The sequence below is a fragment of the Triturus cristatus genome, chromosome 4_1, assembly GCF_964204655.1.
Source record: "Triturus cristatus chromosome 4_1, aTriCri1.1, whole genome shotgun sequence".
In the NCBI taxonomy this organism is placed as follows: Eukaryota; Metazoa; Chordata; class Amphibia; order Caudata; family Salamandridae; genus Triturus; species Triturus cristatus.
The window spans coordinates 956,990,891-957,279,248 of NC_140585.1; the positions used below are offsets into that span (position 1 = coordinate 956,990,891).

Here is a 288,358-nt window from a genome sequence, read left to right on the forward strand (position 1 = left end):
CACCGGATATTGTGAGGAAATCAGCGGTCCCGCCCGAACCCTGGCTGACGCCGAGGCGTACAGAACCCTGGTCCATCTGATGAAGCCCTCCCCGAGGCCGAACCTCCTCAACACAGTGCAAAGGTAGTCCCATTCCAGGCTATCAAAAGCCTTCTCTAAATCCACTGAGAGGACAACCGGGCACGGGGCGTCCACAAGCAGTTCTCCTAGCAAGCGGAACAACCGGCGAATATTCATGGTCGTGTTACGCCTGGGGATAAAGCCAGCCTGGTCCTCATGTACCAAGGAGCTCATGTGGCCGAGCAGCCTCGAGGCCAGGATGCTGCTCAGTATTTTATAATCCACCGTCAGCATCGATAAGGGACGGTACGACCCCGGATCGGAGGAATCCCTTCCAGGCTTGAGGAGCGGGACCACCAATGCCTCACACATCGAGCCTGGGAGACGCCCGAGCCTCTTCGCCTCCCTGTATACTACCAACAATCTAGGGGCTAGGAGATCGGCATAGGCCGCATAGAACTCCACAGGAAGACCGTCCAGGCCCGGGGTCTTATTTCTCGCCATCTTTTTGATGGCGCTACGGATCTCTCCCAATTCTATGTCGGACCCCAAGGCTTTCGCCACGTCCCGCTCCATTGTTCGGATCTCTAAAGGCCGCAAATAGTTATCGAGCAGGTCAGGGTCTCGGACCGAGCGACTGCGGTATAAGCGCTCGTAATATTGCCGGTAGCAGCTCAGAATCGCAGGCTGGGTGTACACCTGGGTTCCGTCTGCCCTGCGCATGGACGTCGTCAGTGAGGACTGCCGCGTAGGATTGGCCAGCCATGCCAACAGCGCGCTCGACCTATCCCCCTCTGCGATGGACCGAACCGTATAGGCCTTATAGTCAAAACAGCGGAGCCGTTCGACCTCCGCCGCCACCGCCTCCTTCGCCTCCGCCGTGCGCGCCTGCAATTCGGGGCGCCCGGGGCGGCGTAACTCCAACTCGCGGAGTTTTCGATCCGCTGCCTCTAGGGCGGCGAGGATACTTCGCCTCACGCCGACCTGTTTAGAAATGCAGTACCCCCTCACCACCACCTTAAAAGCGTCCCACTCTAGCGCTCTCGAGCTCGCGGTGCCACGGTTGGACGCAAAGTACTCTGAAATCGTATCACCTAGGTCCGCCTTGAAGACACTGTCCTCAAGGATCTCGGGCCGTAATTTCCAGGTGGGCACCGCCGGCACCCCGGGAAACCAGCCAAGGTCCAACAGGAGGGGGTTATGGTCAGAAATGGTCCTGGTCAAATATTCAGACCGGACCGCTGCTGAAACCAGTTCGGGCGAGCCAAGAAATCCGTCCAGTCGAACGTGCAATTCATGGAGGCTCGAGAAGTAGGAGTAATCCCTGGTTGTGGGGTGTTGCGCCCTCCAAATATCCGTTAGACCCCAGTGAGTCTGCCAGTCCCGACGATCCCTAGCCAAGCGACGAACCGGAGAATCGGGGAGGGGTGGATGCGAGCGGTCAATATCTACATCCACTACTGAGTTGAAATCTCCACCGAGCAGGAGGGGTCCGGAGAGGCAATGGGCCAACGAGCCCGATAACCTGGAAAGGAAGGCAGTCTGGTCTACATTAGGAGCATACACACAGCAAACGTTTAGGTCTCTCCCTCCCAAAGTCCCCGAAATAGCCACATAACGCCCCTCTGGATCTATCACTGTGTCCGTGACCTGGAAGGGAACCCCAGCCCTAACCCAGATCAGCGCCCCTCTGGCATACACAGAGTACGAGGTGCAAAAGACCTGCCCCCTCCACCTACGCTGTAAGGCCGCCCCTTCCGCCTTGTTCAGATGAGTCTCCTGCAGCAGCGCCATTTGTATTCCCCTACGCACTAAGTAAGCGTGGACCTTGTGGCGCCTGGACATGGTGTGAAGCCCCCGTACGTTCCAAGTAACACATTTCAGATTAGCTACCTCAGCCATTGTCCCATATTGTTCTCGCAAAGTCTCCCCATCCGGGTCCCAACAATAACAGGACATCGATCCTCACAGCACTGATGGCGGCCATTTTCCCCAACCATAACTTAACAACCCAAATATGAATCAACTCCCCATCCACCCTCCCCAGAACAGGACCCAAATAGCACCATCTAGTTCCCATCCAAACCATATTCTCCAACTATACCCTACTAATCCTGCAGTCGCCACCGCAGGAAGGCCTTAAGGGCCAGGTGCAGGCCGGGCGGAGGCAGTGGGCCCTCGACGCTCAGGCCACCAGGACTGACCGAAGCCCGAAACAGTGTCACAAATAAACCCCCTCGGGGCAAATCCAGGGCACCCCACCCTCCCTACCCTGGTAGTCAGCATCTCTGATCGACATCCGCCACCCCCTCGCCGGGCCCCCACCCAAAGTGAAGAAGCTCACCCCGTTACCCCTGTCCATCCAGAAGGTCCTCCGCCGATTGCGGTGTGATCACCGGCGTATGGTCACTGTCAGGCACGGATTCCTCGGAGTCCGTTGGACCCTCCTCGTCCTCAGGGACCGCTTCCTCCGCAATGGCAGCGTCCCGTGAACCAGACAGCACTGATAACACCTCTAGTACTCCCTTCCGCTCCGTCGATGTCTCTACAGTTGAGGGACCCCCCGAGCGGCCACGGCGACCCCGAATCCTCCTGGATCTCCGTCTCTGCTCCGGCTTCGCCACCTGTCGAGGCGAAGAGCCGGATCCACCTTTCCCCGCTCTATATAGTTCGAGCCAGTGACAAACATCCTCTGGGGTATCGAAGAACTGAGTTTTGTCATCGACAATTATGCGGAGCCTCGCAGGATAGAAGAGCGAGTATTGGATACCCTCGCTCCGGAGCTCGCGCTTGACCGCCAGGAAGGAAAACCGTCTGCGTTGAGTTTCATAGGTGTAATCCGGGAAGATGTTCACCTGGCTGTTCGCCACTTTAAATGGCCCATTATGTCTGGCGACATTGAGGATGAAGTCTCTGTCCCTGAAGTGCAATAATCGCGCCACCACCGGTCGTGGGGCACGTCCCTGCTGCGGTGGCCTCGCCGGGACCCGATGGGCCCGCTCCAGGGTGTAGAAGGAGGATAGGCCCTCCGGGGCCACCGTGTCTCGGAGCCAGGCCTCCAGATATGCCACCATGTCGCCATCCTCAATCTTTTCTGGCAGGCCCACCACGCGGATGTTGTTCCTCCTGTTACGGCCTTCCGCGTCCTCCGCCCTCTGCTCCAGGACCGTAATCCGGGATAAGGCATCCTTCATATCCACGGCCAAGGTCCGCTGTGCCGGCTCCAAGGTTTTCACCGAGCCCTCCACTTCCTTGACCCGGTCCGAAAGTTTGCTGTGGTCCGCTCTAAGGAGACCCAGGCTCGTCGCTACCTGGGCAATGTCCTGCTGGAGGGCCGAGCGCGTGGTCGCTATTGCCTCTAGGACTCGGTCAAATTGCTGCTGCAGTGGTGCACCACCGGCATCCTCGGGGCCCCCGCGTTCCTCCTTGTCCTGGGTCTCCGAGTCCGAGACAGCTGGGGCAGTCCCCTTGGCTCCTCTAGGTTTCCCCATGTCGCCGGCCGCTCTCCGTGCAGGTCTCGGAGCGGGCGCCTCCGAGTTCAGGCCCCGGCTATGACTCCCTCGGGTGCTAGGCCTCAGGTCGAATGCCGGAGATCCCCGTCTCCAGGGCCCGTTGGATCGTCTCAACCTTGGCTCACGCCACCAACACGGCGTCCGGGGGCACCGAGGAGGAGGCGGAGACAGCCGTCGCCAGGTCGGGCAGGCCCGCACGGCCGACAGAGTCCCGGAGTGGATGTCACCAGCTCCACCGGACGATTCGCGACCCCAAAAGGTTGCGCCTCCCATGGAAGTGGGTCGGCCAGGAGAAAGTGGCCAAGTGCGGTGTAGGGAGTGGGGCCACCGACGGGGCCTCCTGCCGTCCCCGCGTGGGATCCGCTAGGGTGTGGGCCTCCGTTCATCCGAGTGCAATCCCCGTTAAAAGAGACCGCTCTGACCGATGTCCAGCTCCGACCCCCACCGGGAGCCGGCAGAGCAGGGGATGCACCGCCGCCAACGACGTTCCTCCAGTCTAATGGATCTGGCCAGGGGGACAAAGAAGTCCGGGCGCCATGTTGGGTCGCACTGCGTGGTACCCCGGACTGCGATTTTCGCCGGGTCACCGCTCGTGCCGATCACGCCAGGGGCCCCGGCAGGTTTCCGTCGGGCCGGTCCGCAAAATGCGTGGGCTGGGGTGCCCCGCAGCCGCCGAATTACAGGATAATCACGGGCTCAGTCCCGGAGCCGAGCTCTCAGGCGACCATCACCATCGGCGCCCAAGCCACGCCCTCCTCGTCAACTGTTCTCATAGGATATAATCCCTCTGACATGCTAGCATCTCGCCATCTTTTCATTCGATCATGATGAGTTTCACGATCATGCCTCCTCCCAAACATATACCTATAGTTGCCTCCAGACCTCTGCTTTTCTCGCTCATGTACTTCCTCTTCCCATTCCACTAAAGCCTCAAACTGTGTCGGCCTTGGTCTTGGGTCAAGACATAACATCTTTTCCCGTAAATTTCTCAACACGGCCAAATTAAATGAACCATGTTCTGGGAATGCTAGGACACCATCTTCCTTTGTATACCTAACCCAATTCTCCAACCATATACAGGTATGATACCCATATCTCGCAGCCATGAAGGATGCAGGCGTTTTCGTTGGAGGTAACAATTCACCTTCTCTTGTTTTAACATCTTTATCCTTGTCAAACCAGCGCTTTATTTTTCCGAACAAAGATTTTTTCTTTTTCTCTTCTTGGTAATACATCTTAGCGTTTACCAAAACTTTCTAATCCCTTCCGTATTACAACTATACAATACGATTTTTTCAACCAATAACAGCGCGACTCACACTAACGCACCAATCCTGGAGCGTCTACGTCACTAGAATACCTCTTCCAATCCTTGCGCGGCTCACACCAACGCACCAATCCCAGCGCAAACACTATTCTGATCCAATATCCAATCAGAGCGCGGTCTGTTTGACGTCAGCAGTCGCTGCAGTCGCTTCTGTCTCCTGTCTCCTGTCACTCGTCTACCCCTCCTTTACAAAATTTCTCAGTAGACTTCGTGTCAAATTCTACAAAATCTATTAGTTACAACATATAAACATCTCCATTGTCTGCTTCGCTAACCACAGAATAGTAAAGAAAATCTATTTCACAAGAATCCCGTCTTTCACTCACTTCTGTTTCAGTACGGAATTAATACTCTCGTTGATACAGTAGCACATCCCTCTACTCTGCCCTTCTTTCATGCATTCATTAACTGTTTCCTCTAGGACTGATCCAAAAGAGTTTTACAATCAACTAAATGCTTATACATTCACGCACATTCATACAAGAAAAATGTAGTACATACACACAGAATCCTGCTTTCCCGAGAACAGCGAACAATCTGTCCCGCTACAGAATTATAACACACATTAACCAAGCAGCTTACCTCTGCCCAGTCCTTCAAACAAGCTCAGAGAATACCTATTACTTCTCCCGCGATAAGCTTTAACGGTGAACCTTACGGATCCCTGGGACTTAAGACCAGAGTTTCACAGATAACCTTCGCTACCATACGCACTCCTTTTATACCAGAAATATATTCTAATAGTAACATACGACAATGTCACTGATTCCGAACCCAGACAATGTGACGCGCAACTCCAATTGTCACACGTTTTTCCTGCATACATACAGGACCAACAATCCCGTCTTTCCCGAGAGCAGTATATACTTCCCTCTGCCCTACTACGGAACTGCTACTAGCTCCCAAGTTCCAGAAGCACTACATATAACTCAACACGACGACTCCAACATATAGTATTAGTACATATACCAACATTAATCAATAATCAATAAGCCAATATACAAGCAATCTAATCAGATCAAGACAATCATCAATAACCATCAAATTCTGCTACCAGGAAATTGGTGCAGATCGGGGTGTACAAAATCTCCCTACTTCCACGGATAGAGTAATTTCACAGTTACACGCACATACACTCATCATACACTTGGGCCCATTTTACTAACATACGCTCAAATACTCTATCAGCACTGAACCTGTGGAAAGAAAAACTCCTAAACACCCTGCATCTACACTGAGGTCGATAAGACCTAATTGTAACTGTCCTGAGTCATGATCTAAACAATCTATACAACAATAATCAAAATAAAGTACTCAATAATTGACAAGAAATAACCACCAACACTGTATTTAAAATTAAGGTACTTTATCTAAAATTAGTCAAAGAAAATCAATCAGAGTAAATCATTTTTCTCATAATTACCTATTCTAGCTAAATGTCAGAATGGGTCAGGACAGGTCTCTCAGTAGAAGTCTCCCAAGTCGCTGTCCTCACAGCATAGATCCTCACCAACGCAGGTTTGGGAAGAAGTGGCCTTAGACCCTCTCTAGTCTAACAATATTTATAATAAATTTAACAAAAGAAGGCAACATAAAATGTTTTAGATATCCGCTGAACCGCTGAGCAGAGCGAGCAGGAAAGGATGTAGCATCGCTACATTTGGAAAATCTCCGCTCAGAAAAATCACAAAAATAAAAAGACGGAAGACGGAACTAAAAAATTCTAAATGTATCTCTTCATGTTCATATTTCCTCGGAACCAGCATTATGATCACAAAGTTCATTATGGCTCCTTTGTCCTCCAAGGTTACTCAGATGCACTTGGATGTTCGCCCAGAGCTGCTGTCCTCACGGAAAACTTTTAAACCAGGCGAAGACTGTGGTCAGATGACTCTCGACCATGTTCAGCAAGGCCTTCTCATCAAAATTCAGTTACTCGAGCCCAGGCTGCAAACGGCAGCCATTTTATACTAGGCCAAAACGGACCATCTTAATTAAAAGAGACAAAAACAACGTTACTACAGCATAGTGATTAAACAGTGTTAACCCCACTAATACCCTTATGTGTATGTAATTATCTAGCCTTTGCAACACAGAAAAGCATTAGTACACGACAATTCAAAAGCATTTTGTGCTTTAAAATAAACAGCACACAGCAACATTTATTTAATAAAACATGCACATTATTTAGTAAGCAATACGAACGCATTCCCACGTGTAGTTTTCTCTTGTTAATTCATGTTAGTCAGAACATTTACACAAAACAAATAATTAGTCATTATGAATTAATATTTTTTATTTTTGACAAAAAGACAAACCAGAGCTTAAAAACCCAGTAGATTTTCAACAGAAAACTCTGCTCCAGCACCGGCAGGGCAGGGTTAAAAAACTACAGCTCGTCACTTTGCCAAAAAAGGGTCATTTTTCACTGCAAAATTGAGGTGTGACCACGTTGCGTTTTGCGCCGTTTCCTGTCGCGTGCACTAGGCCGACCCGCACAAGTGAGGTACCATTATTCTCGTAGGACTTTGGGGAACGCGGGATGGGTGGAAATTTGTGGATCCACGCAGATTCCAGAACATTCCATCACAGAAATGTGGGAAAAATGTGTTTTTTGTGTCAATTTTTTACGTTTGTAAGGGATTCTGGGTAACAGACCATGGTGGGAGGCAGTCAAGTCACCCCATCCTGGATTCCCCTGGGTGTCTAGTTTTCAAAAATGTATAGGTTTGCTAGGTTTCCCTAGGTGCCGGCAGGGCTAGGGTTCAAAAACTACAGCTAGTCACTTTGCCAAAAAAGGGTCATTTTTCACTGCAAAATTGAGGTGTGACCACGATGCGTTTTGCACCATTTACTGTTGCGGGCACTAGGCCGACCCGCACAAGTGAGGTACCATTTTTCTCGTAGGACTTTGGGGAACGCGGGGTGGGTGGAAATTTGTGGATCCACGCAGATTCCAGAACTTTCCATCACAGAAATGTGGGAAAAATGTGTTTTTTGTGTCAATTTTTTACGTTTGCAAGGGATTCTGGGTAACAGACCATGGTGGGAGGCAGTCAAGTCACCCCATCCTGGATTCCCCTGGGTGTCTAGTTTTCAAAAATGTATAGGTTTGCTAGGTGCCGGCAGGGCTAGGGTTAAAAAACTACAGCTAGACTCTTCGCAAAAAAAGTGTAAATTTTCAGTGTGAAAATGTGGTGTGTTCACCTTAGGTTTTGAGCCACTTCCTGTCGTGGGCACTATGCCTACCCACACAAGTGAGGTACCATTTTTATCGGGAGACTTAGGGTAGTTCAGATTTGTAAAGCAACTGTTATTACCTATTGATTTTTGATGCATTTCTCCCTTCCAAATGAAAGACAGTGTAAAAAAAAAGTCATTTTGAAAAATGACCAATAATTGTCATGCAAGTATGAGTATTCCCAATTTCGAAAATGTGCAAATATGCTCTGTTTCTAAACTCTGTAATTTGTTCCCATTTCAGAAATACATAGGTGTCTTTCATACCGATTTTTCCATGTATACATTTTCCCACAATAATTGCTATATACCCGGAACAAAAAAAAAAAACATTACAAAATGCTGCTCAGTTTTTTACTCTGGGTTCGTTGGGCTCTTGGTGAACCTACAAGTCCTATATATCCCGACAACCAGGAAGGTCCACCGGATGTAACGGTACATTGCTTTCAAAGAGAGGTCATAATTAGAAGAAGTTACAGGTAAAAACGTTGACTCAAAAGGCTGCTTTTTTCAACAAATTTTTAATTTTTCCTATATTTAACTGTTAGTTTCTATAAAGAAACCTTGATGGATCTACACAAATGACCCCTTGCTGAATTCAGAATGTTGTCTACTTTTCAGAAATGTATAGCTTTCCAGGATCCATTATTGCTTTTCTACCCTTTTCTACCATTATCTGGAAGGAGGTTGAAAGCACAAAAAAATAGCAAAAATAGGGTATGTCCCAGAAAAATGTCAAAACTGTGTAAGAAATGTTGGATTTCTGACAAAAATCTGTCATTCCGTAAAAGCTGGAGAAATGGGGATTTCAGCCCCACAAACCCTTTTTTTTTATATCATTTCCAGAGAAAAACCCAGATGCTTTCATTTGCAGCCACTTTTCCCCATTTTTCACAAAAAAAACAAAAACTTTGCTGTATTTTGACTAATTTCTGGGAACCCTCTAGGAGAATCCACAAACCCTGGGTACCTTTAGAATCCCCATGATGTTGGAAGAAAAGGACGCAAATTTGGCGTGGATACCTAATGTGGTCAAAAAGTTACAGGGGCCTAAGCGCGCACTACCCCAAATAGCCCAAAAAAGGCTTAGCACAGGAGGGGAAAAGGCCTAGCAGCGAAGGGGTAATTTTATGTCAGGGCCGAAGGCTCAGATTATGCTTAACTCTTTCCATTTATTCCACTCAACAGCCTTAAAAACATAGTTGATCAAAGACTACAAATCCCATGCGTCTCTGTAAACAGAACAACCATAAAGTCAGTTCTATATAAGCAACATCAAGGAATAGCACTTCCTCTTTCTTCACTGCTCAGAAGCCAGATAAGTGCTTTCCTTAATATTGCTTAATGGGGCCTGAGGGCTGTACCATTTATGTGGGGCTATACGGTGTTACTAGTGTCTCTTTCTGAGGGATTGAGTACTGGTTACCACCTGCCGCCATTTATATACTTGGCATGGACAACCTTTTTTCTTTGTTTTCACAGTCCGGCAGTGACCGAGGCTTGGCTTGAGCCACGCATGCTACTTGTGTGATTTTTTATTTTAATCTCTCCCGAATCACGCCCGTAGCGGCAAGGGGTTCCCCCCCCCTCCCCCCAACGCCACATTGTGATGCTGAGAGTCCGAGTCTCCCAGCAACAGGATGTCTGCTCTGGAAGGAATCCCAGTGCGTCTTGAAGATACGGGACATGCAGTGCCCCCAATTACCCAGTGGGGGGGGCATGGAGCGCGAGTCTCTGATGGGGAGGCACACCCCTCCTTCACAACATTCCTTGCACTCCTCAGCGCAAAGCGGACAGCTTCCCCTTCCGATGACGAAGGGCCTGTCACTGAGCTGAGCATGCCGGAGGCAGTGAGTTAGGCACTCCCACATCATTTCCCCTAAACAGTATTTTTTCTGAATACACACATGCTCCAGTCAAGCTGCTCAACGGCAGTGCATCTCACATGCACAGGAAGTGTAGCTAGAGGCCCGATAGACAATAGTTTAATGAGCCTTGGCTAAGGCAAATTGTTTTTTCTGATTATTTACATAATACAGCATTGCTTCTTCAGCAAACTTGCTGATTTGTGCACTATTTTTCGGACCTCTGATTTGTACCTGATCAACCATGGCAGGTGCGTTTGATGCATTTTGGAAGTTGGTGGAGGAGGAGCACTCATTGCTTCTCATCCACGAACAATTAGTGGATTCCATAGATGCATCACTGGAAAAGACAGTCTCTTCGGCCCTAGAACCCCTGAGCCAACTCATAATCGAGTTGACTGTAAGGCGCAGTGTAGCACCCCCATCTGGGGAAGGCTAGAACATCCTACTGGCGCTACAGGGACTTCGAAGGGCAAAGGCAAAGCCAGGCGCAATCCCACCACTAAAGTGACCGCTTCAGCATCTGATGCCTTTTCGAGAATGTGCCAGGTCTTCCTAAAAAAAGGTGATTAGACAGAATGGCTCAGGCCAATTCCCAGTTTGGTGTTACCCCAGAGGACAATCCCTGCCCTCAACTAGGGGTGGATGACAATACCGGAGACGATGCAGAGGATACTGATGAGGATTGTGGCGACGAACCAGGCCCAGGCAGATCCTGGCGACGGAGGATGGTGCCAAAAAACCCAGGCGAGATGATACTAATGACCAAGACTCCTCGGGGATACTGGGCATGCTCAACCTGGAAGACATTTACTATCCCCGCTACGCAGACTGGGTTCTCGCACCAACTGTAGCACAATACGTGGCCAGCTGCATTAGGGAACCCATGAACCAAGAGGTCCGGGGACACTTGAAAGTGGAATGCCCCAGGCCCTCCCTGGCCAATAAGGTGGCGAGCACACTAGACAGTGACACACGAATGGCCACCTTTATAACAAAATTCATTAAGAACCCCAAAAAGGGTTTGCAGGATAAGGTTGTAGATGTCCTGGGTCCATTGACAAAAATATTGGATATGGCATTCCACAATTCTATTGATGGGGGCTCAAAGGGCCCAGTGTTTCCTTGGTAATGCGAACTGTGCATTATCAACGGAGCGTCGGCGCTCTCTTCTGATCAAAATAGAGCCCATGCTAGGCGAGCTAGCCACGACTAAGGCTGGCCCGGTGGCTAAATCGGGTCTCTTCAGAGAGCCTTTTATTAAGGATTTGTCACGCTTTGTGAATACTTTTTCCTCTGTAGATCAGGCCCAACAATCAATTAAGAATGTTTTTAATCAGCAAATTTTTGGAGGGGCCAGAAGAAGTAGGGAGCGCTCCTCTGGCCTCTCATTCAACTCCAATCCAATCCCCATAAGCAAACCAGACGCTCAATGCAGTGGCAGGACCACAAAACATATGGAGGGTTCTACCCCTCGAGAGGTCACAACAGAGGACGTGGCGGCAATGGCAATGGCCGGGGAGCCAAAAATGCACCAGGTGGAACCACCGTTATGAAATATCCCTTTTTCCCTACCAGAGGTGGGGCACAGATTGCAATGATTCAGCCAACAATGGACCACCATTACGGGGGACGCATGGATACTGAAACCATGAGGGAATTTCATATAGATGTCCACTGTACACCTATTCAATACATCTCTCCCAGACCTTTAGTCTTCTCTCAGGAAGGGGCTCAGGTGGTGAAAAGAGAAGTCATGGACCTCCTGGAGAAAAGGGCCATTATCCGGGCAGGTCCTCATCCTAGGGGATTCCTGAGCAGTATTTTCCTGGTCGAGTAAAAGGACAAAGGGTTCAGGCCGGTCATCAACCTGCGGGACTTCAATTGGGTGGTATACCGCCATTTCAATATGGAGGATATTCACCTTCTACGTAAAGTCTTGTTGCCCAACGAATGGTTGGTACAATTGGACCTGAAGGATGCCTACCTCACCATCTCGATCTTTACTGCTCACAGGTGGTTTCTGCAATACCAGTGGGACGGGCGGGTATAAGAGTTCACTTGCCTGTCGTTTGGGCTGTCCTCAGCGCCTTCGTGCTGAGGCCAGTGATGGAATAGCTACAAGCACGGGGGCACGACTCATCTACCTGGACGGCATCCTGCTGATGCATAAGGAGGCAGACAATTTAATTGTGCAACTTCAGATGACTGAGTCTTTGCTATAAGGCCTATGCTTTATAATAAATTAACAAAAGTCAGACGTTGTAGCGGCGCTACAGATGACCTGTCTGGGGTCTACACAGTACGCCAGTGCCTCAGACTACCCCCAAAAGAAGATGTGCTTGATCCGCTGGGAGTTGCACAAAACCTTAGCGAAGGACAGGGTTTGCCTTCACCATATGGCCCAGATTGTTGGTCTTCTTTCAGCATCAATTCAAGCAATCTTTCAGGGTCAGGAGCTGGAGGATTACAGAGGACATTGGGGAGGCCAGGGCCTTTTGTCGGGGGCTGCCTTCCTCATCAGACAAGCTTGGGCAGATTCCACAGTCAAGCGGTATAGCTCTGTGTGGAAACGCTGGTTACTCCGGTGTGTGCAACAGGATTTGGATCCCGTGGGGCGGATATAGTGCATATCGTCAACTTCTTGTCTGAACTGGTGGACAGCGGTATGACCTTTTGCACTATGAACGCGAGCAGGTAGGCAATCTCTGCAGGTCAAGTCCCTATACATAACATTACAGTGGTGGAACAACCGTTGGTTTGCAGACTCCAGAGAGGCCTTTGGTTGTTCTTTCCACTGCAACCTAGGTACACTTCCCTATGGGACGTCAATGTAGTTCTTCAGTTACTGCAAATCTGGCAGGATAATGCATACCTTTCCCGCAAAGAACTAAGGTTTCTGAGGTTTGTGTCTTGGATGTTTCAGCACGCATCTTCAGACCAGAGGGGGTGTCTTTCACTATTGCTAGATGCACCAAATCCAATACGAGGGTTGTTCACTATCCAGCTTTCCCAGGGCACCCAAAACTGTGCACGGTGCGCTGCCTGAGAGTGTACAGATCTATGACAGAAGAATATAGACCACCAGAGACAGCATTGCTGTTTATTCCACTTAAGAAGCCATTCAAGCCAGTCTCGGCGGCGATGATTGCCCATTTGGTGAGATGAATCCTGCCAGAAGCAGGCATGAATACATCTTCCTTCGGAGCACACTTCACAAGGGGAGCTATGGCCTCTAAATCATTCTCTCTGGGGAGCAGTCTGGAGGACATCCTCAGAGCCACTGATTGGTCCCCGGATTCCGCTTTTAAAACATTTTATTTCAAACCATGACTTCACTGGTGGTCTACCAGCTTTAAACTAGCATAATCTGAGCCTCCGGTCCGAACATAGAATGTAAAATTTCCTAGCTATCGTGAAGGAAAGTTTCAATTTTATTAAGGACGCGGAGGCAAGGATTATCCCTCCAGGCTGCGTTAGCAACAGTTACCCTCCCGAAACTACTGAGATAGTCTGTGTTGGATAAGTAGGGTGGGGCTTGAGGGACTAGGTTACTGTTCGGCTGTCAGGGACTGTCCAGAACTATGTGGGGAACACAGTCAGGGACTTGGGCAAGGACTGGGAACTGGGTAGAAAACATACACAGAAAGAGGAGTACAGCGCTGCCCAGGATCATACAGGAAGTCAGAAGAGAAAAAGGGATCCAAAGGGGAAGCCTGTACAAGTGAACAAGATGGGTAAGACTCAGAAAGGAAGGACACTCATGAGGCAATTTAGCATTCAGAATAACTACACCCAGGACTAATGTGCAAGACATATATATGAAACAACATTAACAATAAAGGGGAGTGTGTAAAGCACTCAGGAGCTTCACATGGTAAGACTGAAGCTCAGTAATTTTCTCACCCACAATTGCTGTTACAGATACTGACTGCAAATGCCCACTTGTAGGAGAAGCATGCAAAGGCAGGGTCTGTGGAGCTTATACCTAAGGTGATGTTATGAATGTAACTCAGACAATACTCACAGTGAACAAGAAACGCCACCTAGGTAGTCAGCTGTGCCCATGGATCCTGGCGATCAAACAGGAACACGCAAGGCAGTAACAGCAAGGGGGTAGAACTAAACACACGCACAATAGACAAGGAGCTAGCAAGGAGGAGTGGTTAACAGGAAAGGAAGGAAATCACAGGGCACACTTGGCAGAAAGTAGGTAACAAACATACAAGGCAACAGAAGCAAGACAGCAGAATAGAAAGAAAGCAAACTAGGAACTGGAACCAAGGAAATGGGCAGAAAGGCAGGGACTGGAAAAGAATATACAGAAGGGGAGGCTACAAGGGTATACTAGAATAGTGCAGGTTCAGGAATCAAGAAAACAAAGTAGCATAGAAGGCAGTTCTGAGGCGGGAACAAGAATTGAGCTAAGGCTCAGGATTCAAGGTAGCACTGCAGGCAGTGCTGGTTCAGAAACAGGGAATTGCTAAAGCTTCAGGAGTCAAGGTAGCACCGCAGGCAGTGCTAGTTCAGGAACAGGGAATTACTAAAGCTTTAGGAGTCAAGGTAGCACTGCAGGCAGCGCTAGTTCAAGGAAACAGGAAATAGCTACAGCTCAGGAAACAAGGAGTCACAAGAGCACTGCAAGCAGTGCAAACCAGGAACAAGAAATAGCTGAAGCCCAGGAACAGGATCAAAGAATAACTATAGCTCGGGAACTCAGGAAACAAGGTAGCACCGCAGGCAGTGCTAATTCAGGTACAAGGAATAGCTATAGCTCAGGAACTCGGGAAACAAGGTAGGACTCCAGACAGTGCTGGTTCAGGAATAGAGAAATTACTAAAACTCAAGTCAAGGTAGCACTGCAGGCAGTGCTAGTTCAGGAGAAGGGAAACTGCTGCAGGTCAGGAACAAGGAATGCTAAGGCTCAGGGGTCAAGGTAGCACTCCAGTGCTGTTTCAGGAATAGAGAAATTACTAAAACTCAAGAGTCAAGGCAGCACTGCAGGCAGTGCTAGTTAAGGAATAAGGAAAACAGCAGCAGCTCAGGAACAAGGAATAACTAAAGCTCAGGAAATACTGGAAGCAAGGGTATCAAAAGCTCAGGAAACAATGGGAACAAGGATCGGTCTCACCGGTATACAGCTACAATGACCCACCTTGGCCTGAAGGGAGCTGGGGCTCAAAAGAGCTCATAGTAATCGTATGCATCAGGTGTGAGCAGGCTAGAAGCAGCCAGCCACAGGTGAGCCGATTTCCTCCACCCATCCTTGGCCTGCAGGGGTGGAGACTAAGCAGAGAGCAGGGAATTCTAGGTAATCGAGTTTCCAGCATGAGTAGACTGGCTTCCACAAAAACCAGCATGGATTGGGAATGGATGTCAATTCCTAAATGATGTCCAAATGCCTGGAAGTCAGGATATGCATACAGGGGAATGTCTAGAGGCATATTAGAACACTGGAAAGCCCCACAATTCGGCCCTCTGGTGGTGGGCACGAGAGCACAGGGAGTGAATCGTGACATCGGCATTGTTCAAGTGATGTTGTTTATGTAACTTGTCTACGGTTTGTCTAATCAGATGAATATGTTGCATTGATAAAGTTTGGATGGTTAATAATATTGCCAGGAATAATTGCATATGTAAGGTACTGTCTTATACACAAACTTAAGGTATCTGTGTTTATTACCTCTACAGGCTCGGATCAGAAGCAAGACTATTGGGCAGCAAGCGGGATTCTGAACGTTCACTCGCAGAAAGAGGAAGTGCTATTACTTGATGTTGCTTATATGGCACTGATTCTATGGTTGTTCTGATTACTGTTTGCAAAGAATCATGGGATTTTTAGTCTTTGATCAAATATGTTGTTCTTAACTGAATAAGTTGAAAGAGTTAAGCAGAATCCTCGCCCCCTCATTCTTAATAGAATTGAAACGTTCCTTCACAATAACTAGGATATTTTCGGTCTACAGACAACTGCATTAATACGTTTGTGTGCTGGTTTCAGTGAGAACTGACAGGTTGTGTAGGAAATGGGTGCTGTGAATTGTGGGTTTAGCAAAGAATGTCAATCTCCCAATATTAGTCTCCTGTCTCATTTCCTCACTCACCCTCCTCTAATCATAGATGCACACCACATAAATATAGTCACAGTTGCAAACAATTGGAGATGCAACAAACATCATAAAACAGTTTTTAGGTTTCAGTAACTTATATTGAACAACTGCTCACCAAGCTACAACTTACAACAAAAAACAGCTTATTATTAATCACATAGGCGAAACCTATTGCATTTGACAATGCTTGTTAGTTTCTGTCTTTGTTTGGCCCTGCACCAATACATGTAAGATGTTATTTTATGCGTTACATCTCGTCTTTAATGTTTACGAAGTTTAATTACAGTGTGTGGTGCTCTAGATTGTGGCGGACTGTAGGTTTCCTTAAATGGCAATAAAACCTCTTTTACTTAAAAGCTGAATACCAGCTGATGGTCCCCTATCAAGCCATGATGACAACACATCAGACCAGATCTAAAAAGTCCAACAGACTCTTTAGGGGCCAGCAAACCTGTTACCAACTATATTATGTTTGTTAGACATATGCGACTCTAAATGAAGTATATTTTTTCTTTTCAGCCTATATTGATTTTTCCTTCAGGGCACTATCTCAAACAAAACCCTGAAATATGTTGGATTGCTTAAATTGCTTCCATGACTTTATGAATGCAGTGTTGCGCTTAAAAGAGTAGCTTAAGTTAGGAAAATCAAGATACATCAGTAACTGTAAACATTGTGATTACGCATGTGCAAAAAAAATGCTACATATCCATATATTTTATACAAATAAAAGTATTATACTGTCCCTGAGGATATAAGTTATATACAACATTGCAGGAATATTTTCTGTAAGAAAACCGAACCTATACAAAATAATATTGCACACAGTATACTTGGTATTAGGGAAAGTGCTAGATATGTTTTAAGATGCATCAAATACACTGATATCCCTGATATTTCTAAAAGGAGAAAAACATTTTGTAAAAATTTCATATGTACGAGTCATTCCTTTATACTACGTTTTCGTAAACTAGTTGCTTCCTTCCAGAGGTCAATGTCAGGAATAAACGTGTCTTCCAGCTCTTTGGAATCCATGTCAGACAACTGACCAATCGTAGATCGCTCATAGTCATCCTCCTCAACTCCCTCTTCTCTGTAGTGACCAGCACCTGCCAAGTCCTCTCCATCTTCGGTAGCACTGCAGCCTTTGTTGTCAACTATTTCATGCCTCTGGTGGTGTTGCCCAAATGACTGAATAAGATCTTCAAATTTACTGCCACTTGCGCTGTTATCAACTGGTGAGAGAACATACAAATGATTTGTTGCACGAATAACATGAATACTAAGGACAGCAGATTTTACTTAAGAGATAAATATGCATATTTTCACTACATAAATCCTGTAGCTCTAATCACCCAAGGAGAACATCATAATTAAAATAATACAGCTGCTTCCGAAGTAGATTTGATTGTGAAAGCCAGGTAGCACTCAAAATATTTATAAGTATCAATAGACCCCAATCACGCTGTTTGGGATTCTCTACTGTGATCTACCCAACAAGTTCTAGAGTAATACAAATAAAGGAGCAGCTGAATCTAAAAACCTTTTCACTGACCCATGTGAAATATGCCCCCTCGCCCTTACCAGCCTACAGCTATTTACCACTAAGAAGAAAATCGGCATGAATATACACATTTTCACAAAGAAACACCACTTACAATGGATGGCTTGTTTAATTTATTTACCTATCATCATAGTATTTAAGAATTTCTTTACTCGACCTAATAATAAATACGTTGATATTAAGCATGGTCTCAAAGTACATTATATTCATCCCAATGGCGAGTGCTACATTAGACTCCTATTGCTGATTATTTCTGAGAAGCAGGCACCCACTTTTAAAGCAACTCTGCCTTAGGATTGTGACATTTTCTGAGCTTTCGTTTGAACTCAGTGGCTATGTTGTAGACTATCTGAGTATCTTGCATGGAGCGTACAAACTCTACTGCTGAGTTGACATAAAAATGGCCACCAGGAGAGAACATTACTGGGTGCTGTAGAAGACGAACCCTGGAAGTGGTTGCACTTCGAATAGTGTGAAAAGTATTTTATGAATTGTTTTGGATGATCTATTCCCCACACTTCTCCCACACTGGATGTAACAGTTTCCAAATGACCACCCCCCCAGTCAATGTGCCAACTTGCCCCTCATCCTACCTACTTCTAAAATCCATTAATCTTCTACAAATGGTGATCATTTAAACTTTTTTACTTTAAATTAAACGAAGCAAATATAATCTCTTGAACCTCCTTAGAAAACGGCACATAAAATAGAGGTATTATTGCAGTTGGATTTTTTTTGCATACAAAAGTTTACAGAGGATTTTAGCACAGGTAAAAAGAAGTAGATTGGTAGATGTTCAATAACTCAAAGTGCCAGAGGTTGAGGAAATTATAATGACAGTGGTAATTGATTGTGGAGAAAATGTTGACAGTGGAATTTACACTAAATCCAATTGTTGTCCTACTTTTTCAGCCAATAACTTAATTCATGTCTTATAAAAAGAAATTGGCGAAGTATTTTGACAAAACGTGTCATTGGAAATAAGAATGATTTAAATAAATCCAAATCACTAACACTGAATAAATAAAACTGTTCCATCGAACTCAGCCAAATATAGTTGTAAATGTAGCGAATAGGGTACAGAGTTCATGGAAGGAAGGCAAGAAAGCAATTCAATGTCATGTACTATACACCTTCAAACTCAATTGGAATGAAAACATGTAAGAATAAATTGGAAAAGTATATTTTATGAAGGTCTAGCGGATTACTATTTTAAATGAGAAATTCAACTACCTAAATGTGAAACACCAATTATATATGTCTGCTCAAAGATACACAAGGATAGTTCCTCATTTTATCGTAGGGCTAGATTCCTTTTTAGCGAATGAATATTAGAATCAGTGGATTAGTTCATTATCCCATTAGTATACATGCTACTTTATTTCATTAAACAATATCAAAGACCTACTGAAAAGAATTTAAAAGCCCATGTGACTGGGGCTATATGTTGGTTACCGTGGTTGTTAAAGGTCTATGTACATTTAGAGAACATACCAAGGGTCTTGAAGCTTTGAAACAGTTTCTCTATATCAGATCACATTACGTGAAACATTCTAAGCTATTAATAGAACTAGCTTTGTCCTTTATACCCATTTTTTTCTATGAGAACACACTATCCCACCAGGAGGGAAAGCCATGAGTTCAAAGTTTTCTCTTTCTTATGCTAATTTCTCTATAGGATAGTATGAAAAGGAACAGGTCTGAAATGGCAGAAAAGAAAACTTCACTGAGAAGAATATTCTTTGGGTCCAATTCATAAATGATATTTTCATGATGTGGAAGGGATCAGTTGATAAACTTAAAAAAATATAACTGACTAACAATGAATGCAATGTTGAATTAATTTTGGAATATCATCATGATCATATTGTTTGAAAAACCAATTGGATCCTCCACAAACAATCTATGTGAAGTAGCAAATTGACAATATGTTTCAGGTCCATTTATTCAATCTACAATAATAAGGCTAGGGCCACAAAATGTCACAATTTACAATAATGCTCATTGTATGGGGAAGTACAGCTTTAATTTCCCCAGGTACTAGCCAACCATCATCGTTTGCATCAAAGTCTAGGCCTACTCGTCATTAACTTTGAAAAGGCGTTTGATACGGTGGATTGGGATTATCTACAGGATGTCTTGGTCCATGCGGGTTTTGGTCTGTACGGGTATTGGCCCGTGTGGGTCTTGGCCAGAGCTTCTGCAGCATGGTCCATGTTCTGGATTCTCATCCTACAGCCCGGGTTCGTGTCAATGGGAACTTTCTGACCCCTTTCCAACACAGCAGGGCACTAGAGAGGGGTGCCCCCTGTCCCCTATCCTTTTTAGGTCTCGCCTGAGCCAGCGCATGCTCTCCTCTGCGAGGCATTTAGTAAGTGGGGTTTCAAAGTGCTACCAGAGGCTTTTGCTGGCCTCAAGCTTGCGGTTACGCGCGCAGCCGCCATCTGCCTTTCTTTAATGGCTCATTAAGCCTTACAGCATGCTCCTCCACCCCCTTGCTCTCTGCTCTCACTACCCCCTCCCACACAGCCCTTCTCCTCTGTAGCAACCCCCTACCCTGCCTAGCTTTTCCTCACGATCAACGCATAAACACACAACCCGGCCCCCCCCTCCCGCACACACACTGCCTATCAGCCTCCTCTCAGCCAGGTCCCTCAGAATACACAAAAGGACGAGCTCTGTTGAAACCTTTAAACCCTTCTCTTTTTTTAACTATCATACGCGCAGGCTGCACGCTCCCTATGAACCTTCAAGGGACGGTGTATACAGATCCGCCTCTCCGTCTTGCTCCCTTCAACGCTCCCCCCCCCACCACAGAGCGCATCTCGCGGCCGCGCGTCTTGTTCCTCCTGACTTCCAGTTTACCTCTCCCAGTCCACAGATTGCATGCAGTGATTGCTGACTCATGAAATGCATACTACTTTGATCTGTGACCTTTTTGTGGTGCTAATCGGGTTCCTGCTATCATTATACCTTGCTCATTAATCATATTTCCTGCCGCCCGTCAGGCTGCCAGAGGTCCCAGGCCCTGTCTCCTGCTACGGTGTGCGCGCTTTCACTTTCTTTTTTATCCCGAGTTTCGCGTCTCCTGGGAAGAGGACACGCAAGGACACCACCAGGTAGGTTTGTCCGAGTGCAAAATGGCAAAGACAGCGGAGGCGAGGGGGGGTACATGCTGAAAGCGGTTGCCCATTATTTCTTTTCATTTTTGTTACTTTTGTTACAATCGCGTCAACCACGTGGGTGCTGCAATTGCATCAAAAGTAAAGAAATAGGGGGAAAAACTGATTTCTATTTATTTACTTTTGATGCAATCACAGCCCCCCACGCGGGTGACGTGATTGTAACAAAAGTAATGAAAACTTGTTTTCGTTTTCATTACTTTTGTTACAATTGCGTCACCCGCGAGAATGCTGTGATTGTTACAAAAGTACATAATTACTGCTGCTGTGCGGGGCTGCTGTCCTCAGCCCCAGCAGCTTTGTCTGAGTTTGCAACCCCCTTTAGTGCATATGTCAGACAGAGCTGGGCTGAGCCTCAAGTCCTGCTCGCTTCTGTGTAAAGTCTCCTTGCTCTTCTTCTTAGTATTTCTTATAAGGTTCTTGCCATTCGAGTGAACTCTAACCTTTACGAATGCATCGGTGTTGGTGTTCTCCCCCCTCTACCATTTTACATACCCCCCCCTCCAATCCATGTGCTAGTGCGCCCGTCTCAAGTGGCCGGAGGGGGTGGTTTCTCTGCCGCTTCAGTGTGTATCACGGCCGGAGTCGGCGAATTCCTTGGGTGTGTTCTGTTTTTTTTTTATTTAGATATTTTTACTCTGCCCATTCTGCTTTGCTTCGGGGTCAGTGAATTCCCCACGAGTATTCATCCCATCCCGTCTTTAAGGAGCCCATCCCTCTCTTGGTAGGCAGGGTTGCTCTGTGCCCACTTATGCCCCCCTTTTAGTTGGTGTAGGATCCTTGTGACCCCCTTAGTCTATCTCTGCGGGGGTTCGGTAGAGGAGGTGCCACTCTGTCTCTAGGTCGGCTGAGTAACCCTCTGCCACATGAATCTGCCCACCTCTGTTGTGCCCCGTGTAGTGCCTGCTCCTCCTCTCCGCAGCACTGCACGCTCTCTTCTTCCTCCTTTGGCGGTTACTTGTCCTTGAAGTAATGGCTTTGCTGATAACCCTGGATAATCTTTAAGTGGTTTTGCTTGATAAGCCCACCCCCCCCCACGATGCTCCCCTCTTCCTCCACTCACCTGCCTCCTGGCAACAACTGAAACTTTGCTAGGAGGTGACAGACGATCTTAGAAACGGTTCAAAAGTCACTCGTATGGCTACACACGAAGGGATTGTTCTACGCCAATCATATTTACTGGCCGTGCTGGCCCTGTGCACAGACGATGCAGTACGTGGAGGATTGGGGAGGGGGTGCTGGTGATAGGAGCAACGCATCGACTATTCTGTCCTTGTGCACAGGCCATCCAATCTGTGGTAAGCCAAAGTGCACCTCACCCATGCAGTCCTGCCCTGGTGGGTGGTGCAGAGTGTAGGACTGTACTTTTCTTGTGCATAGGTCACATGGTCTATGTTTAAGGGTGGTAGGCCTGTGCATAGCAGTGGCGAAACGCAAAATGATGCCTCCTTCTGCTTCAAAGAATCAGGTATTCCCAAAAGCGAGGCAGTCATTCCTTTTACATTAATCCACCTGTCAGATCTCTACAAAACACTATGTTTATAACCTATCAATCTATCAAAGTTGTAACCTATCAAGCATAGCCAATAGGTCTCGCCTTTGGGACCTTGTAAGTATTTAGCCTTGCAGCACATTATCCTGGGTGCCAGAACATTTACTGTTCTTTATTGTGTAAAGTCCAGAAAATGTTGTGTGAGCAGCCGTCACGGTTGGTATAACAACATAAACCTGAATTAAAGTATGTTAAACTTCATAAAGCACACTTGTGAAACCGTTACTGAATGATGCCATCTCCTGTGATGTTGTGTGGGGGGAGGGGCAAAGTGCGGTTGGTGTCACCTACACTACCCCTATGGTTTTGGTGAAGTAATGGTTGCACATAAAGGATGTTACTGTTGTAACATGAGTGCTTTTTTTGCATTTACAACTAGTTGGAAAACGTAGGCCATGTTAGCAACATTATTCAGTAAAAACATTTTCTGCGCATTATTCAGTCGAATTTGAATTGCATCTTTCTGTTAATCTAAAGGTTACCAAAATTAACTTGATGAGGATGCCTTAGACTTGGATTGATGTGAAATACCATTGCAACTGCTAGGAGATTTTTTTCTTTAACAGAGTATTGCGAAATACTTTGTTTTGCTGGTTTAAGAAGAGTGGAAAACAGCAACTTTCCAAAATAAGTCTAATTACTTGACATTTAATTTCCGGAAATATTTGTAGTGCCAAATTCATTTCATTAGCTTCAACTCCCTTGAGCACGTGACTATCACAGAGATGGAGAATATTAAGTCAACTGTCCTTCCTCATCCATCGCTCCCAATTAATAACACAACTTCATTAGTGTTGCATGAAGTAATAGCAGAACTGCTTTGACTCCTAGCATCAAAGGCAGTATATGTTCGGTGACTTATAGTCTAAATGATGCCAACTTTCGTCAGTACCAGGAAGTTAACTGCTGCGGTTATGGAAATCAGGATCCAAAATTACCCTATCTCAACATAAGGGACTTAGAGATGTCTCGAGACAACTGAAACATGTCTCTGAAAACCCACACTCCAATGATTCTAAAAATTAGTTTCCGCTCCACAATAATGCCAATCTGTTATAGGGCTGACTGAAGGCGTTACATCACAATCATGGCATTGGGTAACCGCACATACCTGTGATCACAGTTATCAGTGTTACAATAATATTTGTCAAAGCACGTGCAAGATGGCACCGTGGCAACCGCAATTGCAACACAAAGAAGGCAAATCCAAACTTGCCCAAAACCTGTGTGAAGTAGACACAGCTGGCAGATCCTGGCGCAGATGCGTAGTACGCTGACCTTTAACCTCCTCACTAGTAAGGAGACTGTACGGGTTAAGTAGGAACTGAGATAAAAAGAAAATACCTAACATTTGAGGACATTTGCCTGTGATGTAGTCTTGGATGAGTTACACACCAAAAAATAAATTAAGACGCTGCCCATTAAGAACCAGGAAATGCCAACCGGGCCACGTCATGCATCGTAAACACACACTCCATAAACGTCCTGATTAATGCCGCTCCTATTTTAATTACCAAATGCTGGTCAATTGTGACTAATAAAAAAAGAGTAACAGGAAACCTATCGAACATCCCGAGGTTAGTGACTGTCTGAAGTCAGTTTTTCAAATGCACAGTTTTCCTTAAAAGGAGACAAACGTGTTCTTGTTGAGGGCTTAAACTGTTCCTTGTTATTATTTGCAGAAAAAATATAAGCTTTGCACAGCAACATACGTATGTAGACAGAGATCAGTCCCTCGTCTAGGCAAGTGAATGCAAACAGGAGTATCAGTACATAAAGAAAACACCATGGTGACAATCATTCCAATTAGAGCTCTGAAATGGCCACTGAACCCTTTTATGTAATGCACAGAACAAGCTGATAGCAGCATTATAGAACAAGAATATCTGGCGGACTCGTATCCTGCATCAACACACAGCATTAGAAAACAAGAAGCGCGAGCAACAAGCATTGGCATAGCCAATAGATCTCGCTTTTGGGACCTTATAAGTATTTAGCCATGCAACAGTTGATGTTGTTGCACCAAGGATATTGTGCTGCATAACTAAATACTTATAAGGTCCCAAAAGCGAGACCTATTGGCTATGCCAATGCTTGTTGCCTTGGCCATAGAACCTTTGGCCCAACTTATTCGGGAGGGCTCACAATACCAGGGCTGGCCCTGGGGGGGTGGGGCAGGAGGACCATATCGCATTGCATGTAGACTATGTTCTCCTTAACCTCGCAAATCCAGCAGAGAGAGGCCCTCGCTGCCTCCAGTTCCTTGATGCCGTTGGGAGGGTCTCTGGCTTGAAGAAGAATTCTTTCAAATCTATGCTGGTTCCCTTGCCACCATCCCAGAACTGTTTTGACTGGCAGTCCACGATTCCCCTCTGATGAGTCAGTTTTTTAAATACCTGGGCATTTGGGTCACGCTACATCCCGAATTCACTTGGGCACTCAACCTGCAACGGAAAACATCCGGAAAGTGGCCAGAGCCACGAGTTCCGGTAGCGCGCAAGCGTAACCACCTTTGCCCAAACAGCGACTTTGCCTTAACCATGCACATGAGTGGTTAAGGCAAATGCGCTACAATGTTAGGAATGGGAAGGGGAAAGAGGAGCGTCTGGAAGTGGACACGGACAGGTAAGTGGGGCTGGGGCCAGGTCAGGGGGAGGGGGTTGTGGTAGTTTTCAGGTGATGTGGGGTTTTGAGATAGTTTTATGGGGTGGTGGAGGTTCGGGGGAGTTTTAAGGGATGGTGGGGGATTCGGGGGAGCTTTATGGGGTGGTGGGGGTTTGGGGTAGCTTTATGGGGTGGTGGGGGTTTGGGTAGTTTCAAGGTAAGGTGTGGGTTTGTTTTTTTTTTTAAAGGGGGGGTGGATGCTTTTTCTCTCTGCGTCTCACTACGCATTCCAAGCACTGCCCCACATTCTCCAATAACAATATTCCAGTTTCTAGACACCAGCCAGAATGGTCTCTTCAGAAAAACAGGGATCCCATCTTCATCTGAGTTCATCTGCTTAGGATCAGGAACAGCAGCCGCCAAATCAATAGAAATGAGCATCACAAACAGCAGTGCTCCATGGACTTGAGAGACACAGATCAGAAAGACATGAAAATGGGCATTATATAATCAGCCACTGTGCTTGCTCTGAGGTGCTCACCTAGGAGCAAATGAGAGCAACGCAAACCACAGAGAGACAAAAGTGGCAACAATTATACAACTAGCCCTATGGTAGATCTGAGGTGTCCACTAAGATGTGGCAGTCAGCAATCCATATAAGTAGGCACTGTACAGCTAACATACTTGGTCTGTGAAGTCCACTCTGGAGTGGCAGGGAGCAACCCACCAAAATTGGCTTTATATAATCATCTAAAGTATATGCTCTGAGAATTCTTTTTTATTTTAATTTTATACAGGATTTTTTATAAACATAAAAAAACATTTGTCTGTCGGGTTCGCCGCCCTTGGGCTACAAGGTATATCGATTAGTATAATGGTACCTTTTGGTCAACTCCCCCATTGCTGGCTAAATTCTTATGATGAAAAGAGAGGTCTTAAAGTGGGAGTGTATAGGACAGATTGAATAAGTCGAGGAGGAGGATAGGATAGAAGCACAACTCTATATACTCTCAAAGATAGGTCGTCGTTTTGTTCTAGTCTTTGACATGGCTCCTGATTGGAGCTGTTTCTTACGGAGGGTCATAAAGGACTAGCGCCTTGTCCAGAGCTTCCCATAGGCCTCTGGATGTCGCCTTCCACGGGGTGTATTGCATTGCCAGGTTGTCTGCTCCCCTAATGTGGATGATCCAGTTGAGCCAGTTCTTGTAGGATGTTTTTGAGGAGTCTTTCCAGTTAGTTAGCACCAGTTTGATCGCTGCTGTCAGGAGTAGGTCCAAAAGTTCTCTCTCTCCCTCTGTAGGGAGGTCTGTTCGAATGAACGCTGCGATTAGTGAGGCAAAGTTCCTTGTAATCTTGCCATTAAAAACATTGTCTATAAAGTCCATCACCTTACCCAAAAGATCTTGAGCCTTGGGCATTGGAAGACCAGGTGTTCCAAGTCCCCCCCTCCCCATGTTGCAGTTCCAACAGATTGGGTTATCTCTGAGGCCTAGTGTGTGTAGCCGGGCTGGGGTCCAGAATGTTGTGTAGCAGCCATAGTTTGGTTTGGGCGAGAACTGGGGTGATTTTATTTCGTGTGGCCGAGGCCCATATCCTTTCCCACTCCTGTTCTTTTAGCGGGGGTTGTATGAGTGTGTCCCAGTATCCCTTTGTTTTATTGTTCACTTTGGACTTGAGGGGTCGTAGTGTTTTGTATATTTTTGATGCTTGGTGGCCTAGTTTATTTACGTTCGCTACGTATTGGAAGATCGAGGGCGTGGTGTCTATTATTTTTGATTTTGTTATGGCTGTCTTTATCTTTAGAAACCTGTACAGATCTAGGTCTTCTAGATGGTGGGTTGTCTTCAATTCAGGGAATGTGATTGGTGTTGCTTCCTTTTCTAGTTGATGCGGGTGCGAGATGCCCTTCTCTATCCATGCGTCGAATCTAAGGGTTTTCCCTTTGTATTTGAGAGTGTTATTCCACCATATTGCTTCTGATTTCGAGCCTTTGATACTGACCTCCATTTATTTGTCAAGTTTTAAAAGTGCTATTTTGGTATTTCTCAGTATAGGGTTGTTCGCGTGTGGGTATGCGTTTGTTGTTAGTAGGGCTAGTGAGTTCAGGTTGTTCAGAATGGCCTTTTCTACTTGAAACCAAACCGGTGTGTATTCCGTTGTCTGGTCTACCCACTGTGTGCCCTGTTTGGCAATGAAAGCGAGTTGGAATAGCTTGAAATCCGCTAGGTTCACCCCTCCTTGTGTTTTTGGTAGTCTTAGTTTTTTTAAGCTTATACTCGCTTTCTTATGCTCTGAGAATTCTATTCAGGAGTGGTAGGGGAAGGACACAGAGGACTAGTCATTCTAACCAGTAATGCTATATGGTTTAATAAGTGCACACAGGGAGTGTCAATGGAGATCCCCATAAGAATGGGCAGTAAACAGTCAGACAAGGAGTATACGTGCTTTTAGTTGTCAACCAGGAAACGGCAATGGAGCAACCCATAGGAATGAGCATTATATAACCTCCGCACTGGGCCCACTCCCAAACTGCCATACATGTCATACTACACACATTATCCAATAAAGCTTGCCAACACATGTGTGTCTTGTTTCTTGTGGTATAGGTTGGCTGCAGTTTATTTTGCATAACCGGTACGAATTACTTTTTGCGTTACAGTACCTTGGTCATAGCCCGCTATGACTAGGCCATAAACCCACGTCACGGGGGTGTCATGAATCATTTTGACATGCTCATAAATCATAAACATGACAGTTCATTAATCAATCCATTTAGCAGTCCTAAATCATTTGACATGCTCGTAAATCACGTGACAGGTCATAAATCATTCTTACATCACAATCTGTTATCGGTCTACCACTCCTCAGTTTGTTTAGGCCATCATACAGGCGGTTTTATGGGGTCATAAACTTCCCTGTTGGTTTTCACGCGGATTGTGGGGGGTGAGGGGGTAGCCTCTCCCTGGAGTTAGCCCCAACTCGCTACCTTGTTTTGTCCATTTTGTGTCCTGCCATTCGGCAGGTCTCCACTGTGAGTGCAGTCTCTGCTTGTTCCCCCTTTATGGCCTACTCACCCTGCCGTGAGGCATCCCAAGGTGAGTAGCCTTCTTCCTACACACCACCCTGAGGGGGTGCCTCCTTACCAACAAATGCCGTCTTCGCCGTCACACTGCAAGGTAGGCTTCCGTCTCCCTGCGGCTCCCCCATACTCCTTGTCGATTACCCTTTCTTCTTACTCTCTTTTTTTCTTTTTTGCAAGATGCATACCAACCTGCGTGTAAAGCTCTGGGCGACCTGGGTTGATCAGGCCGGGCTGGCTGCTCTCCCAGCCATTGGTTTTATGGCATCTGCTGGCTCGCTTCCTGTAGATATCCAATGCGCTATTTGACAGGACACCTCACCATGCCAGCCGGACTATTATTTCGGGCCATAAGATGGTGGTGCTGCCACACAGCTTGGCCCCCTCCGCCAAGCCTATCTGGATGGCGTGGAGGAGGGCCATCCTCCCGAGCTGCGTGAGGTCGCTGCCTCTCAGTTGGATCACCCATACCTCAGGGTACCATGCAGACACCACCTGTAATCCCTTTAGGGTTGCTGAAAGGCTGGTTCTCGTAGCGGTGTGCGATACAGTTGGATCCTATTCAGCCCCCCAGCGTTTGTCTCCGCTCGCAGATGTCATAAATGAAAGAAAAGAAAGTCATACACCAATTTTCTGGGCGGAGAGATGTAGCACGCCGTACCTAACAAACTCATACCCCAGTTAGTAGGCTGGTGTCACGTTGACTTACCCACAAAGTCAGATTTCCTGTTTGTACCAAGCTTCCAACCAGGAAGGTCATTCATGATGTACGGTTTGTAATGGATTTATTAATTTTTTTAACACACAGTAGAACTACATCGCAGGAGACTAACTCCTGGCTTAATACAGGAGCGCATTTCTTTAGCTTTGCTTGAAGTTGGGCCCCACTATCCCGGTATGATGCACGCACTCAGTGGCATGTGCCACACAACCCTGGGCGCTACTTAGATTGCAGATGGCAGTCAGTGGATCACACCGCTCGAAACTAAGGTCCTGATGCCATTTTCCATTACCCCAAAAGTGCCAGTCTTTGGTTTTTTTAAGATTTTAACTAAACATGCCAGCTGGAGCCTGTCTCCCATATCTACACAGGTGTGTGTCTATGTTCCGGGAGGCGCCCCCCACAGGCTCTATTGGCCTCTCTTATTCAATTATTTAAAAAAAAAAAAAAATTGATATTGTAGATGCTGTCCCTACTCAGCATCGGCATCTATTGAATCATGCTTGCGCTTTAATTTGTAGGAACTGCGGTGCCGCGCTCCCAAGTCTTGTGTTCTGTTTGTAATGCGTTACCTATAACCCTGTAGTGGGAGCAGGGCACTCCACCTCACGCCTGCTTTTTAGTATGCATGGAGCCCCTTCCTGCCTGATCATAGCTCAATGTCCTACATTGGGTTGGTGACTTACCTCCTGACAGTAACAAAGAATCTCTGTGACCACAGTGGTATGCTGGAGCTATCTATTTAAACCACTCTATGATCTGCATGGTATGCTTACTTCATCGCAGGCGGGTTAGCCATCTGCATTGTTGATTAGGGAGTCAAAGCTGCTACAAACTCTGACCCCCTGCCTGTATGCTCGATCATCACCAGTGTGATTTTTTTAGGTCTCACCTACGCAGCGCACATGCACTGTATAGGTGGGCCTTTAGCCGTCGCTCTGCTCATTTTCAAGCACTGCACTCGTGCTTGTGGCGGCATCCACCTTGCGGAAGCATGCAGCAGCGCGCCACACGCACGAGTGCAGTGCTTGATAATAAGCAGACTGCGCAGGCACGCACCACTCCCAGATCCCACCTCCTGCTCCCCCTCTCTCACACACGCATTCCTTGTTATTTTTCCTCAGCTCACGGTGACATCACCTCCTGCCAGTCACTGCATTTCCGGTTTGTGTCAGCGCCTGTTGAAATTCAGGTAATCTCTGTGTGGTGCAATACCACCACCACCACCTTCCGCCTGTCGTTCTATTAGGTATTTATATATATGCGCTGTGATTGCCAATTTTTTTTATTTACTTTAGCTTTTTTGCTTGTGGCACTCGTGTTGTCAGTCGCTACTAAAGAACGTTGACTGCATTTCTTTTTCCCCCTCCCACTTCTCCAGATTGCTTCCTGCCGCACTTCTCAACTGCTTGTGCTGTGATTTAGGATTTTCTTTATTTTACATGTTTTGCTTGAGACGTTTCCTTTCTGCTCCCATCCAGCACTTCTAATTTGCTGACCCACCCTACATCTCTCCCCACCGTTCCCGCTTGTTTAAATAAATAAAACACTGAAAGGATCTACTCTTTAAACTGTTTTGCGTGTGTTTGATACTCAAGTATTGTGTTTGCCAGTCCATTGTCACCACATCTTGTGAGAAATTAGGCCTTCATTTTATCTGCCTTAGGAAATGACATAAATCGTGCAGATGTTTAATTCAAATATTTGATACACAACGTATAATTTCATCATTCGGTTAGCGACAGCCTTCAGAGAAAGCGACTCCACAAACGTATACCCTCTATTTATGCACAACGCAGGTCAAGCACTGGAGTTGCAGGGCAGATTCCTCCACACTGCATTAAATTGCGTGTTTTGTATGCTCTTTACTGCAGCTGTTATTACACATTCAATTGCTGACATCCTTAACATTCCTGCGAATACACAGCTCTTGAATCACCTTCCAAGCACTCGCTGCGCTCCATTCCATTCCTCACAGTCAATATCTGTAAGTTTAAAATAAGAAATAGTGGGACTGGATATTTTCAGGGGACTTTTTTTGTTTCTACATTTGCTGTATGTGGATATGGTGTTTTGAATGGATCTAAGTTGTAAATTTAAGAGAAGTATTAGTTATGATTTTTCAGTTAAAATATGTGGAACTACATACATTTAGGTTTACTTCATCAGGTACCTCTTATGAAATTATTTTATGGATTTGTAAAACTTTTAAATGATGTGATGAATAAAATGTGTGGAACTTATTTATAAATCGAAGGTTTATGAGCTATTGTAAAGTTAGCTATGCAATAAAAAATTAAGTGGAAAAAGGTATTTTCCGCATGACAAAACACTAATTCACACAAGTTACAGCGTGCAATTCAAACAATGAATGGTATGTCTCTAAATTGAGAAGATGACTTCTTGTGCTTTTTTGCTAGTAATGCACAGAAAATTTTATTTCCGGAATGTTAGCACATAAACCTCTTTCAAAGCAGGTAAAGAACATCTCCTACCTTAATCCAAGGTTCAATCTTCTGCTTTCTAAATCATGAGTGTGGAGTAAATAGTGTTCAGCGCGCTTCTCCCACTCCTTACTGAAGCGTTTTTTCCAAGAGGCATCTAAGTTGGAGTCAGCATATCCCTTCCTCAAAAGTTCCATCATTTAGAAAAATCTGCAAGGTAAAACCTCTTAGAGAAAAGAGAGTTTTAACAATGTCCCCTTTAGGGTTTTTGCCCTATTGTAGAGCTTTTTATCTGACCAAATTGTTGCACCGCAAAGGCAAGTGACAGTCTGTGCTCTTGTTTTCTTAGAAGTGCTCTCATAGACAATAAGTCCACCTTAACTGCCTAGCAAGTGCATCAAATCAAGTTCACATGTGTTTTTATTGGAGTTGTGGTACAGCTAAACATCCCCCAAGAACCTGTTTCACCATTTCAGAGCACGTACACTCTGATGAGGTGTTCATGCTGAACCGCAAAATCATCTAACTACTCTTTTTATGCATGTTTTCAATTTACAGAGAACAAAGGAAAACTACCATGGGGAGAGGATGTGGCCTTATGGCTAGAGCGGTCGACATCGACTTTTGGGAACCGGGTTCGGCAGGGAAGCTCAACATCCTGTGGTTTTGGGCAAATCTCCATGTGCCTAACAAAAAATAACAAGGATTGGCATAGCCAATAGGTCTCGCCTTTGGGACCTTATAAGTGTTTGGACATGCAACAGTTGATGTTGCTGCAACAAGGATACTGTACTGCATAACTAAATAGTTATTAGGTTCCAAAGGCGAGACCTATTGGCTATGCCAATGCTTGTGTTTTTGGAGAAACTACCAGTCAGGCAAGGAGCTGTGCCGCCGGGTCTTTTCTCCCTATTATTTCTCAAGGAAGCTCCCTCCGCCGGTCGGGGCCAGGTACTGCTGCACTGGCTATGACCATGCGACTGTCGTGCGATTCACACCAAAGTCACTCGTCTGTGGGATGGAGGCATTAGAAATACCCTAAGGCTGAGCACGGGTGCGTGCATGAAGAATCAAGGATTCAACCATAGCAAGAGCGAAATTGTAATGCATTTAAAAGTCATGGCTGCTGGCCAGCACGTGCTACATTGAGGCAGGGCAAAAGTCAGTCTCTCCAAGGACTACTCTTTTTTTTTTTTTAAGTTGTATCTGGCACGAACTAAAAACCGCGAGTGTCAGGTCGCTTCACATGAGCACCAGTTGCACCACAGATGGGTGAATCCAGATCAAGTGATTTGCCCAGGATGACAGGATGTTTGATCCGCCCACCGAGCGCGAACCCGGTCCCCTAGTTTCCAAGTCGGCCCGTATAACTGTCCAGCCACATGAAGCCAAGAGAAAGGGTTGGGGGCATTAAACAAACGCACACACAGATATGACTCTCCGTCCCTTTCCAAACCAACCCCTCAGGGCCAATTTGGAGCCCACAGCACTCACCCTCCTCCGCATCCAGCAGCAGAGGGTTTCTCCTAAGCGAACCTTGTTAGTGAAGACAGTGACTGTCCTGGATCTGTAGACACCGGCGAACCGGCTGCAGTGCGGTCAGTCATCACCCGTTCTGACCTCCAGCCACACAAAAACAGTAACCCTTGTCCACTTCTCTCCCATGAATGCCCGTAATCGTTGAAACCTTCTGGTGTAAACTTACGGATGGCTGCGCACTTGCTCACTATGCGCACGCGCGCCTGTGAGGCTAGAAACTGAGAAGTCTACCATTTCCAATAGATTTAACTGGGCAACGGCCCATTATGCCTTCCGAATAAGAGCTCATACCTTCACTCCTGGGCCACCGCGACTCAAGTCTCTCGCAGCCACGGTTTGCCTATTTATACGGTTTTCTCGAACCAGCAGTTCGCAGATTTGCACAATGCACCCCGCTGCTGTATATCGATTTTGCTCGCTACCTGCCGGGTCTGCAACGCCCCTCAGACCATGGCAATGCATCCTCTGTCCGTGAGCGAGGCTCACAGCAGCATGATGGCACTGTGCAATGCTCTCTCGCCATTCCCCACCACTGCAGGAATATAATAACTAATACTGTTTCCCAAAACTCCCATACCACCTCATGCAACGGGGGAATGAATACCGGTTAGTGAAACGGTCCATTAACCCTTCTTACCTACACTTGGAGGTGGTCAGATCATGCCATACCTATTTGTGCATTGTCTATTTTAAATCACCCCGGAGGTATTAGTGTGCTTTGCTGACGCAAAAGAAACACACAGTCTAGGGATTCACTGTCCTAATTTGCACTTCACATGTGACTGTGCCAGTGGCGTAATGAAACTTGAAGGGGCCCCCCTGCAAAGATCATGGAGGGGGCCCCTGATGCTCCGACCCAGGCAGGAGCTCTGGGGCTAGCCGCACATGCACAGTGCCAGAGTGGGTCCCCTGCAGCTCAGACCCCTAGCACCGCGGGGGCTGAAGGAGCTATTGTTACGCCGCTGTTTCCTATACACCGACTTACATATTAGTCATTGTCTCAATGTGTGTGTGATGTAAAGTGCTCCGACACCCTCCACTGGTATGAGAGGCACTATAAAAGAAATGAAATACATGTGACAGAGGGGCTATGGCTAGATGAGGGGCACTCTTTGAGGGTGATAGTGAAGGAATCATTGAAAGGCCCCAATAAAGATTGTTGTATCCTGGTGCACTGTAATGTCACCATTTACTATGCTTTAAAAGCTAATACAATTTAATGTATAGTTAAAAACGTGTTGTAAAATGCACCATTTCCCCCCACTTTTTAGGGGGGCGTACTCAAACCCCCGTTCCTCACCACCCCCCCTAAACTCCCCTTGTAGTGGCCAGGCTCGCTATGCGACACACAGGGGCTAATCTGACCAAATTTGCCAGGCCTCCTTTGGGTACCCAATCCAGCCCTGCGGATACCTCTCGTGACTACTAAATAGCGTCAATTGAGATGTGTATCAAACGGGGCCCGAGCTGCAGGGGACCCCCTCGCCACACTAGTTAGACCTGAGCGCTCCATATTTAAATCCGGAGCGGGGGAATGCTGCAGAGGTGTCTCTCCTTACGCCGTGCTCCCCAAAACTTGGACTTGAACACCTCTGTAGCATTGCGGCAGTCCCCCGCTCCAGATTTAAATACGGAGCGCTCAGGCCGAACTGGAGTGCCGAGGGGGTCCCCTGCAGCGACGCCAACCCCCCCCCCCCCCCCCCAGCCCCCCCCGCACCGCGGGGGATGCGGGGGCCTGTGTTACGCCCCTGGACTGTGCTGCATTGGGGTGGACGCTTCTCAGGGTAAAAAGGGCTCAAAAGCGCGAGACTTTCTTGATGAAGGAGTTTTCGAAGGGGCCGAAAGCCGGCTGGCGGCTCCCGTCCGCAAGCAAGTTAGATTTCCGAATGCATAATTTTTTTTGTTGAGTAAATAAAAATGCCTTGCGTCTGCGGCGAGTCACATAAAGGCCCATACATTGATAGGTATCCTTGCATTGGAACAGATCTCAAGCCATGCAGGTCTAGAACCCTGTTTTAGAACTTTTCTTGAAGCTTTTTATGTAGAGGCCATTCTTAAATCCGCGAGAGGCCATTGTAGCATCTAGTCCCCGTTACCCGCAGCCGTAACCACCCAATGCAATTTGAATATCACATGTTTATTTTCGATTCCAATAGCAATTATGTTTTGGCTCGGCTCTCGCCTCAGCACCACGATCCCTGCCAGACCCTTGGCTCGGCCACCTCTACTCGGTGCCAACGCACTCGGAAAGGTCACGCAGTTACCGCCTCTCTCCCCACCGCTGCCAGAATCTTGTGACAAAAGCAGGGTTTGAGAGGACTACACATTATTATTTTATTTTTTTACCAGGGCTATGATTGATATACACTATGCTACCCACCAGCAACGTCCAGCGCACTCCAAACTCTTTGGCAGCCGCCTACCTGTGCATTGTTGTGACAGTGATTACACACCATTCACTTCACCACCACTTATCTATTTGTTGAGTCGGCGCCGAGACTCAAACCTGGGTCCTCCGCTCCAGACCCCAGTCGGCCGCTCTGAGTAATGCGCTGACAACGCTCTCATCCCGGGTCTCCTTACACATCATGGCATGCAGCATCTTGCGCCCGGAAGCACTGATATTAGTTGCGGAAAACACACGACCAAAGCAATAATGGGTAACAATGGGTAACTGACAGTCGGCTGAATTTTCATAGGTACTGGACACCATATGTTTAGGAAATTTATAAAACGCTCGTATACCAATGATCTCTTGGCGCTGTGAGGAGTGGGGGAGCTATGCTAAGGGGCTCTATCAGTAGGCTAGGGTGAACAGCCATGTTTTCAGTTTTTTGTCCTGGAACTGGAGTACTCAGGTGTTAGTCTGATTTCTATTGGCAAGGAATTCCAAAATGTTGGGCCAAGCACCGAGAAGCGAGAACCCCCCCCCATTCTCTTTCAATTGAATCTAGGAATGGTCAGCATATTCATAGTGGTTGATCTGAGATTCTGTATGGGTGTGTATCTTGAGACTTTTGTGGATATAAATTTGGGGCCGGTTTCGTGAAGTGCATTAAAAACCATGCAACCAGTTTTAAACTTGGACCTCTGAGCCACAGGAAGCCAGTGTAACTTCTTCATTAATGGCTTAGTGTGACAGTGTCTCGGTTGTTGAAAGACTAACCTGGCTGCTTGGTTTTGGATCAACTGTAACCTATGGGTTTTATTAGCAGGGAGTCCTAAATAAATGGTGTTGGCGTAGTCCAGCCTTGACATAATCAAGGTCAGCATGATAGCCATGCTTGCCTCCCTAGTGAAGAATTTCCTAATTTTCTTAAAGGTCCTCAAGTGGTAAACACATGAGGATGTTACTAGGTTGATCTGTTCCTGCATGGATAGATTAGCATCTATTTTGATACCCAGACTTTTGACTGATTTTTTAGGGATAGGTGGAGTACCTAGTGTAGCTGGCCAGTGTGCAGGAGTCCACTGTTCTATTCTGTTGTTGGTGATAATTATCTCAGTTTTATCAGAATTTAGTTTGTGATAATTATGACTCATCCAATCTTTGATGAAAAGCATAGTATGTTGGAAGAAATTCTTGGATTCCTTTGTCTCATCAATCGGGAAAATCAGCTGAATGTCGTCTGCGTAATTGTATACCTTCACTCCTTGGTTTTGAAGAGCGTGGATCAAGGGACAAATGTATATATTAAACAGAGGGGGGGGGGGGGAAGGGATGATCCTTGAGGTACACCACATGTAGTATTTACCCAGACTGAATTAAAAGGCGCCAGCCTGACGGACTGGTTGCGTTCCCCTAAGAATGAGAGCATCCAGTCGAAAGCCGTGCCCCTGAGACCTGTCGCTGCCATTCTATCTGCTAATATGGAGTGATCCACGGTATCAAATGCAGCGGACTGGTCTAATAATACCAAGGCCTGTGTACACCCCCTATCTGCACCTTCCTTCAGATCGTCCACTACACTTAAAATAACTGATTCAGTAGAGTGCGATTGTGAGAAAATGCCATCTTTCTTGCATGGTATGCCCCCACATTTTGCTGAATGTACTTTGAGTGTGCCCTGAAATCCTGCCAATCAGGTGCCCAGGGCCTATGTTCCTTCCCTAAAACCTAAAACCCCAAATTGGCAAACCCTGGCCACATGTCAGCCCCTGGTAAATGGTACCCAGGGCCTTGTGACCAGGGAAGGCCTCTAAGGGCTGCAGTACTTATTGTGCCACCCTTAGAGGCCCTGTACCCTAACACAACCACACTGCCCTTGCAGGCTGAGTGTCTGGGTACAAGACAAAACAAAGAGTCGACATGGCACACATCCCTGTGTGCCATAGCCACAACCTACACTGCCCTTGCATACATCAGCCACCCCTCTAGCTGGGTGCCCTATGCCAGTGGTGTGGGCACAGGAGCATGAGCCCTGTGCCCCTACAGTACCCAGGTCCATTCCTGGGCACTGTAAGTGCAGTGCTGCCATTTAAGAGTATATGGTGCTGAGAGCTCGTCAAACACGAACTCCACAGCACCATGATGGCAACACTGAAGACTGAGAAGTTTGGTATCAAACTTCTCAGCACATTAAACCCGCACGGATGTCAGTGTGGGATTTAATGTACAAAGCACTACAGAGGGCATCTTAGAGATGCCCCCTGAAACCTAACCTACAATCCACGTCTTGTCTGGGAGGCTGCAAAAGCTGTCACACAGCAGACATGTTGCTGGATCCCTGGGTGGAGAGCCCCCGCTCTCCTGGGCCTGCAACAATGCACAACCTGGGCGAGGTGCTAGGTCTCCTCCCCAAGGATGGGCAGGGGGAAGCTTCAAAGGTATGCCGCCTTTGTGAGCTTCTCCAGGCCACTTGCTGTACCCAGCAACTGGCCCCCACCGGTTCTGACCCCCACTCTGGCGGGAAGACTGGCCAGAAACCCCAAGTAAGGACAGGGGATGTGCCAGCCTGCCAACCCCACCCCCCAGGTGGGGCAGGTGAGGTGAAGCACATCTCCGGGCGCTCGCCATCTTGAAGATGGGAAGCTCTGCCCAGTCAGGACTAGGCTACTGCCCCCCTCCCACAGGAGAGTGGCAGGATAGGGGGTGTACCCACCCCAGGGCAGGGACCCATTGGTCGCTGCCCTTTACCTACCTGTAACACCCCTAAATCTAGTATTTAGGGGCACCCTGAACCTTCCTTCTTTAGATTCCAAAAAAGCATAGAAGAGCAAGAAGAAAGAAGACCTGCCGTGCAGCTGCTAAGAAGAGGAAGACACCAACTGCTTTGGCCCCAGCCCTACCGGCCTGTCGACCCTTGAACCTGCTAAATCCCGGCACCTCTTGTGGCCAGCAACCTCACAAACCCCGGAGGACCTGGCTACCTTGTGACTCTGAGTATCTGGGACTCCCATGAGCAGTGGCTCTGCTCAAAGCAAGTTTCGAACCCCTGGCATCAGCCCGGAACCGCGAACCCTGCACACTCTGCACCCGCCAAGCCTGGCCTGTGCCGGAGTTGACAAAGACCCCCGAGGACGTTCCCCCGGTGACTTTGACCCCAAATCCGGCACCCAAGGACCCACCTCAACACTCCTGATGACGCCTGCAGCCTCTGAAACCAGGGATCCTCCCCAACCGCGATCAACAGAGGGTAAGATTTCCCGATATCAAAAGGTACCCCTGCACCCGGCGCCCTGCGGCCCCCTGTGCCCGACTCCTGGGTACCTACCTATCCTCCAACTACCCAACTTACCTCTCGAAGTGGTGGTGGCACCCGAAGAATCTTCGTCCCCGAGCTTGCAGCCTTTGTTCATCCTTGAACTTTCCCATTGAAATCCATTGAGCACCCGAAGGCTCAAAAGCACCTTGCACCCAGCTGCCCGAGTGGCCCTGGCAGTGCAATTTCTACTCCTACCTACTTCCCCATTTGCCCTGAGCAAGTGACCAGGAGCCCAGCTCCCACAGCCGCGTGGCCTGCTAGTCAGCAGCCACCAACCAAGGCCCCCCTGCCTCCCATAGGATAACATTGGACCTAACTCACTCTGCACCCGGCCGCTCCAGTGCCGCTGAGGGTATAACAACTGTACCAACCTGACCCTGGGAGACCCCGGAGTCTGTACCCAGAACCTTAACTCTGCCAGTCGAGTACTTACCCAAAACCCGATAACTCACTTTTCTTCCATTGGGTAACATTGACTGGTTTCTTCTGAAATTTCTTCTAAGTGTGGAGTTTCCAAAACTTAAAATATTCACCTAAAATCAACGAGTAACAAAAGCGGAAATACTCACCTGCTATTAGGAGAGCCCCCAGTGCTGGATCTTGGTGCCCAGCACTGACCCTGAAAAGTACTCACAACCGTACTTACCACTAACCCAATTTTCTCCCATAGGAAATCATTGACTGTTTTTCTGTGAAATTTCTTTTAAGTGTTGATTTGTGCAAACTACAAATATTCTTTAAAAATCATACCAACTGTGAAAACGTAATTACTTACCTGTTTTAGATAGAGGTCCCAGTACTGAGCCTAGGAGCCCAGCCCTGGATTACAAAAGTAACGAGAACATACTTTACCCGTAACTTGAATTTTCTTCCATAGGGAACCATTGGCTGATTTTCTATGAAATTTCTTCTGTCGATTTTACAAACTTATAAATATTCCTTAAAAGTCGCCTGTACAACTTAAACGCAGTTTCTCAACTGCTTACAGGTGGTACCCTAGCACGGGATCCAGGATCAAACACTGACCTAGAAAAAGTACCCATAACCCCCACTTACCTGCTAAGTGAATTTCCTTCCATAGGATAACATTGGTAATTTGATCAGAAAAAGGGTCTGTCAACTTTGAAATTACTAAATATTGCTTAAAAATCACAACAGTAACTTAACCGAATTTACTCACTTGTTTCCAAGAACTGTCCCAGGACTGAATCTAGGATCCAGTCTTGGAGTTAGAAAAGTAATCCTGAAAGTAATTAATTGCATATAACTTAAAGTTCCCATTGAGCTCAATGTATTATTGTGTTTGAAATTGTGTTGCCTATTGCAACAACCTGTAAATATTACCTACAAAAGTCAATTGCATATTGCAAAAGTATTTAACTAAAGCATCTCATTCCGAGAAAGTATATTTTGATGCCTATTGTTGGTTCTAAAATAAAACAACCATATTTTTTTTATATAAACCATTGGCCTACAGTTTAGTTCTTGAGTGTGTGAGGCCATTTGCTGACTGAGTGTGTACAACAAATGCTTTACACTGTCCTCTGATACTGCCTTACTGCTCGACCAAGCTACCACTTTAGAGAGTAAGGTTATATCTAACTTTAACCTCTGCCAAACCTCTGGGGACTCTGTACACACTGTACCTATTTGGGAACAGTATATACAGAGCCACTTTATACAGAGCCACTTTCTCACAGCAATGGTCTGAAGCCTGCCTGATGAGAATCCAGAAAATTAGTTTCTTCGATGAAAGCACAAAGAAGTTTTGCTACATGTGCCTCAAGCAGTTTGACCGGATACAGGAGGAGCGAGATAGGTCTGTAATTGCTCAGAAGGCAGGGGTCTACTCCAGCTTTCTATTGCAATGGGACTAACACTGCCTCTTTGAAGGCCCGAGGGACCACACCTTGCTCTAAGGAGGCGTTGAGGAGAGAGAGAAAAGTAGCCAGGAAATATGAAACAAGATCTTTTTGTATCCTAGCAGGGCAATGGTCATTGGGAGAGCCAGATTGTATCTTATTTTTGAGTTTATTAAGCCGATCTAAAGTAATATTTTAAAAACTGGACAACGTTGTCGGATTTACATATTGCTTATGTGATTTCCATTCCTTAGGACCAGTGGAAATAGAGTTCTGGATGGTCTTAATTGTTTCAATAAAGAAGGTATTCAGATTGTCACATAAGGCTTGGGAGGGGGTAATAGCTAGTGTAATGCGTTCAATACAGTAAAGTTCTCGGACTATTCTAAAAATCTCTTTGGATTTGTTGCCAGAGCCAAGTACCCTGGTTGAGTAGAAGGCTTTTTTTGCCTCCACGATGGCAACTTTATAGTCAGTTAGTGCTTTGTCATACATTTTCCTTTTTACAGGGGAGTAACTGCCATTTCCGTTCCCCCTGGCGCGTTTTAAGTTTTACAAGTTTTAACTCTGTAGTAAACCAATTAGAGGTTTCATGCCACCTCTAGCACCTTTCTTTCCTCTGCAATGGGGCGTGCACCTCACAAGCCCTTAATTGCCAGTTTGCGATGGCTCTCTCCAGCTCATTGACATTATTCGTTATAGGCGGGAGAGCAGATTGCAACGTGTTAAGAAACTCTGGCAGTTGAACGCGATTCCAATTTCTGGTCAACAATTTTGCGCCACTCAGTGATTTAACTGAGGATAGGTCGTTTATAGCAAAATATATGAGGTAGTGATTTGACCACACACATGGCTGGACCATGAGGTTACGGACTGAGACGTTAGAAGTCCATAATTGATCCATTATATGCCCTTCTAGATTCAGATTGTTTAAAAGGTCTGTGAGCTCTTTGGAACCCCGACTACCCCCTTTCTCTGAAGACTAACAATTCAGGTCTCCAATTAACAATATTTTTCCATAATCTATGGTGAGAGGGGTCAAATAGTTAGCTAATTCAATGACAAACTCTCCTATTGCAGTAGGAGGTCTATAGATCAGTACACACACTAGAGTAGACTTGGGAAATGTTCATTTTAGTGTGAGACTATCCACTGAGACCGCTTCAAAAGGAGGCAATGGAAGTGTCCGAAAGTTATTCTTTGATGACTGCTGCTACCCCATCTCCTCTTTTCCCAGGGGTTCTGTTGGCCTGCATCAAGTAATAATTACTTGGGAGGGCCGCTAAGATGTCAGGCATAGATTCCAGGGTTAACCAAGTTTCAGTAACCAATAGTATATCTGGAGCTCCAGTATCTAAAAGGTTAAATATTTCTAACTGGTGCTTGCCCATCGAGTGTGTGTTTAGGTATATTATATTTGAGCTCTTTGGGATCAGGGGTGTTTAACCTAGTAACACCATGCTCCTGCTGAGTGGTTTGCGGGGTGTCAGTTACAGGGATGGGCAGAGGTGCAACCGGGTCTAGACTGAGAAGTCCATAGCATTCCAGCATGTGTTTAATATTGGGCGTGATCCCCTTATTGGCCTTGGGGGCCAAGGAGCGTAATTCAAATGAAGAATATTTAATTAAATGGGCATTATGGCTGACCCCTGGTCCTGCCCGGGTGCAGACGGGCTTGCTTTTGGCACACCCACTTTTCCATCTGATCAAATAGTAGCCGTTGCGGGAATCCCTAGCCCGTTGCCCTGTTCTTGGCCCCTCCTCCCGAAAGCGGAAGTGGGTGAATCAGGCAAGGTCTGGCAGGTTGTCTGCCCCCTCCGCATCAATCGAGCACTCAGCTTGCAGCGAAACAAGGGGCAGCACTCCAACCCCCAACAACAAGACTTGGGTAAATGCTGAAGAATGTGCAAATACGTATATATGCAGCCCAATTCGGGCACGGTTCCATTAGAGCCCTCAAAGTAACGGAGTGTGCTGTAGTTAGACTTAGCACCTTGAAAAGCCAGGCCCCACTATAGCACTATTGGACTTGTTGGAGGTTTTGCAACACGGTATGCCTCAACAGTGAATTAAGACTATTCTTATGACCCGCATTGCATGTGCAATTTCAGACTAGATTACCTGCGCCTGACGAGACTAAGCTCAGTGTGGAGCAGAACTACATTCAATACCATGCCCCAACCCCTGTCTATTTGTGTTACGTGGGGCTTCACAAGTCCAACCTCACTCACCTCCACAAACTAGCACCATTGACTCGGGCCTCTGCTCACTCTGTGACCATCACCGGCTTATGTGCATCTCCGCCCGCTTACCTGTGTGATACAGGCCTGATCAAGCCAGTCCACCTCCCAGGGCTTGCTGCTCCAGATCGGACTATCAATACCGGCTTGCCACTCCATGCTGAATAGTTAGGCCACGTCCCAGGCACCGGAGTCCTGGCTGCAGGTGCCTCCATGGTCTGCTAGATGCCCTCGCCAGCTCAGCCCATCCCTGCCGCTGGTGAGCTGAACTCTTCTTCCTGGGGATTACTTTGCATGCAGCCTCGCGTGCAATTGTGGCACCACGTTTGTGATCAGCTTTCGGCAGGCAGGCACCAATGAATGCCTAAGGACCGCATGCAAATCAAGCTTGGGGTTGACGGTCCGTTCCCACCGCTGGGTGCCTTACTCTTGGATGTTCGGTCCAACATAAGCAGCGTGCGCCGCTCATGCCGCAGCCAGCTCCTCTTTCGCATCCGCGTCTCCTCCGGCCTGCAGATATCTCCGCAACAATCAGACGGCGAGGGCCTCTCACAAAAAGTTGATCAGCGCACCGCCCCCAGCTTCCCAAAGTAACCTGTGATGGGATGGTGGTGCGCTTATAGCCCCACATTGTCCCCTCCTGGTACATTCGCGGCATCGCCCCCCATTGGAGGGGTTCAAAACATCACCCGGCCAGGCATTTTCGCTCCACTTTTGGCACTTGCTCTTTCCGGGGAGTGGTAGCCTCCCCCTTTGTTGGGCACACTGCAGCAGCCCAAACTGGTTTTCCCCGAGTCCCTTGCGGCCGTTATGGCGCCGGCCCGTTAGGCCCCCCTTCAGGGGTGACCTCTGCTACAACCTGTAATGCTGTATCGGCTTTGAGTCCCTCCCTCTCATTCCCACCTGTATGAATGGGCATTTTACAACCAACTATGCTATATAAGCTGCATGCAGAAGAGCATTCCCCTCCCAAAGCAGCAGTGAACAACCCATAGGAACAGGCATTCTACAACCAGCTAGCTATATGAGCCATAGTCCCCCGGGAGCTACAGAGAGGCAAAGTTACTGCATATGCTCAGAGGATTCCACCCAGGAGTTGCAATCTAGAAATACACAAATATGAGCAGTATACAGTCAGCAGCGAAGTTTGCTCAGAGGCATGAACTGAGGAGGAGCTGTATGGCAACCCATATAAATTGGCATTACACTACCTGGTCGGGCAATATGGTCCGCAGAATCCTAACCTTCCTGCCTTCAGCAGGCTAACGAATGGCAGCAACCCATAGTAGTTCTCTACCTATTCTGCAGTGACAAGCAGCAATCCATAAAATGACCATTATAGTCAGCCATAGTATATGTTCTGAAGAGCCCACTGTACTCAAAGTACCAACTGACACTACACATGTGGATCTCTAGGGACCAACCAGTACCAGTGAAAACCCAACACATTGGTGTGGGTGGCAATAAGGAACCAAGAGAGAGGAATGCATTTAAGTTACAGCACAATCAGGGAGGACTAGCGACATGTCGAAGGGGGAAGAGTAGTCAAGGGACCTTAAGGGCAAAATGCCCAAAAACTAATTTATGCAGTACAATGATGAACATGCAAAGTAGCTCATATACTTAAGAGTACAATCAAAGCAACTGCAGTAATGTAATTAACTTTCAGTCTGTGCTACAAATAATCGCAGATTGTACTGTGCAAAGGCACTGCAGTGGGGCAAGATCAAAACACTGTTGGTTGGAGAGGAGTTATAGATTGTTGCCTGAAGTTAATTGTGTTGGTCTTGTAGAATTCAAATGCCTGCAGTCTGTTCCACACTGTTCGCCCTATTGGGACAAAGTACCATCTCAAGATGGCTGCCTGTTCTTTATCAGGGGAGGGGAGGCCTGGCCGGGAAGGATAACAGTAATTTAACAATGTGGTCATGGTAAAGCACCAGCTGAAAAAGTTATGACTTAACTGAGAAGACTGAAAAACTGCTGCTTACTTAAGCCACTTATTAGATAGCTTTACAAGAACTTATAGTCCCTTTAACAGCAGCAAAAAACAAGCCAAAAGATGTCCAAAGATCTCAAAAGATATAAAAGAGAACAAACCAAACCAGATGGACAGAAACAATGCTAACAGAAAACAGCACCATAAAAAAAAACATAGGTGAAAAATGTTGAATTACCTCCAAATTTAAAGGCATGTACCACATGGTTGCTTATTCATGGTAAAAAGCGAGGTCTGTGGCAGGGGTTAGTAAACAAGGTTCAGGATCTTTCACATTTTCTTTCAGTTGCAGGGGTAGGGTAGTTGGGATTTAGAGAGGTAGAGGGGAGAAAATGATGATGTGGAGTAGGCAAGAGATCGTGAGCTCTTGTGCATCACCTGTGGTCGGAGTCTTCCTCAACAGACTTCGAACAAATACTCAACACCAAGTCTTTGTTTACCTGAACTGGTCTCTAAAATATTTAGTTCTATGCAGCTTTCTGAAGATGACAGCTTGACTGGTCTCCCAAAACTAACTGGACTCTCATCCTTGTCCACAGAGGACACCCTACCTTCATGATTTACTCTCCAAATGGTTGTAGGTTAAGGGTCTGCCATTTATGTATTCACATAGATCTGGTCATAGCTTAGAAAGGGGCAGCTTAGGCAAATAATTGGGATCCTTTGTGTGTAAGACATTAGGCCTGATATCAGCCCTCATTCAGCACTACCTGCAGCGTCTGTCATCCTTTTCCGAGGCCTGCATCCACCACTTGTCAGGAGTCCAAAGAGTCACTACTGGAGATCTACACCGAACATTTTGTTTGTAGGATAAGTTCAATTTTTCAGGACTAGTCAGCAAGGAATTGGCCTCAGACAAGTGTGCTAAGGATAAGCTCGAAGTCTAACTGGATATTGAGATGTCGGACTTTGCCTGGGATGGGCTATTTAAATAGGGTGGCGACGTTGCAGTCTGGGCTGCCCAATAGTACAAGTAAGAATGGACACACATTATAATTAGTAGATCGCAAGTACTTTAAACAATCCTTGTATTAAAAAAAAAAAAAGTTTCAGTGGCATCTGCACACGCTCACTAGTCAAACCTTCATGGTAAAGCAGGATATTCATTGGCATCCCTTTTAAAAGAACACAACAGAAACTGGAGTGTCATTTTCTTTAGAATAAAAAAAACTGTGCTGGTATATCAATGGCTACGACAGTGGATCATAGATTAAATGATTTACCTTCATTGTTGCGGCTGGATTTGTCAATACCACTTTCTTTCATCAGTGCTCTTATTGACTGTAGCTGTGTCATTATTTCCTGTCTCTGACCCGTGGCCAACGCATTAACACTACAACAAAATGACCACAAATTCGAAACAAGTTAAGTCGAAATCAGAATTGGTCTAGTTCAGTTAAACATACGATACATTATTCATGCAACAATCGCAAATCAATGAACATGAAGCGTGGTTTGTGTTTCTATTGTAGCACTACTAGGAAGGCCCAACACTTTAACTAGAGTTTGTCATGTAATTAGTTAAATAGGAGTCAACACGGCAAGCCCCATTTGCCCCACACCAGAAAAGGTCTGGTGGGCTTTTTTCATGTGTTTAAAATATTTGTATTTCATATTAACATGGGAACTTACCGAAAACACACCACAGGAGGTAAAATGAAAGCCAAAAGGTAAATATTGTTGCTCAAGATTTAAAAAAAACAGATACTAGCCAAGAAGAGCCATGAGCGGATGAAGATTTTGTTCAAGCTATCACTCCACTATTCTCTTCACACAGATGGAGAGCTGTAACGCACAAAACTCTGTAAATGTAGTCTGACTCTTCATCCTAGGAGCACCACATTTTTAAACAGAAAATGAGCAGGTGGGAAGGAACAGGGCACCAAACTGACCATCAATAAAGAACTTACAACTTATTCAGGCATCCCTAGAAACCAAAAAAATAATTAACATACAATGACAAGAGCCTTACTTCTTTCATCCATGAAGAATTACTATCTAACCTTCAGTGCTGCAAAACTGCATTTTTAATCACAACTGAACCCCTTTAAAATACACAAGACCGTATTTTCCATGACATTGATTATGCGTGCTGCCCAGAATCATTAAACCAGAGTAAATATTTACCTAATTAGAAAGCTTAGGGAAGAACAGAAAATAATGCCAACATGTTTGATGATGATGGTTTCAATTTTATTGAGGTCTACGGTAACTCATAATCCAGTCTTGTGAGTGGGTACGTTTGTCCCTTTCAACCTTTCACACCTCATACCCCAATCTCTTCACTGTTTTCTTTTCTCCTTCTATAATACTCCCCATCTCAATTGTATTCGTCCATACTAATTTACAAGGAACACATACCCTGATTGGACATATCATTGTCAAAATTGTGATGATGTTAATAAAACTTTAACATCCTCTTGTGGCAAGTATTTGTGAAATTATCTTCTCATGCCCCAGCATCTAGTATATGAGAAAGAATACGATCATCCTTTCGACTGAGATATGGTGAAATGCTACTGCAATCATTTCATTCAACAGATGCTATGGAGTGCTTACACGGATAAGCATACGGTAAACTGCCCATTAGGATTTTTTTAATAGATGTCACTGTGCTTGCAATAAAGTATCAATCTCAAATCTGCCAGTGAGTCACTTCTGACAGCTTCCGCATACAACCCCCCATCACGTTTGAAATGAATACTTTATTTTTGGAGGGGGGGGGGGGGGAAATTTCTAATGCTTTTTAAATTCGATGTGCTAACTAGAACGTCCCTGTAACCCTTGGATTTTATAGTGAATTTCTACGTTTTTTTAACTAGCAGTCACGTTTGCAGAGTAGCGGAGACAGGGGACCGGGACTCTGACCAGCTCTCAGGAATTCCGCTGTGTAGGACTTACAGGGGGTAGCAGGAGGGCTTCTTGGCCTCCAAGCTCCATCTGGAGCAAAGGGGACTTTATCCCCCAACTAGTAGTGCGCCAAGAGGCGTGTTTGCAGAGTGGTGGAGAAAAGGGGCGTGGCATGCTATCAAAACTCAGCAATCCTTCTGTGTATGAGTTACTGGAATTATCAGGAAGGATAATTGGCCCCCAAGGACGTCCTTGGGGGCCAACTACCCCTCCTGTAACTCCCATACAGCAGGATTGCAGAGTTCTGATAGCATGCCACGCCCCCTTTCTCCACCATTCTGCAAACGCGCCTCCTGGTGCACTACTATTTGGGGGATGAAGTCCGCCAGTAGGAATATATAGATAGATATAAAAAAATGTGATCAAGGCCTCTAGGGGTCGAAACGCGTCATGGTTGGCTGGAGTTGGAGGAGTTGAATAAACTTCAATTTTGCACTTCAACGTGGTCCGTGCCACGTTACTAAAATTGGTGGCAAAGGGATACAAGCAGAGTGTTCCTGATATATATCTTCCTCTTTCGAAGGATGGGGAGGCGGAAAGAAGGTGGGCAAAGTGATGGTCTGCCTGATGTGGAAGGGCGTGACAACCTTGAGCAGAACAGAAGGACGGGTCCTTAACAAAACCTTGTCCGGATGAACAGAAAGGAAAGGCGGATTAGAAGAAAGAGCCTGGAGCTCACTCACTCTTCTGGCAGAGGTGATAGCAACCAGGAAAGCAGTCTTTAAGGTGAGAAGACGTAAAGGACAGTTGTGAAGCGGCTCAAAGGGAGCACACATCAAATAAGTCAACACAAGATTCAAGTCCCACTGAGGCATTATAAAGAAGACCGGAAGGAACGTGTGTGTAATGCCTTTCAAAAAACGACTAACAGGGGACTTGAAAAGAGAAGGCTGATCTGGAAGCCTTAAAAAGGCAGAAATGGCAGAGAGATAGCCCTTGATAGTGCCCAGAGCAGAGCCCTGTTGGACCAGAGAAAGGAGGAACAGAAGAACTTCTGAAAGAGAGGCAGAAAGGGGATCCACAGCCTTCGCTGTGCACCATGCCACAAATGTATTCCACCTGCAGGCGTATACCGTTTTAGTGGAGGGACGTCTGGCTGCCAAGATAACATCACAGACTTCGGCAGGAAGGTGAAAAGCGGTCAACTGTCGCCGCTCAATCTCCACGCATGGAGGTGGAGGCTGGACAGGTTCGGGTGACGGACCGTCCCCTGCTGCTGCGACAGAAGATCCTCCCAAAGAGGCAGTCGGATCAGAGGACAGATTGCCAGACTGAGTAGCTCGGGATACCATACTCTTCTTGCCCAATCAGGTGCCACAAGAATGACTTGGGCCCGGTCGTGCCTGATCTTCTTCAGCACTCTGGGCAGAAGTGATATAGGCAGAAAGGCGTACAACAGACCGCAACTCCACTCACGACGAAAAGCGTCTCCGAGCGAGTGCCGCCTTGGAAATTCCAACGCGCAGAATTGATGACATTGCGCGTTCTCTTCGGTGGCTAATAGATCTAACCAAGGCTCTCCCCACTGCTGAAAGAGACCTTGCGCCACGTCAGAGTGCAGACGCCATTCGTGATCCATCATGCATCGGCAGCTGAGTTCGTCCGCCCTGGCGCTCAGGGAGCCTGCCAGGTGTTGAACAACCAGACATATGCCCCGATCTTCCAGCCATGTCCCGAGGCGCAGAGCCTCATGACATAGGGTCCATGACCCCACCCTGCCCTGTTTGTTGCAATACCACAGGCCGGTGGTGTTGTCTGTGAACACCTGCACTACCTGTCTCCGGACAGTGGGAAGGAAGGCTTTCAGAGCAAGTCGGATCGCCCGCCGCTCCAGAAGGTTGATATGGAGCTGGGACTCCGCCAGACACCAGAGGCCCCTGATCTCCGCCTCTCCCATGTGGCCAACCCATCCCAGGAGGGACGCATCCGTCACCACTGTGAACTCCGGTTGGGGAAGGGAGAGGGATCTGCCTTTGACCCAATCGCGATTCATGAGCCACCACTGCAATTGACGTGCAGTGCCCTCTGAGATCTGAACGTGTCGGACAGGTTGCCCTGATGCTGTGCCCACTGAAACTTCAGGTCCCACTGCAGAGCCCGCATATGCCATCTGGCATGGTGCACTAGCAGGATGCAGGAGGCCATCAGGCCCAGGAGCCGGAGGATCATCCTGACTGAAACCCGGGTTAGAGGCTGAAAGATCGGGAGGATCGACCTGAAAGTGCACCGAATCCAGAACCGCTCCGATTAATTGGATCTTCTGAGAGGGATTCAGGTGCGCCTTCGGCACATTGACGGAAAACCCCAGCAGATGCAGGAGGTCGGCTGTAGTCTGGAGGTGGGAGACGACCGTTTGGGGCGAGCCCGCCTTCAACAACCAGTCGTCTAGATAGGGGAAGACTGAGACCCCAGATCTGCGCAGATGAGCTGCGACCACCGCCATCACTTTTTTGAACACCCGAGGGGCGCTGGTAAGGACAAAGGGGAGCACGGTAAACTGAAAGTGCTCGTGGCCTACCATGAACCGCAGGTAGCGCCGGTGGACCGGCAGGACGGGAACATGAAAATAGGCGTCCTGCAAGTCTAACGCTACCATCTAGTCTCCTGGATCGAGAGCAGACTAGACCTGAGCCAAAGTCAACATCTTGAACTAGCGGTTGACGTTCCGGAGGTCCAAGATGGGACGCAGACCCCCTTTGTCCTTCTTGGGGACCAGAAAGTAGTGGGAATAACAACCACTCCCTACTTCTGGCCCAGGAACGCACTTGATGGCCCCCTTGGTCAAGAGGGCCGTGACTTCCTGCTGGAGAAGTGCCAAGTGTTCCCCTGACATGCGGTGGGACTGAGGTGGCATGGCTGGAGGGGTGGACTGAAAGTGAAGGGAGTAACCCTTGCAGACGATCTGCAACACCAACTTGTCCGATGTGATAGCGTGCCAGTGGGGGAGGTGATGGCGGATACTGCCACCCACTGGCGTGGGGTGGCCCCCAAAGCTTGGATTAGGAAGGTTTAGAGGTAGAAGCAGAAGTGGCGGAGGTGGACTGACCCCCACGCTGATTCCCAGACCCACCCCTGCGGAAACCGCATCCGTGCTGAGGCTGGTTCTGCACAGGCTTGCTGAAGGAACGTGCCTGGGCGCCCCTTCCGTGGCCACGAAAGGAACGAAAACCAGGAGTGGCTGGGCTTTTCGTGGAAAGACCTAAGGACTTGGCCGTGGCCCGCGAGTCCTTAAAACGCTCCAGCGCACTGTCTGCTTTATCGCCAAACAGGTGAGTGCCATCAAAGGGCAGGTCCATGAGTGAGCTTTGGACATCTGGTGAGAACCTGGTAGACCTCAACCAGGCGTGGCGACGAAGCGCCACAGTCGTAGTAATTGCTCGACCTAGAGAGTCTGCGGTGTCCAAACCACACCTAATGGCGAACATAGCCGCATCTTTACCCTCAGCAACAGTTTGGGACAGCACAGCTTGGGTCTCTTCAGGACACTGAGGCAACACCTGTGCAACTGTATACCACACCGCGTGGGAATAGAGGCCCAATAGGCAGGCGGTGTTCACCGACCGCAGCCCTAAGCTGGCCGAAGAGAACAGCCGCTTACCGAACTGCTCCAGCTTCTTAGAGTCCTTATCCGGCAGAGCAGTGGGAAAGGCACTCTGGGACGTCGAAGCTTGGATGACCAGGCTTTCGGGCGTAGGATGAGTGGTCAGAAAGGCAGGGTCACCCAGCGCCAGGCGATGACGCCTGGCGACATTTTTATCCACAGGGGCCCCTGTGGCTGGCCGCGACCAATTGCCCAGTAAGACGTCAGTGAGGGAGTCATTAAATGGCAGCAGGGGCTTTGACGAAGCGGACGCCGTCTGGAGCACCTCAGTGAGGAGTTTAGTTTTTAGGGCCACTGTAGGGAGATCAAGGTTGATGACCTCAGTTGCCCGACGGAGCACTAAAGAAGCGCCCTCCTCCATGGTAGGCGGAGGAGAGGCAAACCCCGGGTCAGAGGAGACATCAAGGCCGCCGGCCTCCTCTAACTCGTCCTTCCAGTCCTGCTCAGAGTCACACTGATGAGCAAGAGGGTCCTCAGACCACTCCCAGTCAACCTCCACCTCCGCTGTATGTGGTACAGACTGCGGCGGCAGGGCAGGGACCGGGGGAGGAACAAACTGCGCCGGACGGGGCTGAACCGGCGCCGTGTCCCAATGCGGATCACAGGTAGGGACAAAATTGTCCTGGAACCTGGGCAGGGGCGGAACTAATGACATCAACTGCGGCGCAGGAGGCGGAGCTGAGGGTGGCGCTGGGGCCAGAGCCGGCAGCATGGGACCTTGTGGCGACGTGGCTGGAGCCAGCGGTGCAGGATCCTGTGGCGCCAGGGCCGGAGCCGCCGCCGACAGGATCACGGGACCGCGGAGCTCAAGGGCGTGCCAGCGGGAGCCCGAGGCCTAAATAGGGGGTCCATGGTAGCAAGAAATTCTTGCACCTGTGCGGGAGTCGTCGACTGACCCGGATAAGGTGGGTAGGCCGCGGGACTCCCGGGCTCCGAGGGAGCCACAGGAACCCCTGTCCCCCTTGTCCACATCCGGGGACCGACGGGGGGGGGGACGTCGGAGAGAGACAATGCTTCTTCAACTTCTTTTTGTGTCATCTCCTACCCGAATCTGATGGTGGAGACTTGGAGCCCGAAGAGCGATGATGGTAGCCCCGCGAGCGTTCTCTGGAGCGGCCCCTGGACCGTGAACGGCGCTGGGACGAGTGCCGGACCTCAAACAGCTTCCGGTGCCGCTCCCTCAAGGCCTTCGGGGCCATGGCCAGACAGTCCATACAGGACTGGGAGTCGTGGTCGCTCTCCAGGCAGAGACAGATGTCGTGGGGGTCCGCCACCGGCATATTGCGACGGCAGGCCCCACAAGACTTAAAACCAGGCCTCCGTGACGTCATCTCGGCGCATACGACGCCAGTGACGGACGCGGAGCCGCACAACGCCACCTACTGATGCGCAGACGTACTGCTAGCGAAAACTTTCTGGATCCAGTCTGACACCTGGGGATATTATTAAGGTACACAGTATAGCGAGAGTAATCCCGCCTGCTGCTTGCGATTGGGTCTGTCCGGCGTTCCTCTCTTTTTCTGGCTCCTAATTGGCTGGCGGTCTGAGACGTCACTTCCTTTTCATTGCAAGCAGCACCGACCAACTACAGTTTATTTGCGCTGTAGGGCTGTATCTATTTTGTGTAGGGACTATTTTTTTTTTTATATAGCCATGGCGCCCGCTTCATGGGCCGCCATCCGCATATATGTTTAATATTCCTCTGCACCGGACTGCACCCCTGCACCTCACAGGGGAGCGGGCATGACTATGCATGCGGCTGCGTGGGGTTCCCCCTCTGAGGGGCAAGACCAGTGATCAGGGTAGGGGTGCTGCAGGAGAAGCCCCGGGTCAAGCGCAGGGACACGCTGCATCGTTCTCTCCAAGCCCCCTGCACAGTCGGCTCCATCTGGGGGAAATAAAATCAAGGGAAACACCCAGGATCGTCGCCGCAAAGTGTTTTGTACCACCTTTGCCTGTTTTTGGAGGGCATCGTCAGAAAACGGATTGCCTTTTCTGACAACGCTGTAAACATGACATCTCCAGCCAGGTTTAAGAAGGACAAGGAAATCCTGGCAGAGTATACCGCCCAAGTCAAATGTAAGCGCCTGGGCTTTGCTTTTCGTTGCTTTTGCATCTTTCCTGGGGTCCCGGCAGCACCAACTCTGGTCATTGTAAGACGTCCTGTGTAGGATACCACTGTATTGCTCCCATTTAGAAGCTTGTGGAGGAGGAGGGGGGTTGCCCCTTACGTTTTTTTCCTTTCATGTATATCGTTTGCTCTGCAGATATCGCTGCATCTAGTCCTGTGTTTGTTGGTGGCTGTAACTAGTGTTAGCTGTTTTAAGAAGCTGTTGAATCGACTAAAAAACAGAACTACAAGTCCCAGAATGCAAGAGCAAAAACCTGGACTGGACTACCTAATCACTCATGGGCCTGGATAACGTGGGAGCTCTGCCCCAATTATCTCCGCTCTATATATGGCGCCTTGATGAGCAAATCCCCAAGAAAATATAGACCGCACAGCAGAGGCTCGCCTACTTGAAAAAGGGAAACAAACAGGAAATATATTTTCTCTTCAATTGTATTCGCATTTATATAGCGCGTACAACCACTGACTAGGTATCAAAGCACTCCGACGAGTAGCACGAATAAATACAGCAGCCACTACCTCAGCTCTGTAAATGGACTTGGATGGCTGCCTTGGCCGGCTAGACCGTGACATATAAGCACTCACACGCTCTATTCCTTCTTCTGCACTGTGTATTACGGCAGAGTGCTATCACGTAAGAAGACTCTACTCCATTCTCTTCAAAAACCTGCACCATCCTCATTGTGGCACGGCTTTTCTCTTTTGCACAGCGCACCGGAACACTTCTACTGAGAAGCTGGGGTCATGTCTGGAGTTTGTGATAGATTTAAAGTATAACAGATAGATCTCTAAAAGACAGGCTGGTACCTGTCTCTTAGTAGGACCTACTAGCCCGCCCCTTACATCCCCAGCTAGGCAGACACTCGTGCATTGAACCACTGAGGGAGGAGAGAGTTATGACCTACCCTCCTATTTATTCTGAAAGTAATATTCAGTATTTCATGTACAGCCCTCACCTGCTCCTTGGCGCTGCTGCACCGGGGCCTGTCCTGTCCACAGAGGGACCGCCCTGCACACCTGGGCTAATTTACTGGGGCAACTGCTGGAGGGCAGGTAATTACTGAGGGTGCGTGACCTGGCCACCCCTCGAGACGCTGAGCAAACTAGAGAGAGCCTTGGGGAGAGGGTGTAAAAAAAAAAAAAAAAAAAAAAAAAGTACATACTCTCAAAAAACATATGCTGTGCCCTGCGGGAATCCAGTCCTGGATTTCACTTTAATTCTGCAGTGGACTCTGGTTATAGTGTAGATTAACAACAACCGGGTCAGTTGCTACAAAGCTTCAGTTTAATATCGGTTGTAAAGAGGGCATTTATTTCCTGTATCCATCTCTCCCGTGAAAAGGTAAAGCTGTCATATGGGAAGACTTTATCCAGGCTTATAAATGTAGAAGTACAAGTATCAATAATAACAAGCATTTGCAATGCAACAGGTCTTGTATTTACGCGAATTTGAGTTATTGTCATTGTAAATGATAATGCCTTTTATTTATGTTTTCGTTTTTGAAACATAAATAAAATGCATTGTCATTTACAAAGCCAATAGCTTAAACTTGCGTAAATGCGAGTCCTATTGCATTGCAAATGCTTGTTTTGTAAATCTTTTATTTCGCCCATCAGCCATAAAAAGCTTGTAACATAAAATTCCATATCAATAAATATCATACAAACGTCCTTTTCACAATGTGTTAAAAAACAATAACGGATTAAAATTGTTGTTAGTTAATTAATTACATTTCTTAACACTAGTATATACACTACATGTTTTCCCAGGTTAGCTATCAGGATTGTCAGATATCTAGGGCCTTCTTTCTTTGATTCCAGGCACACAGCAGGTAGCGCGATACCGCAAAGGCTCGTAGTTCTTCTACTATGGCTCTTGAGAAGACTTACTGCTTCCCGCAGTGCCTCACTCCCATAGATTTAAGTGCCGCTACCAACCATTTCTTAAGCACGTTTCTGTATAGGGGACAGAAGAGCAAAAAATGCTCTTCCGATTCCCCAATGTTAGGGTGGTTTGGACAAAATTTAGATTTTGAGGGTGCCTTAACCCATTTCGAGGTGTGGATTCTAAAGGGAAGTACACCACACCTAAATTGCACATATAAACATTTGGAATGAAAGGGGTGCATTCGGTACACGTGTATCTCGAAGCTGGGTGCACAATTGTGGTTCAGGAACTGTCCAGTTAAGCTACAGTCCTGATAAACTTTCCATGTTTGCAATAAAATTGCCTCCCAGAACCGTTTTTTTGCGCGTAACTTTTGGTGATCAGCTCCGGAGAGGACCCTTAGTTTACCCATTCCTATTCTAGAAGATGTGTCTTTTACAGCCTTCAACCAGGGGGTACTCTGATCCCTGTAGAGAGCCAGAAGGTCTTTTACACAGTCCCTATAGATTACCAATACTTTGGTGGACCAAAGTCTGATCCAATATAACAAGGGTTTGGCTAAAATTGTTAGGTGTATTGGGTTAAGAGTTCAATCAAGTCTCAATGGGGTGTTAGGGGAACTTGGGGGGGGGGCAGGGGGGGGGGGGGGGGAGTTTAAAGAGAGCCCTAATAAGAGTGTTTTCGATCTTTGTTAGTGTCTCTGCTGGAGCATAGCCCCATATCTCGGATCCATATATCGCAGATGCTACAGCTGGGGCTCTAAATACAGTGATGACTGGGGACAGTGCACCTCTCAAGGTAGCCCTATATTTCCCCCCTATAGCAGTTGCTGTCCTTCTAAATTTATGGGCCAATCAAGACTACCATTTCTGAGTCAATCGATGTCTAAGGGTTCATGAGGCTACAGATTTCCATAGAATTTGTTTGCCTACTGCTTGGGGATGGATTTTCTTTTAAAGGGCAGGACTGATGTAGTGACTTGAGGCTTTAGTTTTAATCTTACATTGGTGTCGTTACATGGTCTGAAACGTAATTCAAGTGCAATTAAGCCTTCTGCTAGGGCCTTTTCATAAAAAGCCACTCCTATGTAATCTTACTGTTGATTTTCAGCTGTGAACCGTTTAACATTAAATATATCCTCTTATTATAGATCTACAACCCCTTTTAAAGCGTACCCAGTGGATCACCTTGTTTATCTATGCCTTGAGCGTCTCCTGGTGGGGCATTTGAATTTTAGGGGTGTTAATCATAAAGAGGTCAAAGGGTTTGCCATAACTGTTAGCAAGGGACGTCCTTGGGGGCCAACTACCCCTCCTATTACCTCCAGTAACTCCCATACAGCAGGATTGCCGAGTTCTGATAGCCTGCCATGCCCCCTTTCTCCACCACTCTGCAAACGCGCCTCCTGGCGGACTACTATTTGGGGGATGAAGTCTGCCAGTAGGTAAAAAATAATTTATATAAATAATGACATTTGCAACCTTTTGATGGTGTGCGTCCTCAATTTCGAGCGGTAAATACCATTATACCATAACTGCATAGCCATGATATCGAAGACAAACATATGGACAGGTAAGTGTGTACAGATTTTTTTATACCCAACTCCACATATATGTAAATACATTGGATAAATAAGTCTCTTCAAGGTATGTAGACGTGGAGTCCAGTATAGTTGTTTTTAAATATTTGAGTGTTCACCTTCCTCTGTATTTTTAATTCACTTACCCTCTGCTCCCTTCATTGCTGTGCCACCCAGACCACGCCGCGCAGCGGTTCCTGCGCTGCCACGGTCGCTAGTACCGGGACACTCTTGGCGCCATTCCCGGCGTTTGCCGCGACCACGCCCCTTTTCAAGGCCACGCCCCCTTTGAGTCCTTCAAAGGCGCTGACCTCGATCACCTGCTTAGACTGACTGTTACTCCTGAGGCGGATAGCCGGGAGCACGATCTCTTTGTGTTTTTAAATATTTGAGTGTTCACCTTCCTCTGTATTTTTAATTCACTTACCCTCTGCTCCCTTCATTGCTGTGCCACCCAGACCACGCCGCGCAGCGGTTCCTGCGCTGCCACGGTCGCTAGTACCGGGACACTCTTGGCGCCATTCCCGGCGTTTGCCGCGACCACGCCCCTTTTCAAGGCCACGCCCCCTTTGAGTCCTTCAAAGGCGCTGACCTCGATCACCTGCTTAGACTGACTGTTACTCCTGAGGCGGATAGCCGGGAGCACGATCTCTTTGTGTTTTTAAATATTTGAGTGTTCACCTTCCTCTGTATTTTTAATTCACTTACCCTCTGCTCCCTTCATTGCTGTGCCACCCAGACCACGCCGCGCAGCGGTTCCTGCGCTGCCACGGTCGCTAGTACCGGGACACTCTTGGCGCCATTCCCGGCGTTTGCCGCGACCACGCCCCTTTTCAAAGCCACGCCCACTCCTCTCCCTGCCTCTCCCATAGATCTATAAATCATGTGCAGATTTCGGACGCGCAGCGGACGAGCGCAGCGGGCGCGCCGTTTGCGCGCCCAGGGCAAGCCCGTCCGCGCCAAGGTAGCGCCTAGCGCCAGTTATGCTGCTTGTGTTGCCCCTTCTGACCTTAGTATTCTCCCCTCTGGTCCTCCTTACTCCAGAGAGTTGCTCCTACAACTTGGCAAGTTCCACGCTGATAAAGGTACCTTCACTCTGCTCAACACGGCTCAGCCCCGAGCTGACTTCCTAGCCAACAACTTGTTGAAATGCGGACTTTTGAATGTAAGATCCTTGCCCAAGCACAGTACTGAAATCCAACTTCTTATTGAATCTCATGAACTTGATGTCCTCTTTATGACTGAAACTTGGACGCGCCCTGACTGCATGGTCGATCCGGGTTTCACTTGTCCTCCAGGGTTTAAATTCCTTCACATCCCCAGATCTAATGGTAGAGGAGGAGGGGTTGGTGTGATCTTCACTGCAGCCTGCAACTTTAAGTCCCTTGCTTTAGACTCGATTGAAGGAACTGAACTTCTAGGACTATCTATTCAGACTCAGGCCGGAAACATCGTTACTGGGATTGTCTGCTACCGTCCACCGGGTGCATTTAGCCTCCAACATCAACAGGCACTCTTGACCATCCTTACCAATATTGCACTTTCGCATCACCAACTGTTTATTTTGGGTGACTTCAATCTGTGGCAGAACGGCGTCCTTGACTCCGGTCTAAGTAACCTTCTGAACTCCTGCAAGAGCCTTGGACTCTCCCAGTTGGTCACTGGTCCCACCCATAGGGGTGGACACCTTCTTGACCTATTGTTCGCAGGCCCCCAGTTAGTAACAATGGGAGAAACTCTCCCCATGGACTGGACAGACCATTCTCTCATTAAGTTCTTTTTAGACCTTAAGAGTGACTATCCCAAAGTCCCTGGTCCGCCCTCTAAAACCAAGTGTAGAGATTGGAAAGCCCTTACTCGTCTGCACCCCCTAGGAAAAGTGTTTCATTTAAGCCAACTTTTCCACGAGAATAAACAAGTTGATGATAACTACTCCTCGTTCTGTAATAGGATTACCGCTACCCTTGACGCCCATGCCCCTCTCAAAACTCGAATATGCAGGAGCACCAACTCTGCGCCCTGATTCAATGACAGCCTAAAAGATCTGAAGCATAGTTGTAAACAGGCTGAGAGAACGTGGAGACGAAATTATACCGAAAACACCAAGGAACTCTGGAAAAACAAAATACGGGAATATAAGGACTTAATTAAAAAATCTAAATCCGACTACTATTCCTCCATGATTTGTAAGTCTTCCAACAGCTCTAGAAATATCTTTAACATATTGAACAGTATTACTGACCCGGAATGTGTCAAAAACACTATTATACCATCTCAAGATCTCTGTGACAACCTTGCTGCTTTCTTTAAAAATAAAATTGAGCTTATCATTAAGGACCTAGATGCCTCCCCGGACATCAACTCTCACCCTGATTTTAATATGAGACTCCCCACAAATCAGATTGCATTGCCACCATTGGCCTCAAATGACCTTCTACTTGAGCTCCCTTCTATCCCGTATGAGGCCTTCGTTAAGCTAGCCAGCAAAATCTCTTCTGGGTCTCCTCTAGACCCTGTCCCTCAAAAAGTCTGGAAACAATTTGAGCTTGATCTTCTTCCCTCTCTCCACGTCATTTGTAACCAATCTCTCTCAACCGGAATAGTTCCTGCTCAGTGGAAACGGGCATTAGTCTCCCCCCTGCTAAAAAAGCCCTCTCTTGACCCTGACTGTTCCAAGAACTACCGCCCTATATCTCTGCTGCCCTTTCCAGCCAAAATCGTAGAAAGTTGGGTTAGCAATGCCCTCTCTTCCCATCTGGAATGCCACCATCTTTTGGACGCGGATCAATTTGGTTTTAGACCCACCCACGGAACTGAGTCTGCCTTGATAACCGCGATGGACGAGCTTCAGAGGCGTGCAGACAGAAGGCAGGCAGCGTTCCTTATCCTGCTTGACATGTCTGCCGCCTTTGATACCGTGAATCACGATATTCTGCTGACACGTCTGTTTGAGGCAGGAATAAGAGGCTCAGCAGCACAATGGTTTCACTCCTTCCTCAAGGATAGACCGCAAGCGGTATCCATCCCTCCTTTTCAGTCGGTGTTCACTCTGGTCCCACATGGGGTCCCCCAGGGCTCTGCTATTAGCCCCATTCTTTTTAACCTATACTTAAGACCTTTGATTTCGCTTATCAAAAGCTACAACATCAAGATTATTAACTACGCTGACGATACGCAGTTGATATTCTCCTTGGAGGGAGAAGACTCCATCTCCATTGAAACCTTTCACAAATGTCTACGTGACACCTCTCACTGGCTAAGAACCAACTCCCTCCAATTCAATGCAGGGAAAACGGAGGTTCTTCTCAACACTTGCACTAAGATTCCTCGGCCCTTCCCAAACAACTTCTGGCCTCCTGAATCCGGGACCACAGTGCGTCCAGTAGCCACTATCCGCAACCTCGGGGTCATGCTGAATCAGGAACTCAGTATGGAGACTCACATCCAAAAAACCTCTGCTTGCTGTTTTGCTATCCTCCGCTCCTTAAGGAAGATACTGCCTCTCCTCCCTACTCATGCACGTGCCGAAGTTGTACGCTGTACTATCCTCAGTCGCCTTGACTATTGTAATGCTTTACTGCTGGAATCCCCTAGCTTCTTGCTAGACAGACTCCAAAGAGTCCAATCAGCAGCGGCAAAAGTGGCTCTGGGGCTTCCTAGAAGAATCTAATGGAGCCTCCTCGTTGAGCAAACTCCACTGGCTTCCGGTTAGGCAGAGGGTTCAATTCAAAGCCCTCTGCATAGTGTTCAGAGCACTATATGCAGTAGGCCCTGCCTCCCTCCAATCTAAATTTGTCTGGTATACCCCAGCTAGGCAGCTTCGTTCCTCTGAAGCCAAGCTGGTTATGGTTCCAAAATTTAAAAAAATCAGATCCGGAGGCAGATCCTTCAATGTGGCAGCTGCCAAGCTGTGGAACTCGCTCCCTATTGATATTAGACATATTTCTGAATTTCTTCCTTTTAGGAAAAGAATTAAAACCTGGCTTTTCCCCAAGACCTCTGTCCTTTAATCTTGTGTCTCCTGCTGCTTCTGGCATCTCATCCCTACCCCATTAGTTTCAGTCAGCGCCAGGATGCCTGCCATGGTGATAGCGCGCTCTATAAATGTTTTAAATAAATAAATAAATAAATAAATAAATAAAATAGTTCATCTATACTTCCCTATATGCACTTATCTTGCAGTATTTTTGCCTGCAGTATTTTGACTACAAGATTAAGGTAGAACACTATTCCCTACTTGATATTCCAGACTACAACTCCTTTGACAGAAGTATTGTCGTGAATCTGTTGGACCAACAACTTCTTTGAGAGAGCTAATTGCAGGGTTAGTCAGATGCAACTGAAACCCTATTAACTGCTCCTTCGCATGACCAATGCAGATTTCTGTATTGTCGGTCTCTGTCTGGAGAGACAAAATGGACAACAAAAGAGGAACTGGATGGCGCCAAAGTAATTAGCAGTGGTGGAGATTAAGCATTCAACCCAACACGTTTTGGTTTCCTCAATGTTACGGGTGTGCCCAAACATAGGTTCTGTGCTAACTGTGCCATAGGAAGCACACTAAAAATCATCAATTATGCCTAAATATGCCAAAACCAGTCTGTGTTTGCTTGTGTTCCAGCTCAAAGGGGACTCAGCCTGAGCTATTTTTACTGAAATATGACCAAGGCTGATATTCATATGGCCAGTGTCTGTCTGGAGTGGAACAGTGTGGAGAAACAAAGTTTGGACTGGAGGATAGTGAGAGTAATTTCCAGTGGCTGAGATCAATCAATTTACGCATCCCTCACATCCCCTTTATGATTTCCTAGTCTCTCAGATTTATTTTATTTTTATTTATTTTGAAGGTTTTATATAGCGCAAACATGACCCTTGCGGGTATCACAGCGCTTTACAAGAGAGGTAGTTAAACAAAGGAGACCATGTACAAGAGAAACAGTGTTTCGAAATAAAGTCTTATGTTCCAGCTGGATTGTTCTAAGAGTCTGCATCAATATTTAAGTACATTTCAACATGAGAAGAGATTTGACTTCTCTTTTGAAGTAGGCAGTTGAGGGGTTAAGTCTGGTTTCTGGGGGTAGTGCATTCCAAATCCTTGGAGCAATACCAGAGAAAGCGCGGCTATATGTTTTCTTCTTGGCAAATCTTTGAGGCTTTGAGGAGGTTGCTGGCACTCCTGGATGATCTCTTGCCACACGAAAGCTCCTGTTTCTGGGCCAGATAACTCGGTGTGTTGTGATGGATGGCTTTATGCGTCATGCAGGCGATTTTTAATTAAATTCTTGCTTCGAAGTGCAGCCAATTGAGCGTTTTGAAGTCAGGGGAGATGTGGCCATTTCTTTTGGAGCCTGTGATGAGCCTGGCCGCTGAGTTGAGTGATGCTCTTAGGGGGGCAGTTGTACATCTAGGGAGTCCACAGAGAGTTGCTCTACCATTTTCTAGCCTGGGAATTACTAGGACTTGGACTACCAGCTTGAAGTAGTTTACTGGGAGGAAGGGTTTTAATTTTCTCAGAGTGCTCATCTGAAAGTGTGCTCCTTTTGCTGCAGCACTGATGTGTCTTTGCATGTTTAGGGATCTTTTGTGGAGATCCTCTTCAGTTATAGAGGCGCGGTTGTGTCTAAGATCGAGGACATGGAGTTAAAGTAGTGATGAGTCAAAGCTTGAACATCTGTTAGGTCGTCCGGGGGGAGGAGGAGGTTGACACTGGCGGATGTGGAAAGGTCTGTTTTTTTTTTTTTAGAATCCGCTTCCATATTTTAGGTCTCGAAGGTTGAACTGAGCTTAGTTTAACTGATTCCTTGATGAAGAAGAAGGTGATGGCATGATGATCGGACCAATCACATGGGAGGATTTTACTAAGCTGGATAGCTTCTGGTTTGGCAATAACCAAGTCAAGGGTTGAACCTTTGACGTGTGGGGCTATTGCAGATTTGGGTGAGGTCAAGGGCGGAAAGGAATGTTTTGAGGCTATTTACTGCCGGGTCGTTACAGTGCAGATTGAAATAACCAAGGAACATTTGGGTATTATGTTGACCAGTATGAGTGGTCACGATATCCATAAATTGCCCGATGAAGGTGAAGTTATCACCTGGCGGGTGGTAGAATATGTGCAATGAGTAAATTGGTTTGTTATTGTTATTACTTGTGATATCTAAGCAGAGGTATTCACAACAGGATAGATCCGGTGAAGGTGAGCTGTTAACTGAGAAACAGTTCCGGTGAATGCAAGCAATACCGCCTCCTAGTCTATCAGGTCTGTCTAGTCTGGTGATGTAATGATCGGGGGGAACCAGAATGTCTAGGATCGGCTGATATAGCCATGTTTCAGTTAGGAGTAGGAGGTCAGGTTCATGAGTGAGTATTAGGTCAGCTATGTCAGCTGCGTGTTTTGAGACTGATCTGCACTTTAGTACAATGCATTTTAGACGTGGCTTCGTGGTAGAAGGAGGTTCCAGTGTTAATGGAACTTGCATCAGATTCTCCAGGGTTATACCTCTGTTGTTGTGACTAGGGCCTCTGTGCGTCATGCGAAGGATGGTTTCGATTGGGGAGTGTTTATTCGGATTGAACGGGTCAGCTGTGGTTTGGCTGGGTGTGGAGGGGATCATAAGAAAGGAGTAGGGAGTGTATATCATTACCAGTTAGAGTATTTTTCCTGCGGAACGGTCAGGTAGTGGAATTGCGGTTAGGTACTGTTCTCCAACTTAGGGGTGGATGTTTAGGGGATCGTAGATGCCTCTGATGTGTAAGTGTGGGGCTGTTGCTATGAGGGTTCCGGATCTTATCATCGGCATGACGTCTAATCTTGTGTTGCTGCCAGATCATGTTCCGTAGCTTTTGGAGGTCATCTTTAATAAATTGTACTGAGAGAAGGATTTCATTGAGTCTAGGGTCTGGTGTAGGAGGCGTGTTAATTGTTTGGTCTAGGGGTAGGGGTGGATGGGTTTGTGGTGTAGATTGGAGGGTGGCAGAGATCTGAGTCTGCGTGGCGAAGTCTACAAGTCAGGCTGTCCGGGGATGGAGGGGAATAGCCAAAGGGGGAGAGGCATGTGTCGGAGGGGTGTGCATCGAGATAAGGGGTGTGGATGGGTTTGGGTTGAAGATGGGAGGGTTGCATTGAGCGGAGTCTTCATAGTGCGATCTAGCTGTAAGGCTGTCCGGGGAGGAGGAGAGGGGAATAGCCAAAGGGGGAGAGGTATGTATCAGAGGGGTGTGCGTCGGGATTAGGGGCATGGGCGGGGTCCTAATGTACGGGGATCGATTGTAAATGATGAAGCCATAATACGCTATCCATTTAGTTGGTTGCTTGCGAGGTCTTCTGTTGCTAGCCTGTTACCTAAAGACACGGTTTACACAAAGTAGTGCAAGTACTCTCGTGCTTAGACTTTGAGACCTTCTTCTAAGCCTTTCAGTTCTGTCTTTGCCCCTCTTCCTCCACATTGGTTTGGTTTTATTATTTTAAGTGCCCAGTTGCAACTTGGTCAATCTAAACTTTGAGGAAGATGACCACATTCTGTTTTTGGTGCTTTCCGGACCTTTCAAGTCATCCTTCTTAATTATTTTTGTGACCGACAGGCCCTCGAGAGATAGAGCCCTGTATGAATGGCAAGGACGCACCTCCTGGACACACAGCAACTCAAAACTAAAATGTAACCTTTGCAAGGAGCTTCCGGACTGTACAATTCCGAGGCTTACTGCATGTATTGTTAACATCTGATACAAACACACAATATTTTAAAATCATGCAAGCAGCGTTACAGCTCTGCCCACAACATCCCTCATTCTTTCTTTGAGCTGACTGTACAATAATCTAGAATGTATTCTGAAAATCTGCATTCCTTCACTACTAACTAGTAGAACAGGATTCAGCTATTTATTATTTCATAGTAGTTTTCCTATAGATATCAGTTAATGCAGCGTTTCGTTTTGTTTCTCACCAGTTTGACAGTGGATCCAGCTGCAACAATAAAGAGTTTAACATCACCTCTGTCTGCGCAAGATGTTGTTCAAGCTCCATCAGTTGTTTTTCTAGAAAACAAAAACACACGTTTAATTCACATGTAATGTGATGGAGATATTTGGAAATCGGCACATAGAACCAGCCAACTAAGACCAAAAGCCCCAGTCACAAAGAATTCACATTTCTACATTATAAATTAAAACTTTGTTTTAAGGCGGCAAGATGCGTGATATTTGGGCAGCAGGCTTTTTGAATTGAATTTGCCAGATGCTGCCACAACCCTCCTGGTCCCTAGCACTATTCTTACAGGCATGCAAGGGCCAATCAAACCCAACATATTGGCTTCTGCCCTACACGGTCAGCATCTAGTTTTTTTGTTTTTAAGAATCACTGTGATATGAAAATCAACTTCTTCTGCTTACATTTCAATATACGGGGCGTGGCTAGGGCAAGGACCGCGCAACACAGGTCCTTGCTGAGCTACGAGTGGGGCTCATAGCCAGGGCGAGTAGGGCACTTTAAAGCTCAGAATACATGGAGTTGGGGTCGCACGTGAGACAGGCAGCCCTCCTGCACCAGAAGTCTGCTGTCAAAGGTGGGGAAATAGGTCTCGGGCAGTGTCGCAGCAATGACAGGCCAAGAAAACAATATGGCATTCACAAAAAGATTCCAAAATGGCTTAGCCTTGGGGATCTGTGGTTGAATCTGTGGCCCTGGCGGAGGGGGCAGTGGATAGCTGCCCCAGCCCCTTTTTTCCCGCCCAATACTCTCTTGGATTGTGGACAGTGCCCCTGTATTGGATAACGTCCATGACTACCACAATAGTTAAGAACCTGAGCCCTGGCGGTGCAGCGGCCGCAACAAGCTGAGAGAATGAGATGATGTCCACTATGATCAGCCTAAATGGAGCCAGTCAACTGTGGGACTTGCATGTTGGATTCTTGGACCCTTGGGATGGCGTCCCTCAGTTATCAAGCTTATTAACTCAAAAATCGGCAACAGACAAGGGTCTTAGTCAAACCTGAGACTGGTGTCCCCTCTCTCCATCTGACAGTGGACCATGAAGAATTACCATGACACATACTTGTGAAGCTTCTGGACTGAGACTTCATTCTAGTGGAAGTGTTTGGGATGAGGAGACTGGCATTAAAAGCAAAATACGAACATCAAATTGATAATTGGCACGATAAAGAGGCCATAGGAATAATCAAGAGAGAGCCTCAGAGGGTCCGTGTACTATTTCGAACTGTATCCACGACTGCCTACTTGTGGCTCTTTCTGCCTACCTCCTGGACTACCATGAGGGGCGGTGTCTGATATCCAGTGAGAGTTCCAGGAGATGTTCACTTGTGCGCTTGGAGAGAGGGCCAAGACCTAGCGACAGAGCGTGTGAGGGCAGTTTGGACTCTGAGAAGTGGTGGTGTGGACAGACTGAGCCAGTAGTGAGCATGGTAGTGTAGGAGCTGCAGTTAGAAACGTGAAACTGCGGTGGGAGATTGGTTCACGTGGTCCTCCACTTGTGCCTAAACATCATGGCGGTCTCTAAACAGAAGGCGCACAAGAAGCTGTCTATCTAATAGCTGAGGCAAAGCCAGAAAGCGGACAGCACTGAAACAACCCCCCCACCCAACGTTCACTTGCCAGAGTTAGATGCTTCAGAGGCCAAGGTCCTGGCCACCAACAGAGATATCCCGCTTTCCATAAAAAAGAGAGCAAAACTGAATTGGCTGCTCTCCGCCAGGATTTGGAAAAATCTATTTCTGATTTGGGTCAAAATCTGCAATGCCCCAAGACAAGATTTGACCAAATTGAAAATTTCACGGAAGACCAAGCACACTAGCAAGAGGCACTCATGTGAAGAGAGTTGGAGCATTGGAGGCTCAATGAGCTCAGATCTTAGAGAACAGGAGGATAGAAAAAAATAGGTTCAGACGACATTGAGATCAGAGACATCAACTCAGAGCTTCCGAATGCAGAACTCGAACAACACTAGATTAACAGTAAACCTCACTGCTGCGACTTCTAAAAACAAAAACCCCGATAGTCCTCCTTTCTCTTGACATGGAGATGGCATTTTACAGAGTTGACTAGCATTTTAATCAAAAAGGTCTTGTCCAAAACATCAATTAGTCCCATCATGTCCTCCTTTACCATAGCTAACTATAATAAACCAACAGCCTCCATCAAAACCAATTTTCATCCCGGCAATAGAGCCCTTTGTCCCAAAAATGAAGTCAATCAATACTGAGTAACACAGCCAATGGCAATATGTACACATTGGCACTTTTCATCAACGACATACAAGGCTTCTTAACAGACTCAGCAGAGTCTATCTTGGCCCTTAAGGCATTCTCAGTATTATCAAGTTTTCATGTTACTATTTGTAATCTGCCAGTATAGGGTTCCAGACCAGACTCGAAGCATGCAACACCTTCAGTTCAGTGGGTTTACACGCACTAAAGGTCTCCTATCTAGCATGGGAATATGGTCATTGTTGGACTTGGCCCTTTTTGCAGGGTCATCCCTAAACTTTTTGCCTTCCTCCTGCATTTTTTCTGACCTGGTGTTGGCTGTTTTAGGACTCTGGGCACCTTACCACTGCTGACCAGTGCTAAGGTGCATATGCTCTCCCTATGGTAAAATGTATTATGTGAATTGACTTCCATGTTTGGCTTATTTGGATTACTATCAGTCCCTAGTAGAGTGCACCAGGGGTGCCAAGGGCTTGTATATCCAAATGCTGCTAGTGGGCTTGCAGCACTGGTTGTGCCACCCACAGAAGCAGCCTGGTAAAATGTGTCTAACTCTAGAGGTCTGCCAATGCAGAACCTGCATGCAGGCTGGTACTGTCATGCTGACTTCCCGTACCTTCATATTAGTCACCCCTATGGTAGGCCCTAGGGCAGGGTGCATTGGAAGGATAAGGTAGGCCATGCCCTGAGGTGCGTGGCATGTCCAAATAGTGAATTACAGCCATTTTCGTTTTTCACTATTGAAGGCTACCTGCTCTCCATAGGCCAGAATGGGCTGCTAGATTATAACACTCTATAATCCTAGCAGGCTCAGGAAGCATGGTAGAAATTCGTGTTTAGTATGCCTGAACTCAGAATAATATAATACATCTTTTAGTAAAGTTTATTTTAATATCCTGTGTTTGCAAATGCTACTTTTAGAAAGTTAGCATTTGCTTGCTTAACCATTTCAGTCCGCCTCTGGAGGGGAGGGCTATCTTCTTTGTGTGTAGCTTGAGTGACAGGGCGGGGAAGTTCCAGGAGACAGGCTGGGGCTGCCAGGTGGTGAATAGAAAGATTACACCAGGATGGGTGGGAGGAGTGCACCTTGACTCTGAATAGGACAGTGCTCTGCCTCCACAATGCTGGCTCCACCCCCTGGGGAGCGTCTGATGTCTCTGCCCTGCCTGCTGAAAGAAGAAGCCAGAGTCTCAATAACAAAGTTCTCCTCACTGAAAAGAACTGAACTGGGATTATGCAAAGGCCCCCCTGGCCTGTAAAGACAAAATAAACCGAGTATAAATGTAGGAGCCCTGCTCCTAAGAAATCAGATCCTGATTGAACCACGAAGGAACTCTTCCTGACTAGAAGGACCTGGAAGAAGCTGAAGGAGGAGTAACTTTCCCTGACCTGGGGGATTGGCCTGCAGTTGGTGCCTTGCTGAGAAAGGAGAGGAAAAGACTGAAAGAGACTTTGTACTTTGTTTTTCATCTATCTCCAAGGGCTTGGAAGAGAGCTTGCCCCCTGAACTGAGTCCCAGGACCATTGGACTCATCTGCCTTCAAAAACTGAGTTGCCTGGACAATTCTTGCTTGTTTCCCGCTGGATTTGGCCCCAGTACGCCTCGTACTACATCCGCCGCGAAGCTGTGTCTTTGCCGCCCGGCACCGTGTGTCTACGCTGAACCAAAAGCGTTAGTACGCACCGTATCCCTCCCGGCTGCATGGCACCTCACCTTCCCCGCCGGTTCGAGACGTACATCCCTGGCTGCCGAACCCTGTACGCCGGACTCAAGCTTCGCTGTCCCGCAGGTACGGTCCGTACGCTGCTAACGTACTGCACCGTGCCGTACTCAGAGCCGAGAAGCCGCAGTACGCTGATCATCCCCGTACGCTGTACGGCGCCGAGAAGTGTCGCCGCTGATCCGCACCGAAGGTACGGCCCGAACGCCGACGCCACGGACTCTGCAAGCTGATCCGGATCATCCGCCCGTACCCCTGAAGGTACCGTACCAACGCCGCGTCCCGACGCCGCGACCGGACCAGACGGAGTACGCTGCCGAGTACGCTGCTGAACTACGACCCGGACCCATCAACTTGTCCCGCACTGTCCGTCGCGGACCCCACGAACTAAAGGTACTTTGTTCAGTTCGCACCGCCGTGTGCACGTCCTGGACCCCGGAGTCCGCACCGATTGTTTGACTCGTACTTTTTGTTTTTTTTATTTTTTATTTCAAATCTTTTTTATTGATAAAGAAATAGAAAAATGACAAAACATACAATACATAACAATAAGACCCAAAGGACCTAAGAACTGGCAAGTCTATAGGGGAATCGCACCCAACACAGACATATATGAAGACATTCCTCATACACATAGTAATAAGATCCGTAAGTCCGGATTACAAGTCTGATCATCACATCCGAATAACAGAGACAAACTTAAAACAAATTAAATTAAATTAAAATATGTTATGAAACCAAGTTCATCCCCCAAACTCCGATTGCGCTATGGTGAATGAGCGCCACGACTGCCAATGCCTTATCTCATGTGCATTACCTGTCCCACCCCGCCTCGCCCTTTACTCTATAGCCTATCAGCCATAACTCTGCCACTTCCGTTCAGGGCGGGTCAAATGAGAACGAAGATCTGTCCAGGGATTTCCAGAGCCTCTTATGGGAAGCGCGCCACGGGGATGAGTGTAGAGCTGGGTTGTCAGCTTCTCTTAGAAACGAGAGCCATTCCTGCCAAACCTTGAATGAGACCTCAGAGGCGCTTTTCCATTTGCATAGTACCACCTTGCAAGCTAGAGTAAGCAAAATATCTAACAATTGACGATCATTGTCATTATGAAGCTCCTGATCCAGCACCCCAATATAACAGACAAATTCTCGTTTAGAATTGACCTTGAAGATATGATCTATGCAATCAAACACTTTCCCCCAGAATAATCCCAGCGCAGGACACCCAAAAAGCATATGAGCCAAGTCTCCCACCCCTGAAGCACAATTCCAACATAGGGAGCTATCCCTCAGATGGAGTCTATGGAGTTTTTCTGGCGTCCAGTATGTCCTATTAATGAGCATATACTTGGTTTGGGCTAGAATCGGGGAAATCTTATTCGTTAGGGCAGCAGCGTGTATCAAATCCCAGTCAAATACTATACCGGTAGAGTTAGGCTCAGATTCCCACTTGGATTCATGTTTCTTGTACGCCTTCCTTGGGGCAGGGAGAAGCAGCTTATACATTTTAGAAACAAAGTGACCCGACTTCAAAAGTCGTGGAACCTGGGTCTTGAGCCAGGGGTCACTCAAGTTGAGGGAGCAAGTAGACAGGATAACCTGGAGTTTCAAAAAGTCATAGAAATCCATTGGTGACAGGTTGTGGCTGGCTTGGAGCGAGGAGAACGGCAATGGCTGTCCTCCTTCAAATAAGTCTTTCACCAGGTTGATGCCCTTCTTAGACCAACCTCCCCACTGCAGAGGTTTCCCTTCCAGTTTAAGCGATGGATTATACCATAAAGATACCATAGCAGACTTCCTCCACAGCAAACCAACTTTATGAGCTTGATCTAGTCTCAGAAGTGCTCTTCTAGTGTTTAGTAGAATGTATTTGGAGTGGGGGAGATGGGAGAGATCCATTGAGAGTAATGCTATTAGAGGGGCATTACCAATCAGTGATTTCTCAATTGCGATCCACAGCGGAGTATAATCCACGTCCTCATTCAACCACTGCGCCCCTTGTTTACATAGAAAGGCCGTCTGGTAGTTCCTGAAGCTAAGGAGACCCAAGCCGCCTTTCCCTTTTGATAGCTGTAGCTTCTTCATAGATATCCTGGGCTTCTTCCCCTGCCACAAGAATCCACCAAATAGCCCATCCACCCTTTTCAAGAAGGCCTCCGAGAATGTCATTGGCAACATACTTGCAAGATAATTTACCAATGGGGTCACCATCATCTTTAAGGTTTCCGCCCTTCCCCACCATGAAAGGAATTTCAGGGACCATCCCTCTAGTAATTTAGATATTTTCTTCAGAGTCAAACTTTCATTAACCTCCAAAGTTGTGATTAGATCTTTATCAAATTCCAGTCCCAAATACTTAAAGCAGCCTGGCTGCCACGTCAAGCCAGAGTCCCCCATAATCTCTCTGTTACCCAAATTATTCAACAGTTTAACCTCGGTTTTATCTTTATTCAACTTGTATCCCGACACCCTGGAGAAATCATCAATGGTAGACATGAGGGCCGGTATAGCCTCTTCCGCCCTTTCTGATACTATGAGGACATCATCCGCATACGCGGTCAACTTTATTACACAATCTTCAAATGGGATTCCAGCAATACCATTGTTAGTTCTCAAGTGATAGAGAAATGGCTCAATGGCCAGCAAAAACAATGAGGGCGAGAGAGGACATACCTGTCTGGTGCCTTGGTGCAGTTGGAACGCTGAGGAAAATGAGCCGCCAGCTCTAACTCTCGCAGAGGGACAAGAATATAGAGACATCACCATCTTCGTGAAGAAGTGACCCAGGTTGAACTTATGTAGGACCGCATTCAAATAGTTCCAATCGACTCTGTCGAACGCCTTTTCGGCGTCAAGTGTGATTGCAACAGTAGGGGTAGATAACAGTTTTGCTCTTTCAAGTACATGCGCCAATATTCTGGTGTTATCACTAGACAGTCTATGCTTTAAAAAACCCACCTGTGAAGCATGCATCAATTTGGGCAGGACCTTTTGAAGTCTGTTAGCCAGAATCATGGCTAGGAGCTTACAGTCAAGATTAATGAGCGAGATAGGCCTATAATTCTTTGGTAGCGCCGGGTCTTTCCCTTCTTTTGGCAGCACCGCAATAATGGCTTCCGACAACGTACCTTTCACCTCCCCTATAGCACTGATTTCCTGGAATAAGTGCAAGAGTGGTTGCGATAAAAGTGATGAAAAACCCTTGTAGAATCTAGCAGTGAACCCGTCCGGTCCGGGAGCCTTACCACACTTCAACGACTTAATGACAATCTCGACTTCCTGAAGCGTGATCGGCCCATTAAGGTCATCACGATCCACAGTGGAGAGGGAGGTAAGATTGCAGTTATCCAAATAACCGTCAATTTTGGAGTCAACCACCTCTGTATTCTTGGCATAAAGTTGCTCATAAAATTGTTTGAATACCCCCGCTATCTTGACCGGGTCCGAGTGTGTTGTTCCCCCCTGATCTTTGATGGAATTGATCGTATTTTTCTGTATTTTAAATTTGAGGTATGCCGCTAGGCTCTTCCCCACTTTGTTGGATGCACAGAGTTTGAATTGTTTCTTCCTAGTTAACCAAATCCCCGCTCTCTCACTTACTATTTTGTTATATTCATACTTCTTATTTGCTAATTTATTCATTGTTTCTTCCTTTCTATCAGACAAATGTTTCTTCTCTAGCGCTGCAATTTCTCCCTCTAAAATCTCCAGAGCTTTATTGTGGTTCTTGTTTATGGCAGATTTTATTTTAATAACGACCCCTCTTATTGTACTCTTTAGCGCCTCCCAACGAATCAAATCAGTAGTATCTCCCCTGCCGTTATGTTCTAAGTATTCTCTAATCGCGGTCTCAATCGCTACCCTATGTTGTTCTTTTTCGAGGACCTCCTCATTAAACCTCCAGATAGTTTGCTGAGTAGAAGATTTGACGTTGGAGATGGATAGGGAAATACATGAGTGATCGGATAAAACCCTTGGTTCTATAGATGTTCCTTCCATTCGAGGGATGCCATTCTTTGTGATAAATAAATAGTCAATCCTGGAAAATGAGTCATGTGGAGGAGAATAAAAGGTATAATCCCTCCCATCAGGGTTCTGTAGCCTCCATGTGTCTACCAATTGGAATAGAGTACATAGATTAGGGAAGGCCTTATGGGATCTATTACTACGAAAGGAGCATCTGGAATCCCTATCCAATACTGGATCTAAGGGTAGATTAAAGTCTCCTGCCAGAATATGTATGGCTGAATCAGGGATAGTCTCTAGTTGCTTGGACAGATCGGACCAAAAGGTTAGGTCACATGTATTAGGGGCATAGACATTCGTCACATAAAATTCAGTGTCGTCTTTAGCCAGCTTGGTCGTAACCCACCGCCCTTTGGAGTCAGAAGCGGAGGAGAGCAAATCTACGTTAGATTTTTTTGCAATCAATGTCAGGACCCCATTCTTCTTTCCTATTGCCTCCGACCCTACGACCTCAACAAAGAATTTGTTCCTGAGTGTATGAAATTGTGAGGCCTCAAGTTTAGATTCTTGCAACAATACAATATCACCTTTCTGTCTACGTAAATACTCCAGAACCTTCTGACGCTTGACTGGCTGATTGAGACCCTTAACGTTGAGAGAGTATTTTCAAGTTATTCACTCTTGTTACACCTATAGGAGTGTCAATTGTGGATAACGACATAGCCACTCAATAGCTAACATGGTGAATTGCTAATAAACAACACTTAAATGTATTTACTTGGACCTCCTTCATTCTCTCCCAGGACACCCCAGCTCTCAAAGCACTGGTATGAAGGTAAAAGTACAATCGGCGTAGGCATTGACAGGAGAATGATGTGAGACCTGGTGTACATCGGAACTTGACATAAACCCTATTCGGATCCTGACAGCACAATCTGCATAGGCATTGACAACGGAATGAGTGTGGACCTGGTATGTAATGGAACATGACAAACACCAGCAGGGTCGCGGCAGTGTAACCGGCATAGGCATTGGCAGTAAGTTGATGATGGACCTGGCGTGCATTGGAACATGACGTAAACAATGACAAAAGGAAAAAATAACACAGATCAAACACATACCCCACCCTCTCACCCTCTCCCATTCTCCCACCTCCCCCTCTCCCTCCCGGTCACCCTCCCCCACCCCTCCACCCCGAGATAAGCTAGTAGGCATGGTGACACGGAAAAAATAGTGTCCCTCCCATGGCCTCAACTCGTATCCGTGTTAGTAATTCGGGAATCAACCCAACACATAACACAACATAAACCTGTGCACCCATGAGGCAGCAGACCTCGTCCAGGTAGCGATTAACATATACAGATGGAGCTGCCGCTGTGCCACCTCCAGTGGGGTTATCAACATTAGCTACCCACCTTTACCAACCTTAGCCCGATTTAACACAAGGCGCACCGAGTAGCCCTTCTCTCTATCCATCCTTCCTCAAACAAATCAACACCATACGATGCAAGATCCCCTTATATGCTTGCATTAGATGAATGCATTAAATGCGTCCCCCTACCTCTTTGACTGGTTGGGAACCGCTACTGCAGACCAATAAGCGCATATTAGTTAGTAACCATTTATGACTAGTAATCAACACTCGAGCAAGGCACAAGCCACCCAAGAGCACAGAAGAGAAGACTTGCGTCCCCCTCTACTCCACAACAGAGGCCAACATTGCAACAACACAGCAATACATCAGGACCCGACATTGTGTGACCACAAATGACACAGTGGCATAACAGTCTGCTACGGAAACAAAGAATCCTGTTTAGTGGATGAAGTCGAGGCCGCCGATGAAGTGTCCATGTGTAGCTCCTCGCCTACTTCCAGACATTTCCTGAGTTTTAACGGATCTGCGAAGACCTGCGGAGAACCCTTAATAAAGACGCGGAACTTTGCTGGACCCACAAATCCAAATTGGTAGCCCAGCGACTTCAGCTGTGGTAGCAAAGCAAGAAAGGCTTTCCTTGTGTCGACAGTTTCTTTACTGTAATCCTGTGAAATGTACACTTTACTAGATTTCCAGAGTACATGGTTATTTCTGCGCACAAATGACAGTTTTTGTTCCACATGCTGGTAACGTAATGGCTTACATACAATAGGTCGCGGACCCCGTTGGCCCGGCACGATCCTGCCCTGGACCCTATGGGCTCTGTCAAATTCCAGTGGGTGATGGAAGTTAAGGTTGGTTGCCTGTGAGAACCAAGCCTCCAGAAATTGGACACATGACTCGTATGACTCTTCTGACCCCTCCGGTATTCCAAAAATGCGTAGATTCCCTCTCCGATTTCTATCCTCCAACTCCGACAGCTTCCTTGACATCTGATCTGTGGAGATGTGTAGGTGTTTAAGAGAGCTACAAGTTTTGATCTCTGAATCTTCCAGTCGGCTGATTCTTGATTCTGACTCTGTAAGTCTGGCATTACTGTCTCTGAGGTCTTTACGGATAGCTACAATCTCTTCCTTTGTGGACCTTGCAATCTCCTTCACCTCTTCTAGTTTGTTCAGTATTATGTCCATCGTATCGGTCACATCCTTTTTACCCTTGATAGGTGAGATTGGAGCCGGAGGTTCAGCCTTAAGTCTTTTCAGGTTCTTTGTATCTTTGTCCCCCTTTATGTACTCACTGTTGGAAGTCACTTGATACGTTCGTTAAGACTGATAATTCCAAGCAGGCCCAAATAACCTTTGGCTAGGGCACCAGACACAATATGGCACACGTACAGGATATTACCACAGCAAGAGAGTTTCCACCCGAACTCCCCCCACCGCTGCCAGTGGCGTACTCAGCGACTTAAAATTGCAGAGTCCCCTCAGAATTTCCCTCGTGATCTCTTGTGTCACCTGTGATCACCTGTAGACAGCATGTCGTTGGGCACATACTTCATCACTGTACAACTGCACCACTCCCACGTGTCACAAAACTCGGATATGGCACTGCAGCCTCTCTCAGATCTCTCAGCCCTCTCCGATCTCTCAGCTCACTCGAATTTCCAGATCTTCCAGCTCGCTCACAACCCCAGGACCCTCAGGTCTCTCAGATCAGCAGCGTAGAGTAATGGCGGTGATCATACATATATGGGAAGAGCCATGGCACCCACGACTCCATCCATCCCCTTTGCAGTCTATCTTGCCGTCAAATATAGTCATACCATGTGCCCTCCATATATTGACTCTGTGAGTGTTGAACGCTAATTATCTCATTATAATGTTCCGAGAGGAGCCCCAACAGCCTCCATATTCGCCATCACAGCCGCCATTTTGCGAGGAACAGGGAAGTGATCGTGTGCACCAAAACCGCTTTCACCACTTTTGCCTGTGATACGCGTTACCTGTAGTACGCTGCTGCACTCAACTACCTCTGTTTTCATGTCGCTTTAGTCGTGGTGTACGTCGCCCCTCTTACACTCCGGCGGCAGCCCTCGTGTCCCGATCTCACACAGGTGCTACGGAGACTCTAGTAGCCGCCATTTTGTCCCTCCACACCTCGCTGTTTATTGGCCCTCCTCCGCACGTTTGGGGTGATATAAAATATTATCAGCTTTCCGTCTCAAGCGCTTAGCAATAATCTTGCGCTGGCCTCTCCTCGACTGCCTTCGTATCTTCGTCACGCTTCGGGACAGAGACTCTCAGCGAATTCCTACATCCGCCATCTTGCGTCAGCTTGCACACTCCACGCATCGGCAGTATCTAAGCGTGTCGGGAATAGTCTATGCGCACTCAGATCCACTCACTGTTGATGTGATGGCAACGTGCCTCTTCCGATCTCCTCCAGCACTCCGGTGAGGTAGCAGCAGCATCAGAACCCGTCCGGGACCGGCAGGCTCCAACTGCTGCACACCGTTCGTGATCAGTCTCCAGAGCACAGCGCTCTAACTTGTTTCCAGGAACACCTCACCGACTCAAATTTAACCCAGAGGTAGGGCTCAACCTCCGATCAACGAAAACTTCATTTTTGCCACCTATGTGACAGGTAGTAATTCCTAAATCACTCCGTATTTCCCTGCCACGGGAGGAGCGTCGCTCTAAGCCGCCATCTTCTCCTGCGTCCAAACCACGCCCCCAAGTTGCCTACTTTCTTTGTTTTTAATGCGGACGAGTCGTACACCTAGGTACGAACCATACAAAGCCTGAAAAGAAGCAGAATTGAGTAAAAGAAGCCTATTTTTGCATTTTAAGCCTTTGTGCAAGAACATTGAACTTGGAAATAATACTGTGGTCATTTCTAAACGTTATTCTGGTCTTGTGCTAAGCCTTATATAAAGAGAACTATTTTTGATATAACCTTGACTGGTGTCCTTTTGTGGTGTGTCATTGCATTACTGTACGTGTTCACAAATGCTTAACCTATAGCGCCCTGAGAATAGTCTTGACTGCTTGCGCCACACTACCTAAAGGGTGAGCAGGGGTTATTTGAAAGGGTGATCCCCTTATCCTAACTTAGAATTGAGAGTCCCTGCTTGTCACAAGTGCATACCTGTGCCAACTAGAGACCCCCATTTCTAACAGTCATCAACACAATGTAGTGACTTATATGCAACCTCCCCCATAGCTGAACACTCTTTTCAAAATCTTATCACTGTGGCAGTCTTGACTTGTCCTGCATCAGAAGAATAATTGCATAAAAATCTACTTTCTTCCTCGTAAACTGTATGCAATGCAGACATTTTCCTTGGAGTTTCTATGAAGGACCCTAAAACAGATCCATTCTCCCTTTATGTCCTTCATTTCGTAGGGTAAATCTCCAACAGTAAAAAGGGCAACTCTATATGAATTGCAAGCAAAGGGTGGTATGGGTCTCCCTGAAGTTTGTCGATATATAAAACCGGCTCAGATTTGCTTAGCAATAGAATGGATGCAGCAGAGTGGAAGAAACCATGGGTAATCATAGAAGAAGACCTCTCCCCTACCCCACTACAACATTTTATCTGGTGGCCCTCATGTCACAAACCACATAGGTCCGCACTCCCATTCTCCATTTGCATACTGCTGGAACACTGGGAGGGCCCGATCCGTATAAGGTGCTTATAACTTTTCCAGGCCCCCTGATCCCACTAACACACCATCGAGATTTTCCGCCAGGTAACCAAGACCCATTTTTGCTACAACACAGCGAGGGAGGGCCACAAAGGCTTCACAATCTCTTAAACAATGATGACTTGGTTACCAGTGACGAACAGGAGGTTAGCCATCCACCCAGAGAGGTGATAGATTTAAACTAACTACAACTCTCCATTTGGCGGCAACAGGTGAGGCGCATCCAGGCGGGATATGAATTAACCACTTTAGAAAGAGGATGACAGACCCGAACATATTTGCCACAACTATATGCTCATGTGGGAGGAGGTGCTGGCGCCAAACCTGGGGGAAGAAAAGTGGGAAGCAATATGGCAAAGGGCAGTAACTGTCTTCATTTGCAATCAATACAAAGTGAACGCCTTTAAATACAAAGAGAACGTCCCTCTGTCTTTTCTCCCAATTACACCAGGATATGGGTTGTTCTTATTAAGACTTGTTACTCTGATTCCTTCACAAATTATGTTTTACTTTAATACAGCTGCTTCACCATTACAAACAAAAAAAACCCTCAACCGATGAGGCTTTAAAAAGGAACTACAAGGCATTTGTCAAATCAAACACGAGTGAGCACCAAGGAAATCTATAAGAAGTCACCCAAGTGTCTCCCAGGCTTTTCTTTGATGATCAGCACTTAAATCCCGCCATCAGAGGGAAGTCAACAGTGTCCAAAAAGGCGGGGATGAACCCGGACAAATCCTCTAGCCTTCCATGCGCCAAGGCAGAGAGTAAATAGGATAACACAGTACATTCATATGCTATTGAAAAGTTAAAAAGTTTACATTTTTAGGTGATGTGAAGTATATAGATGAACTTGGGGTCTCTTCTACCGTCCACTCGTGTTCCAGGCCAGTCTCTGCACTCTTGACTTGGATCAGGGCCAGTTTTACGGTGGTGCTACCGGTGCAGCCACACCTAGCGCTGAGCTCAAGGGTGGCTGGAGGGGTAAGGGTTGGCTGTGTTTAGAAATAACTTTTGAATTTAAAAGCACCTGCTGCAGCATTCATTGTGTGTATAGCAGTTTTGTCTAGTGGGGATTTGATTAATCATAAAGTAGAACAGATAGTTAACATGCCTGCTGCAAAGAACGTGTACCCTGCAAAACACAGAACTATATTTTATGATGGTAGCTCGGTGGGTTACTGCTTTTGTCACAGAGATCCCTTTTTTAATTGCAGTTCGAGTTAGTCAGTTGAAAGTTAGTTACAATCCTAATATAGCACAGTGAAATAAGACACGTCAAAGAGCTTAATGCAAACTGCATGGTAGAGGTTAGAACATTGCTTTTCCCCAGTCTTTTGCGTTATTAATGTTGCTAAAAAAAAAAAAAAAAAAAAAAAAAAAGGTTTATTTGGGTAGAAATACATTCTTTTTTAAAATATAATTTTGTTTTTCAAACAAGAAAAATATGGTACAGTATTACAAATGTTGGGTAGAGATATACTTATTAGTAAAGCAAACACCAACCACTGGGGCACGTTTTAAACCCGGAGATTGTGCTTCTTAAAATAAACTGCCTAATAGTGTGGATGGCATGTAATTCCTACACCTTGTAATTCTCATTATCTTATGTAACATTTCCTATGAACGGATTTATACATGTATGGTTCATTGTCTCTGTATAATGCATGTGTGATGGAAAGTGCTCCGACACCCTACATTAGTATGAGTAGAGCTATAAAACAAATGAAATGCATGTGAGAGAGGGGCTATGGATAGATGAATAGCTCTATTGGATGGCGGTATTGAGGGAATCCATAGAGAAGGAGGTCACTGGGTGGGTGGGGGTACGCCAAAAGAGATGGTTGCACCGGGTGCCACCAGCGCTAAAGCAGGCCCCGACTTGGATAATGCTGGAACAGACTTCAGTGTCAGAAGATCCTTGCCCCTAGCGTCCAATGGAACAAAGACAGAGGGACAGGGATAGTGATTCTGATCAAGATCAGAATTATTCACGGACGCCAGACACAAAAGACACATTTTACTGGACGTTTAATCCTGAAGATATCATCCATTCCTGATATTCTGAATGGACCCCCCCTCTCCACATTTGGCATGCTATGCTGAATTGCATCTTTACAATGCATCAGATAAGGAGATTTGTAACCACCCCAGAGAACAATATTAGAGACGCTCTCAGGAGTACAGAGTAGCACCCGGTCGCCATCTTAGGAAGGCGGGTAGCGGGCTAGTTGTTGAGATAAGGGTCACTATAAAAAGGAGAGACTGGCGCGAGCGCGCTCTTTTGCATCCTCCTGAGGTCTGAGCCGGAAGAGACGCGGTATTTTGGATTTGCCGATTTTGCCACTTTTCACATTTGTTCTATTTTTATTTTAAATTGTTTTTAGGGGGCTGCTGACATTACCTGGGGGAACGTTTTTAGATTTATGGTTGCTGCTAGGTGTTTGCGCTCCTGCACATGCGCTCTGATACACCCGGTCGCCATCTTAGGAAGGCGGGTAGCGGGCTAGTTGTTGAGATAAGGGTCACTATAAAAAGGAGCCTGGCGGGAGCGCACAGCGGAGGCGCCTCTGGCGCGCCTAAGGCAAGCCCATCTGCGCCCGTCCGCATCCGGATCGCGTCCAGCGCCAGCCATGCTGCCAGTAGCTCCCCCCAGGTTAGGATGGTTTTTTTTTTTTTGGGGGTTTTATTATACTCCAACAAGTGTACAATTCAGCATCTGGCCTACAACCCCGTCAGGGCCGGCTATGCAACATTACAAATGTGTAGTTCACATATTGCCAAGGGTAAGGGGAAAACACAGCATGCTGCCTACAACCCCTACCGGCCGGCCGCGTTGGGAAGAACTGTAAACTGTCAGCATGCAATTAGCGTTGTACACACAGAGCATTGAAAATTTCCAACAACGTCACAGCTCGCATTCGGCACCACTAATGCAGCCCCCCCCCCCCCCCATCAATGTGTAAGGCGTCTGAGAGGATGTTATGACCTATTAAACGCGTATCTGTGTATTGTTATGGGTAGTGTCAGCCAGTCGGCAATGTGCATGGCTCCGCTAAGTGGCTGCTTCCTGAGAAATTATTCCTCTTCTAGGGGTGTCCGTGGTGATGTCAGTGTTATCAGCATGCTCTAGTAAGTATGTCTGCAGAGGGCTCCAGATCTCTTTTGGGCGGGATGACGGAGGTTGAAGGTCTGCATATAGGTGTGATTGCTCTTGACTAAGTGAGGTCCCGGATCCATTCCTTAAATTTCGGCGCTCTTCCCCTTCCCCATTTACACGCAATTCTTCTTTTGGCAAGTAGTAGCGCCAATGATGCATACTTGCGCATTTTGGGAGCTATGGGTTCTGTGTACCCCAACAGGGCAGTAAGGGGATCTGCAGATATGTGCAAGCCTGTCATACTGTCCAATGCCGAAAGCACCTCCGCCCAAAATTGCTGTATTAAAGGGCAGTCCCATGCCAGGTGCCGGAAGTCGGCCTCTGCTCTGCCGCACCGGGCGCAATGGTCATTATCACGTACTTTGAGTCTATACATCCGTACCGGCGTACAATATAAACGATGAAGATACTTGTAATGGATAATACGAAGCCTGCTGCTGGCCGAAATCTCCCCTGTCTGTTTGCAACAGTATGTCCACTGTTTGTCGGTAATAGCGTGGCCCAGTTCATTTTCCCATTTGGACCGGGCTGCGGGTAGGGCATAATCCCGGTTAGCTTGGACAGTGCAGTATAGGAGTGAGAGCATGTGTGCGGGGGTGTCTTGGTGTAGCAGAGCATGCAGCGCAGGCATTATAGGTGGTTCTTTAGGGAACTCGGGTGTGGCCGCTTTCACATTTTGCCGGAGTCTTATATAATAGAAGCGGTCTAAGGGGGTGGGATTCCCTCCTTTAAAGAATACGTCACTAGTACAGAATGTCCCATTAGCATATAATTGTCCCCAGGTGCGAAGGGAGAGCTTTCTCAAAAGCCGACAGCATGCCCCTTCCTGTGTAACCGGGATATCCTGACGCCCAGCAAGGGGCAGAAGCGGAGAATACAGTAGAGGGTATTGGGTAATCTTAGCCAGATCTCCCCATGCGCTGACAGTGCATTGGACTGTGGTGCGTGCAAGATGGAGAGGGACTCCGGGAATACTTAGATAAGCAGTGCTGGGCGTGGGACCCATATAGCCGTCTTCTATCGCCAGGTGAGGCATGAAAGGGGGAGGTTTCATCCAGTAGGCAGCGAATTGGGCCTGAGCGCAGCTATAATATAACTCAATATCCGGCACCGAGAAACCTCCCGCTCAGAAGTGTCGACTGGGGGCAAAGGGGATATTAACAAATAGGTAAAGGAGTTTAGGCAGAATGATCATCTTGACAATTGCTGCTCTTCCAGCCATAGATAGGGGCATTGCAACCCAACTCGTCACTTTATCCGTGATGTATTCCAACACCCGTCCATAGTTTGCTCTCAAAAGCTCCTCCCGGTTTCGGGAGACGGTGATTCCAAGATATCTGATCGAATCTGCACACCATGCAAGGGGATACTCTGGTTCAAATCGCATGGTGGAGTCTGTGAGGGGAAAGATCTGCTACTTAGACCAGTTAAGGTTGATCCCTGACAATTGACCAAACAGGAGAAAGAGGCGTAATATGGGATTCAGGCTACTGCTTGGGTGCCGCAAGTAGAGAGTCAGGTCATCAGCATATAATGAAACGAGTATCTGTCGCTCTGGATAGATAATAGCGTGGGTGCGATAATGCTGTCTGAGTTTCGCAGCAAGGGGCTCAACTGCCAAGGCGAATAGGAGAGGGGAAAGGGGACAGCCCTGTCGAGTACCACGCGCCAGGGGGAAGAAGGTAGAGCGTAAGCCATTAACCAGTACTGATGCTCTGATCCCCGTGTATAATAGATTGATCCAGGCCATGAAAGGGGGAGGGAGCCCCATGCGCACCAAGACAAAGGACAGATAGTCCCAGTCCAGTGAATCAAATGCCTTGGTGGCATCTAGGAAGACGGCAGCCGCATCCTCCGCCAGATCGATATCCTGCAGCAGCGCGAACAGAGTGCGCAGGTTATGGGCAGTACTTCTGTGTGGAACAAAGCCCGATTGATCGGGAAGTACCAGTGCAGGCATAAGGGGGCTAATACGATTTGCAACAAGCTTGGCCAGGATTTTAGCGTCCACATTTATAGGGGAAAGGGGCCGATACGCCTCAAGATGCGTGGGGTCTGCCCCAGGCTTGGGTAGGGAAATGAGCGCCTCGTGCATTGTGCGGGGTAGAATCCCGGTCTCTCGAGCCTCCTCAAACACGTGCCTAAGTACGGGGAGGAGTAAGTGCCTATACATTTTATAGAATTCGGCCGGCAGGCCATCTGGCCCCGGAGCCCTACCTGAGCGCAGCTGCATAATCGCAGAGATTATTTCCTCATCCTCGTGATGCGCCAGGAGGAACTCCCTTTGCTCATCTCCCAGCCAGGCTATAGCGGTGTCTTCAAAGAATGAGTCAAAATCTACTGGGGCATGACGCTGAGTAGCATATAACTGCTTATAGAACTTTTTAAACGCTGCAAGTATGGCCGGGGAATCCCTAAGCGTCTGCCCGTCTTCATCCTCTATTTCTAAAACAGTATTTGCATGTCGTGGGGGGTCGTATAGAGGAGGCAAGGGCCCGCCCCGGCCTCTCCCCCTCTCCGAGCTACATGGTACTTTCCTCAGAATTTGCATTCCCGCTCAGCAGCATCCTGATATTCCGTGAGCCGTGTCCGCAAACGTGCCAATGCCGCCGGGGATGCCGTGGTTTGCATCTCATCCTCGATTTGTTTAATAGCTATTTCAGTCTTGCGGAGCGTATTTCGAATATCTTTTAGAACCCCTCCACTCTTGGCCATGCAAATGCTGCGTATGGTAGCTTTGAAAGCGTCCCATATTGTGGAATATTGAGGAACAGCCCCGATGTTGTGCCGGAAGTAGTCCGATATTTCCTGCTCCAACTCCATCTTGAACGCCTGGTCCAGCAACAACAATGGATTAAGCCGCCATGATAAATAAGGGGACCCTCCCTGAGGTGGGGTAAGGGCCAGCAGCACAGGAGAATGATCCAAGTGTGTGCGGGGTAGATAGGATATATGCGATGCCCACGCAGCCAATCCCCGGTCTAGCAGCCAATAATCAATGCGCGACCAGGAGGCGTGCGTGGTGAAGTAGCATGAGCCCTGACGTGTCTGAGGGTAGTGTAGTCTCCACGGGTCTACTAAGTCACCCTCCGCCATTAAATTATTCGGGGCCAGTTGCGCTGTTGTATGATGGTGTGACTGCGGGTGCGACCTATCCAAGCCGGGATTAAGAACCTCATTAAAATCTCCTCCCCATAAATGTGTGGTGCCCACGTCTTGTATTTTGCCCCAAAGCACCCGGAAGAACTCCGGGTCATCCGAATTAGGCCCGTAGCATGACACCATAGTAATGGATTGCGCCGCGAGCCTTCCCCACATTATATTGAACCGGCCCTGTGGATCTGCATAAACTGGTGTGTCTTATAGTCCAATTCTACCATTCATAGTGAGGATTATGCAAACCTAGGTCATCGTGGGCGTATCTGTGTGGTAGGGTATTCGCCAGTGGAGCCGTGACATTAATATGCGAGTAAACCTCAGACCATCCCTCCCCCCGTTCCCTCCCACAACAGCATCCCCAACCAGCTGTGCAATCCCCCTCCCCTACCAATTTCCCATAGCCCGGTCCCATCCAGGGACACTAACCAAACAGTCCTACTTTGATATTTCAGATTCAAACAACAGGGTTCACCTAGTGAGCAGCGGCCAGGGGGCGACCAAGTGCTCCTCGCAGGCGCGAGGGTGCTCGGGCATAGTATCAAATTACCATTGTGGCATTTAAGTTGACTTATTTCGGAGTTCTGGTCATTTCAGTTCAAAAGGGTTGGATCATGGTGTAGTGGCCAGCTGGGTCTTACAGGGCCATCTGCAGGGTGTTGACTAGCGTCTCTTGCCCATGATGTCTATCACTCAATATCTGAAGCACCTCCCCCATTTCCTCGTTGTTGCACTGGAGACCGGCGGTGCTCAGGCGACTTAGGCAAAGTCTTGATGAAGTCTTGTGCATGCTGCGGATTGGTAAAGAAGTGCATCTTTCCCTGTGAAGCCACCCTTAGGCGCGCCGGGAAAAGCATGGCGTACAGGATGTTAAGCTGCTGCAACTTCTTCTTGACCTGCAGAAACTTGCGCCTCTGTTCTTGAACGGCCATTGTGAAGTCTGGATAGATGGAGATTTCAGCTCCCTCGTGCGTGAGACGGCCTTTTTCTCTGCACAGTCGGAGGACGACATCGCGATCTCGATAATTCAAAACTTTAGCTATTATGGGCCTTGGGGGAGCCCCGGGTGGAGGACGCCCTGCCAACGACCGATGCACTCTCTCCACCACGAATACCTCCGAGAATTTCTCTCTGCCGAACAACACGACGAGCAGGCGTTCCACATACTCCTCCATCTTCCCGGTATCCGTGGACTCCGGCACACCCAAAATGCGGAGGTTTTTCCTCCGTGAGCGCGATTCCAACTCTTCGTTTTTGGCAGCTACCCCCTTCAACACTTTTTCTATTTCAAGGGCGCGAGCGGAGGCGGCATTGGAGGTATCTTCGCGGTCAGATATTCTCCTCTCTGCCTCAGTAAGGCGATCCTCGTGCTTATCCACCCTACACTTCAGCCCCTCCATCCTGGCCGACATGGTGTCCATCTTGGAGGCAATCGCCGTCAAACTCTCCTGCATGACCAAAAGCAAGTCTTTCAATTCAGCCGTGGACGGGGCGGGGGCCTCAATAGGCGCTTCGTCCAGGCCTGGTTGAGAACGAGACATCTTGCGTGAATCAAAGGAAAGCTTTTCCTGCCTACCCTCCGATTTCCCCATTTTGGCTTTTCGGGAAGGTGGACGAATGAGCAGAGCGCAGGAAGACCGTACCGGTTAGACTAAGTGGCGGGGGGGGGGGGGCTCCCTATGTAGCTAGTAATGCAGTCGATCACTCTCCTCTGAGGCAGCACAGGGTGATCAGCGTACTCTTCAGCCCCCACCACTCATCCACCCATCCTCACCCTCCCTGCGCTGAGTTACCTCTCCCGGCCTTAGTTTCCTGTATGGGTATCTGGGCTGAGAGTGGGCGCTATCTTATTCAGGCAGTCCTTACGAGGTCGGTATCCCAGGCATATGGCAGCGTTGCAGGCACTTCTCCCTCGTGCTCCTCTGGCCACCCCCGTCACTCCACTCTGAATGCACAGCTCATTCAGGCCTCTGTATTTTTCCCACTTGCTGGGGGCCAGTCGAGTATTCTCAGCAGCTTCGGGCCCCACCGGCAGTGCCTCTCTGCAGCCCGCGCGCCAGTGTTTCTTCTTCTATGCCGCGGGCGGCCGCAGCTCCCTCCTCCCGCAGCCGCCTCGCTCGCGGCTCTCTTGCCAATACAGATTGCCGCCTCGGCCTTGAATTGAAAGGGCATTTATAAAGCGCATGGCTACCCTAGAGCATCCCAGCGCTATAGCAACTCCCAGAGCAAGTACAAGAATTAGGGGGAACAGAAAAATATTTAAACATTTACGAAACAGAACATAGTTGGATTCAGATTGAATGGTCAATGGTAGGCTATTCCAAAGCTTCGCTTATAGCGGGGACTAGGGCAAGGTGTTTATTTTCTGATCTCAAGGATCTAGCCGGACGATAGGACTGAATAAGAGATCTGACAACTGGGGGGCCCTTGTTAGAAAGAGCCTTGTGGGCAATACACAAGGCTTTAAAATGAATCCTTTGGGGAACCGGCAGCCAGTGAAGAAATGCAAGAGAGGGTTTGGCAGACATCCACCTAGCAGAATTGGTGAGAAGTTGTGCTGCACAGTTCTGAATGACCTGGAGTCTATTAATGTCTGCCAGAGGGGCTCCCAGATACAGAACGTTTGCATAGTCCAAGCACGGCAGAATAAGTGCCTGAACTACTGTTCTTCTGACAGTAAGTGGGACTAAATGAAGAATCTTCCTTAACATTCTGAGCAATCCAAAGCAGCCAGCGGCCACCTTACTCGCTTGCTTCTTGAAGTTCAAATCATGGTCTTTCAAAACTCCCAACTCTTAATTTCTGTTTTTGGGATCGGAGGGGGACCAAGACAGTTAGGCCAGAAGGGCGCTATGGTGGCTGGGGAACAATTTCCCAGAAACAAAAGCTCCTTCTTGTCCCTGTTAAGTTTTAAGTAAGAGGCATCCATCCATCTTGACACTTCTTGCAGACACAGCGCAAGACTAGGAGCAGACTTTTTTTCTTGGCTAAATTATACTACTAGCTGGGTATCGTCTGCGTAAGTAATGATCTGAATGCCATGAGGGATTACCAATTCAGCTAGGGGACTCATGTACACATTATAAAGAGTGGGGCTCAGGGACGAACCCTGAGGGACCCCACAGCCACGAGGCAGTGGCTCCGAAGAAACATTTCTTTTAAAGACCACAAATAAGCGGTCCTCAAGATAGGACTGTAGCCACTTTAGTGCCATACCAGTAATTCCAAGGCCCTTGAGCCTTTGAACTAGAAGCTGATGGTTCACGGTATCGAAGGCTGCGCTGAGAGCGAGCAGAATCAATGCCGCACAGCCTCCATTATCCGTGATTCTTCTTAAACTTTCCGTCACAACAAAGCTGTTTCCGTACTTTGTTGAGCTCTAAAGCCCGTCTGAGTCTGGTGGAGTCAGTTGTTAATTTCCAAGAACGATGAAATCGTATTGTTGACATATTTCTCTGCCAGTTTGCCAATGCCCGGCAAAAGTGAAATAGGACGATAATTCGACAATGTCGATAAAAAGATTTGGCAATTTAAAAAATTTCACGGGGCGATTTTCAGCTAAAATAATTTTTCTTTCGTAAAAAGCGGATTTAGCTCATTTTATTTAATCCTTATAGCTTCTGATTGCGGTTCTATAGTTCGCTTTCCTGTCAGCTGTCGGAGCTTTCCTCCAGCGGCGTTCTAGCTGCTTGGAGGTTTGTCTAAGAGTGCGTAGCTTGGGTGTATACCACAAATTATGGTGACCTCTTTTTTATAGATACGTTTTTTGGGTAAAGCCATATCCAATGATGATTCTAACCATTTATTAAGCTGATCGTTGGCAGTTGCTGGATTAGAATCTGCTGTGGGGACTGATTCTTCTAGATGCTTCATCCAAGAGTCGTATGACAATTTTGCCCAAGGTCGTACTGACTTGGTACTTTTCTTTACCCATGGATCAGACTCTTGAATTGTCCATGAGAAGGAGATCAGGAAGTGGTCCGACCAAGGGAGGGGAAATCGGGTCGGCCACCATTAGGTTAGGAACGTTAGAAAAGATGGAGTCAAGAGTATGTCCTTTAATATGAGTAGGATTGTTACTCAGTTGTTTTAGATCAAATATTCCAAGACCTTCAGTAATCTCTACTACTAGTGGGAGAGAGACCTCATCAAAGTGAAGATTAAAATCTCCAAGAAGTGTGAAATTAGGAAGCGAACTGGCCAGGCTTGCAACATTGTCAAAAAGAGGTTTACAAAAATTGCCTGCCGGGCCGGGGGGGGCGGTAGACTAAAGTGCCAGAAAACGTATTAGTCTGTGATAAGATAATCGTAAAAAAGATGCTTTCACAGTTAAGTAATGGACTAGATGTGGTGCGACATTTAAAGCGGTCTTTATAAATGATGGCTAAGCCCCCACCTCTGCCTGTGGTCCTGTCAAGCCTGGATATAGTATAGCCTGAAGGCAATGCTTGAATAATCCCCGGACCCCCCCTCTTCATTCAGCCAAGTTTCTGTCAAGAAAAGCAAGTCAGGCCTTTCTTCATCCAACAGTAGACAGATTTCCTCTGCATGTTTGGCCAGAGAGCGACAATTCAAAAGCAACATTTTAATATTGTTAGTGCCAATATGTACCTCCGAGACGTTGGGAGTCACACGTAGTTTATGATTGCATGCAGCGCACTCGTTAATATATTTATCAGGTTCCATAGTATGGGCACACTGATTAAGCGTTTTGGGTCTATAAGTCTTAAGCTCCTTGTTGGTATATTTAAGAGGCGTTCTGGCTGGTACCCCAGGGATCCTGGCCCCTGGGCCCGGCCAGGCGCAGACGGGCTTGACTTTGTGCGCGCGGTCGCATCATCGGCACTGATATAGCCGAGAGGACGTAACCTGCGCGTTGGAGGCAGAGAAGCTAGAACGCTGCCCTTGCTATAGAGCGTGTTTAAAGTGGCAAGTGCAAGGTCCAAATAAGCAAAGTAAACTGTCTTTGTTAAAATGATTAAAACCCCCTTCAAGAGGAGCGGGCAGCACGGACAGGGCCTCGAGCCCCAACCCACGCCGCCCGCCCCCTCCTTCCAACACGGCCGCGAGCGTGCCTCCCCCTGTAGCCAGCGCTCTTACCGCGGGAGTCTCAGAACAGCACTCACGGGACAGCGCTCCTAGGCTTGCACTTCCTGCGGCCGCCAGCCCACCGGCCCCGGTCAGGCCACAAGTCCTCTTCGCGGCGGGTCCAGGCCCAGCGGGCGCCGCTCACAAGCCGCAGCAGGGGGGGGGGAAAGGGAGACAGCCCCTCCGCTGTTTACCTTCAGAGGCTCCTCTCCTCCGCCAGCAGTTCAGTCTAGAAATATCCGCCTCTCCGGACCGCCTCGGATGGCTCACTCCTTCCGCCTAGCCGCCATGATGTACCGCAGGGCCGCACCTCCACCTCCCAGAACAGAACACTCCCGGGTGAGCAGCGCGCCGTTTCTATACACCAGTCTGCTGCCCCATGCTTCCTGAACTCATATGCCCATTTGTGCCAGGTTATATTGCCAGGATGGCTAGGATTAACACCGGATTCAGGCCCGAGCTACAAGAGCCTCACTCGCGTGCGGCCATCTTGTTTGGCGCCCTCTAGCACCCTCCCCCCACCCAGGTTAGGATTGTTTGGACTAGAGAGCAGTTATGTGCGTTCTCAATGCCAGATTGTATAGAGCCTACATGTTTTGAACCTGGTTTAGTGGAGGATGAGGAATGTGGCCACAATGAGTTTCATTGTAGGTCTTGCGCTTTCAATGTGGATGTGGTTTTTTGGAAAGGGGAGGTAGAGATCTATAATCAAGCGGACACGTTACTATTAGGACCCTTGTCCCAGTCCCAGGCTGCCTATTAAGGCATGCCTGATTAACTGTAGGTCTCTTCCTAAACATGCATCAGATATCTGGCTCTCGCTAAAGACCTATGATTGGGATGTTAGGTTTATTACGGAAACTTGGCTGAGAGAGCTCGAATCCAGATATCTTCCTAGCCATCCCTATAGGTTATATAATAGCTAAGGTTGATAGGACAGGTAATAGACTTGGTGGCGGCTTGGCCGTAATTATGAGGGAAGGTTGGGAAATTTCATATAGGAAAATTGAAGACATTGGACCAATAGAGGCCATGTCTTTGTGCATTAAATTTTCCACAACCTCCTCTATGGCAGGGCTCTTGGTCTATAGACCTCCAAGTGTTGTGTTCGCCTACTGGCAGAAACTGTATGATTGCATTGCCAATCTTTCCTTGAGGCATACTAATTTCACCGTTCTTGGCAATTTTAATGTCCAAATGGATAATGTGAACTGCCCTCTAGTAGTTCAATTAGGGGATACCCTTAAAGGGCTAAACCCGATTCAAAAGGTATTATGTCCCACTCATGCAGCTGGCCATATTTTAGATCTTTTTACTAACGATCCCATCATTCAGGTGGAGGAGCCCTCACCGGTGAACTGGTCGGACCATTGGTTGATCCCGTTCAGGCTGACTTGGAAGGTCTATTACGGAGAATAGGAGAAACTGGAGGAAGATCATACCTGAATCTATGGGTGGTGAGCTACATCACACCTTCCCCGAACTTACTGGCGATCTCAACCTTGATGCTCCGCTCTTTAACGTATGGGTCAACTCAGCCCTTGACAAAATAGCCCCCATTAAGACTGTCAAATTGTCTAGGAACAAACCCTCGGCTCCCTGGTTTACCATGGAGCATCGTATGGAGAAAAGCCTTTGTAAGAGGCTGGAGCGTGTCTGGAGAAAAAACTATGAACCTTCAGCCAAATGTGAATACAAGGCAGCACGGAGGAAATTTCACAGCTTGAAGCGTAAGCACATTAGGGACTACGTTGCAAAGCAGATTAAGGACTCGGACAATTACCCAAAAGAAATGTTTAAGATAGTCCAAGGCTTTATGAAACCTCAGGCCTTGAAGAGTACTATCCCCCTATCTTCTTCTCTCTGTGAAGAACTTGCCATTTTCTTCCAGAATAAAATTTCAACCATCTATTCTTCCTTTCCTGTATCAGGTTAATCTGATATTGCAAATTATCCCACGTTAGATAAATGGTCAGCTTTTACCCCTGTCCAGCTATATTTTTCAAGCTATTAGCCCCTTGGCTTAATGGCATCTTGAATCCAATTTGGAACACCTCATTGGAGACCGGGGTTTTTCCAACTAGCTTGGAAAAAGGCCTATGTCCAGCCTATCCTCAAGAAACAGGATGCTGATCCAGCAGAGCTAAACATTTTTAGGCCTCTGTCTATTCTTCCGGCCCTGACCAAAATTTTAGAAAAAACAGTCAAGAGACAACTCTCGGACTTCCTAGAATCAAATAACCATCTTCATGATTCTCAGTCGGGGTTTAGGACACGTTACAGTACGGAGACAGCTCTACTGGAGGTGGCCGAAACGATCCAGGAAAACTTAGACCAGGGAAGCTGTGCAATGTTGGTGCTGCTGGATTTGTCCGCAGCCTTGGACACGGTTTCCCACAGGATCCTCCTGAATAGACTTCACTATTTAGGAGTTACAGGAACGGTTTTGACATGGTTTCGTTCATTTATTGAGGGTCGTTCGCAACAAGTGTTTCTGCATCCCTATGTCTCCAGCTCTTGCCCCATGTTATATGGTGTACCTCAGGGCTCTGTTTTAAGCCCCACCCTTTTTAATGTCTATCTGACTCCCCTTGCGGCAATTGCTGAAAAATGTGGGGTGAAGGTTGCCTCGTATGCAGATGATACACAACTGGTGTTCTCTTATAAAGAACACAACGAGACAGCCTTCGTCAATTTTAGACAGTGTCTCTTAAACATCTCATCATGGATGACAGACAGCTGCCTAAAATTAAACACTGATAAAACGGATGTCTTATTTTTTAACCAACAGACCCCTCGGTGTACTGCGCTGTGGTGGCCAACCGAGTTAAACCCGCCTCCGCTACCAGTTTCCTCTGCCAGGAATGTGGGTTTCAAGTTTGACGCCCAACTCACTGGCAAGGCACAAATTGCTCAGGTCTCCTCTCGGTGCTTTTGGAAACTTAAGGCTTTGCGCAGATTTCTTCACTTCCTGCCGATGGAGTGCAGGAAGTCAATAGTGCATGCATTAATTACTTCACAACTCGACTATGCCAATAGCCTTTATATTGGTCTTCCTGAGTACTTGATAAGGAAGACTACAGCGGATACAAAATGCGGCAGCTAGGTTGATCAGGAATGTGCCACTGCGACATCATATAACCCCCCATTTACGCAGCCTACATTGGCTCCCAGTTAGGAGAAGAGTGCAGTTTAAAGCTCTAGTATTTGCACACAGAGCAATCAGAGGGACCGGACCTCAATATCTGAAGCGGAGACTTCAGAAATACAACCAAGCTAGGGCACTTAGGTCTAATAGTCGTAACTTTTTAGTCATTCCTCGTTTTGTGAAGACAATGATCGGTGGCCGTGCATTTCTGTAAAAACTGCTACCCTGTGGAATACTATGCCCAATCACCTGAGAAAAATAGATATGGAAATCCTGTTCAGGGGAGCACTGAAGACATGGCTTTTCGGCCTGCCCTAGATACGTTGGTCTTCTCTGGTTTCTTCTTCCCCTAGGTAGGATGCTAGCGCCGGGACACTTCCGTTGGAAGCTTCAATAATAATAATAATAGCACCTCACATGTGGATCAAAAGGCTCCAATGGAAAAAGAAATAAATTAAAACATTGATCATTCAAGGAATGTCTGTCAAGATAACCTGGCTGGACGCATCACAAAAATTTAGGAGAGGTTTGTTTCAGCTAAGAATTACATTTGACCTGTCATTTTAGCAGGTTTGACTCCGATCAACAGATCACGTAACTTTGGGACCTTGACAGACAGACCTTTTTGCTTTGAGTATTGATCATGACTTGGGTGATGATCATATTCTGTCTTTTGGGTCCGATTGATTAGTGATATTTATTTTTTAAATGTTAATGTACAAACCAAATTAAAATCTCCCCAATGTCATCCCAAAGAGCTCCAGCAAAGCACCTAGTTTATTTTCCTTCCATAGGAGTGCTTTAGAACATCCATTGCTAACCACCTTATTCCTTATTATAGTTCTATGCAGCCATATTACATTGGCATCGTATTGTTAGCTCCACTAATTTTTATTTAGCTGGATAAAGTCCATGCATGGAGATTGGTACTATATAAATAATATTTCATTTTACCTCACTGCGAACAAAGAATCTGAGAAGATCAGCCTTTGGAGAAGAAAAAAAATATATATAGCAATCCAACTGCATAATAAATGCGTACAGGTCCCCTTAATTAGTGGGACCCCATCAGTGCTAACATTATTCATTGCAAACTGACTTGCAGGGGCAGTGGATCCAATACAGAGAGAGAGATATATATTTTTACAAAACAGTCAGATCCTTGGGATTGTAACTAAAGCAAGCATTTGCAATGGAATAGGTCTTGCATTTGTGAGAGGTAGAGCTACTGGTGTTGTAAATGACAATGTCTTTTACCTATGTGTTTTGGTTTGTAGTGTAGTGGATGTATGACCAGAGACGAGGTTGCAGCAATGTCTAGAGGACTTAGAATCACCGCCAATTTTATTTTGGATTGCAGACAGTGTGTACAACAAATAACATTGCCGATTAGGAACTAAGTTCTAGTCTCGACAGGAAGCTTCACATCAGGTGATTTAGAACAAATTTACGGGAAGTTGACTTTTCAACAAAACACACGTATGCAGATTGGATCACCAACAAAGAGCTTTTCAGCTATGCAGATTTCTGCTTTGAAATTAAAGCTAGCACCTTTAAAAACACAATTACAAACTATTTTAACTTTTTACACCATTACAGACTCTTTTCCTGATCTTTCTCAGTGTAAATACAGTGTGTAAAAGCATTTCAATCGGCTTGTATGAAGATAGCCTGAAGGATTTTAAGTAAAAATGCACCTTTGAAGCCATCTGCCGCAACTTTTTCCCCTTAACTACACCAATTTAGAGACAAGGAGTCAAGAGTGGTGAGACAGGGTTGAATAGTTTGTAGTAGTGTTAACAAAAGATACCGCTGAGCTACAGTACAGCTAGAATTAGCATAGCTCTAAAGATCACTATCTTTGATCTGACCTGCATATGTGAATGTTGTTGCCAGCAGACATTGAGCAATTATATATATATATATATATATATACACACACACACACATATACACATACATACATATATACACACAAATTTTGATGAAGCTCGCAATGCAGATCCAAAAGATCTGAAATATTTTCTAATCAATGCCATTCCACCAAATAAAAGAGGACGACACCGGGAGAAGGCCCTTCGGAGACTAGAGACACGCTACATCCTTGATTTAGATTCAAAGCACCCTGGGTGCTTAAATGCCACTGAAGAATTGTACACATGCCTTTAAATAGGATTTTTAGGGCAAACAACGTACAATCGGTTGGCATCAAAATAACAGTAATTCACCAGTACAGCACCACTAGGGCTCAAACTGAAACTGCAACCGCCTCCAGTAATTAACACACAGTTTTTATACATTTTTTTTGTTTTTTTCACCATGGTGGAATTTGCACATGCACTTTAGTTAATTCAGTTTGCACTAGCACTTTTTTTTTATAGTCATAAGGGTAACAGTGGTGACGTTTACATTGGACAACTGTATTTGCACCAGCACTCTAGATTGCTTGAAATCTACCATTGAGGCAGTACTCCCATCAATGCCAAGGACTAGTTAGGTACAATATGTACTATACATATAGGATAGAGGGGACTAGGGGCAATGGGTGAACAAACCAATTAGTGTTTTGACATGCTCACGGTAGACAGGCAAACATTTTTAGAAATTGTGAACATTTGGATTGCTGTTGAATTCTATACAATGTTATGGCTTTAGCTTGTTAAATCCCAATTGGATTTTAAGGTATTTAAACCTGAACGCCGTTTTAACCAAAAACCTATTTATGTAAACAAAGTATTTTGTCTATATTTCCGATTACCTTATGAGTTGTTGCACCGGTCACTAAGAATTTTTTTTTAAAAATTGTAGAAAAAGCACACAGCTAACTGTGAAGCGAGTCATGTGATCAAGGCCCTTTCGGGGTCGAAACGCGTAATGGCTGTTTTGTAGAGCGGAATAAAGACAGCTTACTTGCACTGAAACGTGGTCCGTGCTCTAGTTCTTGTGTGACGAGCGGATGGTGGAGTACAGTAGGTAATTAATATATATATTAATTACCTACTGGTGGTCGCCAGAAGGTAGTTATAGTTAGGACCTAGCTTCCATAGAAGAAACGTTTAGCACTATTTGACAAATCTTCATATAATTTTCAAAACTAATGTGCCACTCACTTCAGCTACTGTGTTGAAAGTTTCGGGGTGATCCGTCAAGCGGGGGCCGAGAAAGAGGGGGGGTCCCAAAATGCTTTTTCTCCATGTTAATTTATAGGATACTTTAGACATGGCTACAGCCCAAACTGCAGAACGGAATTACACAAAATTTGGCAAAAAGGTAGTTATTGGTCCAAAAAGCGCTCTTTTTATTAAATGGTGTAAAGCAGTTCAGAAGTTTGAGAAATTTATAAAGATCTCTCAGATATACAAATGTGGCCGCGGTGGATCCACAAACCCTCCCGATCTCATGCCTAAGATCCGATTGGCTGTCAACACTTCAAACCAGGAAGTGTTGGCAGCCATCTTGTGACTCGGTTGAACCATTCACAAGAAAAAAACCTTGAAAAAACAAGAAAAGGGGGCAGGGTAAAAACACCTTGACCCCCCCCCCCCCCCCCGCAGGCCCAAAAAAAGCGCATTTTTAAAAGAAAACAATTTCGGCGGGATTTGTGGTGGATCCGCGAATCCAACTGTAAATTTAAAAAGTTGTCAGAGGCCACACCCCCTTTCTCCATCACTCTGCGAACGTGCCTCGTGGTGCATTACTAGTTGGGGGATAAAGTTCCCTTGCATCCAGAGGGACCTTGGGGGCCAAGAAGCCCTCCTGGTACCTCCTGTAAGTCCAACGCAGCAGAAATCCTGAGAGCTGGTCAGAGGCCCAGCCCCCTTTCTCCACCACTCTGCAAACGCGACTGCGAGTTAAAAAAACCTTAAAAATTCACACACAAAAAAACAAAGGTTACAGGGATGATATAGTTGGGAATCAACATTTCAAAAAACCCTATAAATACACTGAAAACTAAAATTTGCAATGCAATAGGTCTCGCATTAGGAAAGTTTGAGCTTTTTGTATTCTAAATTGACTAATTTTTTATTTATGTGTTGGTATTGAAAATATTGAAATTACTAGCTTTCTCATGTACAATGTCAATAGTTTTAACTGTTGCAAATGTGACACCTATAGCATTTGTAATGCAATATGTATTTAATTGTTATGATGAAACATTCTCACCTCAAACAGTGCATTGAATTCATAATGGTTGGGGGGGTTGAAGAGGGGAGACGGTTGTTGGAAAGGGGAGGGGCGCTTATCTGTTCCGTGGTTTCGTACCAGCCTCTGAATGGCGTGGCAGCCTCCGAGCTGTCTCCTGCATGCACTTGAAACGCTGAAGTGCTCTTCTTGGCATCTTGGCTCCTGTCACATCAGTCAAATGCCCCAGCGTAAACTACAGACTTCACCAGCGGCAGCGCGGGCTGAATGAAACACCCGGGATCCTACAAATGAACACGTGTTCACTGACAGCTGTTGTTACAAGCCCTCTTTGTTTCTGTGCATGCGCACAACTAAAGGAATGATGCGTTCCTTCAGTGACTTTATTAATCAGACTTGTTTACAGAATGACATCTGGCAAAGTACTGTGGAATGTGATACATTTGCCTGCTCTACAATAGCTCAGAGGAAACCCTGCGTAACAGATGCAATTGCCCTTCCTGACAAAGCTTCGATACGGGCAATCGATATACGAGGCAAATCCTAGATGGTATCTTGCAGGAAATCTGCACATTAATAACACGCAAGGCTATCTTTCTCTTGTTTGTTTTTCCCGGATTACAAATCTCCTATGATTGCCTGTACACCTGATCCCTACATGGAACAAAGGGGATACGTGTACACCTTATCGACAGTCTGAACAGCAAGCACAACAGAGCCACCTTCAAAGCAGAGCAGGGCAGCTCGGTTTGTGGTACTTTGAAATTTGGGACCGCGTAGGAGACAGGGCCCTACCCTGCCTATTCCACTATTAGCGAACTGCGAATGGCCAATGCGGTATGTACAAGTGCTTTGTATAACGTTTTAGCGATAAACGCACTTTGTATAAGATATTACACATTGACTTCGTGGGTTCCATCTTGGAGCGGTGGCCATCTTATGGTTGCCCTCACATAGGCTACACATTACGAACAAGCACAGGCCTTCAGATTATGTGTGCTTTCTATTTGACTTCTCTGTGACCTGTGCAGCTTGGCTCCTCCGCCCCAGGTCAGTCCGGTCCCACGAGCTCCCCGTCCTACGGCCACCTGTGATTAGCATCAGGGTTTGACACACCATAAAGCCTTTTCATCCCACATAAGCCTTCGGCTAATCTCTTTCACACCTGACTCTTCCTGCTTTATGGCTTGTTATACAAACAGGAGGTGCCCGTGTTTATTGGGGTCTGTTGATATCTGATGTGGGATCGGAGCCTTGCTGGGTAAATAATTGTGGGCTGGCTGAACTGGAATGTGGGATGGTCATCATGACTCTGCCTTTTCGTTTGTAATGAATACATATGAATGACCAGATCGTAAAACGAGGAGTGTGTGCCTGAAGCATGATATTTTGTATACAAGGAGAAGGCCGTTTCTGTAAGTTTAAGCAGTCTCCTGAGAACATACATTGTGTTGTACTTCTCGGATACCTGTAATTGGTCTGCAGCCAATAAATCGATCTTTGACTTCACCTAGAAGACTCTGTGTTTCTGTAGGTCCGAAACAGGAAGGACCCGAAGTCTTAGGGTGTGTTCCCCTGCACCGCTGGGCTTTAAAAACCCAGTACTTCAGGTTTCCGGTTGCTTCGTTCAATTGTTCTTGTAAATAAGAACGCCCGCGCCCCACCTCAGTCATCTCTGTTCTTTAATATGTGGAAAATGGGTCAAACGTGCCCCTCGTGCCGCGAGGAGCCGTGAAAGGTTATAAGTCAGCAGCTTCCATAAATCTGCGGAGGCGACAGGGAGCCGGAAAAGCTGCTTCCAGTCACTTGTGCTCACCGTGAAAATTCACTTCCGAGCAGCAAGAACATTAAGTAAACCCAACACGAAATGTAGAGTGGCGATCTGTCTTGGAAGGGTTACAGCGCGTTAAGGAGTCTGGAAAGCAGTAAAGATTATACAGTGCAGAAGTTGGCGTTGCCGAGTGACTTCCCGTGCTGGAGTACATGCTAAGCCCAGTGCAATGCCCGAGCCTGTGATCTCGGCGCTGCTGGCCCATTAATGTCTTTGATGGGGGTCTGGGTGCCGTTCCCGCATTGTATCACTTTTGTAACACGTAATTGAAATCTGTTTTATTGCACGACCTAGACAGCCATAAAACGAATGCTTCCGAATTAGAGGGTGGCCTTTCAAGCGGTGGGAGGGCATCCCATGGTGAAGGCATGTTGGCTGAGATAAAACGAACGCTATCCCAGTGGCGAAAAAGGACACTGATTTTCCAGCCTCTGCTTGAGAGTAGCGCTATGTGTACATGTAAAATTATTTTAGAACTGGTTTCTGTTGCGTAATTCTATATTCACTTACACCGAGGCTGGTCTCTTTTGATAAATTCATGCTTCCTCCCAACCACATCCATCTGTCCAAGTATTCATCCGTCAAAGCATTCATTCACCCAGCCAAGCTGTAGATAAGATAGCTCAGTGGGTTGGGTGTCTGCTATTAAGATTGGTTTTTGGCTTCCAAGTTACAGGCCTGACTCCAGAGGCAGCTGGCTCTTCTTTTCAACAATTTTGAGGAGATAAAATGGGAAGCAAGGGTTTATGTGATGTAAGCAAACATTCTCAGGCATGAGGACATAATGTAATCCGTGAGACTAGCCCTGTGGTGGGGGAGGGACGGTTGTGAGAGGCGCCATGAGGAAACAATCTCTCGGCATGCTGTGGCGGGGGAGCGCATTCCAGGCGGGGGAGCGGACCCTTTGAAGTATGATGCCGAGGCTATGGCTACACGTGCACGCGCCAGTGGGCTGAAGCGCTTCCCCAAACGGATTGCATGGCGGCACGATGCACGTGATTGTGCGGGTGCTCGCCATGCAATCCACTTTTGAGAGCACTTTGAAATGCCCCTCTTACTAGTCTCGCATAGCGATTGCGTAAACGCAATAGCGTAAACGCAATAGCTAGGCGAGACCTAAAAACAAAGGTTACAAGGACATTATAGTTCGGTTCAGGTTTTACTCATACAAAACCAGAGAAATTCAGCCGTTATAGTTACCGGAGTTAACTATAACTCGCGCCCCCACAATTCACTGCTTATGACCTCATATTACATCACTAATGACATGGTAGGTGACATCACTGATTGAAACATTCATTTTAGTTTAACATTTCCAGTATTAGCCAGGCGTTGCACTGGCTGCATTACTAGAGAAAAGGAGTGATGCGTAATATTTATTCTTTGTAGGCCATTGTTTTGCTTTCTTTTCCATTCTTGGGAACAAATGATACATTACTAAGACTAGTGTACAAATTCCCCAAAGGATCAAAATGACTTGATAAATTCAACAATGCAACCACTATGTTTCCAAGCTAACATGATGGGGGTTGCTAATGAGTAAACAATGGTAGTTTCAAAATAGAAAATAAATGAAAACTGTACATCACTTCTCTAATCACTGAAAGTAGAGAAAAGATGCATCTCCGTTTCTGAAATGCAGTCTATAAAGCAGGTCCTGATGCAACACATGGGTACAGAGCAATAAATATCTCCAAGTGTTCCTAGAAGAGGGTCTGACAGCAGACGATTCACTTTATAGATGTTTTATTTATTAGCCAGGGCCTTTCAGAACCACGAGGAGGGATTCCTTCAGTAGGGGGATGCCGGACTAACGAAACTGCCTGGAATGATGTGACAGGGCCCTGCCCATTACCCCTTAAGTAAGATGTGTGGGAGTTTCTAATGTTCTGTAATTTGGGCCTTCTCAGAAAATCCATGGTTTTCTCATACATTCCTACTACACTTATAGTCAAAGTCAAAAATTTGCTTTATTCGTTTTTGTTGTAAAATCATAAAAGCACATATTTCATAGTACAATAGATAAAAACATTAAACAGTTTTATATAATAAAATATAGCATCGTCACATGTTTACGTATATAACATATTCAACAAAAATCGAAATACACATCCCTATCACAACGCATTGTCAATGCTAAAATTAGAAAGGGATAATCGCTGCAGCCTAGGTTGCCCCTGCCCCCATGGTATTCCTCACTCCTATTGATAATCTCAAATAGGAGGAGACCGCTTTTACCACAAGAGCTGTTTCTAATTGCTTCAGTTTACAATATGCTGCTCTACAACTCCTAATACCCCATTTTATAAGGATCGGCTTCAAAAACCTTTTCCTCGCAATCTCATAGAATTTACAAAAAAGAATGCTGTGAATGTTAGACTGATCGTCTAAATCACCACAGGGGCACTTCACTAGTGATTTGGACCAATCATTACAATTGGGAAATGTTAACAGTCTAAAAAAAGTGCCAACCCGGAACCTGGTCAACAACAACCTCAAAAAAGGACTAGGTTCTGACAATAAATACGGTTGAATACCTACATGAAAAATCAATAAATGGTTTTCCAGGGTTGTGCATTTACCCTTTTCAGCAAGCCTCTTTTTATTCTGTAAAAATTCCAAGATCATTTTTTTAAGTGTGCGTGTTGGGACCGTTTCTAGGCAAATTGGGTTTTCAAAATATTCTTTATGCCCTATATCCGATGCCATGGTTTTGATGTAATGTAACCACTTAATATTTGCAGCTCCGTCTAAAGCTAAGCAGTCAGAAACTACTTCTCTGTTTAAGGATGTTTCTGGTGTTACCCAAATTTTATGCCATAAGAGCAATGGGGAAGATTTAATCGCATCATCAATAAAAGGTATCCCAAGTTCACTATCGCTAAAATAAGTAGACATGGATTTGGGGGCCGCCAACAAATAACGAATAAAATCATTTTCAGTTCGTTGTATCTGGTCTGCTTTGACAATCCCCCAAAGTCCTGCCCCATAGGTGCCGGTAGGAATACATTTTGCTGTATAAATTTGTACAAGCTCCTTGACTGGTCGGCCACCTAATTTCCTGGAGAAATTTACCAGAGCACCGTTGGCCCTACTAAAAGCCAATTTTCTGGCAAACACTGCCCCTTTCCGATTCCCTCTGCTATCAAAATTAACTCATAGATAGCAGAAGCTGTCAGTATTTTTAATCTTCTCTTTTCAGCAAAATTGCCTCACTAGGTTTTCTAGAGGTGATACATGTCATAGAATATGTTTTAGAGACGTTAATTATTAGTCCACGAGTGTTCATATAGTCTGAAAATTCGACCACCGCCCTTTGTAGGCCAATAAAGGTACGTGACATTATTACTGCGTCGTCCGCATACAGAATGGGGATGGATGTTCTGCCAACAGCGGGGTAATCGAACTGATCGTAAACTTTGATAACCAATTTATGCATAAAGAGTTTTGGATCAACTTTTGCCCAGTTAATGTAATAGCCATTGGTACTGGCCAAATTTATTGGTATATCATGAATAACCTCGGAATTTGGTACTGGACCCTTTTGCCCTAGGAAATAGGATAATGATCACTGTGGGAGGCATCTAATGTCTCCCACGACAAAACTAGGGATCGGTATCTAGAGGATAGAAGGGTAAAGTCAATTATTGGCTTACAGATTGCGTCTAGTAAGGTCTAATTTTACATTAAAAAAATGACTTCCAAAATCAAACTTTACATTTCTATTTCTTTCTGAAATGTTTTCTTATAAAAGCAGCTTCTAAAGCAAAACAAAGGAGTACTGAGCTATAAATAACTTGTGACAGTAAACTCCCCCCATTTCACCAGACAGAGTTGCAATGTTATAAGATAGCGACATAAGAACCCACTATTTTCTTCATTCAGTTCATAGTTCCTCTGCTGAGCAGCAATTTCCTTATTTTGTCAGGAGATTCCTAGTTCTTTGATTTGTGGAATATTCTTTTGTCAATAAACAGTGAAAGAAACACTTTAAATATAATTTCATTCACGTCACGTGCACTGCCCCCCAAAGTTAGTTTTTTCCCAGTTGTAATTGTTATCAAGTACACTGTATAAACAAAGGTAAGTATTTTTTGTCATGACCACGAAGAATTTAGTCAGAATGTGTGCATGAGCAACATTAGCATGGCTTGTTACAAGACTCTGTTATTACAAGCTCAGTGGGACTGAGCACAGCTGAGCTGCTCGCCAACTATTCTGCATATTTACTTTGGTGTTGTATGTAGGTTAGAGGATGAAAAAGCCTGAAGTGGCTTGCTGCCCAAATGTGTTTGAGTTTATGACAAAAGGCGTGGACTGCCTGCTACTGAAACACAAGCATTGGCATAGCCAATAGGTCGTGCCTTTGGGACCTTATAAGTATTTAGCCATGCAACAGTTGCATAACTAAATACTTATAAGGTCCCAAAAGCGAGACCTATTGGCTATGCCAAGCGGCCGTGCGGCCGCGAAAGTGATCGCGATCAAACATCAAAGCGGCCGTGCGGCCCCGAAAGTGAAAGTTATCACGGTAAAGCGCGCGCGCGCCCGCGCACATGCACTGTAGCTCTAGGCTGGCCTGGTAGCACTTTTTGAAGCCCTCTCAATATGTCTAGCCAGACCAGCGCATGCGCTGGGTCAGGCGAGACCTAACAAGGGCAGCAAGAAATGGAAACTCATTCACAGCTGCGAAGCCCCTGTCAGAGTGAGGGGTGAGCCTGACAGCAGGGGGAGTTGCAAGAGCAAGTCTCGTGTTCAAAACTACCAATAATGAAAACACAGAATCAGTTATTGTTTACTACAGCACATTAGCAAACACGATTCAAGTACTGCAAAAGACAATCTATTATAGGCACCACAATTACTGCTCATGTACAGTGCAAACAAACTCCGCTCATCTGAATCCGGCAGTCCTGAGCTGCCTGATCCGCGTGCTACAAGGAAGCACGCTGCCAATTACCAGAACATGGCTGTGATCAGCTTTTAGAATGTACCTGTGTTCAGGCAGGGATCGGTGCGCAGCAAAGAACACTTAACATGCTCAAACTGAGTAGTATAATAATGATATCCCATAGAATGTGTATCCCGCCGATCCTCATCTCTCTTTGGGACTCCTCTCTCTTCACACATTATGTTGCTGCCTCGAACCTCCACCCCGTTCCTGGCAGCTCTCTGCTAAGCTGCTCCTCCTGAAGGATATAAATATTGCAATCTTGTTTCAGCATGAACAGACAGAAGTAGTAGAACGCCGAGTTTTGGTGCCGCTGTAGATTGTGAGATCTACAAACAAGCTGAAACCATCTGAACGAGGCTGTTGACAAAAGGTGTTGACTGCCTCATAGCTGACAATGTTTGAGATAGCTTATGTGTGACATTTTCAAAATTTCAGTGTAATTATGAGCGACTTTCAGCAACCATGAGTGACACTTTCTAGCGAGCAAAAATCAAGCAATGAAGACACTGAAAACATATAAATATCCGAAATTACACCCATTTAAGCAACAAGAAACTCTAAGAACTTGCACAACCTACTCACCCTCTACATGATTTTACACCAATTTTGACCACTGCGGCTGAGCTGACTCAAAAGGTCTAAGCACCCGATGAAGGACAAGTCTGGAGCTCAGTGGATAATCAGGCGGGAAGGCAGCTTAGTTCCTACCATCGCTAACTACCTTTAGATCGCTGGCAAGATAACTCATTACCTGGGTCTATGTTTAAATACAATTCCGCCAATGTTTCTCCAACAAGGTGTTGTCTCGGTTTGTGCCCTTATGTTCTTTTATATGGGTTTGCGTTTAAATCTGACTGGGACTACAAGTGTGACGCCGGCTATAGGCTCTATGGTGGCAGAGCAGGAGTCTCCACTGGCAGATGTCTGCATTTGATACGTTGGCCTGTCAGAGGAGAGGGACTCTGTTGATTTAAAGATTCTTGCTGTTCCCTCTTAAGTGACGTATAAATATATTAAAATCTCAAAGAACATGGCTCAGCTTCTTTTACAATTGCAAAACGAGTATTTTAGCTATAGGGTTCTCTAGCACTCTTGCTCCTACCAGAGTAAACATCTTTAGATCTACTTTCCCTGGCCCTTACATGCTCTTCTATTTCATGAAGCCCCGTGAAATATCTCCACATCTGGCCATCCCCATAATTGACAATGAAAGCCCTTCAGACAGTCTTCTCCCCCTCGGACTACGGTTTCTGACACACAAACCAGTCTGAGTCACTGGACTCCGTGTTTTTGACATTTCCCATCGATGTTTGCATAAAAGGTCTTACGCCGTTATCGCATAGTTCATTAGTAGTTTTAAGACAAAATCTCCAATTACAGCCCTGTGCTGCCCACTTCGATAGGAGTTGAATTTATCTCAGACCTCTTCCAAAGAGGTCGCCAAGGCAAGTTCCGAAATGTATCCCAAAAAAGAAGTGCTGAGTAAAGAAGGAGGGGAAAGGGACTAAATGAGAAATGGAGGGATAAAATTAAGGAATAAAAAGAAGAAAGGAAGCAAAAAAAAAAAAAGCAAGTCAGAAAGAGCACAAAAGAGAATAAAGAACCGTTGAATGAATTAAGTTCTGAGGAGCGTGAGAGAGTTAGAGAGAAGACAGACAGAAAAGGAAAGCCAGGCCGAGAGAAGAAGTGGTTTGAAAAAGTAGAGTCGGGGTCTTGCAGTTTCGCTATTAACGTTGCATGTGTGGGTTCAGTGGCATTCGCCTTCAAAGCGCTGTTAGGTTAGTTAAAAAAACAGTACTGGCTAGGGAGTCCACATGACATGCTCCCAGTCGATAGCTGTACTCACTTGCTGCTGTTTCTTCTTACGGCCTACCTGGCCGTAAGATAAGGCTAAGCAGTGCTTTAAATGGGAAAAAAAAAGTGCAGGTACTCATCAATTTGAGCTGTGACATGGGGGCTTGGCAAGAAGGCGGGGCTAGGAGGCGGGACAATGGGCGGGGCTAATGTCACTTTAAAAGGCGCAAGAATGTTTTGGGGTGCGAATAATGACAAACTGCTTCAATCTGTAATATATTGTTGATACCCTTGCATGTATTAAAATACTTTTAACAAGGTGTAGGAGTCACATGACAACCATACAAGTAGGCAGCATAGTTTAATGGTGATTGGTCTGCAGAAACACAAACTCAGAATTAAAAACATAATACCATGGTTGGGGGTTCTCTTTAATAATCAGAATTGATTTCTACCCAAATGAACCCTTTTTTGCCACATTAGGATATCCGAAGACTGGGGAAAAAAACATAACGCTCTAATTTATACCTTGGAGTTTGCATGCAGCTCTTACATGACAGTTAATAGCTTACTGTTCTATGTTAGGGTTTTAACTTATTAACTGCAAGTAACAATAGGGTCTCTCTGACAAAAGCAGTAACCCACTGACCTATTCACATTATGTGCACTTTGTGATCTGCATGGCACATGTGCGTAGCAGCATGCACGTTATACCTCTGCCATTCCATTTCATGAGTCAAACCTTCCACTAGACAATACACCATCTCTCTCTACTAAGAGCATTAATCACTGGAGTTATCAAGGCATTTTTATTGTTGCCCAAAAATGTTGGAGGCCAGGGAGGAGGCAGCAAGTGCTTTTAAAACCATATTATACTTACAAACACAACGCCCCCACCTGAAGTTAGCGCCCGGTGCGGTCACACTGCCCTAGAGCCACCCTGCTCAAGGGTCCTGTGACCTCAGTGACAGAGTCACTGCCACTCTATGGTATGCTGCTTCATAGGTCTGTCCCCAAGACTGGAGGTGAACTTCATGGATAGTGGTGGACAGGCCTTCAAGGTTAATCCACACTTGCCACTGCTAGGGTCCACCTGCTGGTGCCATGACACCAGGGTTTTTAAGATCTTGCGGCGCCTTCTAAGGTGTAGCACAGGAATGTGCTCCCTCAAGATAGTGGTCTGGGAGCCTGGTCAGTAAGGCTGAACCTGGTTCACCAGTTCCACTTCAGCAGCTCTGACCATAGCGCCACATGCTCTCCCCCACTGAACACCATACTGCCCCACTTAGAGAAACTTGCACTGCACTGACCCGCTATAAACACCTGGATGTGACTCAATTCTAATTACGCACTAGACAAGAGCAATATGCTGCCTAAAAAAAATTAACAACATCCTAGAAAAACAAACACTCATAGGGAATGCAAGATTACGTAAAGCATGTGAAATGTAAGCAGGAACAACATGCTTACCTTTTTCCTTATACACTCATTATTCTGAAATTAGTGAGTGCTTTTGCATGAAAAGGTAAGGCCATGACTACAGGCCCCGAAGGGACCCGTTTTTAGTGCCCATTGCTTATATCCTTTCAAAACATAGGCAATATGGTTTAAAAAGACCACATCCGTAAACACACAGTCGCTGTACACATTTTGTTTTCCAATTCACCCATCAAGCAGGTATTTCAGTACCTCCAGGCAAGGTGCACTTTCCCACCCAGGGTAAGCAATGTTGTTCAAGAGAGAGAGGAGAAAACAAAAGCATCCCTTCACTGGCAAATACTGTAAAGTGGGGCCAATGTGTTTAGGTGTAAATAAATAAATCTGGCCACCTTGCTTAAATTAGTTATTCATTTTTCACATTTGGAATGTTTTATTTCTCTCCACCCCGAGGCTGCACTTGTGTCAGAAAAAGACGTTTCCAGCAAAATGGTTTTTTTTGGATCCATTTCACAGGGGAGCAAATAAACGAAGAAGGAAAGAGGGTAATACACTTTCTTGAAGTCTCGGTTTTCACTGACTGAGGAGCGAGACAGAAAGAGAGGGAAGACTCGGAGGCTTAGAGGCTGTCACCGTGCGGGGCCCTGCGGTAGTCTAAACAAATTAGGGTGCTTGTGTAATGCAGCCAGGGGCGGCTGATGCACTTCACCCAGGTGCCCTGCATTACATCTTTCCAAGGGGCCCATCAATCCTGCAGGCAGAAACAAAACGCGTGCAGGGTACTAACCTGTGTACCGAGGAGTTGCTGGAGAGGGTTCCTCGCTGGCGATGGCAAATCCCTTCACGATTCTGCTCTTCTGATCTGATCCTGTGGCTCTGCTTTCCGTCCTGCAAACGGCTTCCGATCCTTCGCGCCAAACAACTACCTGGCGGGTGACATCAGACGTTGCTTGGCTGTGCGACGTCACTGCTGCGCCACGGCACACATTGCAGCCATCATGTGAGCATGTGTCACAGTGCGAAAATGTGACGCATGCTCACAGCTCACTGTACCAGAAATGAACGCCGACCGGATTGAATGAGTACCGGTACTCTCCTTTGAAAGGAAAAAGTGCAGGTACTCTTGGGGGTAAAAAAAAAAAAAAAAAAAAAAAAGAAGTGCCGGTACTCAGTACCGGTGAGTACCGGCCCATTTAAAGCACTAAGGCTAAATATAATATGCGCACTTGCACACCCTGTGAACACACCTGCGAGTCCTCCACTGTATGAGCGAGTTTTATCCGGCGTCGGTCCCGGCAGAGGGCCACACCGTCGCACTCTGCAGGCGAGGCCTCTCAGGCACCATGCTGATGCTGCTGACAGTATTGCGCACAGCGCACTGACTGTATCTAGATTCCGGCCGGGACATGTACAGGACACAGTGAGACTGCCCGCCGGCGCGCCTCCAGTCCTCACTTCGAATCCTGAATCCCTAACCTTACTTCCTTCCAGGACGTGAGGTCACATTCCCCCCCCCCCCCCACCCCCCACGCAGAGCCACAGCCAGTAATCACGCTGCGCTGACGCAACCACTGAAGGCAGGCCCCACACAGAGTGTCTCGGTATTTCAATGCAGCAGGCTTTTAAGAGATACATGGTCGCAGCATGGCACAATATTAACTGTTACCGAGCTGCTCTGCTGGTGGCAGCACCCGGGCCGGCAAGTGTCTGGGGGGAGCAGCAGAGCCAGTGCAGGTCACAGGCGCACGCGCGCGCTACCAGCAGCCTGGCATGGCCTTACTTCAGTGCTGGTACAGCAGACTCAGTGGCATTAAAATGCGTGACAATGCATTTCAGTGCGGTGATGCGGAACACCACGGCCGATACGCGATACTTGGCAGGGCTGCTGCCTGCTACTGAAAAACAAGGCAAGCTCCCACTTCTTGGCTCAGCGCTCAACCCTCCAGCTCCGAAGCTCTGTAAATTAATAGTGAAAGTTGCCGGCAGGGGGTGGAAGCAATTGTAGGCAGCCTGCTTGGATTGCGCAGCATAGAATCATGCACGAGAGGAGAGGACACGCTTGCATGATGGCTAAAATCCAGCAGTTTTGGGATGCAATCAGAGCACTCTGAAGGAAGAAGCAGTAGTGGTCGTCCAGAGCCGTGCGCACGCATAGGGCAGTCTCCGGCGGCACAGTGTGGGGAGCAGCAGTGCTCCGGAGCAATGGGAGAGAGGGGCTGAGGGACAGGTGCAGAAGGCGGTGAACGCTATGCAAGCGCAGGCCGGGTGACCCAGCAGTGAAACGGGTTTACAAATCGAATGGTTAAAAAAAAAAAAATTCATCAGTAAACAGCTTTAGCGGTCTCGAAAGCTTGATATAAAAACAAGCGTGGAGAGAACGGACAGAAAAAGAACTGCACAGAAACAAAACATATTGCTAATAGTGAAAGAACCCATGTAGCGGGGAAAAGGGCGGGAACAAAACAGCCATAAGGCGGGACAAATGTAAACTATTCCCCAACTAAACCATAGGAATGCCGAAACGCAGACGAAACAAACAATGAAAAGCAATAGGCACGTTCAAAGCCCAGAGTGAATACAGCACGTCTCGAACACAGCTCATGTGTTGCCTAGGCTCGACCTAAAAAGGACAGTTTCACCTCCTCGCTAACTCAATGCACTGGAAACTTTACTAAGCAGTCAGTTCTCTTTTGTTTAGGAATACAGTTCCAGTTTTTTAACGATCATCGTTATAACTCCGGATAAAGATGTAAATATCGTAAACATATTTTGACAGGGATTTAAACTGATTCTTGACATGTTCATTCGTATTTGGCAAATGTGCGTGCAGTCACCCACTCCGGTGCCACAGAATGTGTAAAAGCTTCAGTAGTTTTGCTTCATTTAATAGTTTTTCTTAACAAGAAATGCATTTCAAAGTCATCATGCCATGCTGATGCACCTGTCTTACAAGTAGAATGTCTTCTTTATCGAAATCTAGATTGCTTAAATGTTTTAAAAAAAATACACTTACAAACCTGTTTCTTTTGTCTTAATAGCTTCTGCCTTTTTTCCTTTTTTGGAGGAATGTTCTTGTTCAGATTGAATCTAAAACACAAATAGACCGAAAATATTCATAAAAATGTTTCCCCATACAGCCTGCATCTTTCACTTTGGAACTCACTGTAAAATATGTCTAGAAGGCTCAGGACACAAGATGGTTCTAAAATCAGTAGTTAATTGAAGCCACCATGAGCTGCTCCTAAAAAGCGCATACAGCACAATCAGTTTTATTACAGTTCCCTGATCCGATCTAGGCAAACAGACCTTGCATTTTATTTACATATGTTTTAGTGTTTTTCCTCCCACAATTCAACATCTTCAGTGGCTTATCTAAAGTTACACACAATTACCGTCAGATAACACTAAAAAGTGGACAATCGCAACCTGTGCACCCATTAACAACAGCCATATCTCACCAAGCACGCCCGAATATGTACTCTGTGGGGCTTCATGTAAAATGAAAGAGACCAGGAATGCTACCGCTGCTTTGTACTGGAATCCTTCTTGGAACATAGCAGACACAAAGTGGCTAATCGTATGTCTGTTCAAGATGACAATGGTCAGAATTGGTATCCAGGCTTGCCAGAGCATAGGCATCTAGATAAGTATCTCATGCCTAGGTTCTCTCCTAGTAAAGCGGTACTTCAACAGACACAACCTTGTAAATGTAGAGGCTCATGCTTCCTAGTGGATAATCACTTAAAAAGAAAAAAAACACAAAGTTTACTGTTCATAAATTCCACCTTCTCTGTAATTACTTTTGAAAGATCTTTGTGGCGAGAGTTGAGCACTTAAATTTGTAGGAAAAATTAAATTTGGATTCCAGGAAAGGAAATTGCCAACTTTTCTTTTCCTTAAAGAAGCACTACATGATAAAAGAGAAGGTTTTTGAGCATTCGGAAATTAGTTTTTTGTTCGGACACTTAACAGAAGAGATTCAGCCCTATACTTTACCACTGCATTACTCTCCCTTGCCACAAGCACTGAGACCCAGTTCTTACAACCATCTTGCTTTGGGCTGGCACTAAAGATTCTATTTTTATTCTCGATGCTTAAGTTTACCATGGTTTCAAGTATACGGTACAGTTCATAGGTACACCAGGGGCCCCTTATGGGCTGCAACATGCATTATGCCACCCATGCGAGACCACTAAAACTATGACTAGAGGCCTGCCATTGCAGCCTGTGGGAGTGGGTGCTTCCCCCCCTCACCACAGATATAAGTTTCCTTATATCTGAGGTCACTACACTTAAAACCTATAAGTCACCCCTATGGCAGGCTCTTCGGTCCTGAGGGCTGGGTGCTTAGTTACAAATGTGAGGGTGCCCCTACAAACCCCGGAGTCGATTCTCCAGACTTAAGTGGGGTCAGCCAATTTAATAAATATAGTGGACATCAAGTCAATTAAGTGATGTCTAACTATATATTGGCAGCACCGAAACTGGTCATGTTTGGTATCAACCATGTTGGAATCCTACCCAAACACAGATTCCAGTGTTGGATGAAGGGTCCCGTGTGCTGGGGGGCTCCCCTACATTCCCAGTACCAGTCTTTCAGGGTCTAACAGCAAGCTAGCGCTGCTTTCGACCACAGACACATTTCTGCCCTCCTGCTGTTGCTGAGCTCGAGCGGGGAAAGGCAGAACAATAGGTTTCCTTCCACAGGGAGGTGTGACCACCCCCCTGACAAGACTTAGTATATTACCTTGGGGTGAGGGCACTTGCCAGTGCCACCAGACTGCTTTGAAGGGCACATTTGGTGTCCTCCTTGCATACTCCAGTGTGAGTCAGTTCAGGGATCCCTTAGGTCCTGCTCTGGCGCGAAACTGGACAAAGGACAAGGGAGTATCCTCCCCTCTGTACAGCCACTCCTCTGGGAGGGACCCTTGAATCGTCTGAACCCTTTCCTTGGGGTACTTAAGGGCTTACCTGTGGGTGGCCCTTCAGATTAGTAGAGGGACAAGATTCAAACTCGAAACCACTTCAACCGTCTGGGCACCTTGGACTTCGCCTGGAAGAGAGTCTGTCCCAAGGAAGACTTCTGCTGCATATAGTCTTGCTGTTCCGCAAGTCTTCTTCATCTGTGCCTGTGCTTCATCCTGGTTCCTCTCCAGGCCTGTGGGCATCAAAGATACCTGAAGAAATCTCCCTTGGAGTGAAGGAGTCAGTCACTCGCCTGCATCTACAGGCACCGCAACGAAGCTGACCAGTCTGCTGAACTCCGAAAGGCTCAGCAACACAAGCGGTGGTTCTGCAACTACCTCGAGGCCTGACCTGTCCTCTCAACAAGTTTGAGGCCAGTATCCCTCTTCGTACCCCTGTGCAATGTGTCGACTTGCCATTGCCAAGGCTTGTTGACGCTGTCCTCCAGAGATCTTCGGGCTACAAGAAGCTCCAGCCTCCAGCATCTCTTCCTGTCAAGACCTGTGTCCTCACCGCATCCTCTGCACCGTGGGCCTGTATCTTTGGTGAGCTGCACGAGTTCCTCTTGCAACTTCTGTTCCTTCGGCCTGTGGGTCCTTCGGAGGGTCTTCTTTGACTTCAGTGGGCTCCCCTGCTTGCTCGGGGCGTGCTCCGACTCTTGGTTAGTCCCTCGGACTTTGCTGGCCCCAACACTGCACCTTTTTCATTTACCACGTCTGTTGCTGCTGCCAAGGCTTGTTGGTACTCCCGCCGGACAACACCACCCCTGGTTCTTCAATTTGGACATGGGACAGCTAGTAAACGGCTCCTGGTCTTCCAAAGGGTTGCCTGGTCCTCACAGCTGCAGCGACAAGGTCACGGTCATCACTCCTGCAGCTTACCTGATCGATGGTAAGTGGTCTTCCGTACCACCTGGTCACTTACGAGTGGCATAGACTCTGTTCCCTCTGCTTTCAGGTTCTTCTCTTCAAGAGTCAATCCTTGGATTCCACCGGACTCAGTTCACCTTCGCCAGCAGCATCTTTCATTGTGGTCTACAGCGATTTCCGGCTTCCCTGGTGTAGGTATCCTGGTTCCTGGAGTATTCACGGGTGAGGTGATTCTCCAACCTTCTGTATTCCACAGGGTTTCTTTAGGGTCCGCGGGGAAGGATCCTTCTTGAAAACTGCAATGGCGACTTCCGTTGACTTGCATTGAGTACGCAGCTGTGTTTCCACTCTGCACACAGCCTCCGTGGGGTTCCTGGAAACTTACTTCTGGTGGTTCCTCGGGTCCCCAGCTCTTCTGGTCCAAATCCTGATTTCGGTCGCAGTTCGCATTCCACTTCTTTGGTATATGGTTTGGTCTTCCCCTGGAAACCACTGTGCATTTGTGCTTACTTACCTGTTTACATTTGCAATATTGTATGTATTGTGTGGATATCTCCGGGTAGGAGATATACCAATGTGTTAGTGTGTGTGTGTATAATAAGGAATATGCTACTTACCAGTATGCATCTGTTCTTGGCATGTAGAGCTGCAGAGTTGTACACTTAGCATAGGTCGCCATCTGGTGTTGGGCCCGGATGTTTGCAGTTTGTTTTTCTTCTTGGACCGTCTTTGGAAGTCACGAGTTTGGTGACTCCTCCTTCGGTCCGTACTGCGCATGGGCTTCGGCTCCATCCTCAGATTGTTTTTCGCCAACAGGGAAATGATGGAGCGTAGTAATAACAGTGAGAAACCCATGTGTGTTGTATCTAAATAAGATGGACTGGAACGGATACAGGTAGCCGGGGAGGCGGGTGGGCGTGTACAACTCTGCAGCTCTACATGCCAAGAACAGATGCATACTGGTAAGTAGCATATTCCGTTCGAGGCATATGAGCTGCAGATTGTACACTTAGCATAGATTATATAGCAGTACCCAACCTTAGCGGCGACCACCGGTATCCGTTGCAGCTGTTTGAAAGAGTGTTTTTAGTACAGCCTGGCCCACCCTAGCTTGCTGCTGGGAATGCACATCTACACAGTAGTGTTTTGTGAATGTGTGCGGTGTAGACCATGTGGCTGCCTTGCATATGTCATCTAAGGGTATATTCCCTAGAAAAGCCATAGAAGCCCCTAACTTTCTTGTAGAGTGGGCTTTAGGGGGAACAGATAATGTTCTCTTTGCCTTCTGATAGCAAATTTGTATGCATTTTACAATCCACCTAGCTATTCCTGATTTTGAGATGGGGTTGCCTTTATGTGGTGGAGAAAAGGAAACGAACAACTGTTTGGTCTTCCTGAAGGGTTGCGTTCTTTGTATGTAATATAGCAACGCTCTTTTCACATCTAGTGTGTGTAAGGCCCTTTCCGCAACAGATTGGGGTTGCGAAAAGAAGACAGGTAATTCCACTGATTGATTGAGGTGGAAGGGGGTAATGACTTTGGGCAGGAACTTCGGATTAGTTCGAAGTATGACCTTGCTGTGATGCATTTGTATGTAAGGTTCCTGTATGGTGAACGCTTGTATTTCACCAACCCTTCTAAGGGAAGTGATAGCTACAAGGAAAGCTGTTTTCCAGGTGAGAAATTGTAGCTCACATTTGTGCATTGGTTCGAAGGGCGGACCCATTAGTCGTGTAAGGACCAAATTTAGATTCCATACAGGGGAGGGTGGTGCCCTGGGAGGAATTACTCGTTTAAGGCCTTCCATGAAGGCTTTAATAGCGGGCACTCTGAAGAGTGACAAATGCTGTCTGTTTTGTAGATAGGCAGCGATCGCTGCTAGGTGTAGGCGTATGGATGAATACGCCAGGTTACACCTGTGAAGATGGAGCAGATAGCATATGATGTGTTGTATGGATGCATCTAGAGGGTTGATTGTATTGTTACGGCAGTACATTACAAATCTTTTCCACTTTGCGGCATAGCATGCTCTAGTGGTAGGACGTCTGGCTTCCATGATGATGTTCATGCAATCAGGGGGAAGGTTAAGGTACCCGAATTCTAAGATTTCAGGAGCCAGATCGCCAGGTTGAGCTGAGCTGGGTCCGGGTGCCTGATTTCTCCATGGTTCTGGGTTAGGAGGCATGGGGAAAGGTGCAGTTTTTGATGTGGTACCACTGATAGTTGTAGTAGCGTGGTGTACCACGGCTGTCTGGCCCACGTCGGAGCTACCAGAATGAGTGTGAGGGAGTGCTGTTGTAGTTTCCTGACCACTAATGGAATTAGTGGGAGAGGTGGAAAGGCGTATGCAAATCTGCCTGACCAGTTCATCCATATCGCATTGCCCTTGGACAATGGGTGTGGGTATCTGGCGGCGAAGCTTGGGCATTTTTTGTTTTCGTGGGTGGCGAAGAGGTCTATTTGAGGATGCCCCCACTGTTGGAAGAATGGGTGAAGAACTTGTGGATGCAGTTCCCATTCGTGTAGTTGTTGAGTCTGTCTGCTGAGCAGATCTGCTATGGTGTTTTGTACGCCTGGAACATGTTGTGCCAGGAGAAAAATGTTTTGGGGAATTGCCCATCTCCATATGCTCTGGGCTAAGCGGGAGAGCTGGGGAGAGTGTGTCCCCCCCTGTTTCTGTATATAGTACATCGCAGTCATGTTGTCTGTGCGAATGAGGACTGCTTTGCCTGAAATCTGCTTTTGGAAAGATTTTAGGGCTAGAAAGATCGCCAAGAGCTCCAGATGGTTGATGTGGAGCGATTTTTGCTGTGGCGTCCATAGACCTTGCATTGTGAGGTGTAAGAGGTGCGCTCCCCAGCCGGAGAGCGATGCGTCCGCTGTTAGAGTCACTTGGGGAACCGGGTCCAGGAACGGCCGTCCCTTGGAAAGGTTTGTGGTGTTCCACCACTGCAGAGAGTGATGTGTGCGGCCGTCCACCAACACCAGATCCGTCAGCTGACCCTGGGCCTGGTTCCACTGTTGTGCTAGGCACTCCTGAAGTGGACGCATGTGGAGTCTTGCATGGGGCACTATGAAGATGCAAGACGCCATCATCCCTATGAGCTTCATAAACACTCTTGCTGGTAGAGAGTGTTGAGGAAGGAATATTTTGCGTAAGGCTAGAATGCTTGTGATTCTGGCTGAGTTTGGATAGGCAATACCTTTTGAGGTGTCTATGGTGGCCCCGAGATATTGCTTTGTGTGAGATGGTATGAGGTGGGACTTTTGGTAGTTCACCGTGAAGCCTAGCTGATGAAGCAGTTGGATGGTGCTGTTTGTATGTTGCACGCATTGGTGGTAGGACGCGGCTTTTATGAGCCAGTCGTCTAAGTAAGGGAAGACGTGAATATGTTGACGTCTGAGGTGTGCTGCTACTACTGCTAGGCATTTGGTAAACACCCGTGGTGCAGTGGTGACCCCGAAGGGGAGAACCTTGAATTGGTAATGTTGCCCGTCCACCACGAACCTGAGGTATTTTCTGTGAGAGGGGTGTATTGGAATGTGAAAGTACGCGTCTTTCAGATCCAGTGTTGTGAGAAAGTCTCCCTGGCAGAGGAGTGGGAGGACTTGTTGTAAGGTGACCATGTGAAAGTGGTCTGAATGTATGTAGGCATTTAGAGGCCGGAGATCCAGAATGGGTCTGAGGGTCTCGTCTTTCTTTGGGATTAAGAAATATAGGGAGTAGACCCCTAGATTTCGTTGATTGCCGGGTACCTGCTCTATGGCGTGTTTCTGGAGGAGCGAGAGTACCTCTTGTTTGAGCAGTGTGGAATGCTCTTGGGACATTGGACGGTGCCTTGGTGGGATATTGGGTGGGGTAGATGTTAGCTCGAGGCAGTACCCTGACCGAATGATTTGGGTCACCCATTTGTCCGATGTTATGGACTCCCATACGTGGATAAAATCTTGTAGTCTGCCCCCGACCGGAGTGGAATGGTCTGGGGGGAGCGAAGGGGAGTCATTGTGCGGGTGGGGTGGCAGAACGGGTATTGTTGGTTTTGCCCCTGCCCTTATTGTTGTTGCCTCTGTAACCACCTCTTTGGTTGCCCTTTGAAAAGGTATTTTGAGGAGGGGATTTGTAGGAGGTAGAGGCATTATCGGTGGAGGAGCCTCTACCTGTGCCACGAAAGGACGAGCGTCGAAAGGAACGCTTAGAGGCTTGGGTCTGGAGCGCTCCCATAGACTTCGCTGTGTCTGTATCTTTCTTCATTTTTTCGAGCGCTTCGTCTACCTTTGGGCCAAAGAGTGTTTGCTGGTCAAAGGTGTGATTAAGTATTGATGTCTGGACCTCAGGCTTGAACCCTGATATCCTGAGCCAGGCATGGCGGCGAAGCAGGACACTGGTGTTTATGGCTCTAGAAGCAGTGTCTGCTGCATCTAGGGCACACTTAATGGAGGTGTTTGTGATTAGTTTGCCCTCCTGTATCAGGTCATGAGCTTGACGTTTGTATTTCTCTGGAAGGTGCTGCATAAGAGCCTCTAATTCATCATAGTGTGCTCTATCATATCGCGCAAGCAGTGCTTGTGTATTTGCAATGCGCCACATGTTTGCAGCCTGGTAGGCGGTGCGTTTACCAGACGCGTCCAGAAGTTTAGATTCCTTGTCTGGTGGTGGGGCATCTCCTGAGGATTGGGAGTTAGCCCGCTTTCTAGCTGTGGAGACAACTAGGGAATCTAGAGGAGCAGGGCCCTTGATGTATGCAGGGTCTGTGGGTGCCGCCTTGTACTTCTTCTCTATTCTAGGGTTTAGTACTCTGGCTCTGACAGGGTCTTTGAATACCTCTGTAGCGTGCTTGGTGACACCCTTAAGCATGGGTAACATAGCAGTGGAACGATCTTGTAAATCAAATGTATCCAGTAGGAAGTCTTCTTCCACTGGTTCAGTGTGCATGTCCACCCCATGGTAGTGTGCTGCTCTCTGCACTAAATGGTGAAACCCTAAAGAGTCCTCTGGAGGAGACGGCCTTGATGGGTATAGGTCGTCTTGAGGTACATTGGGTACATCAGGGTTATTATAATCCTCCCATGGATCTGGGGTCCCTGGTGGAGTGGAATCCATTGGGGCGTCCCCTGGGTCATTGTCCGGGTCCCCGTCATCCGGATCTGGGGATGGGGCCGGATCGTAGTGAGGTAAAGGTTGAGGGGGTGGTGGTGGGAGGGGGGGTGGCAGTGGGGAGGGTACTCTAAGGGGAGAAGTAGCTGAGTCCCTCTTTTTGGGTGGAGGAGGAGGAGCCGGAGCCTCAAGGCGACGCTTCTTAGTAATCACAGTCAAAAGGCCAGTCTTTGGATCTCTGGACAAAGTCTTTTGTAAAGGGTCTGGTGTAAACAGAGCCAATGGCGCCGAGTCGTTTGTCGGCACCGGCGATTTCGGAACCGGAGGTTTCGATGTTCTGTGTACGCCATGCTTTTTGGAGGTCTCCGTGTGTTTCGGCGTCGAATGCTGTTTCGGCGCCGGAGCCGACCGATTTCTGTTTGTGTTTGGTCGGCGCCGAGTGTCCAGGCTTCGGCACCGGTGGTTTCGGAGTCGAGCTGGATTTTGCAGGCTTCGGTGCCGAGTGGTGTTTATCGGCACCGGGCGTCGGCTGGCTCGATCCCGAGCTGCCGGGAGACTTTGAGTGCTTCGACACCGGGCCCGAAGGTGGGGTGATCGAGGCTTTGGTTTTGGTTTTGCCCAGGCCGGCAGGCGAGGGAGTAACCGGAGTCTCTTTGGTTTTCGGTGCGGGGCTGGGAGGGGGCATTGTACTCACGACCCGCTGTCCTGGTGTTACGTCCTCCAGGTCTGAGTCGTCGGCCTCGGAAGCGCTGACGATGTCTTCTCCCAGTTCGGTGTGTGTCTGCCCCGAAGCTTCGGCGTCGTCTCCGAAGATGTCCGGTGGAGCTGTCGAGGATGAGTGCGCCATGGTGCGTCGAGCCCTTCGATCTCGGATCGTTTTCTTCGATCGAAAAGACTTGCAGGCGGGGCAGTCTCGAGCCTCGTGTTCCGGAGAGAGGCAAAGGTTACACACCTGATGGAGGTAGGTGTGGGGAAATTTAGACCCACATTTTGGGCACTTTTTAAACGGAGTCCTTTCCATCGGCCGGGACCGGAGTCGCGGAGGGCCCGAAGGCCGGTGTCGATGTACGGGATGGAAAAAGTGCCGCTTCGAGAGATGAAGATGAAGGAACTCGAAGAATCGAGGATTTTCCGTCGAGGCTGGAACCGTAGAAGTTCGAAGCCGGAGCACGAAGTATCACATCCGAGCCCGATGGCGGAAAAAAACAATCTGAGGATGGAGCCGAAGCCCATGCGCAGTACGGACCGAAGGAGGAGTCACCAAACTCGTGACTTCCAAAGACGGTCCAAGAAGAAAAACAAACTGCAAACATCCGGGCCCAACACCAGATGGCGACCTATGCTAAGTGTACAATCTGCAGCTCATATGCCTCGAACATATACTTATTTTTATAACTATACTGTGTGGTTTGTTTTCGTTTAACCTACACTATATGATTAGTTCTGGTAAAACAAGCTGCTTAACGCTCCTTCTGGTCTAAGCCTGAAGGCTGTTCTCCACAGGTACCACTTACTTAGAGAGCTTTCCATGGTTGTCTAAGACCACAAAAACTACCATAAGGGTTGTCTGGATAAGTGCAAGTTGCTTCACTTCAATAAGTGTGCTCCATATAAGAAACTAGCCTCCCAAGCACGGCTATTGAATAGTCACTGATCCTATTAGTAGTTTCTTCTCCTCATAGCCCAAAGTTACATCGTTTTTTCTCTGGGGCTAGTTCAAAAGAAACATCTCTTGTACTCATCCGATCACTGTCGCCCAATAATCCGTAAGTGCCAGACAGTCTAAAATGGTATGCAATAACGTGCCTACCACACCGCATTTTCTGAGGCATACATTAGAATCAGCTCGCCCTATTTTCACAATCACTTCCTTGTGTAATAAACCCTATGCAATATGTTAAGCTGTATTAGCTGAAAGCCAGTCCAGATAGCCACTTCTCGAGGTGCCTGTAGTGCCTCACTCCTTCCCTCATCTCACAGGTGTTCTAGATCCCTCTCCCACTTTACCCAGAGACTTAGCAATTTATCTGAAAGGTTAGTCATCTTTTCATATATAAGCAATATTACTTTCTGTGCTAGTAGTTCTGTCAATATTCTGTCTTTCAGGAGATTGATGTCCTTAACCTGCGTATTTTTCGTTCTCCAGTATTGAATCTTTCATAGACTCACATGCTTGCATCTTCCCCGTTGTCGAGGTGGGAGTCCCACCTCAACGAGGGTAAAATGCAAGCATGTGAATCTATGAAAGATATCTTTACTGGAGAACCACAGTGTACCGGTACGTTACATATCTGATAGAGATATCTAGCCACAGATTCCTTACCTTTGAATTTTCCAGGCGTCAGACTGGATCCGGAAGATTTTTCCCGGAGCAATACCCCTATGCTCTGGTAAGTGGCGTCGGTTGACTCTGCGTGACTTCTTAGTCACCATCCGGGTCAGAAGTGATGCGTGCGTCACCTATATAAGCGACACCTCGGCGTGCTGACATCAATTTTCTTTCCAGACCAAACACTGATCCGTGAAGAGAGCTACCCTCTCACTTTTTTTTTTTTTTTTAAAAAACCTTTATTTTATATCAGTGACACAGCTATTCAGCCGACATCCCGGAGGTACGGCAGCTTGAGAAGTTCAACACATGCTTGCGTCCACATATCACTGACAGGAGAGCCAAAGGTTCTATTTTGCATAAACATAAATACAACCCTAAACAGAAGCAAGGCGAAAGGTACTGTAAACACCAAGAGAGGTTCCCATCGGGGGGGGACGAGCCCCATCACGTCCAACAGCACTGATCTATAGTAAGGGAAAGGAGGGAAAGGCAGAGACTCCAGAAACAATCACATATCAGCGGGAAAGTCAAAGCCGGAAAAGGACTAAGGGGAGAGTTGCTCCTCAGGCGGATCCAGGTCGGGGGGCAGGCATATGTCCCCTCTGTACTGGTTCCATGGCCCCCACACAGCATGCCATTTCCGAGGGCGCCCCCGAGCACAGTACACTGTCTTCTCCCTAAACATGCTCCAGTCCATGTTTTCCATCCACGCTGTCAATGTGGGCGGCCTATCGGAGCCCCACAGCCGAGCGATATCGCGCTTGGCTACCATGTTCCCCAGGGTCACCCACTGAGTCTGTGCCGCGTTGTGGTCAGTAGGGCTCCAGACATTCAGGAGACAACATCGCGCCTCAGGCTGCATAACAATTCCTGTCACCTCCCCCATCACCTCATGGACTTGCCTCCAGAACTCCATAATCGCACCGCATTCCCAAATAATATGGAGGAAGGTACCCACCATACCACAGCCTCTCTTACATAGGCCCTCCTCAGAAAAACCCATGTGAACCAACCTGGGCCCCGTCACGTAGACCCTATGGAGTATTTTTAGCTGCACCAGCCGCAGGCGCGCGGGGATAGCGACCTCTTTGGGAGAAGAAACTGCGTACTGCCAATCCTCATCATCTAGTTCAAGGCCGTCCCTTATCCATTGGGCGCGCAACCCTAGGAGAAGATCCGCCCGAACATTGATAAGCTTCTTATAAATGAGCGAAATCGTGCTCTCTGGCATGTGACCATCCAGGATCCGATCCTCCAACGGGGAGGACTCGGGCACCTTCTACCCCTCCACAAGAACTGACCGCAAGGCGTGGCGCACTTGTGCATATCGGAAGAACTCCGTGCTCCCCAGCTCGTATTCCTTCTGCAGCTCCTCGAACGACTTTATCTTACCCTTAACCAAAAGGTCTCCAACCCTGGATATGCCGATCAAGTCCCATTTCTCGAACCCTTTTGTGCGCCAAAGCTTCCCCAGAATCTCGGAGTCGAACAGAGGGGTGGCAAGGGTAAGCTTACCCCTCCAGCCCAGCGAGTCCGTCGCCACCTTCCACACATGGACGGCCACTCTGGTGGGCCCCGTGAGGGTGAGGTCCGACGATTTCGAATACAACGCTCTGTGGTAATTACCCCCACGGAGCAACCAGCGATCCATGGCGAAGCCAGGGCTGAGCGCCGGACCATAGACACCATGGTTAATCGCGCTCAGCTGGGTGGCCCAGTAATAACGTCGAATGTCTGGAAGCGCGATACCACCGTCGTACCACGGAAGCGTCAACTTAGCGACTGCGATACGCGGACGCCCGTCCCATAATAGCGCGCGCTGGTGGCTTTCGATCTCACGGAAATAGCTGGCCGGGACCAGGTCAAGAGTATTCTGCAGGGCATAGAGGAAATGGGGAAGGGACATCATTTTAAACAGTGCAGCGCGGCCAAGGAGGGAGAGCGGCAATCGCCGCCAGCCCGCCACATCCCGCCGCAGACGCACCAAGGGAGGGAGCAAGTTCTTCTCGTAGCGCAAGATGGGGTCGGTGGAAATATAGATCCCCAAATACAAAAAGCCCTGCTGGGCTGTCTGGATCGAACAGTTACGCGGAACAGGCGGGACATCCCCACACAGGACGTACAAGTGTGACTTCCCCCCAATTAATAACTAGGCCCGAGTTTCTACCGAAAGATGTCAAGACGTCACAAACCACTGTCAGAGATTTCTTAGGCGAGGCAAGATATAACAGAATGTCATCAGCGTAGAGTGAAATACGGTCTTCGTGGTCAGGCGACCAGCGAAGCCCACGTATATCCAGGTGCCACCGTATCCACGCCGCCAATGGCTCAAGAGCAAGGGCAAACAGCAACGGCGACAGGGGGCAACCCTGCCGGGTGCCTCTCCCGAGCTCGAAAGGTGCCGACGCCCGCCCGTTCACCACGACGCTTGCAAGAGGCCCCTCATAGAGCAGCCTCACCCACCCCACGAATCCAGGCCCGAAGCCGAATTTGGCCAGCACCGCCCACAAGTATGCCCACTCTACCGTGTCAAAGGCCATCGTGGCGTCGAGGGACGCCACAATAGCCGGCTCTCGTATCGTACCCGTCCTGGCAATCACTCCGTGGAGGCGTCTAAGGTTCAGTGCAGTGTTACGGTGCGGGATAAAGCCCGACTGATCCGGGTGGATCAAGTCGCCAAGTACCCGGACCAGGCGGTTCGCGAGAATCTTGGCCAGGATTTTCGGCTCGACGTTGAGAAGCGATATCGGCCGATAGGAGCCACACCTATCCCGGGGCTTTCCGTCTTTATGTATTACCACGATCGTCGCCAGCCGTTGATCGAGCGGAAGAAACCCGTTCCTCCGCGCCTCCACGAACATGGCGGTCAAGTGGGGAGCAAACTTATCCGGACAAAGCTTGTACAGCTCTACCGGCAGACCATTTGGGCCCGAAGCCTTGCCGGAGCGCAACGCACGGATAGCACCTGCCACTTCGTCTACGGTGATATCACCATCGAGGTCCTCCCTATCAATGGCGGAAAGGCAGGGCAGAGCGATGTCACGCAGAAGATCACACGAGTCCTCAGTCGATCTATCCGAGACCGAGGCGTATACCGTACGAAAATAGTCTGAGAAACACCGGACTATACCGTCGGGATCAGTGACAACCTCTCCCCCATCCGTCAACAACTCTGGCACCACACGATGAACACGCTCCTTTTTGTCCAGCCATGCCAGCAATTTCCCGGCCTTATCTCCAACATCATATAACCGCCCCTGCTGCTCCCTGTGAAGGGTCTTGGCGGCATTCGTCACCAGATCCCTATACTCCAATTGCTTCAGGCTCAAATTGTGCAGCGTGGACGTCTCAACATCCCCTTCCAAGGCCAACTCTAAAGCCGCTATCTCGTCCTCCACTTGCATCACCTCAGCGTCTCTCCGCCGCTTGGCAGCCACTACCAGGGACAAGGCTTCTCCTCTCAGTACAGCCTTAGAAGCCTCCCACAAGGACACCGCGGAGTCAACTGAGCCCTGGTTTTCTCGAAAGTAGTGGTCAACTGTCTTCAGCAACACGCTGCGCAGCTTGGGGTCCCGAAAGTACCAGGGGTTAACGGGAGCCACCCTGCCCCCGCCACCCGGCCCATGTCCAGACGTGTCCACACCGGTGAATGATCTGATATGCCCCGTGCCATGTGCCGAACCTCAGTTACCAAAGAGGCGTGTGCCGCCAGAGTGAGCAGATAATCAATCCGGGAGAGACTCCCGTGGGCCCCGGAGTGGAAGGTGTATTGTCGCTGAGTGGGGTGCCGCAGCCTCCAACAATCTACCAAGCCAAAAGTATCAATAAAGTCGGGAATCCACTTCTGAGCCCCCCCGGTGTCTCTGGGCGGGTGCCTATCTAGCATTCCAGAACCAACCGCATTGAAGTCTCCTCCCACCACCAGCATCCCTTCGGGGAGTTCCAACAAGGCCTTGCCCAGATCAGCAAACGTGGAGGCCTGCAAGGCAGGAGGAACATAAACAGAAACCAAAACCAACGTTCTGCCCTCCCACCTCCCCGACACGGCCACAAAGCGCCCCCTATCATCAGCAATGGTGGAGTCAACCTCAAATGGTAGGGAAGCTCTGACAAGTATGCCTGCACCCCTGGAGCCCGAGGAAAACCCCGAGTGAGCAATGAATTTATAGCCCCTTCTGTTAAGCGCATAACACATATTCCCTATAAGGTGGGTCTCCTGCAAGAGGACCACGTCTGGCAAGGTCCGTTTCAAAAATTGCAGGACTATCCCCCGTTTTATACGGTCCCCTAAGCCATTAACATTCCAGCTGAGTACGTTTAAGCCCCTATCCCCCATCCCTGAACACAAAGAGACCTCCCCCCCCCCCCCCAGAGAAGCACAATCGGACAATTCTGACAGTCATTGCTACGCCTTGCAAGAAAAAACAACAACCCCAAACAACAACCCCAACATCCTGAACCCCCCCCACCCTGCACCCCTGCGTCAGCTTACAAAGCCCCCCCAACTTGCAGTGTGCCTGTCGCCCTACCAAAAACAAATCTACAAAAAGCACCCCCAGGGAGGAAAGAGCCCCTATCTTCCCCCCGCCGCCCTCCCATTACTGCAATAAGGTGCGAGTCACTGTCCAGGGCTGAATCGAAACAGGCCAGCACCGAGGGTATCACTTCTGTCCGTCCCGGTCGCCTTCCACCCCATCCACGCTGTCCCGGCCGGGCTGTCCCGAGGGAGTGCATCCAGCCAGTCCCCTGCCATGTCCGGCGATTCGAAGAATAAAGTCCGATCCTCATATACCACACGCAGCTTAGCGGGAAAAAGCATGGCATACTTCAGGTCCATATCCCTAAGCCGCCGCCTCACCCCCAGGAAACTTTGCCTTTGTTTCTGCACCATCTGGGTGAAATCAGGGTAAAAGCTCACAGAGGCATTTTGAAAAGGCACCGGGCCTGTCACCCTTGATGCTTGCAGGATAGCGTCCCGATCTCGAAAGTGGAAGATCCGGGCGACAATCGGCCGCGGGGGGGCTCCCACCTTAGGCCGTCCGCCAGGCACTCGGTGAGCCCGCTCCACCGCGAAAAACTTGCCGAGGCCCTTCGGCGCAAGATGATTCACCACCAGGTCCTCGACGAGGAGGTCCACGGAGAGCTCCTCCGAAGTTTCTGGGGCCCCAATAATGCGCACATTATTGCGCCGGGCCCGACCTTCAAAGTCCTCGAGCCGGCGAGCGGAGAGGTCATTCGCGGTTCGTAGCTTGCGGACCTCAGCCTGGAGTTCCGAGACATCGTCCGCGAGGCCAGTAGTCTTGAGGTCCAGGGACTTGACCCGTTCATTGGTTTTCCCCAGGTCCGCGCGAATCAAGTTGACATCGACCAAAATCATGTCCACCTTGTGCGCCAGGGTCTCGAACTGTCGCCCAATCGAAGATTGCATCCCATCTATCGCCCCCTTGATATCCTGCAATGATAACTCCGAGGCTGGGGATGAATCGGCCTTCTGCGCTTCCAGCGACTGTCCCGATCCACCAGGCGACTCCTTCTGCTGGGCATAGCGGTCCATATTGTTGGATTGGATATAGCCTCCCCGCCTGGTAGTCTTAGACTTCGACCTGTCTGCCTCCGATTTGGTCGACATCTCGGACAGCAGGACGGTCAGTCGCAAAAGGACGTCCCTCACTCAGGTAGAGGAGACAGGTACGACTAGATCTTCAACAGCCAGTCAGGACCGGGTGGAGGTCCTACAGACAACAGAGGATCTGTATGACGCACTCCCAACCCGAAGCAAACAAAGGGCGAGAAAGCGAAAGTGAAAGTGCCACGGCATCCGTCCGTCAGGTCACACCTCCCAAGGCCGCTGTTGTTCAATTAGTGGCCGGGCATCCTGCCAACGCAAGCCCCTGGCATCCTTCGGAGGTAGGCCGCAATCTTCCGCCGTGCACAACTTCGGTCCCCGGTGGGCGATCTTGGCCCGGACAACGTCAATCGCCCCAGCTGTGACTCATCTACAGGATTCCGTGCAGGAAAGTCAGGATTTAGGACAGGATGAGTGCCGGAGGGCGCGAGGGTAGCGGGAGCTCAAAGCTCACGCGGCCATCTCGGTCAAGCGCTCTACCCTCTCACTTTTTGACAGGATTCTTCGACTTTTTGTGGACCCTTTTTTGGTGTGTAGGAATATCATCTAGGAAGACTTTGGGGGTTAAGCTGTGTGGCGCAGGTCATCGTGCCATGTCAGTGATGGACCCCCATTTGGTCTGCCTATGGTTTCTGGAGAGCGACCACAACTCCAAGCTTAGACTGCTGGGGCATGGCTCCGAAGGCTTTGAGGAAGCGGTCCCTCAAGCTGCCCACGGCCCGGCAGTCGACACCATACAGACTCCTTAGAGGTCACAGTCCCGGTCGAGAGGAATGTCCCAGCACTGCTCCAAGAGTCTCAAGTCCTCTTCGTCCAACTCAAAATCATCTGGATACTCCGATAGAGGTACAATAAACACAAATCATTGAAGCGTTCTTTGACTTCTTCCCATCAGTCAGCCGATGCAACAGAGGAATATCGGTGTTTAAGGGCTCATTCTCCGGAACCTGTGCAGACTCCGCCCGCCCCATTTTTCTGGGAGCCAGAGCGACCCCATTCAACTTAAGGAGTTTTAGGAGGCCATGCACCTCATTTTTGAGTGGTCTGACCCCTCAGGGGCGCCTTTGGGCCCTAGGGGCAGCTCTGGCCCCGACAGCCCCCCTTGGATCCGAAGATGGATCTGGACCGGTGCAGGTCATACCACTGCGACCTTCCCCGATGCCGGCCCAGACGCAGATGCTCTCGGCGACACCTGCTCCTACTGGCACCGCCAGCCCCAGCCCCATTCGGATTCCTGACGGAGCAAATTGCGGTGCTGAATGAACCAACAGAACAGATACTAGGTCGTTTCCTGAGCCTTATTCTGGAGGACCAGGATTGGGATAAGAACAGGAGGGGTCACTGTACTCTTTATCAGACCAGCCTTATGAGGAAATGGACTGGTATGAGGAATTGGGTGAGGCCAGTGGTCTGGATACCACACCAGACAGTGAAATGCTTTCTCCTCCTACCATGACTACGGAGGAGGGTGCATCTTATGCAATGGTGGTGCTTAGGCCCAATATTCATCTCCTTCAAGACTTGAAAAATGTAGTACCACTCTAGTGAATCAAAAGGAATGAGGTATCCAGTGAAATCACCACTAGACCACAGTTTTAGAGTTTGCCATACTGCCGCCGAAGAGCAAAGCCGCTCTAACAAAGCCAGACAGTCTGTTTGTTAATATCTTGAACAGAAATTTGGTTTCAACCTACAGGAGAGATTTGAATACTTGATATGCCTGACAAATGGAGGAAGATAGTAGGCCTTCTTAGATGGCTAGTGCACACCAAATGGGTTAGGGGTGGCATCCGTAAATTGGAATGCACCTCAGGCTGGTGGCTCGAGATCGCCTATCCTTAACGCATGTCGACTTATTAGTTACATGCATATTCGACTTATTGCAGTTACATACATGGTGCATTTCATCTCTCCTTCTCTATGTGCCCAGGTCTCCCAGAAGGAAACCAGACAAATGTTTACCTCTTATATTTCACTGTCCAACTCCTATGTTTTTTTGTATGTGTGTGCGGGGGGGGGGGGGGGGGATTTAGAATGTCGGATTCTTGTTCATCCATAAACACCCTCAACATCGCTGCCATGTCGCCAGGTCATCTGCAACATGCTCATCTTTTCTAGATGCCCGGATGTGTGTCTCCTTGGCTAGAGCCAAGTTACTCCACAGTATCTCTGCGCACATGTGCCCAGAGGAGCCACATGTGCCTTACCAGCCTATAGCTATTCACATTTTTGATAATACCAAGCTGAGAAAGTCAAATATAGTGATTCTGCCTTTCTTCATCTTTGGAACGACCTCCAGCAAAACTTATGTCAGAGAGGCTGTCCAACGAATTCTAGTCCATCTCTCTTCCCTGGCGGCCCTCGACTCCCAAAAGCTTGACTCCTTGTTGCAGTGTTACGTAAGACGCATAAAGAAAGCCTCTGATGTTCTGCGGGCTAACAGCAGACCTACCCAGGTAAATCCTCCAACTTCACCAGAGTCAGATATGTATGGACTAAGAAATTAAATTGCATGAGTTCCCCTTCACCAGTGCACGGGTCGCCTCTTAAACCTGCTCAGTGAGCTGTTTGCGGGAGCCATTCTCCCACGCTTGCCTAGTTTTCAATAATGGCTTAGTATATTCCTTTAAAGGCTTTATACATCAAGGTTTCCAAATAACTCCTTAAGCCCAATTGCAGGATTGCTGTTAGAGCGCAGGTAGGCAAATGTTGCATATTCTAGGAGTTGATCCGGCCTGACCTTGAAAGTATCCTGAGTGTGTGTGACATTACCCCTTCCCCAGATTGCCATTGGCATATCCTGATTTATGTGTTTGAACAGCTGTTGGCCTATATATTCTGTTCCTTTAAGGCAAGGGGTCTTCTCAGGAGTCTTAATTAACCTTTCTCAGACCAAGCCAGTTTGGTGCGTGACATATGGACACTCCACTGGTGGGCCTTGTATTTTTTGCCTCTCATCAATAACTCCAACAGTGGAATTTCCCCATGCATTCCACCAAGCGGCTGCTTCGCTCAGTTGTCTTCGTCAATGGATCACCTAGTCGAATGGTGCAGATGCACTGCATAATAGATCAATTTCATGTTACGGAAGCCCAACGCTCCCTCATCCTGATCCAATTTCTGTGTGTTCAAAGCCACCCTACATCTTTTACCCACCCACACCAGGGACACCAACAGATTATCCAGCTCCCTAAAAGTGGGAGGCAATATGGGGCACAGAGAGTTCTGTATTCTATAGAGGCATTGTGGGAGGTAAACCATTTTCATGGTGGTGACTACCAATGATGGCGAGAGGCAGAGTATTCCAAAACGGTAATGATGACCGGAGAGTTCCAAGAACCTACCCAGGTTATATCCATGTTGGTTCTTGTGAGACTTGGCCCTTTAGGCTAAAGTTCCCTAAACTTTCTGCTTTTCCCCTAGACCTTTTTTCTGACATGTGTTGCCAACTTAGATGCTCTGGACACTGTGCCACTGCTAAACAGTGTCAAAGTGCAAGTGTTCCCTGTGTAAAGTGTAATGGCGATTGGTTGTCCATTATTGGTATGTTTGCTTTACTAGTAAAGTCCCTAGTGAAGTGCACTATGCGTGCCAGGGCTAGTAATGCAAATGCTACTGGTGGACCTGCAGCACTTATTGTGCCACCCACTCAAGTAGCCTTGGAAAGGGAACTCAGGCCTGCCATTGCAGGGCCTGCACGCAGTTTTCATGCCATGCCTTCCCTTTCCATACACTTCAGGCACCCCTATGGTAGGTCAACGGCACCCCCTGGACAGGGTGCAGTGCCCGTGAAAGGTGGGACATGTACCACGGTGTGTACTATGTCCTGGCAGTGAAATAATCTCCATTTCGTTTTCACTGCTGAAAGGCCACCTTGCCCATTAGAATAGAATGGGGAGGCTGTGTAATATTTTTTCCAGCCTATCTCCCCAAAGACTTAAGATGGAAAGGTGAAGCTTAGTATGCCTGAACTCACCCTGCAATAACAACATCTTTTTATGAAGTGGCTGGGTTTTTGTGCTTTAAACATTTGTGTGTCTCTGCCTGGTTGTGGATCACTGGCTGGATTTGAAAAGCGATAGGATCTGTGGAATGTCTTGACCCAGGGGAGGAGGTGAGACAGCACAGGCTGACCTGCATCTGGTGTGTAGGAGGAGGAGTAGACGTAGAGGTGAAGAGGCATGGGTTGGTGCTATAAAACAATTGTCCCATCTCCTGCTGAGTGATTGAGAATCCAGACCCCCACTAATCAAAGGGAGAAGGTGTCACCGGTAGGGAGGCACCCAGAACTGGTTTGAGCAGGGGTCAGTGCCCCCTGTAACACAAAGACTTCAAAGCCATTGAGGGGTACAACTATGCAAGCTGAAGCCCCTAAACTTTGGAAAAATTTCTTGATCAAGTGGGAACTGGACTGGAGCTACTTCGTGGATCAAGTGGAACCTTTGCCAAGGAAGAAACAAATGAATAGACTGCTGGATAGGACTGCTCTTGCTGTGTGATCTGGGGCTGGCCTGCAGTTTGCTGATTTAACCAAGGAAAAGCTGTAGGGACTTTGCTGTGTGCTGTGTGTCCCCCCTGCTTGAAGGAATTTACTTTGTCCTGAAGTAACTATCCCCAAGGGCACGAGGTGAGCTGGCTCCCTGTTTGGAAACACAGGAACACAAAAGTTTCCAGAGAAGACTCTTAGGGTGCGTGTGCTCAGTCTAGCCTGAGATCTTCGCAAGTTGTGCCCTGTGATCGTGGGTGCAAGGAGTTCCAAACAAGACTCGGAGAAGTGGTGTGCGTGTGCTCTGTCTAGCCTGAGTCCTTTGAGAGGATCGTCCTGTGAACGTGTGTACCGAGGGGCCATGTAAGTCTCAGCGACGCTGTGTGTTGTTCGCAGCCTGAGACCCTGGCTGGAGGTGCCTTGTGAACAGGGGCACCGGGAGATAAAGTATGTCTCAAGCGACGCTGTCTGCGTGTACCTTCTACTGCCCGAGACCTGCGCAAGAGGTGCCCTGTGATCGGGGGCACCGGAGGATAAAGTGTGCCTCAGCGACGCAGAGTGCGTGTGCTTTCTACTACCTGAGACCTGCGCAAGTTGTGCCTTGTGATTGTGGGCACAAGAAGATCAAGTGCATCTCAGCGACGCTGCGTGCGTGTGTCGTGCATAGGCTGAGGCCCTTGTGAGGAGTTGTCTGGTTAACGTGCACCCGGAGTTCCCGTGAGGCCCAAGTCGCTGGACAAGTAGAGGAGAGTGGATTCGCGCCCCCCAGGTAACGTGTGTCAACTTCTGGGGCGGGGCGCGGGCTTGGAGGGAGACGCTCTCGGTCTCTCTCGCTGTTCTGCTTTGGCTCGAGGCCCGTGTGCCAAGGGAGTGGCAGCATCTTACTCGTGTGGGAGGGGCACCTGTGGCCGGAGACTAACCGCAAGCCAGCACGAGTGGCGGAGAGACCGCCGGAGGCACCATGAACAGTGCTGGAGTAACTTATGTATTGCATTACTTCTGCGTAGCAGAGTATCTGATGATTGTATAACGCATTGCTTTATTTCTGCACAACGGACTGCCTGTTTTGTCGTATTGCCCATTGTATTAGTTTGCCTAACGAACTGCCTGATTGTCGTATTACACATTGCATTAGTGTTGCATACCGAACTGCCGGATATATGTATTCCACATTGCATTAGTTTCGCATAACGAACTGCCTGATAACTGTATTACACGTTGCATTGCTTTTTCCCAACAGAGTACCTGAAGGGGGACCGTACGCATTGCATTATGGAGGCATAACAGTTTACCACGTTGTTGCTTTACGCATTGCATTACAGTGACAGTACAACTCGCCAGATAGCCGTATTACAATCTGCATTATTCTTATGTTGTGAAGTACCTGACTGTTGCATATCGAACTGCATATTACGACATTAGGATTACGTAGGATTGTTTAGTTTAGCTCAATTATGATAGGCCAGGGGGATCATTACCCCGACGCATATGTTGGTTTAGTATTGTGTGGTCACATCGTATATCGTTTTATAAACATATACTTGTTTTCTATGAAACTCATGTGGAGTCTATTAGTGGTGTCATCATTGGAATGCTGTGCGCGTCATTGCAAATACTTTACACATTAAGCTTTGAAGATAAGCCTGGCTGCTTGTGCCAAGCTACCAAGGGGGCGGAGCTGGGGCTCTCTCTGGAGGCGACCGGTCTTTTCCCCAACGTTCGGGCTCACGGGTCCCTGCTTGGCCTGCGGTACCTACCTCAGCCAACCAGGGATCTTGGGGATTCTAACATTTCTCACTGATGTAAGCCACCATTAGAACCGGGAATCAGAGCTTGACCAATCCCCAGCGCACTCCCAGATCATGCAGGTTTTCGTCCGGAGTTTGCATTAAGGTGCCTATCGGAACAGAGTGATTTTACACCTGTAGGTTCTCGGGCCAGCAACAGTCTCTTTTTTAAATTTTTTATTTCACCAAAAGATGAATACTTCGAATAAATACAATATGCAAAATACAACATACAGAAAATACCAAATTCATACATTAAAATTAGGAAGTCATACAATAAGATAGAAAAGCTTATACCATTGATATAGATGAATATATTACTACATCAAATAATTAGATAGCCATTGTTTCTAAGATCGGGTGAAAATCTCTATAATGCTAAAGAATAACGTTCAGACTCCCGAATTGTGTTCCCTATTTAGCCAATTCGACATAGGGAAACCGATCTTTATTCCCCTACTTCCTAGCTTGTCGCCCTTTACAATCATATGAGGTTCGTTCTAAATTATAGATAGCAATTAATCGGGCCAGCCATGTTTGGAACATTGGGGGATTGGGATTTTTCCATCTTGATGCGATAAGAAATCTAGCAACTGTAACGGATATAAAAACGAAGCTAGTCTGTCTTGAATCTAGCAGGCTGCTTTTATCTTGTCCCAGTAGAATCATAGAAGGGGTGAGACAAACCCTTCTGCCTAGTACCTTCTCCCAATACTTCTCCAAAGCATTTGTCAAGGGTAACAGCTTATGACAGCCATAAAACATATGTGCCACCTCAGCTGGGCCAATCCCACACGTGGGGCTCTTTATCATTCTCCCTTCTTTTCCAGCTAAATAACTTGGCTGGGGTGAAGGACAAGTTAAAAACTGTTTTGAAATGCTGCGTGTTCAAATTCGTTGAGGAGAGGTTTTTTTGGCCAGTTCTAATGACTGATCTAAATCGACATCTGTATTATCGAGTTTACTAGCCCAGTTTGACTCAGTCTTCTCTATATCATGTGGCACTTGATCCAGCAGAATACTATATAGATGTTTTATCTTACAGTTCATATTATGAATTGCCTTCAGAAAGGGGATCTTGGTCCAAGGCACCCCCAATCTAAGTTTATTAAAAAAAAAAACTTTACTGGTAAATACTTAAAATGAGACCGGTCTGGTATCCATTATCCCTCTGTAATTCAGAAAAGGAGCGCAGTTGGTCTGATAAGAAAATGTTCCCAATCTTTGTGAGACCATGCGGCTCCCATTATTTCCCCATCACATCATAGAAGATCGGGGGAAAAGTGCAGAGCCCCAGAGTGGTGTATACCTACTATACTTTGCAATCTTCATGGACTTTCGGATTCTCCCCCAGATTTTCCAGGCATTGATAATTTTAAATTGCACCTTCTTAAAATAACTAAGTTCCATTTGACAGAGCAACAAAGCCCCATCCGTTTCTCCGACTGCAAGCTCGTAAATAGTTGCAGGACCCCCAAGGCCTTCAAGACACTCGCTGGGGTTTCTTTCAAAGAAAAGTATGCTCATCTGTTGTAATAGTGCAGCCAAGCAATAAAACGTAAGGTTATGGCAGCCCATCCACCATGCCCCTGAGGAAGAGTAAGAAGTTTCAGGGATCTTCTAGCTTTGCCATGCTGCCAAATAAAATTAATGACAGTGGAATCCAATGTCTTCAGTATAGAGCCTTTCTATAGGCAGGGACCTAAACAGATACAACACTTTAGGTAACATTACCATCTTAAGGATATTAACCAGTGTAGTGCATTCATACGCCTCAGATGATATGACATCTTGCTGATCAAAGGGTTGAAATTAATCTGGCTAATCGTCTCTACCTTTCATCTTAATATTAAATCTCAAATATGTAGTAGTGGTCACCTGCCGAGTATCCTGAAGGGAGATGTTATCTATGCATATTATCTGGGTTTTTGCTTTATTCAATAGATATCCTGAACTACAGCCATATAATTCAGCCATGTTTCCAGTTCCTTTATTGCTGTCTCTGGGTTAGATGTTCTTATAGCAATATCATCAGCGTATGCGAATACTTTTGTCTCATAGCCGTTTGCAAAAACTGGAGTGATTTCCTGATTATGTAATATCTGCTTAATGAATGGGTCTATGTAAAGGGCAAATAGAATAGGGGATCACGGGCACCTCTGCCCTGTTCCTCTAGCCACTGTTATAATACCAGATTCTTTGCCCAATAGCTGGAGTCTAGCACACGGGTCTACATACATTTCCATAATAGCTGTGATCATCCTGGGTCCGAATCCTTTAGCTATCAGAACCCCCCATAGATATTTCCATGCCACCCAATCAAAAGCTTTTTCAGCATCAAGGAGGATCATAGCCATCTGGCCACTTGTTTCTCTGGCAATGTTAAATAATATTATAGCTCGTCTTATATGGTCAGTTGTACTCCTTATGGGTATAAAACTGTGCTGCCATGGCGTAACCAGACAGGCTACATTTTTTGCATCCCAATTTATCAGGGAGATGGGGTGATGGGAAGTAGGGCTATCCAGAGGTTTATTCTTTTTAGGGAAGATAACGATGTTCGTACCTTTCCAGGACTCAGGTGGGCTTCCGCTTTGTTGTACCCCTAGAAACAGATCTAAAACAGAGGGGCTAATTCTAACTGGAAAATTTTATAGAACTTCAAAGGGATCTTATCTGGGCCCACCGCTTTCCCTGAAGCAAGCTGATGTATAGTGTTTTGCACCTCTTCAAGTGAGATATTGGCTTCTAACTTCCTTCTAGCAGCCAGATCTGGCTTCCTTCCCTCCTCATACAGATTTCCCTCCTCATACAGATAACCCTCCTGGGGAATTCTTACGCGCTCCTGACATTCCTCATTATATAGATCCTGATAGAACTCCTGAAAGCCCCGTATTATGTCGCCAGGGTCCGTATACATCTTCCCATCCTTTTTTATTGAGACTATCTAATTTTTAGATTTTTTTTGCCTTATCCATAGGGCTAGGAGTTTCTCTGCTGCCTCTCCATACTCATAGCTCTCACTCCTATGAGTCTGGTGTTCTGCTGCAACTTTTGTTGGTACTACATCTAACCCTTGCGTAATCAGTAACAGATGTTCCCTCTCGGTCTCAGCCAGTTTATCTAATAAACTCCTATTCTCTAGTTATTTGTTGTTTCCTAGTATAGGAGGCAAAGAGGACCATCTCTCCCCTCAATCCTGCCTTAAGGGCATCCCATACCATGACTCGTAATGCACTAGATCTATTAGTGTCAAAATAATCGATTATCCACTTTTGAATATGCTTATAAAAATTGCATCATCCAGTAGTTTTTTTTATTAAAGGTCCATTGATAATGGTTGCTTTGAGCTCTGCTGGATCGTAACCTCGAGAGCCAGGGGATTGTGATCAGACAATTTCGGCAGTTTCTTTATCCTGGATTTATCCAGAATCCCCCTCGAAATTAGAAAGTAATCCAGGCGGACATACTTTTTGTGTGGGCAAGAGTAGTATGTATACCCTGAATCCAAAGGATATTTAGAATCCCAGACATCAATCAAGTCGTGGCTAGACAGGAGTGAGGATAGGGCCATATAAACTAAGTTTTTCTGGGCCAGCAACACTCTCAGATATTTCTAAATGGGTCCTATGTATTGGGACAGATACCCTAGGCTGCTTCAAGTAGAGGAAGGCATTGTCTGCATAGAAGACCAAATGGGTAGCGTTACATCAAACACACAAAAGGTGATGGGAGGAATGCTTGTAATAAGTCTAACCACTTAACCACTGGCAATTGCTTGTGGTAGTCGGGCCCCATCATGCTGCAAGCTCTACCGGCCATTTGAGTACATTCTGCAGTCTCCCACAAGCGTCCATATATATATCTGCCTTGATCCAGTCCTCTTGGAGGGGTCCCTGCGCTGTGGAGGAAAAACAGAGACATGGCAGGCCAAAAGTGACACTGGGCTCCCCCCTGGTTACCCCGCTACTGCACTTCAACTTTTCGAACCATTGGATAGAATTTGAATCTTCGGGCTGATTTGATATCTGCACTGCCGCCGCATACTGATTGCACATGTGGCCTAAGTTGAAAAAGATGGGCATATACAATACATGCCAATCCCGAATCCTGTTCGAAAGTAAGAAATCCTCACGCCAGATAGAAATGGAGCAGCCACAGGAGATGATCACTGCCCCTTCCATGGAGGTTATCATTTGTGATAATCATCTCAAAGAAATCCTTGTTGATGTGAAAACTAGCCTGCAGACCATCGATGCCAAGCTAGACCTCACTGCAAGTCGCCTTGACAGGATAAAATAACGCGTCGAGAAGCACGATGATTGTCTGGATCACCTTCAAGCTAGAGTCTCGGACTTGGAGGATACCCACGCTACGGACCGGTGAACATTTACTCAGAATGGATAAAGTTCTTGATCTCATAAAGGCCAAGAATGAGGACTTAGAGGCGCAATAATTTGCGCATTATAGGTGCCCCTGAATCTATAGCCATTGAACATATGGAGGAAGCCAGCCCGCCCCATAATTGCGCATTTCTTTAATTACAAAGATAGAGAGACAGTTCTGCACCTCTCGAGGGAACGTGGCGAAACACAATACCAAGGCAATGTGATTTCATTCTATCCTGATTTTACCATTGCAGTCTAGGCCACCAGCAGAGAATTTCTGTCCGCCAAAACCTTCTTCAAAAAAGGAGAGATCAAATATGCCCTCCTCTACCCTGCCAAATTGCGTGTCATGTACGAAGGAAGAGCACACCACTTAACTGACGCGAAGGCAGCCCCCGAGTTCTCCAGAAGTATATCAACAAGATCACCGCTGGGGTCCCTGCGGGGCCGAGAGAAGACACATATTAATGACAATGACTAACAGCACTGACACTCGAGATCTTTGACATACTACTGCCCTCTCCGTCTGGGAGATGTGGCTGTGACCGGCCAGCCAGCGTTGCTTGTGCCTTATATGTCACCATAAGCACAGATCTAATACTGAACCTGGACCGGTGGACAATTACATGGGTGGTCCCACCATTTCAGCCACCCAGTCTAAAATTGGCTGGGAAGTTCACTCGGCTCTCAGTTGCCCATCGGGATGAGTCCTATTTATGAAGCATTGTTTTGGGGATGTGAATGGGATTGGCATTCTCAACCAAGTTTGGGTGTGGGAGTGGAAGGGTGCGGGTTCTTGTTGTATTGTTTTAAACTGTTTTCTTTTTTTGTTATGGTTTTTCATTTCTGGAAGGACCCTGACACAGCAACACTGTCTCCCCATACCCATTCACATGACCAATGCTTGGGACTTTGGACTTGCACCTTACCCTGCATATGTAGCTGGGCATGCCTTAACTCCACGACATGCTCCATATCCCAAATACACTCATCCGATTTTTCTAATTATACCCGCGGGACTGCCATATTAACTCAAAGGGGCCTACCATGGAGGCTCACCCAAGTGAAGAGGAACACGGAAGGGTTCTATGACATACTTACCTGCATGTACGGGCCAAATGTTGACTGCCCAGAATTCTTTGCTGAGGTTTGGCGACAAATAGTTAATTTAGGACCATGCGCTGTAATATGGGGAGGGGGCAATGTTGTCCTCAACCAGAGTTTGGACAGATCGGGCACATCTCGCCGACCTCACCCCAATGGAGCAGCGCAAATTCCCACCCTAATGCAGGATTACGACTTAGATGAAGCTTGGAGGCACCTAAACGGTGATCGTAAAGAGGGAACATGCGTCACATCGGCCCACGGTGCTTGGTCACGCATTGATTAATAGGCTGACGACCTGTGACGTCCTTACAGGGACAGTTAGTGTGTCACAGCTCCCCGCACGTTGTCAGATCATGCTCCATACTCCTGGTACTCTCCTTACCATTAGCTACCTCGCTGCGCATTCACTTGGCGCCTGCCTCCCGGCGCACTTGGGATCAAGTATTCCACGCTGAAAAACGTTCTGCCATTATTGACTACTTTGCGACTAACGAGGGCTCGGTTAATTCCCCACAATTCCCTTGGAGGCATTCATGGTCTTCATTAGAGGAGTATACATTGCGTAACAAGCAGGGTTACTCAAAGCAATATGTACAAGATTAGCTCGAATCGAAAACTTACTTCGGATGCTCAAACTTAATTGCTATAGTTCCGAAACTTCTGCCACTATGGCACTTTACGTGAAAATCTTTCTGAATTCAATGAGGAGGCAGAACGTAAATTACACTATCTGTCCCACAAAGCCAAGGCACATCAATACGGTGAGGAGGGGATCGAGCTAGTAGGACACTGGCTGATATTCTACGCACACCCAGGGCCCATGACTACGTAGTAGAGCTAATAGATGAGATTTCGGACGGTCAAACTACTCCCGCTTCCATACTTACCTTGATGACCTCCTTTTATTCTAGACTATTCCAGACAAACTCCACACTGCTTACTGAGGAGCTGGACTCCTATCTTGATACTATACACGTTCTGTGGCTCAACCATACGCAAGTGTATGTTTAGACTCTTTTCAGAAGAGGAGGTCTTGCAAGTAATTTGCAGCCTTCCAAACAACAAGGCACCCTCAATTTGTAAGTCTCATTCACCTACTGTATACCTCCCAAACTGCTATATTACATGTGGATGGGATGATATCAAACCTGTTCCCTATCTCACAGGGCTGCCGACCGGGATGCCCCCATCCCCGATTTTATTTTCCATTGAGCCCCTAGCCGTCTGCCTGTGCCAACACCACCCCCACAGGGGACTTCACTTTAGGCTGAGGAGTTTACTGATCTCCATGTACACAGATGACATTGCACTGTACATTCGACAACCCCAAGAAAATCTTGACCCCATCATCAGAGAGGTCATTCGCTTTGGCGGCATGTTGGGCATAAACATTAACTGAGCCAAATCCCTTATCTTTCCACTCACCAACAGTACGACATGGTTTGAAGCGGAGTTTTCGCTAGAATGGGCTACAGAGCCGGTACAGTACCTGGGCATATGACTTAGCTCGCCGCAATTCATATGCATTTCAGCTAACTATGGTAGTGCAATGTCCTGATCGGAAGAGAGAATCCCAATGTGGAACCGACTTTCCCTATCACTATCTGGACGATTGACAATAGCCAAAATGGTGGTACTGCCTAAATTTCTGTACATCTGCTTGAATCTCCCGCTACCGCTCACCACAAGATTCTTTCAACATTTACTGATGAATCGGATTCTGCGCCAGGGCGGTCTCAATGCACCCGACATGGTGCTTTAAGCATGGAGTGCCCAATCCCAATATTAGCGTTTTCGCCTATACCCCATCAAATTCTAGCCCCATGTAGCAGTAGAGGCCAACAGAATTTCTCCAGACCCACTGTCCACTGCGCTATACAAAACACACACGTTTACACGCGCAGGGATCAACACTGTGGGCTGTGTTAGATGGGCGTGGGACAGACTGCCGAATAGCTAACTTAAAGTGCATTTACGCCCCCATTGAGCGCAACCCTATGCTACCGACACAACAAGATGATGGCGCAAGGTCGCGAGTGCACAGGCGGAACCTGTTCACATTTGCTGATCTGTACCAGGATGGACAGTTTCTACCCCGGTCTGCCCTAACGGACAACCCCCTCCTCACCGTGATGGACATACTAGTCTGCCATGCCATCAAATTTGCATCACATGCTGCGGATGGCCGGCTTCTTTCCTTGAGCAACATCCTACGCTACATGCAGTTGAACATATGCTCACGAATGCTTCGCATCGTAAGCTGGTCCCATGCCTCTACACTGTAATGCAACATAAGGCGCCCATATGTACCCCTAAAGCCTACCCTAAATGGGCGCTTGACACCGATCCAACTCTAACCACTGAGCAATGGACGTACTGCTGTGAACAAACCGCAGCCCTTTCGCCTAGCTACAGATTGCGTCTCATTCATTTCAAGTTCCTTCATCGGCTAGATCGTACACCCCTAGAACTGCAACACATGAGTTTGAGGGAGAAGGTGCGCTGTGAGATGCTCGGCACCTCAGGTCTCGTTTTTACACCTAGCTTGGGAATGCCTCGGGATAGCACACTACTGGCATGAAGTACAGTCTATTCTCCAACAAATCACCAGCCATCCTATACCACAAACCCCAGTGATCAGTCTACTAAGGTATGTTAAAGATCTGCCACCAGCACAGCCTAGCAGCTATGCTCCTACTCCTAGCCAAATACCAACTAGCTAAACACTGGGGGAAGAAACTGTACCCAGAGCCATACTGTTGCAGCAGGATGAAATGTACTGCCAGGAATAATTAGCTACCTATTAGGAGCGGATGCCCTTGACAGCCCGGCCCAAGGACATCTGGGAGCCACTCTTAACATATCTGAGATTGCAATACACTCCCTTCCGTCAAAAGCACCCTGAGTGAGACCTACAATTGATTGCATGCACCAGGTGCGCCACTGGGGGAGGTACTATAAAAGAGACCCGTGGTCGTGTTGCATTTCCTATCCCTTGTCCACGATCCAATGCCCTGCGGGACACGTCTTTCCTTTACCATACCCTATAACGTCGATTTCTATGTAGATCAGGCCCAGGCTTTGACGAGGCAATGTCAATGTGTAGTCCAAACCATGTATTCCAATATGCTGCAATTAAGATGTGATATATGCTGGCTATTCCTTCCCCTCTCTGTTCTCGACCCCACCGAGCCCCTCTCCTCCATCCCCTTACCTGCCTGTTAACTGCTTGAGGCTAATGTCTTGTACTATAATATTAAATGCCAATAACAGCGATTTAAAAAAAAATACTTGTTCTTAAGGCCATCCCAGGTGGCAATGAGGGCAGATGCTGTCCCTCTTCCTGGACAGAATTCTGTTAGTAAGTCTGAAAATATGGAATTGTGACATGTGGGAAAATGCTGCTCTTTCCATCAGTTGGCCAGAAAAGGTCCATTTGTAATTGGTCAGTAGTTGTCAGGGTTAAGCAGGTCCATGTTTGTTTTCTTTAGTAATGGGCATATGTAGGATTTTGTTTTTTTAGATCTTCTGGAACTATTCCCACAGGTAAAGAATTGTTGATGATTCTTCTTACTGGTGTGGCAGCAGAGGTAGTTAAAATAATTTTCTTGCAGGTTTGTGTTGGACATGGTCAGAAGGGCTGCCAGCAGGCTATAAATTAATTGTGTGATATTTGTTGGAAGAAATGTAGAGGCTGGATTAGTCTACTTTTGGAAGTGTTGTTTTGGGAAAAGGGTTGGTGCTGGTAGTTTCTCTTCATTTTAAATAGGAGTCCAACATGTCTACTTTGGTCTTGTAATGATTTGCCAGTTTGTCTGTGAAATCTTGATTAATGGGATGAGCTCCTTCTAGGCAATTTGGTTTATAAAATTCAGTAAGAATTTTATAAAATTATTTATTTGCTTATCCACCATTTTAAACTCGGTCTGAAAATTATTTTTCATAGCTTTTTTTGATTGCTGATTTGTATAAATCTGTTAAGTTTCCGTTAGTCAGTTTTGAGCCAGGTGCATTGCAGCTTTCTAATTTGCTGTTTTATCTCTTTTAGCTCTGCATTTCTCCAAGGTGCCAATTTTCTTTTGTTCTGTTATGTTGTTCTTAGTGGTATTAGGATTACAAAAGCTTCCCATAGTCACTCTCAAATTATTTTTTACAAAATGCATTGTGCCCTAGATCTGTACTGGATGTTAGTTGTGTTCCTTAGTGTCCAAATTTGAGTTTGTTCCACAGTCCATAGGTGGATGCATGTGAGGTGGCTTTAGGTGCGTTGTTTTGTGTTGGAAAGCAAGTAAATGGCTGCCTGACCATCTGACTGGAGTAACTAGTTCTGGATTAACAAAAATGACGTTTAGGATGTTTCCAGCGATGTGTGTGGGTTTGTGTATAATATACTTATTTTCAAAACAAGTGTGTTTTTTTTCCGTTTAACCTACACTATATGATTAGTTCTGGTCAAACTAGCTGCTTAACACTCCTTCTGGACTAAGCCTGAAGACTGCTCTCCACGGCTACCACTTGGAGAGCTTTTTATGATTGTCTAAGACCACTAAAATCACCACAAGGGTTGGCTGGATTAGTGTAAGGTGCTTCACTTAAATGAGTGTGCACCATATACTAAGCCAGCCTCCTACAGGGTTCATCCATCTAACATCGAAGGCTGATAAAATAAGTTGGTTTCTACCATCAAGAAACAGTTTGTTTGGAAACTTGTTTTTGCTTCAGATGCACACAAACGCATCACTGGGCAAATATACAAATTATTGCTGCATCATTATATAACAATAGGTGTCACTCTGGCACTGAGCAGATGTGGATATTATAAGCTTAACTAGCAAATATGTATATTACTTCTGCACTAGGCTAACCGGGAGCCTACTTACTGAAAGGTCCAACCAAGCTTACCAAGCATTCCATTCTCAAATCTCAGCGGGCCTGAATACACATAGTTGAAGGGAGCTGCAATGGTGGTTGTTAGAAAATGGGTTTCTGGTTGACAGAGAGATGCACCCTGTCCAAGCAGGAACCACAATTCTAGTCAGGGTAAGTCACAAACACACCCTAAATTAACCTGTGCTCAACCCCTGGTAGCTCAGCACAGAGCCGTCAGGCTTCACTTAACAGGCAATGTGTAAAGTATTTGTGCAACACTTCATACACTGGATTCAAGCTAGCCTGGCTGATGACGGCCGATTAGCCAGAAACTGGTCCCAGGATGCTAGTTTCCGGTCCAGGGTAGACATGGCTTGGCAGTTCGGGCTGGACTGTTCCCATGAGGCACAGGTTCAGACTGATTTGCATATGGCCATGTCTGAACTGGGGTGGCGGAGTGAGCTAAAGAATGATGATGGATTAAACCCAGATCAGTTAACTGGGGGCGAGTGCTTGCAATGTTCAACACTCCGTCCATCATCCCCTTTAGTTACTCTTCATACAACAAACTGAAAACTCGACACAAAAAGATACCATGAACAAAACAACAAAAATCCAATGAGTTGAACCGGAGTTAAGATTTTATAAAAGAATAAACTGAAATGTAGTGCTAAAAAGCATAAAGCACAAATCCGGGCTATCTGGTCACGCTAGACAGGGCTACATCCAAAGGTTCAGGCAAACTGCGATGGAGCACGGGTCAGATACAGAAACCAACCTTGATCCGCTGCAAAGTGCCTTGTTTGCGTTGAGGACGAGATATAAGGAGCAGAGGAGGCAATGTGTAATCGACGATCCTTCAGATGAGGGCGATGCGTAGCCTCCGAGCTGCACAAAGTCGAAGATGCGTCGTACGTGGGTTTGATGGGCAGCAGAGTCGGGAATGCGGTGCAATTGATTCGCACAGCAGCAGCGATGCATCGCGGTCGATCCTCACAACAGCGGTGATGCGTCACCGTTGGAGATGTGCCAGTGTTAAACCGCGCAATGGCATTGATGCATGGAATTCTGCTGGAACAACACTTTATTCCCACTTCCAGGGATCCAGGACTGGGTTAGCACCACTTGGCAGTGAAGACTCTCAGGTGGCAGAGTCCATGTGCTGTAGCAGGGTGAGTTGGAAGTGTTTGAAGCCCTTGAGACTTCAAAAGAGGAGGTAAGCTAGCGAGCGAGCCCTTGGAGTCACTTGGGTTGGAGAGATGCTAGTCCAGTCCTGCTCACCCGCTGGCAAGGACAGCAGAGCAGTCCAGGCAGAGTGGAAGTCCTTATAGCAGCACAGCAGTCCTCCTTTCTGGGACACTATTCACGGTTTCAAAAGTGTACTCTAGTGGTGGTGTCAGCGGTACAGTACGTATAACCAGTTGTGCCTTTGAAGTGGGGGAGACTTCAAAGAGATGCCTTTGAAGTGTACAGAGTTCCTGCCCTTCGTAGCCTGGCTCTAGACTCAATAGAGGGGGGTATGCAATGCTTTGTGTCAGGTCCTACTAGGACCGGAAACCACCATCCTGGGACTGGTTTCGGGGTATCACGCCAGCTAGCGTGAATCCAGTGGCACAGGACCCACATCTGGGGTGGACAGAATGCTGAACAAATCAAGCATTCATCCCCCAGTCACAGATATGAGCTTAATCCATAATTTGTTTTCTCACCATGCCACTCCAGTTTGGACCAGAAACCAGCACCTGGGACTGGTTTCGGGGTACCACCCCATATCAGCCAGGCTAGCTTATTTCCAGTGGCATAGCAAGCACGGGACGCACGGTTGGGCACTCCCGTCCCCCTAGGGCGACAAATACAAAAAGAACAGGGGATGGACGGATGGGGAGCAGACGGATTTGCATATAGCTGGAGCCTAACTGTGGTGGTGTGGTGAGGAAAAAAAAAACAATGGATTAAACCCATATTTTTGACTGGGGGTGAATGCCTAATTTGTTCAGAATTCCGTCCATTATCTGTTCTTTTTGCTTTTGCCCGCCCCTAAGTGGGAAGGGTGTGCCAGACATGGATCCTGTGCTCACTGCGCCACTGGATTCAAACTAGCCTGGCAGGTGAGGGGTGAGATCCTGAAACCAGTCCCAAGATGCTTGTTTCTGGTCCAGGGAGGACATGGCCTGGCAGTTCGGGCTGGACTGTTCCCATGGGGAGCAGGGTCAAGACTGATTTCCATATGGCTGAGTCCAATCTGAGGTGGCGTGGTGAGCAAAAAAACAATGGATTAAACCCAGATATGTGACAGGGGGTGAATGCTTGATTTGTTCAGCATTCAATCCATCATATGTTCTTTTGGCAATTATCTTTAAGTGGCCTTTTTAGAATTACCATTTTCAATCAGACTTCATCATCAAGTTGTGATTTTAAACTGTGATTCGGTAAACACCAAATTTGGGAGTCCAGTCTCTTCCCAATTGGAAATTACACTTACAAAAATGTAATAAGGCAATCCCAATGTTATTTTATGGGAGAAAAGTACATGTATTGCACCCTGTCCTTGAGCTGTTTAGGGCCTACATTAGGGGTGACTTAAACATATTAAACAGGAAGGTCTGGGCCGGACAGGAGGGTTATCTTGCCAGGTCGACATGTGGCAGGCCTGAGACGTTTCAAAGACTTCTTACGTGGAACATATAATTTACAGGCCCTGGGCACATGTACTGCACTTTACTAGGGACTTATAAGAAAATTAAATATGCCAATTGTGGATAAGTCAATATTAATCATGTTTTAAGCAGAGAGCAAATGCACTTTAGAACTGGTTAGCAGTGGGAATGTTCCCAATGTCCTAAAGCCAGCAAAAACGAAGTCAGCTAAACAGGAGCTCTGAAGGCAAATAGTCAGGGGAACCACGCCAAGGATGCCAAGTTAAACAATGGTTTACATGTTGTAGAAGTAATGGTCTGGCTATGGTCATTAATCTTTTGGGCCAGTATCAGCCTGGCTGTCGTTTTTTACACTTTAGTGAATACTCGCAACAAGCATTGGCAAAGTCAAACACACTTGGCAATGGCAGCCAGCTTTCTTTTTTTTCTAATCACGGTGATAACTAAAAAGTCAATAAGAGAATACTGGTTAGGTGACTGAGGGCCTCATGTAGGTAAATAAATTTTACCGGTTCTTAAATACCGAGCCGTACCGAATCGGTAAATTAGAATCGGTAAGTTATATGTAGGTAAAAATTCGGTAACAGTTACCGATTCGGTAACATTCGGTAATCACGAACCGGAATTCACCGAATCGGTAAATACCGAGGTGGTATTTACCGAATCGGAAAATACCGAGGTGGTATTTACCGAATCGGAAAATACCGAGGTGGTATTTACCGAATCGGAAAATACCGAATCGGTATGTACGGATTCGGTAAATAAAATCACATGACTTGACGAAACAGCTAATCCTGTGCAACGACAGCCCACCCAACCAGGAAGTGCCCACACCCAGGCAGGTGTACATAATTAGCCGAAGTGGCCACACCCAGGCAGGTGTACATAATTAGCCGAAGTGGCCACACCCAGGCAGGTGTACATAATTAGCCGACCCTGGAGAGGCTTGGAGTGCAGAGGAGAGGCAGGGAGCCGTTGCATGTGCGAGCGGGTAAACGAACAGCATGTCCAGCCAGAGAACACAGAGAGACGGAGGGGAAAGGAGGAGGAAGCTGAAATTCAGCCCCAAGGAACTCCAGGTGCTGGTGGAGGAGGTGGTGAAGCAGCACCAGAAGCTGTTTGGAAGGCAATCCCTGCAAGTGCCTGAGGCTGAAAAGCGCAACATATGGCTGGCCATCCAGGCGCAGGTCAATGCTGTGGGAGTGACCCACAGGGACATTGAGGTCCTCAAAAAGCGCTGGTATGACCTGAGGATTGTAACCAAGAGGAAGATGGGCGACATCCAGAAGGAGGCCAGCCAGACCGGAGGTGGAACCAACAGGGCACCTGCCCTCACCGAACTGGAGGAGCTGGTGGCGGCCACAATCGAGCAGGAGCGCGTCGAGGGTCTTGGGGACGCCGACAGCTCTGCCAGAGCCGCAACACACCAAGGTAAGACGAAAGCACAGCAATGTAGCCCCCCCTACCCCTATCCCACATCCCCCATTGTGAAACGAGAATCACACTGCAGTCCACACGTGTCAGTGCAGACAGGCAATGCATTCCGGGAGATGTAGTCAGGGCAACACTAACCATGACGTAAATGTTACAGGGCAACAAGGCATGTCACGCACTCGAGGCACAAGGAGACAGAGGACATATTGGAATGTGAAATGATTTATTGTGACGCTTGCAATGCAGCCCTTCGGGGACACTGAGCCAATGTTGTATTTCTGTCCACAGATGTGACATCATGCAGGAAAGGGCATGCTGCAGGAGAGACGGCACACCGGCCACAAATATCACCTCCAGCCAGCACAAGTTCAGACCAGGGAGCAGGCCCACTGGCAGCCGCATCACCAACACAGCCAGCCTCGCCGCACCCAGAGCCAGCATCACCTCACCGAGAGCCAGCATCACCACAACCAGAGCCAGCATCGCCACTCATGTTCGAATCACCGGCCACATCTCCGCTTGCAGGTGTGAGAATGAGGAGGCGTCCAGCAGCCAGGCTACGAGCCTTAGACACCTCGTCAGACGACAGCATGGGCCCAGAAGACCGCACCGGGCCCCAGGAAGGGAGCCATGCCACTGTGCCCCACACCTCACAGGCAGCACAGACGGGAGCAAGAGGGCGCCGCAGGTCGCGTGTCCAGAGTCCACCAGCACCCACTGACGGCCATGGTGTCTTCTTGGGGCTCGAGGGCCAAATGTTGAAACAACAGCGCCTGCAATCCAAGGCAGTCATGTCAGTCCAGAGGCACATGCGGGTGATGAAGACAACATTAGTCAACATGGACAATAACATTAGCGGCATGGCTGCGGGCATTCGGGACATGTCCCAGTCAATCCAGCAGTTGTGCAGCAAATTAGATGCTGACATCGAAGCACGGCGCCGGGAACGCCAGAGAAGGGACACTACCAGCAGGGCACTCAACCGTCTGGCAACTGCGACTTCTCTACTGTGCCGGCGCTCTGTGACGATGCAGGAGGGCCTAACACAGTGCTGCAGCGACCTGTCTCGGGGGATGGTGCAGGTGACAAGTGCACTAGGGGTGCTATTGACTAGTCAGGCGTCGACAACTGCTGCAGGGGATGCTGCGGAGAGCATCGACACCAGCAGCAGCATCACACCCCCCGTCCCAGAAGCACGCAGGAGCAGCAGGCGGCTTGGGGTTGGCTCTAGTGAGGATGCACAGGCCGTGCAATCCACCACTGCAGCGCGTATGCGCAAACATTGATGTAGCCCTGCTTAGCCACTTCCCATTGGGTGACGTAACCCTGGACATACTCCTTGTATAGATGGTATATTGCCAGATTGGCCTGTTCATGTGTTCATGGCGTGGTGCCACATTAAAACTACGTCATGACTTCTCACAACTCGCTGTGTCCGCTCACTTACTCAGAAATAGTTGCATGTGATCTCTGCCCGTCTCTCTCTCCCATCGATTGCAGTTGGCACTCTAGCTGCGTTGCCCTCTGGCTGGCCTGACTCATCCTCGTTGTCCTCAAAATATGTTAGTTCCACATCTGTACCTTTTTTCGTGGCAAGGTTGTGCAGCATTGCACAAGTGGCAATGATCTTGCAGCAGGTGATGGGTTTGTACTGGCGTGCGCCTCCGCTCTTGTGCAGGCAGCGGAACCTGCTCTTCAGTAGTCCAAACGTGCGCTCCACCACATTGCGTGTTGTTTTGTGTGCCACGTTGTATCGTCTCTCACTCTGGGTTGCTGGGTGTAGGTAGGGAGTGAGGATGAATGAACGGCATGCATATGCACTGTCGCCTGGATGAGTAAAAGGGAACCATCAGTGACATGCCTCTATACACTATGATTTGCAGGTTTCAAGGGGCGTCACTGTTACTTACCTAGCAGGTATCCCTCTCCGAATTCTCCGGCACTCAGTCGTGTGTAGATCCCACTATTCTGGAAGATGTAAGAGTCGTGGGTGCTCCCAGGAAACTTTGCAACAATATCTGTGATGATGTTCCCTGCATCACAGATCACCTGCACATTGATGGAGTGGGTGGACTTCCTGTTCCTGTAGATGTGCTCTGTGTCAGCTGGTGGACAGATTGGGATGTGTGTACCATCAATACAGCCGATGACATGGGGGAACTGTGCCATGTGATACAAGTCTGTTTTTGTTTTCTGCAGTGCAGCCTGTGTGTTTGGGAAGCTTATGTAGTGGTGCATTCTCTGCATCATGGCACCCAGGAACTTCCTGAAGAAACGTGACAGGCAACTCTGGGATACCCCACCCACCGCAGCTATCACCACCTGATAACTGCCGGATGCCAACAGATGGTGGCTGCAGAGCACCTGCACATGTGGGGGTATGGCGTGCGCCCTTCTTATTGGATGGTCCAGGAGTGGGTGTAGGTCCCTGATTAAGTCCATGATGGTTTCGGGGTGTAGCCTGTACCTCTCATGTATCTCTGCATCAGTCAGCTGGAATAGTGTGATGCGCTGTCTGTAGATTTGTTCCTCCCGTCGCCACACCCTCAGTCCTGCTGCCTGTAGACGTAGGCGCCTTGCAATGACGTACATTGCGGCCATGTTGTCCACGCTGTTGCATTTTGGGATTGCTTATCTGCACTGTTGATGGTTACCACCTGCTTTCAATCCGTGTTAATTACCGACTCTTATTTACCGATTTTCCTGGATTTCTTAATTACCGAGTGCTCCTACATGTCATTTTAATTTTTACCACTTCATATTTACCACTTCATGTTTACCGAATCGTTAATTATGTATTCGGTAACTCTGATTCGGTATTTTGGAATTCGGTAAATATGAATCGGTATTTACCGCCTCATATTTACCGAAAAGTGGTTTTTGGACTCCTACATCTCACTTGTCTGAATACCGGTCGTTAACGGCATATTTACCGAATATCGGCCGTTACCGACCGGTATTTGGCTACCTACATGAGGCCCTGACTGAGGAAAAAATAATTCTCTGCCTTTCGGTTTTTGATGTCTCCAATATCTAGTAAATTCAAAGTGTGCATCATAATAATTAAACTAAGTCTAGATTGTCTCATATGCTCTGTGTGTGTGGGGTTGGTGGTATCCAGTTCAACATTTAAAATACTGTTAAAACCCCAGTTAAGTAAAAGATGGAGATAGTTTGGCAACACCAATGAAAGGTCAGAAAATAAATGTAGGACAATCATCGTTGGGAGCGTATAATGAAAGAAGAATAAAAGCTGCTGTCGTTCTGAAAAGTGCTGATGTCTACCAGCACTCTTTTTTTTTTTTTTTTTAAATCGGTTTTAGATGACTGAATCTTATAAATATCAATACAGTAATCCCTCTCATACCTGCAAATACACAAGAAACCCACAGTGCAGACATCAGCTGAGGAAGTTACAGAGTCATGGATAGTCAGTGAATTTATGTTACTTTTGTGGTTTTGGATGTAGTAAGAGGTCTCTTGTATGGAAAACATTTCTAGATTCAGATGCCTGGCCTCTGATTATATGGTCTCTTTTCACCCACTTGTATTCTTCACGTTCCAGCTAAGAATCTTAATCAATTTTGGATAAGTGATTCTCAATATACTCAGATGGGCTACAGTTAGTACTTTCCTGTTTTCTGTTGCATTTTCGTCTCTCCCCTCCACCCCCACTTACTTCCCCTCTACTTCTTTTCTTATTACCACATCCAAGCTCATCCTCGCCTTGTTCCTCTTTCCACTTTGGAAGAGAGTAGGAGGCTGATCCCTTTTGGTTATAAATAGTACATCCAAGCAATATGTGTGGGAGAATTCCCCTTTGCCCTTATATTAACAGTAGAGCTTTACTCAGGGTTAATAAGTGGTTCCAATATGATTATTCAATTTAATCTTCTTCTGTATTGAATTCACCCTGTTGAATAAGCATCACTCATATAAGAAATGTGTTTAGCTTATGCAAGACCTTTGATGGTTTGGTTGGATTTTTGACAGTTTATTTTTGAGAGGCCCCAGCAACTAAGGTAAGCTGGAAAGCCAGCTCTAGGACGAGTAACCTTCTTTAGTTTGAATTCTTCAGGGATCTCTAGCAATGGCTAGTGTTTTTTCTTAACGTTGAAGTCCTGAAAACAAAACACTGATAATACAAGGTTTGCTTCTTGGATTTAGAATGCTTTATGAAACTATGTGCTCATGCTACACAGAGATCCTGATCTAGATGAAATAGGGAGTTTGGCTCTTTGTCCAAAATGTATTGCTGAAGATGACTACCCATAAAAATATATTAGTTTGGATCCCTTTAAGATAGTCTCACAATGTGAAGATTAGAACAGCAAGATCGACTCGAAAGATCTTCACATTTCCGGGTTATAGGCTTTTCTTTTTGATAGGTGTTAGTTTGGTGTTCTTACTCCAGTTGCTTTAATTTAGTTTCAGTTTCTTTATTTACTTGTACGAAGGATATTAACTGTTCCTTTACTGAATGCACTTTGAGCCAGAGTTTCAAACCTTTTCGTTTGTTAGACTTGATTTTAACTCCTTCAAAATTTTTCTAAAAACATTGACTTCATCAAGATAGAAGTCGCTGATTGGGTTGTGTAGTCTTCTGTGTATGAGGTTCCTAGCGTGCCTTCATCATTATTTGAAAATTGTAAGAGTTTGAAATATATCATGTTGTATTAGCTTTAGGATGTCTGGTTGAACCAAATACTTGAAAGTGGTTATGGTTCAGCCCAATGAATTGTTGGGCAGAAGATAGATAGATAAATTCAGTAATTCTGTAGCTGAAAAGTTGCTCTATTCTACTGAAGAAAACTTTAATATCTGTGCACCAACAAAATCACAAAACATTTAGCCAGAGCTTAAAAAAAACACATCAATACTATTGATCATGGGGCTTCGAGTGGGTGGATGCCACTACCAAGATGTTTTGTTGTCTTGCAGTCTTGTCCAGCCGCATATAGGCGAGTCAGTGACTGAAGCAGCAGCAGACTCCAGAGAGCTCAAGCAGAGATCAGATTGTAGGATGATGGTCCAGGCATTCTTTTGCCTAGGTCCCAAAAGAGGCAGCCAGCCTTTTGGCATTGCCCATTCAGGTCATCCTATTGTTTGCTCCAGTGAAACATTGTGAAACCTTAAAATCTGAATCTTTAGTTTTCTAATTCAGCTGTGCTTCATCCAGGCTCACCTTTGACCTGTTTTCAGCCTGACTCTATCCTTGACACAACACTTTCATAAACATTAGGTCACGAATCTAAGTTGAGACATTGTAGGCTGCGTAAACATGCAAAGTCAGCACAAAAGAACAGCTGATGTCTGCACTGTGGGTTTCGTGTGTATTTTAAACAATGATAAAACCTTAGACAAAGTTTGTCCAGATAAGCCTATCTTGTTATGCAGCTTCAGGACGCAACAGTTACACAAGGCACCAAGGTTGTTGATTCTTACCGATTGTCTCATTTGTGTGTTCTTCCCAGAGCTCTATATATATCTGGGCGTTCTTGTCTGTGTTTGTCCCCTATATAAACCCATGTAACCATCGCTTAGTGTGTTCTCTCCTTGAGTATCTTGATGGTACTTGTCGGATGGAGAACCATTCATGAATGATTAAAATAAATGACCTATGGTTTGACTACTCCAGTGTTGTTTCCTCCTTACTTGATAAGAAACCGTGGCGAAGTGGTGTGACCCTGCACCAGCAGATTATTAATAATTTGCTCCTCAGCATGTCACAGTTTTTTCCCCACCTATTAATGGCTTAGCACAGGCTGGGCAAAGCTAGAGAGTCAATACAAATTAGCCTACAGAAACTTCAGGCAGGGAAAAGATACCTTTCTAAAAGTTACTTTTTCTTAGTATTTATTTGAAATACACCTTCACAATTGGACTGGATGTCTAATAACTATTTAAATTAATTGTTTAATATTTTTTCTAGCTGTTCCTATTACAGAGATACAGTAATCGTATTTAATCTGTCCTGTGGTTTTGTACATAGAACAGCTATGTCTGCCACAGTGAAAACAGCTTTTGGGGGCTAGTCACTGCAAGGACATGTTAACATTAAATTTCTATAAGCCCTACGTCGCAGTGCATGTTTTGCCTTGTTACAGTCACACTACAGTGGCAGGCCGGAAGCTATGTTTTTATTGCCGCTATTGTAGCTGGTACAATAGAAACTGCAGACCCCTAGTAGCGCTTCTCTTCCAGGCAATTGGGTATGTTTTGTACCATATACTAAGGACTTTTAGGCAAGTAAAAAAAATACCAATTAGGACTATACCTATTCGACCATGTTTAAAGGGGAAGCTCAGGCACTTTACTACTGGCTTGCAGGGGTAAAGTGCACAGAGCTCTAAAGCCCACAAAACGACAGGGTAAACATATGGGGAGGAGTAGGGATGGTTACATCACTCAAAAGATAGCCACTTCCAACAGACACATATTAAAAGGTACGAAAACATAGCAGCCTCCACCAATCAAAGCCTAGAAACAGCTTCCCTTTAGCTAAAACTTTATTGAATGACAAGGTAGTTCTTAGTACCCGACTCCCCAAACTGCAGTTTATTGATATTAATCCAAACTTAAGTCAAGTAAAAACAAGAAAATAAACTACTTTGAGTCAACATTACAACATTGTATTATGTAGCCCTGGCTACAATCTGTAGTTTAAATTACCATCAAACAAGCCAAGTAGTAGGTGTTTTGTACATTAAAGCCATACACCAAGTAATAATCTCTTCTTTAGACGTCTGTCCATCCTGTCGATATTAAACATTCCTGAAGCGACCATAGCAAATATTCAGTACAAATTCCATAGCAATATTAAATTCTGAAATATGGTTTTACCTTTATGAATTTGTATGCAGCAAAAATGCCAACACCTATGGCATAAAAAGGCATAAGTGTGAAAGTCAGGCTTTTGCCATTTCCTTCTTTCTGCTTGCTTTTTAGCTCCTGCTCCATTGCTGCCTTCTTCTGTATGCTGTCATAAGGCTGACCTTTCCCAGGCACAGCTGTCAACACAAAATGGGAGAACACAAAGTAGGTTAGAAACGTTTCAGAATTTGAAAACATAAAAGTCTATAAATGATCCAAGTATTTAGCTTTTCTTAAAAAACCACAACATGGACTAAATAAACAGGAATCTGTAGGAGACCCATTTGGCAAGGATGACAGTAGGAGGGCTCATAAGAACTTTCACTGGAAGAAATGCTCAAATTTGCTGAATTGAAATGTGAAATTTAGGGCATAAGCTGGCAGAGAAATTAGATTGAGATCACAGGGAGATGGGCATGGCATTCCACTCCCTTAGCTGTGAAAGCAGGCAGTGCTCAGCCACCCGGTCTAGTTTTTTGTATTTTAGTACTTGGACTAGATACTGAGATGTTGACTGTAGGAAACGTGAAGGGTGGTGGGTGGATGAGTCTATTACCAGAAGATCCATGTAACCAGGTAGGAGCTCGATGCCGAGTTATGCAGCGTTTTGTAGCAGAGGCAGAGTGCTTTGAAGAGACTTCTCTGGCAAAGGTTAACCAGTGTGAATGTCTCAGATAGTTTGGAAATTGCTGCACACCTTCTTAATCCTAGAAAGGTCTGTGCTGCAGCATTGTGTACCAACCGCACTTTATGCATAAGGTAGGGAGTTAGACCCACAACAACGAGTTGCACTATTTCAGCCATGATGTTATAAGGACGTGGACCACAGTTTTCCTTGATGATACTGGAAGGAAAGCAAGAATCTTCCTGATGACTGCTATGAGATGGAAACAAGAGGTGATAAGGGAATGGATATGTTTTTCAAAGCATAGATTGGGAGGAGGAGCCTAGCGCGCAACCAAGATGGCCGCGTAGGTGCGAGGCTCCCGAGGACCTCCGCAACCTCCTACGATTATCCTGAAATTATCCTGCCCTGGATGAGGGGACTATGTTGGTGAACCTGAGCTGAGGTGGCACCCGTTTCCCGCTTCCGAATCGGACCTCGGACACCGGAGTGAGCACCGATTGAGGTTTGCGGCCTTCCCCTCGCCGGACCCCGGATTTGCGCTGTGGGGTGATCCAGTGACAAAGTGAACAACAGCGGCAGGCAGGGCCTGGCGACTCGCGTACCCCGCACTTTCGCTTTCGCACCACCTTGTCGTCTCTGCGAGGTTGGGTCGCGGAGCCCTTGGTGTTGGTGTGGTGTGGCCTTGCTGGGAGACCCTGCCTGCCTGCAGGCTGTGATCCACCCCGCTGCTCTGAGGGGGCCCCCCCGGAGCTCGTGGCCCTGCTTTCCTGCCCTACACGACGTGGCTGGTGCGACTGGGAGACTGGTGGCCATGGCCACGAAACAAGATGGAGACCGGGCAAAGACCAAATCGACCCGGCGTGGCGCCGTCCATTAGGACAACAGTATGGACCGCTATACCCTCCAGAAGGGATCTCCCGATGGACCGCGCAAGTCCCCTGAGAGCCCTCCTGATGCCCCAGACCTGCCCGCAGATCTGACTCTGCGAGATGTCATGGGCGCCATTGCCGAGATGAAGGCCTCGGTGGGCCAGCGGTTTGATACACTGGCGCAGAAGATTGACTCGGTCCTCGTGGATGTTGGCCTGGTGAGGGCCGATCTTTCCAAAACCAACGACCGAGTAGATTCTTTGGCCCACACCGCATCGGGCCTAACGACAGATGTGGCGGCCTTGCAAACAGAGGTGCGCCGGCTTAGTCAGGCGAGTGCGCTTATGGATCGACGCCTGGAGGACTCCGAGAGTCGGGCACGGAGGAACAACATCCGTATTATCGGGGTGCCCGAGGGACGCGAGGAGGCGGCGGCGGATCTCTTTGTGGAGGACCTGATTGCTACCCATCTCCAGCCACGGGGGCTGAGCAAATTCTTCGCTGTGGAGAGGGCCCACAGGGTTCCCGGGGGAAGGCCGAAGGTCGGAGCCCCTCCGAGACCTCTCATCGCCCGGATTTTCAATTTTCGGGATAGAGACGCTATCCTGCAAACCTCCAGACTGCATGGACCGGTCAAGCTTGACAATATGGAGGTTAATTTTTATCCTGATTTCACCCCAGCGGTCCAGAAGCAGAGACTGAGCTTCCTAGGCGTCAAACGCCGTCTTCGGGACCTAACCCTCAAATACGCCATGCTTTTCCCGGCCAAGCTGCGTGTGGAGGTGGATGGTCGCACGCACTTCTTTGATCGTCCCGAAGCGGCCGGGGACTGGCTGGATACTCTGCCCGGGGATCGTGATCGGGGGGGGCGGCGGGGGGAGACGGCACGCTGGATCGGGACTGAGGGTCTAATATTGGGCCTCACTCTGGACGAAAATGATGCCACTTTCAATTCTGCGTCAGTTTTTGTAAGTTCCCCTCCTATGGAGGTTGTGTTGGGTCTATTGGGGGTTCTCCCTCCTCCTCTAGGGGGTTTAGTTAGTCTAACTATATATGGGGCGACAGGCACACTGCACGTTGGGGGGGCTGTTCGGGCTCATGCAGGGGTGCAGGGAGGGGGGAGTTCTGTTGGGGTGGGTGGGTAGGGATGGGGTGTTGTTCGTTTTTAATCACAAGGCAAACGTATTTTTGTGTTAGTTCTAAAGTGCTCTCCGGGGGACGAATGATGGCTTCTGTATATGATGGGGGGTAGGGAACTAACTTTGTTGTCTTGGAATGTGAATGGACTGGGGGACAGGATCAAACGGGGTGTGGTCCTGCAGTTTTTGAAGCGAATCTCGTCCGATGTAGTCTTTCTGCAGGAGACACATCTCATTGGCAACTCCTTCTGCGCCATGAATCGGCGTGGCTATCGCCTAGTGGCTCACTCGGGCTTCACGTCTGACTCAAGGGGTGTGGGCATCATGGTGAAGAACTCGCTCCCGTTGGAGATTGATGAGGTGCTCCACGATGACAGGGGACGTTACACGGTCTTGGTGGGAAGACTGGAGGGCAAAGTGGTTGTCTTTGTGTCAGTATACATCCCACCGGGGCTGCAGTCGACCACCTTTGCGGACCTTGGGCGCCTTCTCCTTGGCCTTCTGGGGGGGGCTTTTAGTTGTGGGGGGGGATTTTAATGCGGTGGTATCTGGGTCTGTGGATCGTCACCCCCCTAGGGACCTCCCCCGGGCACAGGCGTGGCTACCCGGCCTCTTGGATACATTTGGATTAGTGGACTGCTGGCGTTTAAAACACCCCACGCAGCTGCAGTACACTTTCCACTCGGGAGCCCATGGTAGTCTCTCACGACTAGACTATGTCCTTGTCCCGGCGGCCTATGTTGGGAGGGTGGGAGAGGTGCGCCATTTGCCACGGGGTATTTCGGACCACTCCCCGCTCCTACTGCACTTTGATGTCTTTCCGAGGGGTGAGGGTAGGGTGGTCCCAATCAATCCTTGGTACCTGCGCGACCCCACCATTCGCGCTGAATTGATTAAATCCCTTCAGCGATATTTTGATGAGAATGTGGGGTCCGTGCCTTCGGCTGTACCGCTATGGGAGGCCTTCAAGACAGTACTCCGAGGGGAGGCCCTATCCCTTATTCCCCACGCCCGGAGGCGCGAGCGGGAGGAGGTGACCCGGATGGAGGCTGAAATAGCCGAGTTGGAGGGTAATTTAGAAGGTGGGGTGACGGATGCCGCATTACATGTCCTCCAACTCAAGCAAGCGGCCTATAGGGCCCTCGTCACGGAGGCGGCCAGGGGCCTCAGTAGAGAGCAACAGGGGCGACTGTATGATGTGGGTGATAAGGCTGGTAAACTTATAGCGTGGTTGGACAAAAAAGAGAGAGCGAATCGTGTGGTCCCGCTGATTGAGAAAACGGATGGTGTGTGTGTAACTGAGCCAGAAGAAATCGTCTCCTGCTTCGCGGATTATTTCCGTGGGGTGTATTCCCCGGTGTCTCCCTGCTCGGAAGAGGATTCCCGTGCCCTGCTCAGAGATATAGCGCTGCCGTCCCTTTCCGGGGACGACAGGGTGTCGTTGGACGCCGCTCCCACCTCCGACGAGATCGCCCTCGCCATACGCTCGGTCGCTTCCGGCAAGGCCATGGGTCCGAATGGTCTCCCTATCGAGTTGTACAAGTTGCGACCGGATACGCTGGCACCCCACCTCCGGGCTATGTTCCTGGCGGCACACTCGGTGGGCTCCCTCCCGCTGGACCAGCGTCTGGCTACAATCGTGGTCATCCACAAGGAGGGGAGACCTCGGGACCGGGTTACATCCTATCGGCCCATTTCGCTACTGAATGCGGAGCCCAAGATTCTCGCCAAGGTACTGGCCAATCGGCTGGTCGGCGTGGTGGGCGATTTGGTTCATCAGGACCAATCTGGCTTTATTCCCCATCGCAACACAGCCCTTAATCTGCGGCGTTTGCACGGTGTGCTCGCACGTGCCCCGTTCCTACGGGAGCCGGCCATTTTGGCATCCTTAGACGCCACCATGGCGTTTGACACGCTTGAATGGCCATATATTTGGGCGATGCTTGCGAAGTTTGGATTTGGCCCAGGGTTCATCAGTTGGGTCAAATTGCTGTATTCGGGCCCATTGGCGCAGGTGGTGGTGAACGGAAGAGTGTCGGCTCCGTTCGAGCTGGGCCGGGGCACACGGCAGGGCTGCCCCTTATCGCCGCTCCTCTTTGCACTTGCCTTGGAGCCCCTGGCGGAGTGGCTGCGGTGGGAGCCTTCCATCCGTGGTCTCCGCTGGACCCCTGAGTATGAGGACCGCGTATCCCTATACGCTGATGACATCCTCTTGTACCTAGCTTCCCCACGTAAATCACTCATAGTACTGGTTGATGTTTTGCATTCATTCGGTCGTAACTCCGGTCTGGTCATCAACTGGGCTAAATCGTGTGTGTATGTTCTCTCCGGGGAGGCTCCTATCCTCCCGCGGGGCTGTCCGATCCAGGTCGACCCGCAGGGATTTAGGTACCTGGGTGTCTTCATTACTCTGGACCCGGAGGCTCGGTATGATCGGAACTTGCTTCCCCCCCTCCAGCGTCTGAAAGAGGATGTCGCGCGCTGGCGGCGTTTGCCGCTTTCGCCGCTCGGCCAGGCGGCATTGTTTAAAATTATGTCGCTGCCGCGTTTCCTGTACGCGTTGCAGAACACTATGGACCTCGTCCCAGCGCGCTACTTCCGCGAAGTGGGGAGTTTGCAGCGCCGCCTGTTCTGGGACGGGAGGCCACGTATTGCCCTGGCTAAGCTGACGCTCCCATGGTATGACGGGGGGATTGCCCTCCCGGATATTAAACGGTATTATTGGGCCTCCCAGCTAGCTGCGATTAATCAGGGCCTATATGGGCCCGCCTTAAACCCGGCGTTTGAAATGGATAGGATGCTACTTCCAGGTGGTGACCATAATCGAGCGCTCTACTCTAGCGCGCCCGACGCTCGCCTAACGGGCCCCACGCGTGTCATGGTGCGAGTGTGGCACGCGGCCAATGCAGCTATGGGGTGGAAGGACCGTTTGACCCGGGCGTCACCACTATACGCGTCTGAGCGGTTGGGCTCCTTGTGGACCTCGAAGGGCTTTGAGAAGTGGGACATAATAGGTATCAGTAAAGTGGGGGATCTCTGGACGAGGGGAGGATTTAAAACGTTCGAGATGCTGCAGACGGAATTTCAGTTGCAGGGCAGCGAGTACTTTCGGTATTTGCAGGTCCGGCATGCGCTGGGCTCCGTCTTTCCGGACGTTGCCTCCATCCCGGAGTGTTCCCCCCTGGAGGATAGAGTGCTGGATGGACACGTCCCTGACAGCACGATCTCACTGATCTACAAAAAACTGATCAACGACCGCTCAGACTTGTTGACTGCCCTTCGTGAGGCTTGGGTAGCCGATGGGCTGGAGCTGGACGACGAGGACTGGATCTCCGCGGTGGCCTCCCCGAAAGAGGTGGCCATACCGGCTCGCCTTCGTTTCGTCCAGCTCAAGATACTCCACAGGGTCTACATGACGGGGCCAAAGCTCCTGCGTATGGGCTATGCTGAGGACGGTTTGTGTAAGCGTGGGTGTGGTGCGCTGGGGACTTTTCTGCATATCTTGTGGGAGTGCCCGGAGGTGGAGGGGTTCTGGCGTGGTGTGCATGAGGTGCTGCAAGTGGTCACGCATGTGGCGCTGTTGCCCGAAGCGAGGAGATGCCTGTTGAATGTGTGGGAGCCTACCGATTACTCGGTGCCGCAGACGTGGTGGGTGACTCTGGGGTATATGGTTGCCAAGCGTGATATTGCCCAACTGTGGGGATCCCAGAGGCCCCCGACTGTCTCGGCCTGGAAGGAACATATGGATTGGTGCATGTTTCGGGAAAAGGTGGTGTATGTGGCGAGAGGTAAGCCTGCGACATGGGTGAAAGTATGGGGCCCCTGGAACGCCTACCGCGGGGGAATCTGTGCTCCACCGTTATTGCCCGATCCGTCGCCGGCCCCGTCCCCTTAGCCAACTCATCCCCCCGGTACCTGGGCATTAGGTGTACCCAGCCCTAGTTCTGATCTCTCCCCCCTCTTGAGATTCCTATGGATGGCTAGGATCCCCCCTCTAGGGGAGCACGTGTTGCTATTTCCGATTGAGGATTGCCTTGTGGGTTTGTTTGTATTTGTTGTTCTTTAAGTTTAAAATGGTACCGTATAGTGGGGTCTGGATAGTGTGGCTCGCAACGATGTTACCTCCTGTGCATGCTCGGCCGCAGCACCATGTGTTTTATAAATGTATATCGTATGCTCCTTTCATTGCTAGCGGCCGGCCGGCAGGTTGTAGGCCCATATTTGTATATTTTTGAGTCTTGTAATAAACGGTTTAAAAAAAAAACAAAAAAAAAAAAGCATAGATTGGAATCAAATCGGACTAGAACGGGGGGGCAGTCATATACAGATTTAACAGAGTCGGACTGAGAGCCGAGCCCTTGAGGGTACCATTTTAGATTTGCTTTCTAGAGAAAGAATATTAGCTAATCAGACAGTTTGAATCAGGTATTTCAAATATGAGCCGTTCCCTTGATAAAAGGCCCTCGCCGAACGCTGGAGCAGGACTTTAATGGCTGGTGTAGCCTACTATGGCGGGCTGTACGGCTATATTACAACATTGTAATGTTGGGAGAACCATTGAAGACAATGGAGTGCTCTGGGCTTCTAATGGCTGGTAGAAGCACGGAGCATCAACATTCGTTTTTTGCCTTTGTTACAGCTGTTGCTAGGAACAAAGGCCTCAGGGAGCCCCAAGGGATTTCATCCCCCTGGGGCTCTGCGAGGCCTTTTTTAGAACATTCTGCACTCTAGGGGCAGATTTTCTAATAGTCTTATAGCCCTCCATAGCGGGCCATACTGGCCATTAAAGTCAAGCTCCCTTATTAAAGGTCCTCACCTTCAGCTTGGCGCTTTAACACTGGAGCGCGCCTTTAATGGCCGGTATATCCCGCTACTGCGAGCTTTAAGGCTAGACTAGGTGGTCGGTCTTCAATAAACTTGCAGTTAGAGTTTCTAGGAGAGTAGTGAAAACATTATGTCCAGCACCTAGCAGTCAGTACATTTACATGCATTTAAAAGCAGAAAGGGGAGCTCTATTAATAGTAATTTAAAGATACTCTGTGTTGACATAAGTTGGGGGGGATGTTAAAGGTCTTATTTCTAAAACACTCTTTAGTAAGACGAGTCCCCTCCCTTCACGTCCATTCTGGTGGCCAAGGTGCTTGATCTGATAACCCATCAAGTGTGGCTTGTTGGATTTCTGGTGCAGAGTCTTCCTGTAACCATGTTTTGGTATTTAAAAAATACAAATCATGATCCTTGATGAGCTTTTTTTATTTTACTACACAACAATAGGGAAACCCAGTATTCAGTCGGACCTGAGCCAATAACAGTATGAAAAACTGTTAGTCCAACTGACCCATATTTGTAGGAAATCTAGGTATAACACCCACATTCAACAAATTAATTGAACAATGACTAATTATTAAGCATTTATCATGAATTTTATATTGTAAATTTATCATGTTTATTTTAAAGTAGTTTTTTCACTATCTAGCAAGCATTACTTGGTGCACATTTGATCCTAGCCATAGGCCTTGGTGACTGTAAGAGGTTTGAGGAAGGTTGGTGTAATCACGCATTTGTGATTGAGATTCAAGCAAGGGTATGATTTTAAATTATTAGATACCGCCGGGGGTTCTAATAAATGGGGGGTTAAATTGACAGGATAGTATAATGTCCCTACTCAACCTTAGAATACAACCGGCAGTATGACTGGCCCTAAAACCAGTCTAGGAATGGACAGGCTTGGCTTTGGCACCTCAGCAGTGTGTTCTCAGCATGGATGCTCTGCGCTCACTTTTAAACGCAGGCTTTTACTGGTCATCTAGAGTGCTATGGGAGTGTGCTTCCATTATAAAAATATTTTCATTATAAGAAAACATTGGTTCTTACAGGGCCAAATTGGTCCAAAATAAAAGAGGGACCGTGGTAGGGGCAGAGCGAAACCCAGATACAACTTCCCACTAGGGGAGCGTCAAACCAGACGGAATTTCTACCAATGAGGGTACCAGTATTAGAACCACTAGCCTTGGTGCCTATGCCTACTGTGGAGGAAATTCCCATCTTTAATTTATCTTAACACCAGTTGGGCTCCACTGATATCGCTCTACAGGGCAGAGGCCTTTCCTATTTTATCACTGAAAAACCCAACCGGTTCCTAATTCAAACAGAAATTTTGCAATTCTTTAGGAAAGTCAGACGGAGTTCCTTTTTTAATAATAAAGACATGCCCATTAAAACGGATGTCTCTGGACTACGTCCCAAATCCACATTCAATCCTCCTAGTGGCTCTATGCCTCCGGAAATCTTAACCTTTGAACATCAAGTTCTTAAAGATCTAGATAAATTACAAAATGAATGCAGGGCATAAGCAGTTCACCGCGGGGGCGTAAGTTATGGTTAACTCAGTGAACTATTACTGCTGAATTTCTATGGGTTTTGTACATGTGAAATCTGAGCCTAACTATACGTCCCTCTTCCGCAGATTCTCACATGCACAAGAAAAAACATTTTTTTTGCCAATTCTTCCCCATGAAAGGTCCCCCCCATCAGTCCCATGGAGTAAGGATACCTCTATACTGACTTCTTCTATCCTATTTCTCCTATATCACCTCACTTACCCCAACCCCCTCCTCCGGAACCGTGTCCTGTTTGACAAAATGGCCTTTGCAACTTTTCTCTCACATTATGGCTAGTCAATCACATCATTGCTGTTGGTGCGTGGATCCACGTCCCTAGATGTACATAAATCTTTTTTCTTTAGGAACTCCAAAACTACTAACAGATTTACACCTTATTACAAAAGGTACTCTTTCTGGACCAAGATCTAGCTTTCTGCCAAATTTGTTGCAATTCCGTTCAGCAGTTCAGGCTATAGTAGTGTCTAAAATCCCTATGAAAAATTGCATCAGGGAAAGGACGCTTTGGGACCCCGCACACACTTTTTTCCCCTCTGTTTTGGGCTTGACTGATACCCCCAAAACTTACCAGATAGCAGCTGAAGCGAGTGAAACTATTTTTGAAAAGTTTGTGACAATTCGTCAAACAGCACCAAAGTTTTAGCAAAATAAAAAACGCTTTTCCTATAGAAACTACATCCCAACTATACCTACTGGAGATGGCCAGCAGGATAGGTTACACTATCAATTCCAATTTCTTTGGGACTGGAAATAAAGGTTTGATAGTAAACTGCGTCGAAAGCAGCAGAGATCCAGAAAAAGTAACATTGCTACAGTTTAAAACACCCCCTTTTGCTCAACACTTACAAAAAAACATGAGCTCACCAAGGAGCCATCATCTCTTCTATCCACTTTTTTTTTTTTTAACACAAACTGAGTTTTTTCAAAGTACATTCAAACAGACTGCACTTGCATCGATACTTGAATATACCAATGCAGTTCACATTTGCCAGCATTACAGTTTATCTTAACATACAACTGCCAGTCTATTACAGTGCATATAATTATACAGCATGAGCTTACACTTGGTATGTTCATATTTCCTGTCTATTTCACATACAGTAAATGAAATGAGTAGTGCATATCCCTTACATTCTCAATTTAACTATCCCGAATCCCTCTTCCCACCCACCCCAGAGTTAACTACCTGGGCAACACACTAGGTATCTGCTCAAACATCCAGAGCAATAGTCTATAATATTTATTGTAAAATAAACATGAGCAGGCAGCACTTTACAGTGTATCATATCACATTCTAGGTCATCACATGCATAATGTCCATAACCCAAACACCACTGGCCCTACGTCGTACGAGATCTGCCTAGCAAAATTCTAAGGCGACATGAGTGCTCAGTGTCGATGCCTATGACACATCAGATGTCAAGTCAGCTGAAATCCAAGGTGGACTTATCCCATACTCTAAAGGCTTCACACAGCATATACCATGCCATTGCTATTTTTCGCTGCCCTCGTTGCCCCTTCCTAAGTATAGCAGCACTTTCGGCTAGGCTCCACTTCACTACTTCCACGTCTCTATGCTTGGTGGCCTAGCTGCCTTCCATCTCCTAGTTATGTGCCTCTTTGCTAGTAGCAGTGCTAGGTTAGCAAATCGCACCTGAGCCTTGTATCCCTTTGGTTGTGGATATATTCCCAGTACGCAGCACTTTTCAGGACTGTCCTCCAACCACATCTATTGTGATTTGCGCTATCTGCGCCCAGTATTGTGTAAGTGCCAGACATGCCCAAAATCTTCTATCCACTTTAATATATACATTAAACCATTATCAGATATAATCAACAGTTTTGACCTTATCTGTTATAATTATGCAGAGGACACACAAATAATGCTCGAACTGGTAAGTCTGAACGGTTTAGGAAACTCAAAAGCGGTCTGAAAACATGGATGACACGGAGCGATCTTACACTGAAAACATGGAAACTTAAATGTGCACTTGTGGAGAATGGAAAGGTTATGAGCAGTTAACATTTCAGCTGGACAAACTTGTCATGGACCTTACCCTCTCAAACACCAAGACGACAAACCACCCATGTACACTATGAAGACACCCTTTCACATTTTCCCCCATCTTGGAGTTCCACAAATAGCTCAAGTAACAACATCACTCATCCTCTCAAAAATTGATTACATAAATTAACTGTATCACAGGGTTCCTCTCTCACCCATGAGAATTCATAACTCACCCACAATGTTAATTTTACAGGTAAAGACACGCACATAAACCTTCATGCCCTGAAAGCGCTCCACTTTTACAGTTCACAAGAAGATCATCATTCAATCTATTGAGTATCACTCTCAAGGCAATAAATGATAGTGGTTGGATAAAACTCTACAAATATTCCCAACCTAAGAATGTGTTCCAGACTAGCACTCAGATTAATCATTCCTCTTTACAAAAAAAGAGGGGGAAAAAATGGCAACAGTACTTTCTCCATACTAGCTGTCAACACACAAGTATCAGCAGGAGAATCTAAACCCTTCTTTACCCTGCAAGCTAAAACAAACACCCGCTGGTTCCAAATTGCCAAGTGGGAGATGCTTAAAATGAGAACCGCACTGAGCTTGGCCTCAATTTGATCAAGGAAGAACTGTAAGCAGTCTGCCTCATGGTGATGCAGCACCAATATATGTATTGGACTTAATAACCGCGATGGAGCGAGGGGTGTGTGCCAAGATCAGTGTGGCCTGCTGCACCTTTATCCCAGTGAATGACATGAAAAACTGAACTCTTACACTTGCCATCCATGCTTTGAACAGTTTACAAAGAGACAAGCGTGAGGAGGGAGATGCCCCTGAGCAGGAGGTGTTCTCCAATTGGTTCTCCTGGCTCCCACAGTGGTTATCTGGATTGTGTAAATCACTGTTGCCAGTTACCATTGTCCTTCTATTGACATGTGGGTGCGATACAATTGGGGGGGGGATCACCTGCTGGAAAAACGCAGTCCTCAAATTAGGTAGAATGCAAGTAACTAGAAAGGTTGTCATAGTTAATAAAAAAAAAAGAAGGAGAGCAAGGGGAACAACAGGATCCTAATAAAGTGGTAGAACAAATGCATACATTAGATAGTGTGGTTGAAGAATAAAAAAAAACCATCAACTAGAGGGGGGAATGTTAATATGGAAAACGATAATGTCAATATGAAAAAGGATACATTCACTTATGAAAACGAAATCACGTTGTGAACTCCATGTCAACCCTGACTCACAAAATAATAGTCAAGCAGGCCCCGAGACCCATATCCTGGGTTGCTGATTCATACGTGGAATGTCACACAGCTGGCAGAAAACGGTACGAAAAGGAAACCCTAGATCAATCCCACAGGTAGGCGCAGCGACATTACAATGGTCAAGAGAGAATGACCCCAATAAAGCACACAAGTCTAGAGGGGGCAGACACGCTCTGACAATACCATAAAGTCAGATGCCACATGAGTTAGGCACATATAGCCAATCAGAACACAGTGATCACGCACTCCCCAACTGAATGTAAATTGAGACAGTCCTCAGACCTTGCGCCTCTAATTGTTCTCCCAGCCACTACGTTTTAATTAAACGACCGGTTCCTGTTATGCCAAACGCCTCTTGTTTTTTAAAGGTATTTCGTACTCAAGTAACAATTCTGGCAGGCAGGATATTGTAATGCGCCTGATGCACCTTACTAGCGGACTGAACAAGAAAACACCACCACATGATGCTAGGCAAAGAAGTGCAAAAGGACGAGCAAGACTGGGAGGCCTTCAGAAGCAGTTTCAATGGGAGTCTGATATGGAGACAAACTTGGGTGACGTCCCAGCAACTACAGCTCTTCACAGATGCCCTAGGTAGCGAGGCATTTGGAGCAACACTAGGCAGTGCGGGCTGAAGTGGGTGGGGGGGGGGGTTGGGTTCCTCTCCTGAAATGTATATGCATGCCAATGCCTCCTCATTTGAGTTAACAATGTACTGTTTTCTGTGTGCAAAGCTCACTAACCAATGTACTGGCTGATTGTAGATCAATAAAAACTGTTTTAAAAAAAACTAATTTAAACACTAGACAGTGCATGGTGCGCTCAGGCATGGCCAGTGGCATGGTGAGCGAAAGGGCTCACAAGGAATAGGACGATGCTGGAGCTCTTTCCCATAGTAGCAGCACCTTACATGTGAAAAGAGCAGTTGAGGGACATGAAGTTGAAGCTGTGGTCAGACAACCAAGGAGTGGTACAGTTAATAAATGACATTGTGAGATGTCCATGGGTAATGAGACTCATGAGAAACATGGCAACGGCGCAGCTGTGGTCAAACATCAAGGTGAGGGCGAGACACCTACAAAGACTATATAACTTGAACCGTTGCCCTCTTTCATTTTCAGTGGACGATATTGAGGGAACTGGCACCAAAAGCAGACCCCCAGATGACCCCAGTCTCCAAAGCAATGTAGGATTTGATAGGTCAGGACTGAACTGGCTGGTAGACAATGCAGTGGCACCAAAGTCTGGCATCAGGTACCACAAAGGGTTGGACACCTTTAAGGAGGTTTCTGGACTGAAGGATCTGCGGAACATGAACGAGGTCCAGGCGGCAGTGGAGTGCTTCATAGACCTGGGCATTCAAGGGCGGTAACACAAGATCACAAATTCAGGCACACCTGGCAGCATCAGTAGGGCATCACTGCAGGCTATGGATTGGTTGCAAATGCATAGAGTGCTACTATACAAGGCAGCGATGAAGGGGTGGGGGTGCTAAGAGACTGTAGCAAAAGACACCAGACTACCCATAGACTTGGAGCACCTGACAGCACTCAGAGTTCCCCCCCCCCCCCCACACACACACACACACACACACAATATGCACCGACCTATATGAGACAACCGCGTTCAAGGCAGCCTTTGCTGTCAAGTTTTTTTGGTCAATGAAGGTGTCCGAGGTGGTTTCGCCTCAAAAAACAAGGCGGGAGACCGCCTAAGATAAGCAGGCCTACAACGGAGGCGACTACATTACGTTTAGGAAACCGTAACCTTGCGATGCCTGTCCACTCCAGATAGCTTTCATGTATGCCACACAAAGAAATACAGGCAGCACCCCTCGTCATACACCAGGACGCATCCTTCCGCAGCAAGTACTAATTTACACAAGTCGTATGTAAGCCCTGGAACAAGCTTGACTGCCACCCACGCGTCTTGGGACCCACCCTTTCAGAATAGGCGTGGCAATCATGGCTGCTGCCCTGGCCCTCATGGAGATAACTAGCAAGCAGATTGGCAGAAAGGAGTAGAGACTACAGGTCATATATAGGTAGGGTGACCAAATGCCCCGGATTTCCTCAGACAATCCTGTTTTCAGAAGACTGTCCCGGTGGCCCAACACTTTTCTTAACTTTAGGTAAACGTCCCGGTTTTTGGGACAAAGGTGCGGTCAGTCTGCAAAGCTTTATGCTCCATTCTAAGGCACCTCTGAAGACTTAAATGTTTTAAGTAATGTATCTGTTTTTGTCAGGCAGCACAGGAGGGAGACAACAGCATACATGCAACAGAGGGGCGACAAGGTGGGTAGGAGGTCCTGATAAATATATATAAACACACAGTTACAAGCTGTGTGCGTATATATAGATCGATAGACCCAGTAGAAGGCATTCTCCGAAAAGAGTCGGCCTGAACAAAGTATGGAGCAAAAGTTTGTGTAATAGCCTGCCTTGAACATGCAATTATGAAAAAAGGAAAATAGAAAAAATGAAGAAGAAAACCTGAAATTGGACGTTGTCTTTCTTGGATGGTGCTGCTGCATCCCGAAACAGGATGCCCAAAGAGACGTACATATATCTCTCACACAAAGTCCTCATGTATTTCCACATAGTTAGTCATTAAACTATCATACTTCTTACAATTCCGGAGTGCGGCTTTTCCTTATGTGTGGAAAAATGTGAGGATTTTGTGTGATAAATAGTGGGTCCAACGCACGCCTCCCTGCACCAACCCCGCGTGGTGGATGAAGACAGAAGGCTGGAAATATTTGTGTGTGTGTATATATATATATATATATATATATATATATACACACACACACACACACACACACACACCACAAACATACAACACAAACATACTTACAAGGCTAACAAGCATTTAAAATGCAATAGGTCTCGCCTTTGATTAAGTTAAAGCCATTTGCTTTGCTAATGGTATTGTATTCTAGCGTTGCATTTAGTGTATATTTGTGATATGTGCATGTATTTGCTCTCCCCTCGCCCCTTTCATCTGCCTCATGCTATTGTAATCCTCACTATACGAAATTAACACACATAATATTCGTCTATTCATTCACCTCCTAAATCTGAAACACTGCTCTTTTCCTACTAACGCTATGCTTTAAACTACTACACAGCTAACAAAACAATTCAAACTACATACAACTACAACATATCACAAATATACACTAAATAATGCAAAGCTAGAATACAATACCGTTAGCAAAGCAAATGGCTTTAACTTAATCAAAGGCGAGACCTATTGTATTTTCAATGCTTGTTTTAAAAAGGGCTGTGTCTGGTTCATCAAAATTCTTTTGTGCATCTCGTTTAAGCTTAATCAAAGAGGATCAATTTTATTAAGCTAGATGGCCAAAGAATTCCTTTACGTTAAACTTAAAAACAAACACAAAAACATGATCAAGACAGAATTCAATTTGCCTCCTAATTTTCCTCATAAATAATAAATACTTCTCGTTTGAAAACATTTGAAAAGAAATAGCGTTTTGAACTTGAAAATACTTCAAGAGAATGTGATGGCTGCAACTTGCTGAGCCAATATCAACTAGTTGGGAATTTTTGATTTTGTGGCCCAAAGTCCAACTGTCGCCATCATCTTTGTATCACCACTAAATAAAAATTCAAAGCACTGTGCTATAAAGGTTAAACGCCTGGTAACAGGCAATCATTGACTACCGCTTTATAACTGTCAATAGGAATAAACATAACAATAAAATTGATAAATCCATGGTTTCTGGACCAAATGGCAGATACGCCATACAGTAAGCTACCTTTACTTTTTAGAGTCAAATAAAACAAGCATTTGCAATGCAATAGGTCTCACAATTGCGAGATTTTGAGCTAATGGTATTGTAAAAGGCAATGCATTTTCTTTATGTGCTTAAAAAACGTGCAATAATAAAGGCATTTTCATTTACAATACCATTAGGTCAAAGTTTCGAAAATGCGAGACCTATTGCATTGCAAATGCTTGTTTCTACATGCACTGGCCATCGGAAGTGCTCGAGGCAGCGGACTGCTACCTATTAGCAAACTGCAAACTGTAAGACTAAAATATTCCTCTACCATTATCTAAAATGTGAATGACACTTTCTTCAAGCACTTACTGATGACAGCAGACCAAAACCAAGTAATGGCTGAAGTGGGTTGACAAAGCCCTCAAGGGTGATTACCTAGCTCTTTGTCATTACAAACACTGTTTCCAGACCCTGACTTTGCTATCATAATTTAAGCCTTCTGGGTATTGTAGTTGTTTTACTTCAATTGAACTAATTGGACTAACACCTGAAAGGGTTTGTTTGATGCGGAACAATTCAGGACTGGACATAGACTCCGCATTGACTTGGAGCGAATTTACGCCACAAGTCTGTGTTTGGCGTTGGTGAGGATCGCAAGTAGCCAGACCTAAACATGGTGTTGGGCAGAGATGCAGCTTCCTATTGCCTAGAATAAAATGCTTTACTCCTTTCCCACATTGGCTCTTTAAGTAACACCGGGATGTTTCAGGAGTCCACCTCGTTTTGGTCAGGTAAAAGAGCTGACCAGCACACCCCAAAAAATGTTTCAACACCAAAACGCACACGGCTGGCTTAGGCTCATATCACAAACATTTTCGGGGAGTCCACCTACCTAGGCGTAATTTGTTAATGTGATTAAAAGAGTGAGAGGAATTTCAGTGGGTGGGCTTTGTGAATGCGACTCGACTTCAGGTGCGGAATTCAGAGACAACTGACATACTGCTGTTCGCGCACATACGCCCACCACCAGTATGACGCAATTCATTTTATATATGGTCTCTTTTGAAAGATAGCATCTTCTGCTTTACATGTTTTATTAGAAGTACGAAGAAGAGGACAATTAAAAACCTGCAAGCAGCAGCGTCTGTCATGGAAAAGTTAAGCGCTGCAGGTCAGTGACCTGCCGATTAAAGAACCATAGTGAACGACACCCTTGAACACTTAGGGGCTTGGTGGTGAGGGGTAAGTCGCAAGGAACTACACCAGAGTGAGAAAGAAAGCTAAGCATTGGGCACGGATTTCACGCCAGGTGAAGGAGGGCGTTCAAATACAAAATGGAGGATTCAGGCGGAAAGGATACCTCTGAACCTAGGAAATTTCATTGACAAACAAACATAACACCAAGAAGACAGACCTGTCAGCTGGCCCTTGCCATCAGAGTAGCTTTTTACCAGCTCTGGTTTCAGTCCCATACTTTTAATGTGAAAAACGAAACTACGAGTATCTGCGTGCTTCGGATCTTAATGAAGAAACAGCCCCACACGGGTTCCCTCATGATATGGGGCTGAACCCCACTATAAAACAGCCCGGAACGAAGTAAGCGATGGCATTAGCCTATAGTAAACCGAAATCCTTAAACACCTCCATAAAGTCTTCTCGGATTGAACTCAGTTTAAGAAAGCACATTGCATACAAAAAAACGTCCTCTGCGACAGTTCGGTGTTGCTACCATAAGAATATACAAGTGAACACACTGCGAGAGCAGTTGCTTGTAAAGGAAGAAAAAGGAATCGAATTTGCCTATTTTTCCCCTCATATTGACTTGCTCCCGACCACTCACCAGACCAGAGGCCCGCTCAGCTACAGACCCCCGCAGCAGAGCTCCCATGGGTGCTTCTCGCCACGTGCCCTTCCTGCACGCGCACTGATCGGGAACTGCTAATGGCGAGCACCTGCTTCCTCCCTTCTACCTGGCCACCGGCCAGCGAACCCTGGGGAAGACAAAGCCCACATACCAAGTGTATTTGCGTAAAAGGACAACAATCAACTAGGGCGGGGTGTGTAGTGGAGAAAGCACACAGATCTCTGCGTGTGCCTAGACGCAGAGCGGGCAGGTAACAACAAACTCGTTGTTCCGAATCACTACAGCGGAGTAAACATTTTCAGGCTCCTGACTTACATAGTGTTTAAATTGAGCAACGATAGTGGTTGTTCCAAATCTCTACTTATTTTAACTAGCGCCTACACGGAGTCAAGCACAAACCACCAGGAAGTGCAAGCGGCAGCGAAAGCAACCGCGAAAGCGATCGCTATTGAGAAACAAACGAGTGGTGCGCGCACGCCACAGCGAGACAGGTGTACGTAATAGACACCAATAGGCCATGGGCGGAGCAATGCGCCCGCCTTTGGCCAATTGCGTGCTGTCTTTCATAAAAAGACGCACGCAAAGGCCAATAGCGTGGGCCAAAAGGAAAAGCACACGCACGAGAGATTCCTAGGTCCATTTCCAAACCCCCTACAAAAAGTCTCTCGCTGCACGAGCAGTGCTACGCACTGCACCGCTTGGCGCGAGACCAAAAAATCCCCAAATGGAAGGTCAATAGGCCTGAAGTTCAAACACAGTACATTAGAGAACCATGTGGAGGATGTGGTCAAGAGGCCAAAAGAGATGCAAGAACAAGAAGGCTCGAAATGCATCGCATGGTATTTCAACACCATTAAACACCATTAGGTTTCAAAATCCGAAACTGCACTTGTGCGTTGCAGTACTTGAAAACTTTGGGAACTGATGCTTGTCACACAAGAGTCCCTTCAGCCAGTGAGAGTTCAGTGGTTGTTCAATACTCAAGAGGAAAACAGTAGGCGCGATTACCAAGTCAAAATTTAGGTCACCAACAAATCACTACACAATAAAATAATTCAGAAAGGTAAAGGGCTGCTTGAAAACCCTGCAGTGGAAAATTGCCCATGCACTTACAAACAGTGCCAGCTTAATGCTGTGAAAAATAACTAAACAACTGTTTCAATCGACTCCTAATTGCAAAACCATGTACTAAGTGGAGCGAACAATGGTGCTTTGATTAGCCAAGGCGATTTATGTCTGCCCTGCGTGCCTATACACACAGAAACATACAGTTGCCTTCATACACAGTAAGCAATTATATTTGAGTTTAAGCACCTTGAGACAGGATAAAAATTTACTGAAGAACGTCAATAAAAGCAGTCTGGTACCCAAATATTGTCTAATCATAATGAGTTTGCGCAACAAACATCCCCTCTGCTTAAAAAGACGGTCATGGTCTGACCTATTACTGCTATTATCCGTATACATCATATGCTCCTGACATTTTGAAAAGGAGGCATCCCTGTGTTAAGGGACTCAAATTAGATTGTACAAACAATGTGTCATTGAAAACCTTTGCTGAAACTTCCATCCATACAAATTACGCCCTTAAGAATCGCTTACTGTAATAAGCAGGCGGAGAGGAGGAGGGTTACTTGGCTTTAAAACCTCTGTCTACACACACAGCAGTCACCGATTAACTTGGAGCAGGGTTGGACCAAGTAGCTTTCTCAATGATACCATAGACGAACTCACATCTACCTGACCATCTTCTCGGTTAACTATGAAACTAGATCTGAGGAGGTCCATTCAGTCACCCTTAAGAAGAGCCACAGAAAGGACGGGATACGGTGGGTGCTGCAATATTGTCCTATCACACACCAAACTCCACTGGTCCGAGTCCACACACACCACTCCCGTCCATGGTAAGCTAGCCAAAGTGGGTGGCTACATTGTAGCACGATCAGCTGCTGAATTACACACATCCCCAGCAATGTCATGCAAAGAGGCTAACCGTGTCCTGTGTCACCACAAGGTTTGCATTCACCGGTTTGTGGTCTGTGAGTTGCACTGTTACTGCCACTAGATAATGTACATTGTGACATCCCTAATCAATGTTTCGCAGGGCAGCACAGCCCAGAAAGTCAACTATTAGGGGAGGGTGTGTACTGGACACATCCTTCACTGCAGGTCAGTACTCCATGGTGGTTCCCAGGCTCACATGGGCAGGCCCACTGCCCTTCCTGCGGTAACCTATGCCTTACTATAAATGCCCTTAATTCTAAAACTGAATTCATGTGACAGTATTGTGTGTTTAGGGTGCCATACAGGTTCTTGCCCTTTTCACTCTTCGATTCCACTGCCTAGGTCTGTCAACACTCTCTCTGCCTCTGAAAATTCAACAGGGTCGACCTTCTACCCTTAACCGCACATGTCTCCAACAACCACCACTTTAGTTACTGAGACAACGGAATACGAATTTGTGCAGCACCCTCCAGAAAATGAAGCCTTTTTACCCTAGGCTTCAGCAACATGGTGTACAGTAACCCCACTTCTGAGAAATAATGCTTGCGACATTAGCTCCTTGGAAAGGAGCAGAGAGGCCGCGCAGATCTGTGCACTACAAATACACTACAGGGAATAAAGGCTGGAATAGGGGGGAACACAGACTGTGATGGGACAGAGTAGTGCAGACGATGATGCAATAAGATGGAATAACAAAACAGAATGGTGTGACAGCTGGCAAGGCAGTACACAGCCCTATAGAACAGACAAGCTCTATGTAAGAGTACTGACTCCTACTGTAAAGAAGAATGTAGTCGACAGCACTCTTGGACGCATCATAGGGCAGACAGTACAGTATACATTACACAACTGCATGGTTATGTGCCACAACACATGACGGCATAAGCGGCTAGAATAGAAAGCTGTGTAACAGGGACAGGAGCGTAGCACACTGCACGATAGTGTAACAGAAGAAGTGTACGTACTACTGAAGGCTGCACAGGTTTACAGAGCACAGCACCAGGGCGTAATACCCAGCGCTGCTGTACAGAAGTAAGCAAGCAGTGACTAGGATCACACAGTTAATGTGTAAGCAATGAACAGGAATGGCTCGTGATGTGGTGCATCCCTGGCAAGGTGCAAGACAGTGCAATAGTGGAATACAGAATCTGGAAGGGTTAAGTAATGATCAGAGATTAATACTGGCGTGTGGCTCACTTCTAAGGACTTACAGTTCTGGGAGGCATACTGTAGAACAGATGTTCGAATGATATGGTAAACACGAGCTCACAGGACCATAATTAACTCATGTAGATGAATGAACTAATGAATGGATAACAGAACACTTAATACAGTAGATGCAACTCGATAACAGGCGGATGTAAAATGCTCAGCTGTGGAGCAGGATGTGCAAGACAGGTGTAGCACAGACTCAAAGACGGGACACAGCGCTATAGCACAGTACATGACACTTACATGAAGTCTAGGGTACATGCACTGAACAGAATAGTTTAGTTCTGGCTAAACTGAACGCACTCCTTCCTACAGTCATCAGCAGCGATGTATACAATACTACAGGGCACCACTATCTATAGATGAACCCTCTCACAGGAGCTTGCTGCTTTCTACAGCATATCAGAGCATGACGCAAGCTATCACAGAATAAGCATGCACCCTGGTGTGCACGGAGCACTGCGAGCCCATGAGGTGCTCCACAGCATGTTACAGAAGCGTGTGGAGGGCTTGCATAGCTCCTTCCTTGACTCTGGTGTAGGTCACAGTGCACATGGACCCTGTTCTGGCTGGCACCAGGGTGTAAACAGTGGTGCACGGCAGTACAGCATGCTACAGGTTGGCACAAGATGAGCACCAGGGCACTGGACCACTTACCTCTATGCTGCACATCCCTTCCCCCTCCGGTGCCCCCATCTCCAGTAACACAACAAGTGAAGGTATAAGGGGGAGCAGGTCTGGGCCCCAGGCAGCTGTAACAGTATTTCTTATTGTATATGCAATAAGCAGGGGGTGGGACAGGAAGCTGCAGGGCCTCGGGTACGTGGCCAGGGAGCCCTCCCCGTGGGAAGCCCAGCCAGGAGAGCGGCGGGTGGAGTGGCGCTTTACCGGGGTTCCGCTGCCGTGGTCCTCCAACGCCTCCCGCCACCTACTCCTCCGCTCCTGGAGGAAGCTGAGCGCCCTGAAAGCATTCATAAGGGGTAGGGGTCCAGGCTGGGCCGAGGCAGTCCTTGGAGGTCCAGGTAGGGAAGGGGAGCTCCAGACACCCACAGCCGGGGATAGCCTGCGCTGTCACCCGCACACACTGTGCACACACTGCCATCAGCGGCGGCAGCCGGGGAGGAAGAGCTCCAGCCGGAGGGCGCAGCACGCATGCGCCAGACCCAGCACAAAGGCCACACACCGCTGCGCACGGCCATATGCTTGTAGGGTCCGGGGCCCTAAACATACTTCAATAACCAGGACATTCGGACAATGACGCCCATGGACCGCCAGGGAGCATATTAGCTGGCCCGGCCCATTCATGTTCTCAGCACGAAAGGTGAAAAGTTCTGGGACGGGAAACTTTTACCCAAGACCAAACCCAGCGCTCACAATGCATTTCTTAGATTAAAAGTCACAATTTTGGGGCAGGGGGTTAAAGTGCAGCAGAGAAGGCTGAAATAATGCAGCTCGCAAACCCGATATGCGTCCCCCGTGTCGTGATAAAAAGGAAACACTGATTAATGTCCCTTGGAGTCGATCAAGTATATATGTTTGAGTGACGAATTTGCGAGAATCTTAGCAAAAGTCTATTTAAAAAGAACAAAGCAGACTTGAACACACCAAAAGAACGTCTCGATACCTGCTTTAACAAGCACGGTACCGAAAGTAAAAGAGGACCACGCTGCAGCCGGAGCATGGAGATCTCTTGTCTTTATGGGGCCATGTGTTTCTAATTAGAAACACATGGCCCCATAAAGATAAGAAAGTGCTTCAAGACAGCAGCAAAGCAGGCGAGCCAGACCGGCTCGCAGGGGAAAGGGCGTCTACAGAAAACCCTAATTTCCAATGGCAGGCCACCGATTAGCATAAACGGTGAGGCCAGCCAATGGAAATGAGGGGCGGGGCTTAAAGCCCTCTTTTTAAAGTCCTTGTAAGCAATAAATCTTGCCAAGTGAGCCACGCATGTGCGCAGCAACGCTAGGAGAGACCTAAAAAACGTGACAGGCCAGATATAGAAGTAAGACTTTAGTCCTCCTTTTATGTCTGGTCTGTCCCGGTGTTTGCTTCTCAAAATCTGGTCACCCTATATATAAGGGCTAGGGGAGAATAAAAGGTGCAGGCTCACGCGGTATAATGTCGGTTCTCCTATTAGGTAATAAGGAATGCTTGCACAGGACGGTCTGATTTGTGTGGCGGGTACTCCTGCGTTACAAGGGCCCAGAGATGGGCACCGAGGAAGGACTGAGTGACAACTGAGCAACACAATGAAGACATGGCGGAGAATACCAGGTAGAGAGAGATGAGCAACTTGCAGAGGGAACTAGGCATCCCAGATGTTATACTCATACAATTGGAGGGGGCAACGAATTGACATTAGGTAGGGGCCAGCTATTGCACAACATCTAGGCAGGTCTCATCACCACAGGAAGGCAAGGGTCATGTGGTCAGAGATTATCACACGCTACCAATGGAGGGAGGCGAGATCCTGTAGTGCAGTGGAGAAAGCCAGGAGGAGGCTATACGTGGAGATAAATAAATTCTGCAAAAGAATGGGTTTCAACATTGTAAGGCATAGTATGGTCTCATCAACTTTAAGGAACTTGGGTTCACCTCACTGGGCTGGGCATGTTGATGTACAACATAATCGGCACCTTAGAATTGGCCTGGCGGTAAACGAGGTCAATTTCAAGGACCTGCCCCCGCATAGGTTATGTCTCTAGTCCCCTGTGCTCTCTTTTCTTTGTCTTTATGCTGAGTGTGGTAGTCAGGACTCTCCGCAAAAGTTAACTTAGTAAAAGCTTTATTGGATCATACACATAGTTGACAGACCTTCAAGCAACTGCCCCAGAATGTATAACTCTAGTTACATGAAAACAGTTTGATTCCATCACAAAGGATACAAAGCTGGGTTGTGCTTTACAATGCATATAAACTAAATAGAGAACACATAATTGTAAACATGACAAACAATAATTACAATACTACACACACGGAGGCTCGCAGGTTATATGCTTGCAGCGTTAAAAATACCTTGCACGTCCTGGAACTGGAATAGAGGAGCGTGAGAAGAATCGAGGTGCTGCATGGAAATTAGATCGAGAACGTCTGCAGTTGAGAAATTAAAAGTTGCTCAGTTGCAGACATATGCAGTAAAGAGTGAGCGTGGCAAACAACGTACTGCCTGCAAAAAAACGGCTTGAGATTATGGGCAATAAATATTTGTCCTACTTATTTATTGCTTATGCTTTACACACGTTTTAAATTAATAGTGAAGTATTCCGCCCCTGCACTAAAATGTGTTGCTTAGGGGGGTAACTGCGCTCCACAAATACTTGTTTTCAAATTACGTCTTTGCGTTGCACAACATATTGGAGATTCTCATTACGGCGATTTGACTTGTTATAGGAACAGTACTCAGTTGCCGACCCCTCCCTCCCAAACTACCTGTGGGCATCGGCTGTTGGAGACGACCGGGGACAGAGGCAGGGGTCCGTGGACTTCTGCTTCCTCCCAGCATCCTTGGAATGAGCAGGCCCACGCAAAGCACTAGCAGGGAGCACACCAGAACCTGCTGCAAGAAGGAAAGAGCCATGGCAGCTCTCGCAGGCTCGGGCTTCAGCCCAGAGAATAGGCACACTAGCACGGCTATGACTGGTGCGTATTTGTGGGTGGAGCAACGGCCATATTGGGTGTGTGAAAACCTAGGAGCAGGAGCGTCTCTTTCACTAAGCCACGCCCTCTTAACCTAGAATTGCTTGAATCTAACACGGAGTCCAATCGGTTGGCGTTCTAGTGTTTTTAGGAGTTCGAGCGATGGCGGTTTACGAAAGAGTTGAAATCAGGAAGGGAGGGACATCTAGGGGGCGTTGGTATTATTTGACGATCGCACAAGTAGGCTAATTCGTTCGTAGAGGAGGGCGAATCAATGGTGTTGGTTCGCATCTTAGAGCACGCCCGAGCCGAGTCCTGAACATGTTAACTATGTAAATCATACAGCAAACATCACTAAACTATGATAACGTTTCTTCCTAATTAAGTTTTTTGTAATAAAGTGAAAGCTTTGGCATTAAGACGTCACATTATGGCACTGCTCTAGTACTTTATTAAAAGGGATATTTTTTAAATATTAACTATTTTTAAATATGAACTATCAGTGAACTAAGTGGCAAGAAAATTGTCATGTAAACCTTTTTGTGGCCCAGATTGTTATAGCGCAACAATATAGTCTATTATATCAACATGTGGTGTTGCGGCCTAGTCGACGGCACGCTAGGCGTGACGTCACCGGACTTCCGGCGGCGGCCATCTTAGGGGCGCATTAGCGCGCCGATTCGAATAGGATAAGGAGCTCCGTGCCGGCGCTCCTGCTGGAGTGTGTAGTACATGAATAAACCCCTCAAACCTTGCTAGCTGTCTTAGTCATCTGTGGTGGGGCATTGTACAGGAAGAAAGGGACAACGTTACAATGGCGACGAGGAGGTGAAACGGCCCAGCGCTGCCTCCAGGTTGAGTGTCTTGTGGTCTGCCAGCCATCGACGCCCACAGGCACCACCTCTGACCAGCAGGAGCGCGGCAGTGTCGCGGAGAGGAAAGGCGAGAGCGCTACATTCCTGACGGGCCCCCCTGAGCCGATTCCGGACCGCGACAACCCCACAGGTACCGCTCCAGGTAGAGTCCACGTGGAGAGGCGGTTGCACGCATCGTGGCGGGGGTCACGGGATGTACCGCGAGCGGCGGCACCACAGACCGCGACGACGACCCGGACGCAGGGAGCCCCAACAGCACCCAGGGGTCGAGAAGCTCGAGTCCACGACCGCGGCGAACGGAGGCAAGGAGGAGGATGAGTGCCACTTCGACGGGACTACCGAACCCGATACCCTTCCTCACGAAAGCTGGGGTTCCAGATATGCCATGGGAGGATTGGAAGCCGTACTTCTTGAATTTCCTGTTCGCCTTGGAAGAGGAAAGTGGCGCTGAGTTCTCGAGCTCGCGCAGGAAGAGGATGCTGCTACACCATTTGGGCCCTGCAGGTCAGAGGGTTTACGACGATCTGGTGAAGGTGGTCCGGCCCGCGGCGGATGACGATGTGTTTCAACACGCGATCGACGACATGGATGCTCATTACCGCCCGACAGTGTGTGTAGCCGTCGACAGGTACAACTTCTACCACAGAGCGCAACAGAAAGGAGAGACGATTGACCAGTACGTAGCGGCGTTACAGAAGCTGGCCCTAACGTGCAAGTTCGGAGCCTTCCAGGAAGAGTTGATTAGGGACCAAATAGTAATGCACGCAGCGAATGCGTCCATTCAAGATAAGCTGTGGGCCAACGGTGACGAACCCCTCAATACGGTGATAGCCATGGTGAAGAAGGCAGAAATGTCCAAGAGATGTGCAGAGACAGCGAAGAAGGACCGCTACCCTGAACAAACTGTGTGCAGGATAGAAGACCGAAAAGGCCACGAGAGACAGACACCGACGGAGCAGCACAGCACGCGACAATACAGGAAGCCCATGACCCGGGGCGCGAAACAGCAGACGCAGGGACAAGGGAGCACCAACGGGTGCTACAGATGCGGCAGCGAAAGGCACGCCGCCAACGACAAAGGGTGCCCAGCGTTCCGGGCCAAATGCACGTACTGCGGGCTGATGGGGCACTATGAGAGAGTATGCCGAAGGAAGACGTCAAGGCAGCAGGTGAAGTACGTGGCGCAGGAGATGACCAAGGAGGAAGAGCAAGAAGGGCAGGAGGACGAAGAAGAGATCCTGATGATAGATGACCAGGTCTTGGGGATCGACGGCGCGGTCGACAAGAAACCGAGGTGCGCCATGACCATAGGGGGTGTAGGAGTCACCATGGTCGCAGATTCAGGGTCCCCCTACACGATCATAAAGAGGAAGATATGGGAGGATGACTTTGCACCTGTCACAACACACCGACTGCGCCCCACGGACATCCACCCGGTGACGTTCACAGGGGAACCCATACCCATGGTAGGGTATTGCCCTCTCACGTTCGAGTTCCAGGGCAGGACGTGCGAAGGAAAACTGTACGTGGCAGAAAAGGGACCATCAGTGTTGGGATGGAAAGATCAAGGGAAGCTGAAAATAAAGCTGAACCCAGGAGGCCGCATACAAGTACTCATGATGGAGGACGACCCCAAAGTGGGAGCAAGGCAGTGGAAGGAAGAGTTCCCCGAAGTCTTCAGAGACGACATAGGGAGGCTAACAAAGTTCACGCACAAAATAAATCTCAAAGAAGGAGCCCGACCAGTGTCCCACAAAGTGCGAAACATCCCGTTCCGCACCAGGGAGGCAGTACAAGAGGAACTGCAGAGGTTGGAGGACAACGGGATCATCGAAGCCATCGATAATGCGGAATGGTTGGCCCCCTTAGTCGTGGCGCAGAAGCCGAACGGGAAGGTGAGACTATGTGTGGACCTCAGGGAACTCAACAAGAACATTGTAGTGGACAAGTTCCCCCTTCCCCGCATCAATGAGATGTTAGCTAAGACCAAGGGCGCCAAGTGGTTCTCCACTGTGGATTTAACATCTGCGTATCACCAGATCGCACTCCACAAATCGTGCAACCACCTCACATCATTCATTACACCTTTCGGGTGCTACAAGCTCCTACGGATGCCGTTCGGGCTCGCCTCGGCAGCGGCGGTCTTCCAAAAATTGATGTACCGTCTGTTCCACAAGATGGAAGGTATTCAGTTCTTCCAGGACGATATCTTGGTGATGGGCGCCTCCACAGAAGAACATGACCGGAGGCTAGCGAATGTCTTGACAGTGCTGGAACAAAACGGGCTCACGGCCCAGTGGGACAAGTGCAAGTTCGGACTGGGGAAAGTCACATACCTGGGGCACGAAATCAGTCAGGAAGGCATAAAACCCAAGGCATCCAACGTAGCTGCCATCAGAGATGCACCCACGCCCACTAGCAAGGAGGAGGTACGGACATTCTTAGGGATGGCTGAGTTCTACAGCAAGTTCGTCTCCCACTTTGCATCAAAGACGCACCACCTGAGGTCGATCCTGAAGGAGAAAACGGCGTTCTCATGGAAGGAGGAACAAGAGAGAGAGTTCGAGGAAGTGAAGAGAGAAATCTGTGGCGCCATACCCATCCAAGGGTTTGACCCGACGGCTCCCACGACCCTGACTACAGACGCTAGCGACCGAGGCCTTGGAGCAGTGCTCACGCAACAGTCAGCGCGAGGAGTGACAGCGACAATCAGCTTCGCGTCCCGCACGCTGGCTGACAATGAACGCAAATTCAGCGTGATTGAAAAGGAAATGCTGGCGGTCGTGTGGGCAGTGGAAAGATTCCGGCAGTTCCTGTGGGGAGGACGGTTCCTCTTACGAACGGACCACAAACCCCTGATTAAAGTGCTCACGTCCAACGGCCACGAGCACGCTACCCCAAGAATTGCGAAGATGACACTGCGACTCCTCGACTACGTGTACGACGTAGAGTACATCCCAGGCACCAAGAACCGCGTGGCGGACTACCTGAGCAGGGCGGCGGCAAAGGAACCGGCAGAGGCGCAAGACACAGAGACTTGGGCCGAGTACGCAGTGGCGTTCATGAGCGATCACGAAAGAGCAATCAGCAAGCAGGAGTGGGAAGAAGAGTATGGGTCCGATGAGAAGGTGAAGGCGGTCAAAACGTACGTGACGCAGGGGTGGCCGGAGAAGAGGTTGCTGGGAGAAGAACTAAAACAGTACTGGGAAGTCAGGGAAGAATTGTCGCTGGGGGACAACCCGTGTTTTCTGTTCCGGGGCAACAAGGTAGTACCCCAGACGGCGCTGAGGCCCAGAGTGGTAGCTCTTGCTCACGAAGGTCATTTGGGCATCGTGAAAACGAAGGGAAGAGTGAAGGAGGACTATTGGTGGCCAGGGTTGGACCTCGCGGTGGAAAGACACGTCAGAACGTGTGAGCAATGCAACAATGCAGACAAGACGCAAAAAGTGCTGCGCCCACCGCTGGGACGCTTCGACTTCCCGGAAAATCCGTGGGAAGAGATCTCCATAGATGTTCTAGGTCCCATACAAGACGCCAGTGGCAACCAGAAGTACCTCACCGTGGTCGTGGACAGGTACTCGAAGTGGCCAGAAGTCCATGTGGATGACAACGCAGAGACAGATACCATCCTGGGATTCCTCACGGAGGTGTTCATCAGAGAAGGGATCCCCAAGGGAATCCTCAGTGACAACGGCCCACAGTTCACATCCACGAAGTGGGAGGCCTTCATGGACAGGAACGGGATAACGGTCAGGCGCACACCGGTCTACCACCCTGCTGGGAACGGAGCAGTGGAGAGATTCAACAGGGTGATAATGGGGTCAGTGCAAGCGGCAATCGGCCAGGGAGCAAGCTGGGAGAAAGAACTCAAGCGTATGCTATGGGCGTACCGGATAACTCCCTCGTCCACAGGCTACAGCCCATTCCGCATTCTGAGAGGAAGAGAACCGTTCACCCGAGACAATGTAGCTTGGAAGAGGCTCACGGTGCAGAGTCATTGGTCACCGGCAGTGGTGCGCAGAAACTTGGAGAAAGCACAAGCCGTATACACGAACTACTACGACGCAAGGCACAACACCAAGGAAGCCGCCTTGGAGAGAGGAGAGTGGGTGAGGGTGAAACTGCCTACACAGGGAAGGAAAGGGGACAGCAAGTTCACGCCCCCCTTCCAAGTGGTAGAGCCCTATTCCACATCAGCCTTACTAAGTGACGGGAAGATCTGGGCACAAGATCGGATGGCAAGATGCACCAGAATCAATGAGACTGAACAGAACTTGGAGCTGGATGGCGAGGCAGGAGCTGGGGCCACACCGGCGGGGAAAGGCGAGAGTAGGAGACCAGAGGGAGAAGCAGGAAGCGTTCCCAAGGTATCCTGGAGTCCAAGAGGAGGAGAAGTCGAGACTCCGGGGCTTGGTGACCGAGGGACTGAGTTAGGTGGGGCTGAGCCCCAAGAAGCGTGTGGGGAAGCGGATCTGAGTGGGGGGGGCAATACCCCGACCGCAGGCGCAGGAAGCAGGAGGACACGCTGCGGAAGAAGAATACTGCTCCCACGAAGGTTCGAGGAGTTCAACCTGGACCACAAGTAAGACTGTTCTATTGTGGAGAGGGACATTGCCTATTGTGTTGTAAAAGGGGGAGATGTGGTGTTGCGGCCTAGTCGACGGCACGCTAGGCGTGACGTCACCGGACTTCCGGCGGCGGCCATCTTAGGGGCGCATTAGCGCGCCGATTCGAATAGGATAAGGATGTAACGCCCTGAACGTCTCAGGATCGTTTAACAGACACGACAATGAGGACGCAACCACTTGTGAAGGGTTAGTTCTTTTAATGAAGGCAAATAAAATACAAAGAACAAACAAAAGTTATAGTCACTGGAATCCTCCAGGCTAAGTACGTTACCAGCCCACAGCACGGATGGTCCTAACCGTCCTCTGCATATACGCCGATCCCGGCGTATGCCAACAGAGGGCAGAAATGAAATGGCCGACAATGCCAATCGGTAGGCTGTGAGGGGCACGAAGAGTGTTGGGGAGAATCGAGGAGTCAGGGAAACACCCAGCCGGGGTCTCTACCTGAAGGGAGCAGCCGCTCAACCTCTTCCTCAGACTGCACCGGGACGCGGAGTCACCTCCTGGTGATGCGTCACCGATACCCCAATCACAAGCAAGAAGACTGAACCGAGAGCAGCCGCTCGATCGATCCTGTGGACTTCCGAGTCTGTAACGCGGCAAACACCTCCTGGTGTGCGTTACAGCTGGCAGTCCCTGTGTCTCTGGTCGGGCTGGGAGTTACGACTCCAACCAGCAAAAGCGCCACTGCGCTTGGACTCAGCCGAGTCAAAAAGCGAAGCTCAATGGTTGACCGGTAGAGCTTCCGGGTCCTTCACAGGTGACGATGGGGCAAGACACGGCCCAGGGAGTAACGACTCGACCTACCTCCGTTCTTGCCTTACTGGAGCACCACTCCGGAACACTGCTCTTCACGAAGCAGGTACGTCGGTGTAAACACAATATCCGACAGCCTTGTACCTCCCGGTTCCTCCCTTTATAGGGCGTGTTTTCCTTGAGTTATGTAACAGCTCTCCTGTTTACATAAGGGCGTGTTTCCCTTGAGTTATGTAACAGCTCTCCTGTTTACATAAGGGCGTGTTTCCCTTGAGTTATGTAACAGCTCTCCTGTTTACATAAGGGTGTGTTTCCCTTGAGTTATGTAACAGCTCTCCTGTTTACATAAGGGCGTGTTTCCCTTGAGTTATGTAACAGCTCTCCTGTTTACATAACCTCTCAACCGCTAAGCATCCTGGGAGATGTAGTCCGTTTTCGCTGGTTACCGTTTTCCTCCCCTCGTATGACAGGAATTCTTGACAGTACATCCTCCCTCTCAGCGGCTCCCCACGGGTCCAGCGCTGGCAGGAAAACGCCGATGGAACAAGGAGACCAAGCGCGGAGCATGAACCCCTTCAGCCGGTTCCCATGAATGCTCCTCCGGGCCATAGCCTTTCCACGCAACCAGGTACCACAGCTTCCCCCTGCGCCATTTGGACGCCCGTATGCCCGACACTTCATACTCCACCTCCGACTCCACGCATACCGGCCTAGGTGTCCCAGACGGCTTGGAGGGTGCTGGTTTGAGCAATGATACATGAAAGACAGGGTGTATCCGCAATGACTGGGGCAAGCACACCTTCACGTTCACGGGACCCATACACTTGGTAATTCGATAGGGGCCCATGTACTTGGGATGGAACACACTGTTCTTTCGAAACCTCATGTTTCTTGTGGATATCCAGACGTAGTCTCCAGTGCGGTACAGTGGCCCGGGCCTTCTCTTCCTATCTGCCGCAGCCTTGTATCTTCTCTTGGCCTCTATTAGGACAGCCCTTGAGTGCATCAACGTGTCTTTTATGTGTGCCACCCTGTCCGCTGTGGCGGGAATCCTGTCCTCTCTGAACGGATGTAGAAATGGCAAGAACCTGGGATGTTGGCCATAGTTGCTATAGAACGGAGATGACTGTGTGGAGCTGTGAGTGGCGTTGTTATAGGCTATCTCTGCAACCCATAGCAAGTCGACCCATTCTTCCCTGCCCTGGTCCACAAAACATCGCAGATACTGCTTGAGCGTTTGGTTCAGGCGCTCGGTTTGGCCGTCCGTTTGAGGGTGGTAGCTGGTGGACAGGGCGGTCTTAACATGCAGCGCAGTGCACCAAGTCTTCCAGAATTGCGCAGTAAACTGCGACCCCCTTTCCGACACGATAACCCCAGGTAATCCATGCAGTCGTACCACATTCTTTAGGAGTAGTGACGCCAATTCCCCGGCCGTAGGGACTCTCTTGCAGGGGATGAAGTGCCCCATTTTTGTCAAGTAATCCACCACCACCAGTATTGCCGTCATCCCCTGGTCTACCGGTAGGCCCACCACGAAGTCCAGTGATATGCTATCCCATGGTCTATCTGGGGTCGGAAGTGGATGTAAGAGCCCTTGGGTTCGGCCATGGTCGGCCTTCATGGTAGCACACGTAGGACACTCCTGTCCCCACCTCCTGACATCCACTCTCATGGTTGGCCACCAGAAATGCCGTCCCATGCTAGCCACCGTTTTGTCAAAGCCCAAATGACCTGCGCATGGAGAGTCATGGCACCAGATGAATGCTTGTTTCCTTAGCCTAGGCGTGGGTATCAATAGGCACCTGCCCTTCAGGGGTATCCCGTCCTTCAGCTGCCATTCTCTGTGACTGAGGAGCCACCTCCGCCATGCGAATGACCTGATCCCTCTCTTTATTCCCCTCAGGAAAGTATCCGGTTGGATCCCTGTCTCAACTCAAGCATTTCACGGTCCGCCGTGTACGAGTCAGCCCTTCTGTCGAATACCTTCAGGAATTCCTCGCGAAAAGCACCCCAATCACATAAGAGGGGGTCGTCCCTGCTCACCAGAGGTACGGCCCATTGTGCCGCGTTTCCAGCCAAATAGGATATAAGGAAAGCCACACGAGCCTGACTCGTGGGGAACGCCTTTGGTTTGCACGATAAATGTAGCGCCACTTGTGTGAGGAATACCTGCACTGTGTTAGGATCCCCACTGTACCTCTCTGGTGTTGCCAAGGGGATGGCTACCGGCATTTCCACTACTACCGCAGGGGTCTGGTTCGTGAGGGAGGTGCTGGGCGTGAGCGGGTCCAATTGGATAGCATCCAGTCTGGCTTTTACATCGGCTGTTTCTTGCCTAGAGGCAGCCACTTCAACTTGCATGGCCGCTAAAGCAGCCAGCACATCATCAAGTGTTGCCATGTCTGTTATCGACCGGGAGACAGTTAGTGTTATTATGGTCGGATATTTTGTAACGCCCTGAACGTCTCAGGATCGTTTAACAGACACGACAATGAGGCCGCAACCACTTGTGAAGGGTTAGTTCTTTTAATGAAGGCAAATAAAATACAAAGAACAAACAAAAGTTATAGTCACTGGAATCCTCCAGGCTAAGTACGTTACCAGCCCACAGCACGGATGGTCCTAACCGTCCTCTGCATATACGCCGATCCCGGCGTATGCCAACAGAGGGCAGAAATGAAATGGCCGACAATGCCAATCGGTAGGCTGTGAGGGGCACGAAGAGTGTTGGGGAGAATCGAGGAGTCAGGGAAACACCCAGCCGGGGTCTCTACCTGAAGGGAGCAGCCGCTCAACCTCTTCCTCAGACTGCACCGGGACGCGGAGTCACCTCCTGGTGATGCGTCACCGATACCCCAATCACAAGCAAGAAGACTGAACCGAGAGCAGCCGCTCGATCGATCCTGTGGACTTCCGAGTCTGTAACGCGGCAAACACCTCCTGGTGTGCGTTACAGCTGGCAGTCCCTGTGTCTCTGGTCGGGCTGGGAGTTACGACTCCAACCAGCAAAAGCGCCACTGCGCTTGGACTCAGCCGAGTCAAAAAGCGAAGCTCAATGGTTGACCGGTAGAGCTTCCGGGTCCTTCACAGGTGACGATGGGGCAAGACACGGCCCAGGGAGTAACGACTCGACCTACCTCCGTTCTTGCCTTACTGGAGCACCACTCCGGAACACTGCTCTTCACGAAGCAGGTACGTCGGTGTAAACACAATATCCGACAGCCTTGTACCTCCCGGTTCCTCCCTTTATAGGGCGTGTTTTCCTTGAGTTATGTAACAGCTCTCCTGTTTACATAAGGGCGTGTTTCCCTTGAGTTATGTAACAGCTCTCCTGTTTACATAAGGGCGTGTTTCCCTTGAGTTATGTAACAGCTCTCCTGTTTACATAAGGGTGTGTTTCCCTTGAGTTATGTAACAGCTCTCCTGTTTACATAAGGGCGTGTTTCCCTTGAGTTATGTAACAGCTCTCATGTTTACATAACCTCTCAACCGCTAAGCATCCTGGGAGATGTAGTCCGTTTTCGCTGGTTACCGTTTTCCTCCCCTCGTATGACAGGAATTCTTGACAAAGGAGCTCCGTGCCGGCGCTCCTGCTGGAGTGTGTAGTACATGAATAAACCCCTCAAACCTTGCCAGCTGTCTTAGTCATCTGTGGTGGGGCATTGTACAGGAAGAAAGGGACAACGTTACACAACACAATAGATTTTTGTACAACTGGTATTCTGAGCTCATGTTTGAAAGTATTTTTAGCCTTGACAATGAAAAATAGAGTTTTGGTGAAATTCATTATTTGCCTAAAATCACACAATTTAAGTAGGGAAGGTGCGATTTATCCAGGTTTTCTGGTTTACGTTACACAAATCAGCCAGTAAATGGGTGTCCATTTGTCTTTCCTCTTGTTAAGGCTTTGTTTTTAGTTTGTGCATTTTTTTATAGAGCAAACTCCACCTGAAGGAATTGGAGACCTTTACACATGCACCAGTTACATTACATAGGGTCACCGTGGTGCAGATCGGAGCTTCCGAATCCCCTCTACTTCCACGGACGAAGTGATCTCACAGTCACACACGCATACTCACATCACACGCTGGTGGGGCCCATTACACCAACATTCATCCTACCACTCTATCCGTGCCATGTATATGGGGAAAACACTTTCAGATACCTAACCAATCTGCATGTACCCTGAGGTCAATGTACCCAAACTAGTTGCTATAGATCTGGTGAAAACATTTCATTTACAATATGCAAATCAATTCAAGAAACATGACAATAAAAATAACCACCCGACACAGTAATTCAAACAGAATATTCGTTTATCTAAAATTGCATGAAAAGCCAATTAAATGCAAATTCATTTCTCTCATATTTACCTATTCTGGCTAAAAGTCAGATCCTAAGTCAGAACCGGTCCTCAGTAAAATTATCAGAGTTTCTAGCCGTCATGTAGAGTCACCGTCCTCTCCGTCAGCATCGGGACCTCGGATCATCAGTTCGGGAAGAAGTGGCGCTCGACCTCTCTAGTCTACTAATATTTATACTAAAATTACATTCCAAAATGTAACCATCACATTGTACAGAACGGATGAATGGCGGAAATAATGTCGTCTTGGTACATTGCGCTACAGTGCAAGATTTTCTCACACATTGATCATCTCAAATAATGAATAGAAAATAAAGGGTCCACAACTAATTCGTTACTTCTACGGATGTCTCTTTTGGATAATTTGTATCCCGTTCATGGGATCATCATAAGGTCATAAAGTCAGTTCTTCGTTTAGATACAATTTTCATGTTCAGGGGCACTTGGCATCACTCCTGGGTTTGTCGTCATGATCATGGCTTTTCAGTTCGTCTAGAGGGCAAGGTCACAGACAGCGCGAAGCCTCCTTGCAAAAATTTCTATCAGCTCGAATGCAGGCTGCGGGTGGTAGCCATCTTTTGGTAGGCCACATTGGTCAACTTAAGTGAAATAAGACAACAACAAAAAATTACTGCACGGAAATGATTATACAGTGTTATTCCCCTGCTAATACCCTTATGTGTATGTATTTATCTAGCCATTTGCGACATCAAAAGCCATAAATGCATATTAATTATAAGCGCAAAACACAATAACATCACATAAGCAACATTTATTTTGTCAATTTGCTCACCAATTTAGTTCATTTATTAATTTAGCCATGCAGTAGCGTTCCCGCGTGTAATTCTTCTGTTAATGAGATTGATTAAACCAGACTCGACAAACTTTTAGTAGTTATTAATTAATCAGTAGTACTTTTAATTATAACATGCGAAAATGAAACAGGTATTCGGTTTTAAAGTAGAAACCCTGCTCCATCAATCCCCCCTTTGGTGATAACTTATCACCACAAAAATAAAAAATAAACCAAAAATCAATTTAATTCCCCTTTTTGAAGAATTCAAAATATCTTCTTGTTCATTTTTTTCAAACCCTTGTTTCCATCTCATCTTCTTTCTTAGTTTCTATATACATGCTTTCTCTTAGCTCTTCTAATTCTATATCTTGTGGATCTCTTTCTGGTTTCTTTTGTCTCTTTGTAACATTTTCGTTTGTAATTTTCTTTTTATTTCTTCTATATCTACAACACATACACCCTAATCTAAGAACCAATAATGCAACAATTACACATGTTAATGGAAATAATATTTTACCAAAACTGGTACTGCCTATTTTAGCCACAAAATTCTTAATAACAATCATTTTATTAGCCATTTTAGTCCAAATACTTTCAGCTTCCAGTGGTACTAATTCTTCATGCAAATCAGTAATATTTTTGATATAAACTTTTAGATCTTTGCTTTCGTCAGGAATGTAAGTGCAACAATGTTGAACTTTCAGCATTCCACAGACTCCACCCTCTTTTGCCAAAAGAATGTCAAGGGCAAGTCGATTTTGCATCGCCATAGCGCGTAAAGAAACCATTTCAGTATTTACCAAAAGAAAGCCTCCAGCGGTGCTTGTTGACAAGCGATCTACCACTGTTGACAGATTCCGAATGCCAAAAGCATTTAAAGAAATTCCCACTGCTGGTATCAAAGCTCCAAAAATATCTCCTACAAATTCTGTCCATGTTTCTCTTCTATAGCGTGTTAATGGATTAATTTGTTCAGCATTGTCTACTCTATCCATGTGAAAAATCTTTGGAAAGACCAGGCCAACATAACATGTGCCAAACCAATGGTCAGGCAAACGGTAATAAGCCTTGTTCCCACAAATATAATACACTCCCAGGAAAACTGGATCTTCTCCTCCTCTAAATCCCCATCCGGTTGCAATAAAGTATGTATCATGGCACTCACTAGTCCCTATGAAATAATAATCATACTGGGATCTCTTCCTAGTAATGCACAGTTTGCCTTTCTGTGGGGCATCTATAGCCATAGTTGGACTGGCTCCATTTTTACACTCCTTTTCTTTCTCAATATCCCACATTGTTTCACTCATTTTATGCCCTTCCGCTTTCTTGTGCATATTCACCCTTCTTCTCTCAACCATGTCTAGAAAATTCTTCTCTTCTCCCTTCAAACCGCAAGTTAAATTGTTTCTAAAAACATATTCTAAGGTTAATTCTTTAGTTTCTAAAAAAATCTCACCTAAAGTGTTAGCTTCTTTTGCAGGATTCAGTTCTTTATTCATGGGCAATTGCCCAAGAATATTATCTATATTAGACATATTATAATCTAATCTCCCTAACTGATAAAATATACTAATCAACACACTACATGAAATTCCATACGTAGCCGGAAGATGATGATAAGTCACTCCTTCCGAAACAGAGGCAGGTAATTGCATGCAAACGTAGCAATCCCTTACTTCCATTGTCTTTACGTATTCATACAACAATTTAGAAAAAACATTGCTAGAAAAATCATTAATTGACCTATCCTTATGTATATGTACATTGCTAGTTCTAGTTGGTACTATCTTCTGTGAACTCTTCCCTATATTAGTCCTGTTCTCAGTATGACCTTCTAAAGTGTCTATAGTGACTCTAAAAGAAATCAGTAGAGCAAGCACGCTCCAAAGCAACATTAATAAACCTGTACAGCAGCAGCACATCTTGCACCATCTTTTCAGAAAGGAACATCTACTTTGATTATTCTCAGTGTTAGCCATTTTATTAATTTGACCGTGTCTTTTGACTTAGCCTCTTCTACTCCACTACCGAACCTTTTAGGGCAGCAAGTACCCACCAGATTATTACAATCTATTAGTTCTTAATTTTACTTCTTCACTTTCTTCTTCAAGTGACTTCCTTGGATTTTACTCAATTTGGGTTTTCATCACTTTTCACTGTTTCTTCATCATCATCAAACTGTATCAGGTCATGAACATCCGTCTCTTCTCCAATGTCGGACAAGATAACTCTCAGGATTCCCACAGCCTCTTCTTCAGCAACCTCTTTCAGCAAAGCCTCCTCTGGACTTCCTTGACTGTCTGCCTCTTCTCCTTGTTCAGGCAGTGCCACATACGTCCATTCCGGTGACTTGTACCTCTGGTTTGGTTTCCTTATTCTTTTAGTTCTCTCAGGTATCTTTGTTTCTTCTTCTTTAGTGGGATTTTGACTTGACACTTCGTTCACTTGTTCAGCTTTCGAAGAGTTAACTCGTGTCAGTCTATACCTCAGTCTCTTTATCTTATTGGGCCAAAGATCTCCTTTAGCATTTCTCTTTTGTCTTCCTTCTTTATTGTTTCTTTCTCCAAGCCAAGTTCTCTTTCTCAGAACTCGTCCTCCATGTATCTCATTGTCACTTTCATCAGACTCTGTTTCAGTTGCCTCTTGTTCATCAACAGCTTTCTTTTCTCCAACAACTTCCTTTTCTCCAACAGTCTCTTTTTCCACCAATTGAGATTTCCCTACTTCTGTCCCTCCTCGGGTCTCCGACACGCAATCTTCTTGCTGTCTGCTTGTCCCTTCACCTAGCTTGTTGTTGATGTTCCCTACACCTCCTCGGGGTTTTTCCGCAATCTGTCCCTCTCTGTCTTTGTCTGTCCCTTCTTCTTCAATATTAATCTCAGGTGGAACTAGTCCAATTTCCTCATTTGATTCAGGTGTCACTTCTGTTGGAATGTTCTTTTCTTTTCTTTCTTTCTTTTTGTGTTGGTTACTGTTAGTTGTAACCTCAGGTACTTCTTCAGAATCTGAACTCGCCTCTGCGGTTTGCACTGTTCTTTTCAGAACCTCTTCTGGTGGGATGAAAATTTCTCTTGACTCACTTTCCCCACTTTCAGGATTCTTTTTCCTTCTTACTGTCTCGCTGTCTGCATCATCACTGGAATCTGATTCTTCAAAGTATTCTTTTCCAGTGCCGTCTCTTGGATTTGGAACTCTCAGTGTGTGACTTGCATGTATCCAATTTTTTCACTCCAGCACACTTCACAGCAGTCGTTGTGGTCAAAATGACTTGTCTTGGCCTTCCCCACCTTGGAACCAGGCAATTCCTTCTTCTGTGGACTTTTATCCTTACCCAGTCCCCTGGGCTCAGATCATGGGCTGGTTTCTTTTCAAGTGTGGTGACGTCTTCTCCAACCTAGTGAAACACAGAATGAACTGCGTCAGCCAGGCCCTTACAGTAATCCAAAATCATGTCATCAGTTATAGTCATCAGCTTGTTGACTGGTACAAATGCATGTCTCATAGCACGTCCCATGATAATTTCATGTGGACTCAAACCTGTTGTTCTGTCTGGAGTAGACCTAATGGTCATCAGGACTAGAGGCAAGACATCGGGCCATTTCATTCCTGTGGCTAGGCACATTTTGCCAATTCTGTTTTTGATGGTACCATTCATTTGTTCAACCACACCAGAAGCCTCTGGTCGGTAAGCACAATGTAGCTTCTGCTGTACACTCAATGCTTCACAGATTAGACCCATGATTTCATTATAAAAATGTCCTCCTCTGTCTGATTCAATGGTTACTGGGAACCCGTACCTTGGGATGAACTCTCTTAACAGTAATTTGGCCATTGTTATCCCATCATTCCTTCTGGTTGGATATGCCTCCACCCACCTTGAGAACAAACAGACCACCACCAGGACATACCTTAATCTGTTGACTTGGGGCATTTCAATGAAGTCTATCTGCATTCTTGTGAAGGGTCCTCCCTCTCTGCCTATTGTTCCCAGGCTCACAACTGTTTTCTTTCCAGGATTGAATTGCTGACATATCAGACATCTCTGACAGAGACTCTCTGCTATCAGCCTGAATTTTGGACTATACCAGGTTTGCTTAAAGGCCCTTATCATAGCATCCCTCCCCAGATGTCCTTGGCCATGATACATCCTTGCCATTGTTGACAGCATGCTATTTGGCATGACTGGTCTTCCATCCCTATAGACACACACATGATCTTTTTCCCTTGGTGCACAACCTGCTTTCACCCAATCTTTCATTTCCTCGTCTCCTGCCTCATCCTGCAACTGTTTCACTTCCTCCCATGTTCCCACCTCATTAGTAAACATCAAGGAACAAGAAGACATTTCTCTTTTTTACTCCGATTAATGGAATGATTGTTTCTTGCACAGTATTGTGCTATGTCATTAGCAAATTTATTACCAACGGTGACAAAATCATCACCTTGACCATGAGCAGCACATTTTACCACTGCTAGTTCTTTAGGCAGCTGTATCGCCTCTAGCAATTTTCCAACCACTTCAGCATTCTTTATGGGAGTTCTACTTGAAGTCAGGAAACCTCTTTGTAGCCATAGCTGGCCAAAATCATGGACAACTCCGAAGCCATACTGGCTGTCAGTCATCACAGTCACTCTCACACTTCTTCCAATTTTGCAGGCTTTTGTTAGTGCCACCAATTCTGCCACCTGAGCGGATTTAACCCCTTTCAAAGGTGATGCTTCCACAACTCCTGAAACTGTACACACAGCATATGCAGCACTCAGCGTTCCTTCATCCGTTCTCAAGCAAGATCCATCCACAAACAACACATGATCACTCTCAGGCAGTGGCAGATCTCTTATGTCTGGCCTTGGTTTTGTACAGTAATCAAGCACATCCAGACAGTCATGATCAACTTCATTCCTCACTCCCACACATTCAGCATCGGGCAACAGTGTTGCTGGATTCACATTCACACATCTCTCCAGGGTCACATTTGTTGCACCAAGAATGACTTTCTCATATTTAGTCAGCCGACTATGAGACATAAACTGTGTCCGGCTCCTTGTTAAAAGGATTGCCACATCATGAGGTACGAATACCCGTACAGGATATCCCATTATGATTCCCTCACTTTGTTCCAGACTTCTACAGGTAGCAGCTACTGCTTTTAGGCAACCTGGTAAACCCACAGCTACTGGGTCAAGTGTTGATGAGAAGTAGGCAATTGGCCTTCTCAGACGTCCATGTTTCTGGATTAACACTGAAAGTGCACATCCATTTCTCTCACTACAGTACAACTCAAATTCTTTTTCGTAATCTGGCATTCCTAGGGCAGGAGCTTCACATAGTCTGTTCTTTAATTATTTAAATGCAGCCATTTCTTCTGGGTTTAGTTCCAATGGGTCTTTTACCTCACTTTTGGTCAATTTAATCAATGGCTTGGCAATCAAGAAAAAGTTACTTATCCACTGATGACAGTAACCCACCATTCCCAGGAACATTCTCACTTCTCTTTGTGTCATTGGGGCCCTCATCCCTCTAATGATTTTAATCCTGTCAATGGTCACTTTTCTCAGACCTTTCTCAATGTTATGTCCCAGATACTGGACTTCTTTCTTGCAGAATTGCAATTTGGCTGGAGATACTTTTAATCCTCCATCTGCCAAGTGATTTAGTAAAGCAACGGTGTCTACTTCACAAGCTTCGCGTGTTTTTGATGCCACAAGCAGGTCATCAATATACTGGACCAAAACTGAATTTTCAGGCATTGTTAGACTTTCCAGAGATTTCTTCAGCAATTGATTAAATATTGAAGGGCTCTCTGTATACCCCTGTGGAATTCGGCACCATGCCAAAATCCGCTCTCCAAATCTAAAGAAAATATTGGCTGGCTGTCATGATGCAATGGAATTGAAAAGAAAGCATGACACAAATCAATTACAGTATACCATTCTGCATCATGGGGAATCTGATACAAAATCACTGATGGATTTGGCACAATGGGTCAACATGACTCAACAATCTTGTTCATTTTTCTCAAATCCTGTACTATTCTGAACTTTCCATTAGGTTTCTTCAGTCCCATTATTGGTGAGTTACATGGGCTGCTCAATATTTCTCTTAACACCCCCTGCTGAATCATTTTCTCAATTATGGGTGTTATTCCTTCAATTATTTCTGGTGTCAGTCTGTATTGCGGAATGTTTGGGTAAGCCACTCCCTCTTTTACAGTAATCTTTACTGGATCTACATTTCTCATCAGACCTACATCTTCTCCAGTAAAATCCCAAACTGCTGCTTTCACTGTCTGTTTCAATTCTGGGGGTAATGCATCTGGATTAAATATAGCATATGTTCCCAAAGCCTCACATTCCCTGTTATCCATGGTCATTCTGTATAAAACATCTTCATCTGGTGTTTCAAAGGTTATTCCATCTGGAGTACAGAAAATTGTTCAATTCATCTTGCACAGCAGGTCCCTGCCTAGCAAGTTCACAGGCTTAGTGTCACACACCACAAATCGGTGCATTTCTGAGAATTTCCCTATTTTAACCCTTACTGGTTCAGTAAGAAGAGTTTTAATCTGTGTGTTGGACACACCAACTACTTGGATTGCTTCATCCGAGAGAGGAAGATTCTTTATATCAGCTGACCTGACGGTCGATCTCGTGGCTCCTGTGTCAACTAGAAAAGTAACACTTTCACCGTTAATTTTCCCATCTACAAAAGGCCCTGCCTGGTCTATTTCTAGAGTTGCGCCAAGTACGCACTCCTCCTCCTCTCTTCGGCATCATCAGAAGTCTCCCTCAGAGTCACTTCCTTCATTTTTCAGCCAGTATTGAGATACAGCGCTTGCGCGTTTTGGCTTGATTACCTGCTCTTCATCGTAGAACCCCGACTCTTGGCTGTACTTCTGGGATCCTCTTCTCTGCGGCAAGGGTGGTTTTGGCACCTGATTCTGCTGCTTAGCAGCCTTCTGCTGTTGCTGATGCTGACCACACCCCTCACTCTGCACCTGTGAATTCAATGATGGATTGTCATCATTAGTAGATGGTGGATTCTTACACTCGGATTTCCAGTGCCCTAATTTTCCACAGTTGTGGCAAGGGAATTTCTTCTTTGCTTCCTCAATATTCCCTTTCCCTTTTCCTGGACCAAACCTGGGTTTATTTCATGGATTATTTGCTTGTTCAACCAACTGAGCTTCCTGTCTTTCTGCAACTTTCACCTGTGCCCACATTGCCTTTTCTTTTAGTTTCCTCTGCTTTGCCTCAATCTCATCACTGAAGTATTTTGCATGTCTCAGGATCTCATCAATCTTCTTGCTCTGCCAGTCTACGGTATGCTGCCTTATCATTTCACTGATTTCCGTCCGCAAGCCATACGCAAATCTATATACAAAATGGCTCAGGTCCTTGTCACCCAGATGTTCATCTCCACTGAACTGTTTGAAAGCTAATATTAGTCTTTCATAATATGCATGGACTGATTCTTTCAATTCTTGATGTGTTCGATCTATTTTAACCCACTCTGTTTCCTTGGGGGGTACCTTATTTTTCAAGAAGGCCATAACCTGTTCGTACTTTTTCATGACCTCCGGATCTGGAGCTCCTGTCTTTGGATCTCTTGGGTATTCCTTAGTGGGCCAGTCTATGAATATTTTGCATTCTGCCCACAGGTCTGCTGGTACAATTATATCAAACAGACTATTCAGGTCAATCCACAGCACTTTTGACAACTTCACAAATCTGTCGACCTATCTATACCACTCGACGGGCTTCTCCCTTAGTCGAGGGAAATCATTTGTAAATGACAAAATATCCTGTCTGGTCCATGGGACATGTACATACCCACCTCCTGGAAGCTCCCTCATAGGGTAGGCTGTCACTGCTTTCTCCTTTTCTTTCAGAGGGAATGTCGAGTAAGTTCTATCTGTCCCATCCTCTCGCTTTCTGTACCATCTGTCTTTCCATATCTCCACATCTCCCCATTTTCTCAGCAAAGCAATCATCTCCTTAATCTGTCCTGTCCGGCCTGCATTGTTCAGATTCTCAATGTCCTTATCTGTGAAATCCACTCGGTAAGGCTTTTGTAAAGCTTTTACCTTGTCCATGTCGATCCCCATTTCACTGGCTATTCCTTTCAACCTGTCATGTATATTCTTTGCTCTCCATGTGATGCTTTTGCACAAAAACAGAATCTCCCCTTCCTGATAATTCTTCAATGTTTCCGTAGGGATTGTTCCTACAATCAGCTCCTCCATTTCCATACGTAGCCTGGCTACATCAATTCCCTGGTATTCTTTTTCTTTCCTCTGCAAAGCCTTCAGCCAATCATTCAAATCCTCAGCAGTTATTCCCACAGATTTTTCTGCACCCCCTGGTTCTGACACTCTTTGTGGCTCTAGGATTGATCCCCTGTTCCCTTCCACACATCTAGAGTTCAAACTTGAGTTAGTCTGCACACTCAATTCTCCTCCACATATGGTATGTCTCCACTGATTTTCTCCCGTTCTCCACTGTGTTTCTTCTGCTCTCATTACTGCCTGCTCCGGAGGAACAATTAATCTGTTACCCACATATGGAACTGTCAAACCATTTTCGCCCGTCCTCTGCTTGTCAAAAATCGGCATAACTGGACCTATTGTCACAGGCACCGTGACTGCTTCAAGATTCTTAGTCAGTTCCCTGATTTTCTCTGTCAATTCAAAAGTAGTCCTTGCTAGTTCTCTGGTCTTTTCATCCTCAACTTCATTCTCTCTTTCTCTCTCTCTCTCTCTCTCTCTCTCTCTCTCTCTCTCTCTCTCTCTCTCTTCTCTCTCTCTCTCTCTCTCTCTCTCTCTCTCTCTCTCTCTCTTTCTCTCTCTCTCTCTCTCTCTTTCTCTCTCTCTTTCTCTCTCTCTTTCCCTCTCTCTTTCTCTTTCCGCCAGAGAACAACTGCTTTTCAACCCAGGGGTGGTACCCTCTGTCTTAATAATCCGCAGGGTGTCTCTCATTGGGGTCACTGCTGTTCCTACCTCTGGTTCTCGTCTATACGGGGGTGGTCTTTTATAGAGCATGTCCTCTAGGACATCGTCATCAGACTCATTCGCCCCATATCTCCTTGTTTCTACATTATGTTCTTTCTCTGTACACTTTCTCCCTTCTGTCTCCTCTGCTGTTATAATAGGATATAATCCCTCAGTCAGACTAGCATCTCGCCATCGTCTCATCCGGTCATGATGGGTTTCGCGATCATACTTTCGCCCGAACATATAGCGGTAACTCCCTCCACCCCTCTGCTTTTCTTGCTCATGCATTTCATCTTCCCATTCAGTTAATGCCTCAAATTGCGTCGGCCTAGGCCGAGGCTCTAGACACATCATCCGCTCCCGTAAGTTTCTCAGTATGGCCAGATTAAATGAGCCATGTTCCGGGAAAGCTAAAACCCCATCCTCTTTCGTATACTTCACCCAGTTATCTAACCAAATACAGGTATGATACCCATACTTTGCAACCATGAAGGATGCAGGGGTTCTTATCGGAGGAAGTAACTGTCCTTCCCTAGTCACAATATCTTTATCCTTGTCAAACCAGTTCTTAACCTTACTAAACAAGGATTTCTTTTTCTTTTCCTCAGCGTGGTAATACATTTTCTTATTTTTCCGCAACCCTTTTTGTCTTTCTACAACTGTACGATCTCCTGTCCAATTGTAGCGCGACTCACACCAACGCACCAATCCTGGAGCGTCTACGTCACTAACTCAGTCCACGAATCCCAGCGCGACTCACACCAACGCACCAATCCTGGAGCGTCTACGTCACCCTGTATGTCTCCCAATCCTGGCGCGGCGTACACTAGCACACCAATCACCGTGCTTTCCCTGTTCCAACCCACTGTCCAATCACAGCGCGGTCTCCTGACGTCAGCAGTCGCTGCAGCAGCTTCTGCTCCTGTCTCCTGTCTCTCTCGTCTACCCCTCCTTTACAAGACTACTTGGTAGACTTTGTTTCAACTTCTACGAGTCTGTTAGTTACAACATACAAACATCTCCATTGTCTGCTTCGCTAGCCACAGAACAGCAAAAGACCTTTCCCACGAGAATTATGCCTTTCCCGAGAGCAGCGCTTACCTCTGCCCTACTACAGAATCGTTACTTCCGTTGATAAAGTAGCACGTCCCTCTACTCTACCCTTCTAACAAGCACCAATTAACTGTTTTCTCCGGAATGCTCCTAAGAGTTTCACAATTAACCAGAATGCCTTCTCATTCACGCACCTTCACACCAGAAAATGTAGTACATTCAGACAGAATTCTGTCTTTCTCGAGAACAGCGAACAGTCTGTCCGACTACAGAATTATATCACACGTTAACAAAGCAGCGCTTACCTTTGCTCTGTCCTTCAAACAAGCTCAGAGAATACCTATTACCTTCCCAGTGATAAGCGTTAACGGAATGCCATAAGGATCCCTGATACCTAAGACCAGAATTTCACAGATAACCTTCGCTATCATATACACTTCTCTCACACAGAAAATACGTTTCTAATGTCAACACACGGCGATGCTACCTCATCGAACCCAGACAATGCGACGCACAACTTCAATTGTCACACGTTTTCCCCTGTCTACATACAGGGCCAACAATCCCACCTTTTTCAGAGAGCAGCACTCCCTCTGCCCTACTACGGAACTGTCACCGACTCCCTACGTCCCAGAAGCCGTACACAATACATAAAACTCAATACAACTTCGACATATAGTGTTAGTACAAATATCAATCAATAATCAACAAGCCTATATACACGCAATTTCGCCAGATCAAGACAATAGTTAACCATCATTCTGCTACCAAGAAACTGGTGCAGATCGGAGCTTCCGAATCCCCTCTACTTCCACGGACGAAGTGATCTCACAGTCACACACGCATACTCACATCACACGCTGGTGTGGCCCATTACACCAACATTCATCCTACCACTCTATCCGTGCCATGTATATGGGGAAAACACTTTCAGATACCTAACCAATCTGCATGTACCCTGAGGTCAATGTACCCAAACTAGTTGCTATAGATCTGGTGAAAACATTTCATTTACAATATGCAAATCAATTCAAGAAACATGACAATAAAAATAACCACCCGACACAGTAATTCAAACAGAATATTTGTTTATCTAAAATTGCATGAAAAGCCAATTAAATGCAAATTCATTTCTCTCATATTTACCTATTCTGGCTAAAAGTCAGATCCTAAGTCAGAACCGGTCCTCAGCAAAATTATCAGAGTTTCTAGCCGTCATGTAGAGTCACCGTCCTCTCCGTCAGCATCGGGACCTCGGATCATCAGTTCGGGAAGAAGTGGCGCTCGACCTCTCTAGTCTACTAATATTTATACTAAAATTACATTCCAAAATGTAACCATCAGATTGTACAGAACGGATGAATGGCGGAAATAATGTCGTCTTGGTACATTGCGCTACAGTGCAAGATTTTCTCACACATTGATCATCTCAAATAATGAATAGAAAATAAAGGGTCCACAACTAATTTGTTACTTCTACGGATGTCTCTTTTGGATAATTTGTATCCCGTTCATGGGATCATCATAAGTTCATAAAGTCAGTTCTTCGTTTAGATACAATTTTCATGTTCAGGGGCACTTGGCATCACTCCTGGGTTTGTCGTCATGATCATGGCTTTTCAGTTCGTCTAGAGGGCAAGGTCACAGGCAGCGCGAAGCCTCCTTGCAAAAATTTCCATCAACTCGAATGCAGGCTGCGGGTGGTAGCCATCTTTTGGTAGGCCACATTGGTCAACTTAAGTGAAATAAGACACAAAAAAAATTACTGTATGGAAATGATTAGACAGTGTTATTCCCCTGCTAATACCCTTATGTGTATGTATTTATCTAGCCATTTGCGACATCAAAAGCCATTAATGCATATTAATTATAAGCGCAAAACACAATAACATCACATAAGCAACATTTATTTTGTCAATTTGCTCACCAATTTAGTTCATTTATTAATTTAGCCATGCAATAGCGTTCCCGCGTGGAATTCTTCTGTTAATGAGATTGATTAAACCAGACTCGACAAACTTTTAGTAGTTATTAATTAATCAGTAGTACTTTTAATTATAACATGCGAAAATGAAACAGGTATTCGGTTTTAAAGTAAAAACGCTGCTCCATCAACCGTACATTGTTTATAGGCATGGGGAGATTAAGTGATTTAACCAAAATCACAGGATGTTGAACTGAGACTCGAAATTGGCTCCCCGGTACTATATTCAAAAGTTCTGGCCAGGGTACAGGAAAGGAGGAAACTTAATGAAAGCTTGGCTCGTTATGGGCTCAAGGTGCCAAAAGGAAGGGTCGGATTGGGATCACAATTTGGCCCGGGCACTGACGAAAAAAGTGGCCCACATTCGCGGGGCGTGGCCCATATTTGCGGGGCCTGGGCCACATTCGCGGGCGTGCCTTTTCATAAAACACACAAGGAATGTAAGTGGGAAGATATTGTTCTTGAGAAGAACACAGGGCCAAGATGACAATGTCCTACAAGCTAATCAACGGAAAATCAGCGAGTCCCCTTTCTATTACAAAATTATTCCCCAGCCCTCCAGCGCAGGAGCACCTGAAAAATAGCAAGGCCCCTTTCTATTACAAAATTATAACCCAGTCCTCCAGTACAGGAGCACCTGAAAAACAGCGAGGCCCCTTTCTAATACAAAATGATTCCCCAGCCCTCCAGGGCAGGAGCACCTGAAAAACAGCGAGGCCCCAGCTATTTGTAAATTACTGGCCTGGAAGGAGAGGGGATAAAGCAAAAAAACACAGCTGCTGAGCCATCCATGGGGGTGGGGGGAGGCTTAGGTGAAGACGGTGCCAGTTCCCAACATTACCTGGTCCCCACACCGAGACCCATTCTTCCTCACCCACAATGCCCTGAATGAGAAGGGCTGTGGGCAAGGTGTTAATGCAAACATAGTTTCAGGGCTGTGTGGACCCCAGGGGGGCCAAGGTGAAAATGGCTCAATGGCCTGAGCAACACCTAGCCCTCTGGGAGGCCGATTCTGGCACACAATACCCCCTCCCCAGCCCACCATCAGCGTGATTGCTCGGCAGTTCAGGGGGTGAAGGAGAGGCCACAGCTGATCATCGCAGAACGGCGAGGCTGCTTTTCTCTCCCTGTCCAGTGCTCTCTGTGCACTGGGAAAGGGGAAAAACGGCCCACAGAGGGCACTGAGACTTCGGTCAATGCCCGAGTGCCCGCATTACAAATCCGTCCCTGCCAACAGGACCTAGAGCTGAGCCAGAGCTGGGCTTCAGCCTCGAGGCTGGATCGAGGTTTCAGTGGCTCACTTACCTCTACTAATCCACGGGTGATAACTAACAGTTACAATCGGGGAGGCTGTGGATATGATTCTTCCCGTAAAATGAATCCACTTAATGGCAACAGTCAATGTACAAGTATTCCAGCGTGCCAATTTACTTCTCTGAATGTACAGCTCAAGCGCCATGCTACTAGACCAAACAGCATTTAATTATTCTGTTTAAGCAGACTGGATTCATAATTTTTTAAGCCATTCTTGTTGGAACTTGGAGGCTGTTTTACAGAGAAGGACCTGGCATACAGTGTTATCAAACTATAGAGTACACACAGTAGGAGTAATAATTTGTATTACCTCCTCGTCCCTTCCTCGCTTCCCTTCATTACACACGAGGCATTCCTGCCTCACCAGACGCCCATACCTCGTGATGAAAATCCTTATAAAAAACCCCCACCCCCTCCAATATCCTGTTTTTTCCTTGTCTCACCTAAAGTGAGGCGCGCGTACCACGTGCTGGCCGTGTGCGGTGCTGTGGTGATTTATGGGAGTTTGTTCTGTAGTTCTTCAATGTTGGATCGGGCAGGGCGGTCCGGCCTGGTCTGCAGAGTGGCCTTACCTCACTGCGTCTGGGGTCACGGTGCGCTCTTGGCGACTGAGCGGGCTGAGTCCGGACAACGGAGTCACTGGCTTTGGTGTGGCTTGCGCCGACCTTTCGGGTTGAAGGCCAAATTGTGAAGCAGCAGCATTCGGGACAGCGTGGCTCCTTGGCTATCTGCTTATGGATTCGGTGCACAGTAAGGGCCTCAAAAAAGTTTGTTTTTGTTATCCTTCGTGTGGATTCAGGATTTGGTGATTGTTTTACTTTGATTATTGAAGGCTGGGATTCCTTCCCAGTTTGTATATGCTATCCTGGTTGGCCAATTTGTGGGGAGGGTTTTTATCTATATCTAGGTGTCTCCATCCTGGGGTATTAAAACAATGTGTCATTATGGTGGGGTAACGTGCATCCAAGTGCAAGCATGTCTTGTCCTCTTGTGACGATGATGAGCCCATTCCTGCTCGCCGGAGCAGGTCCAGGGGTCCGGTGTATTCTTCTTCCCGACTCTTGGCTTCTGAGGTTCAGGCTATGATTGTGGCTGTTGTGGCTCGTGCTCTGGAGTCCAGGGTTCCGTCCAAAAGAAGTGGCTCTCATTCTGCGGTGGGTCCGGTGGATTCGTCCTCTGACAATGCCTCGGCTTCTGAGGCTAGCTGCCCATCTACTTCTACAGGAAAATTTGTGCGTAGAGAGGAGGTTCCAGATATTCTGCAACATATCCGGTAGAACTTGGGGTTTGCGCCTTCTTCATCATCTGAGGGTGCAGAGGGCCTTTTTCCCAGAATGTTAAACTCCCGGTTTTTGCTATGCCATTTTATGGTCGAATCAAGGACTTGATAGCTGGTGAATAGTATGACCTGGAACGATCTTCAGTTCCACACTTTCTACAAAAGCTGTACTCTCTGGAGGACGCTATGTTGGCCACTCTGATTGGTCGTATGGCAATCAATCCGGAGGATTGTTCTCCTACGAATGCTACGGACAATAACATTTATGGGGTTCTAAAGAAGGCTTTCTCTGTGGAGAATTTGACTTTGACGGCAGGTATCTATTCTGCTTATGCTGCTCAGTCCTTGGTATCTTTGAGAAACTGGTCACGGCAATTTAGGAGAAGACTGATTGCTCTGACTTACTGGTTCACATGGAACAACAGGCAAAATTATTGGCGGACGTCTCTTCGGATATCCTAAAATCTTCTGCCATTGCATCTGGTTCTATGATATTGGTGGTGGAGTAGGTAAAACGAAAATGTTGTATACCTTCTCTATTTTGCATGAAAATACTAATTACGTAATCATTTTAATCACTAACCCGTATTAATTGTTTGAAGTGTTATGATTAACCAACCTTTGCACCTTAATAAACACAAGATATACGTGGGACTAAAATGCAAATTGCATGGCTAATAATTCTATTAATTTAATGTGGTATGTATATTAGCTGTAGAATGTGGTGGTATAGAAATTTGCATGATTTATGTTGCTTTTGTGATGGTTTGTGCTCCTGGTATGGCAAAGTGGTGAGTATTATCGCTTTAAATGTTGCTATAAGCTAGGAACATACTAATATACAGTGGGATTAGTGTGGGTTTAACATTAGACTCTTCATTTCTGTGTATTAATTTCTTTTATGTTTGTTTTGCTTAAAGTTGGCATTCGGGCCTACTTGGCCGCAGTATTCAAAATGGAGTTCGGAAGTGGCCACTGTCGTGTGAGCGCGATGTCTACTGCGCAGACTCGGATGGCTCTGGAGATCTCCAGGCGACCTCCGTTATGGGCACACTGTTCCTCGTCAAGGATAGGGACGTGGAGGATTGCCAGAACTCAGCTAATGTGAATGACAGGAAAAAACAATGGAGACCTGTATCCAGAGGTCTACATATTGTTATTTCGGGACTTTTCGCATGACAACTGTACAAACTAAAGGATGACATATTCAATTACCTGAGAACCAGGAAAACCTGGGAACCAAGTTCAATATTGCAAATTTGAGGGGATTTGGCCAATCAGGTTACTGCTAGTCTTAACTTGTTACATATTGAATCTAGAGGTAGGGGAAAAAGGGTATAAAAGGAGATGTTTAGTAGGAGATAGTGTGTGTGCGTTTGAGAGAGAAGTGCGTTCCGAATTGCCTTAGGTGACTGCTAATGAGGAGGATCGATTTGCTAAACACGATTGCCTGGTCCATTTGATACCTTTGGGACTGTGTTGTGCCGAGCGAAAAGAACTTTCCCGGACTCATTTGGGTCTTAACCTGCATTTCACTGAGCGATTATACCAGAAGGGATTATTGATTCGTGTAGGGCTGATGGGTTTTCGGGAAATGGTCACCGGTGTCGAGATTTAGGTAAATATAATTGTTATGCAAATTGTGCCAAATTATTCATTGAAACTGATCTGATTGAGTACTGACTATGCCAACAAATGAGAATTAATTAGATAAACTAAACATTGATTAACAAGAAATGAGCTTGTGATTCTTTTTATAAGGTGTTGATTGATCAAAGGTTCCGAAGCTTTAATGTGTTTTAGCTGGTTCTATATCACCATCAACCAGTCCAACTAATTGGTCCATTGACCAAGTGGTGGAGTGCCTTGATGTTAAAGTTAGGATTCTATATGTGCAGATGTATAATATGTAAATAATGTAAATATTTCCTTCTATAGGTAATAAGGTACCCCTCCACATGTCCAGCGCCTCTTTTCCTCCTGTGCGCAGATTCGGGTGAGACGTATGAGTGTTGGTGTTATGGGCCCCACCAATGAATGCGTATGCGAGTGAGTTAATGTGATGATGGGTCTGTGACGCAGGGAGGATATGTAAATTTGCCCTTTCCCGCTGGAGCAGTTTTCTGGTAGCAGATTGATGGTCTTATTGTATTGGTTTGGTGATTATTGATGATTGATTGTCGATTTATGTTCTAACATTCTATGTTGAGCCGCGTTGCGTTCTATGTTGTTTTTGAAGACTTCCGGGATGTAGGAAGTTGGATGCTCTCTAGGTACACGGGGAAAACGTGTGGCAAGTGAAGTCGCACGGTGTATTGTCTTTTTGCCCTGTAGGTACACGGGGAAATGTGTGGCAAGTGAAATCGCACAACGCATTGTCTGGTTTCGAATTGGTAACATCATCGTGTGTTATCTTTAGGGATATTCCTGCGTGAAAGTGCGTGAGTGCAATAGCAACAGGTTCTCTCGTGAAACTCTGGCTTTAATTCTCAGGAGCAGTATAGTCTCCACATGTGTTTTATCCCCAGAGAAATGGTTAGCCTTTTTGCTTGTTAGAAGGGTAAGGTAGAGGGAAGTGCTGCTTTATCGGCGAAACAGAATAATTCTGTGGTAGGGTAGAGGTAAGTGCTGCCTACTGGAAATACAGAATTCTTGTGTAAATGAACAAACTTATCTCTTTGGTTTAGCGAAACAGGCAATGGGGGTGTTTTATGTCGTTACTAACAGATGTTTGATTGAAGAGAACGTAAGGGAATTTTGCCGATAAATTTTGTAAAGGAGGGGTCAGTAGAAGCAGGAGTAGCGAGACAAGCTGACGTCAGAAAGACCGCGCTGGGATTGGTCAGCTATAGAGGGACGAAGTGTTCACGGATTGGTGCACTGGTGTACGCCGCGCTAGGAGTAGAGAATCGCCAGTGTGACGTAGACGCTCAGGATTGGGGCGTTAGTGTAAGTCGCGCTGGGACTGGAGAATTTCAGAGTGACGTAGACGCTCAGGATTGGTGCGTTAGTGTGAGTCACACTGCGATTGGACAGCAAACAGAATAGTCGCAGGGAAGCGATTCAGGAATTCTAGCGGTTCAGGAGTAAAGAATAAGAAAATGATGTACTACAATTCACCAGAGAAAGAGAAAAAGTAATGGTTTGGGAAAATCAAGAACTTATTTAAAAAGGACAAGCCAATAGTGACTAGGGAAGGACAGCTACTTCTCCCACCGAAATCACCCGCAGCCTTTATGGTAGCGAAATATGGGTACCATACATGTATTTGGCTGGATAATTGGGCAAAATATACAAAAGAAGATGGAGTTCTAGCATTCCCAGAGAGTGGTTTGTTCAGTCTAGCTGTATTAAGAAACTTAAGAGAAAGAATGATGAGGTTAGAACCAAGACCTAGACCTACTCAATTTGAAGCTTTAATGGAATGGGAAGATGAGATGTATGAAAGAGAACGACAGTGGAGTGGCAGAAGGTATAATTACATGTTTGGTAGACCGTGTGGACAGGAGAGTCATGAGGACCGAATGAGGAGATGGCGGAGTGCAAACATGACTGAGGGCATGTTTCCATTGAGAAATGCTGAAGAGACTAGTGGTAGAAAGTGTACAGAAAAGAGAAACAATACAGGGTCAGAAGGTTACAAGTATGGTGTGAATGAGTCGGAGGATGATGTGCTAGAGGACATGTTCTATAAAAATCCTACCCCATATCAACCAAACTCCACGTTGCTGACGCCGAGTGCGCCAGTCAAAGAAATATCACAAGACAAAACTTTTGAGCGGACGCCACCTGATTTGGGGAAAAATAATCCATTTAGAGACTCTGAAATAGCACAACCTGTGAGGATGGTAAATGAAAATTCAGCTGAACTGGCTAGAACTACCTTGGAATTAACTAAGACAATTAGGGAATTAACCAAAAATATGGAAGCCGTAACTGTTCCTGTAACTATAGGACCAGTGATGCCTGTCTTTGATAAACAGAAAGATAGTGAGCATTGTTTAACAGTCCCTTACAATAATAATAAACAAATCGAGACAGAAAAAAGAGATACAGGAGAATATCCATGGGGAAAATTAGTAGGTACCTCAGGGTTAAGTACCCCTAAAAATCTGACAATGAATCAAAGTTTAGCAAGTAAGACTCTAATGACAACAGAATCAGCATCAGAGACCCCAGAAAGGAGTATGGAACGAATAAGAAGTGAAACAATTCCTGTAGGTCCCACTTCTGATGAATTAAGTGATTGCTTAAGGAGTTTACAGCGAAAAGATACCGAACCCCAACCTTTAGATGTAGCAAAATTAAAAATAACGTTGGAAGAATTAATAGTATGGACTATTCCAACTGAAAAATTAAAAGCATATCAAGATGAAGAATTAATGTTTCTTTGTATAACCTGAATTTGAATTTGAATTTGAATTTGAATGGGGATTTTTAAAGCGCGTAGCTACCCTAGGGCGTCCCAGCGCTGAATTGACCTATAGTTCCAGAGGGGGGGTAGAAGAAGTGGAAGATTATGGGAAGAGACAAGTTTTTAGTTGCCTACGAAAGGCCAAAAGATTGTATTCTCTCCGCATGGAAAGTGGGAGAGCGTTCCACAGTTTTGGGGCGTTGTAGAAAAACAAGCGCCCCCCGGATCGGGCCTTTTTTATTCTAGGAACGCTGGCCAGGGAAAGGGAGTCTGATCTGAGTTGTTTGTTAGAGTGATGGGGTTTGACGATGGATCTCAGAATCGAAGGGCCTCTGCCTTGCATTATTTTGTGTGAAATGCATAAGGTCTTAAAGGTGATCCTTTCTTTAACCGGAAGCCAATGCAGACTTTTGAGTGCTGGTTTAGCAGAGCATCTCAGTTTGGTTCTGGTTAAGAGTCTGGCAGCACCGTTCTGAGCGCATTGCAGTCTGTAAATGACTGTTGCCGGTGCCCCCAGGTACAGGACGTTGCCGTAGTCCAGTCTGGAGTTCACCAACCCCTGCAATGGCAGTTTCCTCGATTGGAAGGGGATCAGATGGAGGATTTTTTGCGCCATTCGAATGAGGCCGAAGCAAGTGCCGTGGTTTTTCTGACCTGAGTTTTGAATTTGAGGTCTTGATCCAGCCAGATGCCAAGGCTTTTGACTTCGGGTTTGGGGGTAGGAGGTGATCCCATGCATGGCGGCCAAGAAAGGGATGGAAGGAGTTTGCGTGGATTTCCCAGGAGAAGTATCTCGGATTTTTCTCCGTTTAATTTTAATCGAGATTCACACATCCAGTGGAAGACGTTCTCGAGACACCTTGCCAGATTGTCTAGGCTTTTGCTCAACTGGTTTATAGAGACCACCAGCTGGGTGTCATCGGCAAACATGACTGTTTTTATGCCGAATGGGGAAATAATGTCCTCTAGAGGGGACATGTAGACGTTAAAAAGTGTGGGGCTCAGGGAGGAGCCCTGGGGGACCCCACACTGTAGTGGCAGGACTTTGGACACGGCTGTGCCATCCGACACTTGGAAGGTTCTTCCTTCCAGGAAGGATTTGATCCAGGACAGGGCGGAGCCGGAGACTCCTACCAAACTTAGCCGGTGGATGAGGATGGCATGATCCACCGTGTCGAAGGCGGCACTCAGGTCGAGGAGGATCACTGCCACTGATCCTCCTGCGTCTATGATGGTTCTTGCCTCTTCGACCACGGCTAGCAGAGCGGTGTCAGTTCCCTGTCCAGGTCTAAACCCTGTCTGAGATTGGCGCAGGAGTTTATTGGATTCTAGGAAATTGGAAAGTTGGTAGTTGAAAATTCGTTCGGCCACTTTGCTGATAGCCGGAAGAAGAGAGATGGGTCTGAAGTTGGTTAGGTCCGTGGGATCAAGGTGGGGTTTTTTAAGAAGAGCCCTGACTGTGGCTTTCTTCCAGTTAGCTGGAACAGAGCCTGGTGCGAAAGAGGCGTTAATGAGGTGGGTCAGAGCAGGGGCAACAGTGGAGGCGACCAGTTTTAATTTGCTCATAGGAGCTGGGTCTGATGGGGCACCACTTTATACAGTTTGTAGAGTGGACAGAAATAGCTCTGTGGTAATCTGTGGGAAAGTTTGGAGGCGTGGAGCCTCGGAGCAGAGGGGGGGATGGCGGGGATTTGAAAGGAATTGGAGGCTGGAAGTGAGATAAGAATTTTATCAATTTTTGATGAAAAGAACTCGGCTAGCTGGTTGCATCTAATGCCTGATGGGTCGGGTGTGGGTAAGGGGTCTGGAGTTTTCGTGAGTAGGCGTACGATGCGATAAGTTTCTTTAGCAGAGTTGGCTGCCGCTAATATTTTTTCCTCGAAAAAGGTTGCCTGCGTGTTTTTTATGCTGTTTTTACAGTGCTTAATGGCGGCCCTATACTCATTTTTGCTTTCCGTCGCCCAGTCCTTTCTCCAAAGGCGCTCGAGTTTTTTGCACTTCTTCCTAAGATTACGTAATTCTTGGGTGAACCACGGGGATTTAGCTGTTCTCTTTTTGCTGGGGAGGGGTTTGACTGGCAGGGTAATGTCGAGGGATTGATTAATCCAATCGTGTAGTTGGACGTCTGCTCTGGAGGGGTCTGGGTCCAGTACTGGTAGGGTGGAAGTAAGTACTTGTGCCCATGAGATTGTATCCAGATATTGCCACGGGCGGGAAGGTGCTTGGGGGGAGGTCTCTCTGGTGCCTCAGCCGAGAATTGCAGCTTGAAGGGGACTAAGAAATGGTCTGACCATGGGACAGGGAGGGGGGTATTCACGACTAATCTCGTGAGGTTAGTAAATATGGGGTCCAGCAAGTGGCCCTTGGTGTGGGTGGGCTGGTTACTTTGTAGGTGGAGATTCAGGGAGGCTAGATCTGCTTTGAGATCGGCAGCTGTTTTATTAGTGAGGTCATCGAAGTGGAGATTCAGGTCTCCCAAGACCGTGAAGTTCGGAGATAGACAGGCGAGGGAGGAGGTGGTGTCCATAAGAGAATCGCAGAATCATCGTTGCTGTCCTGGGGGACGATAAACTAATATCCCTGAGAGGGTTGTAGATGGGGGCCGATGGATAGAGAAATGGACATTTTCACAGTCCAGGATGGGGCTATCCTTAAACTGGCAGGACAGGTAGTCTCGGTAAATGATCGCTATCCCACCTCCAATACCGGACGGTCTGTCCTGGTGCTTTATAAGGTAGCCAGAGGGGAGTGATTGAATGATGTCTGGCTCTGAGTCTGAGGTAATCCAGGTTTCTGTGAGAAAAAGGACCTCGATTTCCGAGTCTTGCAGGAGCATGTTGATTTCTGCCTGGTGCTTCGGGAGGGATCTGCAGTTAAGCAGGGCCATCCTGAGCCAGCGTGGTTTAAAGCGGAAGTGTGGAGTCAACCTGTATGGACAGTTTGAACAGCGGGAATGTCCCTCCTCTAAGGAGATGGTACAGCGACAAGGCGCGGATGAGGGGTCCCTTAGCATGTGCAGGGTTTCTTGGGTATATCTCAATGGTAATGATGTAGGTGAGGCAGGGGTCCTGGGCTCCGGGCTCGGTCTGGCGCAGACGGGCGCAGACGTGCTTGCCTTAGGCGCGCAGACGGCGTGCAGACGGCGCTCCCGCTGCGCTCGTCCGCTGCGCTTCCGGCAGACGCACATGATTTATGCGGTTTGACGAGGGGAGGAGTCGGATGGGCGTGGCCTAAAAGGGGCGTGGCCTGAATCCTCGCAGTGCTGGCGTCGGGAGGAGTGTTCAGGTGAGGCTACGCGGCAGCGCTAATGTCCGCTACCCGTGCCGATCCGTGATGATCAAGTGCCCTGGAATGCTATGCGGCGTGGTGAGTTAAAAAGCACACAAATTCAAGTGGCAGTAATGGTTTTTAAAAGAATAGGATTAGCGCAGTTCGCACTCCCGGCTTCCGCCTCAGGAGCTAGGTCAGTTTCTGGTATTTGACGCTTGTATTCCGCATTTTATACCCGTAGCAGTGGACGTGGCCTAAAAAGGGGCGTGGCCTGAATCCTCGCGGTGCTGGCGTCGGGAGGAGTGTTCAGGTGAGGCTACGCGGCAGCGCTAATGTCCGCTACCCGTGCCGATCCGTGATGATCAAGTGCCCTGGAATGCTATGCGGCGTGGTGAGTTAAAAAGCACACAAATTCAAGTGACAGTAATGGTTTTTAAAAGAATAGGATTAGCGCAGTTCGCACTCCCGGCTTCCGCCTCAGGAGCTAGGTCAGTTTCTGGTATTTGACGCGTGTATTCAGCGTTTTATACCCGTAGCAGTGGGTGTGGCCTAAAAAGGGGCGTGGCCTGAATCCTCGCGGTGCTGGCGTCGGGAGGAGTGCAGGTGAGGCTACGCGGCAGCGCTAATGTCCGCTACCCGTGCCGATCCGTGATGATCAAGTGCCCTGGAATGCTATGCGGCGTGGTGAGTTAAAAAGCACACAAATTCAAGTGACAGTAATGGTTTTTAAAAGAATAGGATTAGCGCAGTTCGCACTCCCGGCTTCCGCCTCAGGAGCTAGGTCAGTTTCTGGTATTTGACGCTTGTATTCAGCATTTTATACCCGTAGCAGTGGGCGTGGCCTAAAAAGGGGCGTGGCCTGAATCCTCGCGGTGCTGGCGTCAGGAGGAGTGTTCAGGTGAGGCTACGCGGCAGCGCTAATGTCCGCTACCCGTGCCGATCCGTGATGATCAAGTGCCCTGGAATGCTATGCGGCGTGGTGAGTTAAAAAGCACACAAATTCAAGTGACAGGAGGGCGAGCAGTTTGCATGAGAAACTGGAAGAGACAGCAAGCGAAATGGGTATTGATTTTGAAAAAATAAGATCATTACAGAAGCCATATAGAGTAGATTTCTCTGGAAAAGATATTGAAAATTTGAATACTGCAGGAAGGTTGACTCAAATCAAAGAATTAATTGCTTTGCTAAGAAAATGGGGTGAAGTGGATAGATGGAAAAGCAGGTGGGTTCGAAAAAGAGATGATGCAACAGATAAGACCTTTTCAGCGTTTCCGGTAAGAGAAAATTAGACGGTGGTAACAGAATGTCCCATGAGGGAGATCCCAGGAGGGGGTTATGTGCATGTTCCCTGGACAAGACAGGATATTTTATCATTTACAAATGATTTTCCCAGGCTTAGGCAAGTGGAGAGGTTTGTTAAATTATCAAAAGTATTGTGGATAGATTTGAATGGTCTGTTCGATATAATTGTGCCGGCAGATCTATGGGCGGAATGTAAAATTACGGTAGGTTGGCCCACTCAAGAGTATCCTAGGGATCCTAAAACAGGTGCCCCTGATCCAGAAGTAATGAGGAAGTATGAACAAGTAATTACTTTTTTGAAAAATAAAGTGCCCCCAAAAGAAACTGATTGGATAAAAATTGATAGAACTCACCAGGAAGTTAAGGAATCTGTCCATGCCTATTATGAAAGAGTGTTGTTAGCTTTTAAGCAATACAGTGGCGATGAGAAATTGAGTGAAAAGGATTTGAGTCATTTTGTATATCGATATGTTTATGGATTGAGACCTGAAGTAAGTGAGATGATTAAACAGCATACAGTGGATTGGCAAAACAAAAAGATAGATGAAGTACTGAGACATGCAAAATATTTTAGCGACAAAATTGAGGCAAAGCAACGCAAGCTGAAAGAGAAAGCCATGTGGGCACAGGTTAAGGTAGCTGAAAGGCAAGAAGCCTAGTTGATTGAACAGGCAAATGGCATGGGCCATGTGAGACCAAAACCTAATATTGGAAAAGGAAAGGGACAAATTAGTTTAGACAAAGCAAAAAAGAAATGGCCATGTCATAATTGCGGAAAGATAGGGCATTGGAAATCCGAGTGTAAATTGCCCCCGAGTGCTAATGGTGATAATGCATCATTGAATCCACAGGTGCAGAATGAGGTGAGTTGTCAACCGCCGCGACAGCAGCAGGTTGTTGCCCAACAGTGTCAGGTGCCAAAGCCACCTTTTCCACAGAGCGTAAACCCTCAGAGATACAGTAATGAGACAGGATTCTACACCGAAGAACAGGTAACAAAGCTACCGTGCACTAGTGCTGTTTCGCAGTATTGGCTGCAGCGCAAGGAGAGTGAGTCAGAAGATAGTTATTGACGGTGCCGAGGGGAGGAAGAGGAGTGCGTATTTAGCGCAACTCTAGAGGTACACCAGACAGGACCTTTTGTGGATGGAAGGGTAAATGATGAAAATATTACTTTCCTATTAGATACTGGTGCTATTCGTTCAACTGTTAGATCAGTTGACATAAAAAATCTTCCTCTCTCGGATGACAAAATCCAAGTAGTTGGAGTCTCAAATAGACAGATAAAAACGTATTTTACTGAGCCTGTTAAAATTAAAATAGGGAAATTCACCGATATGCATCGCTTTGTTGTTTGCGATACCAGTCCTGTAAATTTGTTAGGAAGGGATTTGTTGTGTTAAATGAACTGCACGATTTTCTGTACCCTGGATGGCATAGTTTTTTGAAACTCCTGATGAGGATGTACTGTATAGAATGACCATGGCTAATCTGGAACCCGAAGTTACTGAGGCATTTGTTGTATTTGACCCAGAAGAATTGCCTCAAGATTTGAAGAAAACAGTGAAACCCGAGGTTTGGGATTTCACGGGAGAAGATATGGGGTGGATGAAAAAGGTAGACCCTGTAAAAATTACTGTAAAAGAAGGAATAAGTTACCTGAATATTCCCCAATATAAATTGACACCAGAAATAATTGCAGGAGTGACTCCTATAATAGACAAAATGATTGAACAGGGTATTTTGAGAGAGATAATGAGCAGTCCATGTAACTCACCGATCGTGGGTTTGAAAAAGCCTAATGGGACTTTTAGGATAGTGCAAGATTTGAGAAAAGTGAATATAATTGTTGTACCTTGTTGTCCCATTGTGCCAAACCCTTCAGTGATCCTATATCAGATTCCCCATGATGCAGAATGGTACACGGTCATTGACCTGTGTCACGCTTTCTTTACCATCCCATTGCACCCTGACAGCCAACAGATTTTTGCGGTCCGGTTCGGCGAACGTACCTTGGCATGGTGCCGAATCCCACAGGGGTATACAGAAAGTCCCTCGATATTTAATCAGATTCTAAAGAAATCTCTGGAAGATTTAAAAAAGCCTGAAAGCTCAGTACTGGTGCAATACATCGATGACCTACTAGTGGCGTCGAGAACACCAGAAGCCTGTGTGGTAGATACAGTTGCATTGCTGAATCATTTGGCAGATGGAGGACTTAAAGTATCCCCATCGAAATTACAATTTTGCAAAAAGGAAGTACAATACTTAGGTCCCAAAATTGAAAAGGGTCTGAGAAAGTGACTGCAGACAGAATCAGAATAATAAAGGGAATGAGAGCACCAATGACTCAAAGAGAGGTGAGAATGTTTCTTGGAATGGTCGGATATTGTCGACAGTGGATCAGTAACTTTTCACTGATTGCAAAACCTCTGGTACGCTTGACGAAGAGTGATGTGAAAGACCCCCTTGAATTGAACAAAGAAGAATTGAAGAGTTTTAAACAATTGAGAGACAGCTTGTGTGAAGCCCCAGCTCTTGGAATGCCTGACTATGAGAAGGAGTTTGAGCTCTATTGCAGTGAGAGAGATGGATGTGCACTTTCTGTGTTAGTACAGAAGCATGGGAAATTAAGACGACCAATTGCATATTTCTCAGCTGTATTAGATCCTGTAGCTGTAGCGTTGCCTGGTTGTTTGAAAGCAGTGGCTGCTACCTGTAAGAGTTTGGAACAGAGTGAAGGAATTGTAATGGGATACCCTGTAAGAGTGTTTGTACCCCATGACGTGGCGATCCTTTTAACAAGGAGCCGCACTCAATTTATGACGTATAGTCGTCTAACTAAATATGAGAAAGTCATTTTGGGTGCTACAAATGTTAGCCTTGTGAGGTGTCTTAATGCCCTGGACAAAGGTTTGTGCGCCTTAAGCGGATAACGCTAGAGTTTAGAGATACGTCGCTTAAGAGCAACTGAGTGTGTATTTACCAGCGCGCTTTTAAAACTTATCCTCTCATACTGTTTTTAATCTTGTTTAATTTCCATTATTGTACCTTGCTTTTAATTTCGATATTATTAGAGCAGCACTTACTTGCACGTTAAATTGTGACCCTCACCGCGGTTTTCGCGGGTCCTCAGGCAGCTTTACCGGATCGCCGCCATCTTGGGGGTAGTTAGGGACGTTGTGCTGGCGCCATATTGGTGAGCGCTTTAGTGATTTGCACGGTAGGCGCGGCCCCTATTTAAGACGAGTGCGTCTGTTAATCCAGTCCTGGACAAAGGTTTGTGCGCCTTAAGCGGATAACGCTAGAGTTTAGAGATACGCCGCTTAAGAGCAACTGAGTCTGTATTTACCAGCGCGCTTTTAAAACTTATCCTCTCATACTGTTTTTAATCTTGTTTAATTTCCATTATTGTACCTTGCTTTTAATTTCGATATTATTAGAGCAGCACTTACTTGCACGTTAAATTGTGACCCTCACCGCAGTTTTCGCGGGTCCTCAGGCAGCTGTACTGGATCGCCGCCATCTTGGGGGTAGTTAGGGACGTTGTGCTGGCGCCATATTGGTGAGCGCTTTAGTGATTTGCACGGTAGGCGCGACCCCTATTTAAAGTTAGTATGGAGACGCGCAGCGGCGGCGCCGTCACCGCGCCGGAGTCACGCCAGAGTCCAACCCGTCTGTGCCCATCCGGGCCCAGACGGGCCTAGGGCCAGAAACTCTGCTCAAAAATCCTGCTATAAGGATGACATACTCTCGGGATGATCTTATGGCATTTCGCCCTTTGCAATCCGCTGCCCGTAAACCTGCCTACAAAGGATTTAGCCCGCTATCTGCCTGCAGGCCGGGTCAGCTCATTCATCCGGACAAAGGTAAGAACGCCCTGTCGTTAGGTCTGCTGAATTGCAGATCTCTTCCAAGACACTCGTTAGAAGTTAAGTTCCTTATACAAGATTTGGACTTAGACATCCTGTTCCTGACGGAAACTTGGATAACGTCTAGTTCTGATGCTGATATCGTGCAAGCCCTCCCCCCAGGCTTTCTCATATACCATCTGGAAAGACCGGTGGGGCGAGGGGGTGGCATTCTATACAGGGACACATATGTGTGCAGGGCTCAGAATGGTTTAGTGTCGGACTGTGAGAGCTGCCATTTCTCCTTGCGGACATCCCCTACGGTATCGGTGTCAGGTATACTGATTTACCGTCCTCCCGGCTGCGTGGGTAATTTTGTTAGCTCCCTTATGGAAACAGTCACTACCCTGGCCTCTTCTACGACCAATTTCATAGTGATGGGAGATTTTAATCTCCATTTTAATGACCCAGCGGATTTAGTAGCTCGAGACCTACAGGGCGATCTGAAAGCATGTGAGCTGTTCTTAATTAACGCGGGGGCTATGCACGATAAGGGACACTTACTTGATCCAATCTTTTCTAACATCCCCCGTTTTATGGCTAGGCCTGCGTATCCCCTCCCGTGGTCAGACCATTTTCTGGTTTCGGCAACGTGGCAAATAGATTCATCGCCTACATCTGGCCATCAGGCCTATTTGGTGGATAGAGCATGGTCCAGGTTATCGATTAATGACTGGATTTCCAAACTGGATGGCACGTGCCCTCCCCCTGATTCTGACCCGGTAAAGGGGGACGCAAATTTCGATCAGTGGTTGACCACTTCCCTTGACGCCATAATTCCGAAAAAGAGAGTGCCAAAGAGGGAGAAAAGAATTGGCTCTGCCCCGTTGTATACTCCCGAGCTACGTACCCTCAGGAAGGGATGTAAGAAGCTGGAGAGGATGTGGAGAAAGGAATGGGAGGTAGCCAGGCGAGAGGAATACCGCTCTGCTATGAGGGGTTATAAATCCGCTCTTCGTCATGCTAAAGCCCAATTCTTTGAGGAGCGCATAAGATCTGCCTCCAACTCCTCCAGGGAGACTTTTAAAGTGGTAAAGGAACTTCTTAAAGTTCCTGAGCCCGCGGTAACACATGACAACCAGAAGTGTAAGGAGCTGGCAGACTACTTCCACATGAAAATTGAGAAGATCTTAAGCACCCTACCTCAGTCCCCGTCGCCTCAGCTTGGTCATAAAATGGACACAGCTAAACAGCCAAGAGGAGCATCTATCCATTTAGATACTTTTGGCCCAGTATCAGTGGCTGAAGTCCTTAAGGCTTTGGGTTCTATGAAAAGTGGCTCCCCTAGGGATCCAGTCCCTATGAAGTTCCTGAAACAGGTAGCAACTTCTATTGCAGTTCCTGTTACCGACTTAATGAACGCATCATTTGCCCATGGATTGGTGCCTACAAGCTGGAAAACAGCAGTGGTTAAGGCGCTTTTAAAGAAGCCAAGTCTGGATCCTTCGGACCTGGCAAACTTTAGGCCCATTTCCCTGCTGCCAGGACTCGGTAAAATTGAGGAAAGGTTAGTGAATCAACAACTGTCAGGTTTTCTCGAGACTACTGGCCTGCTCCGAGATTCACAAACCGGATTCCGGCCAGGCCAGGGCACCGACACCGCCCTTCTGGCAGTCGTGGATGAAGCCAGAAGCATTTTGGATTCAGGAGGGTCAGTGGCAGTGATCCTTCTGGACCTCAGTGCGGCTTTCGACACTGTGAACCATCTGGTGTTGATTCAGCGACTGTCCGAAGTTGGTGTGTCAGGGGTCGCTCTGAAATGGCTTAGGTCATTTCTCAGCGGCCGGACATACGAGGTCTGGGAAGGGAGTGATCGGTCGACATCTATTCCCCTCCAGTTTGGGGTGCCACAGGGCTCCTCCCTCAGCCCTACATTGTTCAATGTATATATGGCCCCCCTGGAGGATGTTGTGGCCCCATTTGACATTAAAATCGTCAGTTATGCGGATGATACGCAGTTGGTGGTCGCCCTATCCCAACTGGTAAAGAACCCTGATCTACTGCACTCCTGCCTGTCGGAAGTCTACTCCTGGATGTGTGAGTCATCTCTTAAACTGAATGGCTCGAAGACAGAGATAATGCTGTTAGGGAGTAAGACCTCTTCGCTCCTTGTGACCAGCTGGCCCAGCTGTATGGGAGAGCTCCCCAGTTCGAAAGAGGAGATCAAGAGTTTGGGGGTCTGGCTAGAGCAAGACCTGTCGTTTAGGACCCAGGTGAAAAAAACGGCAGGAGTCTGTTTTGCCCTCCTCCGGTCAGCCCGCAAAATTCTCCCTCTCCTTCCTCTAACATCAAGGAAGTTGCTTATTCAGGGGCTGATTACATCGAGACTAGATTATAGTAATGCTATTTTTCTGGGCGCCCCTGAAGTAACATTTAATAAACTCCAGCAGGTTCAAAATGCGGCTGCAAGGCTACTCATGGGCATCCCTAGGATGCAGTCAGCTAAACCGGCCCTAAAGGCCCTGCATTGGCTTCCGGTGCGAGAAAGGGTCAAATTTAAGGCTCTCTGCACTGCGCACAAAATCCTTCAGGGGAAGGGCCCTCCCATTTTGAGGAACTTAGCGGTGCCTTATAAAGCCAATAGAACGTTGCGCTCCAATCAGAAATTTCTTCTCCAAATCCTTAGAGTAAAAAGGGCCCGTACTGGTGGGAGAAGATTCTCGGTCAACACAGCTATGCTGTGGAACGCGCTCCCTTTTAAGCTGCGCTCTGAGACCTGCACTTTGCGGTTTCGGAAATGCCTCAAAGCTTATCTGTTTCCTGCTTGATTGCACTGAACTGGCCTTTGGTTAACTATTGGCGTCTGGACAAGCGCTGGGATGCCAGAGGGTAACTGTGGGCTATATAAAATTTTAAATAATAATCATAATAATAATGATAATAATAATGTGAACCCCTCAACATTGCTGCCTGATGCTGTAAATGTGGAAGTGAAGGAAGACGTGGATCATGATTGCCTGGAAGTGCTTGACTTTTGCACCAAGCCACATCCGGACATAAAAGATGTACCTTTGAAAGAAAGTGACTCTGTGATGTTTGTGGATGGGTCATGCCTGAGGACTGAAGAAGGAATTTTGAGTGCAGTGTACGCAGAATGTACTGTAGCGGCTGTATTGGAAGCGTCATGTTTGAAAGGCGTGAGATCCGCTCAGGTTGCTGAATTGTTTGCATTGACAAGAGCATGCAAATTGGGAAAGAATCTGAGAGTCACGGTGATTACTGATAGTCAGTATGAATTTTGAGTTCGAGTGGAACTCCTATAAGGAATGCTGAAGTGGTTGAAAAGTTGCTTGAGGCGATACAGCTGCCTAAGCAATTGGCGGTGGTAAAATGCGCAGCCCATTCAAAGAATGCTGACTACGTGTCGGCGGAAAATTAATTTGCAAATAATATGGCGCAGCACTGTGCGCGGATCCAAAATTCAGTTAATCGGAAACAGGAAAAGGAAATGAACTCATGTCCCTTACTCTTTACTAACACTGTGAGTACTTGGGAAGAGGTGAGGCAGTTACAGGAAGAGGCAGGAGAAGAGGAAAGGAAACAGTGGATAAAATCAGGATGTGCATCACGGGAGGGAGACAGAGTTTGGATTTATTGGGATTGAAGACCAGTAATGCCTGATAGCATAATCTGTACCATGGCACGGATGTACCATGGACAAGCACATGTGGGTAGAGATGCTATGATTAGACTTTTCAAACAGACCTGGTATAATGCAAAATTCCGACTTGTAGCTGAAAGCCTGTGTCAGATATGCCTTATATGCCAGCAATACAATCCAGGAAGAAAAACGGTGGTGTGCTTGGGAACGATCGGACGGGAGGGAGGTCCTTTCACCAGAATGCAGATTGATTTCATTGAAATGCCACCATGTAATCGGCTAAGGTATGTCCTAGTAGTTGTTTGCTTGTTTTCACGATGGGTGGAATCATACCCAACCAGAAGGAGTGACGGGGTTACAGTAGCTAAACTTCTATTGAGAGAATTCATTCCTAGGTTTGGTTTCCCAGTTACGATTGAGTCAGATAGAGGAAAGCATTTTGAGAATAATATCATAAAATTGATTTGTGAAGCATTGAATGTACAACAGAAACTGCATTGTGCCTACCGTCCAGAGGCTTCTGGAGTGGTGGAACAGATGAATGGCACCATTAAAAACAGATTGGGAAAAATGTGTTTGGCCACAGGTTTAAAATGGCCTGATGTCTTGCCTCTAGTGCTTATGACTATTAGGTCGATTCCTGATAGGAATACTGGACTGAGCCCCCATGAGATTGTTATGGGTAGAGCGATGAGACATGTTTTCATTCCTGTCAACAAACTACTGCCTATATCTGATGATTTTGTGTTGGATTATTGTGAGGGGTTGGCTGATTCCGTTCATTTTGTATTTCATTAGGTTGGATCGGATGCAACCACCCTTGAAAAGAAGCCAGCTCATGATTTAAGTCCAGGAGACTGGGTAAAGATTAAAGTGCATAGAAGAAGAAATTGCCTGGTCCCACGGTGGGGAAAGCCACGTCAAGTGATTCTGACCGCGACGACTGCTGTGAAATGTGCCAGAGTAAAGAACTGGATTCATGCTAGTCATACTCTTCGAATACCTAGTCCTGTAAATAGACCTGAGGAAGAATATTTGGGAGAGTCGGATACCAGTTCTAAGTCAGAATCAGAAGAAACCAGAACAAGACAAGCTCCGAGAAGGGGTGAGTTGGAACCAAGTCAAGTTCCAGAACCAGAAAATTTACTATTAAGGAGACGACTGGAAATCTCTGAGACTAGTTCTGAATCAGATGCTGAACAGGTGAAGGTACAAGAAAAGGTAATCGAAAATATTACAGAAACCAATAAGGAAATCCTTGATAAAGAAGCCCCGCATGCAAGCACGAGAGAAATTCCACCTGAGGTCATAGAACCAGAAGGTGAGGAACTAGACACAGAGAGTGAGGGTAAGATTGGTGCGGAAGACCCCAGAGGAGGTGTAGGGATTACACACATCCAGATAGAAGAAGGGACAGTTAGTCAGCAGGAACATTGCGCGGAAGAAACACGAGGAGGGACAATTGTAGATAAGGAACAGGAGGTCAGGAAGGGAAAATCAAAAGAAGACAAAGGTCAAACGGCGACCAAATCTGAAGAAAGTGAAGGAGAAGCACAAGAAGGATGAGTCTTAAGAAAGAGAGCTTGGAAAACCGAACGAGGTGAGAAGGGAACTAAGTTGAAAAGGCCATCAAAGGAGGAAATTTGGCCTAACAGAATAAAGAGACTGAGGTATCGATTGACGAGAGTGAAATCATCTAAGGCAGAACAGGTGAATGAAGTGTCCAGTCAAGAGAATACTGAGGACACTGATCAGGCACAATTGAAGAAAGAGAAACGAATTCAGAAACCCAACCAGAAGTATAAGTCACCGGAATGGACATATGTGGCACTTCCTGAAGTACAAGAGGGAGCCGACAGCCAAGAAAGTCTAAGTGTGACTATACCGGAAGTGGTTGATGAGGCAGAAGAGTCGGAAATCCTGAGAGTTATCTTTTCTGATATCGGAGAAGAAACGGATGTTCAGGAAATTCTGAATCAATATTGTGAAAACAAGATAAAAGACTATCAAATTCCAGATTGAAGCAACGTGAGGAAGTTGCAGAGAAATTGAAATTACTGGATAAGACCTATAACCGTAAAGAACCAAGTAGGCGCTTAGAGCCTTGGGTTTAGACAAAAGTTAGTTAGTCAAAAGACACTGATCATTTCCGAAATGGCAAACACTGAAGGTAGAAAACCTACATGTGGGTTCCTTCGAAGATGGTGCAAGGTGTGTTGTTGTTGTGCAGGATTACTAATGCTTCTATGGAGTATATTAGCTATAATAGTTTCGTTTAGAGTAACGTTCGGAGGGGTAGAGAAACACCATGAAAATAAGACTAATATAGAAAGGGGTTATAATACTTATGGAACTAAATTGATAGATAGAACGGATTTACACAAAGATAGGTCTATAACTGATTTTTCCAATAATTTTTTCTCAAAATTATTGTATGAATATGTAAAAACGATGGACGTTAGAGATTGTTATGTTTGTATGCAATTACCTGCATCAATATCAGAGGGTGTTACCTATCACCACCTTCCTGTGACATATGGGATAACCTGTAGTGTATTAGCTAGTTTGTTTTATAAAACAGGGAAATTAGACTATTATTATTCTGATGTAGATAATATTTTCTCACAAGTACCTGTAGTTCCTGAACTGAATAAGATAAAACCTGGTAAGGTTTTAGGGGAATATTTCTTAGAAACTAGAGAATTAATTTTAGAGGAAGTGTTTAAGAATAATCTTACTTGTAGTCTGAGGAAGGAAGAAAAGACATTCTTGGACATGGTTGAAGAGAGGAGAATTAAGATGCAAAGAAAGATACCCGAGGGAAAAGTAGAAACAACAGTTTGGGATGTTGAAAAGGAAAAACATTTGAAGGGAGAAACTAGTCCAGCTGTGGCTTTAGATTGGCCTCAGAGAGGGAAATTGTGTATTAGACGAAATTAAACTGTTTATGATAATTATTTTATAGGTGCGAGTGAATGCCATGATACATATAGAATCATGGGAGGATGGAGATTTAAAGGAGGAAACAATCCGGTATTCCCTGGATTATATTTCATCTGCGGGAACAAAGCTTATCATCGGTTGCCGGACCATTGGTATGGCACATGTTACCTAGGCCTGGTCTTCCCGAAAAACTTTTCATGTGGGAAGGGGAAAAGATGGTGTACACAAGATAGGTAGGCAACTAACACGTAGAAGGATAGAAAGTTGGTCAGAAATTGTAGGGGATATTTTTGGAGCACTGATACCAGCAGTTGGAATATCTCTGAATGCGCATAAAATTAGAAAATTGTCTACAGTAGTGGATCGCTTATCGACAAGCACTGCTGGAGGGTTCTTACTGGTGAATACAGAAATGGTTGCCATGAGTGCCATGGTGATGCAAAATCGACTTGCCCTTGACATTATTTTGGGAGGAGTCTGTGGAATGCTGAAAGTGCAACATTGTTGTACTTACATTCCTAATGAGAGTACAAATTTAAAGAAATATATTAAGAATATAACAGATTTGCATGAGGAAATTGTTCCACTGGAGGTTGAAAGTGTTTGGGAAAGAATTGGTAAAGGATTTTCTACTATAAAAAGCTTCTTAATCAAGATAGGTAGTTCATTTGTAGGTAAGATTCTAATGCCAGTGACTTGTGTGGTAGTACTAATATTGATTTTAAGACTAGGATGCGTATGTATAAAAAGAAGAAAATTACAAAATAAAATAAAAAGAGAAGTGGCAAAGAAAAGGGAGAAAGAAACAAAAGAACGAGAAAGGGGAGATATAGAATTAGAAGAATGGAAGGCAAATATGTATAAGAAAACAAAAGAGGATGAGATGGGGGAAACAATGATGTGACGTAACCAAACTGAGAATTCATTTCCATAAAATTTTAACAAAAATGTAGTGGGATTTGTGGAGATATTAAAAAAATCACCAAAGGGGGGATTGGTGGAGCAGGTAAAACGTAAATTGTGTATACCTTCTCTATTTTGCATAAAAATACTAATTACATAATCATTTTAAGCACTAACCCGTATTAATTGTTTGAAGTCTTATGATTAACCAACCTTTGCACCTTAATAAATACAAGATATACGTGGGACTAAAATGCAAATTGCATGGCTAATAATTCTATTAATTTAATGTGGTATGCATATTAACTGTAGAATGTGGTGGTATAGAAATTTGCATGATTTATGTTGCTTTTGTGATGGTTTGGGCTCCTGGTATGGCAAAGTGGTGCGTATTATCGCTTTAAATGTTGCTATAAGCTAGGAACCTACTAATATATAGTGGGATTAGTGTGGGTTTAACATTAGACTCTTCATTTCCGTGTGTTAATTTCTTTTATGTTTGTTTTGCTTAAAGTTGGCATTCGGGCCTACTAGGCCGCAGTATTCAACATGGAGTTCGGCAGTGGCCACTGTTGTGTGAGCGCGATGTCTACTGCGCAGACTCGGATGGCTCTGAAGATCTCCAGGCGACCTCCGTTATGGGCACACTGTTCCTCATCAAGGATAGGAACGTGGAGGATTGCCAGAACTCAGCTAATGTGAATGACAGGAAAAAACAATGGAGACCTATATCCAGAGGTCTACATATTGTTACTTCGGAACTTTTCGCATGACAACTGTACAAACTAAAGGATGACATATTCAATTCCCTGAGAACCAGGAAACCTGGGAACCAAGTTCAATATTGCAAATTTGAGGTGATGTTGCCAATTAGGTTACTGCTAGTCTTAACTTGTTACATATTGAGTCTAGAGGTAGGGGAAAAAGGGTATAAAAGGAGATGTTTAGTAGGAGATAGTGTGTGTGCGTTCGAGAGAGAAGTGCGTTCCGAATTGCCGTAGGTGACTGATAATGAGGAGGATCGATTTGCTAAACACGATTGCCTGGTCCATTTGATACCTTTGGGACTGTGTCATGACGAACAAAAAGAACTTTCCCGGACTCATTTGGGTCTTAACCTGCATTTGACTGAGCGATTATACCAGAAGGGATTATTGATTCGTGTAGGGCTGATGGTTTTTCGGGAAATGGTCACCGGTGTCGAGATTTAGGTAAATATAATTGTTATGCAAATTGTGCCAAATTATTCATTGTAGCTGATCTGATTGAGTACTGACTATGCCAACAAATGAGAATTAATTAGATAAACTAAACATTGATTAACAAGAAATGAGCTTGTGATTCTTTTTATAAGGTGTTGATTGATCAAAGGTTCCGAAGCTTTAATGTGTTTTAGCTGGTTCTATATCACCATCAACCAGTCCAACTAATTGGTCCATTGACCAAGTGGTGGAGTGCCTTGATGTTAAAGTTAGGATTCTATAAGTGCAGATGTATAATATGTAAATAATGTAAATATTTCCTTCTATAGGTAATAAGGTACCCCCCCCCACATGTCCAGCGCCTCTTTTCCTCCTGTGCGCAGATTCGGGTGAGACGTATGAGTGTTGGTGTTATGGGCCCCACCAATGAATGCGTATGCGAATGAGTTAATGTGATGATGGGTCTGTGAGGCAAGGAGGATATGTAAATTTGCCCTTTCCCGCTGGAGCATTGGCATGGAGGAATCTGTGGATGCGAGAGTGGAAGGCAGATAATTCTGTTCGATGGTGAAATGCTGTTTCGGGAGCAGCTGGACAGCATGATTACCAAAGCTATCAAAGATCGAAAGCATGCTCTTCCCTACAGGGGAAAGACTTAATCATCTTCCTACTCTCGTCGCTTTTGGGATCTTCCTTGTAGGAAACTAGGATCTGCTTTAATGGTTGCCCCCACTTTTTGCCTGGTGCTATGCTGTTTCTGACTAGTCTGATTGGAATCTTGCTAACAAGGACCCCAGTCTCTGTGATTTCTCCCTTAACTATGGTGAGTACTTAGGTGCATCCCATATTGGCTACTGGTGTACCCTTATAAGTCCCTAGTATATAGTACTAAGGTACCCAGGGCATAGGTTCACCAGGGATCTCCCATGGGCTGCAGCATGTATTATGTCACCCATGAGAGACCACTCAAAATGTGACTATGGCCTGCCATTGCAGCCTGTGCAAGCTGGTGCTAGCACCACTACAACAGATATAGGTTTCCCTGTATCTGGGGTCACTGCACTTAAACCTACAAGTCACCCCTAAGGCAGGCCTTTCAATCCTGAAGTCAGGGTGCTCGGTTCTAAGTGTGAGGGTGCCTCTGCATGAGCAGAACACCCCTGCAACCTTTGGAGTCCATTATCCCGGGTTTTAAGTGCATCAGCCATTAAAATACATAGAGTGACCATGCGTTATTATGCGATGACCATCTCTAAACAGGTGGTAACAAAACCAAGCATGTGTGGTATCAAACATGTTGGAATCATATCCCCACACTGTAAACGGTGTGGGAGGTATGATTCCACACACTATAAAGCTCCTCCAGGATGCCCTCAGTGCTCCCGGTACCAGTCTTCTAGACCCGGAGAGAACAGCATGGCTACTGCCGACCAGAGACACGATTCTGCCCTCCTGCTGCTGAGCCAAGCTCAAGCAGGGGAAGGCAGAACAATGGGTATCCTGGCACAGGGAGCTGTGACCACCTCCCAGACAGGGTTTACTGTGTTGGGGCCAGGTGGGAATGCTGGCCAGCGCCACTCAGTCTGTTTGAGGGGCACATTTGGTGCCCTCCTTGCATAGTCCAGTTCAAACCAGTTCAGGGAGCCTTTGGCTTCCGCTCTGGCACTAAACTAGACAAAGGACATGGGATTATCCTCCCTACTGTCTGACCTCTCCCCTGGGGGGAAAACCCTGAATTGTCCCACCCCTTTCCTTAGGGTACTTAAGGGCTTACCTGTAGGCAGGGCCCTAGATTCATTGTATAAGATTCATATCAAGACACCACTTCTTCAACCGTCTGGGCACTCCAGACCTCACTGGACTTAGCTCTGGGCACCCAGACTGCAACTGGAAAGACTCCTGCTGCTCCTAGTCTCATCATCCTGCAAGTCTGCTGCAATGTCTGTGCCCGTGCTCCATACAGGAACCTTCCAAGGCCTGTGGACAGCCAAGATACCTGAAGGATTCTCCCATTAAGTGAAGGAGTCACTTCCCTGCATCTGCAGGCACCCCAACGAAGCTGACTGGTCTGCTGATCCTGAGCTACCACGGACTCCGAAAAGCTCAGCAACACAGGGGGTAGTTCTTCACATCCCTCAAGGTCTGCCCTGTCCTCTCACCAAGTTTGAGGCCAGTATCCCTTGGCAGAGCAGCAGGAACCGAACCCCTGTGCACCGCGTTGACTTGCCGTTGCAAAGGCTTGTTTGGCTTCCTTCCTCCAAGAACTTTGGGCTCTCAGTAGCCCCAACCTCCAGCATCTCATGTGATCAAGAACTTCATCCTCACCACATAACTTGCACCGTGGGCCTGCATCTTTGGTGAGCTGCTCGAGGTCCTCTTGCGGCTCCAGTGCCTCCGGCCTGTGGGTCCTCTTGAGGGTCTTCTTCAGCTCTGGGGAGCTCCCCTAATTGCTTGGGGCCTGCTCTGACTCCCCTGCTTGTGGCGAGTCACCTGGACCTTGCTGGTCCTGACACTGCACCTTTTTTGCTTTCCACATTGGTTGCAGTTGCCAAGGTTTGTTGGTGCTCCCGACGGACACCTACCCCCCAACTCTCGACATCCAACGTGGGACATCTTATGAACAGCTCCTGGTCTTCCGCAGCATTGCCTGGTCCACACAGCTGCAGTTCCAAGGTCACCGTCAGCTCTCCTGGAGACACGACATCGGTGGGCATTCTTCTTCCCTGCCTCCTGGTCACTCCTGAGTGGCATAGACTCTGTCCCCTCTGCTTGCAGGTATTTCTCATCTTGAATCCACCTTTGGGTTCCACCGGACACTTTCGTCTTATCCAACAGCGGCATCTTCCTGAAGTCCTCCGTTGAGTTCAACAGCGGTTTCAGACGCCACTTCACACCTATGCACCCGGCTTCCCTGGTGTAGGTTTGCTGGTTCCTAGGGTATCCACAGGTGGGGTGGCTCTCCAACCTTCTGTCTTTCACTGGGTTTCTTTAGGGTCACTCAGAAGGGTCCTTCTTCTTTCAAATTGCAACAGCAACTTGTCCATTGACATGTATTGAGCCAGCAGTCGTGTTCCCACTCTGCACACGGCCTCCGTGGGGTTCCTGGTTACTTACCATGGGTGGTTCCTTGGTTCCCTGGCACTTCTACATCTTCTGGGTTTAGTCTTGACTCGGTCGTGGTACACATACCACTATTTCAGTATAAGGTTTAGTCTCCCTCTGGCGACCACTGTGTATTCATGCTACTTACCTGTTTTATTTGCAAAGTATTGTGTGCATTGTGTATATCTCTGGTCAGGAGATATTTGTATGTGTTAGTGAGTGTCGTATGATAAATACATATTTTTATAAATACACTGTGTGGTTGTTTTTCACTTAATCTATACCAATAAGATTATGCTCTGGTGAAACAAGCCGCTTTACACTCCTTCTGGACTAAGCCTGAAGGCTGCTCTCTACAGCTACCACTTAGAGAGCTTTCTAAGTTTGTCTAAGACCTCTAAAAACACCATAAGGGTTGTCTGGATTAGTGCAGGGTGCCCACTTACATACCTGTGCGCCATATACTAAGCCAGCTTCTCACACTCCTTCTTCCTCTTCTTCCCTTCATTCCTCCCATCAGTCCTCCAAGCCCATTTCAGACCGTCCTCGTAAGTTCCAGCCCTAGAAGTCCTCTTCCTTGGAAGGCGCCGAGGGTCAACCTGATTCCTTGAAGCAGAAGTCCTGACAACAACTATTGGGTGACTTCATTGCCTGTGGATGGGAAACTGTTGTGTTTTCTGGAGGCTTGGAGTCAGGATGTGAGGGATCCTTGGGCTTCGAACATTGTCAGGAACGACTATCATATAGACTTTGTCGCTCTGCCTCCCAGCTGGGGCGCCATCCGTACTCCTTTCCCAGGGATCCGGGGAAGATGCGGGCTCTACTGGAGGGGGTTCAGGCTCTTCTGGAAAAGAAAGCGATCGTTCCTATCCCCCTGGAGGAACAGGGAATGGGTTGCTATTCCATCCTTTTTCTTGTTCCTAATGTGTCCGGGGGGTTCAGGTGAGTTCTGGACCTAAAGAGAGTAAATGTGTGGGTCAGGACCATTCACTTCAAGATGGTGACTTTACAGTCCATAATTCCGTTGGTAGGCGTCCAGGACTTTATGATGTCCATAGGCCTCCAGGATGCTCATCTCCATGTTCCCGTGACACAGGAGCATCAGACGTTTATGCATTTTGCGATTGGTGGCTGGCACTTCCAGTTCGCTGTGTTGCCATTCAGCTGAAGTCCGCTTCCCGGGTCCTCACAAAGCTGTTGGCTTCGTTGGTGGCTCTGGTGCACGATCAGGGGAATTGTACTCCATCCCTATCTGCGGAAATGTACCTTTTAAGGGGCATACCCGTGCAGGGGTCACCCTTCTCTGTCCACGGGTCCTTAAACCAACAAAATAGAGATTGGCACTGAAGCTGGAATTCAAATAACACGTTTATTAATCACTCATGAGTGGGACTACGTCCACACAGCACTCTCAAGTGCTGCATGAGGTAGTACATGGAATACAGAGACCATGGTGCTTATATACACCCTTTGTTGCAGAGTAAGCATGTAGTTACAAATAGAAGGTACAAGCATACTCAGGAATAGTTACAGCCAGACATGGGCAGATGGGAAATCACTTAGTTAGAAAAGTGGGAGGGGGAACAGAACTGCTTACAGTTGCAAGATACAATTGACAGTTATGTCTTTAGTCAGGTGCATTCTAGCAGGTACAGGCCTTTTCTCAGCACATATACATTGCTTGAGCTTAGAATAGAAGGAGTTAACTAAAGCTGATGACTCAAACAGAATAGAAAAGCAAGCAACAGTGAGGACAGGAGAATCACAAGGCTAGCGAAATGGATGCTGGAAACAAGATGGCTTCAGCTCATGCTAACAGTAATTAGTTTCGATTTCCACAGACGTCCCTTTTAGCATTAGCTGAAGACATCTCTACGACTTAGAAGAGGCACAGAAGATATCCTGTAGATCTATTCTCATGAGTTCATTAATTGCCTGGTCCATTGCTAGGCGGGCATTTACATTCTTTACATTTTGTTTAGTTGGAATACATGAGGTACAGTTAGAAATACAAAGGGAACAGAGCATTGGGCCACATTGAATACATAGGCAACAAGTGAAAAGAATTGCAAAAAATATACATAGGGCTGACAATATTTTCCAGCCCCATACAGTAAACATAGTCCATAGCCATCCAGTCAAAGTCCATGTCCCTGAATCCTGATGTATTTCAGTGGGTATTTTGTGCATTTTGGAAATTGCTTCAAAAACTGAAGGGGCCTGTCAGGGATGTACACACAACAGATGCTCCCAATGATGCGGCATGCTCCACCACGGTCGGCCAGGATGACGTCAAGGACCATCCTGTTTTGGGGTGCCACAATTCTTGCAATTTGTAGTTCTTCCGTGATATTTCCAAGTGCCATGGCTGTCTGATTGGTTAAAGCCTCTACAACACGTGTTAAGCGCCTTATCTTTCTTCTGTTTAAGGCCGCACCAACAAAGAAGAAAAGTCTCAAATTAAAGTCAATATACTGCTGTAGTGCAGTATCAGTTTGATCCACCTCATCGTTGTTTATTGTCCTCTTGAATCTATTTTTTGAAATGTCACTAAACAGTTTATAGTCTTTATGGTAGGATGCAGGTACCAAGAACACAGGTGGTAGCAAAAAGGACACATAGCAGCTACCTGACCAACCAATAGGTAGATGGAAATAACCTTTATTTCCGCAAATGAAAGAGGTGTTATGTGAGTACAAAAAACTGCTATTGTTCATTCCAGTAATGTTCAGCACTAAGGTACAGTCACTTTTCCCACAGGGATATTGCCAATACTGCTCACACAAAGGTCTGCTCGAGCTCTAGTAACAGCTATAACAGGAGGTCCATTACTCTTGATAGTTCGAGTGTTGGGGTAAACATAGGGTGTGTCAGGAATTTCCTCGACGATACTCCTCCATTTCCTATACAGTTCCTTTAGCTTGTGGATCTCCTTCCTCATCAGGGTAACAGCCTCTATTTAACTGAGCACTAAGTCTTCCTACATCAAAGTTGGTAATCTTACCAATATGAGAAGCCCACAATAGTGCAAACCAGGCTCTGCAGGAGCCATTATGTGAAAACGGCAAAGGAATAAAAGGCGTTCCTCCCTTTTTCTGATGAGCTGGCATCAATCCACACACCCAACAGTTGGTAATGTTCTTAGCATTGTGGGTGTGATGCAACATTTGAATGAACGTATTGTTGAGATAGGACATTCTGTGCTTCTGCTCATGATAAGGAAGAGAAAAATATTGGTGTTCAATAGGGACAGGAGTAGTAGTAGTCAGTAGATTTAGAGCAGGAGCTACACCCTCTACAACCCATGTTATTGTAGCAATGATAACAACAATCAAAGTGAGTCCAATAATGAACATACTCTTTTGATCACAAACTCTTGCAGCAGCTTGCTTCTTTTCTTTAGGCATGTTCATCTCGTCATTGAAAAACAGATGGTGCCCTAAAGTCCTGGGCAGACGTTGGTTTCTTCACTGAGGTTGAGACGAGTAGCCACTAAAAGATTACCCCCCTTTGTAACTCTGTCTTTCACTACCCAGGACAGTGGCTCAAACAGTCTTTTTCAGCAATAAAGTGTCTTTCTTCCGGGGCCGCAGCTGAAATCGAGATGTACCAGGGATCATGTGGTCCGGGAAGACTTCCTCAGGTCCTTGAGGTGACGTAGCTTGTCTTTTTTTGTCAGTGTCCAGGATATCACAGTGATCTGCCAACAAAGCTGGGCTCACTAGGTCCTGCAACACTTTCCAGCAATGTGTCGCATGAACCCAGTTCTTTCGGTTGGTCACTCGAACCGCAGGCCTGGTAGACAAGAGCACCTGCTCAGGGCCACGCCAACGAGGCTCCAAGGAGCTGGTCTGCTGAAAGGACTTTGTCAGAACAAAGTCACCAGGCCGTAGATCATGGCCCTCACCTTGAGACCTGTCTGGAAGAGTCTCCTGAACCTGTTGATAAACAGAAGACAAACTGTCAGTCAACTGAGACAAATAGTCATTCATCAATACATAAGGTACATCATGTACAGGGCGTGGCTTAGGAATACCTCAAATATTCATTGGCCTTCCAAAAACCACCTCATACGGTGTGAGTCTAGATCGTGTATGTGGTATCGATCTAATAGATAGCAATGCTCAGGGCAGTGCATCAGGCCATTTCAAAGATGAGGAAGCCTGTATTTTGGCCAACTTCAATTTGAGGGTAGGGTTGTAACGTTCCACTAGTCCTGCTGATTGTGGGTGAAAAGAAGCATGAAATTTCTGCTTGATTCCCAACCCGTTCATGAGATACTCAACAACTTGCCCAATAAAATGGGGTCAGTTGTCACTCCACAAAACTCGACAAATTCCAAATCTGGGGAAAAACACAGTTAGGAGCACCTTCACTGTAGTAAGAGCTGTATTATCTTTCGTGGCGTATGCCTCCACCCATTTACTAAAGGCACAAACCACCACCAGAACATACTTCAGATTGTTACAGCGTTCAAATTGGATCTAATCCAATTGCAGAACTTCAAAAGGTGCAGTTGGTACTTAGACCTGGCATCATTGGCGTGGGTCTCCCTTCCTCTCTACTCTCCCTATCTTTTATATTGGCTGGATTTAGATGTTCTGGGCGCCGTGCCACTGCTACTCAGGGCCACAGTGCAAATGCTCCCTGTATATAAATGATTGTATGAATAAGGATAACTATAATACCTAAATCGCTGTAGCCTGTTTCAATAGTGAGTTACTGCGAAACGATCCATTTTCATAGGCCAGGATTGGCCGGTTAAAGATTGCTTTCTATCATCCTAGAGGGCCCTAGTATCCTGATAGGACCCTCGAGTTTGATACGTATATGCTCAGGACATTGAGGGGCACCTTTTAGTAAGGACCGTTTATATAATGCATAGGTTGAAATACCTTTTCTGAAAACGTGGTAGTTTCTTGCCTAAGCTTTACTGTAGGCTGTTGCGTGTATGTGTATTGGCCGTCTGGTTTTGGATAGCAGGGCCAGCTGGGTCAGACCTTGCTGGAGAGAAAGATCGGTATTCAGAGCATGGGGAGGGGTGACTCCTTGGTCCAAGCAGGGCCGTGCCTGGCAAGGGGAATGATGGCTCCACCTCCCACTGGGTGTCTGATAGCAGACGCCCTCATTCTGAAAGGGCAGGATGTCACCTCGTAAACCAAGTGCTCCCCGACCCCACCAAACTGGTTCTGACAGGAGTCAGTGATTTGCAACCTTAGAGAACAAAGACTTTTTAGGTATAAAATGCTGCACTGGAACTTTGGCCAAGTGTGTTCCTTCTGGATGTCAAGACGAAACTCTGTCCGAGTGAACAGAGGAAAGGACTTTGCAACTATCATCAAGCTTGCCGAAGAAACTACCTGAGGGCCTAAATCAAGAGCGCTTCCTGCAGAAGTCTCAGGGACATTAGACTTCACCCCGTCTGCCGTCGGAATTCCTGTGCGTGGAGTTCTGCTTGCAGGTGAGGCCTCCGTCGAGTAATCCGGAGCCTCTAGTTCTACTGTGAGGACCGCGGACTGGGCGCTTCTGAACTTTTGCTAAACCTGAGCGGGCCACTGCAGCTAAGAGAGAGCTGCCGCCGCTGAGAGCCCGCTTGATTCTGCACCTTCAGACCTTCCGCTGAATCTGCGTGGGCCGCCGCAGCCAAGAGAGAGCTGCTGCCGCTGAGTGCCCGCACCCTTTGCTACTGTGCACTATCGTGATTTGTCCCGTGGGCCGCCGCAGCCAAGAGAGAGCTGCAGTTGCTGAGTGCCCGCACCCTTTGCTACTGTGCACCATTGTGATTTGTCCCATGGGCCACCGCAACCAAGAGAGAGCTGCTGCCGCTGAGTGCCCGCACCCTTTGCTACTGTGCACCATCGGAATTCGACCTGTGAGCCACCGCAGCCAAGAGAGAGCTGCTGCCGCTGAGTGCTCGCACCCTTTTGCTACTGTGCATCATCGTGATTTGTCCAGTGGGCCGCCGCAGCCAAGAGAGAGCTGTAGCCGCTGAGTGCCCACCCCTGGTGCTATTTGTATCCTCGTAATTTGCCCCGCGTGCCGCCGAAGCTAAGAGAGAGCTGTGGCCACTGAGCGCCCGCACCATTGACAACTTTGCATCCTTGGGATTTGTTCTGTGGGCCACCGCAGCTAAGAGAGAGCTGTGGCTGTTGAGCGCCCGCACCAATGACAACTTTGCATCCTTGGGATTTGTTCTGTGGGCCGCCGCAGCTAAGAGAGAGCTGCTGCCGATGTGAGCCCACCTCGGAGCTGTACGACGAGAATCTTCGCCACCACCAGCCCGGGCCGCCGCAGCCGCGCGCTTCTGCCACTGAGTGCCCGCCTGCACCTGAGTGCCCGAACCACTGTGAGTGCACGCTGCCTACCTCAGCCTCCAAGACCTGTGGTCACTGGGAGTCCGCCTGTCACCGTCTCTGCTTCTTCCAGAAGCTGCGTGCTGTAGTCCCTTTCAACGACAGGTACCTGGTGCACAAAGGGTCGCGTTGGCCCCGGCCCTGAACTCAGCCCATGTCCCGCTTTGGGTGAATACGTTGTTGTCTCCTTAAGTCCTTACGGGTTGACTTGAATTGTAGTTGTTGAAACACTTTGAGAGTCTTTGAGTTAAACTGTTGGATAAAGATATTATTTTTCTATATCTACCTGAGTTGTGTCCTTTTGTGGTGTCGTTACTGCCTTATTGTACGTGGCCATAAACGCTTCACACACTGCCTCAGAGATAGGCCTAACTGCTCGTGCTACGTTACCACAGGGTTGAGCAGGGGTTATCAAAGGAGGTAGCCCACTTGCCCTGACTTAGGTAGAAGGGTCCCTATTTGGACATTGGCGCCAGCCATGGCCAACTAGAGACCCCCATTTCTAACATTGGTGGCAGCAGTGGGATCAGGACTTGCCTTTATGACCCACATACAATAACTGGTAAACACCACTGGTGAGTGTAGACCAAGCGCAGCCACAAAATAGTTTTTATTGTTTGGTTGGTTGTCTTAGTAGTGACTTGTTGATAGCAGCCATGAGTACTGCTAGTAGGGGAGGGCCAACGTCCAATGCTTTGGAGGATCTCACCTTTGAGGAGGAAAGATTAGATACCTATACTGCCAGACAGCTGAAGTCATTTTGTAAGCAATTCCCAGTCCCTGTTATTGGCCTCTCTAGGAAAGAGGAGTACCAGAAGGCGCTAAAGGCCTGGTGGGAAGCGAGAGAGTCCACCGTGGATGAGGAAGAGAATGCTGGAGGGCAGCCGGATGGTACAGTAGAGGGGGGTGGGGATAGAACACCCTCCAATCCAGGTACTAGTGTATCCCAAAGGAGCCTGACCCCAGAAGAGCTGGAGGACAGGGAGAGAGATAGGAGGCATAGTTTGGAGATGGCTAAATTGGAAGGTCAGAAGGACCTTGAGAGTAAGAAGTTAGACATTGAGAAGAATCGATTGTCAATTGAACTTGAGAAAATGTAAATGGAGCATGAGAGAATGTTGAGGGAGATAGAGATCAGGGCGAGGAGTGTCCCGGCTCCCCCTCTGGTGGCAGCATACCTTTAGTAACTCCTGAGAGTAGAGTTTATATTCCTAAAGATGTCATTAAGGATTTTCACAAGAGTGAGGATATTGGCAATGGTTTGCCGCATAAGAGATAGCAATGGTGTCCCACTGGGTCCCTGAGAAGGATTGGGGAGCGGGGTTGTGGGGACGCTTTGTGAGTGATGGTAGGGATACCCTGTTGGACCTGCCTGAGGAGAGCAGGATGGTGTATGCCCTTATGAAGGAAGCTTTGATGACCCATTATGGTTTGACCCCAGAAATTTACAGGCAGAGGTCTAGGACCTGTAAGAAGTTAGAGGGTACCACATGGGTTGAATATGTGTCTTATTTCTGCAGAGCAATGGATCGCTGGGTGAAAGGTAGCAAAGTGGAAACTTTTAAGCAGTTATACGATTTGTGTGCGTGGGAGCATTTTTCTAGTAACTGTTTTCCAGAGCTACACCAGCACTTGATTGATAGCAAGCTGACTAACCCTAGGAAGCTTGCTGAGGAGGCGGACCGCTGGGTGAGCACCCGGGTCCGCAAAGGTTTTATGGAAGACTTCGCCAGAGGTGGGCAGGGTCCCCAGCAGAGAAGTGGGGGGGAGTCAAGGGAGTTCCAGAAAGGGCCCCAAAGAAATTCCCCAGGTAACCAATCAGTGGTGTCCCAGCCTCCCCCTGAGAAGAAGCCAGTGTCCCCGCAGGTAGGCCTGTTCAGAGGGGACTGCTTACTTGTTTCAAGTGTGGTCAAGTGGGCCACCGGTACTATGATCCCCAGTGTCCCCAGAGGGACCCCAATGTACCCCCTCGTGCACCACCCCGTGCACCATCCCGCCAGATTGCTAGTGTAGCCCTGGGGGGGGAGGAGATGGAGGTCCAAGGTGGGTGGGATCCCATAGAGTTAACCCTTGTCACGCTAGGACACTTTGAGAAGGTCCCTAACCCCACACTGCCTAATAACACTAAGAAGTACCGGCAGTGGGTGACCATCAATGGCCATAGGGTGGAGGCTCTCAGAGACACAGGAGCTAGTATGACTGCTGTCAGCTCCAGGTTGGTGTCCAAAGAGCAGATTGTACTCCATGCGTTCTGTCCCGAAGTATCAGCAGACAACTCAGAGAGCCAGTGTGAGGTGGCTCAGGTTCCCTTCGAGTGAGGGGGGTCTCAGGAACTCTTCAAGTAGCTGTGAGGCCCACCATGCCTGTAGACTGTCTGTTGGGCAATGATCTAGAGAACTCCGCGTGGGCTACGGTGGAGAGGAAGTCTCATTTGGAAATGTTGGGCCTACCGGAGTGGGCGTGTGCAACCACTCGGTCCATGGCAGCTCAGAAGGGTGTTCAAGAGGGCCTGGAGCCTGAAAGTATGGCCCAGGCCCCTGCCTTAAAGAGAAGGGGTTGGGGGCGCGGGAAACCGGCCCCCGCGGTTCCCATGGTCCTGGAGGGAGCAGACCCTGAGGGGAATGCCCTGAAACCTACAGGGGAACAAGTGGCTGAACTGGGGGACCTACCAGAGCTGACCCATTGGCAGCAGGAAGGGGGGCCCTCCAGGGAGGAATTTTGTGAGCAACAAAGAACCTGCCCTTCTCTTGAGGGGGTGCGGCGACAGGCCACTGCCCAAGCAGCTGGTGATCAGACAGGGTCACATTGGATCTATTGGGAGAATGACCTCCTTTACAGCGAGCCTAAGGTTGCTGAGCCTGGGTCAGCCCATGTGCTGGTGGTAACCCAGCACTTCAGGACCTTCCTAGTGGGGTTGGCTCATGATGTACCATTGGCCGGACATCTGGGGCAGACCAAGACCTTTGAGAGGCTGGTCACCCACTTCTATTGGCCCCAGATGCTCAGGAGCTCAGATGCTCACTGCAGGATGTGTGAGACTTGCCAGGCAAGTGGGGAGAGTTGGGGGAAGATTAAGGCCCCCTACAGCCCTTCCCTGTTGTGAGTACCCCATTCAAAAGAGTGGGTATTGATATTGTGGGGCCTCTGGATCCCAAGACAGCCATGGGCAACAGGTTCATCCTGGTCTTGGTGGACCATGCCAACCGGTACCCCGAGGCCATCCCACTCAGGACAGTGATGGCCCCCGTGGTGGGACGGGCACTGATGGGGATTTTCTCCCGCGTGGGATTCCCCAGGGAGGTAGTGTCCGATAGGAGAACTAATTTAATCTCCATGTACATGAAGTCTCTGTGGGAGGAGTGTGGGGTAACGTATAAGTTCACCTCTCCTCGCACCCTTTGAGAGGCTGGTAAGGCCACTATTAGGGGGTTCGCCAAGGGCCAGTTGAAACTCACCCGCGCGGCACGTGACTTCCAGCTCAAACGACTGGAGGCACAGGCCTCCCTGATTGAGGCGCTGAACCCTGACGATAGATCTGATGCCCAGGAACAGAGACTGGGGTTCCTACAAGACGAGATGAGTCAGACCTCTCTGGAAGCTGCTGAGCTCCTTTGGCGTTCGTCCGTGGCCCGAGTGTACGGCTGGGGAGACAAAAATGGGAAGCTCCTCCACCGCCTCGCCACCTACCCTATGGCCAACCGTATCATACCCGAGATGACAGACGCAGATGGAACGTTCCACCGTGCCCCGGTAGCGGTTGCCCAATGCTTTGCCTCCTACTATGCTACCCTTTATTCGGTGCGTCTGCCTGGTCTTTCTCTCATGACCTCCTCCTTCCACATCTTAGCGACTCAGACGCGGCCGTGTTGGACCTTCCGCTCACCCCTGCGGAGGTGGCAGATGCCATTTCGTGCCTGGCGGCTGGTAGGACTCCTGGGCCAGATGGACTCCCCCAGGACTTTTATTCATCCTAGCGCGATACCCTGCTTCCACCTCTCGTGGCGATGTACAAGGAAGCGGCGGAGTGTGGCTCATTCGGGTCAGAGACGGATCTCGCTACCATCGTAGTGATCCCTAAGTCCCAGCCCCCCTCGCAGGGCTGCTCGGACTATCGTCCCATTTCACTCATCAATACGGAACTCAAGATCTTCGCTTCCGTATTGGCCAATCGCATACAGCTGCATTTAGCCCAGCTTGTCCACCCTGACCAATGCGGCTTCATGCCTCTCCGAGGGACTAGACACTGTCTCCAACGCCTTCACCTTGCCCTCGAGAACCGACACCTGCTTACTCCATACTTGTCCCTTCTCCTTATTGATTTTGAGAAGATTTTCGACTCCGTTGACTGGAGTTACTTGGATGCGGTGTTGGAACAGATGGGCTTTGGCACTCCTTTCCGTAACTTGGTGAGACTACTCTATCACCGTCCTCGGGCACAGGTCCTCATCAACGGCGCTCTATCCCGCCCCTTCCCCATTGGACGGGGTACGAGGCAGGGATGCCCCCTATCCCAGATCCTCTTCGCTTTGGCAATGGAGCTGTTCGCTTGCCTTGTCCGCAGTGACCATTCCTTGACTGGCTGGAGGTGGCCCGGCCTAGCGGTGGATAAAATCACGCTATACACGGATGATGTGTTGCTGTTCCTGGCGGACCCAGCCCGTTCGGGACCTTGCTGCTTTCGGGCACTGGCTATTTTTGAATGAGCTTCCTGCCTGCGGCTTAACCCGGCCAAGTCCGTTCTTGTCCCCTTACACTTATCACGCAAGTGCTTTGACTGGCAGTCGTCGATTCCTCTTCGGCGGCCGTCTTTCAAGTACTTGGGGATCTGGGTTTCCCTCCTCCCTGACCTCGCATGGGAACTCAATGTCACCCCGCTGGTTAAGCGGGTCCGCGCCGACCTCCTTAAATAGCGCACGCTGCCTATAAACCCTCTGGGCAGGATTGCCCCGTTTTTTGTACATGCTCCAGAACACTCACCTTTCCTTTGCCAGATCTTGGTTCCGGGATATGGACGGCATGGCCACTAAATTCCTTTGGGGGGGACGGAGGTGCAGGCTGGCCCTGGCCCAATGCCGAATCCCACCATTTTGACGGAGGCCTTGGAATGACGAACCTCTACCTCTACTACTTAGCGACTCGTCTCCTCACGATTCACGACTGGTTTAATGGTGGCTGGTCCGACCCGGCGTATCGCTAGGAGCTTCACATCTTGAGGTTCTCCTCTATCCAGGGAATGCTTTATGGGACCGCGGTTCCCCGAGCTCTTCCCGAGGTCACGCGCGGCGTATTTCTGGCTTGGCATGCATGACTTCGTCATAGTCAATGGGCAGGCAGGTTGACCCGCTACACTCACTTGTGGTGTGGCACTAGGCTTCGTGAAGTCGCTTTCCTGTCGGGGTTCCGGCAGTGGGATCTCATCGGGGTAACCTTGCTGGGTGACGCCTGGAGCGGCAACCACATCCGATCCTTTCAGGACTTACAGGCCAGACACTCCCTCCATCCCTCTCAATTCTTTCGGTACTTACAACTGCGCCACGCCATTCACTCCCACATTACAGACAGCATGTCCCTGCCCGAATATAGCCCGCCCGAGGCACAGGTTCTGACTGGGCATTTGGGGAAGGGTGGAGTCTCTCGGATCTACCGCTCACTCACCATCAATACCCCTAATTCCCTTTCCCTACTCCGCGAGAAGTGGGAGGGCTGGCTTCGGGCTCTGGAGGATGAGGACTGGAGGGACGCCCTGATGGACCCCAGGATGATTGCGGTATCGGCGAGGCTCCGCCTGGTCCAAGTCTAATTTCTGCACGCCGCCTACCTTACACCCCTGCGTCTCCACCGCGCTGGGCTTCGGCCTGACGCCCACTGCCCCCGCTGCTCCCACCCCCACGCTGATTTCTACCATATGGTTTGGTTGTGTACTACGATTCAGAGATATTGGGAATTTTTAACACAAGATCTGACAGGGGTTCTGGACTGGGAGGTGCCTCTTGATCCCATATATGTTCTGCTGGGCGTCACTGATGGATTGGACGGCTCCAGGGCTGAGAAGCTCTTCCTCAACACAGCATTGGTGGTCGCCAAGAGGGACAATGCTGTGCATTGGCTGGACACTGCTCCTCCCACTCTAGGGCGCTGGCGCCGGGGGGTGGATTGGTGCGCTGCGCAGGAGCGGCCTTTATATGACTGAGATAGAGTGGTCCGCTCTTCAGGTACACGTGGATATGCTCTTATTGATTTCCTTATATAGCCTTGATGCCACTGCGATGTGTTTTTCTCCCTATTCTGATAATGTACATATAGCTCTGAATGGTGCTGTTTGTTGTTACATCCAAAACTCAATATAATTGGTTGTCAAAAAAAAAAGTTCACCACTCCTTACCACCCCCAGGGAAATGGGCTGGTTGAGAGATTCAACCGGACCCTTAAGGGCATGATTATGGGCCTAGGGGAGCCCATGAGGCTTAAGTGAGATGTCCTCTTGCCATGCCTGTTGTTTGCCTACCGTGAGGTGCTACAGAAGTCCTTAGGGTTCAGTCCCTTTGAGCTACTCTATGGTCACCCGGTAAGAGGGCCTCTGAGTCTGGTCAAGGAAGGCTGGGAGCAATCTCTCAGGAAACCTCCCCAGGATGTGTTTAATTACATGCTGGCCTTCAGAAACAAGACTCGGCGTTTCAGGAAACTTGCTGAGGCAAACCTGGAAGCCAGCCAGGAAGAGATAAAATGCTGGCACGATCAGAATACCACTCTGATTGAGTTTCAGCCTCGACAAAAGGTTTAGTTCATGGCCCCAGTGGAGCCCTGTGCACTCCAGGATAGGCAGACTGGCCCCTTTGAGGTGGTGGAGCGCAAAAGTCCTGTTACCTACGTGGTGGACTTGCAGTCTCCCAGGAACCCCTGGCGGGTCCTACATGTTAACCACCTGAAGCTCCACTTTGAGAGGTCTGAAGTGGGCATGCTTCTGGTCACAGATGCTGGGATGGAGGAGGGGAGCGAGCCCCTTCCTGACCTCCTGCGTGCTGGGGAGCGAGATGGGACAGTGAAAGGTGTGGTCCTCTCCCCCACCCTGACTCCGGAGCAGCAGGGAGATTGTCGCCAACTGTTGGGGCAATTCAGTGATCTGTTCTCCCTGGTGCCTAGTGTCACTGATTGGTGTGTCCATGACGTGGACACTGGGGACAGTCGGTAAAGCTTACCGAGTGATTGACCGGGTAAAGGCCTACATTAAGGACGAGGTTACCAAAATGTTTGCCCTTCGGGTGATTGAGTCCTCTAGCAGCCCATGGTCCAGCCCAGTGGTCCTGGTCCCGAAAGCTGCCGCGCCTGGTGCCACCCCAGAACTTCGGTTCTGTGTGAACTACCGGGGCCTCAATTAAGTCACGAAGACTGACGCACACCCCATCCCCAGAGCTGATGAGCTCATAGATCGGTTGGGGGCTGCCAAATACCTCAGCACATTTGATTTGACGTCTGGGTACTGGCAGATCGCCTTGACCAAAAGAGCAAAGGAGAGGTCAGCATTCTCCACACCCGACGGGCATTACCAGTTCCGGGTGATGCCCTTTTGGAATGAAGAATGCCCCTGCCACCTTTCAGTGGTTGGTCAACAGGGTGTTGATTGAGCTGGAAGATTTCAGTGCCGCCTACCTGGATGATATTGCGGTGTTTAGTTCCTCTTGGGAGGACCACCTGCACCACCTCTGGGAGGTATTGATGGCACTGCGGAAGGCAGGCCTCACAATCAAAGCCAGTAAGTGCCAGTTTGGGCAGGGCTCTGTAGTATATTTTGGGCACCAGGTGGGGAGCGGCCAGGTCGCACCCCTGCAGCCCAAAATTGAAACTATCCTGGCGTGGGAACCTCCCAAGACTCAGACGCAGGTGACGGCCTTCTTTGGACTCACGGGGTACTACCGGAGGTTTGTCAAGGGATATGGCAACATTGTTGCACCCTTGACTGAGCTGACTTCTAAGAAGCAGCCCAAGAAGGTTAACTGGACTGACACCTGTCAGAAAGCTTTTGACGCCCTGAAGGCTGCCATGTGCACCGCACCCATGCTTCAGGCGCCAGACTTTTCAAAGGAATTTATTGTCCAAACGGACGCCTCAGAGCATGGTATAGGGGCTGTTCTGTCACAGATCAATGAGGAGGGACTGGACCAACCGGTAGCCTTCCTAAGCAGGAGGTTACTTCCCTGGGAACAGAGGTGGAGTGCCATTGAGCATGAGGCATTTGCTGTGGTCTGGTCGCTGAAGAAGTTGAGACCATACCTGTTTGGGACTCACTTTCGGGTTTAGACAGACCACAGGCCCCTTAGATGGTCGATGCAGATGAGGGGTGAGAATCCTAAGTTGTTAAGGTGGTCCATTTCCCTACAGGGTATGGATTTCACGGTGGAACACCGCCCTGGTACAGAGCACGCCAATGCTGACGGTCTGTCCAGATTTTTCCACCTTAGTGATGAGAACCCCCAAGGGGATGGGTAGTTCTCCCCACATTTCAGCTGGAGGGGACGCGTGTTTGATCTGGCATCACTGGCGTGGGTCTCCCTTCTTCTCTACTCTCCCGATCTTTTATATTGACTGGATTTAGATGTTCTGGGCGCCTTGCCACTGCTACTCAGGGCCACAACGAAAATGCTCCCTGTATATAAATGATTATATGAATAAGGATAACTATAATACCTACATCGCTGTAGCCTGTTTCAATAGTGAATTACCTTCCATTTCACTCTAGCTACTGCGAAACGATCCATTCTCATAGGCCAGGATGGGCCGGTTAAAGATTGCTTTCTATCAACCTATCGGGCCCTAGGAACCTGATAATACCCTCAAGTTTGATACGTATATGCTCAGGACATTGAGGGGCACCTTTTAGTAAGGACCATTTATATATTGCATGTGTTGAAATACCTTTTCTGAAAACGTGGTAGTTTCTTGCCTAAGCTTTACTGTAGGCTGCTGCGCGTATGTGTATTGGCCGTCTGGTTTTGGAGCAGCAGGGCCAGCTGGGTCAGACCTGGCTGGAGAGAGAGATCGGTATTCAGAGCATGGGGAGGGGTGACTCTTTGATCCGAGCAGGGCCGTGCCTGGCAAGGTGAATGAAGGCTCCACCTTCCCACTGGGTGTCTGATAGCAGACCCCCTCATTCTGAAAGGGCAGGATGTCACCTCTTAAACCAAGTGCTCCCCGACCCCACCGAACTGGTTCTGACCGGAGTCAGTTATTTGCAACCTTAGAGAACAAAGACTTTTTAGGTATAAAATGCTGCACTGGAACTTTGGCCAAGAGTGTTCCTTCTGGATGTCAAGACGAAACTCTGTCCGAGAGAACAGAGGAAAGGACTTTGCAACTATCATCAAGCTTGCCGAAGAAACTACCCAAGGGCCTAAATCAAGAGTGCCTCCTGCAGAAGTCTCAGGGACATTAGACTTCACCCCGTCTGCCGTCGGAATTCCTGTGTGAGGAGTTCTGCTTGCAGGTGAGGCCTCCGTCGAGTAATCCGGTGGCCTCTAGTTCTACTGTGAGGACTGCAGACTGGGCGCTTCTGAACTTTTGCTAAACCTGTGCGGGCCGCTGCAGCTAAGAGAGAGCCGCCGCCGCTGAGAGCCCGCCTGAATCGGAATTGAGACTTTCTAGAGTTTCGCTGAACCTGTGCGGGCCGCTGCAGCTAAGAGAGAGTTGCCGCCGCTGAGAGCCCGCCTAAATCTGTATCTTCAAACCTGTTGCTGGATCCGTGTGGGCCGCTGCAGCTAAGAGAGAGCTGCCGCTGCTGAGAGTCCACCTGAATCGGCACCTTCGGACCTACCGCTGAATCTGCGCGGGCCGCCGCAGCCAAGAGAGAGCTGCTGCCGCTGAGTGCTCGCACCCTTTGCTACTGTGCACCATCGTGATTCGTCCCGTGGGCCGCCGCAGCCAAGAGAGAGCTGCTGCCGCTGAGTGCCCGCACCCTTTGCTACTGTGCACCATCGTGATTCGTCCCGTGGGCCGCCGCAGCCAAGAGAGAGCTGCTGCCGCTGAGTGCCCGCACCCTTTGCTACTGTGCTCCATCGTGATTCGGCCCGTGGGCCGCCGCATCCAAGAGAGAGCTGCTGCCGCTGAGTGCCTGCACCCTTTTGCTACTGTGCATCATCGTGATTTGTTCAGTGGGCCGCCGCAGCCAAGCTGTAGCCGCTGAGTACCCACCCCTGGTGCTATTTTTCATTCTCGTAATTTGCCCCGCGGACCGCCGCTGCTAAGAGAGAGCTGTGGCCACTGAGCGCCTGCACCATTGACAACTTTGCATCTTTGAGATTTGTTCTGTGGGCTGCCGCAGCTAAGAGAGAGCTGTGGCCGCTGAGCGCCTGCACCATTGACAACTTTGCATCCTTGGGATTTCTTCTGTGGGCCGCCGCAGCTAAGAGAGAGCTGTGGCCACTGAGCGCACACACCATTGACAACTTTGCATCCTTGGGATTTGTTCTATGGGCCGCCTCAGCTAAGAGAGGGCTGCCGCCGCTGTGAGCCCACCACGGAGCTGCACGACGAGAGTCATCGCCACCACCAGCCCGGGACGCCGCAGCTGCGTGTTGCTGCCACTGAGCACCCGCCTGCCCCAGAGTCCCTGAACCACTGTGAGTGCACGCTGCGGACCTCAGCCTCCAAGACTTGTGGTTGCTGGGAGTCCGCCTGTCACGTCTCCGCTTCTTCCAGAAGCTGCGTGCTGTAGTCCCGTTCAACGACAGGTACCTGGTGCGCAACGGGTCGCGTAGGCCCCGGCCCTGAACTCAGCCCGTGTCCCGCTTTGGGTGAATACGTTGTTGTCTCTTTTGGTCCCTACGGTTGATATGAATTTTAGTTGTTGAAACACTTTGAGAGTCTTTGAGTTAAACTGTTGGATAAAGATATTATTTTTCTATATCTACCTGAGTTGTGTCCTTTTGTGGTGTCGTTACTGCCTTATTGTACGTGGCCATAAATGCTTCACACACTGCCTTTGAGTAAGGCCTAACTGCTCGTGCTACGTTACCACAGGGTTGAGCAGGGGTTATCAAAGTGGGTAGCCCACTTGCCCTGACTTAGGAAGAAGGGTCCCTATTTGAACATTGGCGCCAGCCATGGCCAACTAGAGACCCCCATTTCTAACAGTACTGCAAACCCTCCTGTTGGAGTTCGTGTTCCCTTTCCAGGATTATAGTGGAGACAGATCAGACAAGACTGGACTATCTTTTTAGCTATGCCGGCAATATCTGGATGATCCCAAACTTGCATAAGTTGCTTTGCCATTGAGGATGCTCCAACATGTGCCGGCCCATGTGCCATGTGAATCATAGGATGTAAATAGGCGGTGGGTAACTTCCATTTTTTCATTTCTTTATTCCTCCAACAGCCCTCATCATCCAGTGTTCCCTTCCTTATACCATTGGTCTAATTCATCAACAGACGCAGATCGTTGCATGTCCAGAACCTCTTGTCTGGCATCATGCCAATGTTTAGCCTGTGACTTAGCTACATACATAGATGTGGTACTTTGCTGCATTGCAGTCTCACGCGCTGTGTAATCTGCAAAGGCATTTCCTTTTCCTATTTTATCAGTCACTTTCTTGTGTGCACTACACTTAACAATTGCCACTTTCTTAGGATATGTCAAGGCACTAAGGAGATTATGTACTAATTCCCCATGCACTATTTGTGTCCCATGTGAAGTAAGAAAGCCTCTTTCTTTCCAGAGTTGCCCGAAGTTATGAGCCACGCCGAAGGCGTATTGGCTATCAGTGTAAATGTTAACAAGCAACTTTGTACTAAGCTCGCATGCTCTTGTCAGTGCTATCAACTCAGCTGCTTGAGCTTACTTCTGTGGGATACGAGCTGTCTCAACTACTGTCTGAAGTGTTGTAATTGCATAAGCAGCAGACGTCGTACCATCAGGCAACTTCAGGCAGGACTCATCCACCCACAGTTTCCCATCAACACTAGAAAGGGGTAGGGGGCGGAGCTAGCCACGCTAGGAAATGGCCGATCTGTAGGCGAGCTCTCCCGACCAGGTCACCATCCTGCAGTTATCCTGTGTAAACAGCCCACGAATCACCTAAAAAATCAAGCGACTGCATAGAGGGGATGGTCAGCTACGCAACACGGAATTTCTGTCTCCCAAATATATACCTAGTGCGCGACGGCTTCGTGAGGAAACTTTCGCCGAGTGGCAGCTGTGGGCGTACAGTGGGAGATGTCGAGACGTAACTCATACGCAAGCCCGAGGAGTGGTTTTATGTTGTAGGCCTAGAGCTGGAATCGTCGATGCGGTGATCGGAGAGCGGCAGGGAAATACGTGAATTGAAGTGGGCCGCAGGATCATCCTGCACAGGGATCGCTCCGCTTGGACTTGCGGACGAATAAAGGCGACTGCGGAATCTGAAACTGCAGAACTAGCGATGAACGGACCCAGACAATCAACACCTTGGGGGCGGCCCAGAGAAGGAATCAGGCCGGCGCTGCTAATGAAAGATGAGAGGAACCGCCGCAGAGCCAGTGACGACAAAAACTAAAGTAATACGCTGCCGCCTGCCCCGACCTGATCTGGCGAAAGGGACTGGTGGCGGAGGTGCGGGAGCAGATCACGGGCAGGCCCGAAAATACAGGCTCCTGCGCAGTGCTGAGGACTGGGCGGGGACGCTGCGAGGTGAGACATAAACACAGGCCTCCGCTATGCATGGTTACCGCGCTGAGCCCAGGCAGTGAACACACCACAAATGTTGCTGCCGCAAAGGGGAAATAATAATAGAGATCTAGAAGTAACCTTACGACCGGCCAGCTCCTGACTCCTAGACTGTCCCTGAAACCACGAGGTGGTGCTGCATCTCTTATGTGAAGCCGCCGCCATATTTGCTGCGCAGTACATTAACCACACCAGGACGCTCACACTGCTTGTCTGCTACAGAAGCATGACGCATATCCAGGAGCCACACTTAACATAACTCTGCCCGCCCTCTGCAACAAGAGACACAGCACTATACCACTGCCAAGCTCTGAGGTTAATACCGCCAATCTGTGAGGGATGGAAGCCAGACGGCCATAAGCCTGCCTCAATAACCATCACTTCAACTTCTGTGCCACCACACCATCAGGCTCGCGCCTGACAGGATTACCAACACTGAAAAATAGCGCGGATGCCACAATGAAGTGCTACCATAAACTGATCTCTTTAACAGGTTTACTAGATGCATGGGCAGAGTTGCTAGCACAAGACAGCATTGCCTACATGTCTGAAAACATTACTGAAGCTACTCAAGATACCCTCCAAAAGTTTACGAGCGATGGGGAAACCGGACAAAACCCAACCCAAACTGCAATTTGAGCAACCACGGAAAGTACCAGAAATGAACACTGAAGCTTCTGAAAGCGGTCCAGTGAACACCACGACCACAACAGGCTCAGATGCGATAGTGGACTTCCAATGAATGTTTGCAACGATACAAACAACTCTGTCTAACATAGATGCGAAAATAGATTCTCTAACATATCGTGTGGACCGTATGTCCGAACGTCTGGATAAACACACAGACGTATAGATATGGAAGAACGCCGTATATCGGACATGGAAGACACCCACCAGCAACTAGAACTGAAACAAACCAAAGTGGACAAGGCCCTGCAGACCCTGCTGGCTAAGACAGAAGATTTGGAAGCCAGATCCCGACGTTGCAACCCATGCATTTTGGGAGTTGCGGAATCGGCGCACACAGAACCCATGGAAAGGTACATCGAAACACTATTGATCACGATGCTGGGCAGAGACACGTTCTCCGAAGTATTCATAGTGGAACGAGCACACAGGTTCTCGCGCCACCGCCAGCACCTGGGGCGCGACCCCGCCCCAAAATTGCCAAAATCTTAAACTATAGAGACAGGGACGCTGCTCTGCGTAAAGCCCGAGAACTGTGAACCTTAAATCACGAAGGAATGACCATATCTATCTACCCGGATTTTACATCGCAAGTACAAGAGGCAAGAAAGAAGTTCATGGACGTGAAAAAGAAATTGAGAGAACAATATCTCTATGCCATGATCTATCCCGCTCGTTTGAAAATCACTGCTGACGGAAGTAGCACCGTATACAACGATCCTAAGGAAGTACTTAAATTCTTAAAATTGCATCATCCGCATGTTCTCCGTCGTAAATCTCCGCGAGGCCAGAACACTGACCAAGATCCCACCTCAGATGTTGAATAAAGGCAAGACTGTTCAATGTGATGCAAAGAAGACGCAGAGACTCTAATGTCGCTCCTAAGCAGGACTTTCTATGATATTTTTTCCTGCTTACTGTCTAATCTAAGGGAACATAGAAACACGCCAGATATGTGAGTAGAAATAGATGTATAAGTATTGCGAACTGATATGTCACAGATGATTTTCATACCTAGAACCCTTATGTTGTAGGTAAATGGAACCGAATATGTGGGATATAGCACACGTAACTTTTGCTATAATAGCATTATGCAATAGTGACCTGGTCACCCCAGCTATATAATCGCTGGGGCTGTTAGCTGGCAGCCACCACCCCCTTGTGTACGCCACATCCCTTGTTCCTCATTATTGGTTATTAATCCACGGAGGGGGGGTTTGGAGGGAACAGGTTATACTTGTTAAACGGTTCAAGGGGATTGTCTTTGCCATGATTGGGTTGGCGAAGTGGGTGGGGGTGGGACGGGACGGGGTTTTGTAATAATGATAGCCATCAACTTGCTGAGTTCTGATATTTGTAAATATGCGGGTGCACTTTCATCAAGCGGAAGGTACACGAGTAGCACAGAGCAGTACCAAAACTATAGAGCCCCAGACCAATTGAGCATAATTGTGGATACAAGTGTTACATAGCATGACCGCAGCTACACCTCTGCGTTTTATCACCTGGAATGTTAGAGGCCTCAATAGCCCCAAAAAGATTAGACATGTCTTAGCCTACCTTGATAGACATCATGTTGATATAGCCTTAATTCAAGAAACACATCGGCTGTCACACAAGTCAGACAAATTGGGCTATAGATGGGCAGAGCATGCGAGATCAGCAACCTATTCCTCATATGCACGGGGGAGATAACTCTAATACGAAAAGGCACTCAATTTCTATTGGAACAGACACTAACTGATTCACAAGGACGGTATGTTATCATCACTGGCATGCTGAGAGGCACCAAAGTTGGTATTATTAATGTCTACGGTCCAAATACGGACGACCCTGACTTTTTTATGACACTATTAGCAAATGTACAAAACCTGCCACCTAAGGAGCTGATATGGGGAGGTGACTTAAATATTACATTGGATACTGTGAAAGATAGATCTCAGAACACCACAGAATACCACAAACGCACGGCCTCCGTTTTCATAAACGGCATGACGGAGTTTGGGTTACATGATGTGTGGCGTATGCGGCACCCCACCACACTGGTAGGAACGCACTCATCTACAGTACATAACAGTTGGTCAAGACTGGACTATTGGCTCCTCACTGACCACGCTCTCACATGGACCAAGGATATACATCATCTCCCCGAGACACTATCTGACCATAAACCCGTCCTGTTAGCCCTGCAGATCCCAACATATATGCCTCCGCCATTTATATGGCGCTTCAATGCGACTGCACTGCTAGACCCCATCTACAAAGAAACGATTCACCAGGCGATAGAAGGATATTTTGCAGACAATGTACGATCTGTGGACAGTGCTGGTGTACTGTGGGAGGCCTTCAAGGCAACCCTACGGGGCATCTGCATTAGCACAAATGCCGGTATTCTAAAAGATATACGGACCCAATTGCAGAACTGCGAGGACCGTATAAAAGTACTGGAAGCAGACTATGAGGTCACCCATAATATTGTCACTCTTGGAAATCTACGGGAAGAGATTAGTAAGTACAATGCCCTTGCAGAAGATGAAATAAGATACACTTCCCGCCGTTATGCGGCGCGTAAACTGGGGGAAGGCGGTAGGCCAGGCCGAATATTGGCACAAAAAATACGTATTGAACATAAACACCACACTGTAATACGACTGGAGGACGGTATTGGACAGAAACACTGCGACACCCAGGGTATATTGACGACGTTTGTGGACACCTACAGTGACTTTTATAGAACGCAACATACCGTACCGAAATCCGAAATATTACAATATGTTGAGGATATAGCGCTGGTGTGGCTCTCTGATTCTCACCGCGAATACCTAGCCCAGCCTATAACAGAGGAAGAAGTACTGTTAGCTATTAAATCGTTACCCAATGGCAAATCACCTGGCCCTGACGGCTACACCGGAGAATTTTATAAAACGTATTCAGAACTATTGATCCCACATACGCTTGAGATGTATGATGAAGCTTATAACAATAAAATCCTTCCTCCAACACTACGACAGGCGCTTGTAGTGGCGTTGCTAAAGCCAGACAAAAACCCAGACAAAGCAGAATCCTACAGACCTCTCTCACTAATAAATACAGATGTAAAGATACTGGCTAAGATCATTGCAACAAGACTGCAACCACTCATGTCAACTATAGTTCTACCTGATCAATCGGGATTTAACCCTGAAAGATCAACCACACATAATCTACGCACCATATTCGCCCTATTACACCAACTGAATCCAGATTTACAAGCGGTAGCGGTCCTACTGGACGCAGCTAAAGCCTTCGATTCAGTTGAATGGCCCTATATGTTCGCCATTTTACAAAGAATTGGTCTACCGCCAAGGCTCATTAACTGGATCGCCCTACTCTATACCAAACCCCCAGCCCGTATAAAAGTAAACAGACATATATCAGATGCAATATCAATACAACGCGGCACCAGGCAAGGATTTCCGCTATCCCCTCTGCTTTTCTCCATAGCCTTAGAGCCGTTAGCCTGCAAAATACGACAGAACTATGCATACACGGCGCTACGGTTTAATCTAAGACCCATTAGCATATCCTTATATGCAGATGATATGGTATTATACCTGCGGGATCCTGAAGACAACCTCTCACCGCTCTTACTAGAATATATAAAATGTGGGCGTCACTCAGGACTGCAAATTAATTGGAGCAAGTCGGCAGTGATACCATCAACGGTGAATACAAAAGCACCGAATCTGGAATTTCCCCTTATATGGCGGGAGGGTCCAATTAAATATCTAGGAATCTGGATACATCGAGATACTGAATTAGTCCTTAGATCTAATTACGGCATCGCAATAGACCGCATAGAAATGCAAACAAATAGGTGGATCACCCTCCCTCTCTCTTTAGCCGATCGAATATCGTTAATAAAAATGGTGTTGTTGCCCAAACTGTTATACCTATTTATTAATATACCGATACCAACCCCTGCCTCAATTTTTAATAGGATACGCACGATCTTCATTAAACTAATATGGGCTGGCAAACAGGCCCGAATAAGTCTCCAAAGCATGACACTCCCATACGCCGCAGGTGGCTTCACAGTCCCTGATATCTATTTATATTACTTATGTGCCCAGGCACAATATGCCTACTATTGGTTTCATCCAGTAAAATACCTACCGCACCTTGCAGTGGAAGATGGCGATGCGGACCCAATACCACTGCCCAATATACTTACACATACACGTCCTCACTTATCAAAGTAGGAAATAAATACTATACTGACAACCTCAGAAGCATGGCAACGCATTAGTCAATTAGCGAACAAAACTCCCATATACACCCCGAATCTACAGCTAGCGAACCACCCGGCATTATCTGTCACACAAGAACAAAATAGTATGGCACTGTTGGAACAAGTGGGTATAGCGCAAATGGGTGACCTGTATCCCAATGGAACCTTCATTACCCCTGACGACCTATCGTATATAAGAAACCAATCACTGCTATTCCGATTTATTTATCATAGGCTGAAAGCTGCTGTCAGGGAATTATACCCCTCCTTTCCCGCGGAAACCCCTATCCTCCAACCACTGCAGACTCCGATAGATGTGACCACGCACTCTAATATGGTATCACAACTGTATAAAATGGTACAAACGGAAATAGGAGCTACCACTTCCAAAGCACGTGACAACTGGAATAAAGTTTTAGACGACCTCTTGACAGATGAAGACTGGAAGTCCTGTTGCATACTCATCACATTGCTTACACCCAACGGCAATCTCCACGTCCTTCATTACAAATACATACATCAAATATATCACACCCCAGCCAAGTTATGTAAATATGGGCTACGCGATGTCGCACATTGTAAGAGGTGCGGAACGGACCAGGCAGATTTCATACATCTTGCATGGAATTGTGATAAGGTAAAAAAATATTGGGAAGATGTAACTCACCACTTGAGAATGCTGGTGACGTGTACACTGTCATGCACACCCCAGCTATGCTTATTAGGCCTTCACAAACCTCTGAGATCAACAAAGAAGAAGCTGGTTGCCATAATGTTGTTGCTTGCAAAACGCAGAGTAGGGATTCATTGGGATAGCAAGATGTCCCCGGCCCTTACAAGTTGGATATTAGACGCTGTCTATTGTAGAGACAATTTTCAGATATATGCAGAAGAACTACCAACTGCTTCTAAGCCCTCGGACATTTGGGAACCTCTAACTATGTATCTACGTGAACATACGGAGTTATTGAAAATGAATCATTAAACCAAAATGCTTAATTGTTAAATTAGATATTGATATGCTGGGTAAACTTTTACTGCTATGTGATATTGGATACCACGTCATAAGAGATTTCTATTTGAAATGTAAATCTAGAAACGATACTGACTGTGCTCACTATTGTGTAAAATTGTCAGAACTTTTAATAATAAAAAAAAAAATCTCTGGGTTAGCTACTTTGCATAATAAAACAATAAAACCTTTAATTGAAGAAAAAAAAAACACTAGAAAGGGGGCGTATGTTGTAGGTCAACACGACCCTTTGTTTGTTCTTCATTAAGGGATATACAATCATGTAACTCTTGTGACTGAGACTGAGTAGCCGGAAATCGCAATAATGTAGCAGGATTCAGAGTCAAACATCTTTTCAGTGTGATATGAGGGGCCACAAGTGTCAATTCAAGGCTGTCAAACGGGCACTAGTCAAATGCTGTGTTTTCGTTTGATTTAACAGAGCATCAACTGTATGGGATACTAGCACAAGCAATCTATGTGACAAGACTATTCCCTCACTCTAACATATGGACACAGCCGTTATCGCCACCGCTCGAAAATACCCAGGCAGCGCACGGGTAACTGGATCAAGGACAGATGAGAAATATGCACAAGGGCGCTGCTTATCACCGTGTGTCTGTGTTAAAACTGAGGGAGCGCAACCGTCCCTCTCATGTACATAAGAGTGTGAAGGCCTTAGTGTAGTCTGGAGTTCCTAATACTGGTGCAGAACAAAGAGCTTGACGTAACTGTTGAAAAGCATTCTGGCATTCAGTAGTCCATGGAGGGGCATCGGAGTGTCTTTAGTCAAAAGGGCCAACAAGGGTTTAACAATGTGAGAAAAGCTAGGGATCCACTGCCTACAGAAAGAAGTAAGGCCAATCAGTGCACCACCACTCTAGTCAGGGCAAGGAAGATTACACGCCAAAGATAACCCCTGCTCACCCCCTTGGTAGCTTGGCACGAGCAGTCAGGCTTATCCCGGAGGCAATGTGTAAAGCATTTGCGCACGCACATAGCAACAACATCCCAGGCCCACCACAAAAGAAACTCCACACAAGGTTCTATATAAAAATAGCCTTTGTATTATCATAACACATTAGAATAGTATGCACATATTATACAGGGTGCCACCTGGCACTAGGTCATATTTACTAGGGATTATTTACACCTGACACGGCCCACTGGACCACTGTCAGTACCATCACAAAGTGAACTTAGTAAATGTAGAATTTATCATAAACATAGAAAACCACCAGTGACTACTGGTAATCACTGTACTTAGCATCGGCCTGTAACATAAACTACATTATGCACAGCATCACACCAGGCGCGAATCACCTTCTGCGCCAACCTCACCATCATAAACACATGGGACCCTAACCTCCTAAGTATAACTACATTAGAGAATAACTCTCACTAGCATAAACCATAATATGCAAACCAACCTCATAATCATAAAACACATTTAGAGGTATCAACACAGGTGCGTAAATCATTCTACAGGAATCACATTTCCTAGCACCATATAATCACACCATGGCCTGGCGCCCCACAAACCTAATAGTCCCCCTGGCCAACTGGCCATCGCAAAAAAATGGGCTCGAAAGGCCCTTTGTCCCCAAAGTCAGGGCGCGCTGCCTAGCAGGGAAATCCAATTGCGCCACTGCGCAAACCTAAACGGTGCAGCTGCCCACTACTTGCTGGGCAGCTGGAAACAGTCAGATGGGGCTTGGGCTCGCAATGGCCCTTGGAACAAGTATGCCAGGCGTTGGAGCCACACAGGGCTCTGAAAGTAAATAATGCCCCCAAGCACTGTGGAGCGCACTGGCGCTCAGAAACAGATCATGCCCACTGTGGGAGCCACTCGGGGCTCTTGAAGCAAATGTGCCCAAACAATAAAAGCATGGGCCCCTCTGGGCCTTCCTAAAATAATTATGGCCATCGTTGGAGCCACCTAGGCTCTAAAAATAAATATGCCAAACGTTGGAGCGGCCCGCTGCCATCTGGGGCCGCTCTGACTCAGGACTGCCGGAAAGGGGGGCACGATCGGCGCAAACATTGTGCCCCCACTCACCAGACAGGTCTGGAGGTGCTCCTCATGGTCTCCTCTTCACATGCGGTGGGGGCAGGCACCGGCAATGTGCCTCGAGCCCCCTCCGCCTTCAACCTGCACTCATCGGCGCCTGCGGGGCTCTCCCTCAGCCATGGGAGCCCCGCACAGGCAGGCGCCATCTTCTTCCCTCCGGGCGGCTTCTTCTCGGCGGGCAGGACCACCCGCCGTACTCCTCTTCCTGCTTCCATCTGCAGGCCCCGCCCACAACCAGGCGGGCCGCGGTTCAGAGCGGCAGGGATCCGATCACTGAGGGGTAGGCTCCCTCTAATTAAAAAATAGCAAGCGGGGTGGGCACCCGCTCAATCCAGGAAGGCAAAGTCGAGGGGTGGCCACCCGTGCGTCAATTAAAAATACACGCCACGACGCAGGGTGGGCACCTGCTTAACTGAAGAGAAATAAGTGGGGTGGGCACCCGTTCGATAACACAGGCACAGATCAGTGGGGTGGGCTCCCGCTCGATCCTGAAGCACGGAGGAATCCCTACAATGGGGATTTCCTCTCTCCAGACGGCAGCTGAGCGCTGCGGAGCATAGACGCTCCTCTTTTTGGCAAAATAAAAATAAAGCGCTCTCAGGGCGCCAGGATCCAGCCAAGGTCCTGGGGGATGAAAAGCACAGCGCTCCCAGGGCGCACAGGCACTCAAAGCTCTGGAGGTCTGGGACTATGGAAGAAAAACTACAGGGTCCCAAGCAGTCCTCCAGGCATCCAGGGGCAGGGCAGGGCCCAGGGAGGCAAGCCTTCCCCTGAGCCCCAGCAGCAGCACGCCCCTGGTAGATTCAAGTCCACAATCAAGAACCTTTTCATGGGGTCACAGCCCCTTCTTTTATACAGCATTTTCCTTTGTTCTGCAACTGTAGGGCAAGGGGAGAACCAGAAACAACTGGTTCAGGAGCACTTTGTTTTGCTCAGCTCCCCTCTCTATTCACAGAACAGGCCAGGGACATCAGACGCACCACAGGAGGTGGAGCCAGCATTGTGAGGGGAAGGCCCAGCCCCATTCAGGTCCCAGGTGCAACTCCTCCCTCCCATCTACATGCAGATCTCTCCATTCACCACCGGGCAGACTCACCCTGGCTCCTGGAATTCCCCAGCCCTCCCAGCTCCTGTCAATCACAAGCCAGACAGGCAGTTCACATCACACAGCACACAGACATGTCAACTTCTAGAAGTGGCACTTCTCCACCAGTCACAATAAATCTGCACACACCATTGCGCAGCATTTATTCTCACGAGTTCGCACATACCAAACTCGCCCCTGCACTCCTCTTTACATCAGGAACTACCATGGACACACATATCCCCCATGCATTCCTATGAGAGGGCAGACCAGTCTCACTAAAGGTAACACAGAGCGCACGCACTTTACACTGGGACACAGTGTGAAAGTGCCTAGAGGCCTAAAACTACTAACACTACATAGGGAAAAAGGCCAGGATAAATGCAAAAAGTTTAGGGGTGAACCTGCCAAAAGGGCCAGGTCCAACATGTACTGGTGGAATAACCATGTGTCCCACATCGGTATCTGATGTAGACCACAAAGTACTAGGTAGCGATGCCAGAGCAACATCTTCTTTAATGAGACAAGACATTTCAACCATTGGATAGCTATCATTTAAAATAACACACACACCTTCTGGACAACAACGTATTGTAGCACGGAAATGTTAAAGCATATCGATACCCACAATGTTATCCGGCGTGTTGAGGGAAAGCAGACATGGACATGCTGCAGTGAATTTATCAAGACTAAATGCAAGTGGCTGTGATAGCGGGCTAAGTGTAGTTGTCCCGTCGAACCCTAGCAATGTTATCATTGTGCCAGACAGGGGAGCCCTAGGAAACATTTGTTTAGACAGAGCACTATGAGTAGCTCCTGTATCAACCAGACACTGATCAGTAGAACCCAAGACGTTTGCGTCAACATAGGGACCTCTCTGATCTACTGGGACCTCAACGGTTCCTTACCCCATCCTAGGCATTCCTATGCATAATCAGAATCCTTGAGACCATCAACCGAATAATCAGACATTTGAGATTGGTTTCGTCTATCAAAGGTATTAGAAGAATTTGGGTTGTGTTCAACTGCCTCAAATCTGGTATGATTATCCATGCCTCCCTTCCTGAGTTCCCTGGGCAGCCTGTCCATACTTCCTCTACCCCGTTGATACTGATGACCTCGCAAAAGGGGGCACTCAGAACGCCAATGTCCAATCTCTTTATAATAGGCACACTGATCAGAAGACAAAGTTGCTCGAGGGAAAGGGGGTACACCAGGGCGATATATCGCACGTCCACCTCGTCCACCTCCTATAAATGGTGGACCATAGACTTGAGCCAACATAACTTTCGTTTTTAAATCCTTAACCTTTTTATCCTCCTTGCCTTTTGCTTCCAATTCCTGATGCTCATAATAGGGAAGACGTAGTCCATGAACTCTCGCTGGCCTTTAGGCGACTAGGCGACTAGCTATTTCTGGCAACATGTTAGCGACAAATTTGTCGACGAACAGATGCTTACCCGTGTCATCTGTCAATGACTGCCCACTAAAATCATGGAATGTCTCTTCAAATCGCATAAAGAAATCAGAAACTGACTCATCCGCTTTCTGTTTACAAGACGCTAATGTAGTCCAATCTTTTTTCTTGGGGGATATAAGAGTTTTCAATTTAGTCACAATAGCTTTGGGAAGATCTAATATCTCCTGTCGTGGTTTCTGCGCAGGCTCTCTAGCCGCATCTATTTCCTCTAAATGCACCCAAGTATCACCATAGGCTACATTATCATCTTCCTACCGAATTGATCTCAACATATCAGGGGGCAAAATAAGTCCAAAAAACATGTAAATATCTGGCATAGTACAGGAACTAATAGCTCCTCCCACTTCTTCATAAAAAGCGGCCGGATTTTTCTATGGATCAGGCAAAGCAGCTTTAAGAGCCATAACATCTGCTCTACTCCAGGGAGTATAGACCCAATTATAGACAAAATATCCCTTTGCATCATCTGAATCTTTATCAGCACTTGTACCCGTACCCTTTGGTGGAACATATAGAGGCGCAGCTTCACGCATCGGTTTTACAGTAACCACAGTATCACTAGGGTCATTACCTGTCCCCAAAACTTCTTCTTTCTGCACTGGGGTCTGAACTGTTTGTGCAGTTTTAACTTTACCAGCTGATTTTTGCTCCGCTTTTAAACGTAGTGCATTATGTCTTAATTTAACTACTCGCCTAATTAAATCAGGTACATTTGAAAAAAGAAAAGTTCCATCATTTAATTGTTTATAATCATAATTGATATCAGTGGGCTCTAAGTTTTTAGAAATGTTTCTAAAACCAAGTATTACCTCCCAGGTAAACTTCTCTACAAAATATAGATGCTCTAAATCCTTCCACTGCTGAACCATTGCTACAAGGTCTGGGGCAGAAGTAGTCCCATGAGCTTCTATGCGAGCAGTGGATCTGATAGTGGCTTTTTCATCAACAGTCAAAGTAGAGCGTGTCTGCCGCCCATCTTGCTTATCTAAGTCTTTATCATCTGAAGAAAGATGTTCTTCTTCAGAAAGATCATCCCCAGGGGCAGAGGGAAATTTATACGGGGCGGAGGTCGATCTAACAAGATGGAATCATCCTGTGGTTTATTAAGTATGGGATAAATAGGGCGCCTAATAGGATACTGGCCAGTTACCACTAAACGACGCTCTCTTTCTTCTTCTTCTTTTATTGCATTAATCTCTCTATTTTTTTATTCTAACGCTTTTTGATATATCGTTTTACGATTTTCTTTTTCTGCTATAGCTTCTTCTTTCCTCACTCTCTCTTGCACTTCCTTCTCCCACATTCATACACAATCAAACATATCTTGTTGACTCTTATGCTTAAAAAAACACTGCTCTACATACTGAATCATTTTAAAATCAAATGACCCATTCACAGGCCATCGTAAATCAGGATCCTTTTTCGTATATTTGTTCCACAGTGTACTATACATTATACAAGAAATACCATATTTAATGTACATATGCCTATTAGGTGTCCCCTCTGGGGGAGCTGGCTGACTTCTTTCTAAATCCATTTTGGTACCACCAAGACAGCAATGCAACCTACAGAGTGTGCTAGGAGCAGGCAAGCTACCAATGTTTTGTAAAATTTTACTTATCCCAGATATGTCAAAGTAGAGAACAATCTCCACATTACTTGCCTTTATCTTTTGCAAGAGATAAAAACATACAAACAAAACCAGAATCTTGGCCGAGCAAATCCAAAATCAAGAGTGCCGCTTCAGCGACCTTACCAAACTCCAACCTCCAACTGCCAATCTCTTGGTCGACCTAATGGTCACTGCAAAACTTGCGCCAAAGGAAGTCTCAGCCCGGACCGGCCACCACCTGGAGGGTCAAATCGAGAAAACTGGAAAAGTCGCTTCGGTCTGCAAAGACACGGGTCTCCTCATGCAGGACGTCTCATCAGCAAGATTCCATTCCTCTGTCAAGACCACTCCTTCGGATGGCCGCTTCTCTGATGAGTCCCACGTTGGGCGCCAAACTGTGGAAATGTGCCTTTAAGGGGGCACACCGGTGCAGGGGTCACCCTTCTCTGTCCACGGGTCCTTAAACCAACAAAATAGAGATTGGCACTGAAGCTGGAATTCAAATAACAAGTTTATTAATCACTCATGAGTGGGACTACGTCCACACAGCACTCTCGAGTGCTGCCTGAGGTAGTACATGGAATACAGAGACCACGGTGCTTATATACACCCTTTGTTGCAGAGTAAGCATGTAGTTACAAATAGAAGGTACAAGCATACATAGGAATAGTTACAGCCAGACATGGGCAGATGGGAAATCACTTACTTAGCAAAGTGGGAGGGGGAACATAACTGCTTACAGTTGCAAGACACAGTTGACAATTATGTCTTTAGTCAGGTGCATTCTAGCAGCTACAGGCCTTTTCTCAGCACATATACATTGCTTGAGCTTAGAATAGAAGGAGTTAACTAAAGCTGATGACTCAAGCAGAATAGAAAAGCAAGCAACAGTGAAGACGGAAGAATCTTAAGGATGGATGGTGTAAACAAGATGGCTTCAGCTCATGCTAACAGCAATTATTTTTGATTTTCACATATCTAGACAACTGGTTGGTTCACACTACCTCCTTCATGTTGGCCCTGAGTCACACAGGGGTGGTTCTGGACATTTTACAGGAGTGTGGAAATATGGATTTTTCTGGTCAGTTATGTCCCCTATCTTGGACCCCAACGGTTCTATGTGCATGTTACAAGTACATGTATGTTCCCTCCAGTTCCAGTTATGAAGACGCAAACACGTGTGCGTCCACCGTCAACATGTCCTCTGTCAGATCCGCCATGAATAGGCCGGATATTCCATTCCTAAGTATGAAAAGCCACCGGCTTTATATGGTTCACTTATGCCATTTTACAGTCCAGGCAAGTAGGCCCTGATTCTGTCATCAAGCTTTTCTTGCCTTCTGCCTCTGAAACCTCCAGTCTGAGCCTGCATCTGTGACCATGAACTTTGTCTCATTCTCTGCGCGGCTCACGAAGCCTGACATCAGCCTATTCTCTGCCAAGAACTGTATTTCACCTTCGAGTTATCTGCTCCCCCCTCAGCCGATGCATTCCTGTCTAGTAGTTTAAGTAAACATTCTTCCAGCTACCGAGCAAAAGGCCCGGCTTCTCTGTCTTTATACAAGTAATTCATAGCCCTGTTACTATGGAAGATTCCTGCCTCCGCATTTAGTGTAGACACTTAGACGCTTGTACACGCACACACAGTCAGTATAGAATAGATTCTGTCCGAGAGTCCTTCTTTTTGGATAACATAGTTCTTTAAACATAGGATGTTAGATATGATTTGGGATTAGGTTGACTTGACCCCCCAGACTTTTCGTCTCCACATGTAGAGCTAAATGTCAAGTCCCCTTCACCCCCTAGTTGCACGTCAATCACACGTCATGCTGCTGCGCGCGCATCTATGCCAAGTATTATCTTATAGATCCACCTATATATGACATCATAACCAATTATGTTCCTTTTTACTCCTTATTACACCCATTTTCGGTTACGCATATGAATCGTCATTCTCCTTATCAATTGTTACGCCTACTGTATTCGCTTCATTGTAATGTATGTACTATAAAAGTCATTTCTTGTCAATAATGTATGTACTTCACTTCCTGAACCTCCGTGGTGATGGAACTTGGAGCAACCGATTATAATCGTTCATTGGAATAAAGCCCATTCCGAACCTCTAATACCACGGATTCTGCCTCTCATTTTACTGAGCTGTTTTATTATGTTTCCGTATCAAATTAAGTCCCGGTAAAGGAAAATTATTTACCACATGAATGGCGCCCGAATAGGGACACTTTCTCATCTCACGCGCCGGCGGTGAGTTGCAGGCCCGGTCTCCTGCCACAGCTGGACGGACAATAACGCGTACCAGCAGGATTTCCTGTATCTCCCTCCGGTCAAGCGGGGGCGACTGAGGCTGCGATCAACACCCAGACGAGGCGGTGAGAAGTGCGAAGTATCCCGACCAGAGCCTAGCTGAGAGAGCAAGATCCGAGGTATACAGAGGCCCACCAGTTTCCGAAGTCCCAAGTCGAGTCCAGTTTTCGACGAGTCGAGTCGAGTCCAGTCCGGTCCAAGTCCAGTTTCCGAGGCCTTCCGTTTCCGAAGCTACCCGGTGAGTACCATTGCTGGGGAGGCATTTCTGACGTGCACATAGGTTGTGCCGGTCAAGACGGGTTTGGGTACACAAATCCGGTCTGCACTGTTTTAGCAGTGTATATGTACTGTTTAGCAGTATATCAAGTATTCCGAAGTATCTAGTTATTGTCAAGAATTATGCTTGGTGATTAGTTATGCAGACGATCATCATTGTTGGTTATTTTAAAGGTTAAGAATGTTTAATGTTTAATGTTTAATGTGTTAAACGTCCTGCATATTGTGGTATGAATGGTTGTTCATTATAGTGCTTTTGTACTAAGTGTGTTCAAGATTAAGTATCAGATCAGTTCTCAATATGCCGCTCTTTTCAAAATTAAGACAGATCACAACAAGAAAAGGGGTACTCGAAGAAGCCGTTCCTATTCCTCCTAGGGACACTCCGGGGTACTTCATGTATCATAAACATGGCTTAGATGCTATATTATTTCTTGATTTATGGGTAGACTACACCAAGGAATTACCAGAAAGTCAGAGGTGGCCCACAGCGGGAACCTGGGATGCAGAGTGCATCATGAAAGTAGAAGAAGAGTTATGGAAAAGGAAAGTCAGACAGTCACAGAAAGATGCCATTGAATTATGGCGTAAGGAATCACATAGACGAACAGAAAAAGCACGTAGACAGGAAGAGAAGAGTAAAGAGAATTCTAATGAAGTCCGAGAAAATCTATTAATTGAGGAAGGTATCCGAGTGAAATCAGAACAAGTAGATAGACAAAGGAATGCCCTTATGAATGGTATGTATCCCCTTCTGGCCGAAGGATTACCTAAAGCTACTCCAGAAATACCGAAAGACTTGCCGCCCCCATTATTCCCAATAAAGGTACATCCTAAGGGGCATCCTAGAACCGCAGAAGATGTTTTTCTTTCCTCATATTTAGATGACGCAGCTCCCGAGTATGCAAATTCCGCCCCACATAGACCGCATACCAGGGAGATTCAACGCCAAGATCCAACACCCGTACCCCTACAGCAACAGATCGAGTCACAAGTTCCGGCAAGCACATCTGTTTCTACATCTGTTCCCACAGCTGCTTCTATAGCTGTGTCCACACCTATAGTTGCTGTATCACGTTCAACGAATCCTTTCACACCCGACACCCCAGATGGGGCTACGGGAGGTGCTACCAATATTTTTTCTACGCCACCCAGAATAAATAAACTTACTTTTCAAGAGTCAGCACATTCACGTACACCCAAACTCATAAATGCCCGTACGCTTAAGGAACTTCTGATAGATTGTAGATATGACCCTGTGCCCGGAAAAGAGGACGAAATGACCCTAGCATCATTACGTATCAGACGAGCCGCAGTGTACTTAGGGAAGTTACCAGGAATGACTGCGCATCTAGATAAAATATACCATTTTGTCCAAACAGGGCGAGATCCAGAATGTATTAACAGAGCTATGGAATACCAGAAAGTGGAGATACAGGGGGAACTGTTACGTTTCCTCATAAATTGTGTGATCAGAAATGAAGACCGACCGGGGGTAGACCCGGAAGCAATGCAAATTCTTACCAGATGGAGCCAGAATATATCAGAAGGTAGACATGATAAACAAAATTGTATAATAGCCATGTGCCGAAAGATCCGTAAAGAAATAGAACGCCTACACGAAGAAAGATCAGCGGTAGATGAGTTCGAACAAAACGAGGAGGAAGGATCAGGACTGCCCACAGGACAGTCAGACACTATAGCCTATGTAGGTAGAGGAAGATCTTGTAATAGTAATAGATGTCCTATTGACCCGATACGTCCGATGTGTCCAGACAATAACAGGGGTTTCCCAACACCCATAGTCCATATAAGGTCTAACGAGCATTCGTTCCAAACCGCCGACAAACTACTCCGAGAACGAAGGGGTTATCATTTCCTCGATTCTATGGATGAACAAGATTTAGCTAGGGCAGCTGTCCATTGGGTGGACAGTCCCGGAAAATATAGTGATGATACAGTAGCACGCACGTTTTTGAATCTCACCCCAGATGAACAGAGGTTAGCTGGGATTTATATGATTCAACAACTCATTATACTATATCGGAGTCAGCATTCGGACCCTGGTCCCTTACCTGATATATTGACTGAATTACTCATGAATAGATGGAGAAGTTCAGGTACTAAATTAATTAAAGAAATTCTAGAATCAAGAAAGCAGTATATTCTTTTTGTATGTTCAGACCGTGTCTCATTACCCGTCAAGGAAAGAACCACGTATTACATGGATAGACAGAATCCCTTACGAGAAGTTCACCCAATAAAAGGCGAGGACAACGAGTTTAAACGCGTATTTGTATATACGCCCATATCAAAAATAGAATTGTTAGAAATGAAGAAAGTGGTACCCAGTCATGACAAAGACCCAGCGGGTTTTCACCGAGAAATTAAAGACATGTTACTCATGGGAGAGTATACCTATCCCGACATTATGACAATATTAAAGGTATTGATGCCTGCTGGCATTTATGAGAAACTCAAGGAAAAAGAGTGGGAGGTAGGAGACCAAAAGATAGAATGGTCAGTATTGGAAGCAGAAGAAAAGGCCCGAACTGCAGGAGCAGGACTTGGGGATAAAACTAAAGCACTACCAGGTTTATTAGTACAGATACTGCCACGTTTATTAACTACGAAAAAGGAAGATTGGGGTACAATTTCAGCCTGTAAACAGAAGCAAGATGAAGACACTAGTGATTACTATGCCCGATTTGAAAAATGTTTTGGTATAAATAGTGGCCTAAAAGCAAGTAGCGAATCATACCCACATCTGTTTGTAACAAAATTAGTAGAAAATGCTCTACCCCAAGTAAAGAATAGAGTATTAAAATTCGAGAGTACCTGGCAAGGTAACACTCCATCACAAATGTTACAAATGTTACAATACCATCACAATAGAATTAGAGAGGAACAAGAACATGAACACAGACGCATGAAAGACACGAAAATGAAAATGCTAGTTTCTCAGACAGTTCCAGCTGAAGGACATAAGAAGGGTATGACACATTCCGGTGATTCAGCAGGACCTGTAAAAGGGACATGCAATTATTGTAAAAAGCCAGGTCATTACGTACACGATTGTCCAGTTTTGAAACATAATATCGCCATAGGTAAAACACAAGAGAGACCACGGCCACCTAGACAGGACCAGAATGAACAAGGAGCCCCGCAGCATGCACAGTCCATGCCAGCTCCACCACAGTCTGTGCAGTTTGTGCCAGCTGCACCAGCGCTGCCTGTTGCTGCCACACAAACCACGACACGACAACTGTACCAGACCGCACAGTACGACTATCCTGATTATCAACGATACGCATGAACAAGCCTAGAGAGGGAAGTTGACTTACCCCTTATCGAGATCCCTGTAGATCAAGAAGGACCTTATATACATAGTGAATTATTAGGCCAAGACAGAAAATTTTTACTCGATACAGGGGCAAGTCGAACGACCATAAAACGTAGTGAAGTTCCAGGGGCACCCCTCTCAGGCTCACAGAATATTTCCCTTGGTTTTTCGGGAAAGCCTATTGTTAATGAAGTGTCACAGCCTCTCCCACTTACGATAGGACCTTTGACCCGAACTACCGATTTATTGCTTACTAAATCATGTCCAGAAAATCTGTTAGGAATAAAAACACTGAAAGCTCTAGGAGCCATAATATGTTGTTCTCCGGAAGGAGTAAGATTGTTTTTACGTGATTTTAAAGGTCATTATGTGTCTAGAGACATGGATCCCCGATTGCAGACTTTACCTACACATCTATGGGCACAAGGCCCCACTGATGTTGGATGCATGAATATTACACCATATCGAGTCACATTAAAGGCAGGAGTGGTACTACCACGAATGCGACAATACAAGTTACCACCAGATGCTGTAGTGGCTTTACTACAAATCATTGACGAGCTCATTGCCCAAGGAGTGGTTGTGGAAACAGACTCCAATGTATGTAATTCACCGATAATTCCGATTCTTAAACGAACAGATCCAAAGGCCCCGCCAGTATATCGATTGGTTATTGATCTGCGCGAATTAAACAAATGCATTGTGCCACAATTTCCTGTGGTCCCAGATATCTCGTCATTACTGACAGCTATTGATTCCGAAGCAACATTCTTTACTGTAATTGATCTCAAAAATGCCTTTTTCAGCGTCCCAATAGATCCGGAAAGCCAATATTTGTTCGGATTTAGTTTAAATGGGCGTAGCTTTAAATTCTCACGCGCACCTCAAGGATTTACAGAAAGCCCCAGCATCTATAGCCAAGCACTGAAACGAGAACTTGACAGTATCCACATGCCAGTTAACACTGCTCTGCTTCAATACGTCGATGATCTGTTGATCACCGCGAGAAGTGAACCGGAATGTGAGAAAGCATCACTGACAGTTTTACAATTTCTAGCCGAAAAGGGGCACAAGGTGTCCCCTTCTAAGCTGCAATTCTGTGTCCAGCGAGTTATTTATCTTGGACACTCGCTGTCCAAGGAGGGAAGGCAGCTTACACCCGACCGCATTCAGTTAATAGCTAACATGCAAATACCCAAGACACAAAAGGAGGTGCGGGCTTTCATAGGCCTCACTTCATACTGTAGACAGTGGATCCCGCAATACGCATTTCTAGCAAAACCACTCATTCAGTTGACAACACAGGAGGCAGCCACATCGACTGTTCTCCCTTGGACCCAGGAACATACACAAGCTTTTGAAAACCTAAAGAAAGCTTTATGTCAAGCACCTGTTTTAGCAACACCATGTTACAGAAAACAGTTTACACTCTTTGTTACAGAACGCGAAGGTACTGCCTTGTCAGTACTCACACAGGAACAAGCAGGAGCACACAAACCATGTGCTTATTTTTCTAGCACATTAGATCCAGTAGCTCAGGCTTTGCCTGCATGCCTAAAATCAGTGGCAGCGACAGCTTTAGCAATCAGACAAAGCGATGCCATAGTGTTAGGACATCCATTGACAGTTCAAGTACCACATGCAGTAGAGGTTCTTGTAAATAGAACGCAAACACAACACTTGACTATAGCGCGACTTACAGGGTACGAGCTTACATTGTTTCAGCCACATATAGAAATCAGACGCTGTAACACATTGAATCCTGCCACACTTTTGCCAGTAACCGGAACAGACCCACTAGCCCATGACTGTATTGAAGTTATTACTATAACGACGAAACCCAGACAAGACTTAACCGATGTCCCATTGTCAGACCCAGACCTGACATTGTATGTAGATGGTTCATGTATGAGAACAAATACAGGAGAATTAGTGGCTGCTTACGCAGTCACAACAGATACTGAAGTCATTGAAACTAATCGTATAAATACTTTGTCAGCTCAAGCCGCAGAGCTCATCGCTCTGACACAAGCCTGTATTCAAGCCACAAATAAAAAAGTCAACATATACACTGATTCACGTTATGCATTCGGAGTTGTACATGACTTCGGCGTGCTGTGGCGAGAGAGAGGTTATTTAACTTCCCACGGTGCCCACATTCAGCACGGACCCCTCATTCATGCCTTATTAGATGCAATACATCTACCGACTGCAATATCAATTATGAAATGTAAAGCTCATACGAAAGTTACTGATATCATTTCTCAAGGCAATGATCTAGCCGACAGAACAGCTAAACAGACTGCTCAAACCCAAACATCCGACATGACAAAGACAATAGTCCCGATGCCGACACATTGTATGACAGTTAAAGATCCTACCCTTGACGTAATTGACATACAGACACATGCTACACCAGACGAAATAAAGAAATGGACTGAATTAGGAGGGATCCAAACGGACCAAGGATGGATGATGAAGGAAAAGTCCGTGTGGTTCCTTCCGGATTCAATGGTCCAAGTTATAGTTAACACTATACATAGTCCAGCACACCTAGGAGAAAAAGCTATGCTAGATAGCATTCAACACATTTGGTTCAATAAACATTTACGAGCAGCAGCCAAACAAAAGGTCCGCACCTGTATGATCTGTTGCCAGTTCAACCCAGGAAAAAGTGTTCCCGTAGAACAAGGTGGATTTCATCCTCCTAATCACCCTTTTGAAGTCCTCCAGATGGATTATATCCAGATGGAACGATGTCGAGGATTCAAATATGTTCTCGTAGTTGTCTGCGCTCTGTCCCGCTGGACGGAGGCATACCCGGTTTCAGATTACACTGCCCCGACTACTGCCAAACAGTTGGTTCGAGAATTCTTCCCACGATACGGTTTACCACGTGTTGTTCACTCAGATAACGGCCAGCCGTTCTCATCCGAATTAATGAAACATGTCTCACTTCTGTTAGGTTATCAGTGGAAATTCCACTGTGTCCGACACCCTGAGGCAGCAGGTCTCGTAGAAAGACATAATCAGACCCTGAAAATTAGATTGTCCAAAATATGCAGGGAGAAAGGTGTCGACTGGGTAGTAGCACTACCAGTTGCACTCTTTTTCACAAGAATGGTCGCACACTCTCGAACAGGGCTATCCCCGTATGAGGTGATCTTCGGCAGACCACCAAATATGTGGGGGACGCCTATACCACGCAAAATAACTGATATTGACTGTAATATGCTGACAGATTACTTGGCTTCCTTGATGTCTGCACTACAATCTTGTCGTTCACAGGTAGCTGCAGCCTTTCCCGACAACACTGAGGTGAAACCCCATGACGTAATTCCGGGGGACCTCGTCCTTGTGAGGAATTTCGACCGAAAGACTCAGCTGGAGCCCAGGTGGAAGACACCCAAGTTGGTCTTGCTGACCACAAGGACAGCCGTGAAGATCGAAGGCAGGAAAGGATGGATTCATTCAAGTCATATCAAGAAATTTCATGGACTTCCTTCAGATGTAAACAGCCCACCTCGTGTGTCCTCACCAATTGACTCAAAACTACCTCTGGCTGAGACCGACAGTAAAGAACTTTATAAACTAAAATTAAGGCCTAGACCGTCGGACGATTTGATTGTTTAAGTCCTCTCCTAGGTGAAGCGGTTGAATCTGTCTCCGACATGTATCGCCTAGACCCGAATCATGGACAGTCGCGAAAAATAATGAAACGACAGGCGTATTGTAAATCACTGCGTAGCCATTGCATAGTGACATTATTAATCTTGTTTTTCTTGAGTCTTTTAATAATTACTGCAAGTATATTGTTGCACATATATTACCCTATTGCCAGAAACGTTTACAATGTTACTGCTGAACATTCTTTTAGTGACTTACCTCCGCATGAATTGTCTTATAGACTTGCGCTGCGCAATAACACTTTCATTAGTATGTTACATCATTCCCATCAGACTAGTAATGCAACTAATTGTTGGGTGTGTGGGCGGCTCCCTCCCTATCAGAATTATGAAGGAGTCTTGCCTTTCTTTCCACATCCGTTTACACATAATGGCTCCTGTGGAGCATGGTTTAGTTTAATCAATTCCATAGACTCAGACACAGCAGTTTACCAAGACCAGTGGGTATGGGGAAATCTGAACCTAGTTTTATTCAAAGTCTGTTACCCTGACCAGGAGGGTCGCCCCAAAGGAACAGGAACTGATCTAGAAAATGAAGTATATGGATTAGGTAACTTCACACCTAATCTCATGATTCTAAATGTCGAATCCGAAGTTGAACTAGTTTTACCAACCATGTCAGTATTCCCAGCGAAAGGTGAATTGTGTGTAAGAAAAGTTGGTTCCATACATATGGGCCATAGTAAATGCACTACTACAGTAGAATTCAGTGATCAAGGCAAATCTTCATTTAGAGCTTATCGCCACTCCTACTTTATATGTGGACAGACTGCATATATGCGTCTACCTCTAGATTGGGATGGTACCTGCTACATTGCATTCCTTTTGCCACCTGTTTTCCTAGCTCCTCCTGATTATTATAGAAATATTCATTTAGTACACAACAGAGAGCGGAGAGATCTCCCAATTGTCGATTACACTGAAACAGCATGGGAAAAATACACAGATTTCAATAAAGGCATCTTTCCCTATATAGGTACTGTTACTAATAGTAAGCTGATACGCAGATTAACTAGAACCCTTGAAGCAGTAGTGAACGAAACTATTTCCGCCTTAGGCAATTTAACAGAAGAGCAGTCTGCTATGCGGATTGTTGTGCTTCAAAATCGTCTTGTCCTTGACGTCATCCTGGCTGATAGGGGCGGAGCTTGTAGGGTCATCGGATCAAGCTGCTGCGTATTCATACCAGAAAATTCGCCATCTGTATATAAAGCTATAACTCGCCTTCACAAGATTGTAAGCCAGATACACCAGAATCCAGGCACCTGGACTTGGTCCGGTTGGTTTTGGAGTGTGATATCAGCCTGGGGATGGAGAGTTCTATCCTTCCTAGGTATTGGCCTTCTCATACTATTCAGTTGCTGTATATGTCTACAATGTGGACCAGCGATCTGTGGTCTGTGTGCCACATCGTGCATTCCACATCAAGATTTTCATTCAAGATCACGGAAGAAGAAAGAAGAACAAATGATGTTATATGAACAGATCAATGGATTGATGAAGATTGATATCTCTTAACGGGCAAGTAGGGGACAAGGAGGGAATGTGGAAATATGGATTTTTCTGGTCAGTTATGTCCCCTATCTTGGACCCCAACGGTTCTATGTGCATGTTACAAGTACATGTATGTTCCCTCCAGTTCCAGTTGTGAAGACGCAAACACGTGTGCGTCCACCGTCAACATGTCCTCTGTCAGATCCGCCATGAATAGGCCGGATATTCCATTCCTAAGTATGAAAAGCCACCGGCTTTATATGGTTCACTTATGCCATTTTACAGTCCAGGCAAGTAGGCCCTGATTATGTCATCAAGCTTTTCTTGCCTTCTGCCTCTGAAACCTCCAGTCTGAGCCTGCATCTGTGACCATGAACTTTGTCTCATTCTCTGCGCGGCTCACGAAGCCTGACATCAGCCTATTCTCTGCCAAGAACTGTATTTCACCTTCGAGTTATCTGCTCCCCCCTCAGCCGATGCATTCCTGTCTAGTAGTTTAAGTAAACATTCTTCCAGCTACCGAGCAAAAGGCCCGGCTTCTCTGTCTTTATACAAGTAATTCATAGCCCTGTTACTATGGAAGATTCCTGCCTCCGCATTTAGTGTAGACACTTAGACGCTTGTACACGCACACACAGTCAGTATAGAATAGATTCTGTCCGAGAGTCCTTCTTTTTGGATAACATAGTTCTTTAAACATAGGATGTTAGATATGATTTGGGATTAGGTTGACTTGACCCCCCAGACTTTTCGTCTCCACATGTAGAGCTAAATGTCAAGTCCCCTTCACCCCCTAGTTGCACGTCAATCACACGTCATGCTGCTGCGCGCGCATCTATGCCAAGTATTATCTTATAGATCCATCTATATATGACATCATAACCAATTATGTTCCTTTTTACTCCTTATTACACCCATTTTCGGTTACGCATATGAATCGTCATTCTCCTTATCAATTGTTACGCCTACTGTATTCGCTTCATTGTAATGTATGTACTATAAAAGTCATTTCTTGTCAATAATGTATGTACTTCACTTCCTGAACCTCCGTGGTGATGGAACTTGGAGCAACCGATTATAATCGTTCATTGGAATAAAGCCCATTCCGAACCTCTAATACCACGGATTCTGCCTCTCATTTTACTGAGCTGTTTTATTATGTTTCCGTATCAAATTAAGTCCCGGTAAAGGAAAATTATTTACCACAGGAGCATGGTTTTCTTATCAATCTGGGAAAATCCTGCCTTGTCTCTTTATTGGGGCAAGATTTCCTACAAATTTGGCGGTAGTTGCATTGCCCGGGGTTCGTGTTTCCAAGATCCGGTCTCACATTCTGGATCTCTTGTCTGGGCAAGTCCAGATGGCCGCTCATTGGCTCCGGGTTCAGGGGGATCTGGCGGCCACAGTGTTTCTGGTTCATTGGGCCCGGTTTCATTTGCACCAGCTGATGGCACACATTCTTGCTCATTGGTGTCCCCATTGTCTCCCCCTCTCTTCTCCGATACCGGTTTTCTCTCAGATCAGGGAGGACCTGGGTTGGTGGCTGGTTCGGGTTGATCTGCTGCGGGGGTATCTCTCTCCCTTCCTGCCCCTTTAGTGGTCACCACAGATGCCAGCCTCTCCAGGTGGGGTGCCTGGATGGAGGCTCATTGGACCAGGGACTTCTGGTCCCAGTCTCAGAGCAAGAGATCTTCGAATTGGAGGGAGTTGGAGGCTGTGGCCCTGCGGGCCTTCTCGCACTGTTACAGAGGGGTTCAGTGGTCATAAACAGGACATACAACATCACAACCATGGCCTATGTGAACAGGCAGGGGCGACCAAGTCCCCTTCTCTGGCTCTGATAGCCGAGAAGTTGTTCTGAGGTATCGGTGATTCATATTCAGGGAGTGTCCAATTCTCGGGCAGCGACACTCTCAGCAGTGCCATCCCTTCCTCAATGGAGTTTTGCCTCCGTTCAAAGTTGTTTGTGGAGCTGACAGTACGCTGGGGTGTTCCGGTGGTGGAACCTTTTGCAAGTTTTGTCAATACCAAAGTGCCCAAATTTTGCTCTCGGAATCGGGAGAGTTCAGGTTGGGTTGTAGACGCTCTATCCTGCCCGTGGCCTCAGGGTCTTCGGTACGTGTTCCCTCCTTTTCACCTGCTTCTCCAGTTCCTTCTCTGGGTCCGGTCTTTGTGGGTGTCGGTAGTCCTGTTTGCCCTGGCCTGGCCCAGGGCCTACTGGTTTCCTCCTCTGGTGGAGATGAGGTCAGATTTGGAGTGGTTACTGCCCCTGTCTCCCTTGCCCTTGATGTTCTCTGTATTGCAGCAGGATATTCTGTCCCAGATGCGCTTGGCGGCCTGGCAGTTGAACGCTGAGGGCTGCTACTTAATGGGGTTCCGGCTGGTTTGACCTCGACTCTGCAGGCAGCTAAGCGCTCATCTACCAACAAATCTTATTTACGGCACTGGCATACATTTCAGTAGGTGGTGTTGCAGTAGGGGTTTGGATCCTGCTTCCTCTTATTTGTTTGATGTGCTGTTGTCTCTCCAGGATGGGGCTTCTTTGGGGTTGACGGTTGCCTCCCTTTGTCTTCAGTGGGCTGCGATCAAGGCTTTCCTGAATTCTTGGGGCAATCTGTCTGATCCTGATGGTCTGATTGGGCGGCTTTCCAAGGGGTTGCGTAATGCTCTTCCTTCCCCTTGGAAGCACCTTCCTTCTTGGGATCTGTCTTTGGTTTTGGAGGCCTTGATGTCTCCTCCATTTCAGCCTCTGGTTTCTGTGGATTTGCGTTTCTTGACTTTACACCTTCTTTTTGGTGGCGATTTCTATGACTCGCTGTTTGAGTGAACTGGGCGCTTTGTCTTTCCGGCATCTCGTTTATAGGGTTTTTGATGGCAGGATCATTTGAAGACCAGTTCGTTCCTTTCGTGTTAAGGTTGATTGCCAGTTCCATCGGAACCAGGAGCTGATCCTGCCTTCCTTTTTTGATTCTCCTTCCTCGGAATCTGAGGTTCTATATGGACCGTGTACCTTTCATTAGTCTTTCTGATTCCCTTTTTGTAAATTTTGGGTCAGTGCATCTGGGGTTGCGTCCTTCCACTACTTCCTTGAGTCGGTGGGTTTGAACTCTGATTTCTCTGGCTTACAAATCTGCTGGGCATGTTTCTCACTTGGGGGTTCAGGGCCGTTCCACTAGGTCAATGGCGACTTCTTGTGCTGGAATCCAGGGGGCTTCCATTTATGAGATCTGTCGGGCTGCCACCTGGGCTTCCCCTTTGACGTTTGCCTCTCATTACTGGATTGGCCAGGAGGTTGACCGTCTGAGGTTTTTGGTTCCAGGGTTCTTTCCGCTATGGTTCCTGAACAGCAGTACTTCCTTGTTGTCTGTATTTTTCTAATAAACCTGTTTTTGTGCATATCCAAGTTGGTTGTCCTGTTGGGCTTTGTCCATCTCATGTGTGTAATGAAGGGAATATATTCAAAAGGGGAATGGATCACTTGTCCTGTTTTTTACACCAGGGTCTAGGGTCCTTACCATCAATAAAAACAATCATTTCCATTAACAAAAGTCGGAACAGTATATCTTGATTTTCCGCTTTAGTTAATACGTGAAAAGCATCATCATGGGATCTTTTTTATATGCTTAACTCCGCCTGGAGGTAGACCAACTGGTAGTTTCAGTAGTGATCAGAAATAGGGAGTAGGTGGTAAAGTGAAGTTAAAGATACCTCCAATCCTCAATGTTGTTTTATTCTTGTAGGAAATGGGGTAAGATTAAAAGAATAGGTGGTGCGTGAATAGAAGGGCTACTGTTCTATAGCACCTGCTTTAAAAAGATCTATGGTCGACATGTTTCAGCCCCTTTGGCGCCCAATCGGGTCGGGGGGCTTTCTTCAGGACCAGATAGGAGCACGTGACTGTTCGTAACGTGCACGGATAAGTTATGCGCTTACCCTTCTTTACAGTGGGCCTATTAGAACACTGGAGGGTTACTGGTCAGTAGTACCTGTAACTGAAATAGAAAAAAGACCATGGAAAGCAAAACATTTAGTTACTAAATCAAAAATATTGTGCTTGATATGATGCTTAACAAGTGATAGTAATTTCTTAATAAGAGTCCCTTGATAGGGGGGTGGGCGCTTGGTGGCGCACGTGCGAAATGGCTGCCTTCTAGCGCGGCTCCCGCAGGCTGGCTCCGATATTCGATAATTATCCTTCTCCACTCATAAATAAGAAAGGTCGGAACCCACGGAATGAAGTACTGCAAGCCTAGTGACCCAAGCGGTGCTGAGTGGTGACGGCGGGAGGCTGCAGGGCGGCGGATACTGGCCCCCGAGCTTACTAGCGGAGGACGGCAGGAATTCACCCGGTGCTGGAGGGAGGAGATGCAATCTACGCAAGTGGCGGGCGGCACATGCGGCAGATAGGCCGTAGAGACATTGTCGGCAGAAGCCGTTACAACTGCGGAGAACATTAATGGCCGCCGAAATGCAGGAATAGACTCACCAATCTCCGAGGCGCCCAGTCAGAGGTACGCGGTGCGGTTGGCGCTGGAGGGCGCAGGCAAAGTTGATTGTTGCCGGGGGCGACGCTGGAGCGCGGACGATGAGCTCCAACATGCGGTGATTTTTGGTGGAGCGGAGCTGGTTTGACCGGGTGGCGAGGGCAGAGGCGCACCCGCGAGGAAGAATCAGACAGAGGGAGTGGAGGAGGTGAGACGAGGTGCTCCTTTCCCCTGTCTGGGTGCTGTACGAGTCCTGGGAGAGCTGCTGATAAGGCCTGCAAGGAACACAGTGGAGAAGTAGGCCGCGCACGCCCACCCCTGATGCGGTGAGAGAATCAGAGCCCACATGTGAGGTGCCATTGCATGAGAAGCGCGATAGTGAAGGGAGTGAAGGGAGCAGCTGGCCTAGAGGGAGGAACCCTCTTACTATAGATCCTTGTATGAAGTAAAGTGCTGAGTGCGTACGGACTCCCGGGTCTGGTTGGAGGGGGAAGCCTGGCCGCCATGTTACCTACGATGCTGGACTCCTACGTCAGAAAGGCGTAGAATAATAGGCGCGGGTGCGCTTTCTTCTGGGGCCCGAAAGGAATACTCACCCCCTGCACACTACCAGTGCCGTGCGAACACTATAGCTGCACCTGGTAGGATCCACGACAGCGCCTACACGCGACGGGCGGAGAGCCGCGGAGCCGAGTGAGCGGAGCCCTGTGGTTAGGGGCAGAGGCTTGGTGGGATGACCCGGCTGCGGAGAGACGGCGAAAGTACCCAGGTGTTGCCACGAATTGAGAAGGTGTGTGCAAAGTGCCTTAGATTGCTTGTTGGCATTGGACTGGTTAATCTCTTGCACTCCACGTGTGAAGTCCATAGGCCGCAGAGGACTCGGGCCCCTGCATTCCTCCCAGAGGCCTTACGATGGGGAAGTCAGAGGCTCGTCAGCAGAAGTTGACATTTGATGCCCGGAAGCCGATGAGACAGTCGCAGATGGAAGCGGACTTGGAGGCGGCATCCTCCCAGCCGGAGCAGATGACCGCCCCATGGAGCGTTTTGAAAATGCATGGATGTGATAGCTCGGAAGCTCGAGAGCCACGAGGTGCGGTTAAATGAGGCGGAGCAACGAATTTCCACTGTTGAGGACACCACTGCCCAAGTGCAAACAACAACAGAGAAGCTTGACAAACTGCTCAAAGTAATAGCGGCAAAGAACGAGGTCATCGAAGCGCGTAGCCGTAGAAATAACATACGCGTTTTGGGGATACCATAGAGCACAAATACAGGGAGATTGGAAGACTATATTGAAAAATTGCTTACGGCAGTGGTGGGAAAAGATTCTCTGTCTTCACAGTTTATAGTTGAGCGAGCTCATCGCTCCCTTGGGCCTCGGACGCCTCCTGGTGGCACCCCCCGGCCAATTATCGCTTGCATACTCAATTACAGAGTCAGGGATGTGGCTCTACGAGTGGCCAGGGAGAAGAAACAATTGACGTATGAAGGAGTGACTTTCACCATGTACCCGGATTTCACAATGCATGTACAGGAGGAGCGTCACCGCTTCCTGGCAGTGAAGCAGAAACTGAGACAGGCTGGAATTGATTATGCCCTATTGTATCCTGCTCGTCTCAGGGTGACCCATCAGGAAACGCAGAAATTCTTCACTAATCCGCACCAGGTGGAAGAATTTCTGAAGCAGATTCAGGGACAAAAACAAAGTGCCGGTGCCGCGGACGGGGTCGGAAAGATCCCCCTCGCCAGGGATGGAATGATAGCTACTGTGGCAGGTGCTGACAGGAGGAGTCGGCTACCACTGTGACTCATGGTAAAAATGTGATGTGCAACGATGTGGGAGGGGGCAAGCCAAATACCGTCATAGCCAATAAAAGTACCTTCCTCTAGGTCAACCACAGTGCAGAGGAGTAGAATATTCTGTTATAACCAGCCACCCTCTGTGTCTGGGCTGGGACTGGTGGGTGCTGCTACCGGGTCCGGACTGACTGAAGGTTATCGTGAGCCACCTAGCAGCAAGGCCTCAAAGGGAAGTACCCTATGCTTGTTACTAGTTGTTTACGGCTTTCACTTTTGTCTATCCCCAATGGGGATTGGGAAATGGTCGACATATCACTCGATACGGAGAAGCTGATGGGAGTTGGGGAGGAGTGGGGGATTTTTCATTCTGACATGATTGGGATGCTTCAGTGGGTGGGGGTGGTAGGGGGTAGGAAGTTTCATGGGTATGATGTGGAACAAATGCAGATTGTTTTATATGTGCAGATTAATCTTGAGATGCATTGCTGGAAGTGCGTAGGATTGCAGCATACAGGACTTGTTGACTTTGGAAACATCAATGGCGCAGGAGAGTAGAGGCACGCTTAGAGTGTTGTCTTGGAATGTAAGGGGCCTTGGGGATCCAAGGAAGCGGAGGCAGGTTGTAGCATACCTAGAGAGGCAGCGGATACAAGTGGCATTATTGCAGGAGACTCATTTAGACCCAAGGGCTAGTAATAACTTTGCAGGTAAGCGGGCAGGCCACCGCCTGTTTTAATCCTATTCCTCCTATGCCCGTGGGACAGAGATTCTTTTTAAAAAGCAGACTCAGTTTGAGCAGGCAGGGATGATTGCGGATACGCAGGGTCGGTATGTTATAACATGGGGTAGGCTGGGGGGTGACTCGATAACTGTAGCCAACTGCTATGGCCCTAACACTGATAGCCCAGACTTCTTTATTGATCTGTGGGGTAAAATTCTGACAGTTGGCTCCACTCACATAATATGGGGCGGGGATTTTAATGTCGCATTGCAGCCGCACCAAGATAGGTCTAATGCCAAGACGCATCATTATACTAAGTCCAGAGAGGTGTTATATGGCATACTTGAAGAAGGAGGGCTAGTTGACAGTTGGAGACATCTTCCCCCACAAGAGAGGGAGGGCACACACTTTACCTCCCATACAGGAACCTGGGCAAGGATTGACAATTGTTCTATGTCCAGAGGGCTGGTGCCTGGCATACATACTGCGTCACATTTGGCTAGAACTTTTTCGGACCATTGCCCGGTAAAGGTATCGTTTACCCCGCCAGGATATGTCAGCCCCAGCCGCGATGGAGATTACAACCCACGGCTCTATTAGATACTGCGTTTCAAGCGGAACTACAGGAGAAGATTCGAGACTTCTTTGCTAGAAATAAGGGCTCGGTGGGTAGCGTAGAAGTGATCTGGGAGGCCTTCAAGGTGACGATCAGGGGGTTTTGTCTCTCTAAAAGCTATGGGGTGTTATAAGATATACAACGCACGCTGAGATGCCTGGAGGAGGAACTGAAAGGGTTGGAGAGGCAGATGGGGCAGGGGCAAACCGGACAAGCGCATAGTGTATTTCGAGATACGCTTACAAAGTATGAAGCTGAGGCACAACGTGAACTGAAGTTCCGTGGGAAATACTGGGTGGCCCGCAGGTATGGTGAGGGGGAACGACCTGGGAAAGCATTGGCGGCGGTGACGCGGCATCCCTGCTTTAGCACATATATATTGGAGGTGTGGGGACCCAACGACACGTTACAGCGTGATTCTTCGGGCATTCTTGATGTGTTTGTTGAGCATTACGGCACGCTCTACACATCTCAGAGAGGAGGGCCGCTCGAGATGGAGGAATTTCTGGGGGAAGTCGCACTTGGCTGGCTCGGCGATACACAACGTGAACTCTTATGTCATCCATTTGAATTAGACGAACTGCGAGAGGCAATTATGCAGTTGTAGAATGGGAAGGCGCCTGGATCGGATGGCCTACCGGCTGAATTTTATAAAAGTTATATTGACATTATGACGCCAGTCCTCAAGGAAGTATATGAGGAATCCTTAGAGGTGGGCACGTTGCCTCCCTCGATGAGGGAGGCAATAGTCACGTCACTGCTGAAGCCTGGGAAGCCCCATGATTCTTGTGACTCATACAGGCCGCTCTCACTGATAAACTGCGATGCCAAGATATTGGCCAAGGTGCTTGCTAATCGCCTTTCCCTGCTGATGGAAAAACTGGTGCTACCGGACCAGTCATGGTTTGTGCCGGGCAGGTCAACATCGCACAATCTCCGGACTCTGTTCTCCTTGATACAGACGGTAGACCCCGAGTTCCAACTAGCTGCGGTATTTCTCGATGCCACCAAGGCATTCGACTCTGTGGAGTGGGACTATCTGTTTGGAGTCCTACAGAGGATGGGTTTCCCGTGCTTGTACCTGTCCTGGCTCCAGCTTTTATATCACCAACCGAGGGCCCGTATACTGATTAATGGCCAACTGTCCTCCCCAATTGTAATTTCCAGGGGCACTCGACAGGGGTGCCCGTTATCCCCCTTGTTATTTGCTCTTGCTGTAGAGCCACTGGCTGCCCGGCTGCGGCAGGTTCACAATGATAAGGCGTTCCGCTGCTGTATGCGGCAAATATTGATATCGTTATATGCTGACGATCTTACGTTATACATTAGAGACCCGCAAAGTAATATCAATCCCATATTGCGGGAATTTATTCGGTTCGGAAGGCTTTCTGGAGTGGGAATTAACTGGGGGAAGTCCCAGGTGTTCCCGCTTACGTCGGTTGTGACTCCTTTCCCACTTGACTTCCCGCTGGAATGGTGTCAAGATGATTTGAGGTATCTTGGGGTCCGGGTGACTAGGGACAGGGAGGAAACTATCCGGGCGAACCATGGCTCCGCAATCGAGCGCCTCAAAGCTAACATTACGCGCTGGGTGGCACTGCCCCTGTCCATGGCGGGTCGAGTGTCGCTCATTAAAATGGTGATACTTCCGCAGTGTTGGTACCTATTCCTCAACATTCCCTATCACCCGGGGCGAGTCTTCTTCGCTATGCTACGCTCTGAACTCATACGATTGGTGGGGGGGGGTAAACAGTTGCGACTAAAGTGGTCTATACTAACCAGGCCATATGAACAAGGGGGGTTCGATGTTCCAGACTTTGAGGTTTATTTTTTAAGTGCTCAAGCACATTACGCCTATTACTGGGTGTATCCTCCGCGATACATGCCGCAAGTGGCGGTAGAGGACTGGCTCGCGGACCCGGTACCCCTTAGTGGCCTCATATATGGTCTGGCGAACACGCAAGTGGCATCACCTACCACAATTACTAGTACGGTGGAGGCGTGGCGTTGAATAGCGGCCCTTCTAGATGTCCCGTTCCTCTATTCTCCGAGACTACCGCTCACATACCACCCGCACTTGACGCTGCTGCAGGAGAAAGGATTTCAAGATTTATGTAAGCAAGTGCAGATTAGTACATGGGAGGGATCTTTTTCAAGAGAGAATCTTTCGCACATCTGCACAATTTTTGAAGGCTGAGACGCATACGCCGCTAGACTTCTTTTTTTATGTGCGATTGCGACAGGGTATGAGATCGAAACTTTCGGACTTCCCCTGGGAACCGGAGAGTTTAGAGCCATTGCACCGAATGTTGCGATCTGCGGATGGTAGACACTTGGTGTCCGGATTGTACACCTCGATACGAGCGTATAAGGCAGGAGCTGATAGTTCGTCCAAGATACGGTGGGGGGGGGGACTTGGGGAGCGAAGTCACTGATGATCAGGGGCGATATTGTTGTCTCCAGACAGCGCAGATATCGGCTAGTAGCAGGTTCCGTGTGATACACTTCAAGTTTCTGCACCAATTATACTACACGCCGGTTAAGAAGCTGCGTTTTAAATTGGCTGATAATGATTGCTGTGGGAGATGTGGACAGCCGGGCGCGGGGTTTCTGCATTTAGCCTTGGATTGTGAAAGGGTACGAGAATACTGGGAGCAAGTGTTCACAGCATTAGAGGTTATGATTGATACTCACCTGGCCAGGGATCCGATACTTGCGCTACTGGGGCACACAGCGCATATACCCACAAAATACAGAAAGTATGTTGCTGTCTCTCTATTGCTGGCAAAGCGAAAAGTGGCCTGCAGATGGGGTAGAGGCCGGGCCCCGAAATTCAAGGAATGGTTGGCAGATATGGTTTACTGTCAAGAACAGAGTAACACATATGCTGAATTACTGCCGAGGACCTCTCAAGCCAAGGATATATGGGGGCCGTTGGTGGGATACCTTCTAACGCATAGTCCTGAGAGGGATGCTACTACGTCATGCCCGACTGAAGTGGAAGGGGGGTAGATTCAAAAGAGAGTCTATCTCTCGTTACATAGGATTTTTTCCCTTTTGCCAGATAAGTGTAGTCTGGATACCAGCCTAATGGGGGCCCCTTGTGTGCTGCAAGACCCGAGAATGTCAATAGTGCTTCTATGTTTGGGCGGTCTTCCTGCGCTGATTGTATAAGGTTTAACTTTTATTCTTTGCTCTCCTGCGCCCTAGTCATTGATTGGACAGTATTATTGAACATGAGGTGCTATTCACGAGATATGTATTGTAGACTGCACGTCATTTGTTACAAATGCTCTACTAAATATGCTGACAATGTGATGTTGAACTACTATGTAACTGTTTAAAATCACAAATAAAGTTTAAAAAAATAAAAAATAAAAAAGAGTCCCTTGATAGGGAAATATTACATATTATAAGAACCCAGTGCGTGGTGATGAAGTGCTGATCAAGATTACATATGAATGCCATGCGCTTCTCAAAAAAGGTAGTGAGCGTCCCCGTTATATGTGGTAATGAACCTTAGGTACGCCCTGCCTCTTGGCTCTACTTCGCACACTTGAAATCACGTTCACATATATGGGCTATTGTCAGCAAGTGTTGGGCGATTAGAATTGCTGGTTTGTGACGCATCTTAGTGCAGTGGGTGTGTTAGGGTACTACTCATGTTTCAGTGTTATGGGGTCTATCAGAATAGGAGCGGACCTTCACTTCAAACAACGGTCGTTGGTAGATATAGAGTAATGCAGATGAGAAGAGATAAGCCGTCTTGGTCAGCGCGTTGCTTGCTGTTGAGATAATATTAAGCGCGTGTGGCATGCCGCTCTGCAATACCTTGTTTCAGCTGCCTGTTCGGCTTCACTCAGGGACAAGCAGAGAATAGTTTACTCTGACTGTGGCAGAGAGAGGTGAAATGTTAATTGTATTTAGGAGAGAGGATGACGTTGACGGTAGTATGCGATTTTCGCGTGCTGTCAGACATACTTTTTCGGAGTCTCCTTCACGACTTGTGCTGGCTCCGTTTCTCTTCATATGTATGCCCCTAAAACGAGTGAGTTTAATTTTTAGTCATTTTTATTTATTCGAGAGCATGATAGATGATCTCCATTAACAATCTCTAATATGCACGTAGACAATTGAGTCTCTTCACTATGTCCATACATCACTAACGTCATTAATATGGCTCAGTCCGCTATCGGCCCGCATCACCGGTGCGCAAGAAACGGAGCCAGCACAAGTCGTGAAGGAGTCTCTGAAAAGGTATGTACGACAGCACGCGAACATCGCATACTACCGTCAACGACATCCTCTCTCCTAAATACAATTAATATTTAACCTCTTTGACACAGTCGGAGTAAACTATTCTCCGCTTGTCCCCGAATGAAACCGAACCGGCCGCTGAAACAAGGTATTGCAGCGCGGCATGCCACACGCGCTTAATATTATCTCAACAGCAAGCAACGCGCTGACCAAGAGGGCTTCTCTCTTCTTATCTCTTCTCACCTGCATTACTCTATATATACCAACGACCGTTGTTTGAAGTGAAGTTCCGTTCCTATTCTTTTAATCTTGCCCCATTTCCTACAAGGATAAAAAAAATTGAGGATTGGAGGTATTTTTAACTTCACTTTACACACCTGCTCCCTTTTCTGATCACTACTGAAACTACCAGTTGATCTCCCTCCAGGTGGAGGAAAGCATATAAGAGAGACCCCATGATGATGCTTTTCACGTATTAACTAAAGCAGAAAATCAAGCAATACCGTTCCGATGTTTGTTAATGTGAATGAGGGATTTTATAGATGGTAAGGACCCTGGTGTAAAAAACAGGACAAGTGATCCATTCCCCTTTTTGTTATATGCCTATTGAATGGAAGCTGAATGGATCTCAGCTTCTCTCTCCCCCTATTGATTACGTGACTGTAATGAAGGGAAGCCAGGGAGAGACGAGGAGGTAATTCATCAATAACTTACCGGTAATTGCATTACTCCGAGTTCTACTCCCTCGCTTCTTTTCATTACATGCCTCCCTCCCTCCCTGGTAGTCCAGGCCAATCTTTTGGTATGGTTTCAGATTCTGTGGTATTACAGGATGTTGGAGGGGGATGGAGGTTTTTTCTATGTATTTTCATCGCATGTTATGGTCGTCTGGTGAGGCAGGAATGCCTCATGTGTGTTATGAATAGAACCGAAGGAGTAGGACTCAGAGTAATGCAATTACCGGTAAGTAATTGGTGCATTTATGCAGCTATACATGTACCCAGCACAGAACGGTGACGGACGCCTATGGGTCAGAATTAAAATGAGATCTTGCTTAGACATGTGGGGTGCAACCATCTTATCCAAAAAACAATTAATACCCCCTCAACATCCCCTTGTTCAACCTTCCCGTCACAGTCATTACTGCATGAGCATATTCGCCTTCCCTCAGATATCACCAAGTAAATTAAAAACATATGGTTCTTGTAGGAAGCTGGCTCTGTATATGGTATCACCACTAGGTGGTTAAACCATGCACAGAGTGCAGGGGTTCCCCAAAAGTGTACAGGGCTCAATGTGAAACCCAAAGTGCTCTATTAATGGTAGTGTGGGAGAGCAGCTTTAGGCCTAAGACGAGTGTAAGACATTTATTGCACAACAGTGATCAATAATGGACACACGACTCGAGAAGGTCAGGTAGGTACCAAAACTACTCCATTAGCGACACAGGGCCGGCCGGGTGCAGAGGTCAAAATCAGAGTTCGACCCAATGCTGTCCAATGGAGACAGGGGGTGCCTGGAGCCAAACTGCTTGCAGGTAAGTAGATTGGTTGCAGGGGCCAAGCTTTGGGAGTTAGCACAAGGGGCCACAAAGCAGCACCAAATATGCACCACAGGGGCTGCTGGGTACAGGGTGCAAATTCGACATCAGCCACCCAATGCTTTTCAGTGAGGATCTTCCTAACGGTAAAGAGGCTGCAGACGTGGCACCAGAGGTTGCAAAAGGAAGACCAGCGGCAGAAGAGGTAAGTTGGGATGTAGGAGGTTGTAGGGGCACCTTCGGTTCTACTCACCATGGCCCAGGGGCATTGGGTGCAGGGGTGCCTTTCAACGTCTAAGTCCTCTTACTGGAGCCAGTCGGGGGAGCCTCTGGATTCACACTGCAGGCGCCGTCGTGGAGGGCAGGAGATGTCAGCCGACATTGGACACGAAGTCAGGATTGCCAGGGGAGATTTCACTGCACAGGTGAGCCACTCGCACCCGGGCTGCGGGTGTCGGGCGCAGAGTGAGCAGGAATTCGTTTCTTCTGGACAGGTACGCCATCCACGGGATATTGGAGTCTTTTTTTAAGGCAACAGTCCTCCCAGGGGTTTCGGAGGTTGCTGTTGCAAGACAGGTAGCAGGGTTGTCGAAGCAGGGCACAGGCCGATAGGGCTGGGGCTAAGGCAGTTGTCGTTGTGAGAAAGTGCCATCTTTCTTGCATGGTAAGCCCCCACTTTTTGCTGAATTGCTGAATGTACTTTGACTGAGTGTGCCCTGGGCTCCTGCCAATCAGGTGCCCAGGGCCTATGTTCCTTCCCTAAAAACTATGCTGAAACCTAAAACCCAATTTGGCAAACCCTGGCCACATGTCAGCCCCTGGTAAATGGTACCCTAGGTACCCAGGGCCTTGTGACCAGGGAAGGCCCCTAAGGGCTGCAGTACTTATTGTGCCACCCTTAGAGGCCCTGTACCCTGACACAAACACACTCCCCTTGCAGGCTGAGTTTCTGTGTATAGAACAAAGCAGGGAGTCGACATGGAACACATCCCTGTGTGCCATGCCCACAATATACACTGCCCTGGCATACGTCAGCCACCCCTCTAGCTGGGTGCCCTATGCCAGTGGTGTGGGTACAGGAGCATGAGCCAAGTGCCCCTACAGTACCCAGGTCCAGTCCTGGGTACTATAAGTGCAGTGCTGCCATTTAAGAGTATATGGTGCTGGGAGATCGTCAACACGAACTCCACAGAACCATGATGGCTCCACTGAAGACTGAGAAGTTTGGTATCAAACTCCTCAGCACATTAAACCCGCACTGATGCCAGTGCAGGATTTAATGTACAATGCACGACAGGGGGCATCTTAGAGATGCCCCCTGAACCTAACCTACAATCCACATCTGGTCTGAGGGGCTGCCTAGGCTACCACACAGCAGACATGTTGCTGGACCCCTGGAAATCCGCTCTCCTTGGGCCCGCAACAATGTACATCCTGGGCGAGGTGCTAGGTCTCCTCCCCCATAATGGGCAGGGGAAGCTTCAAAGGCATGCCGCCTTTGTGAGCTTCTCCAGTCCACTTGCTGTACCCAGCAACTGGCCCCTACCGGTTCTAAACACCCTCTATGGCGGTAAGACTGGCCGGAAACCCCAAGGAAGGACAGGGGGTGTATCAGCCTCTGCCAACCCCACCCCTCAGGTGGGGGAGGTGAGGTGAAGCACATCCCCGGGCTCTCGCCATCTTGAACATGGGTAGCCCTGCCCAATCAGGACTAGGCCACTGCATCTCCCGTGGCCAGCAACCTCACAAACCCCGGAGGACCTGGCTACCTTGTGACTCTGAGCATCTGGGACTCCCACGAGCAGTGACACTGCTCAAAGCAAGTAACTGACCCCTGGCACCAGCCAGGAACCGTGAACCCTGCACACTCTGCACCCGCCAAGTCTGGCCTGTGCTGGAGTGGACAAAGACCCCGAGGACATCCCCCCCGGCGACTGTGACCCTGAATCCGGCACCCAAGGACCCACCTCAACGCTCCTGACGACGCCTGCAGCCTCAGAACCAGGAACCCCCCAACCGCGATCAACAGAGGGTAAGATTTCCTGACATCAAAAGGCACCCCTGCACCCGGCGCCCTGCGGCCCTCTGTGCCCAACTCCTGGGTACCTACTATCCTCCAACTACCCAACTTGCCTCTTGAAGTGGTGGTCGCACCTGAAGAATCTCCGTCCCCGAGCCTGCAGCCTTTGTTCGTCCTTGAGCTTTTCCATTGCAATCCATTGAGCGCCCGAAGGCTCAAAAAGCACCCTGCACTCAGCCGCCCGAGAGGCCCTGGCAGTACAACTTCTACTCCTACCTACTTCCCCATTTGCCCTGAGCAAATGACCAGGAGCCCAGCTCCCACAGCCGCGTGGCCTGCTAGTCAGCAGCCACCAACCAAGGGCCCCCTGCCTTCCGTAGGATAACATTGGGCCTAACTCACTCTGCACCCGGCTGCCCCTGTGCCGCTGAGGGTGTAACAACTGTACTTACCTGACCCTGGGAGACCCCTGAGTCTATGCCCAGAACCTTAACTCTGCCAGTCGAGTACTTACCCAAAAGCCGATGACTCACTTTTCTTCCATAGGGTAACATTGACTGGTTTCACTTGAAATTTCTTCAAAGTGTGGAGTTTCTAAACTTTAAAATATTCACCTAAAATCAACCGAGTAACGAAAACGGAAATACTCACCTGCTATTAGGAGAGATGCCAGTGCTGGATCTTGGTGCCCAGCACTGACCCTGAAAAGTAATTACAAACCATACTTACCGCTAACTCAATCTTCTTCCATAGGAAACCATTGACTGTTTTTCTGTGAAATTTTTTCTGTGTCGATTTTTGCAAACTACAAATATTCTTTAGAAATCGTACTTACTTACCTGTTTCACATAGATGTCCCAGTACTGAGCCTAGGAGCCCAGCACTGGATTACAAAAGTAACGAGAACATACTTTACCGGTAACTTGAACTTTCTCCCATAGGAAACCATTGACTGTTTTTCTTTGAAATTTCTTCTGTGTCGATTTTACAAACTTCTAAATATTCGTTAAAAATCGCCTGTATAACCTAAACGCATTCTATCAACTGCTTACAGGTGGTATACTAGTGCTGGATCCAGGATCCAACACTGAACTCGAAAAAGTAACCATAACCCCACTTACCTGCTAAGTGAATTTTCTCCCATAGGATAACATAAGTAATTTGATAAGAAAAAGTTTCTAAGTGTCCCCTTTTCAAAGAGCAAAATATTGCTTACAAATCACAACAGTAACTAAAACGTATTTACTCACTTGTTTCGAAGAACTGTCCCAGAACTGAATCTAGGATCCAGTCCTGGAGTTAGAAAAGTAATCCTGAAAGTAATCAATTGCATATAACTTAAAATTCCAATTGAGCTCAATGTATTATTGTGTTTGAAATTGTGATGCCTATTGCAACAAACTGTAACTATTGAATTCAAAAGTCAATTGCCTTTTGCAAAGTATTTAACTAAAGCATCTCATTCTGAGAAAGTATATTTTGATACCTATTTTTGGTTCTAAAATAAAACAACCATATATTTTATATACAAACCATTGGCCTAGAGTTCAGTTCTTGAGTGTGTGAGACCATTTGCTGACTGAGTGTGTACAACAAATGCTTTACACTGTCCTCTGATACTGCCTTTACTGCTCGACCAAGCTACCACTTTAGAGAGTAAGGTTATATCTAACTTTAGCCTCTGCCAAACCTCTGGGGACTGTGGACTCTGTACACACTGTACCTATTTGGGAACAGTATATACAGAGCCACTTTCCTACAGTCGTCTTCTGGCTTCTGCTGCAGGGTGTCTTCTTTCTTCTTAGGTCATCGCAGATCTGAGGGCCAGGTCTGGGGGAGCCACCTAAATACTAAACTTAGGAGGCATTTTAGGGGAGTTGCAGGTAGGGCCAATGGGCACCTTACCTGGGGTGACTATGCCCTCCTATGCGACCCTCCTGTGAGAAGGGGGCATGGACCTAGCCCTGATTGGAGGGGTCCCTCCATCTTCAAGATGGCGGGAACTGAAAGTTCTGCTTTACCTCGCTTCCCCCACCTTAGGGGGGGTTGGCAGATGTGGGCACACCCCCTATCCTTTTTTAATTTTCCTGACAGTTTTCTCACCCAAAGTGGGGATAAAACCAGGGGCTGCCATCTGCTGCTAGCAGTAGAATCTGGGGTT

At 47.2% G+C, this 288,358-nt stretch overlaps 1 protein-coding gene across 1 annotated transcript; it reads right to left on the minus strand.

Annotated features, from left to right (window-relative positions):
• Positions 1-16,190: 16,190 nt before the first annotated feature.
• On the minus strand, positions 16,191-177,690 carry LOC146855895 (protein RIC-3-like). The gene is made up of 6 exons (XM_085653842.1): positions 177,480-177,690; positions 152,868-153,034; positions 109,427-109,496; positions 64,655-64,745; positions 45,829-45,938; positions 16,191-17,349 (listed from the first exon to the last, which is right to left on the minus strand). Exons 1-6 carry the CDS (start codon positions 177,625-177,627, stop codon positions 17,057-17,059), a joined length of 879 nt encoding a protein of 292 aa, XP_085509968.1. The 5' UTR covers positions 177,628-177,690; the 3' UTR covers positions 16,191-17,056.
• Positions 177,691-288,358: the final 110,668 nt, after the last annotated feature.

Coding starts and splice junctions, on each gene's coding strand:
- LOC146855895 (XM_085653842.1), bottom strand. CDS start 177,627: ATGGCTCTTTCCTTCTTGCAGCAGGTTCTGGTGTGCTCCCTGCTAGTG. Junction 109,497..152,867: donor CTGCATACAAATTCATAAAG/GTAAAACCATAT, acceptor TTTGTGTTTTAG/ATTCAATCTGAACAAGAACA. Junction 45,939..64,654: donor CTGGATCCACTGTCAAACTG/GTGAGAAACAAA, acceptor ATTTTGTTGTAG/TGTTAATGCGTTGGCCACGG.